General features: G+C 37.1%; 2 protein-coding genes, 1 long non-coding RNA gene and 1 pseudogene across 5 annotated transcripts; 1 reads left to right on the top strand and 3 right to left on the bottom strand.

Annotated features, from left to right (window-relative positions):
* Positions 1–34004: 34004 nt before the first annotated feature.
* Positions 34005–47338, bottom strand: TBR1 (T-box brain transcription factor 1). 2 transcript variants are annotated; one of them, XM_045867430.2, is made up of 7 exons: positions 46861–47336; positions 42991–44886; positions 42235–42389; positions 41751–41872; positions 41019–41177; positions 39775–39836; positions 34006–36545 (listed from the first exon to the last, which is right to left on the bottom strand). In XM_045867430.2, the coding sequence occupies exons 2-7, from the start codon at positions 43680–43682 to the stop codon at positions 35687–35689; spliced, it is 2049 nt and encodes a 682-aa protein (XP_045723386.1). In that variant the 5' UTR covers positions 43683–44886; positions 46861–47336; the 3' UTR covers positions 34006–35686. The 2 variants fall into 2 exon arrangements, with proteins under 2 accessions (XP_064442684.1, XP_045723386.1); XM_064586614.1 differs by lacking the exon at positions 41019–41177 and having other exon boundaries at positions 34005–36545; positions 46861–47338.
* A 1203-nt stretch (positions 47339–48541) lies between these two features.
* Positions 48542–152534, bottom strand: PSMD14 (proteasome 26S subunit, non-ATPase 14). Of its 2 annotated transcripts, XM_045868753.2 has the most exons (12): positions 152214–152534; positions 145300–145427; positions 142963–143014; positions 91684–91755; positions 91342–91461; positions 88244–88314; positions 87115–87265; positions 73063–73170; positions 66034–66108; positions 62265–62390; positions 51409–51471; positions 48542–48957 (listed from the first exon to the last, which is right to left on the bottom strand). In XM_045868753.2, exons 3-12 carry the CDS (start codon positions 143008–143010, stop codon positions 48859–48861), a joined length of 933 nt encoding a protein of 310 aa, XP_045724709.1. In that variant the 5' UTR covers positions 143011–143014; positions 145300–145427; positions 152214–152534; the 3' UTR covers positions 48542–48858. The 2 variants fall into 2 exon arrangements, with proteins under 2 accessions (XP_045724709.1, XP_064442685.1); XM_064586615.1 differs by lacking the exons at positions 145300–145427; positions 152214–152534 and having other exon boundaries at positions 142851–142964.
* LOC129045667 (U4 spliceosomal RNA) lies at positions 115327–115407 on the top strand (annotated as a pseudogene).
* Positions 152535–161485: 8951 nt separating the features above from the next.
* Positions 161486–166012, bottom strand: LOC135363772 (uncharacterized). Its single transcript, XR_010409832.1, has 3 exons — positions 165382–166012; positions 163409–163451; positions 161486–161875 (listed from the first exon to the last, which is right to left on the bottom strand). It is a non-coding gene; the product is annotated as an uncharacterized LOC135363772 (long non-coding RNA).
* Between the last annotated feature and the right edge of the window lie 44994 nt (positions 166013–211006).

The following is a 211006-nucleotide window of genomic DNA, read 5'->3' as shown; positions in this document are numbered from 1 at the left end:
GGAAGAAGTAAGCTACTATCACCACTATTCTTAAACATGGACTGAATGGGCCAGTCAATGCAATCATATGAAAATCCTGATGACTTGACTGAATACTTATGGGGGGGTGGGAGAAAAAATATATATATATAATATGTATATATATACATATAATTGAATAGAGATGATAGATATAGATAGATAGATATAGAGAGATATGACATGACTAGTTCTTACCAATGAATATAAGCAGAAGCACTGTGTGTCACTTCCCAGACAAAACTTTTAAAATGTAGGTTTTTTGGGGTTTTTTCATACTGTATCCTTCTCTGGCTAAATGTAGAGGACAGTAAGGCTCTATGGGATGGTGAAACCAAAAACCAAAAGGAGCCTTAGTCTCTGTAAGCTCTGAATAGAGGAAAGCCATCCACTGAACAGGACTAGATTTATTAGCATCTAAGGCTAGAAGGGACAAGATGGATTATTCAATAGTCTTAGGAGAGGGGGATCACCTGAAAAAAAAAAAAAAAAGATATCCATACCTCAGACTATGGCATAAATTTAAAGTTAATCAAGATTTAAAACCATAAGCCAGAATAGTACCATGACTCAAAATCCAGAGTTCATGGGAGAAATCAAAATAAAAAATAAACCTTCTGAATGATGCAAAAAATACCATAAGCAACGTAATGAGATAATAACAAACTGGTCAAAAAATATCTGCAAATCATATCACAAGCAAAGGGTTAATCTCACAAATTTATAAGAGTTCATAAAAATTGATAAGAAAAAGACCAATACCCAATAACAAAAAGAGCAAAAGATAAGATCAGATAAGTCCCAGGAAAGGAAATGTAAATGTTTTTAAATATATGACTAGATTCCCAGCCTCACTCAAGGCAAGATAAACAAATTAAATAAACTAAAACTATACTCAGATACCATTTTTACCTATCAGATTTGAAAAAAAATCAAAATTATAATAAAACCACTGCTGGAGAGTCCATAGGAAAATAGGGGATCTCATTTAACACTGGTGGAAGGATTAATTGGTATAATATAGCAATATTTATCAGAATTACAAATGCATATATCTTCTGACTCAATGATTCCACTTCTGGATATATAGCCTACATTTAAACTTACATGTGTGCAGAATATGTACAAGTTGACATATTACAGCACTGTATATAATAGCAAAAGATAGGGAACAATTCAAGTCTCCTTCAATAGAGGACTAGTTCTTTTTTTTAATTATGGTACATCTATATAATAAAATGTAATTCAAAAGAACAAGAAAGTTTTTTACTTACTTCTAGAAAAAGATCTCCAGTATCTATTATTAAGTTTTAAAAAAAGAACAGAAAAGTAAAAATAGTATGCTACTTTTGGTTTTTAAAAAGGGGGTAAACAGGACTACACATACATATTTGTTTATGTTTGCATAAATGTAACTCTGGAAGGAAATACAAAAACCAATTTAAGTGGTTAAGTATGTTGGAGATCACTGGACAGATGGGGTAAGAGATTTCATACTCCATACCATTTTGAACCATGTGACCATATTATTATCTATTCAGTATAAAATTTTAACATAAAATTTTTCATATCCACATTATTCAAAAGAAAAATTTCATGAAAGTTTCCTCTTTTATTTATCCTGGAGTATACTCCTCAAATATCTTCTTTTGAAAAGTATACCAAATAGCAGCAATACGCTGTAAGCAATTTTCAAAGCTAGGCATTCTATTCTATGGGATCTTTACTGAATTTTTTTCATGGCTAAGGAGGCATTGGTTATACATTTCTTAAAATATGCCAGGCTAATATTATTATGGTTTTGCTACATGTAAAATAAATGTTCTCTTTGTCTGTACATTAGAGCAAATCACAATCATTTTTTAAAGTGGACTCTTGGCCATGCCTGTAAGTACTCCTACAGTTTCTCGAGCACCAGGGGTGGACTTCCTAGTCAGCCGTGTGTCTATATTAGGCAACTCAATCTTCACAAGAGGATATCAATCCTACTCCCAATTCAACTGTCTGTTAAAGCATATGGGTCTTTATTTAATTGGCAACATAGACTAGCAGCACTCCAGGTAGTTGTCAGCAAATACAATCTTGAACTCATGCTGTCCAATACCGATCAAAATCTTGGCCAAGATAAACAATATTTAGGGAGGACTGCTTCAAGGATAGAGTGGACACTTGCTATCCTTGGCAGCTCAACTTCCAAATACCCTTCCTATACTGGGGAAATCCCAAGATAGAGGAGAGGCAGGGTCCTGCTTCCCCCTAGAAACACCAAAGTGCACTCTCTAGACGCTAAAGTCCACATGCGATCTAGGCTTGATCTATTGGATGATCTATTATCCTGGGACCTTGTATCATGAGAAGGTGAAGCAAGATGCAAAGACAATCAGATTATCTGCCACAGTGGTGGCAGCAGAAGTGGGTCAGGAAAATAGGGGTGAAAGTCTGTAGTCTATCTAAGGGCAGCAGTGTGCAGGCTACTCCTATGATAGGATCTTTCCTGGGGCTTGCCTTTCTTTTCCCACCTTTTCCTTAAGCCCAGTTTTCCAAACTTTTTATGAATTCTGTGTGAAATCCTTCCAACAAAAAAAAATTTTTTTTTGCTTCTAAGTTAGAGTTCATTTTCTCTTTTTTGCAAACAAGAAGGCTGAATGATGAAAAGATTGTTCCATGGATTAGGTAAATTTGCTAGCCAAATGTGCTGAGATCATATTATGCAGGCCCCCTAAAATTGTCTTTATGGAGGCAAACTTTCATGTGATGTCACTGATTGTATGTTGTATACAGCTCTAAAATACTATTTTGTTTACAGTATGTCCAATATATTATGTTTATTGCATGTGTGTATATATGTTTATTAGGTATGTAAATATGTGTGTATGTATATTATGTATATTATTCTCTTTAGGTAAACTTTGGGAGCAATTTTTGCCAAACCTAGTATCATAAAAACTTGTGTTTCCCTAAAGAATTACTTGGGTTTATATTATGAATAAAAATAAGTGTACATTATTATTATTAATGACAACAACATGCACACTTCTATTATTTGTAATGTTAGTATTCATGGTTGTGATTGTTTCTTCCAGTATCCCACACGTTGGAATACAGAAGACAGGTTCTTGGATTGTTCCTGATTTGAAGCCATGACGACTGGATACAGGGAAATGACAAATGGTAGGAAAGCCGAGAGTACTGACAAGAGAGTGGTTGAATTTATGTACCCTGGTGTCTGGGATGGACAATAATACAAACAGAAGGGCGGTGATACTTTGAAAGAAGAAAGAGTTTCAGGGACTCTTAAGTGTCCATGGGAGCCAAAAAAAAAAAAAAAACACACACACACACACACAATAGGTAGAGATGTGTAAGAACTAGTAAGATAGAAAAGTATTATAAAAGAATAATAAGATTGGAAGTTTAAGATGTCAAATCTGGGCAGTTCAAGTTTCATATATGACCACAGGAAATGTTTTTGGATCTGGAGGGCAGATGAACATCACTGAAGGTAAGAATATTTGGATGGGTCTTTGGCACTGAAGTTTCTAGAATGATGAGAAGACTTGGATTTCAGAGAAAACTCTGAGTCTGGTATCAAAATCATGAGTTGTATGTGAGGTGGGGAACCAGGACTGTAGGAAGAACCATTTTGTCTTTCTCTTCCACATTCTTGCCTTGACCCATGAAGTGCAACTTCTGGCCTCTCAGAAGTATTGGGCAAAAAGCTTCTGCCCTTTCTCTGGTTCTCATTAGCACTTATTTGGAAATATGATAAAAGACTTAAATCCCAGGGTCTATATTTCTCTTTTGGGCACAATCTATAATGCACATATGTAACACAGACACTATTTGGCTATCTACTTCAGAATTACTGCCCAAGGGGTGTTCTCTCTAATCCTGCCTCACCAATGTGATCAGCCTATTAGGGCAATGCCCAACTCCCCTTGGGTAAAAGGCCTACTCAGCCGAATCTCAAAGTATGAATAAGAAAGAATATACTGGGAATATAAGAGTGTGCCAGGTGTGAGAGATAGTAGTAACAAAAGCACAAATGCTTAAGAAAATGGGTTGTATGTAAAATCCCAAGTAGAACGTCTTGAACAAAGGATGCATTTGGGAAGATGACAAGAGGAGTTAGTGAAATGACAGGGACATTAAACACTATGCTAAAAATGTATCTTGGCAGAACACAAATCTGGCAGATTATCAGTTGATACATCAATAACCCACAGGAGGAAACACTGTTGTCCCTGCTTCTACTCATGAGTTTGCTACTACTAGTCAAGGTACCCCAAAAGTTGTGAGCCCTGATAGTGGATAACAGTAAATTTTTTAAAATGTATTTAAGGGAACTCAAACACCTCATGAAAACTCACAAAAATTTTAAGAAAAAGAAGCTGCTACTGAAATAGAAATACTGAAGAAGATAAATAACAACTTTAACACAAAAATAAAAAGAATACATGAGATTCAATTACAGCATAAAGAGAACTTTTTAGAATTAAGCATGGTTTTCTGATTCTAAAATTCAGTAGTTCAATTAAAAAGGATGATCACTGCTGCAAATCAAATGAGAAGTCCAAGAAGAAATACCTCAAAACACAGAGCAAAGCATAAAGAGATGGACTTCTGCTTCCATCCACAAAAGCATAACTGCTCTAGGACTTACCCTCCTTCTATAAAGAAGTAGAAGAAAGGACAAAATATATACAAGAATGAATTTCAGGCATCAGACAATAGGCAGTGCAAGACTATAACCCCCCAGAGAAGAGCAACAAGTGAAGAGACCCCTGGAGGCATTCCTGTGGTTCAGGGAGGCAGAACCAAAACTGGCCCAGCATTGTCACTGAATGAAGGACGCAGAGACCGGAGTTAGGGAAACTGAGATGAATGTAAATTGTGGGATTATACCACAGAGGAGGAAGCTACACAAAGAAAGAGCTCCAGAAACCTTGACAGGGTCCTTTGAGTTTCCGGCTGAATATGAATTTGTGTGCCCCAAGGGTGAAACTCCACAATATCAGGCGAAGAACCACTGCCCAAAAAAGAACAATTCCCACATAACTATAAGAGAAATGATTCAGAGTTCACCCAGGGCTGGGAACTTTTCAAGTTCCCATCAACCAGAGAGGAAAGATGGTGCTGAAAACATAGGGCATTCAGTAGAGATGCTGAGAAGGGTATGCCTTAGTGGGGGGGGGGGGGGCTACACTAGCCCTAGAGTAAAGGCTACCCAAGACCCACCCCACAAAAATTTAAAAACAAACCTTCCAAATTCAAGATGATCCCTAAATAATTTAATAGCCTGCCAGAACAAGGTCCAACGCTTTTTCAATACAATAAAATCCACCACTCAAAACATGAAATTCACGATTGAAAATTGTTAATTATGGTTCTGCTTATCTCCCCCACTGATTACAACTAAAAAAAAAAACAAAAACTAGACAAAATACCAACATAATAATAATAATCTGTCAACTATGCAAAGCGAACAAAATTAGGCATACTGTCATTAGGGAAATGCAAAAACAAACCACAATGAGGGGGTGCCTGGATGGCTCAGTTGATTAAGCATCTATGTTTGGCTCAGGTCATGATCCCAGGGTCCTGGGATGGAGCCCCATGTCAGGCTCTCTGCTCGGCGGGGAGTGTTTCTCCTTCTCCCACTACCTGCCACTCCCCCTGCTTGTGCTCTCTCTTTCTCTCTCTATGTCAAATAAATAAATAAAATCTTAAAAAAAAAACCACACACACACAATGTGAAATCACCTCACACCCATTAGGATAGCTACTATCCAAAAACATAACAAATGTTGGTGAGGACACGGAAAAATTGGAATACTTGCACATTGTTAGTAGGAATATAAAATGGTGCAGTCACTATGGAAAATAATATGGTGGTTTCTCAAGAAATAAAAATAAGAATAGAATTACCATCTGATCCAGCAATTCTACTTCTGTGTGTGTGTGTATATACATACATATATATAATATTTAACATATATATTATGTTCAAAACAATTAAAAGCATGATCTCAAAGAGACATTTGCACACTTACGTTCATAGCAGCACTATTCACAACAGCCAAGAGGTGGAAGCAAACCCAGTATCCATCAGTGGACAAACGGATAAACAAAATGTAGTATATACATAAAGGGAATATTATTCAGCCTTAGAAAGGAAGGAAATTGTGACACATGCTACAACATGGATGAAACCTGAGGGCACTATGCTAGGCGAAGTAAGTCAGTCATAAGGCATGATACTGCATGATTCCACTTAGATGAAGTACCTAGAGTAGTCAAATTCATAGAAACAAAAAGTGAAATGGTAGCTGACAGAGGATGGAGAGATGGCAAAACGGAGAGTTGCTTCCTGGGTATAGAGTTTCAGTTTTCCAACTGAAAAAGTTCTAGAGATTGGTTACATAGCAATGTGAATATATTTAACACTACTGAACTGTACATTTAGAAATAGTTAAGATGGTAAATTTGTGTTAAGCATTTTTCTAACATAGCATAAATTGTTTTTAATTTTTAAAAAGTAGGAAGATTGTAAAAAGTGATAAAAACTGGGACAAGCAGCCTGCAAGGAGGTGAGCTTCCTGACCCCAACTCCAAAATAAATTTCATCTTTCTGACCAGAATAACAAGGAGCAGGGACCCCTCTGGAGCAGAGAGTGTGAGGAGTCTCCCAGAGAAGACAGAGCTAAAGAAGGTGATCCTCAAATACTCTGCATCCTCAAATACATGAACCCACAAAATCATAGCCTTAATTTTAAGGTGGGCATGTTTGGGAGACAACCAAAGGCAGCATAGCAAAGGCTTTGAGAACTGAACTAAGATTAAACCACTACCCAAATCTCCAACTAATCCACAAATGATGCATGTCCAAGACAGATAAATCAGCATACAAAAATCTTTGAAAAGTAAACGTAAATTGGAAAATATATCTTGCTCAGTAAAAGAAGCCAGACACTGTCATTCTATTTACAGGAAGTTCTAGTGTAGGCAAAACTAATCTAAGGGAAGGAAATCAGAAGATTGCTTGCCTGGTCAGGGGCTTGGAAATACCTAGGAAGGGACATGAGGGATATTTCTGGAATGGTAAAGATATTCTGTATCTTGATAAGGTATGGGTTATGTGGGTGTATACATTTGTCAAAACTTACAAATTTGTACACTTAAAATTTGTACATTACACTGTATGTAAATTATGTCTCAACTTATTTAAAAAATTTGAAGAGTTTATTGTTTGGCTTGGAGGGGGGAAGCAAAAAAGCAGAAATCGTGAGGGAAAAGTTTAGAAACTTGGAGAAAAAATCGAAGAGACCTAAAATATAAATAATAGAAACTCCAGAAGAAGAAACTGGAGCATGTAGGAGGGGTAATAACTTAAGAAAAAAAAAGAAGGGACATTCCCTGGAATTAGGAAAGATTCAAACCTACAATTAAAAGAGTTCACTGATTAAGGAAGAATAAGAGGGAGTGAGGGAATATACCGAGGTATATCCTAGTAAAAATCCCAAGTTTCAAGGATAAAAAGAACTATATAACAAGCTTCAGAGCTAAAGAAGTTATTTATAAAGGAAAAAATTCAGATTGGCATCAGCAACATTGGGAAATAGAAAGAATACAACATTGACAGAATACTGAGAGAGAATGCAATTCAAAAATCCTATACCTAGCCAAGATATCATTCAAAAACAAGTTATTTACAATGGAAAAAAATTATATCATTCACTTGCCAAGCATAATAAAGATGCTTGCAGATATATAAGAATACAGAGAATATATCATCAACATAAGCCATCCAAGGAAAAATTATATGCAAGATAAGTACTCTAACAAAACAACACATGCATCAGAATAACGACCTTAAGATATGAGAAAATGAAGAGGAGGGGAACAGAGGTAAGCAATGAATCTTGTAACACATACAGCTCAGGGTCTCTCAACTTTGGCATACAGACCAGATCGTTATTTGTTCCACAGGTAAGAATGACCTGCCCATTGTGGAATGTTTAGCACAACTCTGGTTTCTACCCACTAGACATCAGTAACATTTCCTCTCCCTAGTCCTGAAAAATCAAAAATGTCTCCAGCCATTGCCAATATATGTTCCCTAGAGGGCAAAACTGGTCCCAAGTTGAGAACCACCAATATAGGTTATAATTATTCATTTAGATAACAAATCGACACAAATTTATAATGTACGGGTAAAATAAAGAGTTTTTGAAATAGAAGAGGCATACTACTATGAAAAATATAATAGTCTGGAACTGAATTAGAAACTATCTCAGCAAAACCTAGGCATTGGGGGCAGATTATAAATGCAGTAAGAAGAACTAAATTAAATAATCAGTAAGGACAAGATAAAACAATCTTTTTGCTGTTGATACAATTCATCTAAAAGCATAAGGGGGCACCTGGGTGGCTCAGTTGGTTGAGCAACTGACTCTTGGTTTCCGCTCAGGTCATGATCTTGGGATAGCGGGATCAAGCCCTGGGTCAAGCTAGGCTCTGAGCTCAACAGGGAGTCTCCTTCTCTCTCTCTCCCTCTCTCTCTCTCTCTCCCCCCTCCCTCCCACTCACACACACACTCTCTCTCTAAAATAAATAAATCTTTTTAAAAATAAAGAAATAAAAGCATAAGAATTTCTAGTGAAAATAAAACACTAGAATAATGAAATGTGGTATGGTGTGCTTTTTTTTTAATATTTATTTTTTTTATTCTTATGTTAATCCCCATACATTACATCATTAGTTTTAGATGAAGTGTTCCATGATTCATTGTTTGTGCATAACACCCAGTGGTCCATGCAGAATGTGCCCTCCTCAATACCCACCACCAGGCTAACCCATCCTCCCACCCCCTCCCCTCTAGAACCCTGTTTGTTTTTCAGAGTCCATCGTCTCTCATGGTTCGTCTACCCCTCCGATTTCCCCCGCTTCATTCTTCCCCTCCCGCTACCTTTTTCTTCTTCTTTTTTTTTTCTTAACATATATTGCATTATTTGTTTCAGAGGTACAGATCTGAGATTCAACAGTCTTGCACAATTCACAGTGCTTACCAGAGCACATACCCTCCCCAGTGTCTATCACCCAGTCACCCCATCCCTCCCACCTCACCCCCAACTCCAACAACACTCAGTTTGTTTCCTGCGATTAAGAATTCCTCATATCAGTGAGATCATATGATACATGTCTTTCTCTGTTTGACTTATTTCACTCAACATAATACCCTCCAGTTCCATCCACGTCGTTGCAAATGGCAAGATCTCATTCCTTTTGATGGCTGCATAATATTCCATTGTAAATATATACCACCTCTTCTTTATCCATTCATCTGTCGATGGACATCTTGGCTCTTTCCACAGTTTGGCTATTGTGGACATTGCTGCTATAAACATCGGGGTGCACGTACCCCTTTGGATCCCTACTTTTGTATCTTTGGGGTAAATACCCAGTAGTGCAATTGCTGGATCATATGGTAGCTCTATTTTCAACTTTTTGAGGAACCTCCATACAGTTTTCCAGAGTGGCTGCACCAGCAAGCAGGGGGAGCGGGAATGGGAGAAGCAGGCTCCCACTGAGCAGAAAGCCCGATGCGGGACTCGATCCCAGGACTCTGGGATCATGACTTGAGCCAAAGGCAGTTGCTTAACCAACTGAGCCACCCAGGTGCCCCGTGGTATGGCTTTTTAATACCACATTTAAGAAGGAACATATAAAGATCAGTAATTTTCCTCTATATTACTATAACCACCTAGAAATGGAAATGGGGGTGCCTGGGTGGCTCAGTCAGTTAAGCATCTGCCTTCGGCTCAGGTCATGATCCTGGAGTCCTGGGATGGAGCCCTGGCATCCAGCTCCCTGCTCAGCGGGAAACCTGCTTCTCCCTCTCCTCCCCACTCTTTCTCTCTCTCACTATCTCTGTCTCTCTCTCAAATAAATAAAATCTTTAAATAAATAAATAAAAATGTTTTTTTTAAAAAAAGAAAGAAATGGAAATGGAAAAAAGGCTACATATAATTATAACAATAAACCATAAAATATTTAAAAGCACATTTAACAAGGACCATATAGGACCTATATGAAGAAAACTTCAGTCTCGCTAAAGGACAGAACAGATTTATTATGAAACTGAACTCTGCACTCGCCTGTGATAGGCTGAATAATGGCCCCCCCAAAGATGTCCACTGTCCTAATCGCCAGGACCTGTGAATATGTTACTTTACATGGTAAAAGGGACTTTGCAGTTGTGATTAAATTAAGGGTCTTGAGATGGTGGGTTATCTTGGGGCCTGATGTAATTACAAGGACCCTTTTATAAAAGGGAGGCAGGAGGATGTGTGTCAGAAAGACCTGAAGATGTTACGTTACTGGCTTTGAAGATGGAAGAAGGGACCAGGAGTCAAGAATGCAGACAGCCTCTTGAAGCTGGAAAAGCAAAAGAAAGAGATTCTCCCATAGAGCTTCCAAAAGAAATGGAATCCCATGACACCTTGATTCTAGACCAGTGAAACCCATTTCAGACTTCTTTTTTGTTTGTTTTTCCATTTCAGACCTCTGATCTCCAGAACTGGTAAGATAATAAATTTGTGCTGGTTTAAGCAACCAAGTTTGTGGTAATTTGTTCCTGGAAGAGCTTTTAGCAATGTATTCACATGGCAATACAATTTTGTAAAACTTGCAAAAGTAGTATGTTTTAACCACAATCAGTTAAGACCACTGTCTCTTTCCATTCCAACTTCTTCTCCACTACTCTCCTCACAGTGGGCAGTGTTGGAGTGTTTATAGGAATATTGAGGATTGGGATCCTGTTAAGGGTAAGTTGTGTCGAGGACCCATTTACTTTTGGTTTAGTGTGATATATATGTGGTCATGTTCATGATTATTGCTAGCCACTCCCACTACAGGAATGACTTTCAGAAATACTTTTACCCTGCACTGTTCTGACTCACCCAATGAAGGTACAGAGGCAGAGGTCATATTGCATGATGAATATGGCCTATAGCATCCCCATGGAAATATTTGGGGGAATAGAAGGAGAAAATGTTTAAAGTCATATGTGGAGTCTGAAGCTAATCTGATGGAAAATCCCCCTAATTGTCAGATATATAAAACTTCAAGAGAAGAAACCAGTACCCATTGATTCCTGGTCAAAACTATCAATTTTTTTAAATGTCCAATAACCATGCTAAAAGTGAAGGGTCAAGTGCCTTCTTCTGATGAACCATCCTCCCTTGTACCAAACCCTGGAATTATAAATAGGATTAATAAAAAAAACTTGCAAATGGATCATGACATTGTATAACAAGCACAAGGCTCACACTCAAGCCTCAGGGTCATGAGTTTGAGCCCCACATTTGGTGTAGAGATTACCAAAAAGAAAAATAAATATATATATAAAACTTTTCAAATTTTTTGAATCCTTTTTTTTAAAAAAAAAAGAGGAAGAAGGCAAAAATAAAATATTTCATGATCAAATAATGTGTAATTCTTTCCTTTTTAAGCCTTTGGGACTGTTTTATATATATATATGTATATATATATATATATATATACACACATATATATATATACATATATATATATATACTTATTTTTACCATATGAGAAGAGTTCCCATAAAGTCTCCAAAATAACCACTGCCACACAGAATCAAAACAATATAGCCACACTAGCTAGAGCGCTGGAGCAGCTTCCCTGTCTGCCAGAAAATCACAGGAGTTCAAAGCAGGACCTTTGTTTTCAGCTTACCATTATGATTCTCATACCATATCTATCTTCAGGATCAGAAAAGAATACTGTGTATTTCAGGAAGTCGACAAGGAAATGGAGCTGGTTAAAGTTAAAGAAGTAACGGAGTAGACATGGGAGAATACTTAAAACTTTCTAGTTTCTAGCCCTTTGCTATAACTAACTCAAATAAATGAGAACTAGGGTATCTAGCTCTTCGGATACAATGTCTGGACAAAAGTCGTCCTGCATCCTTAGGTCTCTGCGGTGCTGCTTTAATTCTACAAAAAGGATAAGATGGTATAACAGAAAAGGAATGAAATAATGATGAACTCTCTAGAGTTTCTTAAATACTTAGGAGGTAAGCAGCTAAGATGCAATGAAAGGATATGAGTGGGAAGTTTGTGACCCATGAAGTTGATACTGCTGGAAGCTTGAATGAAAAGTTGAAAGGCTTTATGATTAGGCCAGACTAGATAGATAGTGAGGCAATTAGAATCATTCATTGCTGCCAAGGCATCAGGCCAACGTGAATTACAACCCAAACTGAATGAAGCAGAATAGAAAATAGAAAAGCCTTTAATGAAAATGTTGGAGAACTCACAAGGGATGGGGAAAGTGCCAAATAACTGGAAGATGGCTAAGTAAACTAAAAGGTCTATTCTCCCATCAATGCATGAGGGATTTACAAGTTTAACTCTCATTGCTGTTAATAGGAATTCTATGTGTGATCCAAGGGTGTACTCATGGAGAAAATGCATCTATTAGTGTCTCGATTGGCCTCTCTTGAGCCAACACTGGCAAATGCTCCAAATTGTGTGGTAGTTTGGTGACAGGGACTAACAGAGGCTAGAATGAAAACCACCAGCTTAGCTTCACCTTGTAATCCTCTGATAGTACAAGATCCCTTAGGAGCAAAGAGTAAAATATATCCTATGCAATCTTTCATAGTGTTTAATTTGGAAATTAACTTCCAGCAAATTAAAAGAAAAAGTAAAAGGACAGAAATTTCTATTCAATTGAAAAGTCTATCTTTGAAAAAGAAAAGCACATCTTTAAATAATTTTCTACCTGAAAAGAATCCTTTTGCTAATTTATCTAATAATAACAGCTATCACAGCCCCTAATACATCCAGACATTGTATCAGATGCTTTACTAAAGATTCTACTTAATCATTACAACTAGTCTATGAAGTACTATTATCCCTATTTCACAGATAAGGAAATTGAAACTGAGACATTAAGAAATTTCCCCAAGTCACCCATCTTGAAAGCAGCAGATTCAAATCCAGGTCAGTTTAGCTACAAAGCCCATGATCCTTCCTCCACACCTCACTGCTTACCCATTATAAAATAACAAATACAGTGCCCCACTACATCACTCTGACTTAATATAATTCACTTCCCAATCCAATTCGAATTTTCAAAAGCACTAAATCTCCCCTTAAACACATTTTGCATACTTTCAGAGACAGTAAAAATATATTTTCTAATAGCATTCCCCCAAAAAAGAAAAAAGTGATATATTGATTTTAAAGTAATTAACATTTTCATCCTAGATACATTTAAAAAAATCTCATTGAGCAAACATGTATTGACTGTTATATGCCAAGGTCTATATTAGACTAAATACAAAGATAAATACAGTCCCTGCTCTCAAGATCAGTTAAATCTAAAAGGAGAAATAGACATTATCAACTCATTAAAATATAGTCTGATACATGATACCGAAAAGGTAAGCACAAAGTGCTGTGGGGGCACATTATGCCACTTGTAACTGTTGATTTGTTAATAATATTAGCAATTGTATTGACCTAATCCACTATTTTATAACACTTTTTATTCAAAGATTCCAACAAAGCTTTACTAAAGGCTCAACAGTATTTTAATTTATTTACAGCAAAATCTTCCTGCTCCAAATCCCTTTAAAGTATATACAAGGCAATCATTATTATAACCAAATTGCTGATGGAGAAATAGTGGCTCAACAAAATTAAGTGGCTGACAGAACTCAGAAGTAACTCCCAGGGACACACCCTACTCCCCCAATATAAAATTCATTTCTCTACAAAAATCTTACTTAATCCAAAGTAATATTGACTTTAAAAGACTACTCAAATGAGCTAATTCCTCAAGAACCAGTTTGAACAAGTTCCATCAAATAGTCTGCACAATCTTAGTTCAACCAAACAGCAAAACAATTTCCAAAACCATAGGTAGGTGCTGGATACTGCTTTCATTTGAGTTAATTAAAAGTATTTGATCCACTATGGTGCATCTCAGTGTAAGATCTTTAAAAGAAAAGAATCAATTAATCTATACAAGTTTCAGATAACACCCAATCTAAATGCCAGACCTTGTGACCAGATTTAATCAAGCTCTGGACATTATTTATTGACTGATCCAAAATAAGGTTGTAGTTTTTTTTTATTCTCTTCTATGAAGGTACTTGAATAATAAATAAGCTATCAAAACCACCATCAATTTCCATTACTGATGTATTGAAATTCTTGTGGATACTAGGTAAAATTAAGTCAGAATAATTTATTATTCAAAATGCCAAACATTAAGAGAATTAGCAATGCAGGTTCTTGGGGGAGGGGATGGATAAATTTTACCTCCTGTTCTCTTTTTTTTTTTAAGATTTATTTACTTATTTTAGAGACAGTGGGGGGGGGGGTGCTCCATGCCCAGCACAGAGCCCCATGTGGAGTTCAATCTCATGACCCTGAGAGCATGACCTGAACTAAAATCAAAAGAAGGTTACTTAACCAACTGAGCCGCCCAGGAGCCCCTACCTCTTCTTTTCTTAATGCCAACTACTTGGAGATGATAAACACCAATAAAGCAAATTCTACAGACTTTTAATAGATACACCCATCTACTCAGGCTCTCCTCTCTGGTTTGCCAGCAATACCATGGCTAGCCTTATGAATAAACTAAGGAGGCATTATCTATGTAATGTGAGCTTAAGGATACCAGAAAGGCTCCAGGCCCAAACTATCTTCTTCTCACCTTGTCTGCTGATTCTTGAAGCAAGCATTTCATTCTTTAACTCAATGGTTCACAGTCCTGGCTAATCCTTAGAATTATCTGGGGCACTTCTTTAAAACATTGATGCCATAGCTTCAGCCCCAGAGATTCTTATTTTAGCCTGGACATCTGTATTTTTTCTTTTTTTCTTTTCTTTCTTTTTTTTTTTAAGAATGACAGGTGAGGGGCTCCTGGATGGCTCAGTCAGGTAAGCGGCCAACTCTTGATTTCAGCTCAGGTCATGATCTCAGTGTCATGAGAACAAGCCCTGTGCGGGGCTCCCTGCTGGGCATGAAGCCTGCTTAAGATTCTCTCTCTTCTCTTCTCTCCTCCCGCCCCACACGATCACGCTCTCTCGCTTAAAAAAAAAAAAAAAGAAAAAAGAAAGGAATGACAGGTGATTCTAATGGATAGCCATGATTGAAAGCCATTGGTAGGATATTTGAGCAAATCTGAATAGATACAGGAGAAAGCAAGAGGATGTGAGGTAACTAAGAAAGGAGAGAAGCAATATATAAAATAGAGACACAATATGGGGAGACTAAGGCAGTCAAAAACAAGGATTCCAATTTTGCCTTTGGCCAACCATGTAACCTAAGACCCGTTCAGAGGGACACTGTTGGAACAGAAGGAGGAGCAATGCTGCTTGGAAAAAAAAGCATGAAGATCTAGTTTCAGATCATTTTACCGCTATGGACATAGAAAGGAGTTCAGCTTAATTTATACCACAAAATAAAGGCCATTCATAAAAATACACAAATAAACATTTTTAAAGTATGGGGAAAAGAACATTTCTCAATTTGCACATAGAGATATTTAATTGAAACTCAAAATAAGCCACATAAGTAAAAAAGAAATACTACCATTACTATTTTTCTTTTTTACATGTCCTGTTCCTTTTTTTTGTAGAAATTGTTCCATTTTAAGAAAAAGACAAGTAGATTGACATTTTGAAATTAATAATAATAGAAAGCATTTAAAATAGAGGATTTCCAACTTTAGAACAAAAATTTTTACAAAAAAGAAAGAAAAAACTTAATCTCTAAGTTAAACACCCAATGTGTTTACTGTGTTCTGTGCAAGCATTTTAGTAGGTCTTGTGTTTCAGTAAAACATCAAAGTAGTACTGAAACTTTTCATTTTAGTAATCTCATTCAAAATTCTGACCTTTACTACTGTCCAAACGAGGGACTAGATGTTTCTGCATGAATTTAACAAGCTTCCGATTAATTCTACAAATACTGTCTTATCTTCAAAAATGTGCAATTTTACTGACAAAAATGCTTTTTTTCAATTCAAAATAATAATTTTATTTTACCAGATATATTTTTATTCTGTTGTACAAAGGAAGTTATGTAACAAAAATATCACTGATACTTTTGAACTAAAGTTGAAACCCTCATGATTTATAAAACAAGCTCACATAGCTTAAACTGTTTTTAATTCTACTTATTAGAAACTATAGGGGCACCTGGTTGGCTCAGTTGGTAGAGCATGGGACTCTTGATCTCTGGGTCATGAGTTCAAGTCCCATGTTGGGTGTAGAGATTACTTAAAAATAAAATCTTTAAAAAAAAGAAGAAGAAACTATAAAGAACCATTAGAGACCAATAAAGAGGAAAATTTTGGCAGATTCACAAACAACACACTCTCCTATTATTCCATTTGGAAGAAATAATGAATATTGTATACCTGAAATAAAAATCCTAATTCTTTTTTGAAAAATACAAATAGTCCATTTGTTTTGCTCATATTTATATCCTTACATAAAGTCCTAAAGGATCCATTGCAGATTTACTTTCTTTCTTGATTTCTTTTTTTTTTTTAAGGATTTTATTTATTTATTTGACAGAGAGAGAGACAGCAAGAGAGGGAACACAAGCAGGGGGAGTGGGAGAGGGAGAAGCAGGCTTCCCGCCGAGCAAGGAGCCTGATGCGGGGCTCGATCCCAGGACCCCGGGATCATGACCTGAGCCGAAGGCAGACGTTTAACAACTGAGCCACCCAGGTGCCCCTTTTTCTTGACTTCTTAACTCCTATTTGATTCAATGTTTTTTTTTTCATACCGCTTTCTGTAGTAGTAGTCTAGATCAGTTAACATCTCATTTATCTTAATACCTTTGCTAATAATAGTCATTACTCTGAAACCAGATTGCCAGAGTTCAAATCCTGATTCCACTACTATTTACTCTGTCCTTACGCAAGTTATTTACCATCTCTATTCTTCATCTAAAAAGTGAGAATAATAGTATCTATCTCATAGGATTGTTATGAGAATTAAATTAGTTAATATACATTTAAAAACATCTTAGAAAATTGTCACAAAGCATTCAATAAATATTTGTGATCATTATTATCAGTTTAACACTTGCGGTATTTCCAAAAAAAAATCAGCTTTCTTCCAGAGTTGCCATGGTGTCTGAGATACTATTTTTGCTTGTTTTTTTTTTTAAATCTGAATATTAGTTGATTCTTAAATACTTGATTTGAATTTCTAATCCACTTTATAAAAAACTAAATCCAAGTACATTAGTTTGAGGTAAGGGTTGGAGGCACAGAATAATAATTTTAAAAGAAACAGATTTTAGAACTATAAAATCAAAGCACTGAGTGGAAACTAGAAGGTCATCTCCATTTCTTCCCTCTCTTCCCAATCTCCACACCTACCATCTCACACCTGTATCAAGAAGCTTCACCCTTCCAAGACTAAATGACACACCTCAGTAAAAAGGGATTCCATGTCTTCCTGATTAAAATTTGAGACAATAATGTATTAAAGAGAGCCTGGGTCTCAGGCAAGGCAGATCTGGGGTTAAATTCTTGCTCTAACATTTACTAATTATACAGCCATTGGAAAGATAACTTAAACATTTTGTGTAATTTCTTTATCTGTAAAAGGAAGCCAGTGCCCGTGTTACAGGGTTGTCGAAGAGAATAGGTTATAAGCCTTATAAAGCATCAGGTACAACGTAGCTTAACATCACAGCTGTAAATAAAGATATACTCAGACAATATTTCCCCAAATGATGTTATATAATCATAACAGTGAGATATGCATTTTGTGAGGAAACAAATAAGGACAACTAATTTAAATTTAAAATCTATTTAGAATAAATCAAAAAGTAATTGGTGATATGATACATTTACAAAAATATTTTTAAGATACACCTGTACTTTGATTTCTAAATCTAGTAGAAAAAAGAAACATGGCTTTGAGGTTTATTTTGACTTCAAATTAAAGATTTTGTGATGAGGAATATATTTGTTAAAGCCAATATTTGCAATTTGTTTATCAAACCTCTTCATTATAGATGGGCAGATGGCAATTAATATGTAGGGGTAGTCCATGAAATTTTACAAAGATTCTTAGATTATTACCAGCTAAGAAAGAGTGCATTGAAACAAAACTAAATAGGGAATTATCTATTTGCTTGTTTTATGTTAAGTCCCTGAGATTTACTCCAGTGAGAACAATAAGCAGAGAGAATGAAATAAAAAAGGCAGAAGGCCAAAGTGTCATAAATGCTGTTAAAGTATTCGATAAAAGCTATCCACTTGAGGTTCATTGCAACACATTGGGGAAAAAAATGATCTTCCCATATTTAGACACATGCGAGAGCAAGCCAAACACTCTGAGAAGATGTGATACTGTTATACAACACACAGAACCATATTTATCTTATTACCGCTACCTATGTGGCCCATAGTGTTCTCAGGAAACCTGATTTGATGTACATGATATAATCTTTGGAAGCCGCTCTGATTATTCTACCCTAGTTAGCAGGATGTCTGGTAAAAGTCAGCAAACAACTCAATGCCTGAGTTTGGTACTAAAAACTAAGTCTTAAATCTCCATAATATTTTTAAAACAAACAAACTAGGACATGAATGGTGGTTTTTTTTCTTTCCTGGATTCATCTTTTTAAAAATTTTCCAAGATCCTTCCAGTCGATACATAAGATAGGGCACATATTGTCAAGGATAAGTTGTTAAAGTGAATATGAAATGTGCTTCTCAAAATATCGTTTACACATTTACCAGATGGTAAAATAAACATGTAAATTGTTATCAAGTATACACTAAGTTTGTATTAAAATTTTACACTCTGTGGAAAGAGTGTAAAAATTATCACATATTGTATTACTTGTTCACTTAATAGTTTATTAGCATTCTATAAATATTTTCTTTATGAAAAATGACATTTAAATGGTCAGATGACTCATGTGATGCTAATCAGAACTAAAGAAGCCATGAACATCATTAGAAAAGGCAGAATAGTCAAATTTCCCTATCCACTCATTAGTCAAAGGTGAAAAGAATGTTTCCTTAAAACTCCAATTAAGTCCATAAGTTAATACAGTTAATATCTTTGCAAGATATGACATTAAGAAAGCTGATTTCATGGACATGTCCACTATTATACTGAGGATTACCCAGAACATTCCGCTTATATAGTCCTCTGTTCATCATTGTTAACTACTACAATAATTTAAAGTATTTACTAAAAAGCATTGATAAAAAAAGAAAATTAAATCTCTGTGAAGTTACTATCTTTTCAATTCAATCTAGGTTCATACTTCATGAATAAAGTTTTTGAATGTCAACAGGAGTACTTTATGGCATCTCCAATCTCCTTTCGGATTTAATCACGAGTTTTAATTCACAGCACTGACATTAGTGACTTCAGTCATTTGGCACATGTCATCGCTCTCCTGCTATGTGGCCAGATTTATATGCAGCATGTTGATAAAAACGTGGTATTATTATAATGCAATATTTAAGGCAGAATTTCTAGAGGAAATTTACCTTTAGAATGAATCAATGAGCCAATCATCAAAGCTTACTTAACATACCTCAGAAACACATGATTATTATAAAGGAGAATGTTATCATAAAATCTAATGATAACATTAACTTTTCCACCAGAATAACTATCTTGGCTTTGGGAGATCCTGGAAGTCAGGAGCAGACCCCAAAGCATCTAGCCCAAGTACAAACTTTGCCTGAAGACTTGTGTTTTAAAAGAAATCCACAGAGAAAGGATCAATGAATCACAATGGGGAAGTTCTTTGAGGTCACAGAGGTAGCTTAATTTATTATTAAACTTGCCAGCTCATGGTAATCAATAAACAACATGAAAAACTGAGGTTCAAAGACCTGTATTCTTCAGCCAAGAAACCTGGAACCTAAAACTTCGGGCCATAAAAATTTCATACATCAAATTCAGGACGTTATGTCTTCCAAGCATAAAGCAAAATATGGAAGAACTTGTGCAATCTGGGATTTTCCACCTGCTCTTTCCTAAAAAGCAGGGGACCAAAATGGCCGAGAGAATATTGTTCCTGCTCTGGGTTCATAGCAACCTAGATATTGTTGGAGGCCGCTCACACTGGGGGAACTAAGGGAGAGGGGCCTGCTGACCAGAAGTCCAGAGGCCTCACTCTGCTTCAACAGAGCACCTCCACATTTACTTGTTTTCTATTGGGTATTTCAATGTGTTTTGAAAAACAATTCTGTTACTAAAAATTTTTCAAGTATGAAGACCACTGCCCTTCTTGGGAAACAGAGAGACTAAAAAGTAATGATTTTTTGTTAGTGTTTCTTTCTATTGGATGTGTTATTTTAAATATGAATTAGCCTCTGTTCCCTTCAGTTCATCTACCAGTCAAGAAAGTAGTGTAGATTATGTGGACTATAAAAAAAAAAAAAAATATTTAATGTCTGCAAGTTTAAAAAAGTGACTTTTTTATTAAAAGCAAAATGTATAAGAAACAAGTTGAAGTTGTTTAAGGCAATGTAATAGTTTGTTTACAACCTGAAAGAGAAAAAGAAAGAGAAGTGGGTATTAACTAAATTCTACTTTACAATGCTTTTTGATTTGTGTATGTGACAATTCTATCAGAACATTTTAATAAATCAATAATTTGCCATTCCTTTTTCTCATATATTGATGGTTTTGTTAAACAATGAAGAGAGATTTCATTTCTTGTAATAAGTTGTTGGCTAACACAGTAATAAAACTTGTATAGCATTTCCCAATATGCAAAGTGCTATCATAAACATTATTTAATGATGAAACAGAATAAATGTTCACTTTTCTTAATAAAAAAGAAATCATATAAATCCTACATTCTACCTTCAAATTTTTCAGCTTGTTTTAAAATGAAAATAACATTCCTCCCAAATCTTTAAAACTTAACTATCTAGAAAGGCATGTCACATTATTCCTATAAGTTTTCTTATACTGTCACATGATCCCATACCCCAGGATAACATACTCTTCAAAGTTATATGTTTTCTAGTTAGTGGATACCTTCCTATTTTAGATGCCAGTTTCTAATTTCATCAATACGATCAAATTTTTAATTATGTCAAGACTGACATAGTTGGAACTGGTAAGAGGGTGAGGAAACAAATTCTCATATACTTATGGAGTAACTGTAAATTGATACAGCCTTTAGCCCAGAAATTCCACTTTTAGGAACTTATCCAATAGACATCTAACACAAGTATACAGAGAGAAATGTACAATGTAACATTTTTTTTACAATAGCAAAAACCTAGAAACAATTACATGTACATTCATAGGACTAGTTAAATTAGGAATAGTTTATCCATACAATGTTAATAGTAAAGATGTTAAGAAGAATAAGATCAGTATGTACTGGGTTAGAAATATAGCCTAAATATATTGTTAAATAAAAAATATAAGTTGCACAACAGTACGTATGGTTTCTTCTAACGGAATTCATAATAAAAGTCAGTTATATTTAATCAGGTTGGGTTATTTCCATTAAATCAGAGGCCCAGTTTGTATAAACCTACCACTCAAAGTGGCCATTACTTGACACCCAGCCCTTCTACACTTACCTTCCTACTACCTCCTCTACATACTCTATTTCTCAAACATAAAATATTACCTCTTTCCCAACAGACCTCTGCTTCTCTACCTTCCAGACTTGGCTTATGACTTCTGGGGTTTTTTGGGGTTTTTTGTTTGTTTGTTTTTTCTGTTCAGAATGCCTCTGCAAATCCAGGTTCAACAAGTATCACATTCACAAAGCCTTCCATGATTCCCTCAGCTAGGTGTAACCACACCACCCCTATTTTTTTTTTATTTATTTATTCATGAGAGACAGAGAGAGAGAGAGAGGCAGAGGGTGAAGCAGGCTCCCAAGGAGCAGGGAGCCCGATGCGGGACCCGATCCCAGGACCCTGGGATCATGACCTGAGCCGAAGGCAGACGCTTAACCATCTGAGCCACCCAGGCGCCCACCACACCACCCCTATTATCCCAGAGGATTTTTACCTGTGCTTCTCTTCTAGAACTCATACTCACCACTTTTTATCTTATAATACAGTCTTTTCACAAATCACAAAGAATCCATATTTAGTTCATCCTATAATCTCCCTGGTGCCTTATAAAAACCTTAATCATAGTCAGCAATCCCAACAAAGCCTTGTTAAACTAAAATAATCAGATCAATATAGAAAGTTCTTGTTATATCAGTCTAACTTAGATAAAGAATCCCCAATCTTTCTGCTAAGAGGAGCTACTTTAGATGTTCAAAGTTGTGAGTGCAACAGAGTAGTAGAAAGAGAGAAAAGAAATTCATCTAAACTACAATAACCCTAAATGGAGACATGAAATGGAGGTATACTACTGTCCATCACTACTCTCCTCTCAACTGGCAATCCACAGGACAAAAGAGAAGTGATCAATCATTTTTGAGATCTATCAGGGAGGCTTTCAAAATACTGGCAGGGAAATCCCAAGGTTTGGTTCAGGAATTCCTATCCTAGAGAGTTCACCTTGCTAAGTCCATACTCACTAAGGTCTCTTTGAAATGAACTATTACAATGTTGCTTTCAGTTTGCAATAAAAATAAACTAAAACCTCTCAATTAATGGTAGTTTAAGACTGCAAAGAGAGCAAGGATAAATAAAATTCATTAGTCTAAAGATTTCATTTTAGAAATATTTGTATCCTCCTTCTTGCCAAATTGCATTCACTGATAAACAGATTTCATTTTTACCATAAACTTCCCTTTTTTGTTATCTAGTAAAAATAAGGAGTAAAAGTAATCAAAAGATTGGCAGATGGAAGCAAGTGAGGAGCAATTCACACAGATAATTCGGAAATAGGAAACGTCTGATTTTTTTTTTTAATTAACTATCATTTCTAGAAAGTATGTTAATTGGACAAACAAAAGAGGTATAATTTATACAAGTAAAACTTGGAGACCTCAGAGAATTCCAACAATCTTACTTTACTCTCTTAAAAGGCTCAATACAATATGATTCAGATAAGGAAATCTAGTTTCAAAAAATAGATAAAATTTAAAACAAGTAGTAAACTAAAAACTGTGCATTTGTTCTCTATTCCCTTTACCATTTTTCAATCTGGGAACACTTCTAAATTTAGGAGTGAGCTATAATAAGCCATGGTCAGATGACTGCCTAGTTTCTTGAACATTAATAAATACTTAATTCCAGCACAGATGAAATATTGCATTTGGAGAGGTGGGTGGGTAGGCAGCGTACAAAATAAGGAGAATCAATAACTTTAACTTTTCTTCTTCTTGTTTCTCTTTTATTTTTAAATCCCAGAACTTGGAGATTTCTAAAAACTGGACAAACTGAATCGTTTCTATGTGACAAACACTCTTATGACTTTTCTAATATTTTAAGCTCAGCTAATCCCCAAATACATTTAACCAAGGTTTTTCCTTTTAACCTTTCACTCATTAACCATTTTGATTCCTAGGGCAGGTGAATTTTTGTATTCTAAGTGATATTTCTCAGCAAAAACAAAACAAAACAAAAAAACAGATCTCATTTCATCCTATCCTCTAGTTATGGTATAACACTTCTATATTTAAATATTATGTAAAACATAAGCCCAGATCAATTTATACGAACTTATTATTCCTAGGGATAATAGCAAATAATAACTGCACACTTTAGAGGATTCTGAATCTAAATGAAACAAAATATAAAGTTTCTATGGTATTTCTATTATAATATGCTTAATACAACAAAATCGCAAATACATAAATTTATCTGTGATTCACTTTGATGGGTGATGTTCATATCATGACTCAAGTGAATGCAACCACTTAAAAATGAATGACTTGGGAGATTGCCATGGACTATCTGAGTAAGTAGGCTGCTTATATCTGGCCTATATTAAGGGGAAAAAATCTTTCCATCTGATACATTTTGGAGGTAATCCCTCCATATCTGAACTGAAATATGATATATGGCTGGCATTGCTATACTGAATTCCCACCCTATAATTCTGTATTTGTCCCATGGATTAGGACTATTCTGAATACTCTGGCATGTATTGTTTTGAGAATGATAATCAGATGTCAAACATGCAATACTTCTGGACGATTTCCAATTTCAGTCTCTCTAGATAAAGGCTACGTTATGGATGACTATAGAGCTTCCAGAGACAGAACTAATCACCATGTTTTAATCATGATAAAGCTGGAGGAGGAATACAAATGCTTCTTCTATACAGAAAGTAAGAAGAAAGGGCTCTTCAGGTCACTTTGCTCTTATAGCCAAGGGCATAAACTGCCTGTTCTAAAACATGGCCATACTGTCACAATGTTTTTTTAAAAAAAATAGAAGGCTATTTGAAAATAGTTATTTTTAAATCTATATGCTTATTTTTATTTTTAAGAACGTTGCCATTACCCAATTCCCTAGGCATGAAATTACAATGAATAGGTAGTTTACCACCATGGTTAACAGATGTAAAACTGAAAAAAACAAACACCTTTTTCTTTTCATTTCTACCTCTTCTTTCATTACACAAACAAAAAAACCTCAAACAAACAAAAAACCTAGGGGAGTGGTCCCCAGATTTTGCTGCACGTTGCAATCACCTAACAATCTTTTTTTTTTTTAAAGATTTTATTTATTGATTTGAGAGAGAGAGACTGAGAGAGAGAGCACATGAGAGGGGGGAGGGTCAGAGGGAGAAGCAGACTCCCCGCTGAGCAGGGAGCCCGATGCGGGACTCGATCCCGGGAGTCCAGGATCATGACCTGAGCCGAAGGCAGTCGCTTAACCAACTGAGCCACCCAGGCGCCCCACCTAGCAATCTTTAAAAGTACTGATGCCTGGCTCTCACTACTAAACACTCACATTCTGATTCATCTGGGATAGGGTGTGAATCTGAGCATTAAAAACTTTTAATTTTTAAAAGCTCCCTTGCTGATTCCAATGTGAAGCCACTGACCTAAAGGATATAAGAGCTGCTATCCTCTTGCCCCCTTCCAGCTGTGCCTTAGGGTCAAGAAAGGGAAAGAGGCAATTCATGCAAAGAACCATACCAACAAGTATGGACCTGCTTATCCCCAAGACTAGAAGGGACCCCAATTTTAATAAATCAGTATGCTTGGAGTAGGCATGTGTGTGTGCATGAAAGAGAAAAGAATGAGGGGTACATGGCTGGCTTAGTTGGTAGAGTGTGAGACTCTTGATTTGGTGGTTTTAAGTTCGAGCCCCACATTGGGTATAGAGATTACTTAAAAATAAAACCTTCTAAAAATTTTTTTAAAAGAGAGAAGAATGTGAAATGACTAAGGACAAATAAGTTAGGTTAAATCTTAAATAAAGGGGCACCTGGGTGGCTCAGTCATTAAGCGTCTGCCTTCGGCTCAGGTCATGATCCCAGGGTCCTGGGATCGAGCCCCACATCGGGCTCCCTGCTCCGCGGGAAGCCTGCTTCTCCCTCTCCCACTCCCCCTGCTTGTGTTCCCTCTCTCGCTGTGTCTCTCTCTGTCAAATAAATAAATAAATAAATAAATAAATAAATAATCTTTAAAAAAAGTCTTAAATAAAATCTAGCAATCTCAAAGAGACAGAATTTAAAGATTTTTTTTTCTTAATGTGCAGATCATAATGGAAAGAACATTGTAAAGGACAATCTCTCAAGCCTTCCCCTCAAGCATCCTTTTTGCCATACATCCAAGTAGGTTATCAAACAAGAAACAACTCATTCTACTTTACTAATATGTATAGTCTGCCATTCTAGAAAAGAAAGATTAGAGCACAGAGATACAAGAGGAAACTGAAGACATTCTATGCTAGTCTAATTAACATCACCACTGTGAAATTGCTTCTCACTTTGAGGCACTGTCCATCAGAGAATCACGAAATAAATTTACTAGGTCATAACCAGAATGAAATTAAACATAAAAGAAAAAATATCAGAGTGTATCAAATGTGGTAAAGGTAGTATTTTGTGAAATCTTTGTGTGTGTCTGTGTGTGTCTGTGTGTGTGTGTGTTTATCACTGTGAGTCTCAGTTAAAAACTTTGAAAGCCCCTGCTCTCGAGATTTTTCTACCCTAACTCAGAACACTGGAATTCAAGGTACAGAGAAACTCAGAGGTCCACAAAAAGCAAAGTTCTTTAAAGCTGAAAAAATACCTGAAACATTTGATTTATAATTTTATTTTACAAATGACTGTATTGAAAATCAGAAATAAACTGTCTTATTTGTGTCCAGTGTTTTCTGCTATACCTTAAGAGTCAGGTTCCTTTGAGACCTATATTTTCAAAATAAATTGAATGCAGGTATCTCACATACTAAATTGCCGTGGCACCAATGACAAGCTTTCAGTCATATTATGAGAACATTTCTTTGACATGGTGGCATTTTCACCAATTTCTTCCTCAAGTGGAAATTATACCATGTGCAAATTAAGTGATAAATGTAAAAGCCCTTGATTCCAGTGCTCAGAAGTAGAGAATTATTTTCATAGATAAGAGATTGCCAAAAGGGTATTTCTTCAGGCTCCGATAGGAGGTCCTCAAAAAGCACACGGTCATGACAGGACCTAGGGCAGCACTGTGCAAGAAGTGTGACAAATTCTCCACTTGCTTTTCCTGAGTTTATGTTCTTATTCTCCCGTCGCATCATGGTGTTGTACACACACACACACACACATGCACGCACACACGCGCACACACACACACATAAATGTATATATACATTTGCTGTAGAGCAGAAAGAATTGAAAATGAAATTAAAAATCGGTGTAACTTTAATCTCAGGAACAAAGAGTTTCCTAAATAAATGGTAATGCAAGTAAAACTGCTTCTCATGATCTGTAAGGCCTGAATCTCCTAGGTTTGGAACTTTATTTTTTGAAGCTATGTAGAGAAAGGGCTGATAATGTTGTCACTAATAAAGTATAGTACATACACTTGCAAAGCCATTCAAAAAAAACCCTTCCTTCCTCATCGTGTTGGCATACACACTTCATATTGCAATCTCCTTAAGGGGTTAAATTAATTAATATTAACTAAGAAAAATTCACTCTTAAAAAATTCATTTTAGTCTTCATCATGCTAAACTTAAGGGCAAGGAGAACATGTGTTGGTATCAGAAAGTTCAAGAAAGGATAATAGAAAAATTCAGAATGTCAATTAAAATGTACCAGGCTACAAAAAATAAGAAACCATCAAATAGGTAAAGGCTACTTGGCAATGGGTGGAAGGTATATATTAAGAAAATTAGTACCAGATCTTCTTTCTCCCACCCCGTTCTTCCCTAACACATATATAGCAAGTTTTCTTAGGAGAAGTGTATGAGGACACACCCTGGGCAAAGAAATCCTATAGAAACATATAAATGCATAAATAAATAAGCCAGCAAACAGAGAGACCCATGAAAAGCTGGAAGAAGGAAGGGAAAGTGAAGGAGTTGCAGAATCAGTGATTCTGAGTCACCCCAAGGGCTAATTATGATTTTAAATAGCTAAGAGAATGAAGATTAGTCTGTAATAGGCCCTTACACTCAGTCAAGAGCACACTGACAAATGTAATAAGAAAGATTTTAATGTCTGTGCAAATGAGGAAGCTGAACTGAAAAGGATCAAAGAAAGCATTGAAAGATGGGTCCTACAGTACAAAAGAGAGCAGGGGTAAATGGAGTGAGTGCCTCACAGAGCTAAAAATGTTAGGGGTAAAGAAGAACACAGAAACACCAGTAAGAGACAAAAATGTTAATTTGTCCTTTCACAAATACAAAAAAAAGATAATAGAAAAGTGAATATTAAGAGATGAAATGATTATAAAAGTATATAGGGGGAAAAAGCATAAAATCTTGAAAAACAATATGGGAGAAGCTAAATAAGAAAGACACACTGTATCTGATGTTTGTCCTGAAAATTGTACAATTGCTTTTGGGGAAAGCATAAAAATTCTGACCTGAAATAAACAAACTGATGAATCAGGCATAGATTTTATAAAGATCAGGTTCAGTGTGGTGAGAAAAAAAAGAGGAGGTTAAAAAAAAGTTGTTGGCAAGAGAGTCAACAAGGGCAAAATGAGTGTCAGAAAGACAGCAGAGTTGGAGGAGGAAAGAACAAATTTGTTGAGGAGGAAGTCAGTATGTTTCTTTGACTTTCTCCACAGGAAAAAAGCAGAATGTGAGCATAAATTAAGAGAGTTAATCCCAAAGGTGAGTGAGCTCTAAGGATTATTTAGAATGCAGTCAATTTAAAAATATATATATAGCAAATTAAGACAGAGGTAGAAAAAAAGATTTTATTTAAACAAAATATATAGCATTCAACGGTAAGTAAGCTGGAAGGAGTATGTCCCCATCATAGCCTTTCAAAGAGAAGTGCTGAGTAGTAAACATTGCTATTGTTTGGTAAAATTATAAATTTTTAATTAAAAAAGACATCAGGTTATAAAAGTGCTAACTACCTTTGAAACATTTTTAATTGGCAATAATGGTTTGGCCTTTAGTATATTTCCACTTGAGCAAGCCATTCAAAATAGAAATCACTATGATAACTGAAAAGTTCTCATAAAATGTCATTGTTGATTGCAGATGGCCTGAACTGAATCTACATAACATGTATGCATATTTTATTAACTGAAGTTCAAGGAGGTTAAAGTTTAAAAATAGAAATGTGATAGCTTAACATTGTAAATGCAAAGATGAAACTATCAAGAAAGTTATAATCCCACGAAGTAGTCTATAATTTCACTGTACTACAAAAGGGGAGAGATGACTTTGCTATTTCATGTTTTAGATACAATCAAAGAAACTATCTCCTAAGGCAGAGGGAGAAAAACGCCTCTGGGACTAAACAGAATAACCTTTCGGTAATAGAAGATAGCAAATGTTCGAATGTTCACGGGTAGGCATATCACTATTCAAAGAGGACGTTTCAAACACACACACAATTTAAGCACACGTATCTGAAATGGTCGTGCCTTCCATCAACTTTCACAAGCAGCCTTCCTTGTGCCCACAAATGGCAGCCCAGCAGGCAGTGACATCAGACCCAGAAATGATGTGGCCTGTATAGTATGCAGGGAAGTGCAATGCTCTACTTGTTTGCAATGGTTTTATTTTTCGACTAGTTTTTATCACACTTGGCATGAACAAGGGAACATGTGCTTTGCTAAATTTGAACTTTTAAGATGAAACTGAATTAACTGAGAACCAAAAAATTGCTTCTGAATTATCCTAAGATTGAAAAATGCCTTCCCTTTCATACTAGGAATGACAAAATAAAAGACAAATACATCTTGGAAGTTGAAATGTGAGCTAGGAAGATCCTGTGGTTTGAGAACAACATTGTTGACTTTTTCTTTTTTAGGAACCTGAAATAAGATTGTCATGAAAAGGCTTTTTCCCATACACTACACTTGCTAACATGAAGATATGTACTAAACTGAAACCTAAATAAATCTAGTATAAGCACTAAACCTAATATAAGCAAGATTTGTTTTGTTATATTTTTCAACCAGGAAGTTTAATTAATTTGTCATTCCTTAAAACTTAGTACGATCATATATATATATGATAAACATATGTACTACTGATATATACGAAATCAATATAATCCTTGCCCCAAAACTGAATCTTACATTCTTTTTTTTTCTTGCTAGTATTGAAACAAAATAACCGTGTGGGCTAAAATGACCAGAGGCATATCCAGAGAGATTCCCTCCCCTCCTAAATTTCCTCTTCCTCCTCATAAAAGATATGCCAAGATACCCAAGTATAAAATGCTTTGTATATAAAATGAGTGCCATCATGCAGATATTTTTAAAGAGTTGAAATCCAAAATAATTTTAATATAAAATTCAAGTTATAAATCACAGGATATGTTTTAAGGAATCTAGTGATAAGTAATAGGTCAAACAACCTGAAAGAACCAGCTTGTGGTACAAGCTTCATTGCATTAATAATGTCACAGTTAGTATGTTTATTAAATTAAATATTACCAGCAAGGGTCTTCTAAATGCCACGTTCCTAACACTAGATTACATATTTATTTCAGAGTTAGCATAGTAAGAGGGGGAGCTATCACTAGAAGGTCTATTAAGCCATGTTTTTTTTTTTTTCATTGCTTTAATGGAACTATTCAAATCAAATTTTTCACGCCATGCCTTGAACACCGCTGCAAACCATACTGTGGGTGTAAAATACATGCAAGGCAGATATAATCAGCTCAGATGAGACCAGTGACTTGTACACCATCAAGTTTACTTTATTGTGAAAGCAGTGGGGTTTTCTTTCAAGTGAATATATTGTTAAATATGTTGCAACCTAACTTACAAGCTGAAGACAGGAACCAGGAAGGCCCACAAATCTCAAGGCAACTGAATTAAACCAAGTATAATGCCATGCCTGAAATCTTGCCTAGTCTGCCTTATCTTGTTCTGGCAAAAGAAAATCTGATGGTCCAAATGTAAATCTTGCACTCAGACTGTAACTTCAATAAATCATATAGACTCAACTTGCTTGAAAAGTCTCACCTGACCTTCTAAAAACCTGATTTTACTGGTATTACACTAAAAATTTATTCTTTCCAATATTAAAATTAGCCAAGTAACTGCCCACATACCAGAGTAAATTAAATATTTTTTAAATCGAGTGCTTATCACTGGTCTTTAAAGGTGCTGACTTCTGTGGCCACTGGCTTGCTAAGTCTGTGGACCATGTGACTCAGTCTCTGGGTTGTACGTTCGAGCCGCACGATGGATACAGAGACTACTTAAAAATAAAATCTTAAAAAAATAAATAAATAAAAGAAGCTGACTTCTTCCTAAGTTTGTCTAAATAATAGTTGCTTTTCCTATGGGGAATCTAGATTAGTTTGTTTTCACACAGGTTCTTAAGTTCTACTTTTTTCCTATCCCCACGGGTAAAAAGCCTACATGATAAAATAACTAATATACACACAAAAAAGGTACTGCACCTGAGTTCAGGTCATTTTATAAAATCACTTACGAACACAAACACGTTGCCCAAATATTGCTATAGAGAGTTTTTTAAGTTCTGCAGGAATATAAATGGTCTCTATGCAACGAGGCTTTTGTTCCCAGCCTGCACCCTCAAGAGAAAGTAGAACATCCTTGAAAGCTTCAATGCTATAAAGATAAATACTTAACGTCACCAAAATGATGGGTCAAAGAGTCTTAGCAGTAGGATTTATAAGAAAATATAACTGCAGGAGGCAAGAGGGTGCAGAAAGTTCTCTAAATACCCTAAGTTACTACATTTAAAGAGCTCGGGTGATGTCTGCCAGCCCTAAAGAGACAGAAACAACCTGGCTTTGGAAGCAAACTCATCACTAAGCTTCTGCGAGGCCTAAAGGGGCCGTCATGTCCTAAACCCTAGCGGGTCGCCTGGCGCGGGGCTCGCGAGGAGCTACAGGCTGGAAAGGGCGCCCTCGGGCACAGCCAAGGTCGCGGCCCGGCTGCATCGGGCTCCGAGGACGCAGAAGGAGTCTCCTGGACTCCGGGCCTGCAGCTGGGCCCGGGCTGCCAGTCTAGACCAGCGCCCCGAATCCCTGTCTGGACTGGGCCAGGACAGCCAGAGCACAGCCGACGGCCCACCGGCCACGCAGGGGAGCCTCGGCGCAGGCTCCACGTCGGGGAGCGGGCCTCCCGCACGGCCTCACTCGCGGCGGAGCTCCCGCAGGCGCCCGCGCCCCGCGCGCCCGGGCCGGAGGGCGCCCGGCCCGACGGCGCTAGGCCCAGGCCCAGAGCAGCCTCGCCCGCCGGGGCCGCACGGACCTGCCGCCCGCCGCCGCAGCGCGCTCGGGCTCCGCCTCCCGTCTACACTGACCCACGGCGTCTGCCTCGAAGGTTCGGAACCGAGGGCACAGCACTTCCGGCTGGGGCAGCGCCGGCCGGCGGCGGCGCTCAGCCCCGAGCGGGCGGTTGCAAGGGAGCTAAGATGGCGCGGAATGCGAGTGGCGGGAAGGCGTGAGCCAGGATGCCGCGCTCGCCGCACGCTCGCCTTTTTTCTCCCCGTCTCTTCTAGAAAAGACACTGCTGAAAACACACTTTCGGAAAACTGAGGGTATCTGCAGGCTGCGGGGAGGATGCCGTCCCCGCCTGACCCCTGCCCTCACGGAGAACAAGCGGCAAATCGAAATCCAACCCGGGACGCGAACTTTGGTTCCCACGGGCCCTCCCAAATCCAAACTCTGATTTCCTTGGAACAGCAGCAGCTCCTCAGACACAGCGACAGTGTCACTTCACGAGACACCCAAGACATCGAAAGCGAGCAGAAATGATCATGCTTGAAAGGGACAGGAAAGCACACTGCCTCCGAGAGGAGCGCGGAGCTGCAGATTTACCTCACGCTGACTCAGTCCACACAGCAGATGGTGGAGATGGTGGCAGAGCCGCAAGGGAAACGACCTCCCCAATTTTTTAAAGTACTTCCTAATAGCAGCTAAAGTGCGTCTTTCGGTACAAGGCACTACGTTCCTGTGAAATCTATCCTCGGCTTCTGAGAGCTTCGTTTCCGCCACCTGACAGCAGCTCGTTCGCTCGCCGAGCCTGTGGCCCGAGGGCGGCCCTCCCCCCCCCGCGCCCTCGGGCCTCGGCGCCCCCCGCTCCCTCGGCACCGCACGTGCGCCTCCTCCCCGGCCGCACTGGGCGGCCCGCTCGCAGGAGCGCAGAACGCAGTGGGGGCATTACAAGAAAGCACTGCTCAACTTCTCTGGCTACACAGGCACCGTGTTTTGTACTTTCCGTCCCCTCGTTCGGGTCTTAGGTGTGGGAAGGGTGAAAGAAACACAAAGGAAAATCAGCCATCGCCTTTCTGTGTGGCAGACAAAACTCCGCGGAACGCCGTCTAGTGGCGAAATTGTCCAGGGACAACAAACCGGTTTTGTTTCCCCCGCCTCCCCGCCGCCCCCCGAATTTTCCTTTTAACTGGAACTTGGAAGCCTCTTTGCATCTCTCAATTGCAAAGGGGTTTCGGGACAATCTCTACGTGGTGGTACATTTAGTCCCATAACCTGAAACTGACCCGGACTAAGCAAGAATGTTGAACCATTTTCCACCTCTTTCCTGGATCTCCTTTCTCTGGAGACAAAAGTACAAAAAATCTCTTCTCCACGAGATAAAGTCAGAGCTCTGCGGACTCCTCGACTAAGACGCAGCGAACCTACCCCACCCCCACCCCCCAAGCTGGGATATCCACGTTTCTGCATTTGTTCTCAAGGGATGGGAATCGGGCCTGGGCAGGACTGGTACAGGAATTCCACTGTAGAAGAGATGGAGTAGTACCCCCCAGATACCTCCCAAAGCAAGTTTTAAGCTCAATGCTTAAATACCGACCATTCCGAGTTTGTTCTATGAGTCCTTACCCCACTCCGACCCTGCCCAACCCCCCTGAAACATCCCGCTCGAGAAATACAGGCCATTCTGTGTTTGCAGTTACAGATTCGCCACACATCTCCAAGGCCTCGTATTTAAAGACCGGGATTTTCGACATCTGCCTAAAGCGGTGGTCAACAGCCTATTCTGACACGCATTTCAATTACATCCTACTCTTGCCCAAAGCCTCCCGCCTGTGAAATTTAAAGAAATTCTTAAGTCCTTATTTAAGACCCTCCTTTTCCTGCTTGCATTATTTCCGACTTCAGAGAAAATCAGATAGCTAGCTACGATGAGGAAGTGCCTACATCTTCCTGGGGGGGAAAAAAAGTGCAACAAAGTTGAACTTGACTCATAGGGAACTAAGTTACTTGTAAATAAGAAGGAAAAAGTAATTACTGGTAGTGCTATAAAACAAATTTAAGTGGGAAATGGGACATGATTCCCATTACACAGACTGCCCCATATTCAAGTGGGGACGGGCTATTCTTCCTTAACCCTTAAAAGTAATCACCTATAATAAAATATTTTCAAACTGTAAACTGCTTTCAAACACCATAGCGTTTTACCAGATTTATTTACTTGTTATACACAGACGATACAAACGAGCAAAAAACAAAACGTTTCTCAATGGAGTGTGTACTTGTATAAATTATTCAGTTCACAGACAAAACGAAACAAATATAAAAATCACAACATTAGATTTACAGAAGAGCCAAAATATACACACGTTTAGACCCTGAATTCCTATTAGGAAAAATCCCCCCATGGACTGGAATCTAGATTGAATATTGTGTATGATGCATATTTCACATTAATTTTAAAATACAAAAAAAAAAGTATAGGTTTGCTACACAACATTAGAAATCCTACTAATCTATTTCCAGGGGGATTAATGCTCCTTATCAAATATAACAAGACTTAGAGGGGGGAAAAAACCAGTCTTACTTGCATTAATGCTAGTGTTTTCCCAAGGAAGTCAAATTTCAGCTGTTTCTAGATGGCAGGGAAATCATTTTCAAAACTAAAATGCAGTAAAATATACAACTCACACAATTTATCTTCACTAGACTACACTATAGTTACCAACAATTCAGTCATCTATATCATTAGTAGAATATTCATTACAAAGATTTACAGCATATAAAGGTGGAGGGGGGACTGAAAAGATATTCAGAAACAGTTTGTCAGCATATTTGGCACCTGCACAGACCAGTAATGGATTTGGCACTTTGGGGAAAAACAAATAAGGCAAAATAATATTGCTGATGTAGAGCTATTCTATTGGGGGGGGGGTGTTGGGGTGGGACATACAACTCCAGTTAACTTTTCTTTGCAGGCATCATGCCACTTAATGGACTTGCCTATGAACAGACACCTATCCTTTACAGGTGTTTGGTCGGATTCTCCTTAGCTATTTGTGTGCATTAGGGCACAGAGTAATTATTTCATGCAACGGATTGAAGAGAAGTGAGAAACCCATCATTATCTATCAAGTATTTCACGTTTCCAGAGCCTCTTAGAATATTGTTAATTATCTCACAAGGCAATTTTTTAAAGTGGAGGGGGGGTGGAGAAAATGGCAAAGAAAGGAAAAGAATGGAAAGGTTAAGCGTGAACTGGTTTTGTGCCTTGACGATGAAAATAAAAACTAGCCATTCGGTACAATAAATTAACACTATATACAGTCATTTCACAGGCTTTGTTCCACTAAAATTATTAACATCCCTACCATCCATCCATCCATCCACTCGGGGATAAGAAAGGACGCGCTGGGTGGGTCCAGGTTCTAGAGTCAACATCCTACGGTTTAATGGGGAGGCCGAGACTTGGAGGGTCGGAATCGCTGCTGCCTGACAGGACTGCCCAGGTCTCCTAAAGGTGAAGAGTTTCATTACAAGAAAGAGAAGGAGAGGGTGAGAAAAAGACGAGAGGGAGGAGGCTTGTTAGGAGTGTAACTTCACAGAAGGAGAGTAAGGAGGAAAACCAAAAGGTTTACAGCAAAGTTGAAGGTCGGTGTGCTAACTGCAGAAACTGCTGTGCAAAAAAAGGTTAAAATCGCACTCGGAGACCTGCGCTTATTCGTTGCAGACGGTATTCGAGGGCCAAATAACAGGAGGGGGTGCGCGAGGTGGGCCGTGGGGAGGAAGAGCTGGGGCGAGCTGCGAGGGGCTGGCTGGGGGGCCGGGCGGCGGCGGGGCGCGGGCCGCGCGGGCAGGGCCGGCCTAGCTGTGCGAGTAGAAGCCGTAGTAGCCGCCTATGTCCTTGGCGCAGTTCTTCTCGCAGTCCCGCTGGGCCAGCACCTCGCTCTTGAGCGGCGACGAGCTCTCGGACACCGGCGTGTCGGCGGGCGAGATCCGCCTCCGCTTGGCCTGCTCGTAAATCCCCGAGTCGCTCGAGTCGATGGACTTGATGGAGGAGGGTGTCTCGATCCAGCTGGAGTCGGACAGGTCCTTGGGCTTGGCGTCCTCGGCGGCGCCGGGCGGCAGCGGCGAGCGCTCGGCGGCCAGGCCCTCGGCCTCCTCGCCCAAATAGGGGTTGGCGCCCGCCATGCGCGCGGCGGCCGCGGCGCTGTTGGGCCAGCAGGGCAGCACCGAGCCCGACTTGGCGCCGCAGTACTGCGGGGGGCTGCGCGCGCCCCAGCCCGACGGGTCGGCGTAGTAGCCGAGCGGGCGGCCGGTGCAGCCCGCCGCCTGCAGCGGCAGCGCCTTCACGCCCGCCGCCGCGTAGGAGAGCAGCGTGGCCGCGTTGCCCGCGAAGTCCGTGGCTGTGTCGTAGGCCGAGGCGGCGAAGTCCAGCCGGTTGTTGGCCGGTGTCACGAACCAGCGCTGCGGCGACGGCGCGCCCGGGTCCTCGGCCTGCTGCGGCGACAGCAGCCCGTTGGTGTGGGGCACGCTGCGGTCCGTGCCCGGCCCGGGGCCCGCGCCCGCACCCGGGTGGAAGCGGGCCTTGGCGTAGTTGCTCACGAACTGGTCCTGCAGGAAAGAGCCGGCCATAGCGTAACGGGCCCCGGGCACGATCTGCGAGCGCGGGGAATCGTTGGGCGAGGGGGTCAGGCGGTCCATGTCGCAGCCAGTGTAGATCCTGCGAGGGAAGGAGAGAGAGAGAGAACCGAGGGGTGGCAGAGAGGTCCCCTCGGGAGGCAAAGGGAAGGCCACCTCCACTTTTCGCCCACCCCCACACTCTCCGTCTGTAACTTGCGGTCCAGGGCGGAGACGGACAAAAGGTCACGGACTTGCGTCCTCCCAAGATAAAATAAATCGTGAAATTGTAAAGAGGTCGGTTTGTCGTTCAGGGACCTAGGCAAAACACAGATCAAGAGGAAGGCTTCCCTGTCCCCTCGCTCGCTCTCGCCAACTGTACAGGGGATCAGAGAGCGGAGCGCAGCAGGGATTCTCATCCCACTTCTCCAAGGTCTGCAGAAACATTAGGGCAGATTTGCCCAGGGACTAAGGTGTTACTTGCCCAGTGGGCCTTTTCTGTGCAGTGAGAGTTTCTGAGCAAAATTTCTAAACAAGATACCCATTTCTTCACTCTTTGAAGAACACTTTCTTCCATCTGATACACACGCAGGCTATCCAGGTAGTAATCAAAAAAGACTGGCCTTCCCCAGGCTTCTAAGACTTGAGCACTGCTGCTGGAAGCCTCCACAGTACTTACTGTCCATTGTTTCCCCCGTGTGATCCTTTAACCCCCACCTCTACCAATAATAAGAATTACTACTTGGAAACAAAGTCATCAATCAATAAAATTCTTTTACAAAGAAGAGGGGTTTTTGTTTTGTTTTGTTTTGTTTTTGTAAAGTAAGCTCCATGCCCAACGCGGGGCTTGAACTGACCACCGGAGATCGAGTGGACCCCAAGATCAAGAGTCGCATGCTCTGACTGAGCCAGCCAGATGCTCCAAGAAAAAGGGTTCTCTACTCTTTTTCCAAGCTTTTGAACCGTTACTGGTAAATAATAATAATAATAAAATAAAAATTTTAAAAATTAAAAAAAAAAAAACAAAAAGCAAAACAAAAAAAACACCAGAAACTACCTTTGGGGCAAACTCTTATAGTGATTATCAACCTCCTCCAAGCTGACCCTTATACAACTTGACTATGTGCCAGGCACTGTTGTCTAGGACTGTACAGATAGTAATTCAGTTAACCATCACAACAATCCTCCCAGTTATGTAGCATTATTATCCCACCTTACAGATGAGAAAACTGAGGCAAGGGGAAGTTAAATAACTTGCCCACAGACGGCAATTGTGTTACTGGGAATCACCTTAGGTGAAATAATGATTAACTCGAGGCCCTGGGCCTAGAAAATCCCATTAGAATTGAGAGAGAACCAGAGATTGGATCAAGATTGGTAGAAGTGTTTTCTTCTACACATAGACACATGCCTCCCTTTTTATTTAGCTCACACATAAATGTTTTAATCTTTAATCAACACAGTGTTTTGAGAGAGAGCCTCAGTCTTGTCAGACCTTAATCCTTTGGGGAGGAGATTCCCTGGGGAATGGCCAAGCAACCTTCTAGTCCCCCTGAACTCTTATTGCTCACCCTGTTTCTCCAAAAGTGAGCCATGCCCAAAATATCAACATAAAAGGGGATAGGGTGGGTGGCATAAGCCATTTTGCTCTCCCCTGTCCCCTAATAACTAAGGTCTCCATTTGTATAGATAAAGAAGCTTTTATGGAAAATATACAGTTTAAGAATCAAAAAGAAGTGGCTTTTCCTACAGGAGTCAGCCAGAGGAGGTCAGGTGAGGGTGATGCTGCTGCCCAGGTCCATTCTGCTTACCACACAAAATCTCCCTCCTGAAATTTAATTCCAGTTTCAAATAAGTAGAGGGAGGCAGGAAGGGAACATAACCAGCAAGGTGCAAATATCTTCTCTGTTTGCCACCACAATAGTTTAAAAAGAAAAAAGCAGCCTGCAAAAGATACAGTTTAGATGCCCATCCAGGTCCCAACCCACTTGGGATTACCGAATTGATTTGTGCAAAATAAAATGCTTTGGAACAGATGTTCGCAACAGAATTAAAAGCTCAAAACCTACAAGACCCCCTAGTACAGAGACCAGTCTCTCTGGTCTCCTGGGCCACACACTTTCCACAGTGCCGGGTCCACATTTTTAGATTGTGAGGACTAGAAAAGCTGAGTTTTTATTCTGGGGTATCATCTTGATGAGCCTTGCTTCCTCAAAACTACTTTTAAGGGAGGCACATGACAGTTATGGGCAGAAATATCAATGACTCTCTTTTCAATTTGTTATAAAAAATATCAGGAGGAAACTTTGTTATCTACCTGGAGATGGAATAGAAGAAGCAGCCACTTGTCTACTTCTCCATAAAATTAATCTATTTCTGGTCAAAGACAACTTCAACTTTGTAGCTCTATCCCAGGCACTTAATGCAAGCCATAAAATTAAAATTTATGTAGTCTTCCTTTTTATGGTCAGAATAAAGGGGGGGGGGGAATCCCGACAATCCAGATTTAGATTTTGCTATATAACACTATCTGAACTCTTGGGCACTATATCTGAACTCTGAGCAAGAATGCTAGAACAAGCCCAGAAAGCACTAAGTTTATATCTCTTGTTGCCCCCAGAGAACATCATTTTGATAGAAAAGACACGGAGGTAAGTAAGGGAGGCCCGGAGAAAAGGGTACCAACACATTTAATTAAAACACGCCTAGATGCAAAAGATAAAAGGAAATATTTTTCTTTTGAAGCTTATAAATAATACACAGCAACAACACCTGGGTCCTTCCCAAAGCCCGAAATAACTGTAACAGTGGCTCTGCTCATGACCTTGCCTACGGTGGGTGCACATTTTTTTTCAGTCCATAGTAAACTTGCACAGGAAAAGCTATTACACAAAACTTGGAAATGGGTAAATAAAAGTCACATATGCCAAGGAGAATGTAACAACTGCCAGAGCCACATGCACTTTCCGGCAGAATCGGGCGGTTTCAGACACAGACAATCTGAGCTGAGCATCTGCAGCACCACATACAGCTCCCACACCCAGGAACCAGGGCAGCTTCCCCAGCCAGCCCACCCCAGAGGCCCGCCAACAACTTTGTAATTCATAAGAAAGATAAAAATAAGTGAAGGAAATCTTTGACCAAAACCACAAAAGCACCAAGCCAGAAAGTCACCAGAAAGAAGGGGAGCCCATAAAAGGGCAAGGGAAAACCTTGGAAACAGCCTTGTCTTCACACACTCGAGCTTCCAAAAGCCTTGTACACAACAATCCACCTTTGACCTAAAGCCCAATTCCACAACTATTTGAGAAGGAAGGTGCAAAATTACTTACGTGTCATAATTATCCCGAAATCCTTTTGCAAAGGGGTTGTGATCTATTTTCAATTGTGTAATCTAGAAAAGACAAAAAAAAAAAAAAAAAAGATTAATACGGTCTCACCTTCTTTGTAGGTGGATTAGGTGTTTACAAATATGACACCACTTTTTACAGGGGCCTATGGCCCACAATTTCATTAAGTAGCAAGGTTTCCCTACCTGAAAAATTTGAGGGAATGAATAGAAAGGGAAAAAAAGAGAAAGTATTATGAAAGTTATGAGAAACATGTTTAAATTAATGATGCCTAACCCTAAAGGATTGCTTTCAATTAGCTCTCCCACGTGTTCTAAGTCAGTTAAAATGCACATTTTAAAAATGCTTGTTACAAAAAGGCAGAAATCTTTAAGGGGCACTTGAATTCATCACCAAATGTTGCCTATTTTAAGTGTTTCACCAAATTTTTAAAAGTTGGTCACTTCTGATTCACAGCCTCAAGAACCCATAACTGCATCTTAAAATCAGCTTTAATTTAAAATAAATGCATATTTTCATTTCTGATTCTTTCATTTAAGTTTTTTTTTTTTAAAAAATCCACCGTCACTCCTAGTAGTCAAATCAACAGAAGTAAAATAAGTTTTGGCGAACTTGCAAATGCTGAAGAGGTTCAAGTGCTAAAAAAAACTCGCTCCACAGCTTCCGGTAATTTGATTTATTGTACTTTTTAGATATGTGAATGTGTCTGTTCTTTTGATCACCCAAAAAGTGATGTTTGTTTATTTCAGCCATCAGTTCTGAGACTTTAATTAATTAATTAATTAATTAATTTTTAGATAATGCCAAAGCTTGCCAATAATAAAATGCAGGGGGAAATCTGCTTGTTTTCTAAATGGAAGAAGGACTCAAAAAAAAAAAAAAAGAGAGAGAGAGAGAGAGCGAAAGAGAGGAGAGGGAGAAAGCAGATTTAAATCTGTTCTAGTTTGAGAACTAAATTAAAATTCCCAAAAGAAAAGGCCCTAGAAATCCTGGGCCCCTCAACGGTGGCCCGTGTGACCCGCGATGGAGACGAATAGGAAGCCTTTCCCCACCGGCAAGGTATTCAGGCAAGGTGCCCAGCAGGCCCCTAGCCCTCCGCCCTTTGGGCGCAGCAGAGCCAGCTGTTGCTGATGTTAGTGCCCGAGCCGGGGATGGCGGGGACTGCGGGCAGGTGCCGGGAGAAGCCGGAGCCGCCCGCCGCGCGCCCAGCCCCCAGGCCTCCTTACATCGGTGTTCTGGTAGGCGGTGACGGCGATGAACTGTGTCTCGGGGAAAGTGAATGTCTGCACGCGGCCAGGCTGGCTGGTGTCCTCCGTGCCGTCCTCGTTCACTTCCACCACATGCAGGCGGGGCTGGTACTTGTGCAAGGATTGTAAAACCACCATCTGTCCGGCGGAGAGAAAGGGGAGCGCGGGGCGGCGCGTTAGCGCGGTCGATGCGCGCTGGGCTGGGGCCGCGGGCCGTGCAGGGGCTGGCTGGAGCCCGCCGCCCCGGCTAACTGACCGTGGGACTCGCCGGGCAGGTGACTGGCTAGCGGGGGCAAGACCAGCCCTGGTTCCTCCGGGAGCAAGGATCACCGGAGCACCGGAGGAAAACCGAACCCGACTGCCTGGTCGTCAGGGCCTCCCGATCCGCCTAGCCCTCCTTTTAGGAGGAACAAAGATTTTTACAACCCCAGATCCTGTGGGTTTCCTTTTCGAAATCAATCAATCAAGTATTTGTACAGTACTTGGGAAGGTCGGGCACTCGGGAATTGGGCGGGGGGCAAGAACAACTTTATAGGAGGGTGGAAATAGAATTTTTAAAAAGTCTTTTTAATGTAGCAAAGAAACATATGTCCAGTTTCTCATGCTGATTTAAACTAACGGACTGGATGTTAGCGAGGGACGTACGTGTGTGTGAGAGAGAGAGAGAAGGGAGAGGGTGGGGTGGGGGGAAGGAGCGCTTGAGCCACTGACCTGCCCATTGTTGTTTGAAGCTCCTTTGTTGTTTGTAAGTTTTAATTTTCCAAAAGAGATTTCTTGGCGCATCCAGTGAGCCCCCGTGTTGGGGGAATCCGGATGCATATAGACCCGATTTCCTAGAGAAAGAAATACGTTGTTTACATATGCCCCGGGCACTGCCCAGTCCCAACTCCTCACCGCGTAGGACACACACACACACACACACACACACACACACACACCTTATTCCACAGTGAGGCCCATTAGCTGGGGGTTTTTTAGGCCTCGCTTTCTTCCTATTAACTGGAGATGATTAAAATAGCTTTTGCATAATCCTCCCCCTTCTCGCTGCTCAGTCTGTCCCCCTATCCCCCTCGTTTCCTTTTAGAAGTCATTGGCCGATCGTTTTAAAAGTCTCTCGAGCCAGTCCACAAAGGCTTTAATTAATCATTCTCACCTAAATAAGTGTCAGGAAAATGTGTTAATTGGAAGGACTTGCCTTGCACATTGGTGTCCGCTTTGCCGCAAGGAACCCATTTGCCTCCTTGAAACCTCCAGTGATTGGGATCCGCCAAAATCACATCCACAAAAATATTGTAATGAGCCGTGGGATCGAGACCAGAAATGTTAAAACTTAAAAAAGGAAACATGCGCCTATTTAAATTAAAGGGGGGGGGGGGGAGAGAGAGAAAACAAGAGAAAAAAAAAAACACATAAATGTTAAAGATTAAATGCAAGAAGCGCGGCGCCAGATAGCAAAGCAAAACTTGTTCTTCCAGCGTCGATGAGCGAATGTTTGCTGGGTTAGAGAAGGGGTGGTGGGGGAGGAAAAGAAGTGAAGCTGAAGTCGGGGAGACCGGCGGGTGAGCTGTGGAGTGGGGAGTCGGCAGGTGTCACTGCCCAGGTGGAGAGTGAGGTTGGCGACCTGCACCTCCACCTGCCCTTGGTTCCGGGCTTTGATGCGTCCCTACAATTTCCCAGCCGCAGGCGGGGACTCTCCCTCTCTTTCGCCTTTCTCCGGCCCCTGACTGGTTCTCTGACCACCTTTCTAGAGCGGGAACACCCTTACCAACATCACCGCGGCGGTTATACCTTCCACTTTCCCCTTTTTCCAAAACCAGCCAACTCCAGGGCGCACCAGAGCGCCTTCCACTCCGCTCCCGACCCCAAACATCGCTACCGGGGTTAGTCACAACCCAGCGCTCTTGCCCCCGGGCCGTGCCTGGAGCAGCGACTGCCAAGAATGTAGCATTACCTTCCCTGTTTGGTGATGATCATCTCCGTTTGGTGGCGGTGAAATTTCAGCCAGAGGGGCCTGTTGCACAGGTACACCTGCGCTTTGCCGGGTACCAGTCCGGGCTGCGTGGAAGAGAACTGGTAGAACGGGGCTCCTTGGTAGGAGTGGCTGTACTGCTGTGGGTAGGGGTAGCCGGCCGCGGGGTAGCCCTGCGGTGAGGAGTTGGACAGGAGGCTGTTGTAGGCTCCGTTGGTGATGACCGGGTGGTGGGCCATGTAGCGGCTGGGACTGCCGATGGAGAAGGCGGGGTGCGCCGGTCCGTGCTGGCCGGGGTACGGGAACATGGCACTGGGAGCAGTGGCCGCAGACTGTGGCTGGCTGGACTGAGAGAGGAGGTAGCGATCTGCAGCAGAGCCATCGAAACTGTGACGAAGCTCAGAGACCCCGTCCAAGACAGGAGAGAGTTTACTTCTCTGGACGTCCCCTGGTGAGTCCTTGGAGTCAGGAAAATTGTCTGTATCTGACTGATTCGTCATCCCCCTGGTAATTTTTTTCAAAGGTGAACTTCTCTCCAGGTTGTCAGTGGTCGAGATAATGGGATGATCGTGCAAGACAAGCTCAGATCCGCCTGAATGTGGGTAGCTGCTGCTCACATTGAGAAATTTCTTGGAGAGCATGATAGAAGGAGAAAGGCAGTGCTCCAGCTGCATAGCTCTAGAACCTGAACACTCGCCCTCCCGTCCCTGGTTTTTAAAGTCCTATTTATCATAAACTAGAAATCCACAGACCCCCTCACTAGACAGAAAGCACTTCAACCAGCAAATGCTTCTCAAAGGTTTGATTTACTTTTTTTTTTTCCCTGGGAGAAGAGATTGGCCAATTGACACTATGCAGCAATCAGAAAAGGCTCACTTTTGATCTTGCTGCTTCTGCAGCCGATGAAACGGCTCCTGCCATTGGTTAACTGCTGACAGTAATTTAATTAGATAGACATTAATTAGGATAATCACCTGGCTCCTGGTCGCGACGATCATGGCAAATTGAAGGGGATGATTTTATTGTTGGCTTGGGGGGTGGGGAATGTGTGTTGGCTTTACGTGAGCACTGTTGTGTCACCTTTAAGCTTTGTGACCACTGCTTTAGGAAGATTCAAAGATGTGCAATTTACTAAACATTTCCCTACCTTCCCCCCACCTCCCTCCTCTCCAGCCGAGGGGCGGAGGAGGGAATTCGATGATGCTAGGAGACTTTTCGGATCTGAATGAGCCAAATATTCAGTTGAATGTAACGATTTCAAGTGCAAAGTATACAAAGCGCGAGCCGGTGGCCTCTTCTCGCCCTGTAAAAGTTCCAGAGTCTGTCTTTTCCAGTTAATACAGAAGCACATAACACCTGAGCCAGTCCTTTGTGAGCAGGTCCTGCGTGTCCTCGGCGAACCGCCTCCCCCCCCCCCACCACGCACACCTTTTTAACTACATACATAAATAAATAAATCACTGCTGCTGAGAGCCACAGCGATGAAAGTGAGCGGGAGGGGGGAGAAGTGGGGGCGAAAAGCTGCAACTCACCCACCCATCCACCCACCTCGGGAAGGTTCGGTTTCTTGCTTGAGCACAGAAACAGTGACAATCCATGATCACCTTTTTAAGTTTTGAAATAATCATAAGCTGTCGGGCTGAAGTGCTTTAATGTATTTGCAGTGATGTTTACGAGGTCTTTACTAAATATTTTATCAGCGAGCTTGGTTGCAGATTATCTGAAGAGCGTCTAACTGGGGGCAGGCGCCATGCATGCCGCGCGTCCCACTGCACTTCCTTCTCTCTGAGGTACTGGCTTGGCGACAAGGTTCAAAAGCCTCGCCAGGAAAAGAAAGGGCCGAGTCCTCGTGCAAATGGGTTCGCTGGAAGCGCTGATCTGGGGAGACAGAGTGGAAGTGGTGTCAACGCAGTGATCGATACCGAAGACGTGTGTGTGTGTGTGTGTGTGTGCAACGTTTATATAATCTGGAGGGGAGGGGAAAAAAAAAACCATGCCAGTAAGTTTAAAATGAGGAAGAATCAACGGAGGAATAGAGAAAATAACCAATTTAAAAGGATGTTGGCACAAATAAATAGCACGAGGCCCAAAGCGATCCTGAGATGTCGGAAGAAATCTCCCAGTCCTGGCTCTAGAGAGGAACCCAGCCCTGCGCCTGGACCAGAGGGCCGAGAGCACAGAGGCTTTATCCGCCCCAAGTTGCTTCCGGCGGCGGCACCCGCCAATCTGCCCTCCTGCGGCTTTCCCCGGGACGCCGAGGCGCGCGGGAAGGAGGAGGAGGAGCGCGGCGGGAGCTCAGTTGGGCCCCGCAGGCTGGCCGACAGGCGGGCGGGCTCCGCGCCGAGCACGGCTAGCGCTGGCAGCCGAGCGGCCCTCCCCGCGCCCGGCCATCCGCCCGGCTCTGGTCCATTGTCTAACGTCCCCGAGCGGCCTGAGCGTAGGCTGCCCAGCTCCTCGGCGGTCCCGAGAGGCAGCCGCCGCCCGGGAGGCTCAGGGAGCGTGGAGAGAGCCGCGCTGGCGCAGGCGCCGGGGGCACACACTCTTCCAGTGGCAGAGGCACGGCCCGGGAACCTCCGCCCGGTGCCGCCGAAGCCTTCGAGAGGGCGCGTCAGCCCTCCTCGGGCCTCGGCACCTCCCTGACAGAGAGCGGCGCTGGGGACACTGGGTGGGTCCTGGACTTGGGCAGAGAGGGGTTAACCAGACTCGACTTCCGCCTAGGCGGACGCCTTTTTAAAGAGCGCTGCCTCCGTGGACCGAACGGTCAGCGCGGAGCCCAGCCTGAGTCCCCGAGGCGGGCTGGGCGCCTTGGCCGCAGAGGGCACCAGCTGTGCCTCCAGCAGGGCGCCGCGAGCCAGGCCCAGCGCGGACGGCCCTGGGCTGGACAAGTGGGTGACCAGATGTCCGACTGAAGCCGAGACAGTTTTCGGAGAGAAAAATACAGCCAGACCCATTTTTTCCTTCCGGAAGCAAAGCTCAGCTCCTGGCCATGAAGCTTCATCAACAAGCAGGGCCTTGGCTGTTGAGGCTTCGAGGTGCGGGGGAGGGGACAGTAGCTATGACACTACTTGACACTTGGTATTTCTGCCCTTTACCTTCCACCACCATTTCTCCTGAGAGGTTTTTGCCCAATTTTGGCTAGTCTTGCTTTCTCCTTTCTTCGATCATTAACTTCTTTGTCTCTGAGGGCCTCTCTGTCCCCTGCTTCCAAGGTTACCCTCCGCCCCTTTCTCAGTGGGCCAAGAGCCTTAAGTAGGCAGCCAAAAAGGCAAGACTGCACCTGGGCTCTTGAGGCTTTCTCATTCGTGGCATCCTGAATTAACTTTTTAAAGAATGAAGAATGCAAAAATGAAATGTTAAAGTATAGAAAAGGAATAGAGTGAAACTTCCTCAGTTTTTAAGGAATTGGAATAGGAGATAAATGTGCATTCTGACTTTAGATTATCAGTACTAAATTCAGTGATTCCTCATTACAGGCTATATCTTGAACTTACATATGCTCAAAAGGGAAAACTCACTTTCCTCAAGATCAGCACACCTGCTCTTGGGCCATACTTGTGTGCAGCAGGGATTCTCAGACTTTAAAGTGCATATGAGCCATGCCAGGATTCTTGATTCAGGTCTGAAGTGGGGGCCTGGATTCTCTATATATAAAGAGCTCCCAGAAGAGCCAGGTGCTCCTGGTCCAGGCAGATCACACTGTATAGTGAGGCTGGAGCTTCCAATGGCCCCATGTTAGTCAAAGAGGAAAGTAGGGACATGTCTATACTAGAGGCAAGCAGGAGTTTGGGTTCTTGTGCTGCTTTAACGCTGCATAAAAGATGGGTAAAGATGCCCACATAAGCACATACACACCTTACTGAGCTTGTGATTAAATAAGTCATTTCAATGCCTAACTGGACCTGAGCCACCAGGCTGCTGCTAAAATAGCTGTACATTCCAGGACAAAAGTGTTCATTGAGACTCAGAGCATCCTAATTTTGATCCATTCCAAATCTCGAAAGAAAATGCAGGTTTTTGCTAGGAGGAATCCTGGTAAGGTTTTGAAATTGGGAGTGTTTCCAACATGAACCAAGTAGGAGAAAGTGGTACTGGTTTTGGGGAGTCCACGATGATGAGGTGATCAAATAAGAGCAAAAGGCAGGCATTGTGTAAGCCTTCTCAGGAGATGTTTTCAGGAGACTAAAATGAAAAACAAAAAAAAGTATTTCAAATGGAATGTTGAGAATAGCCTCTGGATTATTGAGGCCTGCTTCTAAGGACACACTGTATGAAAAAAATCTTGACTAGCTCTAATGATTATCTGTGAAATAAATCATAGAACCTTATTTATGTAAAAGGAAAGATCATGTATTCAAAAAGTCTGCACACAAGATTAAATTAGGCAAAAGGAAAACTTCTGCTAACTTCCACTTATATTTTAATTGTAAATGGTTAGCTGTTGTAATCTCAACAATTAAATTAATACATAATACATGTCCTACATAAAACATACTATGACTATATATAAAAGAAAAAGCCACAGGACAAGCAAATGCTCAGAATACCTCTTATTCCACCAAAAAAGAGACTGTGAAACATAGTGGGAATTTAAGCCATTTCTACTTTTAGTTTCTGGTAATTGTTCATTAGGCAACCAGTAAGAGCCTAGAATTGTTCAAATAGGACGGTAATTTGGTCTACCACACATTCCTACCACCTCTAGTAGGAGTTAAGTCTAAATTCCAAGTCCCCAAGTAAAACCCTCTTTTAATGAAGCCTTAGAAACAAACATTTTACCATATTTTCACAAAGGATACAGACAAGAATTAAATCTGTCTCCATATGTTTTCCCATACTCCTTGGTATACCCAGAATGGTGCTGTGCCATGACTATTAATGGGGGCAGTTATTATATCAGGTTAGAAACAGGTTGAGGGATAAGGTCATCTATAAAACCTGCTATTAGTCAAATTTTTGTCTTTATCAGAAAACTGAGTACTTTAAGTTAATTGGGGAAAGATGAGAGAAAACAGTGACAAAATTATTTCTTATGTGCTCATGATACTAAATTCACGTTATGGTGCCTTTTCTTAATTTGCTTTGAAGAGATTATATACCTTCTGTGGCTGTCTTAGCTAAAAGTTTAGTGGAGTTTGAAGCAGGCAACTTCCAGGTAACCTCCGCATTGGTAGAATGTACTCTTTAAAAAAAATAATAAAGTCTAAATTAATATTGTTCCCTTTTTCTCCTTAAATGTACTCCTCTGAAACCCTGGAAAGTATAATATGTTAAGATACTGACTATACAATATTAATTTGTGACAGATACTTTTAATAAAATATGTCAACATTTTTTTCTGGGTTACTCACTAATGGGGTAGCAACTCTTTAATGGCGATCATTTTCTATTTGTGAAGTTTTGTTATCACACTGATGTTTTATGTGTTGTAAGATCTTAAATTGCAAAGAGAAACATATCTTTGTGTGAGATTTTGAGAGCACTGTCAAATGTTACTCTCTCAATTCCACCCAGTGCCAAAAAACCTCAGGAGACATAGATTGTAAATGTATTTTATTTTGTAGGCAACAATCAAAATATATTTGTGTTACTGATTTCTTCAAATATTAAATGGGATCTTAACAAAATTTGTCCACTTTGATGTACTCTTATACAACTTTGGAATCTGCAAAGACCCTGACTAAAGAAACAGAAGTAATTGCACAACCGAGACTGAAGGTGTTACAGTACTGCAAATGATGCCAGATGTCTTACATTTAACCAAACACACCTTCAGAGGTCCCTTGATTTTGAGCATTAGGAACAATAGAGGAATATACGCTGAAAGTATCACCAATAGCTTTTTGCATTGTTTTATTTAAATACGACAGTATCCAACATAGCTGCTAAACACTGGACAATATTTGAAGTCATAAGTACATCCACATGTTCCTCCAAATGACGTTTGGGGTCCTAAATAAGAAAATAAGGAAAGAAAAAGAAAAAAGAACCATATTACTGATAGAAGAATTACTTAGTTTAAATAGTTGATGAAACGGGTAAAGAAAGCCAAACCTAAATTTATATATATTTTACAATTTCATTTTCCTAATATATTGTTATGTTCTTAGATAAAACCTGATAAAATAATAGATTACACAATAAAAAACTTATTTACACAATCAATGCTTCGACTCTGTACCATAAATTATAAAGAGTAACAAAGAATTCTATACAGCCGCAGCATCTGATTTTTTAAAAACAAAGTATAAGCATTTTTAAGTGTACATAGCCCAAGTATGTGTGCATATTTTCTGCCATTCATATTTATTGACTGTCTAAGAGGTCCTTTACTCGAAGCAGACGTACCAATAGGTAAGAGTTCAATGTGAATTCTTTCTCATCCCTTCCTCTGCAATTTTAATTTAAATTTAATTCCTGTATAATTTTAGTATTTCAGGAAAAAGTGCTTTAAATGATTCAGGAAATACTCTTGGATCAAAAGCCACTGTTAGTTGTTTAAAAATCCAAATACAATGTTAAGATATACATAATTTACATGTATATAATGTGTATAAAATAATGCTAAGAATACATATTTTCTGCAGCTATTTTGAAAAAATAAAGTATCAGAGAAAAGGATATAGGTACAATCTTTTAACTGAAACCTGATCAAATCTATATTTGAAACATCTGAGTTAAAAATGAGGCTTAAAATAACACTGTAATAAATGAAGTTAAATTAAAATGCTTAATTATATTTATGTTTAAGGCTGAGCTGAATGAAATATTTCAACTAAATGTGAAAGCTTTAAAATATATATATCACACACAATAAAAAATTCTCAATTAAAGCATTATTTTTGTATAGGTATTGCTAAAATACCCAAGACTCCTAACTTTAAACAAATGCTCATCACTGGAATTATTTCTTGGCTGTTCTTTTCTAAATTACAATTTCAAGACATGCTTGATTTCCTTAAACAACCCAGAGATGCAACATGCTACAAATAATTTCAAGTAATTAGACCACATATTAAATTTTCTTTATTTCAGAAATAAGCCTTAGGACATTTTAGGTGAAAGTGCCTGAGAAAGACTGGCAGGAGTAAAAGATAGTGATCTGATTCCATTACAGACAAACAATTTTGCTTTTGCCACGCAATAGGCTAAACCAGTTAAATGCTAGATTAAAAAAAATGATTCTGATGATTATTCGACTTTGCCCATTACATATTTTTCAGCTTCACTTTTAACTTAGACCTTTTATTTGTTGCTAACTGCTAAAATCTACATCGTAGCCTCAGAGTCATTTATTCAAAAAACAGTGAGTTCTATCAAGTGCAAGACTCCAAGTTGGTGATCTAATAATATATATTAGGACTACAGTAAGTGGTGGGAAGTGACAAGGTAACCAGATCACACAAGATGAGAGAACAAGATGAACTATACTTCATTTTGTTTGGGGAAGGTTCTGGCTGTTTTAAATTATAATATTCAGAATGTAGTGAGATTTAATTTCACTAATTATGATATTTAAGTCAGACCTTTGCCCCTACTGCTCTGTTGGAGGAACTGGTTTTGTAGTGAACTGGTAACACACTTCCCTCAGTTATCTACATTACTTCTTGTGGCAGCTGGGTGATTCTTAGAGATTTCCCATCCAAGAATGGTCCTGGCCCAAACCTACATAGCTTGTGAGATGTGATGGGATCAGAGCATATGGTAGGATGGCTGAAAGCAAAGACAGCTTAGTGTCTTGCATCTGAAATATCAAGATTCTGCCAACATCAGCAATATGATAACCATGTTCCATGAAATGAAAAAAATGTAATCAACATTCTTTAAAAAACAGTCTAATTAATCTGTAGATTCTTTTAATTGGCTGGTGTGTTCCCCCAACCCTCAGAAAATAGGAACTAAAATATATATTTCATCTTGGAAATGTGAAAGAGCAAATACTTAAAACCCTTTCTCCTCACTCACTATAACCCAATGGGGCTCTCAGCCTTCTTAGGAACATTACCTACAAACTGAAGCCTACATACTGACAAACTGTATCATTTAAAAAACTGATACATATGAAATAAACCATTATATTATCTTCACTGATAATATTATTTCAAGTAAAAATAATACCTGAATAATTAACTCAGGACATAAGTTTCTTGATTTATTTCTAGTAAGTCATTTTCACTAAAGATAGTATCTTACAGATCTATTTGTGACTTCACTATATATGGCAAAGAGCATTTGACATCAAGTAATTCAGTGACCTTTACAATTAGCATCATAGTTACAGGACAAAAGAAAAATGTAGAGCGAACAAACAGGGAAACAAAAATCGTACAGGCCCTCCCACAGTTTTAACTCTACAAGAGCATGTCATTGTGCGACCGCATAACCTATTTCAGTATACCTCACCTGCTTGCCGACATTCTTTATTGCCAGCTGTTCTGCTGTCATCTTATCTTCTTCTTCTACGGCCTGTGAATGAGACACAAAGGACAGAGTTTCAAGTTCCAAATTTACTTTTCCCACCACAGAACACTCACGGAGGACAATGGTGATCATAATTTTCATTCACAGAACCTTTTATTCAAGTGACTTACTAAACCAAAAAGCAAGTTTGCTAATCTTCAGAATAACCTTCAGTGTAATAAAAACTATTACCGCCATCATTTATGTTTATTGTATCTTTTATTTTATTTATTTATTTGAGAGAGAGAGCGAGAGAGCACAAGCAGGGGGAGTGGCAGAGAGAAAGGCAGGCCCCCTGCTGAGCAGGGAGCCTGACTCCACGAGGGGCTCGATCCCAGGACCCCAGGATCACGACCGGAGCCGAAGGCAGACACTTAACTGACTGAGCCACCCAGGCCCCTACCACCATCATTTTGAAAACAGACTTAAATAGGTAAAAGACACTGAATATGTCAAACTGGACCACCAGATAGTATTCACCATCTGGAAACTGCTACAGAATTCTTTGAGGGATGGCTAAAGTGGAGGAGAGAAGTACCTGCGGCAGTTCTTATGGCACCATGGTGCTAACTAGTCCTATTCTGTCTTCTTTTCCTTGTTCTACTTTCATTACATCTCTGCCCCAACTTCCCATTTCTTTGTCTCCTTTTTTTGGTCAACTGAACCCGTGCACACCCAGTATCTATTTTAAACTATCAGCAGCTCTTAGAATGCTGCCTTTTGATCCATTTAACAAATCATAGAGTTTTCTCCCTTCATAACTCTACATATTTAAATCTCTAAAAGTAGTACATGTATTCGGAAAAAAAAAAAAAATCTCACTTTTCCATGACTGATCTTTAGTAATCATGAAGAAACAGAGTAATCTGAAGTTTTCAATAGGAAAACTTACTTGAATTCAAAGCCAAATCAAGTAAAAATTAAATCAACAAAACAATATACACAAACCATTTTCTACTATTTTCAGTTAGCTACAAACTCCTGTGTGTATGACCATAAATTTTCTAGCAAGTAATTACGAAAGAATTACAGCATGTAGATTAGCTACCATCATTGCCCCCTCTCTCAACAACGGCACCACCATAAAACCTCTTTATTGAGAAGCAACCTCCTTAAGAGTTTGGGTAATTTTCTGTCTGAAGCCAGGACTCTATCTGTATCAGGTGAACTCCTGGTCTATGATTTATTCATAGCATCTGATAACTGGAAAACACAGAAAACTGAAGGATCATCAACCTTAAGAAATAACACCACAGCACTTATCACAAATATGATTACAAAAGCGGTGAGATGGTGGGGGTGGAAAGCAGGAAACCAAAATCCCAGTGAGGGTTAGATTTGGATACTCTAAACTTAATAATCTCGCAGCTGCCAAATTTCTTCATGTGTGAACAATGAACATGTAGGAAATGCAATCATCAGACATTTCCCATAAACTGGGAAGTTTGGCTGCATTTCACACCTTCTTAATAGTTTTGTAAACAGAGAACTTGAAAATGAGCAAAGATGGCAAGTGTCTAATTTTATAAATGGACAAACTATCTAGAGAATTTTCCCCAGTAGAACCTGCCTAAAAAGAAAAGATGGTGAATAAGTACTGTATCTACTGATTACTAGAGGATACTTATTTACAACACATCATTAAGAAAATACATTTATGACTCATAAACCTGGAAGAAGGAAAAATAAAGCTAATAACACTCCAAATCTAGAATTCCCTAGATAGAGAATATGTTCATTTTCAGAGTCAGATGTCACTCCTGTTATGCTCAACTAAGTAAAAAAGTATTACATAAGTGGGAAATTGCTTCTCCCACTATCTCAATGTTTTTACATATATAGAAACATGAGCAACACATAAAAAGTTTGTTTTTCTGAATTACTTTTACAAATCATGACACTATACCTTACCAACTTGAAAACATTATTGGATGAGTGAATGGAACAATTCACATAAGTTTGTACTCTGCATTCATTTAGTGTTAGCTGCTCTGTGCACATGTCAGAAACCGTACAGTACTGGAAGGAGGTAAGACTTTTGGAATTTGGCTCAAAATACCATTCAATGTATAAATAGTTAATACAAAGTATTCTGGAGTACTGCAAATATCAAAGATGGCAGGTATGCAAAGATGAAAGTCAAAAAACACTGATCTTATTTAAAAGGTTAAATAGGATGTAAAAAGCTCTAACTTAATTTTTAAAATCTTTTACATCATTTAACCACTTTACCAATTAGTTTTTCCATTTCCAATAATTAAAAGAGAGAGTTCACAAACTCTTTGAGAAGTGCAGATGGTAAAAAGTACTCCCAGCCATAGATGCCATCTGGAAAATGAGGAGCAGCTGTAGATTTAGGCATATACTAAGGTTGCAAACCCCCATGACAAAGAATAAGCACATCTTTTTCATTCTAAGATAGACCAGAGCAGACCAGATCATCACATCAAACCCTTAAATATTTTCTCCACTTACCTAAGTCACCTATATCTCATCTACCATCTGGGCAAGACCAGTTTGTCTTCATTCATAGTTCTAATCTGGCTAGTCACCAGGAAAAATTAAGAAATGGTAGCAGCAGAAACAAATGAAATTCAGGCACAGGCAGTGTCCTCACTAGGGGAACTTCTGTGTTTATGGCAACTTCTGTGATTTGGCATCAAATTTTGCTTTTGCATTCATGCTCTTCGGTTTACTCAACCAACAAAAAAGCACTGAAAATGTTTGTGGCTATTCACACTAGAAACGTTTTTAACAGTTTATCAACAAAGACCCCCAGATGGCTATCCCATCATGCACGGTCTGCACAGTTCTAAGAAATTCCTAGAATTTGGTCTGTTATGTTATCATAATCCCCTCAGATGTACCCCCATCTTAAAGAGGCTTTTACGAAACCTATTAACTTCATTCTCTTTTTTCTGGTAATGGTCAAATTTATTAAATGGAAAACCAGTATCTTAGATTCTACCATTTAATCTACCCTTTAATAAATATGGACTGGATTCTTTGCACTTCATTAACACTCTCCACCACGTAAATTCCAACGAACTGTTTTCTTGAACTTTCTGAATGCCTTTAAGAGCTTCTCCAATACCTGTTTTCTCTTCTAATCCTTTAACCTCTCTGCTTTTATGACACTGTGTCTCTTACTCTACTTCACACTTCTCTAGTCCTTGGGTTTCTTCTTTTCCCTTTGAAATGTTAACTTTCCTCACTCTATAACACACCATACTCCCATTTAAACACATGCTTTCTAAAATCACATATATGGTAATTTTTTTCACCATTAAACAAACTCTGAGTAACTGCTAGTGAATTTTAAGATAATGTATTTTACTTCTTTCTTGATTTTATGTGAGGTCAATGTATTGACTATATAAATGAAAATCACATTACTGGGTTAAGGCAGTAGAGAATGAGTTTAAAGAAACGGCTTTTACAAAACATAGTTGGGAAAGCAAAATTAACAAACACGAAACAATTAGAAATCTGAGACAGGATAAGAGGTGTGAGTTTGGAGAAAATTGGTTTTCCTACCACTATCAGTAATTCAAATATTACCATACATGTGCTTTTACAAATATTAATTTACTGAATCCTTAAAACATCCCAGTGAATTCATGTAATCTACATTTTACATATGAAGAAATTAGGCACCTTTGAGGAACTATATGTTAATTCCAGCAATACTTCTATTATAAAAAAAACATATTTCTAACTCTCCTTTTGGAATAGCTTATAACACTCCAGTACATTCTATACATGTCCTCAACAGCAGAATTTTCATTTTACATATTGGTAATCACTCATTCTGAATAAGATAGTTCTTGCTCTTCGAGGAGCTCACATTTGGGCTTTACTTGCCTATAAATCTCAAACTGCAATGCAGTATGAAATATACAAAAATGGAGTGTGCACAGAGAACAACAGGGACACATACAGCCATACAGCTAATAAGCAATGCAAGTGTGACTTCAACAGTACTATCTATCTCCAAAGACCTTGAAGCAACATTCATGACAATTCAGGAAATGATTAGTTTTTAATGACATCCTAAATTAAATCTATGATTTAATAAATGGCCTGAACAGCATAAATTCTTTCTAAAAATCTTACAGGGAATCCAATTTTCAAGTGTAATTACACAAAATAGAGATATACAATAAAGATCGTATGTATATGTGTGTGCACACATAATGGAAATTGTAGTTCAGCTTGTTGAAAAAATTTCTATGGCAGAATCTATTTGCTGCCTACCCAACATATATTTCCCCCTTCTTTTGTAATATAACCCTGATTTTAGTAAAGGCAGTGATGCTCCCAGGTAAAAGACCACACTAGGGGTGCCTGGGTGGCTCATTCGTTAAGCGTCTGCCTTCGGCTCAGGTCATGATCCCGGGGTCCTGGGATAGAGCCCCACATCGGGCTCTCTGCTCAGCAGGAAGCCTGCTTCTCCCTCTCCACTCCCCCTGCTTGTGTTCCCTCTCTCACTGTCTCTCTCTGTCAAATAAATAAATAAAATCTTAGAAAAAAAAAAAAAAAGACCACACTATATAGCCTTTCTCAAAGCAAGGTGTGTCCGCTTGAGTTCTGCCAGTGAAATATAATCAGAAGTGCTGCTGGGTAGGACTTAAGAAAAGGATTGTGAAAGGGAATTGATTTAGCTGGGAAGTAACCCCCCTTTTGCCCTTCCTTTTTTACCTGTTGCTGGGAACTCGGATGGGATAGCTAAAGCTCTAGCAAACACCGTGAATCATGAGGATATCTACAGGATGGAAGCCACTATAAGGGAAGTGGAGCAAAAGATAGAAGGAATCTGGGTTTGGGGCACCTGGGTGGCTCAGTCAGTTGAGCATCCAGGTTTCGCTCAGGTCATGAGCTCAGGGTCGTGAGACTGAGTCCTGAGTCAGGCTCCACACTCAGTGGGGAGTTTGTCTGAGATTCTCTCTCCCACTCCCTTTGTCCCTCCACCCCCGTGCACTCTCTCTTTCTCTCAAATAATAAGTAAATCTAAAAAAAAAAATCTGGGTTCATGATGACCTCAAAGTTTCATACTGGCCTTGAGTTGCCAGAAACCTACACTTCTATCTTGTTGAAGCCATTGCTACTTTGAGCTAACACAATCTTAGATATAAGTAACACCTGGTTAATGCAAAAACTGAAAATAATGCAGGATTTACATAAAGCATATCATTTCCCTGCCTTCCACCTTTAAGCGGACAGTGTTAACACATAATACGTTGAGATAAATGGGAGACAGGTATCTTTTTTTAAAGATTTTTATTCATTTATTTGAGAGAGAGCACAAGCAGAGGGCAGAGGGAGAGGGAGAAACAGACTCTCCACTAAGCAGGGAGCCCACGCAGGGCTCAATCCCAGGACCCCGGGATCACGACCTGAGCAGAAGGCAGACAGAAGGTAGATGCTTAACCGACTGAGCCACCCAGGTGCCCCAAGATAGGGATCTTTGAAAAGGAAAGGGAAGGTAAAATAGTAGGCACTTTTCACATTGTTTTATAATTTAATTTTTTATATAATAGAATTTAAATATTTCTCTAAGTCGGTACTTATAGAATTTTATTCTTCATAATAAACCCTTAAAAGAGAACATGTTAGTTTTAAGAGTCATATGCATTTAAAATTGAAAGATGGCCTCCAAAAATGTTATGTCACTCTACTTACCCACTAGTGATGCATTTTCCCAAATTGTTTTTTATATTTGAAAAGAAAAAAAATTCTATTTATAATTTTAATTTTCTTCTTTGATTACTTAATAAGGTTGAACTTGTCTTTTCATGTTTATATGCCACTTGTCTTCAGTGAGTTTTCTAGCTCTTTTGTCCAAATTATTGTTTTTTAAAACTATTTTATAGGGATTCTTTGGATATTATGCATTTTTTGGATACTAGCCCTTTCTGTGTTACCAGTACAAATATTTTCTCCCAGTCTGACTCCTAACAAGCATTCAGTAAATGTTAGTTATTTTTATTGCAGATAAACTTTACTGTCAAGTTATCAAAACTTTAAAACCTCATTGATATTCTTACTATCATTAAAGTAATCTTTAGGAAGCCTGACAGCAGCTTTACAATACTGAATCTTCCTATTTGGAAACAAGGGAATCTATTCGCAAATTTTTTTAGTATTATTCAAATAAGTCATATACATTTATACATTTCTTTCTTATGGTAATTATTTATAAGTATTTGGTAATTTTGAATGCTATGAATTGATTTGCCTATTAAATTTTTCAACTGGTTTCAGCCTATGTAACTGCTTGGTTACTACCCACATAATTCTCTATTGTAACAGTTCTAACAATTTTCTAGTTTAGGCTCTTAGATTTCTGTTTGATTGCAAACATATCCTATCATACTTAAATAATGATAATCTGGCCTGGTTTTCCCAATATTTACATATTACTTTGTTTTTCTTATCTTATTACACTAGCATAAAACAACATTTTCCTACTTAACTAGCTACTGTAGTAAACCAAACGTAGTCATATAATTACATGTTTTATATGTAAAAAATACATATTTATTTTCTGAATTTTCTGAAATATATCTGAATTTTCTTTTTTTTTATTTGTTAAGACTGTTTTTTAATTTAATTATTTGACACAGAGAGAGAGCGTGCGCACAAGCAGGGGGAGCAGCAGAGGGAGAGGGAGAAGCAGGCTCCCTGCTGAGCTGGAGGCCCAATGTGGGGCTCAATCCCAGGACCCTGCGATCATGACTTAAGCCGAAGGCAGACACTTAACCGACTGAACCACCCAGGCATCCCCATACCTCAATTTTCTTTCAGGTTATAGAGCAGGCACTATTTCTATCTAAAAGGTACACAGTCAAATCTCAGATTTATAGGGCTACATGTTTGAAAACAAGGCAAATTTTTATGTCTCTCTGTTATTCTTAAAATAATCTCCTACAATTCATTTTTCACTTGCACTTTCACTTACAAATATCCAATCAAATATCAATACTTTAAAATTTGATGCATCTTAGCAGAATAAATTAGGAGATCTGGAATAACAGAGTGTGGGTGTTGTAGTTCGGTAATTAGAGAAATCAATGCCTAGTAATCAAGCAGAATCTTTGTGTGGAATTCAGACTTGAAATAGAAAAGTTGGGACAAAGGAATTTAATTATTTTCTGATCTTCTTTCACTTTAGGAGCTAACTGGCACCTAACGGTAATTACCTTAGTTTAAAACACCAACCAATTAAAAAGAATACTATGAAGAATTGGTAGCATGGGCCTTTCTTTTTATATTTTAAGTGTTACTAAAAACTCCACCACATTCTCTTTCAATCACAGAGGGAATTACATTCTCAAATTTGGACTCCTTCATATCACAGCTTACACATTGTTTTCATTTTATAACCAAACCTTACAAGTTTTTGAGTACTACAGAGATTTTTTAAAACTGTAAAATAGGAAAAACTTCTGTGGATGGGCAGCAGTAACCATAAATAGGTTATTTCCTGGCAGTGGTACCAATATGAATTTACTTAAACTTGCAATGTTACAGAGAAATGAAAACCATTCCTACAGTCTGCTGAATAATATTACTTAAGTCACTAATGTGTAAAAGGTTAATAACTGTTTTAAGTATGATAAACTACTTCTTTTTCTTTAATATCACTACATGAAAACATATACTAGAAAGATAAAAAGAATTTTTTCCCCCCCTATCATCTAGAATCAGTGGAGATTTCCAGCTGGAACACTACATATACATCAGGGCATGATCTTCAAAGTCAGACCTAATTCTGCTGGAATTTCGTTTGTATGGGCCCATCAATTTTTTTCAAAGCTAAACTCTCTCCAAAGACTTCTTGCTACACGTGGCAAATTTTATATACTGTCTCTTGGCTAATATTTATTTTGGTAAGACATGTTTAATGTAGAAAGAGAAATACTACTTCTTGGTGTGACAACCAATATCAATTTTAACTGTCTCCAAAATCTTAAGCTCTAGCCCCTACCATTAAATTCTAGTCCTATATTTCCACTGCTTGTTTAAAATAAAACTCTAACTCCTTTCTCAATCCTTCTACTTCTAAATTGGAAAATTTTAATGGTACTAACATACTTCTTGTCACTTAGGAAGAAACCCTGAATTCACCCTTGATTCATCCTTCTTCTTTCACTTCATCCATCCAATGGGAGCCACATTTTATTTATTTGTCTACTGATGTCTCTGTTCCTAATGCCACTGTGGTAAACCTGATGATACCTAGTCCATTTTGTTTGGATAATAGAAAGCTCCTCCTAAACAGAACGTCCATTTCAAATCTCCTCTTACAGCACACTCCTCCTTTAGTACTGTTGTCAAATTACATTTCTAGAGACAGGTTCTGGGTATATCATGCTCCTGGTCAAAAATAACTCTATCCTGATATTCCAAGCCCTGTTATTTGACTTCAGTAACTTAAAAAAACTATTCTCCCCCATTCACCTTCATATATTATATACTCAAGCCAAACACAGTTTCCTAAAAGGTGTCTCTGCCTTTTCTGTCTCCTAGTCTTTACCCGTAATGTTTATTTTGCCTAGGGTAACATTTCTCTGTATGTCCAATCTTATTCAAGCTTTAAGGTCCAGCTCAAATGCTGTTATTCTCTAAGACAGCATCCTGGGTCTCCCACAACTGAAAGCAAAAGCCCCTGAATCTCTATAGGATTTCACTACAGACTTCTCTAGGGCAGTTCTCTAACTTCTAACTTGTATACAAATGAGTATACAAATCTCCTGGAAATCTTGATCAAATGTAGATTCTCATTCAGTAGGTCTGAGAGTCTGCATTTCTAACAAGATCCCAGGTGATACTGATACAGCTGGTCTGTGGACAAATTGAATACTAAGGTGTTAAGGAACATGCCAATTTTGGCCTACTACCCTGATCATTTGTGAATTTTTTTTACTGCCTCTGTTTTCCTATAAATGAAGGAAGGATCCCTGTTTTCCACTGCAACTTGTACAGGAGATATTCAATAAATATTTGTAAACAAAACACTGTATAATTTGTGTGTTTTACAAAGTGCAGGATTTCAATACATTAATGGGTTGCAAGCTATATGTATGTGTATGTAATATATATATGATTGAAACAATAAAATTGAGTCAAATGACAACACATCACATGTAATAAGGGTAAATATTATTTTGTAAAACTTTTGTTGCAACTATATATATATACACACATATACATTTGCATGTTCTGGGTCAAAATGTAAAATCTATTCTTTATGTGGGTTTTTGTCAAGAAAGCTGGAAAATACATGTTAGGTTGAATCATGTTCCCCCCTCCCTCCCAAATATGTTTAAATCCTAACCCTGGTTAGAGATTGGAGTTGTCACAAGCTAAAGAAAGCCTGGGACTAAAGCATCTGGAAAAGGAAAGGAAAGATCTTCCCCTGGAGGCTGCTAATACCTTGATTTTAGACTTTTAGCCTCCATAACTGTGAGGGAATATATTTGTTTTAAAATACCCAGTTTATGGAAACTAATACAACAAAGAACATACATTTTAAGTCATAGTTCAAGTATTTTTTTTAATTTCAGAATTGTAAAAGAATATAAATTTATGAACAAAAATATTATGGCCACATGTATTTTAGCATACAATAAATATTTTCAGGAGATTTCACAAAATATAACTTTTTACACATCCTCATATAAAGTGATCTCCCCTAGTTATTCTTACATCATCCCATTTATTTCGTATAGCACCAATCACAATATATTATTATATTGTGTTTCTCTGTTTACTTTGTTTCCTCCACCAGAAAATAATTTCTGTGAGGACAAGTCTTGCTTCTTACCATATCCCCAGTGCCTGGCACATAGCAAGTTTTCAATAGACACTTATTAAATGAATAAAAGAAAAGTTCATAAACTATTGTAGAAGTATTAAATGCTGTTGTTATTATCCTACATCTCCTTGTTTCCCCTTCCCTTCCAAGAAAAAGCCCTCTGGATAAGGAAGAAATTTCAAATGTAAAACTATTTTATATGGGCTACAACAGGGTTGGAAACTACAGCCCACAGGCCAAATCTAGCCAGCTGCCTGTTTTATTAAATAAAGTTGTATTGGGGCGCCTGTGTGGCTCAGTCGGTTAAGCGACTGCCTTTGGCTCAGGTCCTGATCCCAGGGTCCTGGGATCGAGCCCTGCATCGCATCAGGCTCCCTGCTCAGCGGGGAGCCTGCTTCTCCCTCTCCCTCTGCCGCCCCCCCCGCCTGTGCTCTCTTGTTCTCTTTCTGTCAAATAAATAAATAAAATCTTTAAAAAAATTTTTTTAAATAAAAATAAAATAAATTTGTACTGAAACACAGCCTCACTCATTCATGTATTGTCTGTGGCTGCTTTTAGACGACTGACAGCCGAGCTGAGTAGCTGCCAACAGACTGGATGGCCTGCAAAGTCCAAAATATTTACTATCTGATCTATAAAATAGGCCACTCTATTTTTAACTATATATTTATACCATGTTTGCCATCTAATCATACATATTTCAAAGACTGTAAGAAATAAATGTTGGGGGGCGCCTGGGTGGCTCAGTCGGTTAGGCATCTGCCTTCAGCTCAGGTCATGATCCCGGAGTCCCGGGATCGAGCCCCACGTTGAGCTCCCTTCTCGGCCGGGGGAGGGGGGGGCGTACGACACAAGACAACACTCTGCTTCTCCCCTAGCTTGTGCTTTCTCCCTCCCCACCTTCTCTCACAAATAAATAAATAAATATAAAATCTTAAAAAAAAAAAAAAAAGAAAGAAATGCTGGAAGTAACTTTCACCTTATTGTAATTCTTGGCTAATTCCAACATCTCTTTTACCACTGATTCATTGTGTTTACAGTGTTCACTGTAGTCCTGAAGTGTCAAACCTTCCATCCAACTCTTCTTATGCAAATTTAACAACATCTAAAAAATATAAAGAAAAAGTAATTATTTTCCTGTATTGAGGATATTTCCTTCACTTGTCTTGAGAAACAATGTCACAAAAAAACTTCAGAATTAATGAAAGAATTTAAAACTTAATTTTATTAAACTTGAATAAGAATTCTCCTAAATTTATATTAATATAACCTCAGGAGTATTCCAATGCCATGGCCTTTGTACTTGCTGTCCTTCTGCCTCAAAGGCTATTTTCCTTATCTGTGCATGGCTTTTATTTCTCATTTCCTTAGAGTTAGATGCCTTTCCTCACCACACTATATACAAAAGTCACCTCACACTATCTTAAACATCTGTCTTCTCTTATCATTTTTATAACACTATCAACACTTGAAATTTTTGTTTTCTTTATTATTGCATTTCTCTCTCACTAAGGAAAACTCAACAGGGTAGGAGCTTTGACCTGTTGATTTCAAGATCACCAAGATCTAGAGTCTAGAACAGTACCTAATCTAATCATAGCAGACATTCAATAGACATTTGCTGAATGCATAAATGAATGAATGAATGAATGAGTGAACTACTACGTTACACACAAGGTCTCTAATAGTTCATATAGCCCAGCTTTCAAAGGCCATGATAAGGAGGTAAATGTCCCATTCACTGAATGACTTCATTTAAATCTTTCTGAGCCTCAGTTTATAGTCTACGAACTAAGGCCTCATAACTCTCTAAGTTTCTTTTCAATCCTAACATTCCATCTATAATTTTTAAAATGAAAACTTCCTTACTGTCAGAATGAAAAGTCATGAAACTGGACAAGAAATCATAGATTTGTCCAGTCTACAATCAAAGCAGCAAACTAGGATCAGACTCTATTAGTGATCATGGAACTAAACACCTTAGTTCGTTGTTTCTCAAGCTAGACTCCTCGTTCTGAGTACATTTTCCTCAAAGTTCCTTAAGTTTTCAAGTTTAGAGTCTTAAGACAGTTTTTTGTAGTCTTACTGCTCTATAAATGTTCTTTAATTGAACTTACAATTGAGTAACTTTTTCAAATGACTGATAAAATCTTTGTGGAAAAAAAATGATTGTTGTTCTTTTACCATTAGGACCAGTCTATCTTGTGAGATCCATGAGCCATGATCTGAAGATATAGCTGAAGTGTCGAGTTTAGTGTAGAAAAACTATTCTACTTGCTTAGAATTTTGCAGTTATATGTGGTACAAAGTTGGTTTTTTGTTTTGTTTTGTTTTTTGTTTCTATGCTAGAGAATAAGCTGCATGTCAAAAATCACCTATAAGACTTCACAAGACAAAAGCTCCAAATTCCTCCATTCCTATTCAAGGGCCCATAGGGACAAGAGTAGTTTGCAAAATAACTGAAAAAATCCTGCACAAGTAATTCCAATTTCTTTGACTGCTTCTCCTCTTCTCCAATGGTAAGTGTTCTAGAAAATACATCTTCAGGAAATTTTGGTGCAGCTGCAACTATGTATGTTATAAAGCTACCTATAGTTAAGCATTGAGAACTGGATTTTTCCTACCACCTCAAAAGCAAAGTTCCCAGAGAGCATGAGGATATCCTTACCATGCCTAAACAAGGATTCCATTGTGACCCCTGAGTATGTTTGAAGGTAAGTATACAGGTTGGTGGGATAAGAGTAAAGGCAGGGCTTCTGGTACTATAAAAGCTCCTAAACTGAGCTACTAGGAGCATAAACATAACATTAATTATGTAGGTATTTATGTGTGTATCTTTTATGCCAAGGATCATGGTAAATTTTAGGGGCATCAAAAAGGGGGAAAAGTTAATGTAATTAGCTGGATATTTCCAAATAGTTGGGTGTCAGATATCAGACTGATAAAATATTTACATATGTGAATAAAGTGTTCAGTTTGTATCTGACTGGTGCTCTTTTTCATGGCCTGTACCTATTCTATAAAAATTAAAAATAAGTGTTGAAAATATACTTCAAGCTATCAACTAAATCTACCACAGCAGATACAAACTTTGGGACACAGGCAAACAGCTGAAGAAAGATTTATGGCTCTGTGTCTCCCCTTGGGTCAGGGAAGAACTGGCACCTGCAGCCCCTCACTCATCAGCATGCTCAAGCACACAGGTCCTTTGGGTGAGTTGACTGGTAGCTTTGACCTTTTAAAACAATGGTTTATAAAACTTAACAAAACAGAATTCTTCTTTCAGTGAAAATCTTATATAGCACATCTTTCCGCACAATATATAAATGACATTAAAAGTGGATGTCATCTGGTTGAAAGTGGAGGCAATATGGACAGCCCAATTCATCCCACTTCCCATTTACCTCATGCACGAGAATTCCCTTCTAAGGCACCTTTGTGAGGAACAGTTTTGATCAGTTAAGTAAGGTCTTATTTACTCCTGATTACTTAGCATGTTTGGACTTGAGAGTCACATACAAACCAAAACTTACTGGCTATCAATAGTACTCAGGGTTCTTAAAAATTATTTTAAGTCTTTCTCAGGGAGAAATACAAGAAGCTAATTTGGAAGATGACTAATTGTAATAGTAAAAAAAAAAAAAAAAAAGGCAGTTCAGATTGTAATTTCAAAAAGCAATAAATAGGCAGACTGAAATATTTGGTATTAGTTGAAATAATCCTAAAATAGTAGAAATAAAAGAATGCTAAGCCACCAAGATGCTAGGTAATTTTTATTTTTTTTTAATTAATTTATTTTTTTTTAAAGATTTTATTTATTTATTTGAGACAGAGAGAATGAGAGACAGAGCATGAGAGGGAGGAGGGTCAGAGGGAGAAGCAGACTCCCTACCGAGCAGGGAGCCCGATGCGGGACTCGATCCTGGGACTCCAGCATCATGACCTGAGCCGAAGGCAGTCGCTTAACCAACTGAGCCACCCAGGCGCCCAATGCTAGGTAATTTTTAAAGTAACCAAATTTAAAAATTGCCTAGTATAAAAAAGGGTAAGAATCTAGCTTTAAATATCTGAAAACCTGGGGCGCCTGGGTGGCTCAGTCGTTAAGCGTCTGCCTTTGGCTCAGGTCATGATCCCGGGGTCCTGGGATCGAGCCCCACATCGGGCTCCCTGCTTCGCAGGAAGCCTGCTTCTCCCTCTCCCACTCCCCTTGCTTGTGTTCCCTCTCTCGCTGTCTTTCTCTCTGTGTCAAATAAATAAATAAAATCTTTAAAAACTTTAAAGCTTAAATAAATAAATAAATAAATAAATATCTGAAAACCCTACTGTATTTCCCTTTTGATTCACCTTTCACCATTCACCTATGTAAATAGGGTAATTTTAAGTACTACACAATTATAATCTAATTTATTCCTTTCAAATTTGGAAAAAGTTTCAAAAGGTCATTTTGTTGGAAAAAGATAAATTAATCAGAAAAATCAGAACGAGAAGAAAGATTTTTGTAATTAATCATATACTCAAACAGAAATGTTTGTTACCTACTTATTTTCTTGTTTAGCACCTACCAATAAGGTAAAATGTCTTTCAATATATCCAATAAAATATTCCTGCAATTCATCAGGAATGAAAAAATATTTGAACACATCAATGAACAAGGTCAACAATTCAAATTCAAATATACTATGTAATAGTTCAACTGGTCTGAAAAAGATTTTTTTTTCCCTCTCTCTAAGATAAAAATTTTAACTTACCTTCTGTTCCAGTTCATTTTTCCGGTAGTTAATAGTAATGGAGTAATAGTGTCTGTTTAGTCCATGAATTAAGGCCTATATAAATAAAGGAGTAGATAAAGGACAAATTAATGTTTTGCATGTAAAAAATAAGTTTGAAACTGCTGACATATCCTATAGACAACACCTTTACTATCTTCTCACTAATCAGAATTTTTTCCACTGCACTTGACTTCTCTAAGACAAACAGGCAGATCATAATAAAAATTTAAGCTAATGACATGGCTTTATTAAGAAACAATAACGCTGCCTGTCATGTAATCCATTCACAACTGCTCAAATATCGAACTCTAGCAACAAATGTTCAAATGAGGTTCAGAATGATATTCTGGGGGATCCTCTATCAGCCTAGTAAGACATGAAAGTACAGATACACCTTGGACTTATTTTCAACAAGTATAAAAACAGAAGGGTAAAAGTTTTAGGGTTAGCTCAACTATAAAGATAAAGCTAACCAAAAACACCACTGCACTCTCTAATTACTGGATTTTTACAGTGAAGGCGTTAAGGTGTTGAGGTAGAAGAAGGGCTAGAAAGGAAACATTTAGTGAGTACACAGCATCTGCTTTTCACATTAGGTCTTCTAATCTTTGTAACAACCTGGTAAGGCTGGTTCCATTTGTATTTTGACAGATGAAGAAAATATAACACAAATCTTAATTTGTCCCAGTTTTTATAGCAAGGCAAAGGTGGGATTTGAACCCTAGTATTTTTGACTCCAAAGCCCATGTTTTTTCTACCATAGTATGCCACAATGTGTCTTAGGAAATTCTTGGATTAAGTCTTTATACTTTAAAGGATCAGGATAAAAACAAAGCATGGCCAGTCTTATTTTAAAACTATGCTGGGGCGCCTGGGTGGCTCAGTCGTTAAGCGTCTGCCTTCGGCTCAGGTCATGATCCCAGGGTCCTGGGATCAAGCCCCGCATCGGGCTCCCTGCTCGGCGGGAGGCCTGCTTCTCCCTCTCCCACTCCCCCTGCTTGTGTTCCCTCTCTTGCTGTCTCTGTCAAATAAATAAATAAAATCTTTAAAAATAAATAAATAAAACTATGCTAGCAAAAAAATCATTCCACCAAGTACTAAAGCATTTTAGGTAGTACTATAACAATCCATTCTTATCCTAACATCTGCTATAATAAAATGGTTGATGTACAAAATTAAAGTACTAAGTGTATCTATTAAATCCTTATCCATCTCAATAATCATCAAGAGTAGTGAATTAAATTTCAGTGCTCAGAAATGTGGTGCTGTGCAGATCAACAAATAGAATTAATCAGGGCCTTCCTTAATATGTACTCATATTTATGTAAATTAGGAAGTATATCCCCTGGGTGGAAGAATTAGAAGAAGATGGTACCTAGTCCTTCCGGTGGATAAAGCCTGACTGGAGAGTGGAACTTACACTAGATGTCAGTTGCCAGTTGCCTTCCTCATCGAAGGACCTTTGTGCAATGCCCTGACTACATAATTCTACACAGCAGTTTTAATGCTAGTGACACCTGTGGCCAATAAATGGGCCCACAGTCCACATTTTAAAGATTAACTATACTGCTAAAATATGCAGTTTGGTATCTGAAGGCACTACCTACTTGATTTTTAATGACCTTACTTAGATAAAGGTAGGAAAACTAACACAGGCAGCATGAAAGATGAGCAGGTATAATGATTAAAAAATATGTAAGTTTAAATAAAATGATATCCTCAAGCAGTCTTCCAATTTCACTTACTCACCGGCTGTGTACCCCCAGTACACTCCAAATCACAACTGGCCATATACAGTCCTCCTTCCACATGAGCCCAAAAAACACAGCCTCAGTGAACAATAAATTCTTTCAAATTAACCAATTTAGTCAACAAGTTGAGGCAGCATATGCCAAATAGAAGATCAGTTTTACCAAGAGGGAGAACCAACCTTTTGTAGGGGTCAAATTGCAAATTAAACAGAATATACTAGCAAATGGCATAGTATGTCAGGCAGAAAAAGGAGAAATATAGCTAGGAAATTTCTTAAAACATCATTACTTAACTTTTTAATTTACACTTAACAAACATATAATGGACTTAGGAAAATTTAGGCAATTCTTCATTAAATCAGGATATGTTCCCCAAACTCATTCATTAATTGGCTATTTAAAATCTACAAGAGTTTCTCATAGAAGCATTCTTATAGTTTGATTCAATTCTATAATATTATATACTGTAAGCTAAATAAGCTTTCAGTGGCTGATCTGGGATCAGCACTTTTTTACAGCACTGTTTCTAGGACAATACGTTTTGAATTTACCAACAGCAGTGAGCTTATTTATTTCCTTCTTGTATATCCTGACCCTTGTTTTCTTTGCTCAAACCTTGCCAACCTTTCAAGAAGGAAGTTCTGCCTAGGTTGGAACTCATTATCAGTCTAAGGGGCTATCTATTCTAGATAAAGAATGGTTTGGAGGACCATAGACAAAGGGGAGTTTTGAGATCCCGCTGATTAACTTCCTGGTTATTTCTAAGCTGCTTTAGTTAATCTTTAGAGTAGAGCTTCATAATTTTATTAGTATGACAAATTCAAAACAAATATATAGGGGCGCCTGGGTTGCTCAGATGGTTAAGCGTCTGCCTTCAGCTCGGGTCATGATCCCAGGGTCCTAGGATCGAGCCCCACGTCCGGCTCCTGGCTCAGCAGGGAGCCTGCTTCTCCCTCTCCCTCTGCCTCTCCCCCTGCTCAAGCTCTCTCTCTCTGTATCTCTGTGTCTCGAATGAATAAATAAAATCGTTTAAAAAAAAACAAAACCAATACATAATCATTACAGTGCAATCAACTTCAAAATCAACCACCATTTGAATTATTTATATTTCTGTATTTGTTCATTCATGTGATTTACAGAACTTGAGTATTATAAATATCTTTGGGAGACTCGATACCTAATCCCAAAGAATGTTCAAGACTGTCTAAGCCACTAGAGCATAAATAATAGCGAGAAGGAAAAGCAATAAGCTTAGAACTGTAGTGATATATGAGCAAAGGTGGCAGAAACTATGGAATAAACATATAAGCAGTTTATGAGAGGCAGTCAGCTATCAAGTTGGAATGAATTGTGTAAGACGGTATTTTATGTAAAGGGATTGTTGATAACAGATCCTAAAATAGGATCCTTTACTTAAATGGCTTCCTATATAATGCCTGTGTCAAATAACTACAAACAACTAAAACCTATCCTCATTATACTTCACTGACACTGCCCAGACTACTGAGAAGTGGTTAAAGTTATATATCCATATACTCACTGCTATGGAAAAGCAGGCATATTATAAAATACACAGCTTACGAACTTTATAATAACTTTTTTTTTTTTAAAGATTTTATTTATTTATTTGACAGAGAGATAGAGAGCACAAGTAGGCAGAGAGGCAGGCAGAGGGAGAGGGAGAAGCAGGCTCTTCGCGGAGCAGGGAGCCCGATGCGGGGCTCGATCCCAGGACCCTGGGATCATGACCTGAGCCGAAGGCAGCCGACTAACCGACTGAGCCACCCAGGCGCCCCTAATAATAACTTTTTTAGAGGTTCTTGATAGGTCAAAAAAGTTCCATGCTCTTAAAAAAGGCTTGTTTCGGGGCGCCTGGGTGGCTCAGTCGGTTAAGCATCTGCCTTCGGCTCAGGTCATTATCTCAGGCTCCTGGGGTAGAGCCCCACATCGGGCTCCCTGCTCAGCGGGGAGTCTGCTCCTCCCTCTCCCTCTATGCTCTTCCTCCCTCTCTCTCTCTCTCTTTCAAATAAATAAATAAAATCTTAAAAAAAAAAAAAAAGGCTTGTTTATTTAGATCCAAAGGTAAGTTTGTTTGCCTTAAATTATTTTACACTGATAAGTGAAAACGTGGAGCTAAATAGTATCAATTAGATATTTTTAAATGAATGGACTTTTCTTTCTATAAGTATAGTAACTCTGAAAAGAAATAAAATGTGTTTTGTTTTTCCCTTAAGAGTAGAGAACTGGGTTGCAAAAGGCAAAAGTAGAAGAGAGTTTCTGCTAAATACCTTTTTGTACACCTTTTGAATTCTGAACCGTATAAATATACTATCTATGCTAAAATTAATTATTTAATTAATTAAGTTCCAAGTATAGTATTAAGAACCAGGAGCCCAGGTTATGAATACCAGTTCCTACACTAACTCACTACAAAGCCTGTGCAAATTAGGAACTTTCTGGGCCTCAGTTCCCTCACCGACAAAATGACCACAATGGTTCCTTCCAGGCCAACTGTTTTATAACTTTCAATAAGTACTGAAAACGATGTTTTTCAAAGAGCTTAACTCTGTTAGACAATGCAATTGTACCCAGGGCTACACTTAGAGGCTCACAGTCCTTGTACAATGTATCTGTGCATCAACAGTTACTAAATTTCCATGCAGTTGACAACCCAATCTTCATATATACTATGGCTCTTAAGGATCTGAAATGCTTTGAACAGTTCTTAAGTGGACTAGTTTAAAATTTTTAGTGACTCAAATAAATGCTTGTTAACCCTCAATCCTATACGTTTGACAATAATGGTAAATGTTTCAAGTACAAAATAATACAAAGTCTCATATATTAAAACAAAAGTCTAGAATGTAAGCATCATACTTCTGCCTCCCTATCAGGACTATTAATGGCTTCCCTTATTTAAAACATGAAAGTTAACATAAACTTTGCCTATTAGTTTTGTCTTGTAGATATTTCCAACATTGTTTTAGTGCTTTAAAAATAACATTTTCTGTAAGTAATATATGTTTCATTGTAGAAAGTTTAAGAAATATGGAAAAGGAAAAACAAGAAAAAGAATTCCATAATCCCACCACCAAAGGTAATAATCACCAACATCTTTGTATAGATAGGCACATTTTATAAAATATGTATTTGCAAAGAGGAGAACTTGTAAATCCTATTTTATAATCTTTTTCTTAACACATTTTAAACTTTCCTCAAATTATTAAACAGTAGTCTATAATATAACCATAATTTCCCCCATTACTATAAGTATAATAGTAAAAAATCAGTGTTAGAAAAGCATTAGTCACCATCAGCGTAAGTGCTGATGGCTGCTGTCAGGTTTCTATCGATACCTACTACTAGAAAGTTGGTTTAGGTGCAAGGCCCCTCTTAACACAAACTAATTTTCCTTCAAAATAAAACCCCTTCAGAAAGGCTTCTGATTCCTGAGTCAAAGATTCTACTAACATATATTAAAATTCTATTATAAATATTACCATTCACCACTTCAGGTTCTTCTGGGCTGCTTTCTTTCTAGCTTGTCTTAAAAAACTAAAATAGTTTTAAGGTGGTGTGGCTTTGTTCTGTTACTTGTTGGCTTGGTCCTATTTAAGTGTTTTAGTATTGAAATTGTCTTAAAACTGTAAAGCACCCAGATAGATGTCATTCTGATGAGCACTATGTAAACTGTGAAATCAATATATTTACAGATTTTAATTAGAAGGCAAAACAAACTAAAATGAAAGGAAAAACAATGATGCTGTAGCTATTATACACTCAGGTCCTTTTAACTTGGGTTTGGAACTTGCTTTATAAGGTCCACCTTAAGTTACAGACTGTCAGGTAGGACTAAAAAATACAAACTGGACTACTGTAGGGAAAAAAAACAGATTTTAATATTGATTTTACTCAATTTATAAAGTTAAAAAGCAGGGTTTACATTTAAAAGATGAAATCGGCAACAGGTGGCTACTGACTTGCAATTAGTAAAAACTTCTGGTAGAAATATACCACGTAGTAATCACAATGATCTTGGATTGTGAGATGCTACTTAACCTTTGGCAAAAAAAAAAAAAGAAAAAAAATAATAATAATAATGAAGCAGTATGATACTATGGGGGTTTATAAGAAAGGTCATTATCACAGGCTAAACAGGTCCAATAATATATTCTCCTGGAACATACAAGCATGGGCTTGTCTGTACCCAATCAAAAACACTGGTAGCTTATTTCATACTCATTAAACTTTGCAGTTTTCCCTGACTTGTAAAACAATCTTACTCAAAAGCAACACACCTCAATCCTTTGAAACAAAACGTTTCACTTTGACGAAGATTTCAGATGAGTGACTGCTGCAAAAGTAAGTGTCTAAAGGTGTAAAGTTAATCAGAGTGCAACCCAGGCTTAACCATGGTTAACTGTCAAAGCCACAACTCCCCAAAGACAATCATATGACAGAGCCAGGTTTCAGAAGGCGAGAAGCAATAGCTACTATAATGTCTTTGTCCTATGTGTTCTATGGTATTTCTGTCCATTTAATTAATCTTCAGAGAAGCAATTAACTATATAGACACAGGTTGTGGTGCATTTAAAAACACATTTAAAATAATCTTTGCAGACAATAAAGATTTGTGTAACAACAATGAGACGTGAATGATACAAAAAAAAAAAATCACTCAGGAGGATATTAAATGCCTGCATAACTGTAATAATGGTGGTTGACATTATTAGAACAAGATATAAATGAATCAAAAGTAATAATATAGATATGTTTTGTAGGATTTGTTTTAAATGTGGAGAGTAAACAAAAAAAAAGGCAGAAAGTTTGAAGTACCATTTAAAAGGAATTGTTTCTGTCTCTTAAAGTATATCAATTTTCCCATTTTTAATGCTGAGAAATGTCTACTACCCAATCAGTAATGATACCCCTAATGCACTCTACCCAAAACTTGTATCAGTGCTCTACTACAATGTTAACCATGCAAAGCCATAAGTTACTCTTAAGAGAAAGACTCTACTGTGCTTCCAAAAAGAGTATCCCCAAACTTTGTTAGGTAAGTTTAAAGACTCCATTAAAAACGGACTCATAAATGAGCAAATCTAATTTTTCAAGTGTTTCCATAATCTTCTGAAGCACAAGAAAAATTAATTGCAAACAAATTAAAACGCTAAGTATTAGATCGTAAAATGGCCATTTATAATAGGTTTTTAAAATATAAAACAGAGTTTAACACATTATCAAATACAGGCATTACCTGGATAGATGGCTTGTTTAAATGACCCAGATTTGAGGTTGTTTGTCTTGGTTCATGTCCTAAGACCATCATATTAGCATTGATCAATCTGAAGGCATCAATAACAACCTGTAAAAATAAGGTGTCAGGTCAATTCTTTTTAAAAAGCAAGTGATGATAGCAAGCAACAGTGGACAGGCATGATCAACTTGCATCTGTTTCTGGCCTATTTCCAGAAAATCATTTAATTATAATATTAATAAAAAAGAGCCTCCTGCTGACTGTGCCATCAGCACACCACCCTCTATCTTGTAATTTAAGGTGACACCAATTATTGCAATTTTCATGAAGCAGTAAAGAAAAATACTAACTTTGCATCTTTATTATTGAAATACGTCATTACTAAACTTACACACCAAACAGCCTCCATTGGTGTGCATATGTTTGTCACCTAAATTTTACCTAATCAAAATGAATGACAAAGAGAAACTAAAACTGAAAGTGAGCACAAGCTAAGGGACCACATGTAAAGCCCAGCCCTGTCACATCAATTATACTACCACAGTACTTGAAATGACAACAAAATTACAGCCAGCAAGGCACTTGCTCCACGTATTCTCTTCTAGTCAGATACCTTTTACTTCTTGTGACTATAAAAGACTTTATACCTTGTCTGATGGCCTTAAATATCCAAGCCACTGTCAAGAATAGGAGGCAAACACAAGAAAACCAAGGTCATCTGTGCTTTAAGCCAGGAACATAGTATAGACTGAGATGGCCGTAAGTTCATAGTAAAGAAGTAACGATAGGTATCATCTTTTTCTAAGTGTATTCAACATTTCTGTATAAAAAGAGTTCAAATTCTTATATGATACAGTATCATCTGTTAGCTCTTATATATTAAGAGATTTAACAAGAATCACATATTATCCAAACACCTTTTTCTGTTCATTATCACGGATTTGAAAAGAACTCGTTAAAGCTTTTAAAATGCTGTGAAGTTTTATGTAAAGCGCTGGGACTTTAAGACAGATGCTTCTTTCTGGGAAATTAAATCAATTACCTAGAGAATAAACTCAATACCTCTGTCACATAAAAAAATCTTAAAGCAGGATAATACATTTTTCTAGATTTGCCATAAAAGTGCTTTAACTGAGATTTATTAACATTATAAAAGCTACCATCAACTAGACTTCCCCATTTCCATACAGTTTGAGTACAGCTGAGTAAGTATAATTTAGTAAGAGGTAGAAAATCAAATTTATTTTCAAGCCAAATGAAATCTAATCAAGTTTTAAAAGTCTGTATTAAGTATGTATACATGTTGTATACTAAAGAACAAGATCTAAAGAAAGAAAAAAAGTCACCCTTTCTAAAAGGCTACCACAAAGGGTCAAACAGTACAAAGAATACAAACTTAGACCTAAAGCATTACAAGTGTCCACTCTGGCAGGCCAAAAAAATCAACTTTGAAATTTTGCTTTTATTTCTAACAGTTTGAATTTCCCCAGAGTCCTCTTGCCTCAAATAAAACCAAGTATTCCCAGAACATACATGATTTAATAGTTTGTGAAAACTCCTTTTTCTTTTTATACAGTTACTGTAATTCAGACTTAACTTTCATATTTATATATAAATAATATGGCCTGGGTTAATACTTCTTGCTTATACTTACATTTTTTGTCATTTATTTTCATAAAACAATAATAAAGGTACTAATATCAGACATGCTTTAATCAGATATTATCATAAATAATTTCAAACACTTGTTTAAAAAATACAGAAGTAAAATTTTCTACTAAAAAGCACCCTAAAATAAAATTAAAATGTAAGCAAAAGGAGAAGTGACCATTTTAATAGATGTACTTAAATGAATGCAGGATTAAGAACCGCCACCATTTAAAGATTGAGGTAAATTTAAGAGTAAAGCATCATTTTGGCCTTATTATTCTTAGAATACTTTGATTCCATTTTAAGATTTCAGTAAAATCTGGGCGCCTGGGTGGCTCAGCTGGTTAAGCGACTGCCTTCGGCTCAAGTCATGATCCCAGGATCCTGGGATCGAGTCCCACATCAGGCTCCCCCTGCTCTGCAGGGAGCCTGCTTCTCCCTCTGCCTCTGCCTGCCACTCCCCCTGCTCGTGCTCTCTCTCTCATAAATAAATAAATTCTTAAAAAAATTTTTTTTTCAGTAAAATCATTTGTAGGAAAAAAACCAGTCCTACAAAACTATGAAAATTCCATCATATATCACAACAAAATGCCTATATATTGTCTTATACTGAACACTTTCATACTAAAACAGCAGGTAGCTATTTTACATGCAAAAATCTCCATTATATTTCTCTGGAATATTATAAGCAGGTGTGAAACTTCATAAAAAGGAAATACCAGCTAAGTAGGTATTATGATCAGTTAGAAACCTATCTAAAACAAAAAAATTAAATTCTATTAAAAAATGAGAAAAAATTTAAAAATATACTGTTCAACTAATAAATGATGGCCTATGTGAAATAACATGCTTAGATTGACAATTCCTCAGTAGCGATATGATAGCCAATAGAAAAGAATACTTTAACTACACCAAGATTAAAGGAATTTGCTGCCATTGCTATAGCAACTGTCTTAAGGAAACTAACATGTTCAACAACCTGCAGACCAAAATTAGATTTAGTACGCAATAAAAATATAAATATGGCAATATAGTCTACATTTTAATTTCTGTACAATTTTATAATTGCCTTTTGCACTGTGAGAATAAGTGGGTTCCTCCTTTAGAGCAACTTATCAAAATAGACTCATTAATGTCCAGTGCACTAATGAGCAATGCGTGAAGAAGGTGTTAATTATGCCACAGTAAGATTCAAGAAAAAGCCCTGGTGAGCACTTGGAGGTGTGTATAAGCTGAAGGCGTTTCTCCATGTTTATGTATTTACAGCATGATGCAACAGAATGACAGTGAAGTGGTCACTCCAAAGATAAGAAAGGAAATCTTAGATACAATATACTGCACAAAGAACCCCCAAAGATTAATTAAGGTATGGGGAAGGGGACAGGGGAAAGAATCCATTTCTGAAGCTATATGAATTTTCTAAACAGTTTGTTTTAAAGTATACATACATTAAACCAGTCCAGTTTATAGCTTATAAATCCAAACAGTAATTTAGCCAAAAACTTTGCACAAAAACTACCTCATTAATATGTAGTAACGAAAACTTCCAAACAAAAGTATAAAGAATATTTTCAGGAATGTGATGCTAGACTTTTATAATTCCTTTCCATGCTGAACTCCTATATACCATACTGAATCTCAATCCACCAGCCTGACCATTTAATTTTTTCTGGTATAAGTGCCTTGAGACTTTTCAGAGGTCACTGCAACAGTAGACAGCTTATAACAAAACCATTAGCAGTTTGGCTAGCTTAGGGAAACCTCTTACTTTCCTTTTTTGTTTATTATCACTGCATGAATCTGCAGCATATGATAGTTTATAATTTCTCAGGCTTGTTAAATTCATGTTAAAGGTCTGTTTTCCTGTTGAATAAATTTTGTTCATATAATGCTGCCTATTTCATACACTCAGTCTTTAATAGCACCTTTGGTCTATGCGCAACTCACAGATCAAAACAGAGGACTAAAATAGGGGTTGATGATGCTATTTACATGTGTGATTCCTGCTGTCTTCTTGTTAGTAGCTTTAATATAATAGAAGACCTTGTCTGTTTTGTAATTAACACATCTTTACTGGAGAGATATTTGGAAGTGATTGCTGTGAATATACTGGTTAGTAAAATAAACACAATCACACACCACTTTCTGTTATCAGACAAATTTGTGAATTGTACACATTATACTCCAGATCAACAAACTGTGATATAACAGCCAAGTAGAAGACACATATTTATATAACCCTTTATTTTTCTGAAAATATGTATTCACTCTGACCTTGCAAATATAATTAGCTTGTGGGATGTGCAGATTTCAGTACCATGGTTGCTTTACTAATTGCAACTCTTGGAAATAGATACTAAATATTTGGAAGCTGCCAATACAAAATAAAAACTGCATCTTTTTTGTACATCTGTCTTAGCTTATAAAAGCAAAATAGTTTTAAAAACAATACTGTGTTCCATATTTATTCCAAGCACACCCAAGGGTCAAGAACCTATCATTTCATTTTAATAACGAATCTGGTTTAGGACTCAAAACTGCAATTATTTTCAAATTCAGTTTAATCCATAATTTTTTTGGCTTCTTTCATGCGTATAGTACAGTTTACCCAATATGCTATTTATTTTCAAATTCATATTTTCATATCAACTGCTAGGTCACTGAGAGACTAGACTAAATTTCTAAAGCATCAATCTAGGTTTCCCAATTTCTCCATTCAAAGGAGGCTATATTGTAAAGCTCCTAAAATTACTTTAATACAAAGGTGTTAGAAAGAAAAATGCATACACACTTTTGGCAGTAGTTACTATAATTATCATCTCTCCATCTCTCTCTCTCTCTCTTAATAGTAGTTGCCTCTGGCATTTCCAATTGCACTTATATTGAAGTCAATGACTATGGAAAGTGCTTAGAAATAAAATGAACTGAAATAATTTTTTTAACAAAGCTTGAAAGAAAAATTTTAAGACCTCAAAATCAATTTCAAATATCAAAAAAAGAAAAAAGTTGTAATTCAGTTACCAGTTGTTACATATTTAAAAACATAAAGTCTCTAAATGACTATAAAAAATGTTAGGTGTAGAAAGAAAAGCAGCACTCCATATCAAATACCCTTTATCACCTAGAAATGACGTATTATCAACTGCTTAGGTTGTTTCTAGATTCTTTAAAAATTAAGGGTGCATGTGACCTGGGAAGTACTGCTGGGGTTTGTGACCCTTTCGTTACTTCTGCTGCCATGCACTGCCAAGCATCTATAAGAGAAAAACATCTTCTGTCTCTTGTAAGCCCACAGCATAAAAAATTCAAAGAAATCTTACTTTTTATGCCATTTCCAATGAAAAGCACTAAGAACTAAAACTGACTCATGCCAAATGCATATCACTGAATTGCTGTGATTTCTTAGTCTCGAGTTTGCAACACGGAAATTATTTATAAAATGTCAATTTTAGCTCTGGAAAAGAAATTCCTATGTGTATGTACATTTTCTTTCTTCATCCTTGGAGAACTGCTTACTGTAGCTAGAGATCTGTAGTACAACTTCAATATACTGGGAGAGAAGGGGGATGGGGTGTAACTAGCATAATGTACTTTTTTTGACAAGTGAAGACATGCATCAAAATTCAAACAGTAAAGCCGCAAGTTCTGAACATGTATGCCTTAATGAAAACAAATGGATCTTTAGAAACTAGTATGGCAAAAGGTAATGAGACATTTTCAGATTCATAAAACTTTATAAAAAGAATATAGTTAAATCATAAAGTTCAGCAGAATTTTTTAGGGTATGCATGTAGTCAGTCTGGTAATAGGTACTTAAATGCTTGAGACACTGGAGTCAGAATCCTGCCTAAGTTACAATTCTGGTTCTACCACTGGCTAGCTCAGCAATCCAGGATAAGTTATTTACGCTCTCAATGTCCCCATTTGCTCATGAATGACACCTCACAAAGTTGGTGATAAGATTAAATAAAATACATGTATACCTGCCACCGTAGTTCTCAGTGTTATTAACGGTGGCAGTCACAGAGTTGCCCAGCTCAGACCTCCGTTCAACAGAAGCTGCTGCAGAGAGCATAGCTGACTCACCACCTCCACATGCTAGACCTTTGGATCTTCTGGGAGTTCACCCCAGGTCATGTTTCCCTTGGGCTACTCCCAGGTAATGACTGGGCAAAGTGGGGGTACTAGAAACTAGCCATTCCTGCCAAACAGAGAAAGGATTCCTCTAAAGGGCAACTTTGTCTCAAGGACTCCCCATCAGTGTGGCTGAAACTTTCTCAGAAACATGCTGTATAGTCTGATACTTCCCCTTATCCTACCTTCCCAATTCTACCGAATTCCCAATTCTACCTTCCCTTTCTCCTTCCATAGGGTCACACCCGTACTGCTGTCCCCTTTATCCATCACAGGTATTTACCCAAATAAATCTCTTGCACAGCTAATCCCATTTGGAACCTGCTTCTTAGAGCACCCCAACTGATCTGGTAAACAGCAGAGTACTGTTACTGCAAGAGTGTTAAAGTTAGAAAAAAGCTACTCCCAAAACCACATATCCAGACACACGACATATGAAAACATCAATAGAAAATTAGGGAGGGAGCACCTGGCTGGCTCAGGCGGAAGACCATGCAACTCTTAATCTTGGGGTTGTAAGTTCAAGCCCCACACTGGGGATAGAGAGTACTTAAAGAAAATATTTTAAAAAGAAAAGAAAATTAGGGAGCAACATTGAAAAACATCTATTTCCTTAGAAAAATTCCTAAAGTTTTTTTTTTTAAAGTATACAGTTATACCCAATATTATTATCTCTTTTTAAAAGTAACAATATCCCTAGAATCTTGACATTCCTGTAAAACAGTTATTTCTAGACAGTGCCAAATAAACACTAAACTTAAAAACTGAACTAGACTATTTATGAGCTACCAGAGACTATCACCTCTGGGTCACTGGTCTGATACCAACTTAGAATACCAATTCTATCTGGTGGCTACTCACCTAGCCTATATAAAATGAGCAAGTGACTTCAGATTCCTTTCTGGTACACAAACTAAAGCAATACAGTTGGTATGCTTATTGACAGTTCCCCAAAAAGGAAAGAAGGAAACTTTTAGAGACTAAAAGTTAGAGTTCAACCATGTTAACAAGGTGGTAAGGCAGCTGGATAAGGGGAATAAAGGACTTACATACACTGCTTGTGCTTTAACATCATCTTCAAAACAAATGCAAATATAACCTTCAAACTACCATCTCTCAGTAGGCAAGGTCATTTTTGCAAGAAAAATATGTAAAAGTTAATACTTGGTTGTGTATCACTTATATTTATTTACTGAGCTTATTAATTAAATATTGTACAGAAATTATCTTGTGTAAGCCTCTGAACAACCAAGAGGCAGGTATTAATATTCATAATTTATGGATGAGAAAATGGAGGCTCAGAGAACTTGGATAAATTAAATGACACAACCAGCAAAGTGATACCACTGATTTGTACATACACAGCATGCCAAAGCTAGTACTCTTCATCACCAAGCTATTTGATGTAACACTTTCTCTAACACAAAAGCAAGAAAAGACTACTATTAGATTCAGTTACTTGACAGCAAGGTTTGCGTCTTATTTGCCATCAAATATCCATTCCCCAGCAGAGTACCTGGCACACATAATGTTACAGAATAAATATCTATTAAATCAAGAGCTCCAAAGAAAGCATTTTATATAAAGTTTTACCATTCATGTTTATTTTTCCTTCAAAAAGGGGGGGGCATTTGTTTTCTATAAAAATCTAATAACTAGCTTTACAAAATATATACTTACCATTTCTTTATCACTGATCAGTTCTGAATTCATAAAATACTTACCCATTGCATACTGAACTGAAAAACCCCAAACATCACAAAGCACTGATCTCTGTTTAGTCTAGAATAAAAACTTAATCCAGTAAAGCAATTTGAAATGTAAAAAGTGGCAGTGGGTAGCTATTCATCAGCTTACTAGTACTTACAATAATCAACTATGACCTACAAGAATATCTAGCACAATAATCAATCCTAACTTATTTAGGAAATTACAATGATAAGAACATATTAAACTTATTAAAATATATGGGCTCTGGAAAGGCTTCTTATACAATGTCACAGTTTGCATTTGCTGGTACAATACTGGCATTAACAACAAGGAGTAGATCTTGTTCTTTATGTCTCCAGTGTATGCCTGTGACACAGTAGTGATCAGTAAGTATCTGGGGAATGATCAAGCATCATTAGATTGGGGAAAGAAAAGTATTTCCGAATCAAAAGTCAATAATATTTTTATAGGTAATGGGAAGAGTTTTAAAGGTTTTCCTTTATCTTTACTGAAACAGCTCAATTTGAACTAATTTGAAACAGGTTTATATCACTCAAAATACATAGCAAGTACTAAACAATAATAAAATAGCTCAAAGACTACATTATTAACACAGAAACTATAAATTAAAAGAACGATAGTTCTATATAAGATTTATGTTTCTTAGAACCTTAAACATAAAATTGCTTTAACATTCCTAGCTGACAATTTCTGATAATAAGAGTGTAAAACAGGAAGCAAACAAAAGATAATATAGTAACTAAACTTGTTCCAAGAGTTGGATGGGTATGCTCACAGAGCTATATTAGGAGTGGAAATAGAATTTTTATGTGTCCTATTTTCTATTTTTCTCTTGCAATCTGGAAAACTAGATGAAGAAAAGGTGTGTGTATGTGTATACAATTTGAGAGTAGGACTATCCAGCCCTAACTGACCCTTATGGGATACTGATCAAAAGAAAATCTTATGGACAACAGGTATTCTAAATATCTTTCACTACCTTAGATACCCCACTGAACGCTCCCAGTCTTGTCTGATCTCGGAAGCTAAGCAGGGTGGGGCCTGGTTAGTCCTTGGATGGGAGACATTAATCACCTCAAAGGCCAGAATTTTAATGTATGTATTTTTCTCTCCATCAGCATGTCCTAGAGAAATATGTTAGAAAAATAGTTAAGTGTTCAGTAAAAAAAAAAAAAAATCAGCTGATTCAGAAGAGTATTCTTAAATTAGGAGGTACAAAATACAAGGGAAAGTTTTCATTTCTTTTGTAGTCATCACCCTTACCTTCTTAAAGTGAGCAACACAGTTACAGACTTGTTCTTAATAAAATTCTCAGAAATATTCATATTCTAGGGGCAACCTGGGTGGCTCAGTCATTAAGCATCTGCCTTCAGCTCAGGTCATGATCCCAGGGTCCTGGGATCGTGCCCCGCATCAGGCTTCCTGCTCGGCGGGAAGCCTGCTTCTCCCTCTCCCACTCCCCCTGCTGGTGTTCCCTCTCTAGCTGTGTCTCTGTCAAATGAATAAATAAAATCTTAAAAAAAAAAAAATTCATATTCTATATTTAAAAATATGCTAGTTGTTAATGTATTTAATAGCAATTAATTTATTTTTAAAAAAATATTTTATTTATTTATTTGAGATACAGAGTGAGAAAGAGCGCACAAGCCAGGAAACAGAGGGAGGGAGAAACGGGCTCCCCACTGAGCAGGGAGCCCAGCGCAGGGTCCTGGGATCATGACCTAAGCTGAAGGCAGATGCTTAACTGACTGAGCCACTCAGAGGCCCCTAAGTAGCAATTAATTTAATCTTGAGAATAAAATGTTTATTGCACATCTCCTATATGGCACGGGCACTCTACTCACGACGTATCACTTCATAATACCAGGATATAGGTACCAAAAGCCCTGTTTTATAGATGAGAAAAATGAAGCTCAAGATTAGATAACGTGCTCAAAGTCATACTATAAGAGATAAAGAGATAAGAAGGGGATTCGACTGCAGCCCTGATCCCAAAGCCTGTGCTCTTCATTCCTCTATGCCCTGCCTTTATGATATGTATTTTTTAACAATAAGAAGAAAAAGCTAAAACAAAACTATTTTTGAGTAGTTTATAAAATCTCCACCACCTTAAAGCTTCTAATACAAAACTTTTGGATAAGTAAAATATTTGCCCCCCATTTACCCTGAAAAAGATAAAATCTTACAAATCCCTGAAAAGGTAATCTCATAATATTCATTCCCTAATCCTTTCCTCCTATATTTGCATTTACTTTTCAAAGCCCCATTTTTTTATAAAATGCTGAATAAAGACAACAATAACAACATCCAAAACTACTCATTTTAGATTCTAAAATATCTGTGAAAAAAGCATGAACAAAGAGTTAAGTAAGTATACCACCTGGAATAGAATTATTTCTACATTCTTTCCCAGAAGGACAAACTTCTCTTTTCTGAGTGATGTCCTGCCTATCAAAGCTCAGTCCAAGCTTCACTTACTTTGTGCAGCCATACCAATTTCTCTCTTCTTCCAATTTGCATTTACTATGTTTGTTACACAATTACTACTTTATTGCAAATTGGCACATACAAGGTTCTGAATAAGTATTTGTTGAATTATTTCTCTAGCAACCAATTTAATACTTAGTTATAGAAACAAAGCAGTATCAGTGGTAATTTGTATTCTATCAATATGCAATGCAGGATTATCAGCATATAATTGGCAAAATGTTATCTGGCTCACTAGATATATGTTATCTGGCATACACTAAATGTATATGACTTAACTTCTCAAAATGACAAAGACTGGCTTTTTATCTATTTTATACACCAGAATCATTAGCACACAGAAACATGAGATGTACTTAAGAAATACCTGCTGATAAGTTATTTCTGACCAGACTGAATAAAAATTTCTCAAGAAAATTCAACCAGTGTGAAGATTTATATGGACTAAAGGGTTATTAGTGTTTTTTTTCTTTTAATGTTTTCAAAATAGAGAACAAACACGAAGATTGTTACCAGTTAGCAGGTAACATATGACCATTTTACTGACAGGAATCGTGATAAGAAAATGGGTTCTCAAAAGGAGTAATAGTTGCATGGTAGTTTTATGACTTTGCACAAAGTCATCATTCTTTTGCCCTAAAGAAGTATAATCATATTATAAGCTAAATTAACTTCTAAATCTGCTGCTGGATCAAGTCCAGCTGTGGGCTGAATAAACAAGATAAAAAACTTTAAGCAAGAGGCTGCAACTTTTCTACTTAAGAACTGAAGCTTAAAATATTTGAATATGTGTATTTTACAAATAAACTAAACAAAATTTTAAAAACTATTTCACTGACAAGTTTAGAGTCAAGCTCATCAGTAATTTCTATAGCTTACTCTCCATTTAAATTATACATGTTTGTAATTTTCTGCCTTTTAAACATTTTTTACATTTACAGGACATTTTTAAACATTTTTTAACATTTACAGGATTATATAATATACAGAGTGCTATGGATTCTTTATCATATAGTATATTTTATTATTTATGTAGGTCTCAACGTTTGGTCCTAGGGATGTCGCAAAAGCTGACAGGAATGAGTCTGTCTAAATTGTTTTTTAAAATTAATACAACAAATACTGTATGAGGAAAATCAATTAATACATAGTAACTACTATAAATAGTACAGTGAACTATTGAGAACTTAGATAAAAAGTGTAGCCCCTTACCCTGACTTACACTGAAGGGAATGGTATCTATCCATATAAGAGAAAGTTTTGCAATGACCTCTGGTACTCATTTTCCAATCCTGAGTTACTCTAATTACATAGTTCGTAATTGTCTAATATTAAAGAGCCAGTAAAACAGCTTGAGCTCTGAAATTTTATAGACCTGATTTGTATCCTTGTTCTGCTGCTTAATAATGCTATAATTTTGGGCAAAGTAATCTCTTTGACCCTAATTTGTTTTACCATTTCATTGATTAAATGGAGTAATAATGGAATCTCCAGAATTACTAAAGAATACATGAGACAAGTTGAAATATTTATCACCACAATACCTGGCACACAGCAGTAATTCCATAAAGATACAATCAAGTCACTATAAAAGGAAATCAAACATTATGAATTAATGAGATTCTAAAGATTCAGTGCTTACCTAAATCACTCAAAAATAGATAATATTGGGATTTATAAAAATGAAAATATAAAATTTACAAGGAAGAGGTATTAAGTGAACAGAGTCTCAACTTGAATAATTTACATATAGATTGTCATTTTAACTCTTGATCTAATCATTGTCTTACTAAATATTTTGACAGCTCTGATAAATCACATTCAGGGAAGGGAGAGGGAGAATCCTATGCTATTATTCATTTTTTGAAAGCTTATATTCTTGATTTACTAGCATTTAATTTGGCTCACAGTTTTGAGAGGTCTTGACACTAAAATAACCATAAATTATAACCAAACTCAGACATCCTATAGATGAAGTTACACTACTGAGAAAGAACTGGATCCTTATTTCAGGTCATGAAATTGTATAAATCTACATGTTAGGTACAAGAAGTGATGTGAATCATCAGTGACAAGTATTTATACTTAATTTTTCAAAAACATTTTTTCATGACACATAAACCTAGACAGTGATACCTATGATTTTATAAAGTAATTTTAGATACCTTATTTTGAAAAAATAACTACATTTTACCACATGACAACAGTCATGTCATACAAATATATTTTTAAATGAATTTCATTCTTTTAACATGAATTATGATTAATTAGAAATTGCAAATTCCAGTTATATAATATAAATTAAAACTGGCATTTAAGACACTATAAATAACTAAAAATACATATTTATTTATATTCTGTTTTGAGAATGTCTTCTTTCATTGTATTTAAGTTTATATTTTCCTTTCCAAAGTGGCCATCACGAGTTAAGTATCATAAAAAGTCAGATACACTAATACTACAAAATAGAACTCTAATTATATTAAACATTAAACTTCAATTATTTTTTGTAAATATTGTGGAGAGACTTAATCAAATAATTCTGTTATATTTCTAAAATGATAATTATTACTTAAATGAGTTAATGTGAGTTATTAAAAAGATACCTTAATTATCAGGAATTAAATTTAAGAAGTATTATACTGTACTTTAATTCATAAAACTAACAAGAGTCAAGGATTTTCAACTCTTTTTATCTGTAGAGTTAAGTAACAATATACTTAGTTAAAAAAAGTAAACGGAATTATAGGTATACAGCAAGCATCAGAAGTAATCCATTCTGAACTGTCTAGTATATTGGTTTCTATTATTATTCTTTTTGTGGCTAGATTCCACCTCTGAAAAGCTAAATCACATCTAATAGGATCATGATTTAGAGAAGGCCTCAATTTTTATTCATCATAATAATATGATGTCAGAAAGTGTTCAACTTCAAATCATGACAGATAAAAACTCCATGTTTAACAGCCATATTTAGTTTGTTTGAGCTGGTGAGCAGATGTAAATGTAATCTGCAATACTAGCAAACTCCAGGTCTGATAGATAGCAAGCTAATATTTGTTTTTAAGTGCTCTAAAAATTATTTGTAAAAGCTGCATAAAAAGGATTTCATAAATGCATTGTGATTTTATTTTAACAATTATTCTACACTACAATGGAAGTACATGCTCAAACAAGACACCTCAGCAGTATTTTAAAGCAGTAACTACCTAGCCAATTTCTGTATGTTCTGTAGTTTTTCTAATCCACTCTCCCTGTGGTTGAGCAAAATCGAATTGCCTCTCACATTTGCAGACAGCTCTGTGAAGGTGATAATAGAGCTGCTCCCTGCTGTCATGAGGCAGGAAATAGGAAAATGGCATATGGGGCTAGAAAGAAAGAAATAAAAAAAAGAAAGAAAGAGAGAGAGAACGAAGGGGGGAAAAAAAAAGAACTAAACAAGAACAAAAGATTTCAACAAAGAACAACTATAACCCAATATGCTTTGCAAGTTAATCTCTTTTCATAATCACTTAGCATATTTAATCATTCATCTGTGTCCTCACTCCAAAAATGGGAATAGCTGATACCAAGTCTTTGGGTCAAGTTTTCATTGTCTAAAATATTTGGAACATCTAACTCCAGAATATGTCCTGCACAATGTATACAAAACAGAGTGTCTTTAACTAGATACATAAAATGTTGTGCCAATCCCAAATTCACCATTTTAAAGTAAAGGAAGGTAGAACAATGTTTATTAAAATATTAATAAAATGTATACAGCAGGCTTTTAGTATGGTCTCACATTTCTAAATCTATGAAATACAAATTTAAAAATAAACATTTATGATTAGACAATAGCTGATTAAAGTAGAAACAAATCTCTAAGTGGTTATATTGCTAATCATAACAAGACAACACATTTTCCAACTTGTACAGGTTTTTTTGTTTAAGTACACAGACAAGGTTTTTTTGTGTAAGAATCCTGCTTTAAACAAAAGAAATTTTAATTTAATGTATCTGTAAACAGAATGTGGCAGTAGATGCTAATAAAGATAGAATCTACTCTACCTTTCCTTTTACACTCTGAATGGGGTCCACAACCACTGCCACAGCTCTCTCCGACAAGGCTTCAAAGCTCTGCTGAGTGTTGATATCCACACCAGAAAGCCAACAACCAAAGCCAGGGTGACTGTGATACCAACCAACAACCATCTCAGGCCTGAAACAAAGAGGGCATTCAGCGGTTCAGAACAGAACAAGTAATACACGTTTATGATATGAAAAGAAACAACACACTAACAGGGTATAAATTAAGAAGAGATGAAAAACACACAGGTGTGAAAAAAGCACCATTAGAAACACTGAAATCATACACCATATTATCCAGAAAACATGGAAATAAGCATGACAAAGGAGTGCTATCATTAAGAGATGCACATTAGCAGTGGTAGATAAGGCTTTCAGTTTTTCACCTTGTTACCACACTTTCTCTGAGCCAGTTTTACCCTTTCAGCATTCAAGGAAATATCTACTCTTTAACTCCTTACATCTGGGAGTTGGATTTTCCAGGCAGAGTACATTTTTAACAATGGACACCAGGATCCACTGTTGTGAAAGGATTAAATATCAATTAAACCAGCAGTAGAACTAGGAACTCAGTCAAAAACCAATTTGCACTGTTCTGCTCAGCTGCTGAGCCTTTTGCTAACATTAATTTTGAAGTTTCTTCCACAGTAGAAGAATTTGAGCAAGAGAATGACAACTATTGAGATTTAATCTGGGGAGGAGGCTTGAAGAATATTTGAATTCTACTTTCTCTCTCTTTAAAAATCACATGCCTAATATAATTAAATATTCAGAATCTTATTCAGTTCCAATACCTGGAACATACAAGCTCTTTCAATTTTAAGTGACTAGAAAGTAACTCCATATGCTAAACAGGGAAGCTACAGCCCAAGCTTACTATGTGATGGTTGAGAATTTTAACATGAGACAGTTTTCTCGTTGGCAAATTTCTCTGATTCGAGAAGAAAGAGATACTAGGTAGGTGATACATAGTATTGAGAGTGATACTTTTATATTAACTACATGGCTTTTTTTTCCTAGGTATGATATTCATAAACATCCAGATTTTTGAAATACATCTTTCCCATTATTTTTCCCATTATTTCTTTATAGAATCAGTTAAAATACTTACCTTCCTGTCTGCTTCAACATATCTAACATTTTGGCTTGGAATACTGGATCAACTGCCTCCACACTGACACCCTGGTTTAGATAGAAAGAAACATAATTAGCTTTTAGAACTATGAAAAAAGACCCACAAACATTTATTCAGTCTAAATGAACAAAAAGCTACCCCAAAACCCCCTATACATATTATTTTGGGATACCAAAATAATTTTATAGGTTTGGATATTCATAATTGATTCCCACTTATATCATTAATTATAAGCCATACTTTAATAAAATTTCTAAAACTGCCAAGTACCAAACTGCCGTTTGCTAATGAGTTAAGACAGTTTTCAGGATCCTTTAAGAGCTTATGGCCATGGCTACGTATATGTGCACACGCATTCGAACACACACACGAACACACACACACACTACCAGAAATACCAAATAATTGAACCATTTTTGTTTAGACCTATCTTGGCAAGCATACTTTCAAATGCCATCTCTGATATCTGATAGGCACTATGTCCCTTCCATCCCATACAAAGTTTTTCAGCTATTGTAATAATCAACAACCTGAAGTCTTCTTTTTCCTCGGTAATATAAATACTTTGAAGAATGAAGATTCTCTCTCTTCTGGGCGTCTGGGTGGCTCAGTTGGTTAAGTGTCTGCCTTTGGCTCAGGTCATGATCCCGGAGTCCCGGGATCAAGCCCTGCATCGGGCTCCCTGATCAGCTGGGAGTCTGCTTCTCTCTTTCCCTCTGCTCCTCCCCCTGCTCATGCTCTATCTCTCGTTCACTCTCTCAAATAAATAAATAAATCTTAAAAAAAAAAAGATTCTCTCTCCACCCCCAATTCCCCATTAGAGACAATCTATAACCAAGTCTTTTAAATGTTGCATTATCTCGCTAGTTCAACCAAAAAATTTTAGAACATGGAAGAATTAAAGGCATTCATGTCGTCTCTCCAGTGACAGATCACTGCCATTTTAACTCCTACAAGGCTTTCTTCTAATCAGGAATTTAATTCTAATCTATCCCAATACACCAGTTAACATCAGCACTTCCTTCCCACCAAAACAAACAGTATCTGAATTCTAATTGAGAAAGCATCCTCAAGAACAGGGGTATACAATCAGTTGCTATAGGTTTTTTACATTTTTAAAGTGTTTAAAAAAACCAAAAAAACCACAAGAATATGAGGCAGAAACATACATCTTTACAGAAAGTTAGCTAACTCCTTGGCCAAAAAACCACCTTTCTAATCCACTACACAGAATGAACACGAAGATAAAAATCTTCTATTTCATATTGTCAAACAAGCATTTACAAGGAAATAATGATATTAAAGCTTAAGAACTCATAATTGATAAGGACCACATGTAACAGAAATACTAGTTAACTTTATTACATTTTTCATATTCTGACATGAAAAGATAAATATAGGTAAAAATAGCCTAAGATATAAAAATATAGCCTAAGATATAAATCTAAATCCTTAGTTAATACGTAGCATATTGCTCTATATCCAAATGTACAAAATAAATACAATGGATAGCCAGATGGACAAAATCAGCAGATCTAAATTAGTTTACCTCAATAAACTAGTCCATTTGGAGAAAAATTTGTGTATTTTTCTATACTTTGTGTATTAACAAATACACTGCAATCTGTAGTAACTACTCTATTTAAAATGCTGGGGCCTCTCTTTCTTCCTCTAAAATAAATAATAATAAATAAATAAACCTTAAAAAAATGGGGCGCTTGGGTAGCTCAGTCGGTTAAGCATCTGACTTGTGATTTAGGCTCAGATCATGATCTCATGGGTCCTGGGATCAAGCCCCACAGTGGGCTCTATGCTCAGCAGGGACTCTGCTTGAGATTCTCTCTCTCCCCCTCTCCTTCTGCCCCTCCCCCAACTCGCACACACGCACTCGCTCGCGCTCTCTCAAATAAATAATAATAAATAAATCTTTAAAATGCTTGGGCATCTGAGTGGCTGAGTCGGTTAAGCAGCCGACTCTTGATTTCAGCTCAGGGTCATGAGATCGAGCCCCACGTAGGGCTCAGCCAAGCATGAAGTCTACTTAGGATTCTTTCCCTCTCCCTCTGCACTCCAACCCTCAGTGTGTGCTCTCTCTCTCTGTAAATAAATAAATAAATAATAAAAAATAAAAATATAACTTGTTTTACTCTATTATCTACTTTATCGAGGTATACTTACAGTTAAGAGCCTCAAACAAAGCAAACAGCTTTATGACAATTTTTTTAATCCAGTTTATTTTATAAGGCTCAGTAAGAGAAATGTTGCATATTAGAGAAAACACAACCATCAGAAAAATATACATGTTTTCTTTTTCTAGGCAAACAGATGTGAAGGATATGTGTGTAGTTTTTTTATAAAGAATGCTTGTTGTGTTTTGGCCATTTTCTTTAGATATAAATGCACACCTTTTTACACAAGTTCAACGCATTAAACAAAATATCAAAACAAAACAAAAACCTTCCGGAAAGAATAACGCATTCTAAACAGGTAAAGTAAATGACTTCTAAAATTTGTACGTAGTATACTTCCTCTATAAAGAAATTACTACGCCTGGGCAATAGAACTAAAGTTTGCCAGTTTTTTTGGTTTCTTTAAACTTAACATTTTGAATATGAAAAACTTAAAGAGTCATTTATCACCATCTATAAAAAAACAGGGTCCAATATTTCAAATCAAAAGGAATAAAATGTGAGGACGAGATAACACATGTGAATTAAAAGTCTAATTAAGAGAGTCTCTAAAATCTTCTGAATGGAGTGTTCAAATTAACACCCTACTATTATAGGGTAACTAACTTATAAATCTGGTATGCTACACTAGTTAAAGTTTAAAGTAGGAGTTAAGGGATTTAATGCTAACATCATTCAGTTTGTGGACCTACAGGGAATTCATCATGCATTTAAAAGATGAATGATTTAATTCCATTCAGGGTAGAAATTTCTATCATTAATCTTATGATGGATTTTTCCTATCAGGAAGAGAAAATATAATGTGATCAAAATTATTTTGCATAGGAAAAGGAAAGAGAAAAGAAACACATTTACTTACAGCAGGCAACCATAAAAAGTACTCACTGTTCCTGACTGTGGCATAGCAAACACATCAATCACTCTGACGGTGTAATCATCAACAAATTCTCCAAGCATCAGACCCATAACTTCCATGGGAACTCCAGCCCGACCATGCTTTAACATCTGTAAAGAGGGAGATAGGTGGATATAAAGCTTTAAATTAAGATCCTTGGTATTTTTTTTTTTAATAACCTAAGTTTGTTTCAGTGGAAATAAAACTCTTATTTTACAGATGCACCTAGAGCAATGGCTTAAGTCTGAGGGCTAACATAACAAATATTCCCAAGTAAAAGAAAGTGAAAGCAACAGAGTTCTCTAAAGCAAGTATCTCTATTCAATACTTACTTTTAACAGTGCAAGGGAAGAAATATAGACTTGTTCTGCTGTGTCCACTGCAGGAGCATCTGTAGGTGGCCCCTAGAAATAAGCACATCAATTATTACATACATACAGCTTATGAGTTTAAAATTAAAGTTATATGTTATATAAACTTGATTGTTTTTAAGAGTTTTGGGAAAACCCATCAAGCATCCTTTTATTCTCAAGTATCCTTTTATTCAGCACAACACAAATAATCAAAACAACTTAGTAAATATCAAACCTCAAACCAGTGGAAAACAAATCAAACTTAATGCTCAGGCAAGTGTCCAGCTGACATAAAGCTTAAATCTTTCAGCAATGTTAATCTACCTCTGCTACAAAATAACTACAATGCACCAATTAGCCATGTTTCTCCTTCTCAATCTGAGATTGATTTTCAGCTACAGACAGCATGTACTTTAGGGCTATGGGATCTCAGCAGATGCACAGATATAGTTGTGGGGAGGGGACAGAAGATGTCTAATCCCTAGGTGAAAGAGCTGTGAACAACATACTATGCACTTCACCTGATAAAGTTGTTCCCCTCCCCAATACAATAAATTTAACGCAAGTGCACCAGGTGTGAACAAACTGGCTGAGACTGGTGTGGCCAACATGAAAATACTTTCAAATTCTTACCACCTTTAAAACAAATGTTACTATTTATCTTACTACAGGTTAAGGCAGACACTATATTCTCCCTGAGGATTGTGTCTTCTTCATCAAAAGCAACAACCCTCTTTTGACTATAACATTCAGAGGCACAAGGTAATTTACATAGGGTCCTTACCCTCAAGATGACTACAATCTTATACATATAATTCTGCACACAAGAAAGCATCCTTGTTTTTCAATACTCGACAGTCTGGGAAATGAAAATGAGATGTGTCCTATAATTGCCAGGTTCTGTTTTGCTCAAAGTTCCCTTTCCTTGACAGTAACGCTAATACAAATTACAAAACAAATGTTAGTTATCCAAATTATAAATCAATATTCTATTTTGCTTTTATGGGTTTACTTATTAAACTTAATCAACTGATTTACTCATTACATTTCAGATGTATAGGTCTATGTGTATTTTGTGCTTCTTGTCTATTTGTATGCTAAATTCTGTCATTTTTTTAATTTTTATTTTTTGTTTAAAAATTCATAATATTTGCTGGGAGCATTAAATATAAAGAGTTCTACAATAAGTTTTCTCTGAATACAAGAACACAAAATTATTTCCTTTTTTTTCTTATGTAGGGGTAAGAATCTAATAATACATATCAGATAATAAATTTAAAAACCAAAAGTAATTCTCCATTTATTATTGCCTAATGCAGCTTTATTGCTTACTTTTCAAATAGAGATGAGTCTCTTTCAAAGGTTTGTTTATTTATTTGAGAGAGAGAGAGAGAGGGAGGGAGCGCATGAACAAACGAGCTGGTAGGGGGAGGAAGAAGGAGAAAATCCTCAAGCAGACTCCCCACTGAGCACAGAGCCCCACGGGGGGGGGGTTTGATCACAGGACCCTGAAATCATGACCTGAGCCGAAATCACTCCACCCTTAATTTCCTGAGCCACCCAAGTGCCCCAATATAAGTCTCTTTCAGAATGAAAACTCTAAGGTAAGCTAAAGTACTATCATGCCAAAACATTTGTTGAGATCATCATATAAAACATAATACTTTTTTTTTTTTTAAGATTTTGTTTATTTTAGAGAGAGTGTGGGAGCGTGGGCAGGGGGAGGGACAGAGAGGGACTAGCAGACTCTGTACTGAGCACATAGCCCAATGTGGGACCCAATCTCATAACCCTGAGATCATGACCTGAGTCGAAGTCAAGAGTCACTGCTCAACCAACTGAGCCACCCAGGCACCCCTAAAACATGATAATTTTGTTGATATGATCATTTTATTCATCTAACTAAGAAAATAAAGAAAGTTTAAGAAAAAAGGTGAGGACTGTAGTAAGTTAGCTGTGATGAGAGGTCTTGGGGAAATACTACTTTAAATTAGGATAATGAACACTATATTTATTCATAGAGATTATTTCCTGAATCCAGAGCAACTTAAAAATTTCATATGGAAAAAGAATTTAAAATGGTATCTAGACTGTAGTTATTAATACAGCCTTTCTTTCTTTTAATTTTTTTTTTAATACTGCCCTTCTTAACTTGCCAGAAAATACTAAAAAAGGAATAGGGAAATAAAACATCATACCATGAGGAAAATGTATTACTGACAAAGTCCAGAAACTACCCCTGCCATCAATTAAAGAACCGTCTGTTTTATTCAACATTACATATAACCAGTACCTAGCAAAGTGCCTGAAAAGAACTTAATTAAGTATTGGCTGAAAAAAATGAAATGAATAAATTGAGGTACTATAAGCCAATGGAACAGAAATGAAAAATACCCACCAGTTACTCTGTGAGAGAGAACAAGCCATATGTAAGTAGATATAAAAGATCATCACCTCCTCTTTCACTATTTTCTTCTGGTTCAGAAACAGACTAAGAGAAAACCATTCGACTGTTTCCTGTTGCTTCTCTCACTCCACTACTATTTTGTTTCTTGATTTAGTCAGAGACTAAATTCCTTAGAAAAAAACTTGGCAAGAAGTAGAGAAGAGTTTATAGAGGTAAACTCCATTTTTTTATTCATTCATTTATTTATTTATTTTTTGTTGGCAGTACTTTTTTTTTTATGTTATGTTAATCACCATACGTTACATCATTAGTTTTTGATGTAGTGTCTCATGATTGTATCATATGACCTCACTGATAGGAGGAATTCTTTTTTTTTTTTTAATTTTTTTTTTTAAAGATTTTATTTATTTATTTGAGAGAGAGAATGAGAGACAGAGAGCACGAGAGGGAAGAGGGCAGAGGGAGAAGCAGACCCCCTGCTGAGCAGGGAGCCCGATGTGGGACTCGATCCCGGGACTCCAGGATCATGACCTGAGCCGAAGGCAGTCGCTTAACCAACTGAGCCACCCAGGCGCCCGATATGAGGAATTCTTAATCTCAGGAAACAAACTGAGGGTTGCTGGAGTGGTGGGGGGTGGGAGGGATGGGGTGGCTGGGTGATGGACATTGGGGAGGGTATGTGCTATGGTGAGCGCTGTGAATTGTGTAAGACTAATGAATCACAGACCTGTACCTCTGAAACAAATAATACATTATATATTAAAAAAAAAGAAGAAGAAGAAGAAGAAGAAGAAGATAGCAGGAGGGGAAGAATGAAGGGGGGGAATCGAAGGGGGAGACGAACCATGAGAGACTATGGACTCTGAGAAACAAACAGGGTTCTGGAGGAGAGGGGGTGGGGGGATGGGTTAGCCTGGTGATGGGTATTAAAGAGGGCACGTTCTGCATGGAGCACTGGGTGTTATATGCAAACAATGAACACGAACTGCATTTTTTAAAAGTAAACTCTACACCCAATACGGGGTTCAAACTCACAACCCTGAGGATCAAGAGTAGACATCAGAATCACATGCTCTTCCGACTGAGCCAGCCAGGTGCCCCTGAACTGCATTCTTAAAAGAAATAAAAATAAAAAGAGTAATCCATGTAAAATACTGTCTACAGGACAGATGTTCAGGACCTCTGGTAGTTGTGAGTATTTGAGACTATCACTTTTCATATGCTCACCTGTCCAGAATATCATACAACCAGGCAAGGAAGAAAAAGAAAACTCCATCAGAGACCCTGGAAACTGAGCTTAACTTAACCCAAGTTAAGAAAAATGTGGGGCTATGGACAATGTACCTACATTGTCTTTCGGCAAATGCTCCTGAGCAATAGCATCCTGATGATTCAAAGAGAGGAAAGAAATCTAAAAATAGGACTCATAAACAAAATTTTAGAGAACTATTTGGCATCAGTACAATATAAGCTTTCCTAACTTTGAAATAGAAAGTTCAAGGACAGACCAGTATGAAAAGATGAAAAATAATTAAGAACTAAAATCACACGGGAGGAAACAAGGGTAAAAATAAGATTATAACAAGTTTAATTCACTGATACAGAACACAAAGAAGATGTCTCAGAATGCAGAGTTAAAAGTCAGAGATGAAAACTACTAAAAATATAATGATACTAGAGGACAAAGGAGCTATAAGCTAAGAAATAGTTGTTCCTAAGGACAAAATAAGAAATAGAATCAATAAATCAAGATAAACATGAAGAAAACTTTCCTGAAAGAAAAAACAAATTTTTTTTTTCAACTTTCAGATCCTAAATGTTAGGCAATAATCAGTGAAGAAAGTATTATACCTTGAAAAATCTTGGGCAAATTTTTTTTTTTTTTTAAGAGGGGAAGACAGGGAGGGGAGGGGCAGATGGAGAAGAAGAGAGAGAATCTTAAGCAGGCTCCATGCCCATGTGGGGCTTGATCTCACATCCCTGAGAGATCATGACCTGAGCCTAAATCAAGAACTGGACGCTTAACTTAGACACCCAGGCACCCCGGGTAAATCTTAATTACATGGATAAAGCAAAATTTCTAAAAACATGAAAGCAGAAAAACTAACCTGATGAAAAAACTGCAACTCAGGTTGACTTCAGATTTCTTTGCAACATTAAATGGCAGAAAACAATGAAAGAAAGTTTCCAAGTTTTAAGAGAGAAACCCTGTTGAGTCAGAAATTTTATACTTAATGTAAAAAATGTATGAAGGCCCACAAACATGTTATTAAGTACACAAGGTCTCAGAAAATATGATTCCATATATCCTGCTTCAAAGAACTTCTTGAATAAATAAAACCAGCTGTGCCCCCAGAAATCAAAATTAAAACCTGAAAAATGGAAAAGCCATCTGTTAAGATTATTGAAAGCAGTTAAAGACAGATATGGATCTAAATAATATAAATAAAGAGGGTTCAAAACCACAGATATTGTCCAAATAACAATACACGGCAGTGGAAAGAAATGAAGTAAACAAAATTCTCTATTTTACATACAGGAGGGGAAAAAAAAAAAAAACAACACCTCTAATTTAAGTGCTGATTTTGACTACTACAGAAATATGAATTAAAAAGTCATCTGAACAACTTAAAAATAACCATAATAAACATTAAAACAGAATGTACACCTTACAAAATCATTAGAGAAAGAAAAGCAAACACAACACTGATAATTAAAAAAACAAAAAACAACCCAAATACCAGTAGGGAACCAAGAAGGGAGTGAAACAAAAACAGCAAATATAAGAAGGTAAGATCAAATATAATGGTAATGGAAAACTATAAATGAATGAAAGTCCCTTGTTAAAAGTCTCTCATAATAGATTTTAAATTGAAATTCAGGGGCCCCTGGGTGGCTCAGTTGGTTAAGCGGCTCGCTGCCTTCGGCTCAGGTCATAATCCCGGGATCCTGGGATCAAGCCCTGCATCCGGCTCCTTGCTCAGTGGGGAGCCTGCTTCTCCCTCCCCCTCTGCTGCTTCCCTTGCTTGTGCTCTCTTTCTCACTATATCTCTCTCTGTTAAATAAATAAATAAAATCTTTAAAAATAAATAAATAAAATGGAAATTCATGTATATACTGCTTACAAATAAAAATTAAAACAAAATAAAAGGATTGGTGAGATTTGTATACATTTCCTTTTGTAAACACAGCCGTAATGGCTACTATGTTTTACTCATCTTGCCTCTGTCAAGTGATACATTACAGTAATAGTTTTCCCAGTATTAAATCACCTCTGTACTCCTGGGATAAAACTGTTGACATGATTTACTTTTTTTTTTTTTTAAGGGTTTTTGTTTCCCTATTTACAAGTGAGACTGGTCTGGCATTTTCTTTTTTGTATTAAATTTGTCAGCTTTTTATATCCTTATGCTAGTTTAAAAATAAGTTTGAAATTTTACACTTTACCATTTTCTGTGTTCTAGTAATATTAATATAGTTAACCCTTGAACAACATAGGGGTTAGGGGCACCAACCTCCCACACAGTCGAAAATCCACATGCAACTTTTGACTCCCTCAAAACTTAACTACTAATAGCGCACTGATAACATAATTTAAATAATTAACATATTTTGTATCTTATATGGATCACATACCGTATTCTTATAATGAAGAAAGGGTTATTAAGAAAATCATATACATTTATAGTACCATACTGTATTTATTGAAAAAAATCTGTGTATAAATGGACCCATGTACTTCAAACCCGTGTTGTTCAATGATCAACTGTATTTACTAAATTATCTAGGTCTTAAAAATTTGGAAAAGTTCGGGGGCCTGGGTGGCTCAGTCGTTAAGTGTCTGCCTTCGGCTCCGGTCATGATCCCCGGGTGCTGGGATTGAGACCCACATCAGGCTTCCTGCTCAGTGGGAAGCCTGCTTCTCCCTCTCCCACTCCCCCTGCTTGTGTTCCCTCTCTCGCTGTGTCTCTCTCTGTCAAATAAATAAATAAAATATTAAAAAAAAAAAAATTGGAAAAGTTCAATATTAAATATTTGGCTCTAAAGCTGATTTTGGAGCTGATCATTATAACTTTTTCAATGGTATTAATAAATTCAGGTTATTTATGTCTTGATACTATTATATTGTTCCAGAAAGTTTCATTTCAGATTACAAAGTTATCACCATAGAATTGAACATATTCTAATTTTTAATTGTTTAATATTGAAAACATTTAAAACTAAATATGTTTCTCTGTATCACATTTATCACCATCCAGTTAGATTAATAATTTACATTTACAAAAAATCAAATTATAACACAACGTGGCTAAAAATATTGGTGAAACTTCCTAATTCATTCTCTGAGGCCAGTATTACCCTGATGCCAAAGCCAGACAAAGACACTACAAGAAAACTACAGACCAATATCTCTTATAAACACTGGTGCAAAAATCCTCCACAAAATACTAGCAAACAAAACTCAGCAGCATATGGAAAGGATTATTTTACACATGACCAAGTCAGATTACTGAAATGTAAGGATGGTTCAACAAATGAAAACTGACCAATGTAATATACCCAATGAGCAGAATAAAGGGAAAAAAACCCACATGATCATTTCAACTGATGAAGAAAAAGCATCTAACCAAATTCAACACCCTTTCATAATAAAAACACTGAACAAACTAGGGGTAGAAGGAAACTACCTCAACATAATAAAAGCCATATCAGGTGCACATGGGTGGTTCAGTCAGTCGAGTGTCAGACTCTTGATTTCAGCTCAGGTCATGATCTCAGGGTCATGAGATCAAGCCCTGTGTCAGGCTCCATGCTCAGGAGGGAGTCTATTTGAGATTCTCTCTATTCCTCCCACCTCCCCACACACTCTCTCCCTCTCCCTAAAATAAATAAATAAATCTTTAAAAAAAATAAACAAAAGCCATATCTGAAAGCCCACAGTGAACATAATATTCCATGGAAAAAGACAAAAAGTGCTTCCTCTAAAATCAGGAACTAGGCAAGTATACCTCTTTTCACTACTTCTATTCAACACAGTCCTGGAAATTCTACCCAAAGCAATTAGGCAATAAAAAGAAGTAAAATGCATCCAAACTGGAAAGGAAGAAGTAAAATTGTCTCTGTTTGCAGACAATATGCTCTTACATGTAGAAAACTCTAAAGATTACACACAAACTATTAGAACTAATAAATGAATTTAGCAAAGTAGCAGGCTACAAAGTCAACACAAAAATCAGTTGCATTTCTACCATGAACAATGAACAATCTGAAAAAGAAATTACAAAAACAGGGTGCCTGGCTGGCCCAGTCAGTAAAGCATGGGACTCCTGATCTCAGGGTCATGAATTCAAGCCCCACAATGAGTGTGGAGCCTACTTAAGGGGAAAAAAAAAAAAAAGTAATTACAAAAGCAATTCCATTTATAGTAACATTTAGCAGAATAAAATACTTAGGAATTAACTTAACCAAGGAGGTTAAAGAGTTGTACAAAGAAAATTATAAAACACAGTTGTAAGAAATTAAAGAAGATAAATAAATAACATGAAATGGGAAACATATCCCATGTTCATGGATCACAAAATTTAGTATTAAAACGTCAAAACTACCCAAAGTGATCTATAGATTCAATGTAATCTCTATCAAAATTCTAATGATGCTTTCTGCAGAAATAGAAAACCCATCCTTAAATTCATACGGAATCTCAAGGGACCCTAAATAGCCAAGACAGTCTTGAAAAAGAACAAAGCCAGAGGATTCAAACTTCCTGATTTCAAGACTTACTACAAAGCTACAGTAATCAAAACAGTGTGGTATTGGCATAAAAATAAACATACAGACCAATGAAGAGCATAGAGAGCCCAGAAATAAACCTTTGCATATATGGTCAAATAATTTTTAACAAGGGTGCCAAGACAATTCGATGGGAAAGGACAATCTTTTCAACAAATGGTGCTAGAAAAATTGGATATCCACATGCAAATGAATGAAGTTGGAACCTTACCTAACACCTTAAAAATCTGACTCAAAATGGATCAAGGACCTAAATGTAAGACCTAACCAATAAGAGAAGAAAACAAAGGACAAAAACTTCATAATGTTGATTTGGCAATGATTTCTTGGATATGACACCAATGGCACAGGTAACAAAAGAAAAAACAGATACAGTGGACTTCATGGAAATTTTAAAAATTTGTGCATCAAAAGATACTATCAACGGTGTAAAAAGACAACCCACAGAATGGGAGAAAATATTTGCAAATTATGTATCTGACAAGGGATTAATATCCAGAAAAAAAGAGAACTAAAACTCAAAAACAAAAAAACAGGATTCAAAAATGGACAAAGAACTTGAATAGACATTTATCCAAAGAAGGTATATAAATGGTCAATAAGCACATGAACAGATGCTCAACATCACTAATCATAAGGGAAATGTAAATTAAAACTACAATGAGATACCATCTTACACCCATTAGGATGGGTACTATAAAAAACAAAAAACAGAAACAACATGGATGTGGAGAAACTGGAACCCTTGTGCACTGCTGATAGAAATGTAAAATGGTAAAGCAACTGTGGAAAAGAGTTATGGCAGTTCCTCAAATAATTAAAAACAGAATACTGTAAGATCTAGCAATTCCACTTTTAGGTATACACCCAAAAGAATTGAAAGCAGGCTCTCAAAGAAATATTTGTATAGCAATGTTCACAGCAACCTTATTTACAATAGCTAAAATGTGGAAACAACCCAAGTATACATCAAGAGATTAAAAGATAAGCAAAATGTGGTATATACATACAATGGAATATTACTCAACCTTAAAAAAGGAAATCCTGCAATATAGTACAACATGGATGAACTAAATATCATGCTAAGTGAAATAAGTCAATCACAAAAAGACAAATACTGTATGATTCCACTTATATGATGAGGAACTTAGAGTAGTCAAAATCAAAGAGAAAGTATAATGGTGATTGTCAGAAGCTGGTGGAGAGGAGTGTGGACTTAGTTACTGGATATATATATATATAAGAATATCTATCTGATCTGGGTGAGGAAACACATTCTAATTTGGACATAAAATATAAAACTGACAAACTAAAATTTCTGAATATTAAAAAAAAATTTTTAAAAACCCCGAAAAAAAATAGTTGCCCCATTTATGACAAAATGTCAATATATAAATTAACAAAATACTAAAACTGTAATAGAAACATGGGCAAAGAATATAAAGCAAGTAATTACATAAATGCAAAGAATATAAAGCAAGTAATTACATAAATACATGGTGAAATAAATATGAAAATGTTCAACCTCACTAGCTGACCTCCTTTAATTAAGAAATGCCAATTAACACATTAGGACGTTGTTGTTTTCTATCACACGAGCTTTACAATGCCTAATTTTGGAGTGGGTATTATAAAAGAAACACTCTGAGCACTGTTAGTGAGAATGTGAACTGGTATAATCTATCAGAAAAGCAACTGAGCAATATCAAGAGCCTTACAACTGCACAAACTTTTTGACCCTACTTTTGCACTCCTAGAAATTATTTAAGTAAACAGAGATGTTTGCATCAACCAGAATGTTCATGCTTCTTTTAATAATGCAAATAAATCAAGGAATAAAATAACAACCAATAATTAAAGAATACTGTTGAATGTTCCTTTCTCTGAAAGACAAATACCATATGATTTCACTCATATGTGGAATTTAAGAAACAAAACAAATGAACAAAGAAAAAAAAAAGAGACAAAACAGTCTCTTAAATAGAGAGAACTAACTGGTGGTTGCCAGAGGAGGTGGGTCGGGGGATGGGTGAAATAAAGGGGATGAAGAGTATACTTATTTTGATGACCACTGAAAAATGTAAAGAATTGTTGAATCATTATATTGTACACCTGAAACTAATATAACACTGTATGTTCATCATACTTCAATAAAAATTTAAAAAAAGAAAAGTTCCTTACGCTGAGATCTCAAGATACTTCAGGTGCTAGATGGCTATACCCTAGGCAAAGATACTGAGGTATAGCTCTATTTCAAATAACTTAAGAATTCAAGAAGGGGAATTGTATGGAGTAGGAGTGGTCAGGGTAATGAGGTAGTAATAAGAATCCCAGGACTGTGAGGCACTACCCAGCAAAGCAGACATGATGGTTTTTATTCTTCACCCACTGAAAGTTTCCAAGTCCTTTTAACTAGGCCTGCCCTCATGTCTCATATATGCAATCCTATGACTCTGATAAAAAACTAAGGATTTCACAAATAGAAACTGATATAAATGGTTTTAAGGTAGACTTAAGGTAACCATTGTTAGGCTATGTTTACATTCAACTAAAATGGACATGTGGTGATCACAAATAACAAATTATACATGTCTCATTTGTACAATGAAAAACATCTGAATAAATGCACAGAATTTGAATTACTTCAATCATCTTTCACTTTTTGAGAACTTATTATGTTTAAGAAACTAAGCTAAATGCTGGGTAAAATAAAGTGAAAAACTACACAATGATTAAATCAAATGAAAACCTAGACCCAAATGTTCTTGAATTTTTACACTTGGCTATTACTACTATAAAAATAAGTAATGGAGAAAATAGTTTCTTTCTGGTGCTTAATCAAACAGCATAGTTCTAAAGTTACCAGCTTATATAGTGTGTGAACTATTCAAGTTCTCTGCTGACCTTATAACAACAATTCCACTACTACCATAATAAATACGTACAGAAAGTCATTTTTTTTTTGGAGATTGAACATGATGTAACTTAAATTTCAAGGTCCTTTAAAAACAACTATTAGAGGGTGCCTGGGTGGCTCAGTTGGTTGAGCGGCTGCTTTTGGTTCAGGTCATGATCCCAGAGTCCAAGGATCAATCCCCGTGGTCAGCCTCCCTGCTCAGTGGGGAGTCTGCTTCTCCCTGCCCCCCACCCCCACCCCACGTGCTCTCTCTCCCTCTCTTTCCTGTAAGTGAATAAAATCTTTTTTTTTTTTAAAGATTTATTTATTTATTTATTTGAGAGAGCGAGAATGAGAGAGAGTACATGAGAGGGGGGAGGGTCAGAGGGAGAAGTAGGCTCGATCTCGGGACTCGATCTCGGGACTCCAGGATCATGACCTGAGCCGAAGGCAGTCGCTTAACCAACTGAGCCACCCAGGCGCCCGAAGTGAATAAAATCTTAAAAACAACATCTATTAGTTGTACCTGAAGGCACTGGTATAACTAATGTGGTATTAAGCAAAGGAAAAACTAAAATAAAAAACTAAAGGAAACTGGCCTGTATTTCACACAATGCCACTATAAAATAGAAACATACATATCACTGATAACAGATAAGTAAAATAAGAAACATCTATGGGGCTCCTGGCTGGCTCAGTTGGTAAAGCACGCGACTCCTGATCCTGGGGTCATGAGTTTGAGCCCCACATTGGTGGTAGTTTACTTAAAAAAAAAAACAAAACTAAATATTCTGTAACTTTATTGTTAAAAATGTAAATTAATGTTACAATTTAAAAACTGGAATGGTTTAGTTATATATTGCTGTAAAAAACATGTAACTAAAATATTTGCATATAACCCTCTTATAAAAAAGAAACAGAAATACAGTAATCACATTTGCTACATAACTCCTCAATATTCAACAGGCAACTTTAAAATCACTTACATAACTCTGATTCTTCAAAAATAAGTTTATTTTAAAAGGGGAGAAAAATCCACACTTTTAAACTAAGAGTATAAAATCAGCTATTTAGGGGCACCTGGGTGGCTCAGTCGTTAAGCATCTGCCTTCAGCTCAGGTCATGATCTCAGGGTCCTGGGATTTAGCCCTACGTCTGGCTCTCTGCTCAGTGGGGAGTGTGCTTGTCCCTTTCCCTCTGTGCTCTCTCTCTCAAATAAATAAATAAAATCTTTCTCAAAAAAATACTATTCAGGGGCGCCTGGGTGGCTCAGTCATTAAGCGTCTGCCTTCGGCTCAGGTCATGATCCCAGGGTCCTGGGATCGAGCCCCGCATCGGGCTCCCTGCTCGGCGGGAAGCCTGCTTCTCCCTCTCCCACTCCCCCTGCTTGTGTTCCCTCTCTCGCTGTGTCTCTCTCTGTCAAATAAATAAAATCTTAAAAAAAAAAAAAATCAGCTATTTAATAGAACTATAGGATAAATTGGTGAGCCAAAGGTACAAGCAGTGCAACCAACCTTTATATATACCATGAAAATCTGTCCAACTGGTCTTATAACACCTATTATGACTCCATGAAGGCATTAAACTTATCTCTGTACAATGAGTTTTGATCTGCCATGTTTAGTAAAACAGAAATTAACAACCAGATCCACAAATTTTAAGTGTGGTTAACTTAAATGAGATACGGTTCCCCACACTCCACCCCATTTAGAAGGTTAAAATCTTATCCAGCATAAAAACCTGTGAGTTTTACTTGGGCAGCCCTTGTTGACTAAGTGTTAAAAAAAAAGGCATTTGCCATTATAACAGGATAAAACTAACGCCTCTAAGTGTTACCTACTCAGGCCTTTTAACAAATTTGTTAACACTATTAGTTATATTACTCCACCTTTCTCTTAGTGTGAACTGGTATCAATTATTTAGCCAATTTTATTATGTTATTAAAATACCTGCTGATTAAACATGAACCAAAGTGTCACTTAAAAGAAATGTAAAATAAATAGTATCACTGAACTGCAACACTCTAAAACTATCTAAATATATAAAGTTATCTTGGGAAACAACACAAACATTTCAAAATTTGTCAAAAAGTTGTTCTAGGATTTAAATATTACACAGGCTTTATCTTTATAATGGCTGTTTAAAGGTATATATTTGGTCCTGCATCACAGAATTAAGGTCTTTAAAATATGTATTTTTCAACAAAGAGAAAATAAATTTTATTAACAAATGGAGGTGACTATGTTTTTAAAAAACAAAATAAAACCAAACATATACTGAATAGTTGACAGAAAAGTTTTAATTTATAGTATCCAATATCACCCAAATTTGACAAATACTGTAAAAAAATTTTTAAAATTTGATGAAGTTACCACCTTCAGTTTCTGCAATTAAAATACCCTGAAAAAAACCAAGTGAACACAAAATAGGTGAATTCAAACATATACAAATAACTACCATGGTATTGTTTATCTACTATCTAGCAAGGTAAGAAACAACCTTTTAATACTTTAATTTTGTGAGTATTAAACAACTAGTGTGAAAAACAAGCTGCATGTAAACTATTTCTACTGCCTGAGCTTCAATGACTAGCTGAGGCAACCTGTTATAGGAGGTGTTAATTGGCAATAGGAGTACAAGTCAGAAGCATGCTCCCCATCGTCCTAACCCAGCAAGGCTAGGTCATTAAAGTGGAAATGAATTCTTTCATGTCGACTTAACCCCTTCAATGCATGATTTCAGCTGTTTTCTCTCAATTAATTTAAAAAACTTGTTACTTTTTAGAGTTAAAAAAAAAAAAAATGTTCCCCAAAAAAGGTCCTTTGGCTGACAGTTCCAATGACTGTATTATTCAGAAGAGAAGAATAGAGCGAGTTAATTGCAATAGATAATATTGCAACTCTCCCTTCTGAAAAATATAGAAACTAGTTATGTTTGCTTGTTTTAACACTGTAAAGAAAACATAGGAAATAGTGTTTAGAAATAGTTTAGAACCATTTAGTCATATAGGGTTTTGATTTACATTTCTGTTTAAGGATCCAACTTATCCTATGATAACTTAATCATCCTAACCCTAGGATAGGGCAATATTAATTTTTTTATTCCCATAATGTCCATATAAAAATCCTCAATTTAAAAATGTTTTGAAATATATATGAGTTAAACACCTTTCTAATTATGTTTTATTATTCTGATAAGGTGCATAGTCACAGCATATCCTAATGACTGGTTGCCAAAAAGCCTAAATTCCTTTTATGGCATGATCTTCGAGGTTTCCAGATGGCACATTAATTCTTAAGAAAAAAAAAAAAAAATACAAAAAGAAGGAAAGAAAAATAAGAATGAAAATGTCAAAATAATGATGCACTGCTTTCAAAATGCCATATTTATAAATACTAATATTCTTATATATTTTAAGCATTACAGGCATTTTAAATAAAATTCAATTATATAATATTCTAAATATTACAATTAAAAATTAACATACTTATGCTACATCTTTCATCTCTGTGTAACCCTGAAAATATTCCTTTAGTGAAAACAGTATCAGAGTAAGAACATTAGAAAACGTATAATACCTAACACTATGTACCTTGTGATAAATCAATAAAAAATTACTAACATGACAATACAGACATAATCTCAGCCACTGTTGTAATATAGCTGGGCTCTTGAGTAATTATAACTAAAAATATGCTTATTAAAAACTTGGTCAGCAAGGTCTTAGATAATAATGGGCAATATAATGGTTTGAGGATATCAAAAAACAGAAATTATACTACAACTGATTCTATATTCCTTTCCCTACCTCACCCACTCTTCTTCCAAGTCTTCCAATTATTTGACAAACTCAGTTCTTGCTTCTATGAAAACTGACTTTCCTTCCCTAGGCCTACTGACCTCCTCCAATACAGCAAACCTAAGTAGCTGCCCTGGAACCAATATTTTGAGAACATAAAAATTTTAGTGGGAGAAAAGGCAGTGGGGTGAGGCTACATAATAGTAAGGGAGAGGGTAAGATGACATTTATAACATCACCTGGTTATAAAGACAACTGATCAAAGTAATATAGGATCTGAAAGCCTAATGTACATTGCCCAATCTGACATTTCTTTCTCTTTAAGATACTCATTTTAAAATAATTTTTACCTACTTAAAAGTGTGTGTGTGACATATGCTGTAAGCACCAATCACTTTAGACATCTATGAAATCTGTCTCACCGAATAAGGATCTACTGTCTCCCACTCTGGATGACTTTCACTCTGCTCCTTAGCAGAGGAAGGAGCAAGCACAATGCTTGACTTCCTTTGTTATACAGAAGAATCATTCACAGATCATCAGTTAGTCAAACTTCAGAAACCAGAAGATAACTACAAATGTTAATGGGGCACCTGGGTGGCCAGTCAGTTAAGCATCTGCCTTCGGCTCAGGTCATGATCCCAGGGTCCTGGGATCGAGTCCGCATTGGGCTCCCTGCTCAGCGGGGAGCCTGCTTCTCCCTCTCCCTCTGGCTGCCACTCCCCTTGCTTGTGCTTGTTCTCTTTCAAATAAATAAATAAATAAAATCTTAAAAAAAAAAAAAAAAGTTTAGGAGTGGCTAAAAACATGCTGTCTTTTATAACTGGAAATTAATTCCCACCATCAAGCAGAACCTTAAATGTCCTACAACAGACCATTAAGTTTTATCAAAACTGTTGCACAACAGACACTACAACTAGCTTTGACTTTAAAGGGCTTATAGTCATGGATGCCCCTTTCTTCTTTTACAATGTTCAACTACAGTACTATTCATTTATGAATTTAAATTATAAAACATGCAAAATATAAGTCAGCTACAAACTGGTTATTTTGGGAAGCATTCATAATCCATTAGCCCACCTTCTGAATTATATATTACATAATGCCATGTATGAAATGTTACACACACACACAGAATGTTTTTATTTATTCACTCAACAACCACAGAGCCCACTTGCTAGCTAAACAAAGGCAGACAGGCCTTGGCCCTTACAGGTTTATAAACTAAAAAGTAAGCAAGAAAGAGAAAAAAAAACCATAAATGTAATATAGTAGATTAAGTGCAAAAATAGCCACATGTATAAGGGGCACAATGTATAAGCACAGAAGTCAGAGCAATCTATTTGATAAAATCTTTCTATAGGCTAAGAATTAAAGAATATGCAGAATTTTTTCAAGCCAAAAAAGGGATAGGGGAGTGTTAGGAAAAGGCATTCCAAGAAAAAAAAATGACTTATTTATTTATTTTTAAAGATTTTATTTATTTATTTGAGAGAGAGAGAATGAGAGACAGAGAGCAGGAGAGGGAGGAGGGTCAGAGGGAGGAGAAGCAGACTCCCCGGCGAGCAGGGAGCCCGATGCGGGACTCGATCCTGGGACTCCAGGATCATGACCTGAGCCGAAGGCAGAAGCTTAACCATCTGAGCCACCCAGGCGCCCTTATTTATTTTTAAATGACACATTTAAAGGCACAAAGATACAATACAGAAATCATCCTGCACATTACTGTTTCAGGCTTTTTAAATAATGCGCTAAAGCATGGGGGGTTTTTTGGGTTTTTTTTAGGTTTTATTTATTTATTTGACAGAGAGAGAGACACAGCGAGAGAGGGAACACAAGCAGGGAGAGTGGGAGAGAGAGAAGCAGGCTTCCCGCTGAGCAGGGAGCCCAATGTGGGGCTTGATCCCAGGACTCTAGGATCATGACCTGAGCCGAAGGCAGATGCTTAACAACTGAGCCACCCAGGCGCCCCTAAAGCATGGGTTCTTAAAATTAAATATAAGTTAATATTGCTTCAATTTCAATGGATGTTTTTATGAGAATATGACTTTTTTATAAAGGCCATCTTTAAAAGAATGCTTTTTCTTAACCACACTTTTCCCTTTATGAAAAATATTTAGCACTTTAGAATATAAATCAGTCTGGAATTCTGAGATGCTTTAAGATATATATATAGTTACAAGACAGTAGAGGAGAACATGTGTTTTTTAATACAAAATGTTATCTTAGGGGCAACCTAGGTGGCTCAGTGGGTTAAGCAACCGACTCTTGATTTTTGGTTAAGGTCATGATCTCAGGATCAAGAGATCAAGCCCTGCGTCAGTCTCCACCCTGGGCTTGGAGCCTAAGATTCTCTGTCCCTCTCCCTCTGCCCCTCCAGCCCCCCCCCCACTTGCACACACACTCTCTCTAGAAACAAAACAAAACAAAACAAAACACCCAAAAACAAAATGTTATCTAGTAATAAGCAGTGTCTCTGTGGTTTATAGATTTTGTACAAATATTATATGAGGCCAAGGACTATTTCTCTTTAACATATAGTTCTCAGAATAAAATATTGTTTTAACAAATATTACAAAAAGCTGATTACCTGACATTCAAGCAATGGATACCACTGGAAAAGAAGACACAGAGTTCAAGGCTAGGATTAGCTGGATCACTAATCAAAGATGCCGAAGAATAAGTGGATACCACTGTGATCAGCTGTTACAGCCACTGAACAGCCATAAAAACCAGGCCCTAGAGGTGTTAACACAGAATACTAATAACCTTGCCTGTTTGGGTGTATCTTGCTTTACATTTTTCAAATACGTTACATTTGCATCTTACTCTGTGTTTTTCAAATATGTTATTTATATCACCTAATGAAAGAAGAGAAAAACCAGGAACAATATATGAAAGACTACTACACAGGAAAGGGAATCCAAAAAAAATGGGTTAATGTAGGCATGGCTAGGAGGAAATAAAAAAGACAGGAAAGCTCTGTGTTCAACACACTATGAAGCAGTAGGTATATGATGAATGAATTAGATGTGGTGCTAGTCCTTAACATGTATGTTGGAGACAGATAATACAAAAGTAAATATAAAAATGAGTGTATAATTATAACTTGAGTTTGGTATCAAAATAGGAAAGAGAACAAGCTTTGGAGATGTAATAAAAACAAGGCCTATTTTCAAAGAGCCTTCCCCAGAAAGCAAGTAAGCAATGAACATGTAAGCCAGTGATTCCTAACCTTGTTTATTCCTCAGAATCCCCTGGAGGGCTTCTGATGCCTGGACCCACCCTCAGAGATTCTGATTTAAATTGCTCTGGAGTGAGGCTCAGGAATCTCTTATTTTTTCTAACACACAACCAAGGTAGAGAACCACGGATATAAACTTATAAACCAAAGGATTTCATTATTTTGAGGTTAATGAAAATATTGGGGTAAGTTTGCCTGGCTAATTGGCTAGGAATTTGAGAGATCTAGAGCCAATCGCCAAACAAATCACATTCAACATTAAAACAAGGTTTTATAATAATCTCAATTCAATGAAATGCAGAGGTTTTACAAAGTGTTGCAGAAGTATGAAGAAGAGATTAATCAAGTTTGAAGGCATCATGTGTGGTCATTACTGTTACCCACCAAATATTTCTGGTCCTTCTCCCCAGCCCATAATAGGAGTGCACCTCCTTGACCTCCTCTTAAAGTTAGATGTGAACATATGACTTGCTTTAGCCAATGAAATATAGAGGTGACCTGTCATTTCCAGTCACAGCTTTTTAAGAATCAGAGTTCAATGATAACATTCTGTCAGCTTGAGTCCCAGAGTAAGGATGACACACAGAATGGCACCCAGCTGATCCATGACAGACATATAAGCAGAAGTGAAAAAGAAAGCTTTGTAGTTTTAAGTCACTGAGATTTAGGGGTTGTTCTTGAAGTATAACCCAGCCTTCCTAACTGACACACCATAGAAGACTTCCAGAGGAAGAAGATTATTTAAGCAGTCCAGAAGGAAAGTTAAGAAGTATAATTCAGGGGCACCTGGCTGGCTCAGTCAGAAGAGCATGTGACTCTTGATCTCAGGGTCGTGAGTTTGAGCCCCACACTAGGTGTAGAGATTACTTAATAAACTTAAAGAAAAAATAAGTACCATTCATTAGACAAACAATGGGGGCAAAGGGCATTTGTTTTCAGAGACTACCTTATACAAAGTCATGAATGAATAAGCAGAATGACATGGGACACTTGAGGAATTATAAAATAGTATAATATGACTAGTTTAGGATAGGAGAAGGTTGGAGCAAGAGATAAAGCTGAAAAAAAGACAACTCATAAAGGACTAAAGATCTAGACAAGAGATCAACTCACAAAAAGGTCAAAGCAGCCATTCCACAAAACAATTCACATACGAGTCCTCAATCTTCTTTCTGCCCTGTTATACCCAAGTGAAGACCCATTTTCACCAGTAACAATGGCATACTATTATACATATCAGTTTAGAAAGCTCCGGTCGATTTTGATCCACTTTTAGGAGAGATGGCCCTCCCCCTTCCCTATCCCCTCAAGAAACACTACACTTTGGCTTGAGGACTGTATTTACCCTACAGTGAAGATGACTGAGGCCTTATGAAAGATGTTTAAACAAATGAATAAAATAATTAGTTCTGCATTTTAAAAAGGACTTGCATTTCTGGTGGCAGAAAGATTTAGTAAAGGATGCTGTGACAAGAAGGGTACAGATAAAGATTATGTAAAGGGCTGAATTAGGCAGAGCCAATGACAGAAGAAATACATTCAAGAGACTTTAAGAAAACAGACCCCAAACTACAATTCTTGAGGACTAACTATATAGAGGAAATGGAGTAGTACACTGTGATTGCATGTTTTTCCTGGGGAAGCTGGGTAAATACTAATACCATTAATCAAGATAGGAAATACCTTCAAGCCATATCCAAGATCTCCAAAATCCATTTCTTACCACCAGAATCTTACTGCTTACCACCATAGCTCTCTGATGATTAACTATAAATGTTACAGGGAATGAAATCCATCTATATCTCATTTTATGTAATTTTGTTTCTCTTCTTATTAGAAATTATCTGAGATCTCCTTTCTTTCCTAATACTTTGATTAAGCAAGACCTGACATTACAAAGTTCAAATTTAATCTCATGCAACTTTAATAACATTATATCTAGTACATCTGCAAATAGTGGCTTAGGCCTGCCTAAAGAGGAACAATTTAAGACTACCAAAAACCATGACAGCAATCAGTTACTCACTCAAAATTAAACACAGTAACAGCTACTCTTAGCAGGACTAGTATTCTTCCTTCTCAATATAAAGCACTGAAGTTCTTTATCCCTAAGCAGAATTGATGAATTAAAAAAATACATAATTCTCAGTTAAATTTGAATTTCAAATAAATGAATATTTCTAATATGTACATTCCTTGCAATATTTGGGACATACTTCTATTTTTAAAATACTTATTGTTCATATGGAATTCAAATTTAACTGGGCATCCTATGTTTTATTTTGTGATTTAAATACAGCAACCCTATTCCCAAGTAACTATTAAGTACCCTTTCTTTTTGAAGATTTATTTATTTATTTATTTATTTGAGAGAGAGAGAGAGATGCACACGCGTGCACACGCACTCGTGAGCACACACGAGTGGGAGCAGGGGCAGAGAGGCAGAGAGAGTGGGAGACTGAGAATCTCAAGCAGACTCCCTGCTCAACGCAGAGCCTGACACAGGGCTCGATCCGAGCCAAAACCAAGAGTCGTTGCTCAAACAACTGTGCCACCCAGGCACCCCTATTAAGTACTTCCTAATCTAAGTCCATATTTTAAGTCTCTTTCCCATTTTATTTGTTCTGCCTAGCTTAAGCCAGAGGCAACTTTATATTACTACACATACCAGTAACTTTTTAAAAACCTACTGCTACTTCTGGGGGCACCTGGGTGGCTCAGTCGGTTAAGCAGCTGACTCTTCATTTTGGCTCAGGTCAGGATCTTAGGGTCCAGAGATTGAGCCCAGCTTCGGGCTCGTGCTCAGCCAGGAGGCTGCTTGAGGATTCTCTCTCTCCCTCTCTCTCTGCCCCTCCCCTGGCTCCCGAGTGCACTCTCCTACCCCTCATAAATAAATCTTAAAAAGAAAACAAAACTAATGCTACTTCTTTATCTTTAAATAAGTAATACTTTCAAGACTAAAGCACCCTGACCAAAAGGTCATTGAGTTCCCTTTAATAAAAAAAATACAAATGAAATTATCATCTTAATGATATACACATATTCCTATTCTTTTGGAAATTAGCATCTACTTTGAAATGCCTTCTCTTACCAGATGCTAAAATAATCATTCATTAACCAACAAATATATCTTTTACTTTAGGCAACAAAACATAGTTCAGAGTACACTGTCTCCTGCTGGTCTCTCCAACCTCTGTCCCAGGTCTAGCTGACAGTAGATTCTCCATGCAGGCCCTGAGCAGTGCTCCTTAGCTCTCCTAGATTTTCTTTGCTACAAACTCTTCTCCTTATTATGTCATTAAGTCTCCATTTAGTAAAATACTCTGTAAGGGCTTTGCATTCACTTGTTTGTAACTCCACCACAGCATCTGGGGGAATGCTCTGCATATTACTACTGCTCCCTGATAGAATGTCTTAATAGAAAAGTCAAAAAGTTAAGAGAAGGCTATGGACATAACTGAAAGAATTCCACACTAGATAAAGATTACCCAACACCCACACAAAAGATGCTCAATAACTCTTCAATCTCTTTATAAATAAATGCCGTTTTAGCTTTTATTTTTGATCATTATCTCACCCACAAACATGCCAGCAGCAGGCATTCTGATGCCTCTGTGAGCCAAGCATACATGAAAATGCCAAAGGCAATCCTTTGCTTGTGTGGTCTCCATTAAGAACTTTAGATCCCTTCTCCCGGATAAATATATCCAAAAGGCAGAATAAATGAGAGGCTACAGAAAAGGAAACTAATATGCTTGAAGCATACTAGAAAAAGAACAAGAAGCTGAGACAGTAAACCAAGTAGGTAGCAGACTGGGCCCAAGGGTTATTCATTTAGACAACTGATCTTTCTAAGGCTTAAGAGTAGAAAGTTGCTTTCCAGGGTGTGAGAGAAGCCAGTGAGGCACCTATATCAGCAGTTGAGAGGAAGAGAGAGCCAAGTGACAACTATCTACAGCATGAAGAACTAATGTTCTTTTCTAGTCATTGTTAGTTTGTTACTTTTAAGCTTTGTTTCTTTTAAAACTTATAAAATATTTAAGAGGTACAAAAGATCTAATATTAATGCAATATACTCTCATTACCCAGCTTATGAAATAAAACATCATTAAAACAGTTGGGCTGAAGTTCCTTTGTCATCCTCTCTGACTGAATGCATCCTCTCCATACCCCCAGGTGTAGCCACTACTCTAATTTTGGTGATTATCAACATTTCTTTATACCTTCATTATAAAAGTATACATAGATAAAGTATTATAGTATTTGCATGTTTTAAATTCTATATGAAAATTTCATATAGAATGTACTATTCCTCCATTGCTTTATTCATTATATTAGTGTGGATTAATCATGTTGGCATGTGAAGATCACCTTCTTTATAAAAATTCCACTATTAAGCAAAATTATGTACATTCTCCTACTGCTGATGGACAATTAGGTTGTTTTCAATTTCTTGATATTATAAAATAGAGATCAAAACTACAGCCTGTGGGTGAGCCAGCTGACTGTTTTTGAAAATGAAGTTTTACTGGAACGCAGCCAGGCCCATTCATTCTTTTTTTTTTACGTATGGTTGCTTTAACACTACGTGGTAGAGCTGAATTGAGTAACTGCAACAGAGAACATTTGGTTCCCAAGCCTAAAATATTTACAATCTGGCCTTTTAAGGAAAGGATACCAACCCCTGCTATTAACAATGCTGTTATGAATGTTCCCCTATCCATGTGGGAGACTTTCACTAGGGAACATAATTAGGAAAAGATCTGCCAGGTTGTAGAGTAGGCCAATCTTTATCATTACTAGATTTTTCCAAACTATTTTTCCAAGGTGGTTGGTTATACACTTTTATAGACCATTCATGTTTCTTCCAATGTTTGTATCTTTGCCCATTTAAATATGGACATCTTTCTTTCTGATTTGCAGAAGCTAAATATATATGTAGATAACTACTGCTTTGTCCACTATGTTAGATATCTCTTTCCCAATCTGTGGCTCACCATTTTGCTTCTTACCTTCATGTCTCAGCTGCATCTGAAAAATGAAGATTATAACATAATCCAACTTCATACAGTTGTTGTAAAGAGTACCTGAGTTAATAGATTTAAAGTACTTAGAACAGTGTCTGGCACATGTAAGTGCTCTACAAATGCTAACTATTTATTCTACAGTGGTGTTTTTGGAAAATGAATTTTAAATTTCAACGTAAATTAATTTATCAATCTATCCCATTAGTATTTGTGCTATCTTGTTTAAGAAATCCAACCCTACACATTCAATTATGTGTCCACTAAGCAATATACGTCTCAACCTATGTTTATTTACTACTTCTGAATGCTAAGAAAGAACAACACTTTCAGTTAACATGGTTTCAATTAACTATTCAGTTTCAACATATTTTCTTCAGTATAATTTTAATACTGATCTCTATGAAATTCAAGTAGAAAATAGAAACTCATCGAGAATATCTAGTCCAACACAAGTTCTGCCCTTTTGTGCAGTGGCAGTATTGTAGGCAGTGAGGTTTATCCGGGGCGCGATTATTGCTAATTGAAAAAGTAAATAAAAGAGTGATCCGCTGATGTCCAAGATATAGTAACAGAGACTAAATTTACACTCCCACCTAAAAATGGATAAAACTATATAAAATAACAATTTGTAGGACGTGGCTGATAGGCAACAAAGGACAGTGATAGCTGAGGACTGTGAAACACAGAGATAAGCCATACTACCACCCAAGCTTATTGCCTTAAGACAGTTTCCAGGCTACAGTGCAGGAGGAAGGAAACCAGGCAGAGAGTCTAGTGGACTCCCTAAACTGACATGATGGAGCTGAGATTACTGGGAAACCAATGTAGCTAGAGCTATCAGGACGGAGTACTGATAATAGCTAAGAAAATAACTGCTAAGAGAAAACTCTGGAGATCTTGAGGGTCCTCCTTGAGTATTCAGCTGAGTACTGTTAAGTGCATGTGTATAAAGAAACTACCAAAGTCTGGGGAAAGGATTAGAGAAGAATACCTCCCTCTCACATAGCACTGAAAATAGTGTCTGTTCCCACCAACCAAACTGAAAAACCTCCAATGCAAAGGCATCGATTAGACAGAAGGGTCTAAGCATTACTCCAGATTCACCTTATAATTTTTAAAAGCAAAACTAGAAAGAATCAAACAGATTCCAAGTAACGTACTGCATCTCATAACAAATACCGAGAATATTTATAAGAGTAAAAAACAGCCAGCATACAAGGCAAAATTCAGTCAGGCACTAGTGAAAAATTACCAGGCATGCAAAGAAGAAAATATAACCCACAATGAGGAGATCAATCAATCAACTGAAACCAATCCAAAACTGACAAAGATGTTAAAATTAGCAGACAAGGACACTAAAGTGTTATTATAATTGCTAAAACGTGGAGACATGGAAGACAAAAAATGACCCAAATCCAAGTTCTTGAGGTGAAAACTGCAATAAGTCAGCGGCGATAGGATGACATAGGCATGAATTCAGAGAGGCTTGGTAGAGCTTTCACTCTACAATGTCCATGGCTGGCCAAAAGGTGAAAAAATATTGTAAGATGAAAAATACACTGGATGGCATTAATGGAAGATTAAATCTTGCACAAGAAAAAATGAGTTAACCTGAAGACACAGGAATAGAAAATGAAACACAGAGGCCAAAATGATAGGAAAAAAAATTAACAGAGCCATAAATGAACTATGGGACAACTACAATGAGAAAAATATATATGTCTTTGGGATCCTTGAAGGAGGGGGGGCGATAGGAAAACAGAAAAATATTTAAAGAATATCAAAATTTGTTGAAACTTGATGAAAATAATAAACCTACAGATATAGGAATCTCAAAGAACCACAAGCTCAAGAAACACAAAGTAAACCACATCAACGCACATCATAACCCAAAGACCAGTGATAAGAGAAAAAATCTTAAAAGTATTACAGAACTAGGATAAATACAGAGATCAATAAAACAGAATTAAAGTTCAGAAATAAATCCTAACATTTCAAGTCAACAGGTCTCTGATAAAGGGACCAACACAATTCAATGGGAATAGTCTTTTCAATGGTGCTAGGAATATTTACATGCAAAAACATGATCCCCCACCTCACACCATGCACAAAGTGGATCACACACACACACACAAAAAATGTAAGAGCTAAAATCACAGGGGCACCTGGGTGGCTCAGTCAGTTAAGCATCTGCCTTCAGCTAAGGTCATGATCTTGGGGTCCTGGGATCAAGGCCCACACTGGGCTCCCTGCTCAGTGGATAGTCTGCTTCTCCCTCTCCCTCTGCCCCTCTTCCCCCCACTCATGCTCGCTCTCTCTCTCAAATAAATAAATAAAATCTTAAAAAAAAAAAAAAAGCTAAAATCATAAAACTCTTAGAGAAGAAAACTGAGGAGTAATTTTTCATGAACTTTGGTTAGACATTGATGTCTTAATACAATATCAAAGGCACAAGTTATAAGAGAAAACTGATACACTGGACTTAAATAAAAATTAAAAACTTTTGTGTTACAGGGCGTCTGGGTGGCTCAGTCAGTTAAGCAACTGACTCTTGGTTTTGGCTCAGGTCATGATCTCAGAGTCCTGAGATCAAGCCCCTTTTTGGGCTCCCTACTCACTGGGGAGTCTGCTTCCCCTCTCTCTCCCTCTGCCCCTCCACCTGCTCCTGTGCACGCACGTGCACACTCCCTCTCTAAAACAAATAAATAAATCTTAAAAAAAAACAACTTTTGTGTTTCAAAGGTCAGCATCAAGAAAGGGAAAAGACGGGGCGCCTGGGTGGCTCAGTCATTAAGCGTCTGCCTTCGGCTCTGGTCATGATCCCAGGGTCCTGGGATCGAGCCCCACATTGGGCTCCCTGCTCTGCAGGAAGCCTGCTTCTCCCTCTCCCACTCCCCCTGCTTGTGTTCCCTCTCTCGCTGTGTCTCTCTCTGTCAAATAAATAAATAAAATCTTAAAAAAGAAAAAAAAAGAAAGGGAAAAGACAGCCCTTGGATTCAAAGAAAATATTTGCAAATTATATAAGGAGGCTTATATATGTAATATATAAATTTTTACAATTTTTACAATTCAGTATTAAAAAGAAAAATAACCCAATTGTTTAAATGGGCAGCAGAACTGCATTTAAAAAATGTTATATCCTTCAGGTGTAAGGAAAATGACAGAAATACAGATCTACGCAAAGGAAAGAAAAGAACACAGGAAATAATAACTACATAGGTAAATATATTATTTTTTCTTATTATTTAAATTTCTTTAAAAGACAATAGACTGCTGTGTCGAAGAACATGGTAGTTCCTCAAAATCTTAAAAACAGAATTAACATATGATCCAGCATTCCACCTCTGAGCATATACCCAAAAGAACTGAACACAGAGATTAGAGCTGATATTTGTACGCCAATGTTCACAGCAGCATTATTTATAATAACTAAATGTGGAACATCACAAATGTCCCTCAAAAGATGAATAAACAAAATGTAATTTATCATACAATGGAATATTATTCACCTTAAGGAAGGAAATTCTGACACATACTACAAGGGTAAGAAGATATTGAAGATATTATGCTAAGCGAAATAAGCCAGTCACAAAAGGACAAATATCATACGATTCCACTCATATGAGGTACCTAAAGTAGTCAATTCATACAGATATAAAGTAGAATGGTGATTGCCAAGGGCTGGGGGGGAGGGGGAATGAGGAATTATTGTTTAATAGGTACAGAGTTTCTGTCTGGGAAGATGGAAGTAGTTCTGGAGATGGATGGTTACACAACAGTGAGAATATACCTAATGCCATTGAGCTGTATACTTAAGAATGGTTAAAGTGGTAAATTTTATGTTACATATATTTTACCACAACAAAAAAATAAGACTACTTAGGCAAAAATAATAAAAATATACCATGAAGTTTACAACATAGGTAAAACTAAAATGTGTAACAACAATGATACAAATGTTAAGAGGGAAGATATAAAGTATACTATTTTAACATTCATATAAGTAGTATACATCACCTGAAGGCAAATTAATAAGTTAAAGATATATACATAGGGATGCCTGGGTGGTTCAGTTGGGTGAGTGTCCAACTCTTGGTTTCAGCTCAGGGCATGATCTCATGGGTTGAGGTGATCGATTGATCAAGCCTGCATGAGGCTCTGTGCTTGGTGGGGAGTCTGCTTGAAAAGAGTCTCTCCCTCTGCCCCTCTCCCCACTTGTGCATGCACACACTCTCTCTCTCTAATATATAAATAAATAAATCTTTTTAAAAAAGATATATTCTGGGGTGCCTGGGTGGCTCAGACGGTTAAGCGTCTGCCTTCAGCTCAGGTCATGATCCCAGCATCCTGGGATCAAGCCCTGCATTGGGCTCCCTGCTCAGCTGGAAGCCTGCTTCTCCCTCTCCTACTCCCCCTGCTTGTGTTCCCTCTCTCTCTGTCTCTATGTCAAATAAATAAAATAAAATAAAAAAAAGATAAATACTATAAATCCTGAAACAAATAATAAACTAACAAGAAAGTTATAGCTAGAAATCCAACAAAGGTAATATAACAGAATTATTTAAAAACTCAATCTAAAAGGAGGCAGAAAAGAAAAAAGATACAAAAGAACAAGTGAGAAAAACAGGTAAACAGTAATATGATAGATTTAAATGCAATCATATCAATAATTGCATTAAATGTAAATGACCTAAATATCATAATTAAAAACCCAAGATTATCAGACTGAATAAAGACAAACAAGACCTACCTACCTATATGCTACCTACAAGAAAGGTACTACAAGTAGGTTAAATAAAGACCTAAATAAGTTCACTGGGAAATATATATCACATTAACACTAGTCAAAAAGAAAGCTGGAATGTCTATACCAATATCAAACAATTTCAGAGCAAAGAGTATTACAAGTGTTAAAGAAGCTCATTATATTAAATGTGATCATCTCAACAAAAGCAAAAAAAAAAAAAAAAAAAAGACAAAGCCTAACATCCACTCCAAATGAAAACTAATAGAGTAAAAAACAGTAAAAAAAGTCTGTAATCTGATAAAGACCATCTATTAAAAAACACATAGCTAATACAGTAGAATGAATGCTTTTCCCCTAAGATCAGGAACAAGACAGAAAAGTCCACTTTAACGTCTATTCAACATTTTACTGAAGGTTCCAGTCAATTCAGCAAAAAAGGAAATAAAAGGCAGCCAGATTGGAAAAAAAGACATAAAACTGTCTCTTTCACAGACAACATAATCACTGAAATAAAATACTGCTATAGGGGCGCCTGGGTGGCTCAGTTGTTAAGTGTCTGCCTTTGGCTCAGGTCGTGATCCCAGAGTTCTGGGATCGAGTCCCACATCAGGCTCCCTGCTCCACAGGAAGCCTGTTTCTCCCTCTCCCACTCTCCCTGCTTGTGTTCCTGCTCTCACTGTGTCTATCTCTGTCAAATAAATAAAAATCTTAAAAAAAAAAAATACTGCTATAATATCATCAAAAAATATGAAACAGACATAAATATGACAGAATGTGAAAATTCTGTACACTAACAACTACAAAAAATTGTTGAGAAAAAGTTAAAACCTTAATAAAGAGATATATACTGTATTCATGGGTTGGAAGACTCATTACTGTTAAGATATCAATTCTCCCAAATTGATGTATAGATCTTACACACCATCAATTAAAATACCAACAGGTCTGGGGCGCCTGGGTGGCTCAGTTGTTAAGCGTCTGCCTTCGGCTCAGGTCATGATCCCAGGGTCCTGGGATCGAGCCCCACATCGGGCTCCCTGCTCCGCAGGAAGCCTGCTTCTCCCTCTCCCACTCCCCCTGCTTGTGTTCCCTCTCTCACTGTATCTCTCTCTGTCAAATAAATAAATAAAATCTTTAAAAAAAATTAAAAAAATAAAATACCAATAGGTTTTTATTTATATAAATTAACATACTTGATTTTAAAATCTGTATGAAGATGCAAAAGACCTAGACTGGCCAAAACAATGCTATTAAAAAGAACAACTGGAGGACTAAACAACCTTATTTCAACACATTATGGAGCTACACTATTCAAGACAACGTATTGGCTTTAAAAGATAGACAAATAGATAATGAAACAGAATAGATTCTGGAAATAGAATCATACATACAGGGACAAATGATTTTCAATAAAGATGGAAATGCAGGGCGCCTGGGTGGCTCAGTTGGTTAAGCGACTGCCTTCGGCTCAGGTCATGATCCTGGAGTCCCGGGATCGAGTCCCGCATCGGGCTCCCTGCTCGGCAAGGAGCCTGCTTCTCCCTCTGACCCTCCCCCCTCTCATGTGCTCTCTCTCTCATTCTCTCTGTCTCAAATAAATAAAATCTTTAAAAAAAAAAAAAAGATGGAAATGCAAAGGTAGAGAAAAAATAATCTTTTCAATACATGTTGCTGCAAGAGTTGGATATCCACATGCGAAAATGTTTTAAAATCTGAACATGATTCACACCTTACATCATATATAAAAAATTCACGGGGCGCCTGGGTGGCTCAATTGGTTAAGTCTGTCTTTGGCTCAGGTCATGATCCCAGGGTCCATGGATCAAGGCCCGCATTGGGCTCCCTGCTCACAGGGGAGTCTGCTTGTCCCTCTCCCTCTGGCCCCCGCTCTGTCTGCTTGGTCTCTCTCTGTCTCACTCTCTCTAATAAATAAAATATTTTTAAAAAAATTCAAAATGGATCACAGACATAAATGTAAAACTTAAAACTATGAAACTTTTCTAGAGGAGGGGCACCTGGGTGGCTCAGTCGGTTAGGCGTCTGCCTTCGGCTCAGGTCATGATCCCAGGCCCCTGGGATCAAGCCCTGCATCAGGCTCCCTGCTCCATGGGAAGCCTGCTTCTCCCTCTCCCACTCCCCCTGCTTGTGTTCCCTCTCTTGCTATCTTTCTGTCAAATAAATAAAATCTTTAAAAAAAAAAAAAAAACTTCTAGAAGAAAACAGAGACTATCTTTATGATCTTGGGTTGGCAGAGATTTCTTAGATATCACACCAAAGTATAATTTGTAACAAAAATTTTGTAAATTAGACTTCAAAATTAAAAACTCTGCTTTTCAAAAAACACTAACAGAGTAAAAAAAAATAATATCTGCAAATTATATACTTGATAAAGGAGTTGTATCTAGATGATATAAAGAACTCACAAAACTCATAAATACAACAGCCCAATAAAAACTGGACAACAGACTTGAATAAAGACCTCACTAAAAAAGATATATGGATGGCAAATAAGCACATGAAATGAAGTTCAACATCATTAGTCACTAAGGAAGTGTGTGAACTAGAACCACAACCAGATACTACGACCTATTAAAATGGCTAAAATTAAAAAAGATTAACCATACCAAGTGCTGGCAAGGATGTGGAGGAACTTGAACTCTCATACATTGCTGGTAGGAGTGTAAAATGGTACAACCATTTTTGGAAAACAGTTTGACAGGTTTTTTTTAGTAAGTTAAACATATACCTACTGTATGATCCAGCCATTCCACTCTTAGGTGTTTCCCCAAAAGAAATGAAACATGTACATAATGTTAATCCCTGCTTTACTTATAATAGCCCCAAACTAGAAAACACCAAAATAGCTGTAAACAGGCAAATAGATAAACGAAGTGTGGTATATTGATCCAATGAAATACTACTGAGCAATAAAAGGGAATGAGCTATTGATACACACTTAGAAGAATCTCAAAATACTTACAGTATAAAAGCCAGAGAAAAAAGACAACTATTGTATGATCCCATTCATTTAACATTCTAGAAAATGAAAACTAATGTATAACAGATCAGTGGTTGCTTGGAGAATGGGGAAGAATTAAAAATGAGGGACTACCAAGGGGCCTAAATAAAATTTGGGGAGTGACGGATGTTCACCATCACACTTGTAGTGCTAGCTCGGCAAGTGTATACATGTCAAAACTTATCAAATTATGTATTTTATGTATGTATAGTTTAATGCACGCCAATTACATCTCAATAAAGCTAATAAAAGCAAAAGCTTATAAATATTCCTATTCTAAATTCTTACAACTCAAAGAATATTGTAAAGTTACTTAAAGCCTTCTGTGATCATGTACTGCCTCTTGTGATAATTCTCAAGTACAGTGACTACAAAATAAAATTCTTTTGTAAGCATAAAATAGAAAAAGGCTTATGAATAGGATAGATAATATGATTTGGTGTAGCAGCTCAGCAAATTCATGTATCAGAGTCAAAAACAGCATTCATTCAGAAATGCCCAATTAAAACATTTTAAGAGCAGCTTTCCTAGCTTTCAAAAAAAAAAAAAAATCTCCTGACTCCACCTACAATGTGACTGGATTATAGCACCTGTGTTTACACACACACACACACACACACACACACACACACACACACACACTGCAGTTTCCAAACTTCAGATCTCATAATTTGTAGTTCCAAAGATAATTAATTCCAAAAGTTGTTAGAGAAATATTCTGGTCAAAGGTGACAAATCTAGTTTAGGGATGCTTCATCAAGGCTCAAAAACTCACCACAATGTTATGCATTTGGAGACCAAGTTTTAATCTTTCAGATTAAAATATGTAAATGCTATATGATCTAATAAAACATTTTTAAATCCTCTCATCATTTTTTATTGATCCTTAAAACAATGAAGTAGTTAGAGAGGTATAATACTTCTACTGAACATACAGATAGGCAAATAAATATAGATAATTTAAGTAACTGTGCAAGCTACAGGTCAGGAGGTATATTCAGGTCCAATCTGCTTTCTGTTACAGTGCATCTTTTCAATTATCACAAATGTTACCTGTTTACACAATGAAAAACACTATGACTTACTGCTCAAAGTCATCTGCACAGGCAGCCCTGAGCCGTGAGCCCATCACCATGAACAAAAATTGACTATCTGCACTGGGTCATTCCTATAAATTCAGTATATAAAAAAAATGACAATGCTTATCAATAATCTGATAAAACCCCCTCCCAAATTAAAATATTGGTAAGAGGAATAGATATTCTGCAATCAGAAAGAATAAATATGAGGTTCTATAATTGCCTTGCTGCTTAAAGCTCAGACTCCTGTGAATTGGGGTTTCTCATATCCATGGTACTAATTACTGTGAGTACTAAATGCTAGAACATTAGATACTGCATCTAGTATGGTACCTGGCACACAGCTGCTACTACTCTCCCTACTACTTTTAACAATACACTTTATACTTAAGTTACTGATGTCTGTCAAAAAACAGTAATTCTAACATCAATAATACATACATGCTTTAGAAATAAATACTAAATTTAGATATAAAAAGGATAATACTTTGTCTTTCATTTAACTGAATTTCACTCACAAGCATGCCTGTTAGGTATGCAGATTAAGAAACAACTACAATAATAAACAAAGTCAGTACATTTTCTTCACAGAATATAGAGACATACAGCATGCCTGAAACTGGTTCTGAATCTGTGTACTTGTAAAAATTCTGGTTAGTGGTTTTAAAAAACTAATTTTTCTTTAAATACCTTTGAATAAGTAAATCATTCATATGACAATACACAGTGTTGATAATAGATCTTCATGTTTATAAAAAATAAAGTCAAGATAAACTTAAAATGAGCTTATTGTTTCCAGTGTACTAAAAATATAAAAATCACCTGTGATCAAGAAATAAAGTTTCAAAGAAGTTTACTTCTTCAATATAATTCTAAGGGTTTTATTTCAAATAAGCAATGTCATTGAAAATACTAAAGAAAAAAAATTATACCCAAACTCATAATATGCTTCCATAATCCATATAATTTTAGGACCTACGGCCACTTCTAAATAGTATCACAGCCTTTTTATATCCCTATTTTTCATCAATATTCCAAATTACCATAAAATATTCAAATACAAACAATGTTATATTAACAACAGTGACCTGCTTATTCAACATAGTATTATAAGTCCTAGCCACAGCAATCAGACAAGAAAAATAAAAGGCATCCAAATTGGAAAAGAAGTAAATCTGTCACTATTTGCAGATAACATGATACTGTATACATAAAAACTTAAAGACTCCATCAAATAAACTATTAGAATAAATAAATTCAATAAAGCTGCAAGATATGAAATTAATCTGTTCCATTTCTATACACCATTAATGATCTGTCAGAAAGAGAAATTAAGAATCCCATTTACAATTGCACCAAAAGAATAAAATACCTAGAAATAAATTTAACCAAGGAAGTGGAAGACCAGTTCTCTGAAAACTCTAAGACACCGATGAAAGAAACTGAAGATGACACATGCAAATGGAAAGATATTCCATGCTTATGGACTGGAAGAATTACTACTGTTAAAATGTCCATATTATCCAAAGCAATCTACAGATTCAATGCAATCCCTATCAAAATGCCAATGTTATTTTTCATAGGACTAGAACAAATAATCCTGAAATTTGTAGGGAACCACAAAAACCCTGAAGAGCCAAAGCAATCTTGAGAAAGAACGAAAAAGATGTAAGTATCATGCAACCTAAATGCAAACAATACTACAAAGCTATAGTACTCAAAAGAGTATGGTACTGGAAACAAAAACAGACACAGAGATCAATGGAACAGAACAAAGAGCCCAGAAATAAACTCACAGTTATACAATCAATTAATCTATAACAAAGAAGTAAAGAATATACAATGGAGAAAGGACAGTCTCTTCAATAAATGGTATTGGGGAAACTGGACAACTACATGCAAAAGAATGAAACAAGACCACTTATACGATAAGCAAAAATAAACTCAAAATAGATTAAAGATCACAAACCATAAAACTCCTAGAAGAAAACACAGGCAGTAAGCTTTTGGACATCAATATGAGCAGTATGTTTTTTGGATGTCTCCTCAGGGAAGGGCAACAAAAGCAAAAATAAAAAATGGGACTAAATCAAAATAAAAAGCTTTTGCACAGCAAAGGAAACCTTCAAAAACAAAAAGGCAAACTACTCATTGGGAGAAGATATTTACAAATGATATAAATGATAAGGAGTTAATATTGGAAATATATAAAGAATGCACACAACTCAATATCAAAAAACAATCTAATTAAAAAATGAGCAGGGGCACCTGGGTGGCTCAGTCGGTTAAGTGTCTGCCTTTGGCTTAGGTCATGATCCTGGGGTTCTGGGATCGAGCTCCACATGGGGCTCCCTTCATGGAGTCTATTCTCCTTCTCCCTCCCTCCCTCTTCCCCTCCTCGCTGCTCGCACACTCTCTCTCTCAAATAAATAAATGTTTTAAAAAAATAGGCAGAGGTCATGAATAGACATTTTTCCAAAGAAAACTTACAGATGACCAAGAGACACATGAAAAGATGCTCAATATCACTAATCATCAGGGAATTGTAAATCAAAACCATCTCACACCTGTCAGAATGGCTATTATGAAAAAGACAAGAAATAACAAATATTGGCAAGGATGTGGAGGAAAAGGAACCCTATGCATTGGGGGTGGGAAATGTAAACTGATACAGCCAGTATGAAAACCAGTAGGGAGTTCCTCAAAAAATTAAAAATACAATTACCATATGATCCAGCAATTCCATTTCTGGGTATGTATCCGAAGAAAACAAAAACACTAATTAAAAAAGATACATGCATCCTTATGTTCACTGCAGCATTATTTACAATAGCCAAAATATGGAAATCAACCTAAGCATCCACTCACAGATGAATGGATAAAGATGTGACATAAATACAATGGAATATTACTCAACCATAAAAAAGAACCGTATCTTGCCATTTGCAACAACATGGATGGACCTAGAGGGTATTATGCTAAGTGAAATAAGTCAGAGAAAGACAAATACCACATAATCTCACTTATATGTGGAATCTAAAAACAAAACAAATGAATAAAACAAAACAGAAACAGACTCTTAGAGAACAATCTGGCGGTTGCCAGGAAAGAGGGGTGGAGGGAGAATGGGCAAAATAGTTGAAGGAGATTAAAAGGTACAAACTTCCAGTTATAAAAGAGGTAAGTTGTGGGGATGCAATGTACAGCACAGTGAATATAGTTAATAACAGTATAACAACTCTGGTGACAGATGGTAACTAGATCATGTCTTAATGCAAAGAAATGTTAAATCACTATGTTGGTACATCTGAAATTAATATAATGTTGTATGTCAACTACCAAAAAAAAAAAAAAAAGTCAGTGACCCTGCTTAAATTTAACCATTGTCTGACAAGAAAGGCACTATGGAAGAGCTTGACATGTACAATTTTGCCAGCTGATATACAAAAGTTCTAAATTAGCATATGAAAAGTAATCTACAGATGGCTATGTACAATTCAGAGAAGTCAAGTGAATAAAAGGTGGAAACTATCTGTACTTACAAACCTAAATTGAGCTAAGCAAAGCCTTTTGAATGTTCTGCCATAATTCAACATTAAATAGACCTCTGGGCTTGTCACGGTCTCGTTGTTAAAATAATAAGTTAACACAAAGGCTATCATTATCTACCACTCCTAATATGAGCTCCTAGCACCATTTTGGAGGTCTGTTACCTAACATTACTTCTAATAATCACATAATCCTGCAAAGTGAGTACTATTGTGCCTATAGTATAAATGAGGAAGCTGAGGCTCAAAGAAGTTAACCAATGTGCCCACAGTGATCAAGGTAAGTGGTGAAGCCTAAATTTAAAGCTGCCAATGTTACAGTAAATATCTTTTTGAAAACATTAACACAGGAAATGACCTAAGTGTGTATCAATAGAAGACTGGTTAAGTAAGTCATGATTCATTCATAAAAGGGAATAGCAAACAATCACTTAAAGAAAAATGAGGTAGCTTTTTATGTACTGAATATGGGATGGGACAGTATCCAGGATATTCTATTAAGCATGTACATTCCACTGTCCCATATGGTAGCCATTGGCTACATGCAGCTATGTAACCTTATTTAAATTAAATTAAAAATTTAGTTCTCCAGTCATAGCACCATATTTCAAGGGCTCAACAGCCACATGTGGCTAGTGGCTACCATACTGGGCAGCTGAGTATAACACATTTCTTTGTTCACAGAAAGTTCTACTGGACAGCAGCAATACAGAATCTCTGGAAGGACAAAAACTTGTAACAGTGTTCGTTTCTAGGGAAGGAGACAGAAATGGCAAGGACACATACTCAACATATATACACAGTTCTAACTTCTGAACTCTGTTAACATGTCATACCTATTTTAAAGTAACTGCCTATTTAAAAATACCTTGTTTCGTTCTCAAACTCCTTGATTTATGCTAATTAGAAGCATAAAAGGCTCAAAGTTCTGAGGCATAACTGATAGAGATTAAGGGATAGAAAATCTCTCTCCAAGATTTCCTAGAAATACTCCTGACCACTACCTTAACTTCATTAAGCATTTGTCTATTCATAATACTATTTGGGATACCAACCAAAAAACTACAGAGTTGCTATTTCAGAGAAATTAAAGAAACAGGGACAGAAAAAAAAAAAAAATCAGAAGAAAAAGTATTACAGAGCATTAAAGAGAGGCTGTGGTCAAAAAGCCCAGGGGAAAATTCTATTCTTTTGGGAAGGAAGGTACAGGTGACACTGTCACATCTCTTTCTCTTCTCCCTTTCTCATACTGCTCTTTAATGCTCTACAGAGGAGCACCTGAAAGCAAGTCTTTCAGTTCTACTCCGAAATCATATTTTTTCCTTCAAAGGTCGTAAGTTACTTAATTACTGTATGCGTCAATCTCTTCACCTGTGAGATGGAAAACTGTTGCTTAATCAATGTTATTTACTAACTACTGGGCATTTTTGCCTAGGAGAGGCGAGAGAGAATAACAGCCAAACCTGAGAATAAAAAAGGCAGTCATCAGGTAATCCAAAATAACAAACAACAAAACATTTGAATTGATACTTTTTTTCTCATTGGGAGATAGCTCAGGGAGGCTGAAGGGCCTGCGGATGATGCTAATGTATGAAAATATACCCTAGAAGAAAAACAAATAGGAACAAGATCCCAAACATCCACTTTCTTGCACATTGACACTGTACTGTCATTCTCTTTTCCTCTTCCACAGATCTCTGTCACCATTCAGATCTAGTCTAGTTCCAGAATGTGGCCTTTTGATTGTTGCCCAATATATACTACCTTCCTCAGTGAGTTTGAATTAGATATCCATGCCAAGGCAGAAAGCAAGCCACGCTGGTGGCATGAATTTATCCCCACACAAATTGGGGACCAGAGAGGGACTCCATAATCTAATCATAACCACAAGCATCCAAAGACATCAACTTACTAAAGAAAATATCCTGCAAGACCAAGCAAGGAAGATGTGGCATAGTGAGGAAAAACGTATGACAATTCTTTCCAGAAATGTATATCTCCAAATTACTAAACAAATTTTAAAATGCAAGAACTACCAATAAGTAATTTAAATCCTAAAAAAATTGTAGGGCAGATGTCAAATTCATTTCATACAATTGCTACATGTAGAAATCTATGTGGCCTTAGACTAGACTACCATACATTTATTTAAGGGAGGGAGACATTTGAAAATGAGTTTATATTAATGGGAAAGTGCAAAGAAACTTGCCAGTGTGTGCCAGCCAGCTCCATAGCCCATGGGCAGTGAGCACTGCCTGTCTGTGCTAGTCAGATCACCAACCAACGTTACTGTGCAGGCCATTAAAGAAGCTGCTAATACTCTGGTTTAAAACCAATCTCAGCATGGGCCAGAGCAGCAGATTAAGCAGAACTTTACATCAGTGGCAGGTCTTCCAAGTTCTCCTGATGCCCCAGAATTCGTAAGTGGGATCAGTATGTTCTAAAAAAACATGGTACTGCAAAAGGAAAAAAGGTTCCACAGCACCAAGCCGTGTAATACTTGAAACCTCATCATCAAAGTGACAGTTTTCAAGTGCCATTTATGATGCCCTAGTCTGGAAACATCCCAGCTAACCCATCTGATCAACAATTTCACAGATGGAAGCACTTGATGGCTAATTGGCAAGTCTATTATTCAAATAAAACAGCTCTCTGTACCTCTTCTTTCATTATTACAAGTCAAGGTACAACAAGACCGGTCATTCAAATTAGCTTAATGAGAGAAGCCTCTTTCCAAAAATAATTTTTTAAATGAAACAACTTATTTTGACAATTACTTTAGAGTACTAATCAATTTCTGAATAGGAAGGAAAATGTTTTATAAACTAAAAGGAGTAAGGTACATAAACCTTCTTTAAAAAGTTGTACTATTTGTATCCTCTACTTTTATCAATATATCAAGGTATATATTATATGTTATCATAGAGAATAAAATGAAATATTCACTCATTCCTTAAATATTCTTAAAACATGAAACAAGGGGGGGCGCCTGGGTGGCTCAGTTGGTTAAGCGACTGCCTTCGGCTCAGGTCATGATCCTGGAGTCCCTGGATGGAGTCCCGCATCGGGCTCCCTACTTGGTAGGGAGTCTGCTTCTCCCTCTGACCCTTCCCCCTCTCATGTGCTCTCTCTCATTCTCTCTCTCTCAAATAAATAAATAAAATCTTTAAAAAAAAAAAAAAAAGAAAAAAAACATGAAACAAGGGGCGCCTGGGTGGCTCAGTTGTTAAGCGTCTGCCTTCGGCTCAGGTCATGATCCCAGGGTCCTGGGATCGAGCCCCGCATCGGGCTCCCTGCTCAGCGGGAGGCCTGCTTCTCCCTCTCCCACTCCCCTGCTTGTGTTCCCTCTCTGTGTTTCTCTGTCAAATAAATAAAATCTTAAAAAAAAAAAAAAAAACATGAAACAAGAATGACATATCACAACAAAGGAAAACCCTCTCAAATATTTTTGTTTCTTAAAAATTTAAAAAGCGGGGCGCCTCGGTGGCTCAGTCGTTGAGCGTCTGCCTTCGGCTCACGTCATGATCCCAGGGTCCTGGGATTGAGCCCCACATCGGGCTCCCTGCTCCGCGGGAAGCCTGCTTCTCCCTCTCCCACTCCCCCTGCTTGTGTTCCTGCTCTCACTATCTCTCTCTCTGTCAAATAAATAAATAAAATCTTAAAAAAAAAAAAAAATTTTTTAAAGCAAGCACCTCGGGTGCTTGGATGGCCCAGTCAGTTAAGCGTCCGACTCTTGATTTCAGCTCAGGTCAGGATCTCAGGGTGGTGGGATGGAGTCCCACATGGGCTCTGCGCTCAGCAGGGAGTCTGCTTGAGATTCTCTGTCTCACTCTCCCTCTGCCCATCCCCACCACTGCATCCAAGGGCACACAGATGCATTCTCTCTCTCTCTCAAAAATAAATATTAAAAATAAATAAAAAGCAAGCTTCTTACTCTTCACCTACATTTTGCAATAAAAATTTCCAGATTATTTAAGGTTTTTTAATTTATGAGGCAAATAGCCAGGGACAACACTATAAGATTATCTACCTGAGAAAATATTGATGTAGAACAGCCCTTGGCATCAGAAAAACTTGTGTTCCAACTTTAGCTTCACTTCTTAGTTCTGTGACTCAAGCCTATAATACAGGAATAATTATCCCTACTCACATAGGATTGTTGTGAGGATTAAATGAGATTAAATTCATAGACACCTCAAAACATGGGAGGCACTCAGCATCAGTCCATTTGGCTCTCATCCTCTCCCCCACCCACCTTCTATAAATTCTAGGGGAATCCTGATACAACTGTCAAAATATGTGGGTTCTCTTTAGGGATCCAGACATTAGCCCTGGATCCCATTGACAATTACATTCCCTATTCAGAATACCTCATTATATTGCTACAATATCGCTACAGTACTGCTACAATGTTCACAGCCCTCATGGAAACCCCTAAGGAAGAATCTTGTTGAAAGACTGAACTATAAAATATGCAAAAATCTCATTTAGCCTATAAAATAGAAATGGGGGGGGGTAGGGAATGGGAAGGAAATAGTAGCCAGAAACTGTGGAACCAGATGCAAACTAAAGTAAAATCAAAATTATCTCCCTTTAGTGATACGGCTATTATGTATTCTACTAGGTAATAAAATAAGCCATTTCCATTTAGTAGAAGAACACCTTTTATATAAAACAGAAAGGGGTGCTTTTCCAAAACCAGGTTTTGTTGTTTCATCTACTTCTGATAAGCATTTTGCTTTTGATTACTTAGGCTCTGGTGTTTAGAACACTAAGGGAATAAAGAACTTATCAACAGAGAGCTACCACAGGCAGGTAAGAATGTACACGGATAAAAAGAGGGAAAATATACATAGGAGTAAGAGAAAAGTATAACTACCATAATCATTAATTTATTCTTTATTGTCCCTAAGCCCTCCCATGGTGCTCCGAACAGGCACTCAGTGTCCTGGCAGTTAGAGCCTGTGAAATCACCAGCAACAATATGAAAAGCAGCACTGGGAGGCTGCTCAGTGGAGACCACTGCCCTGCTCTGGTGGCATGCTTCTGGGGCACTCAACCCAGATAACATCCCACAAAGAACCACTGTGTGTTGTGGGAGAGAACACTGACCATGTCTCCCCGATTTTAGATGAGTATGAGATCTAGAGTACTGTCCAAATGATAATATGATCTGAAAAATTACAAGTTACATTACAAAAGTGTAAGATAGGAAACACAAAGATCAATGTACCAAATGAGCAATGTAGCCAGTAAATCAAATATGTAAAACAATACAGAAGGTAGAGAAGAAAAAGACAGACTGGATTTTCAAGATTATAACATCCCATACATTTGGCATATTGAGATTATATTGCAATACCTCAGTTTCCTATATTAGACAGAGGTATCTTATTTCTCATCCCATGTATCTTTTCTACCAAAAATGGTATCAAATGTCATAGATCCATCATATACTTGACTTCAAATTTAAAATCTTAATGTTTCATTTTTCTCATAATTTTGATTTTCTATTTCATCAGAATGTGATTAATTTTGGAAGATAATCTCACTGTAACTGAAAATAACTGCTCCCTTTATATTCTAAAGAATTCAAACAAAATCATTTAGGGTAATTTCATATCAAAATAGAAATTTAACATTCACCAAGTATCAAAGATCTTTCCCACTGAAAGACCACTCACTAGAATGTTCAAACAAAATGACAGAGAGTAACTATAACGCACCCACCAGGAATTTGTTTTCCTTTCACTTGAACACTCTCAAGAGTAGATTTGAGACCTCTCCAGAGCACCACATTTTTCATGGGGTTTAATATCTATTCAGAAGAATTACATTACAATGATGACTAGAAAGAGTGTGCTCTAATTAGCTTGCTATTGACCTGACCTTTCTTAATTTTCTACAGTAGAAACATCAGCTCAAGTACATGAATAGAATAATTAGAAACTATACTTTAAAAATAATAAAATTATTACATGACAAGTGCAGCAAATGAAAAAAAACTAAAGGCATCTTGTATTTTTCCTTTGTTTCTAAAGCAAAATCACTATTTATTTGTAGTTAAGCAAAGAAATAAAACAATTACAATTTCTTGACCCTTCCCTACTCTTAATAGGCAGAAAAATGGCCAAATTAATCTACCAATGTTTAGAAAGGCTCTTTGTAAGTGTTCAGAGGATCACATAAGGATAGATACTCAAAGAATCAAAGAGAAAAAAAGGTAACCAGGAGCATCCATCACTATATAAAAATTGTCAATACAGACTAAAGCACTCAAGGAACATAATCATAAAAAGGCTTTTGTAAATGCCTGCTCATTTTCATGCTACTGCACCTTTTAGTAAATAAAGGTCATATTTCAAATATGACAGGTATAAAGATTAATTGTACACATTAACCTGTGTTGGCTCAAGCTACACCAGAATCTCTCTGGCAGATAAATATACAATAAAAATAAAACATTATAATCTATAACTTATCTTAAAACAGTATTGTAGTAGCTTCTTGTCTCTGCTTCCATTCTTTCCATCTTACATCTCATCTCTAGAGTACCCAAGTTCTTTAAAAATGTTTGGTAAGTGTAACTCCTTTGCTCAAAATCTCTAATGATTTCCCAACTCACTTGGAAGAGAATCTTCTATAAAGCCCTAAATAGTTTAGCCTCTGGCAACCTCTTTAGAGTTATATGAAATACCCAAGTAAAGCATGAAAAAAAGTACTGAAAAATAAATTAAAATGCATTTCTGACTTTGTTTCACTTGGTGACTTTTTAAAAAAGTACTAAAGTACTAAAGGAAAATGTTACTTAATGTCATTTAATGGTACTCACTATTTGTTCTTTTACTTAGTTTTTTTGTTTGTTCATTTGTTTATTAAAAAGAGAAAACATTATATATGAAGTAAAAGTTCCTTTTGCCTCCCTCCCATCTCATGAATTTGTGTGGGTTTATCTAGGCCTATGGTAGTCACTAGCTACATATAACAATACATTTAAATAAAATTAAAAATTCAGTTCTTCAGTCACATGAGGTAGGCACAATCCATGGACTCAACAGCTACATGTGGCCATTAAATTTAAATTAATAGAAGTTAAAATTAGGGGCGCCTGGGTGGCTCAGTTGTTAAGCGTCTGCCTTCGGCTCGGGTCATGGTCCCACGGCTCCTTGCTCCACGAGAGGCCTGCTTCTCCCTCTCCCACACCCCCTGCTGTGTTCTCTCTCTGTCAAATAAATAAATAAAATCTTTAAAAAAAAAAAAAAAAAGGTTAAAATTAAATAAAATTTAAAATTCAATTCTTCAGTTGTTCTACTCACATTTCAAGTGCTCAAAAGCCAGCCACATATGGCTAGCGGCTACTGTGTTAGAGCCAATACAGAGTATTTCCGTCACTGTAGAAAGTTCTATTGGACAGTACTGCTGTAGAACTTGTAATACGTTTACTCAAGAGTTATGTACCCTTTAAAAAAAGTGTTATGTTTTTAGAATTAACATTAATGCTTTCATATTGTATCTCTCTCTACAACCTCAATTTTTCTCTTCATATGTTTAAGTCTAAGAATCTGGTTCATTTTAACTGCAATATAATATTCCATCATAACACATTTTTGCCACAAGTAGATATTTAAGTATTCTGCAATTTTTCAATAGTGTAAACAATGTCATAATAAATGTCCTTAAACACGTGTCCTGATACACATGTGTAAGAATTTCTCTAAAGTGAATAAATGGAATTGCTGAGTCACAGATTCTGAGTCACAGAAATTAGGGCATTTTTCAACTTTACTAGATACTGTCAAATTGATTTCCAAAGTGACTTCAACCATTTATATTCCACATGCAGTGTGTTCATTCAACATATATATTCAACATATATTTATGGTCTTCTATTTGCCAGGTAATGTTCTAAGCACTGAGATACAATCCTTAACCAATTCCCACACCCAGACTCCACACCCACACCCCACCTACATAAAAAGCTTACGTGAAAATTTCTGCTTTTCAAAATCTTCATTAAGATTTTGTTATGACTTTTGTTTTTAAACAAAACAACAGACTTTTGTTTAAAAAAAAATCTAATACTTGTTTTAATTTTCATTTCTCTGACATACACTGAAGTTGAGTATCTTTTCCTACGCTTGCTGGCAGTTGTTCTACGAACTGCCATTTCATGTTCTTTCTTCTATGAGGCTGTCTTTTTTTGTCTTACTGATTTGTGGTTCTGCTAAATGTGCTGCAGATGAATATGTTACAAATATCTTCTCTCCTTCTATTGCTTATCTGTTAAGTTTGTTTTTATTGTCTTTGTTGGGACAAGAGTAATGTACTGAAGCAGTCAAATTAGCAATCTTTTGAGTTTTGCTTTCCTATTTTGCGGTCATACAAATTATCTTTTAAAAAATATTTTTTTGGGCTATCTTCTGTGTGTCTGACATATTTAATCCTTTTAAGAAACATCTAAGGTAGGTACTAATCTCATTTTAAAGATACGGTAATTGAAATTTTTATTGTGGTAAAATATAAATATAAACATAAATTTATCATTTAACCATTTTTAAGTATACAGTTGTGTAGCATTAAGTACATTCACATTTGCTGTGCAACAAATACGACTATCCATTTCCAGAATTTTTTGTCTTCCTAAATTGAAACCCTGTAACCATTAAACACTAACCCACTTCACTACTTCCCCCAACCTCTGGCAACAACCATTCTACTTTGCGTCTCCATGAATCTGACTACTCTAGTACTTCATATAAGCGGAATCATTCAATATTTGTCCTTTTGTGACTGGCTCATTTCACTTATCATCATGTCTTCAAGGTTGATCCATGTTATATCAGATGTCAGGTTTTTCCTTCCTTTTTAAGGTTGAATAATATTCCATAGCATGTACATATCACATTTTGTTTATCCATTCATCTATCGCTATTACACAAGTTGCTTCTACCTTTTGGCTACTGTGAATAATGCTGCTATGAACACTGGTGTACAAATATCTGAATCCCAGCTTTCAATTCTGGGGGAATATACAATGACAGAAATAGAATTACTGCATTGTATGGTACTTTTATGCCTAATTTTTTGAGGAACCACCATACTGTTTTCCACAGAGGTTACATAATTTTACATTCCTACCAGCAATGTACAGGGCTCCAATTTCTCTACATCCTAATCAACAACTGTGATTTTCTTTTTTTTTAGATTTTGTTTATTTATTTAAGAGCGAGAGACAGAGCACAAGCAGGGGGAGAGGCAGAGGGAGAGGGATAAGCAGACTCCCCGCTGAGCAGGGAGCCCGACATGGGGCTCGATCCCAGGACCCTAGGATCATGACCTGAGCTGAAGGCAGATGCCTAACCATCTGAGCCACCCAGGTGCCCCAAAAACTGTGATTTTCTAGTTTTTTTTTTTCTTTTTTTGAATAGCTATCCTAATTGGTGTGTCTTCCAAAATTATAAAGTTTGATTTTCATAGTCATGCCTTCAATCCCTGTGCTATACATTTTTGTATATAAAATAAGGTAGGAATCTAGTATCAGTTTTCCCTCCATATAGAAAGCCACTTGTTCTAGCACCATTTAATGAACAGCTCAGCTCTCCTTCCTCACTAATTTTTAATACAATCTCTATCACAAATCAAGTTCCCATATATGCATGAGTCTATTCTGGGCTTTCTACTTGATTACACTGACCTATCTATATACCACTATTATACTACTTGAATCATATAATATTAAAATTTATTTTGATATTTGGTAAAGCAAGTTTCTTTTTCCTTTCTAAGAATTTCTTTGCTATTCTTGGATTATTTTTTCATATATGAATTTTAGAATCAATTTTCTAATTCTATGAAAATTCCAGTTGATATTTTTACTGGAACTCCACTGAATTTATGATTAAATTGGAGAACTCACATGGGATACTAAGACTCCTCATCTAGGAAAATGGTATTTCCTCATTTATTCCAGGCATTTTTTTTCCATTCCTATGTTAAGTAAATCCTTTCTATAAAACATCAGACCAAAACCCAAAAGACAAATAACTGAAAAAAACATTTCTACTCAAAGACACAGGGAAACAGAAAAATGACTATTAGTTATGTATACAAAATCCACATACTGTAGGGATTTGGGAGTTATAACAAATAAAACAGAACACATCCAATTCAGGAAGTTTTTGTTTTTTTGTTTTTTTTTTAATCAAGCCACCTGAAATACTCCCTCAAAATATAGCTTACATCTCACCACTTTCAGAAAGCCTCCTCTATTCATTCATCTATAGTATTTCCCCCTTTTTTTGCATCTGGAAATCACTGACGTCTATATCAGAAAGATACAAACTGATAACGTAGGCAGCACAGGTCTGCATATGTGCTTAGTTTGGTCTACATCATGTTCCTGAAAACAAAAACCAGAGACCAAAACAATTAGACATTTCACACAAAAATCACAGACTCTGTGACTTGCAGGTATGTCATTCGCTCTCAGGAACCCAGCTAACAAAGATTCCATCTCCATGCTTTCTTGATTACCAGGGCAGGCAAATCATACTGATTTTTGAAGCTTCCACATAAAAGTGACCTATTAATTTCCAATTCACATTCCACTTGTCAAAGTAAAATCATGGTCAAGCTAACTTAAAAAATGATAGAGAAATAAAAGCCTGCTACGTGCCCAAAAGGTTATAAATCAGAAGTTATTTCATATAACTGATGACTCTGCCTTCAATCTCTTCCCTTCTATCTATTCTGCAAATTACCACTAGAATTACTTTACAAAAACACAGATTGCATCAAGGCACCTGGGTGGCTCAGTCAGTTAGGGTATCTTGGTTTCAGCTCAGGTCATGATCTCAGGATTGTGAGATCAAGCCTACGTTGGGCTCTGTGTGCTCAGTACAGAAACTGCTCAAGATCCTCTCTCCCTCCCCCTCTGCGACCCCCCCTGCACACGCATGCACTCTCTCTCCCTCACTCATATAAATAAATAAAATCTTTTTTTTTTTAAAAGGCACACAGATTGAATTATCTCATAACTCTGCTAAAAAAAAAAATCATGAAACTATAATGCCTATGAAAAAAAAAGTAAAAATCACTAGGAATGGCATTCAGTCCTTTCACAATCTACTCCAAATTCATTCACCAGCTTCTTTCCTTGTGATTTTCCCTTACATCACCTATTCGCCAACCCTTTAAATATGTCTTGCCATATATTCCAAAATTTAGCTCAATCATCTCCTCGATTCAGTCTTATTTACCTTTATCATGGAAAAAGAAACCCTACAACCACTATACTTTTAAATCACACTATTTATAATAAGGACTAGTATCCAAAGTAGTTAATATGTGCCAGGCACTTAAAACATAATTGGTGTGTTTATACTAGGACATAACATACTCTGCTTGCTTCTGCAGCAGCATATATACTAAAATCGGAACAATACAGAGTAGAATGTTACATACCTAGGTTAAGTAACAATGTTCTTAGAAAATCAAAATACTAGCCTAACAAATTCAAATACAATACACGCCAACAGATGCTACTGACATTTCATTTAAGAATTCATTTACTTTTCTTCTTCTTTTTTTTAAGATTTATTCATACTGGAGAGAAAGAGCACGTGCACAGAGAGGAGCAGAGGGAGAGAATCCTCAAGCAGACTCCTTACTGAGCATGGAGCTGGAAGCGGGGCTCCATCTCTTGACCCATGAGATCTCCACCCATGAGATCACGACCTGAGCCGAAACCGAGTCGTACACTTAACAGAATGAGCCACCCAGGTGCCGTGAGAATTCATTTACTTTTAAGCTTACCTTGACTTAAACTAAAACTTTTAGAGACTGGAGACTATGACGGTGCTTTGGCTATGCCTATCTCTTGGGTTTTATCTTCACAGATTTTGGAAAGTTTAGTTGCCAAGACGTAAATTGGGATAGTTATAATCAAGTAGCCAAATTACAGCAGTAAATGCTTTTAATAAATCATCTCATGTCTTATAGTAATTTCAAGTTCATAAACACTTTAGCAAATAAAAAAATACATCTGAAATTTAAAGCTACCAGTTAACAAATTTTAATACTTCTAATAAAACATCTGTTTGTGGGGCGCCTGGGTGACTCAGTCAGTTAAGCATCTGCCTTCAGCTCAGGTCATGATCCCAGGGTCCTGGGATTGAGCCCCCACATCAGGCTCCCTGCTCAGTGGAGAGTCTGTTTCTCTCTCTCCCTGTGTGTGTGTGTGCGCTCTCTCTCTCAAATAAATAAATAAATCTTTTTAAAAAAAATCTGTTTGTTTCTACTTCAAACTACTAATACATTTATACTGGGGATGCCTGGGTGGCTCAGTCAGTTAAGCATCTGCCTTTGGCTCAGGTCATGATCCCAGGGTCCTGGGATCGAGTCCCACATCAGGCTCCTTGACCAGAGGGGAGCCTGCTTCTCCCTCTGCCTGCTGCTTCCCCTGCTTGTGTTCGCTCTCTATCTCTGACAAATAAATAAAATCTTTTAAAAATATATTAAAGTCCAGTGAAAAGGGAACCAAAGGCAGGCCAACAGATTGGGCAATTTGAGCAATTCCAGGAAAGTAATGGAAGAGGAAGCCAGTATATAACCTCAGAAGAGTCGAAGGTAAGGAAGTATAATATAATCTGTGAGTATAAGCTATTATTTCAGGAATTCCAGAAATAAATAAAAGAAAGGCTTAGTGGCAGGGTACAGTGAAGTTTTGTTGTTTTTTGGATACAAACATTTTTGTACACAGAGAAAGGGGTCAGTGCATAGGAGCAAGGTTTCAAGAGAAGATGGGATCAGAGAATAAGTGGAAAGATTAGCCATGGAGAAGAGAAAAATCACTTCGTTTCAGAGAAAGTTCAGAGTTGTTAGAATGAAGAACCCTGTTCTGTCTGTATTCTCATGTTTTCAAAGGACCATCTGCAAACTTACCAGCAAGTATCCTGCCCCATCTATAAGGAAATTCTGACTTTTCCATTAAATAGTAAGATAGTAACATTACCCATTTATTTTTGGAGGGATAAAACTGCTTATGTCTCCTTTTCCACTTTTACTGGCTGCTATGCATTACTGAATGGAAAGAGTAGCTTTTAACCCAAATATTTTTTACTTTATTAAAAATAAATAATAAACAACATTCTATTCCTGTATATTAAAAAATATACTTTACATTTGTTGCAAAATTACATCTTAAATCTAGAACAAAAGTAAAATTTAAAAAAATTTTTGAAGATTTTTATTTATTTTTCGAGAGAGAGAGCACGAGCATGAGTTGGGGGAGGAGCAGAGGGATAGGGTCAAGCAGACTCTGCACTGAGCGCAGAGCCCAACACAGGGCTTGATCCCATGACCCTGAGACCATGACCTGAGCCAAAACCAAGAGTTGGATGCCTAACAAACTGAGCCACACAGTCACCCCAAGAGTAAAATAAAATTAAAAAAAAAATTAATCATTGAACACTAGTATTTGATAAAGGAGATATCACAGAAATAAGCACCCCACAAATTATCCCATTGAGAGTTTGTCATCTAATCGGGAAGATGAAACACATACTTGAAATAATAGATTCTCAAATAACATATTTTTAAGTTCAAATAAGAATAGAGGGCACATGAGGTGATTAAATTATCAGGAGCCAAGGAGAGGTTATTGAACCAAACTTAAGTTTTTCACTTACTACAAAGGTTTGCAGTGGTCACTGAGATATGATGTAGCTCAATTTGTGGTCAGTAAAACTATATTTCACATCCAGCAATTTCCCAGCATGGATTTCTAACATGGATATATAAATTTATTGCATCTAATGCTTAAGAAAAGGTACTTGGGCATTTAAATTTGCTGCAACTTCCTTTAAGAATTCTACTAAGGCAGGGGCGCCTGGGTGGCTCAGTCGTTAAGCATCTGCCTCTGGCTCAGGTCATGATCCTTGGGTCCTGGGATCAAGCCCCGCATCGGGCTCCCTGCTCAGCGGGAAGCCTGTTTCTCCCTCTCCCACTCTCCCTGCTTGTGTTTCCTCTCTAGCTATATCTCTCTCGGCCAAATAAATAAATAAAATCTTAAAAAAAAAAATTAAAAAAAAAGAATTCTACTAAGGCAGTATCATGGCCTATATTATGCAGGTAAATTTGCAGTACCTATGTTATCACCTCAGCTCACTTGTGACACTTTGATATGCTTTAACATTGTTATTGCTAATTTCAGAATAAATGAGGGAATTCTAGAAGGTATCTAGAATGCTTACAAAAGCATGGAAACAGCTTTGGAAGGGTCAAGTTTCGAGAGGCTTAGGCCTCTTTTTTTTTTTTAAGACTTTATTTATAGGGAGAAAGAGAGAGCATGTGCACATGTGGGGTAGGGGCAGAGGCAGAGAGAATCTCAAGCAGACTCCGCACTCCACTCAGAGCCCGATGCACAGCTCAATCTCAAGACCCTGAGATCATGACCTCACCCAAAATTAAAAGTTGGACACTTAACCAACTGAGCCACCCAGGCACCCCAAGGCTTAGGCCTCTTAAGAAAATGGATTACAGAGATCTTACAAAAATGAAGAATCATAAAGAAGTAGGCTGATAGTAAAGAACAGGAGAAATAAATAGTCAACACTAACAAAAGTAAAAATAACTGAAAAAAAAAAAACGGAAAAATAATTGAAGTCTATAAAGGATGCAACACAGAATCACGAAATGATTCCAACTTTCTAAAAGGAAAAGGTTTATTAGTAGAAGCCATGAGACAGACCTACTTAAGGAATTCTTACGGAAGTGCCTCCACTTCCTAAAATACCACGAAATCCCCAACAAAACTGTTTCTTTCCCAAAATACAGACCACTTTAAATGAAGGAAGACAAACTGATTGACCGTGATATGAAAATGAGGGAAAGCTGGTAGCTAAAAAGGTTATAAAAGTAGGTTATAAAAATATTCCCAAAATTTAGTCATAAAACACTATGTTACATAAAAGTCTCAGGAAAGGAACAACACAGTTATCACTTTTGTGAATGGAGGACTGGAAAGATAATCAGTGTAGAACTCAAAAAAGGCAAAAATTTCTGCTTCACCTAAAGCAGAATATTCTAAGATCAAAAAAATCTATCTAGAGGCCATTTGCCCAATAGCAACAAACAAGATAGATGATAATATTAAAACTGAAAAACAAATTTAATTTTAATAAGAATGTAAAAAGACACCATACATACCAAATTTAGAGAAAAAAAGAGGTATTACATATTATTTCAGCCATGTATCATAACTACTAGAAGGAATTTACCAGTATTAAAACTGTACATACAAACATTCTATGGGTCAGTTTTCTGGATCTTGCCAAGAATATGCCATGTTTACTTTTTCATGTGTTACTTCTAAAGTCTATGTTGTAAACCCAGAAATAAGATATTTTGACTCCTTTTTTTTTTTAATTAAAAGGCAAGTTTGAGAATCTTACATATCCCCAAATTTTAAATAAAAAAAATACAGAAAATTCTTATTCCTAGGAGAAAATTAAATTAAGATAATAGAAAATGTTCCCCACATGTTATTTAGTGTTGCAATACAACAACCAGCAATAAGGTAAGCTTCTTACCATAAGGTTATCTGTGAGATGATTTCCTTGGGAGTGATTTCTTTCTCTTTGGATAACTAGAGAAAGATGTGTAGTTTACAAACGAAGAAATACTGAAAGTCTACATACTAACCTGGCCCAGTCCAGGCATACCTCCTCCAAGTCTAAGAAGTCTGTCCATATTTCTAGAAAACAGAAACAAAGGAAAACGTTCCTAAGCACAAAAGTGTTTACTCAATTGCTATCTATATAATTCACCTTCAGTCACTCAGTATGTCAAAAATATTGGTGGTAATTACAACACAACATCAGACTTCCTGTTAATTAACACCACATATTAATTCAAGAAGCTGTCTTCCATGCTAATTAACAGACCTTACTTTACTGCTTTGGTTTTGGGTTATCCCCGGTTTTAAAGACAAGCAATCTTAGCATACTTTCAAAACTTTGCTATCATTAAGTTAATTATATTTTCTCATTGTTATCTAATAAAGTACCTGAATGAGGAAAAAGTGCCTGAAATGCTTATATGTATGATTGAATTTCCTTCAATTTGTTCAGAGTGTACAAATAAAAATCCTCATTTTAAATTAAATTTTAACATCCTCATTAGTAAGTTCTGTGCTAATTAACTTACAGCTTGTCAGTTATCATCAAAACTACATGTGAAAGACATTGTGAGCAGATTATGGATCTCTGAATTAGCATCAAAGGCTTTCTTAAAATGAACTCATTATACTAAAAGAAATATTATAAAGTAAACATTAAATGCATTAAGATAGTGTTCTAGAACCTACACAGATATTTTGCCTTATTTCAGATGTTGTGAACATATATACCTTTTTCACTAAGGAAATTCAGCTGTTCTTCCCAATGATAATTTTAGAGTTAATCAATACAAAGAAGATTAAAGTATCAATCTAATTTGTTTTTTATGTCTAGAATAACTATAGAAGACATTCTTATAAGCTTGAAAAAGTCAGAAGAAATCAAAGGAAAGAAATAACAAGGGTATCGATATGACCTCAACTACACAAAAAAGTGTAACCAAATTCTAAAAAGTTAATAGCAGTACAACTAAATACTTTAAGAGTGACAATGAAGCATTTCGTCTACTTGAAAATTGCTACTGTGCCTTAAAATTCCTTTTCTAATGTATGCTTTAGAAAATGGTATTACTACAATTTATATTCTAAATTAAATGCTAATGAATTAGTCATTTGTTCATATTCTTTTACTAGTTAGGACTGCTATACAAACTAAAAATTAATAATATACTCATGATCATTACACTACAGCCTAATCACGTTTGTTGGATCCTGCTAACAATTTATTTCTGTATTTAACAATGCTAATATTGCGAACTTTATCCAAGTCCACGTACGGGAAAATGCACAAATGACAAAGCCATGGAATCTTCACAAAGTGAAAACACTCCCACAACCACCACCTAGATAAAAAACAACATTATGGGCACCTACGAACACCTCTCATGCCCCCTTTCTGGTCCCTTCCACCATGCAAAGATAGAATTTCAACTTCTAATGGCATAGATTAGTTCTGCTGTTTTTGAATTTTATATAAACAACAATTTATAAATAACTTTATATCAACAAGTCTGTGAGATTCACAATGGATAAATTCATTTTAAAAAAAGAAAGACACATTAAGAAAACTTGTTAGTCCAGACAAAGTTTCTGCTTTATGACCTTAACACATTCTAACAGTAGCATTTACAAACAAAATCTCCATTAAATTCTCATTAAAATTCCTCAACTCAAATATACCATTCAATACATGGCATTTTTTTAAAGGCTTATAAAGAGAGGGGCAAAACCTGACTAGTTTAAAATATTAAAGACATTTCTCTAGAATGTATTACCAAAGGAAAAAAAATTCTTTTGGACCATTTCAAGCTTATAAACTTAAAGAACAAATAGAAAAAAACTAACAACATACAGTATACTTTAGACATTATATATATTCCAGGCCAAAGTCGATTCCCAGCTGTGTTCAGTTTATCTATTCCCCCAGTGTTGTTTCTTATGACTTTACACAGACCTCAGATGCTGTGAATATACATGAGCAATGTGGGGAGCAGAGGGAAAGAAAATCTGGCAGGTCAAATTTGTGTTTTTAGTAAAATTAGATGTCTCAGCAAACAGGAAAAAATATTTAACAAACTAAAACATTTTAGATAACATAATGAGGTTTAATAAAAATACTAACATTTGGAAATGAAATATATCAATAAACGTTCTATATCACACTATTTTTTAAAAAAAGTTTATAGAAAGCAAATAAGAACAAAAGTGTTAGTTATCTAAATGACTTTCATGAGCTCTTAAATCTAGATATCTATCACATATTTATAATTTGATGTGTGTTTAAAAAATAATACATTTTCATAACATCTTTATATCATATCCTGAAAGAACAGGTGAAAGTTATATACATTCTTAATTCTCACCTGGTCAGTAACTACAACTCTTGAGGTGTTAAGCTTCAATTCGTTGAGTTTGACAAATTTCTTCTTAACTCAAGCTCTTGCTAATATTGGCAGGTATAACTTTTCCTAAGTATTTTTTTCTCTCTCTCCTAAAAAAAGTAAATAAAATAAGATACAATTACTTTGAGAACTATGGAGGAAACTATGCCACAAACTTTAAATGAAACAAAATTCCTAAAAACAAAACAGAAATAAAAACTGATTTTAATCACCATTTCCAGAAGAATATGGAAAGAAATAGCATCCTAGGGAGCTATAGAGCAGAGGATTACCCCATACACAAATTCTGTTTTTAAGTTTCTTTTTTGAGCAGTTCTAATTAGATGTAAGAATTGACATTTCATGACTTTTAGTCTTTCTAGAGGTGTTTCAAAGAACAAAGAGAAAATTTACTCATATTTTTAAAGAGAACATTCTATTGTGTAATTACCATATAGTTCCATTGCACATTATTACAAATCCATGATATATTATGGAATCTTAGTGATGTTATTGCCTATATTTGAAAGTTTGCTATTTCATTATCATAGGAATTAGTTCATCATTTTTTAGTCAGTTATTCCCAACTATGCCAAAGTAACAAGAAAATGAAAAGAGTAATTATTCAAAATGATGCAATAGTGAAATACATTATCGCTATTGCTTCATCCTTCAGTTTTTATTGTGCTGCCCAAAGCATTTCACCATCTTTCAAAAAGAAAAGACCAGAGACACAATCTTTGTAGTCTTTTTTTTAGCTTTCATTTGAACACAGTTGAAAATTCAGAATTTTTCATATTATATCCATAATGTCAAAGAGAGAACAACAGAGGAAAAAAGTTTCCTAATGATTAGAGAATCATAAGGTGAATGTAAAGAAACCGGTAACAGCACTCTAGTCTCTAATGATTACAATAAAATTGACGGTATAAGCCAGGTTTCTTTGGCACTGTTGACATTCAGAACCAAATTTTTTTGCTGTAGAGGACTGTCTTGTGCATTACAGGATGTTTGGCAGAATCCCTGGCCTTTACTCATTAGATGCTGGTAGCACCTACCCAGTCGTGATAATCAAAGGTGTCCCCAGACATTACCAAATGTCCCCTGGAAGGGCAAAATCACTCCCAGTTCAGAACCACTGATAGAAACAAAATTTCAGACTATACATCTTCAGATGACAATACCTTAGATTAATCTTCTCGAACTTAAGAACCAAGGAGTGCTGGAAACAGTTTGGGAGCTCTTCAAAAAATTCAACAAAGAATTACCATATGACCCAGCAATTCCATTCCTAGCTATATATCCGAAAGAATAGGTATTCAAAACAAACACAGGTACATGCATGTTTAGAGCATCATTATTCACAACAGCCCAAAGATGGAAAAAGCCCAAATGCCCACCAAAAGGTGAAAGGATAAACAAATTCTAGTATGAATATACATACAATGGAACATATGGAATATCATTCAGCTATAAAAAGGAATGTAGTACTGATACATGTGAGAATGTGGATGAACCGCAAAGCATTATGCTATGTAAAAGACATGCACAAAAGGTCACAAACCATATGATTCCATTTATATTAAGTAACCCAAATACCTGAATCCTTAGAAAAAGAGTACAGATTAGTGACTGCCAGAGGTTACAGGGAAGGAGTAATATGGAGAAACTGCTTAATGGGTAAGGGATTTTACTTCAGAATGATGGAAATGTTTTGGAACTAGGTAGAGGTGGTTGCACAACACCGTGAATCTACTAAACAACAATGAACTGTTCCCTTTATTTTTTTCAAGACTTATTTATTTGAGAGCAAGGGAGAGACAGAGAGCAAGCACATGCACGCTCACGGGAGAGGGGCAAAGGAGAGGGAGAGACAATCTCAAGCTGACTTAAAGCACGGATGCTCCGTTTGACTTCATGACCCTGAGATCAGGACCTGAGCCAAAACCAAGAGTCGGATGCTTAACCAACTAAATCACCCAGGGGCCCCTAAATATTCACTTTAAAATGGTTAATTTTGTTACCTGAATTTCACCACAAAAATTATTTGCTAAGTGGATCAATGAGCAAACAATATATTTCCAGGACTAAAAAACAAATAGGTTCTCATCCAGTTAGGTATTCCACAAGAAGGACTTCTTTACACACTATCTTACAACCAGAACTTGTTTTGCTGAAGAGATATGTGACATATTCTTTTATCTTCTACGATGTTGATGAAGTTCACATGTGGACAAAAGCTGAATTGTCCACAAAGATGAGCAAAAAGAAATAGATAATGTAGAAGTGAAAAAAATCACTGGACTGACTTTAACTGTTTATAAATCTAAAAGAAAAAAAAATGTTTTGCAAGCAGAGATGATAGCCATCGTCTCCTCAACAAAATTATGATCTATGTTTTCAAAAGTACTGCAACTGGGAAATGAAAAAGTTCCAGAGATGGATGGTGGTGATGGTTGTACAACATGAGTGTACTTAAAGCCACTGAACTGTACATCTAAAAATGGTTAAAATGGTAAATTTTATGTTATACATATTTTATATGCGGGTTAAGAGCTATGACTCTGCGGTCCAAGTGCCAGGATTCAAATCCTGTGTCTGATACTTATAAGCTATGTGTCCTTGGGTCAGTTACCTCCCCGAGCCTGTTTCCTCATCTGCAAAATGGGGATACCTTACAGTTGTTTAGAAAATTAAAGAAGACAGTGGACATAAACAACATTTAACATAATGCTTAGTGTACAGGAGGTAAACAGTGAGTGCTAGCTGCTATCAGCACCACCCTCCTTAGCAGGGCTACACTTCATACAACACAGATTCTTCTTCCTACACAGTTTGCCACTTGGTGAATTTCAAAACAGTAGGCACATTTCACAGTACTAACTGAATTATATTGGAGAGGAGGGACTTGCATTTTGCAGGATTTAGCAAAAGGGTTAATAAAATTAAAGTGGTTACACTATAATATGAAAGACAATTCTTAGAAATAAAAGCCATACATAACACCTATAGATCTAAAGCAAGCTTTTACACCTATCAAAAAACAGAGGACTCAAGAGCTTATCATGAAATGATTAACCTTACTTAAAACATTATCAGATAGGGGCATCAGGGTGGCTCAGTAGGTTAAGTGTCTGCCTTTGGCTCAGGTCATGATCCCAGAGTCTCACACGGGGCTCCCTGCTCAGCAGGGGAGTATGCTTCTCCCTCTGCCCTTTCCCCTGTTTGTGCTCTCTCTCTCAAGTAAACAAATAAAATCTTTAAAAAAATTATCAGATAATATGAATAAAGTGTTTAGCTGTAACTAACATATCATACATAGAATAATCTTTAGTATCCTAACTGGTAAAGAGTACAAAATAAGCATTGGTACTTTCAAAAGGTTGTACATCGGGGCGCCTCGGTGGCTCAGTCGTTAAGCGGCTGCCTTCAGCTCAGGTCATGGTCCCAGGGTCCTGGGATCGAGCCCCGCATCAGGCTCCCTGCTCGGCGGAGAGCCTGCTTCTCCCTCTCCCTCTCTCTGCTGCTCTGCCTACTTGTGCTCTCTCTCTCTGTGTTAAACAAATAAATAAAAATCTTTAAAAAAAAAAAAAAGTTGCACATCAAAAAATTGATGATCTTCCACTTTTTCATCTCCCTGCTGAGTTAATAGCTGATGAGAACCTGATACAGTTAAATTGTGTTCGTGTTGGAACTAAAATAAATCAATTCTCAAATATTTACAGAAAATGTACAGAACCAAGAATAACTTTAAAAAACAGATTCTTCAAAATTAACTTAATCTGGACTTGGAATGTGGCAATTTTTTTTTTTTTTTAACTTTTCAACCTTTCACAAGGGACACTATTGTCCCAGTAATTCATAACATTCAAACAAAATCATGAAGCTCTTAGCTGTTCGAGTTTATCATTGTTTTTCTTAGTTCATTTTGTACTCCTCAACCCATGCTGCAGTTTAGTTACATACTACTTCTCAGATTGATGCTAAATCCTTTCTTTACTCCAGATCTCATTGTATTTCTAATTCCTCTACTTTCTGATTTGTGGAAAGTAATTAGGAACTTCTTTGACTTTCTTAAGGGCTTTCTTCAATGGAAGAAACAGAAAGAGTCAACATTAAACTTAATTATATAAATATGATTTTGAAAGCAAGATTTTTCCAGTTTAGAACAGAGAAGATGGAACTACCACAATATCTTTTCTTGTGCTGTTTCCTAATTACAGCATTCAATTAAACATTTATTAAGTACAAGGTTCCCCCTCTATCCAAAAGCAGAATGTTCCTTTTAAAACTTTCCTAAGTGGAGAGGCGCCTGGGTGGCTCAGTCGTTTAGCGTCTGCCTTCGGCTCAAGTCATGATCCCAGGGTCCTGGGATCGAGCCCCGCATCGGGCTCCCTGCTCTGCGGGAAGCCTGCTTCTCCCTCTCCCACTCCCCCTGCTTGTGTTCCCTCTCTCGCTGTGTCTCTTTCTGTCAAATAAACAAATAAAATCTTAAAAAAAACTTTCCTAAGTGGAAATGGCATAAATCAAAGAAACAATTAACATTTTGTAAAAGCGAAAATCCTCTTCGGATTTCTTTCTGTTAGCAAAAAAACGGGTATAATGCAGGCCTTCTGTAAAAGTGAAGTGGGGTAAAGCTAACTTTCAGACAGTAGGAGAAACCTGTACTACCTTGTACATAAGGTGATATAGAAACAGAGCCACTAAGAAACTCAAGTGACTTTCACTGAAAGAATTTATAGTCTATTTGGGGAGGCATGATATAAACCTATGAAAAATACATAAAGTGAAAGGAAGCAGTGTAGAGCCAGAAAGGCTGTGAAGGCAATCAGACCTCAATCGCAATCCAAGCTTCAAAACCTACTCTCCAGGTGCGTCTGGGTCGCTCAGTCAGTTAAGCGTCTGACTTCAGCTCAGGTCATGATCTTGGGGTGCTGGGATCAAGCCCTCCATCGGGCTCCTCACTCAGTGGGGAGTCTGCTTCTCTCTCTCCCTCTGCGCCCCACCCACCCCTTTCGTGCTCTCTCTCTCTCAAATACAGTCTTCAAAAAACAAGCAAACCTACTCTCTGTATGATCTGGAAAAAGTTACCTTCCTCTAGAATCTAGATTTCATCTATAAAATGAGGACAATATCTACCTTGCAAGTCAGTGGTAAGATAAAATACAAAGCACCTAACACAGTGCCTGGGACATTTACAAGGTACTCAGTAACTGCTGTTACTGTTATTGTTATCATCATCTTAGAACCAGAAGCTATTATTTAATCCATCTCTCATTTTACAGGTGGAGATGCCAAAATATCACAAAGCAGGATATGAATGTCAAATGAGCGCAACAAACTGGGTATGTGACAAGTTCATGAGTAATAAATGCCATGAATATTCAGGTAAGACTTTCAGAAGTGGACACTGAATTATGAAATGAACACTGCTATAAAATGAAAAACAAAAACACAATTGCCTCTCGTTCCTGATATTCAAACATGGGTTCTAAACCTACATACTAAACACAAGGTTTACATGACAAGCATAAAAATAAAATAAACCCATGACGGAGAGGTTAAAATGCAGCTTTACAATTAGAATAGCAAAATATTATTTACCAAGCACCTTGGGGAGGGCGGGAATAATACCCCAAAGTCAACAGGTGAGGCTTCATTGAAAGATGACTTCAGAACTTTCTTCTGTGGGCCAGAAGTAATTTTGTTCTGGGACAAATTCAAGACAATATTCAGGCCTTTCACTAAATATCACTTCACTAAACACAACTGTAGTTAATTCTGAACTACTATATCTTAATCTCTCCAAATGTACAGTTATTCATTAAATTTAAATTTATTTAAAACCTATAAACTTTAAATGAGCCAGTTGCTAGACTTACATGACAAAACAAGGAAACCACCACTGTCTTAATCATCTCCACCAAAACTGTATTCAGTTCTTTTTTGTTCTTTCAACATTATCAGTGACTCTCTTCTGGCTTTCCACATAATAAACAACTTAGCAGCACTAAAAACATATTTTTGTGAGCAATAAAAAAAAAAATTTTCACCCTAAAACTGCATTTCTATGATAATTTTTAAGGCTTCTTGCCTGCCTTTCCCATGAATCTTTATCAACTTTCAGTTACCATTTTTAATTTCCAGAATTTTTCATTCGGTCGCTAGATTTATATTCGAACTCTTCCGAAAAGTTTACATTTTTTCTTCTTTTGACAGACACAAAGTAAGTCCCCAGGAAAAAATAAGTTCCAAGAGGTAACACAGAGTAGCAGATTACTACTTTATTGAAAACAGGAAATGTTATCTATTCACAACTACTCAATTAAGACAAACTGAAAGTAAGTTAAATGGCACAACAGAAAAACCACACTTTGTTTTGAAGAGTTTCAAGGTTAAAAACCAGGGCATCTCTGGGGTTTCTGTTTGGTTTTTAAAGGGAATTGAAATCCTAACGCTAAGAGAAAAAGGGTCAAGGCCCATGAGAAGGACAAGTGATAAAACAAGCATGCCTTCAATGGGAAAGTTAATTTTATTCTCTCTCCCTTGTTTCCTCTGCCAGCTTTGAAGTTTTTCAACACGGGAGTAACTATCAATAGACACACACAAACGGAGGCCACACACAAGGGTTTTCCTGGTATCGGGAGAAGAGGGTTCCCAAGATGTGTTTCATTCAGCGAAGCAGAAACGCCTGGAAGAGAAGGCCGCTTCCAGGCCTAACTTACAAGAGACCCGAGTAACCGGCGAGGAGGACGCAGAAGCCTGAGCTCCTCCCTCAGGGCCCGGGCCTCCCGGGGCAACTCGGCTGGGCAACGTGACTCAGGAAAGCACGGGGCTGGCGGCGGCCTAGCGCGGCTGCCTCCGCGGACCTCCGGGGCCTGCCTTCCCTGTCTTACCTGAAAGCCGGAGGGGTCGGGAGGCCGCGGCCTGGGCTCTCGTCTCCCACCAGCGCTGACGCGAAGACGGCGGAGGCGGCAGCTGCGGCGGCGGCGGCGGCTCAGACTCCACGGGGCTCTGGCTCCGCGAACCGGCGATGAATCAGCCCGATTCCATTCAAAAGAGTCGCCCGGGCCTCCGCCGCGAAGCACTTCCGGGTTCACTGCTCCGCTTCGGCTTCCGTTCCCCCCGACGGCCAATTGGAGACGGCCCGGGAGTCCGGCGGGCGTCCCGGGAGGAGAGCGCCAGACGGTGGGCGCGGGCCGCCCCGCTTCTCCAGTCTAGGCTGGGAGGGCGGGACGGAAGTTAGCGCCGGGGCCGCTCCCGCCCCTCCGACATCCTCCCTCTTCTCCCCCCACCTTTTCCTCCCCTCCTCTGCGAATCCAGGCCGCGGTCGAGATCTGGGACGCCGGCTTCCTGGACGCTGGAGGTGACGGGCTAGGAAATGCAACTGCGGGCTTGGAGAAACCAGAACCCCGTTCGTTTGGGTGTTCACCGCGGTCCTTGAACTCAGAAACTGAAAGGGTCGTTTGAACTCAACTTGGTCGTCAGAGAAGCAGAAGAGAAAAGGAAAAGGTGTAAAAAGAGGGGAAATAGGTCAGAGGTTCTCTTCCAGAGCGCAGTCTACCCACCTCCTTGTCTTCTCCGCTTTCCAGGAATTGGATTTCAAGGAAAACCAACGTTTCCCAAATGTTAAAACCGCCCACTTTAAGCCCAATTTAACTTACAGGGCTTAAAAAGAATCATTACGTTTCTCCAAATAATTAGCAGCAACAACGTTTTACCCATTATCTGTTCTGTGCTAGGTTTTCAGAGAGCAAACCCACGCAAGAGATAACTGATTATCCGGATGCCTGGATGGCCCAGTCAGCTAGGTGTCTGCCTTCGGCTCCCGGGGTCCTGGAATCGAGTCCCGCATCGGGCTCTTTGCTCAGCGGGGGGCCTGCTTCTCCCTCTGCCTGCCGCTCTCCGTGCTTGTTCTCTCTCTCTCTCTCTCTTTCTCTGATAAGGAAATAAACAAAATCTTAAAAAACAAAAAAATGACTGATGGTCGACAAATTTATATCATATTTAGTTACAGGCTCTGTTTATATTATATTTAGTTACAGGCTCTGTTTAGTTACACCAAGTCCTTCTCACTTTGTCAATATGTTCCAAATAATAAGCATCTTTAAAGCATTCCTAAATCAAGAATGGTGATGAATCTTCTGGATGGAGGGGAAGGAGGAATTACAGCATCTGATTTCAAAGCTATTTGAGTGGGCGTAATTACAAAAAATTTCCCTCTTAAAGATACTCCATTTCTACCTTAAAAAAAGTAATAATAATACATTGGTTCTACCTAAAAAAAAAAGTAATAATAATACAGTGGTTATTTTAACCACAGGTAATACTGTATTTGGATCAGCATCTTTATGTGTCTACCCCAACCTGTGCCTTTTCTGTTTGCTTTTTTTTTTTTTTGGTGAATGAACCCATCCTTCAGCTAGTTTCCCTAATCAGACCTGAGAGTAGACATATTCTCTCCTATTCATCTATTCCTACCTACCTCCCACTTAATCACCCTATAAATCATTGTCTAATCTGTAAAAGAGCTTTTCTAATCCACCACTCACCTTTCTCCATTCCCTCTTCTCCAACCTTAACTCAAGCCTTCCTCACTTTTTTCCTAGAATGCTGCAATAATCTTAATCCCCCTGCCTCCAGTTTGTCCCCCTTAAATCCATTCTCCTTTATGAGCAAAGATTTTTTTCAGCTACACGAATACAGTCATGCCCCTTCTTTTTTTTTTTTTTAAGATTTTGTTTATTTATTTTGAGAGAGAGAGAGCACATGAGAGAGGGGAGGGTCAGAGGGAGAAGCAAGACTCCCTGCTGAGCAGGGAGCCCAATGCGGGACTTGATCCAGGGACTCCAGGATCATGACCTGAGCCGAAGGCATTCGCTTAACCAACTGAGCTACCCAGACACCCAGTCATGCCCCTTCTTTGCTAAAAATTTCACCAGCGACTCCCCCTAACAATTAATACAAAGGTCAAAAATCTCTTAACTTTGTTTAGAACATCCTTGCTTCCAGCCACACTAAAGTATTTAGCTAGGGAATGAGATGTCCATAGAAACTTTGAAAAACGGAGACATTTCTGGGGGTCTAGAAGGTAATACACATGCTTAGGGACATTTGCATACCTAGCTAGGCCTGTGCAAATGCTCAGGAAGGAACTGAGAAGGCCCCAAGCTCTCACCTCTGTCTGACCTTGAGGCTCTACAAGAGCAAGAAATAAAAACTAATACAGAGGTGTAAACTCGCTGCCTGAGTGTTGAAGGCATGTCCCAATGCACATACTAAGACCCTCAGCAAAGACTAGGAAAATCATGGCTAAAATGATTTAAGGAAATCTCTGTCCAGTCATCAGATGACTGCTAAGCTAACTAAGCAAAGACTTCACTGTCACACACAACAAAGAATATAGACTTAAGGAACGCATTCAAAAAGTCACTAAACCAACATCCACTATAACAAACAGAAACAACAAAAACCCTGGGGAAGGAGAACCTGATTTCCAGAATTACCACATTATATTACTTGAAATGTCCAGTTTTCAAAATAAAAAAAAAATTTTAAAGTTCAATACATGCAAAGAAAAAACAACATATGGCCCATACATAGCAGAAAAAGCAATTAATAGAAACTGTACCTGAGGAAGCCCATATGTTGAACTTACTACATAAAGACTTTATATAAGATATTTTAAATATATTCACAGAACTAAAGGAAACCATGTCTAAAGAACTGGAGGAAAGAATGAGGAGAATGTTTCACCAGATAGATAAAATCAATAGAGAGAAATTATAAAAAACAACAAGAATTCTAGAGTTGAAAAGTATAACTGAAGTGAAAATTCATTAGAGGGGCTCAATAGCAGATTTGAGCAGAAAGAATCAGCAAATTCCAATACAGATTAGTTGAGATGATCAAGTTTGGGGAACAAATAGAAAAGAAAATAAAGAAACATGAATCACGGAATTCTGTGGAACACAATCAGGCATACCAACATATGTATAATGGGAGTCTTAGAAAGAGACGAGAAAGAGAAAGGGGCAGAAAAATTTGAAGAAATAATAGTCAAAAACTTCCCAAATTTGTTGAAAAACATCAATTTACACATCCAAGAATATTAATAAATTCCAAATTGAATATACTCAAAGAAATCCATACCTAGACACATTATAATCAATCTGTTGAAAGCCAAAGGCAAGGAGAGAATCTTGAAAGTGTCAGAAGAAAAGCCACTCATCACATAATTATCAATAAAATTTACAACCAAGGCTATGGAAGCAGAAAGCAGTGGCATGACATTTTCAAAATACTGAAGGAAAAAACCATCAACCAAAAATTCTATATCCAGAGAAACTATCCTTCAAAAATGAAGGAGAAATTAATATATTTCCAAAATATATGTCTAAACAAAAATAGAATTCATCACAGGAAATCTACAAAAGATACTAAAGGGAGTCCTTCAGGTTGAAATAAAAGGACACTAGACAATAACACAAATCCACACGAAGAAATAGAGGACACTTGTGAAGATAACTGCATAAATAAATATAAAAGACAGTATAAATACATTTTTATTTGTAATTCATTTTTTTTCTATTTGACCTAAAAGACACTGCATAAAGCAATAATAATAATTCTGTGTTGGCATATTGTGTGTAAAGATGTAATTTGTATCACAATAACAGCACAAAGGAGAAGGGAGGGAATGAAGCTATAGAGTAGTAAAGTTTTTGTATACTATTAAATTTAAGTTGGTATTAATCTGAACTACATTGTTATAACTCAGGAATTATAATCCCTGGAGCAACTACTAAGAAAATAATCAAAAGATATATAGTAAAAGAATGACAAGGTAATTCAAATGGTACACTAGAAAATATGTATTTAACTGAAAAGGCAGCAGTAATGAAGGAATAGAACAACAGTAAGCAACAACAAAGGACATAAAGAAAATAAATAGCAAAATGTCAGGTGTAAATACTACCTTATCAGTAATTACATTAAATATAAATGGATTAAACATTCTGATTAAAAGACAAAGATCTGCAGAATGGGTTAAAAAAAAAGATACAACTATCTACAGTCCACAAGAGACACACTTTAGATTCAAAGACACAAAAAATATTGAAACTAAAAAGATGAAAAACATATATATAATGCGAACAGTAACTAAAATAGTACAAGCACTTTGAACATTGTTCTGCTATTTTTATTTTTATTTTGTTCTGCTATTTTTTAAATAAAATTAAAAAATACAACCACCATTTGACCTAGCAACTACACTGTATATATTTACCAAAAATAAATAAAAACATATGTCCACACCAAGATTTGAATGTGATAGTTTATAGCAGTTTTATTAATCATAGCCCTAAACTAGAAATAATCCAAATGTTTCCCAACTGGTAAATGGATAAAGTGTGATATGTCCTTACAATGCAATAATACTCAGCAATAAAAAGGAAACTAATGATATGTGCAACAACACTGATTACCTTCAAAAACATCATGCTGAGGAAAAGAAGTGAGACACAAAAGAGTACATGCTATGTAACATCATTTTAATGAAACTCTAAACAAATGAAATCAAATATATAGTGACAGAAAGTAGATCAGTGGTTATCTTGGGGACTTGAAGTGGAGTTAGGTAGAAGAACTGATTGCATGGAGGAAAAGAACTTTTTAGGTTGTTAGAAATGTTCTGTATTTTTTTGTGTTGTGGTGCTTTGTCAAAACTCATCAAATAGTACACTTAAAATGAGTACATTTTGTATATTATTTATACTATCATAAAGTTTATTTAAAAGAAGAAAAAATCCTCAAATTTGTTATTGTATCTCCTTCCTTGGTTATACCAAGGTATTTTGTAGTTAAAGCATGTTGTTTTATGGCTCAGAATATTCAAACCCATTATTTCTTCTCTCTGAAATGTCCTTCCTCCTATCTGCTATCCCCACAGTCCACCCCACCTTTTTGGAGAGTGGTTGGTTAATACTAGTCATGAATCTTACCCTACAATCCTACTCTATAATCTCTTTTTTTACTTGTCTGCCTTTCCATCTAAACTTTAAATTTCTTCAGAGCAGAGAACATGGTCTGGCCATAAATTGGTACTAAAAATTATTGTTGGCTGTTGAAGTATTACTTGTCCAAGTACTTTGCTTCCTGACTATACTCAAAAGGATCAGAAACATTTTAAATCCAGATATGGCCCCTCTTGAAACAATCAATTCTTCAAAAATTAACAACCAAATTTATGGAATTTAAATGGCCACATATCTGATACAAGTACTACATGCCTATGATTAAAGCATTCATTGTTTGTATTAGTCCCAATGTGGCTTTGGAGAACACTACAGTGCACAGAATTGTGAAATGTTTGATATGTTTCCCAAAATGATAAATTACCAAACGCTCACATTATTAAATATGTAATGTACATTGTATCAGAGAGAAACTTTCCTGCTCATTTGGTATCTTCTGAACCTGAAAGGTTTGTTAAATGAATGAATAACTCTGCCTAGTAGTGGTAATACATAGCTGTTCAAAATGCATCATCCTTATTATAAAAATTTCCTCCTATCCGTAAAGAGCACTATGTGCATATACATATAACTCCTTTCATATACAAAGTCTGACCATGTGTCTAATAAGAAATTGTAACAGTAAATTTTCAGATAACCCAGCTTTACAATTATGAATATCAGACAAGGGCTGTTGCCATTTGAATTTCAAAGAAATGTTTGGAAAAAATTTAAGAAACACATTGTTTTCTGTGCAAAATTTAAGATCCATTTTAATTGTTATACCTAATTATAGTTTTTGAATTATGCAGCTTTTGAGTATTATAAATAAATTTAGATCTAATGCAAGAAAAAGGAAAAATAGGAAAATATTTACTCTTTAAAGTACAGTGAATTAATTTAATGTATAAGGCCAATAAAATAATTGTTACTTCTGCCAGATGGTATTTTACATTTTGATAAAAAGATATATTCTTAATCATATATGTCAAGGAAAAGCAACCATATGTTGTTAAACACTTCCAATTTGTCATTTAATTTAAAAGGCACTACTGATGTTGCCATAAATTTTTTTGGTGATGTGGCCTAAGTATCCTTGGTGTCAATAAAATTTAATCTTCCCAAGTAATTTCCATATTTTTCTTTGACTGTTTGAGTGAATAATTCAACAAAGAATTTTCTTAGCATCTATGAAGAAAGTACACCATAAAGGGGATAAATCAGAATCCAGAGTCTATATTCAAGATACTACTGGGTAAAAAGCATAACCTTTGTTTTCAAGAAACCTCTAAAATTTAATTTACTGTATTTAGCAAAATAAATAAAATAAAAGGAATAACTCAAATGATTCCAAATTGATGTGCCCTCAGTTTAGAAACCCAATATATTTTTACAGAAAAAAAAGATAGTGATTATTTATATTACAAAATAATTTTGCACATTACAAAAGGGTTTCTAATGAAAGACACTTTACAGAAGACAGAGAAAATAGATTCAATCTCTAATGGAAAAAGAAAATAGATATTAGATGATTATTAAAGGTTTGTATACCTTTGTTTCCTCTGTCTCTTTGAAAAGGGAATTTGTTGGTCCCTCTTGCCATTTTCCACCCATTTCTTTTTTCACTCTACAGGACTTTATGTATGATTTTTTTCAGGCTTAAAGTTTGAATTATTGGGGCGCCTGAGTGGCTCAGTCAGTAGGCGTCCAACTCTTGATTTCAGGTCAGATCCTGGTCTTGGGGGCATAGGATCAAGCCCTGCATCAGGTTCCATGCTTAGCAAGAAGTCTGCTTCTCTCTCTCTCCTTCTCCCCCTCCCTCTTACTCTCTCCCTCCCCTCTCTTCTTGCCCCTCCCCCATAAAATAAATAAATAAATCTTTTTAAAAAATAAAGTATTCATTACTATGTACATTCTGAAGACTTGCAAATTTCTAATATCTGTGTCTGTCTCTTCTTCAGGTTTTTCATTGTTGTGTGGCTATCTTATTATTTATCCATTCTCCAGCTGATGAACATTTGGGTTGTTTCCAGTTTTTTGTTATTACAAACAATACTGCTATAAATATTCTGTTTTCCATGTCTATTTGACCAAGAGATTCTCAACGATATATACTTAGAAGTAAAACGGCTGGGTTCTAAGGCATGCATGTTGTCAGTTTCAATAGATAATACCAAATTGTATTTCAATATAATCTTCAAACTTTCTCATCACTTTACATTATCACCAACATATAATTTTGTTAGACTTCTTAATTTTTGCCAACCCTAATGGGAAAATAAGTGATATATTGTCTTGCTTTAATTTGCATGTTCCTGATCGCTTATAGGTTGGACATCTTTCATATGTTTGTTGGCCATTTACATTTTCTCTTTTCTGAAATGTCAATTCATGACTTTGGCACATTCTTTACTATGGTTTTATGTGTCCTTTTTTGCATACTTTCAAACTCTTAATTTTGCACTTCAGTAAAATGAAACCTGAAGAGGATACATCACATGGGAAAGGTCATGTTGTTAGTAGCAGAGTCAAAATTCATAGTAACCAGTGATTTTTTTTTTTTTTTGGTGGAAAAGCAACTCATATGCAACTAATGTCATTTCCTTCTATGTCATAATTTTATTTTTCTAAAGTGGAAAGAAATATAATATTAAATTTCCATGACACTTTAGATTGCATTCTATACTATGGATTGCATTTGATCACCTCCTTTCTGAGCCAGGCAGATATATGGGCTTAGCAGTCCACTGAGATTGGCATGCTGCTCCAGGGATGCTACACCCAATAGTGAACATTAAGAAGTCATAGGTTTGTCCATTATATTTGTGAAGAACACAGGAAATTTATTAACAACTATCTTGGGAACTCAAATTTGGGGGATAGAGTGAGGGAAGTATGTTGCGTGATAAAGACCCACCGAGGAGACTGATCTTTTTATTCACTGTGATCTATCTACTCATTATCTAAAGTGATTGAGAGGCAAAATCAAAATGCAGTGTATTTCTTCTTGTTTATAATGAGTTCGACAGGTAGCACACAAGATAATTTTAGATAGTCTATGGACATTTTTCACATTAATAGATATATACTTACCTTGATGAATACTAGAAAAATATATTAAAGGCATATTGGATCTGTGATTTAATGGCTATTATTGCTTAAGACAACACTCAATTTCTTTTTTTTAAATTTTTTATTATGTTAATCACCATACATTACATCATTAGTTTTTGATGTAGTGTTCCATGATTCATTGTTTGCGTATAACACCCAGTGCTCCATGCAGAACGTGCCCTCTTTAATACCCATTACCAGGCTAACCCATCCTCCCACCCCCCTCCCCCTAGAACCCTTAGTTTGTTTTTCAGAGTCCATTGTCTCTCATGGTTCGTCTCCCCCTCTGATATCCCCCCTTCATTCTTCCCCTCCTGCTATCTTCTTCTTCTTCTTTTTTTTTTTTAAAAGATTTTTTTTTTAATTTTTTTTTATTTGACAGAGAGAGATACAGCGAGAGAGGGAACACAAGCAGTGGGAGTGGGAGAGGGAGAAGCAGGCTTCCTGCCGAGCAGGGAGCCCGATGTGGGACTCGATCCCAGGACCCTGGGACCATGACCTGAGCCGAAGGCAGACGCTTAACAACTGAGCCACCCAGGCGCCCCATTCTTCTTTTTTTTTTTTAACATATATTGTATTATTTGTTTCAGAGGTACAGATCTGAGATTCAACAGTCTTGCACAATTCACAGCACTCACCATAGCACATACCCTCCCCAGTGTCTATCACCCAGCCACCCCATCCCTCCCACCCCCCACCACTCCAGCAACCCTCAGTTTGTTTCCTGAGATTAAGAATTCCTCATATCAGTGAGGTCATATGATACTTGTCTTTCTCTGATTGACTTATTTCGCTCAGCATAACACCCTCCAGTTCCATCCACGTTGTTGCAAATGGCAAGATCTCATTCCTTTTGATGGCTGCATAATATTCCATTGTATATATATATACCACATCTTCTTTATCCATTCATCTGTCGATGGACATCTTGGCTCTTTCCACAGTTTGGCTATTGTGGACATTGCTGCTATAAACATCGGGGTGCACGTACCCCTTCGGATCCCTACATTTGTATCTTTGGGGTAAATACCCAGTAGTGCAATTGCTGGATCATATGGTAGCTCTATTTTCAACTTTTTGAGGAACCTCCATACTGTTTTCCAGAGTGGCTGCACCAGCTTGCATTCCCACCAACAGTGTGGGAGGGTTCCCCTTTCTCTGCATCCCTGCCAACATCTGTTGTTTCCTGACTTGTTAATTTTAGCCATTCTGACTGGTGTGAGGTGATATCTCATTGAGGTTTTGATTTGGATTTCCCTGATGCCGAGTGATGTTGAGCACTTTTTCATGTGTCTGTTGGCCATTTGGACGTCTTCTTTGGAAAAATGTCTGTTCGTGTCTTCCGCCCATTTCTTGATTGGATCATTTGTTCTTTGGGTGTTGAGTTTAAGAAGTTCTTTATAGATTTGACACTCAATTAAAGTCATCTATTAAAGAGAAATATTAAGTAAACAACACAAATAGGATGTGGGTGGGAAAAATTGTGAAATGATGAATAAATGACAAAAATTTCAAAAACACTGGACAGTGATCTTGGTCACAGGTGACTCTGAGTTTATAAATTGACTCCAGGGGTGCCTGGGTGGCTCAGTTGGTTAAACATCCGACTCTTGATTTTGGCTCAGGTCATGATCTCAGGGTTGTGGGATTGAGTGCCACATTAGCCCCACATTAGGCTCCACACTCAGTGGAGAGTCAGCTTCTCCCCCTCTCCCTCTGCCCCTCCCCCTGCTCTCTCTCAAATAAATAAATAAATCTTAAAAAAATAAATTGACTCCATCACTTTCTATTTGCATAAACTTGGGAAGTTATTTACTTTCCTTGGCCATATTGGTTAGTATATTTAGTTACTTGAGCAAAGACCAAAATAGTAATGGCTTAAACAAGTTATAACATTTTTTTCTATTTCACATGAAAGTTCAAGGTGGTGAGGGAGTCAGGGTAGCACTGCTCCATGAAATTTACTAGAAGCCTGGGATCCTTCCACCCAGCTGCTCCATCATCCTCACACTACAACAATGTGGGAAGGAGAAAAGAGGAAGTATGGAGCAAGCAGCTTTTTATTAAGTGCATGAACTAGAATTTACACATATCACTTTTATTTACATTCTAATAACTAACTGCAAAAGAGACTATCATCTCTAGTGGGATGGAAGGAAACGATGGAACTTCAGACATTGGACATCAAGCAACAAAGGACAATGAACCTTGAGAGATGGAAAACAAAGGAGGGGAGCTCTCTGGTCCCCCCAGTTGTCCCAGCTTACACTCTGGAGAAAGTTTCCAAGCCTCAATACAGGAAGGAAGAACTTAATCAGAACCCAAGGGTCTACCTGAGTTGAGGTGATAGAGGTGGAGTCTAGGGAAACCAGGTTGCTAGAGTTCACAGGGCTGTGTACTAGAGAGGAGAGAGATCACAGGGAGAACACTAGAGATCTGCAGAGAGACTGCATTTAGTAATCAGTTGAGTGTTAATCAGTATCTGTGTTTGGCTGGGTAAAGAACCATGTGAAAGGATCAGAGGGAACAGCGACTGGTTTGTAGGGACTAGGAATAATACCTATTCCCAACAGCTAGACTTAATAAAAAAAACTTCATAATTCAAACAGCATCAGTTAGAGCACCAAGAAGGGTATGCTTCATTAGTGGGGAAAATTAGCCCTAGACTAATTGCAGGTCTGGTCCTGCTTAAAAAGCTTAAAAGCAAAACCCCAAAAGATCAAAGTACTTCTACATAACTGAGCCAGATTCAATATTAAGATATCAGTTCTCCCCAAGCTAATTCTAAAATTCATATGGAAACACAAAGGACTTAGAATAACCAAAACAACTCTGAAAAAGAAGAACAAAACTGAAGAACTTATATTACCTGACTTCAAGTCTTATTATACAACTGTAATAATCCAGACAATGGTATTTGACAGTTCTAGAATCAAATCCCAGTTCTATCTCTTACTTACATTGGGCAAGTCACCTAATCTCTGTAAGCATCAGTTTTCTTATCTGTAAAATCAAAATAATAAAATTAACAACCTCATAGGATTATGTGACTAAATGAAATAGTGTATATAATGCACTTGGCACAGTACTGGACCTGTATAAAGAACATCACCTTTTCTCATCCATTCAACCCCAGGCTCCATTGGGCAGGAAGGAACTGTATCTGTCTTGATTATTCCTGTATCATCAAGGCCTTAAAGAACTCAGGTCTCAAGCCCAGTTCATTGTTTTCTAGTGGTTCACAACCTTCTCTCAAATACTTTGGCTTTGGAATACTTAAATTTTTTTTAAAGATTTTATTTATTTATTTATTTGTTTAAGAGAGAAAGAGAGAGAGAGAAAACTAATAAGGGGGAGGGGCAGAGGGAGAGACAGAGAGAAGCAGACTCCCCGATGATCAGGGAGCCCCATGTGGGGCTCAATCTGAGGACCTAGAGATCATGCCCTGAGCCGAAGGCAGACACTCAACCGACTGAGCCACCCAGGTGCCCCACTTTAATGTTTATTTATTGAAAATCTTAACACAGATCTGTAAAATTTTGCCTAGGATAGTATTAGAACTAAGCATAGTCAGCATGAAAAATACGAAATAAAAAATATATTAAAAATATTTAAAAATATTAAAAAATTAAAAGTATAGTGCGATGGGTAGAACTTGTCTAAAGATTTAAACTTGACTTCTAGGGACCCCTAGGTGGCTCAGTGGGTTGAGCGGCTGCCTTTGGCTCAGGTCATGATCCCACAGTCCTGGGATCGAGCCCCACATCAGGCTCCCTGCTCAGCAGAGAACTTCTTTCTCCCTGTCCCTCTGCTGCTTCCCCCGCTTGTGCTCTCTCTCTTTCTGTCAAATAAATAAATAAAATCTTAAAAAGTACATAAATATACTTTACTTCTAATAACCCCAAGTTCAAGGCATAGATAGTACTAATTATAAGACAAACCTTTAATTTCAGAATAGTATATTTAGAATCGCCCCAGTGCCCTCTAAGCTAAATATAAAAGTATAAGCAGGGGCACCTGGGTGGCTCAGTCAGTTGAGAGTCAGACTCTTGATTTTGGCTCAAGGTAATCTCAGGGTTGTGAGATCGAGCCCCGTGTAGGGCTCAGCTTAAGATTCTCTCTCTCCCTCTCTGCTTCTCCCCCTATCCCTCCCTGCCCCGCTTAAAAAAAACAAAAACAAAAACAAAAGTGTAAGCAAATGCTATTGTTTCAAAACTTAGCATGATATTGAGTCATTTTGCATAAAATTTTGTTTATAAGAATTTCAGATTAGAATGTCTGACGACTAGTATTTCACATCTCCAGAATCTACCCCTTTCACTTTGTAGTAAAAAAAAAGAATCTATAGGGCACCAGGCTGGCTCAGTTGGTAGAGCATGAGACTCCCGATTTCAAGTGAAAGTGGTGAGTTCAAACCCCATGTTGGGCACAGAGCTTACTTAAAAAAAAAAAAAAATTGAATTCTGCTTATCATACTTTAAATTCCAGCACAAACCCTTAAAACCATTATCAAAGCCATCTGACCCCTTTTTACTGGTTTAACATAGACCTGGGTCAATTTTTTAAATCTCCCCACTATTTTTTTACTTCAAAATATGCATGTCCTGTTTTATGTTATTAATTTTGCAGAAATATTCCCAAATTCTGACTTTTTCCCCAATGACATTGAAACTAGCATGTAATATCATTCTCTCAGTATAATCAGGAGAAAAATGACTGTGGTGACCCACACTTAAAGGGTGACCTGTTACGAATAATGGTTGATAAACAAGAAATTTAATTTTAATCTTTAAAGAAAGTCTAATTTCCATTTACTCTCCATCATATTTTGCTCATTCCAAAGAGCTGCCCTTTTCCATATAATGTCCTACTTCTGGCCATTTTCATGGTTAGATTTGGTGTTTAGGATGTATTTTCCTCCACTTACACCTACCTATCATTGTGAGGCTCACCAAAATCTCCATCTTTTCCATTTGGATACGTTCTAAAATCTTCCCATTCTTGTTCTAATAAGCACGTGCAAGAAAGTAATCTCTTCCTGTTTTTGGCATTGACAGTCCCCTTTTGGAATCCAACATCTAACATTTATCATCACATTTTAAGAAAAAGAAAAAGAAATAGTAATAATTGTTTAATAATAGAAAACATGAATAAAGATGAGAATAATTTGGGGGTTTTTAACCCAGAGAAAAAAAACTAAGGGATGAATTCAAATGAATGCTAAGTTATTTCACAAAAAATGCTGAATGTCCTCTATTCCATGTAAGACACAGAATGACAATTTTGAAGAGCTTTATTAACAGTAAATAAAGAAGATTTTATCAACTGTAAGGATAGTATAAAGCATTTCTGTTCTTAATAGCTTTAAAATAAGATGTACAGGGAAGTACCCAAGTTTTTGAGTGATAATGTCCTATCTTTCATTTATTACTTGGGGAGTTTGTAGACAGAAAAAGCTAAAATACCTCCCCTAAAATTGTTAGAGTGCGGAGTAGCCCAAAAAAGTAGAAGAGTGAAGACCTAGTGGCTCAGTAAATTTCTACACTATAATTTTTTCCTTTTCTTCTTTTTTTAAAATTTTAATTGCAGTATAGTTAATATACAGTGATATATTAATTTCAGGTGTACAATATAGTGACTCAACACTATGATTTTTTTTTTTTTTTGAACTAGCTTAAGTGATCATTTAGAGACGCTGTGTGTATTCTGGCTTAAGGAAATTGCCTATATCAGATCACTATTGAAAATCCCTAACTGTTTTTCATTGTTGTTCCAGGATTCAAAAAAGTATAGTACTGCCATTTACTATTTATTTCAATATGTAGAACGCTGTTTGCATAAAATTTTACTCTCTTCTTAAGAATTAGAGTAAAATATTTTTCTTAATTTCATAAAATCCTCAAACTGACACCTAGATTCTATTTTTAAAAAGATTTTATTTATTTATTTGAGAGAAAGGGAGAGAGCACACACGGGGGAAAAGGCAGAAGGAGAGGGAGAAACAGTCTCCCTATTGAGCAGGGGGCCTAATGCAAGGCTCAATCCCAGGGCCCTAGGATCATGACCAGTGTGGAAGGCAGATGGTTAACCGACTGAGCCACCCAGGCGCTCCTACTTAGCTTCTATTTTAAAAGTAAAAATATTAGTGACTCATTGGTTAGGACTTACATAAAGCTCTGAACCTTTTATAAAATAAACCTGATCTTCTTACAAATATGAGAATTAAATCAAAATGTGTGAAGTATCAGAAAATACTGCTCTAGTTAAACTTCAAAAGCTTTCTTAGCCTCTAATGAGGTAGCTTAAACAAGATCATCTTTGTTGGATGTTATTAATTGGGTCTATAAAGAGTTCTATTATTAGAGTATAACTATTTTTATAATAAACTTATTTGATTTGTAGATTAGTTCACTATAAAACCCCTTTAATCTTTGTATTAATTTTCCTGGCATTTTATGATTTCTTTCTATAATTATTGTGTTTAATAAATTAAGCAATAACCTTAATGCTTTAAAATGTTAGTGTAATAGATGAATTTCCTAACAATTCGGGTGAAAATGAGCTCATTCATGGAGAGGATTTAATATTCATTCACAAAATGACAAGAGTTCTTTCCAGATAGATGGTAACATTTTAAATAAATCTCAGCCATTGAGCGAAAAGTTTGAAAGTGGTAATCTGAGACTACAAATAATTTGATTAAGGATTAAATAAAGACCAGATTATTTTTCCTTACCTGGAGGTAATTTTTTATTTTAATTTTCAAAACATAATGAGGCTATTAACGCTTAACAAGAGCAATTGAACTATTAATTGTTCTGACCAAAAACATTTTAAAATAATATTCATGGGGTGCCTGGGTGGCTCAGTCGGTTAAGTGTCTGCCTTTGGTTCGGGTCATGATCCCTGAGTCCTGGGATGGAGCCCTGTGTTGGGTTCCCTGCTCATGGGGAGCCTGCTTCTCCCTCTCCCTCCATGCCCCCCCGCTCATGCGCTCTCTCATTCTCTCTGTCTCTCTCTCTTTCAAATAAATAAAAATCTTTAAAAAAATAATATTCACATACAAAACATCAAATCACATATATACATATATATGTATATACATAACCTTATATATATTTTTTTATATATATAAGTAGATTCTTTTTTCATGAAGTAACTTTCTGAGGCTAGCATGCAAAAAGGCTTTCTGGACTTATAATAACCATGGTATCTGTGCTACAGAATTGCCTCAAAAGTGACACCTCCTTATAATAAGATATTTTGGATTTGGTTATAAAATGTTTCTAATGAACTGTTAATTGTTTGGGGTAATTTTCAAACCTAAAAAACACACACATATATTGTACTTTTCTTTGAAAAGTCTATTCCATTTTTTTCTAACCTGCACATTTTTAGACTCTGTAGTGCTATAATAAGAAATTAAATAATCAATAATGGGACATGTGAAAAAGATTTAAAACCATCAAAACTACCGAGAACTAAAGAAACGGAAAAAGTCAATAAGCTATTTATTCAATTTCTGCAAAAGAGGACTTATTTCAAGGGCTATGTAGTGTTTCACTTAATCTTAACAAAATAGTGAATGGGTGCCTGGGTGGCTCAGGCATTGGGCATCTGCCTTTGGCTCAGGTCATGATCTCAGGGTCCTGAGATTGAGCCCTGCATCAGGCTCCCTGCTCCGCGGGAAGCCTACTTCTCCCTCTCGAACTCCCCCTGCTGTGTTCCTGCTCTCGCTGTCTCTCTCTCTGTCAAATAAATAAATAAAATCTTAAAAAAAAAAAAAAAAAAAGCATAGTGAAAAGAAAAAAACAAAACAAAATAGCCCAAGTTTGGACCAGATTATGTTGCTAACTCTGTGACTTTGGATCAATTAACTGCTCTGGGCCTCAGTGTGCATGAGGAGAGAGTGATTTTCAACTTTTCTTTTTCTTATTCTAGCAATAGAGCATTTTGCTAAATGGAGTCTTACCATGGAGCACCAATATATAAAACACATATGCAGAACTGTTCTGTTCAGGCGATGGGTGGGAAAACCTGGAGCCCTCTGCAGATTTGTTTATGCTATTTTTTGCTGTATAAAAGTTTCAAAAAAAGTTTGATGACTTTGCCTTTGCTTCTGGGTTGTACACAATCAGACTTCACAGCATAAACATTTGTAAACAATCATATCTTCCTTCTTTAAGGAAGACTTTGCATTTAAATCCTTGATCTATCTGGGGGCACCTGGGTGGCTCAGTCAGTTGAGCATCCGACTCTTGGTTTTGGTGCAGGCTGTGATCTCATGGGTCTTGTGATCAAGCCCCACATCAGGTTCCACACTCAGTGGGGAGTCTGCTTGAAGATTCTCTCCCTCTACCCCTCTTGTGCTCTCTCTCTCAAATAAATAAATGAAATAATAAATAAGTAAATAAACAAACAAATAAATCCTTGATCTATCTGGATTTTCTTTTTCTTTTTTTTTTTAAAGATTTTATTTATTTATTTATTTGACAGAGAGAGACACAGCGAGAGAGGGAACATAAGCAGGGGGGGTGGGAGAGGGAGAAGCAGGCTTCCTGCTGAGCAGGGAGCCCGATGCGGGGCTCGATCCCAGGACCCTGGGATCATGACCTGAGCTGAAAGCAGACGCTCAACGACTGAGCCACCCAGGCGCCCCTGGATTTTATTTTTCTGTAAGGAGCAAGGTAGGTCTCCAAAATCATATTTCTCAAGATTACTATCTAATTGTTCCTATGTTTATTAAGTAATTTATCTTTATCCTACTGATTTGCAATGTCACCCTCTCCTGTAATAAATTCTCATATTTATCCTCACATCGAATTCATTTCTAGTTACTGGTACTTTAGTTTTAGGGATGCTTCTATCTCTTCTCATCCTTCACTGATTGCCAAGAAGAAATATTATATTCCAGTCCTGCCTTTTTTTTTAAGTTATGAAGACTCAGTTCAATGTACTAATTGTTAGCATTTTGTATATATTTTTATGCCACATTTATTATTGCTGTGTAAAAAATATTGACATCTATTGCAACTGTGATCAAACTAAGAGATATAAAAACATTAGCAGAGTGGGTAAGAGCATGAATTCTGGAGCCAGAATAGGGATAATTATGCTACTTAGTCAACAAGATTGTTGTGAGGATTAAATGACTTAATATTTATAAAGCACTTAGTAGATGTTATGTGTTATTTATTATTACAATTATTGCATTTAAGCTAGAAATCAATTGATTTAGTTTGTATATTATACATTTCATCTTTTAAAAAATTGCTACCCTGATATTTACATGAATATTTAATTTACCAATGTCTAAATTTAGTCAATATCTCATTTCTCTCAAACCACAGATCTTATGATGATTGAACGCCAATAAATTCCCCTTCTGTCTACCATGTTATTGTTCAGTTCTATCTTGCTTTCGTAATTCCCACCATTAATCATTATATTTATTATTTTTTTCAATTCAATGTTAGTTTCACCCATGTGGTTATTAATTACTTTTGCTTGTGGGTTTATTGCCTTCTTATGGGAATACATCTTTTATTACTTTTTTATTATTATTTCTTTCAGTAAAAGTCTGAGCAATAAACACTCTGACTTTGAAAGTATATTTTGCTCTCACTCTTGAATAACAATTTAGCTAGTTATTATATTATGTATTATCAATTATTTTTCCTCAGAATATTAAAAAGTATTCTATGATCTAGTTATTTTTGCTGTCTTTTCTGGGTTCTGTGTATTTTGGTTGTTACCATTTTGGTTTGGGCTGGCTTGGTTTTGCTTTCACTCTTAAGATTGTCTCCATAAGCTTAGTCTTTGGAATTACGTTTTGCTATCTCTACTAATGGATTCATTTTTATCTTCAGGGCTCAGTGCCCTTCTTCAATATGAAGGCTCAAGGTATAATTCTTAGCCCTTTTCCTTTCCTTGCCTTTCCCCACTTCTCTCCAATCCTTTCATCTTGGAACTTCTATTGGTTGTGTGCTGTATTTCTCATTTATTCTCAAATCTCCTAATCTATTTTTTATGTTTTCCATGTTATACCTCTGTGCTGGATTCTAGCTCATTTTCTCACACCTATATTTCAGTCCACTAATTCACTCTTCAGAGTCTAACCTTTTTTTTTTTAAGATTTTATTACTTATTTGAGAGAGAGAGTGCGCATGGGAGGAGGGGCAGGGGTAGAGAGAGAATCTCAAACAGACTTCCGGCTGAGTGTGGAGCCCCACACGGGGCTCCATCTCACGACCCTGAGATCAGGACCTGAGCCGAAATCAAGAGTGGGTCGCTCAACTGACTGAGCCACCCAGATGCCCTGAGTCTGTTAGTTTTTTTCTTCACAGTAACTAGCACTATTCCAGCTGCGTGCATTTGAGCTCTATGACTGTGCACGGTTCGGGGGCAGACAGCAATTCTGGTTTCCTGCTGCAAGTCATGGTTTCAGTTCTTGCTCCCCTGTTAACGGGAGCTCAGGACCAAGTCTCTTGTTCCCACCTGGGAGTGAGATTCCTATTTCCTGTCCAATTGGATCCATATCGATGTCTGATAACCTCCTCAGTTGCCTTGGCACCTGTATTAGTCTCCCATTTCTACTGTGACAAATCACCCCAAATCCAGTGGTTTGAAACAACACACATTTATTCTCTTACAGTTCTGGAGGTGAGCTTTATGGGCTAAAATTAAGGGCAGTTTCCTCCTGCAGGCTCCAAGAGAAAATCTGTTCCTTGCCTCTTCTAGCTTCTAGAGGTGGCCAGCATTCACGGGCTATGGTGAATCTCTCCAATCTCCTTCTTCCTCTCATCACTTTCTGCTCTCTCTCTGACCTCCCTCTCTCTTACAAGAACCATGTGATTACACTGGGCCCACCCAGATAATCCAGCATCATCTCCTCATCTCCAGATCCTGAATTTAATCACATCTGCCAAATCCCTTCTATGATGTAAAGTAACATATTTACAGATTCTGGAGAATAGGGCTCAGACATCTTTGGGGGCCCATTATTCAGCCCACCACAGCATTTGTTCATAGGCTTACTGCTATGGCTGGGAATTCTCTCTTTATTTCTAGTACCTCTGGATCCTCCCTTTTTTCTTTCAAGCACAGTTATGTATTCAAAAAACATTTTCCTTATATTTAATTAGAAATTTCTTTTTTAAAAATTTATTTTTAAAGATTTTTATTTATTTATTTGACAGAGAGAGACACAGTGAGAGAGGGAACACAAGCAGGGGGAGTGGGAGAGGGAGAAACAGGCTTCCCACTGAGCAGGGAGCCCGATGCAGGGCTCAATCCCAGGACCCCAGGATCATGACCTGAGCCAAAGGCAGACCCTTAACGACTGAGCCACCCAGGTGCCCCTAATTAGAAATTTCTATGTACTTATACTGTAGATGGTATGAGGAGTGAGGGGCGGGTCTTTGTTAACTAAAATAACATGTTGTCAGAATAAGGTATTATAAACAACCGTAAATAAATAGCCATAAATAAAATTATCATTTTTAAATACAGGGATTTAAAATACCTCAGGGTTGTGAAAAGTAAATGAAATATATACAGGCTTTTAAATGCCAGAATAGTCCACTTATAAATTGAGGGAGACCAAAGCACTTGTCCATCAGTGACTGCTTCTTCTCCCCACCTTTAAGTTTCAGTGCTCCTTGCTTATTGGTGGTAATGGTTGTGCAACTTTAGGTCAATAATGTCAAATTTTATTTGTTTGTGACTATTCTAATTCTTTTGGTTTACTCACCCCATTTCCAAACACTGTGCAAAATATTTCCAGGGGGCCCTGACCTTTGACTTTCTCATGTGCAGCTATCTTGCTAAAAAAAAAGAGAATCCTAAAAAGGCAGAGGGTTTAAGGATAGAACCACATCATCTGTTCTTGGCAGGGTGTGAAACAGTGAGACACACATGAGGTTACCTAGAACTCTTAATGGTGAACTTTCATCAATCACATTATTCAGAATAAGCAGTTCTTTGTGGTTCTAGGGTTCTTTCCCTGACACCAAAAGCATGGTGTCTTTTCCAACACCACTCTTCAACTCTTATGATTCTCTCACACCATCTGGGTGTCCTACAATTCAACCTTATCATACTGACTACCCAGAGTGAGTGTCAGACTCCACAGGCTCACAGAAAACCCCACTTCCCAGCCCTCAGGAGTTGGCCAGGGCCATATGATATTTCCAGTCAGTAGACTGTGAGAGGAAATGATATGTGGCTGAGGCAGTAAAAAGCCACCATGCAATCTCCCAGGTTCCTTTTCCTCTACAGCAGCAAATGGGGATGTCTCGTGGTAAGAAGTTGGAGGTGGGAGATCAAAGTAGACCTGATTGTTAAATGACATCTGAGTGACAGCAGCCCTGGACAACTGCATCAATTATAGCGATTCTTGAGTGACAGAGGAATAATTTCTTATGCTTTAAACGACTAAGATTTTAGTGTTTTCTACCACAACATAAAACTAGCTAGCCTCTTCTGCCCATGTCTCTCCTGCTTGGTATATATATTTCTTTTCTATAATTTTCTTGCTGGAATTCTGACTAGAAGCCTTCTGTCAGTCAGAATCCCAGCAGGAAAGAGAAACACATTCAAAAGATGTCATCAAAAGACAGTTTAATGAGGACCTTCATTAAGACACGTGGGCAAGTTTAAAGGAATTCAACTGAAGCAGCTGCCAACAGGAAGCCATTCCTATCCCTAGATTTTAAGGGGGGAGGGGAAGAAGTAGTTACCAGAACCTGAGATGAGATCTGTAGCTATGGGGGATGGGCCATCTGATGGAACTATGGCCTTAATGGAATTCAGACATTCTCCAACTGAGACTGGCTTCCAGATGACTCAGTCCTTAGGGGCTAGTGTCCCAGGGCAGAGAGCAGGGTGAAGAGAGTCCTTGATATCCTACTCTAGAATAAGGACTCAACAAATGATATCTAAGGAGAAATTTCATGGCCAAAGCACATGTCGACAATCACCTTGAAAGTGATAAGAATCAGGATAAATGCACTGGCATCAGAAGATCACCCTGGGATAGTCAACCAAAAAAGCCACGTGCACTTTATTAGCCCATGATTAGTGCATGTGAGTCTGAAAATCAAAACTTAAGAAATAAAAACATGAAATGGATATATTTACATATAACTGAATAAAATTCCCAAAGAAAACAATCAATGTATTTCCTCGTAGAAATCATCTTCGTACTAACACCACAAGCTGTAATTTTGGATACCAAGCAAACTATTCACCCTAGTTATTTTGACCTCCTTCAGTACAGGGACCTAATCTTATCAATCTTAAGAACCTGAATGTCTAGCACATTTTTCAGGAAGTGGAATGAATGAATGAATAACTGCTAAGTACGAAACAACTACGAAGGATGGATAGTGGCTGGAATTTATTTCATATGTTGCTTGGATAGTTTATCTGTGCTCTAACAATGCCAGCTCTATCCTAAAGGATGTAGATAATTCATGGGAATGGGAACAGAAGTTTATTCTAGCTCTTGCTTTGCTTTTAAGAATAATCTGTGAATTCATCCCATGTCCTTGAGGTGGGGGCAGGAGGAGGTGGGAACCTCTGGGCGCATGTGGGGTGACAAAAAATTTAAAGAATTATGTGTGAATTCAAATGAGTGAGTTATGTCATTACAGAGAGAAATATGAACGTGCTATAACTTTATAAAAGTAAATTGTTTGTCAATTTTGCTGCTTTCTTTTTTATCAGTAACACATATTACTTTTGGCAAATCTCACAATTCACTGTGGCACACAAACCAATGGACCTCAACATGGAGGTTAAGAAGCACACTCTGGATTAGGGCGCCTGGCTGGCCCAGTTGGTAGAGCATATGACTCTTGATCTCAGGGTTGTGAGCTGAAGCCCTATTTTGGGAGTAGAGATTAGTCAAAAACAAAACAAAACAAACAAACAAAAAACAACCATGCTCTGGGGCACAAATAATTTAGCTAATTATTTATTTTGTTGAAAAACTGAATTGTGCAGTTTGCAAACATAAGAATCCATGCACCTAGTTTACAAGAGGTAGGAAAAGATTATGGGTTATCAATTATGTCTATGTTCTGCTGAAGACAAACTATAATCTAACACTCCTTGACAAGATCTACAGTGGTTTATAATAATTAAGAATCAATTTATAAAACATTATCAAAAATAGCTTTTTTCTTATATTTATTTTTCTAAGACAAGTCACATTCAAGTAGAATGACTTACTTTGAAGAATTTTAAGATGATAGGTATCATTTATATATATCAATTTTAATAGAGTTTAGTAAAGTATAGATGGATTCATGGTTTTGACAGCTTAGGAAGTTTAGCATATTAGGTAATTTGTTTCCAGATATCGGAAATAAAGCTGAAGAAGTTCTTACTTAATTTTTTCCCTAAGAGTTTCAACATAGCTGTTCATCAAAACTAAAATGTAATTATGCCTTGGATTTTTTTTATAATCAAGAAAAAAAGAAAGGAAGAAAGAAAGGAAAGAAACAAGGGAGGGAGGGAGAAAGAAGGAAGGAAAGAAAGGAAAAAGAAAGAGAAGGAAAATGTCACGATTGTATGTTGAGTACTATGGACACCTAGGGGGAAAAATGGTTCTAGAAAATTTTTTGAAAGATTTTCCTTCAAGGTTTCTGACCACATCCAGACAGGTAAGTAACTGATCCTCTCACTTTTTTCCTTGCTTAGAAAAACTCACAAATAAATCCCCGTGCATTTAGATTGAGTCAAATTAATAGTAAAATAAGGTGGTAAATCAGCTACTTGAATGACGTATTTCAGTATTTTGCAAGAAAATATCATGGTTCCCTATTGCCTAACATAAAATAAATCTTTAAACGATAATTCCTTGCATGACTCTCGTCATTCTTGTGTTATGCCTTTTTACTTTCCATATTGACCTCTATATCAATACAGCATGTTAATTTCCATTTTTATGCTCCTAGATTCTATGCCTTTTAGTTCCGTCTTTGTCATTGTTTTTCTAAGTAGGCTCCATGCCCAGCACAGAGCCCAATATGGGGCTTGAAATCACGACCCTGAAATCAAGACCTGAGCTGAGATCAAGAGTCAGATGCTTAACTGACTGAGCCACCCACTTGTCCCTAAATTTTTTTAAGTAGGCTCCACGCACCCAGATGCCCCTCTTCTTTGTCATTTTATACTTACCACTCTGTTCTAGATCTGACTCAAAACATCTTAAATCCTTCCTTGTCTAATCATACCCCATATAAGATATTACCCTTCAGTACTTGCTCAGTTTTTCCTATCAATTAGACTTACTTATCTATATTAACGAATGGGTCAGAAGATTAGGAACTAAATATCTACCATAGCCAGGCAATGTCACATATGGTTTCACATAACGGGCATTACTAATTCTTTATTGATGAGAATGTTGTGGCTCTGAGAGTTTGAATACTTTGCAAACAGTCTTAAAACTAAAAACTAGCAGAACTGGGATTCAACCCCAGGACCATGTATCTCCAAACCCTATCTACCCTCCATCCAAAGAGTGCCTCCTAATCCAAAATGGTGGCTGATTCAAAAAGAATTCCTATTTAACTTTGGGAAAAGTTGATTTTGTATTTACATTTGAATATAGCAGTGTCAGAAATTATAGAAAGAAACATGTCAAACCAAATTATGAGCACACACGATAAACTTTTAATAGAGATGCACAAAGCACCAGGATAAGCAGGAACACCCTTTCTTGAGCTTTGGACTGGGCAGTGGTCTTAGGTTTGGAATGACTTTTAAATTATTTTCCCTACTAAATATTTTCTCTTGTAAGTAATCTGTTGTCATTATCAGCTGCGTTTTGTTCGATTATAAACAGAAACTATGTATTTTTTCAACATTACTCATTCCCTTGAACTTGTTTAGTTATGAAGAGTACTTATTTAATGATTATTTGTTGGTAAACTATAATTAATCAGAAAACTCACGTTTCCTCACAACTGGCTAATGTTTGAATGTATAATAATGTGGCCTATAACTACCATCATCAGAGAAGAGAGAATTCCACCACACATTCATATTTTTAAACAGGGCTCTGAATGTAAAAACAAAACAAAGCAGAACATTCCCCATAAAAATGTATGTATATAATAAATAATATATCTATGATCAACTTCAATAAAGTTTTTTCTTAAACCCTATTTGTATTGATTTTCCCTTTTATACTTCCCATATCTCTACTATTTATGTTGACAGTACTTTCATCATCTTCAACTTCTGCCTCACTTTGTGATCTCCATTAGCCTTAGTTCTTTTGAAATTTAATGAATAATTTTCATTTTAGGGGAGCCTGGGTGGCTCAGTTGTTAAGCGTCTGCCTTCGGTTCAGGTCATGATCCCAGGGTCGTGGGATCGAGCCCCGCATCGGGCTCCCTGCTCTGCGCGAAGCCTGCTTCTCCCTCTCCCATTCCCCCTGCTTGTGTTCCCTCTCTTGCTGTGTCTCTCTGTCAAATAAATAAATAAAACCTTTAAAAAAATAATTTTCATTTTAATCTGTACAATTTAAAATAAACATTTTAAAAATGTTTTTTTAAAACATTTTAAACAAAACCTCTGGATGTAGCCAGTTCCATATTGTCCTAATCCGGTGACTAAACAATTACCCTGAAACTATCACTTTTTGCCAGTAGATGGCGCCTATGCCTAAATAACACAATCTATTTTTTTTTTTTTTTTTTTTTTATTTAAGTTAAACTATTTGGAAAAATCCTTGTCTTCCTTTGAGGTAAATCCCACTAGTGAATTTTCATGATAGGGACAATTCATCTCTAAGATTTAAAGAATTGTTAATTCTAAACAATCTGGATTAAAACCTTTCTAAGTGGGCTATATACATTTGTCTTCCTTCTTAAGCTAGAGCATATAAGCCTGTTTCCTGATGATTGATAATCACCATCATAAATATCAATTACAGTACTACATAAGCATATGCACATTATTCTAGTGTTTGACCGTATGTTAAATGGACCCAGATAACCATGCTTTTTGAACTTACCCTTTACAGTATTTTAGTTCAGTCTAGTATTTGGGGGCTTGTTTTTTAATAAGCATTTTTTCTCTTTTTTCCAGGTATTACTTCTTAAAAGTAACTGCTAACAGCAAATGTCTTCTTTCCCCAAAGTTTGTTTCAAAATATTACTACCTCTAATGTATTATAATCAAATACACCAGATAAATGAAGTTATTAGAATTGGGTCAAATACAAATATCATTGTTGAATTTCATAGACCTTTGTATGTTTTATGGCATCTGTTTTGAGTACTGAGACACTTTGATAGTTCTATTTGCTTAATAAGTGATCTATTTTAATATACTGATTATGTTTATAATTAATAATTGAGTTCTAGAACATTCAAAATTTAAATCCTATTTACTATACCTCTTTGATTTCCTTCTCTTTTTAATTTTAGTATTAATAATATGATTGATCCCATTAAGAGGACTTCAGGTCTGAGAACTTATTTATTATGGGAAATTTCAGGGCTATTTTTTACACTTCGCAGAAATATTTTCATACGTCTACTGAAAAATATTTTTGTTTATAAAAGGAGATATCTGAAGAAATTTGTGACAAGCATGGATATTAATCAATAAAGTCATCTGAAACTTTAACATGTATCAGAATCAAGTAAAGATTTTGTTACAATTGCATACACATTCTAGGGCCTCACTTCCAGAGATTGTATTTCAATTGGTATGATGTAGAGACCAGGACTCTGTATTTTAAATAAACATCCCTATTGATTCTTTTACCTCTTTGTACTTCTCAGAGTTCTTAGCTGACACTAAAGAAGAAATTCTCATTTGAATGAATGTAAAGTTGAGTGTTTTATTTTGGATTCAAATTAAGGTGTGTAAAATTTTGAAAAGAAAAAGAAAGAAGGAAAGAAAGAAGAAAGAAAGAAAGAAAGAAAGAAAGAAAGAAAGAAAGAAAGAAAAAGAAAGAAAGAGAAAGAAAGAAAGAAAGAAAGAAAGAAAGAAAGAAAGAAAGAAAGAAAGAAAGAAAGAAAGAAAGAAAGAAAAAGAGAAAAAAGGGTGCCTGTCTGGCTCAGTCAGTAGAACATGTGACTCTTGGTCTCTGGGTTGTAAGTTCCAACCCCACATTGGGTGTAGAGATTACTAAAAAATAGAATTTTAAAACAAAACAAAACAAAAACGAACCCCGCCCCCCAAATTAAGGTGTGTTATACAATTATAACTTACATGAAGGAAATTAGTTTTCATATCGAACCCTCTTACAAAGTAGGGCAATACCGAACATTCCACTTCATACTTATTTTCTCGATAATGTTTGCAGACTTCTCTTCATAATCCAAGTCACATTTAAAGATGGTAAACTGAAATTCCTTCAGGTTATTATTTATTAGTAAGATTTTCCAATATGCAATTATAAGAAATTAATTAAAATTAAGATAACTATCTCAGTTTTTAAAATACTGATCTTGACTTTTAAAAAAAAAAAATGTTCTTTCTAAAAATCAACTTTTGCCCTCCTTACCTTGTAGTAACACTTTTCCACGCCTTTTAAGTGACCCTGTTTTGAGCAGTGTTAACACTTCAGAAAAATCTCCAGATATGTGTCATGTATCTTTTGGTCTACTTTAATAACAAAACACAGTCTCCTTGTTATCCTCACTCGCTCAACCAATGTATATTCTTGCCCCTGTGTTTATACAGTACATTCATTAGTGGTTCTTACTTGTCTAGTCTTTTGGGCCATAAAACTAGAGTTTATTATCCTCCAGGTGATGAATCTTATTTACAAATTAATTGCAGATCATGAGTGGGCAGCATGATTGCTGATCCTGCCTAACGAATACATTTAGTGTTTAATTTTTTTTTCTGTTGCTATTTTCTAATTTGAAGTGGGTAGACCAAAACCAATTAATTCTATTCCAGTTTTTCAGTACTTTGCTGCATGCTTCTTCTGTCACTACAGATGCTTATGACTCTTAATGTATGGCTTTAAATAACATCGATATTAGAGATGTGCTGGTATTAAGCGACATGCTCCTGATAACTGCCGTTTTCAGGTAAACCAGAGCTGCTAATTACCTTAAGACATTTTAGGTCACACACTCATAATTTAAATTAACTTATCTTGAACAAAACTGCTTATATTCAGATCGCTTTAATAATAATCCTAATCATAGAACTAGACATCCTTAAGAACATTAAAAAAAATAGCTTAAAGACTATCATACCTAGTTGAATGTGATTTTTCCCAGAGGGAAGTTTTGTGGGGTTTTTCTTAATATCTGATATAAAATTAAGAAATAGACATGTGGGATATTTTAGATGTGGAAATTAGTAGGTTTTGTACTCCTCAGCATCTAGTCAATCAAGAGGTATGAATACAGTGGAAGAGCGACTTTGCATACGTGAAGACAAGCATTTACTGAGGCGATCGTAAGATTCCAAAATTTCTGGTGATTTTTACAGTTTGTGGCCAAGATTTTAGCAGTAGAGAGTGAGTGGAAAGGTGAATTAAATGACAGGTAAATATTTATGTTAACTGTATCATGACACAGCCAAAACCCTAAGACTACAAGAATCTAATTTATAACAGAAGTATCTTTATTTTTTCAAGTTAAAAAATTGTGAACTGGTTCTACTTCATAATATTAAACTAATGACAAAAAACTATGTGACGTTAACAAGCACTAGACACTTGAAACATAAGGAGTAATGAACATGATAGAAATGGATTTAAACAGAACCATTGTTTAATAGGCATTATATTTCTAACACTGTGCTAGCCATGACTACATGGGTTATTTCATTGAGTCCTCAATCTTATAGATATTCTGCAGATGAATGGATAGTAATTTATTCCTGGTTTATTAGTTTTCCGGTTCTTAATTACATATGCTCCAGCAGAAGTAAGCATTACCATCACTAGAATTATTCACTTTAAGGCCGTGTGAGTACTTGAAGAGATCCAAGCATCGGATGGGTGCTTGAACTGGATGAAGTTAAAATTCATCCAACCCTAAGACTCTCTGAATTTATGTAACACTGCTCTGTTTTAGATTGTGGAGAAGCCTTAAAAACCATACGGCTAGGGCACAAACCCAGCAGGATAATATGGATATGAGGCAGAAACCATGTTCTGGTGCTCCTAGATAGGGCACATTCATGGCAATCTGTCCAAGAGAGTTTGGAGTTGATTATATACAAGATTAATTGTTTGTCTTGAATTGTGCACATCATAGTAAAATAATCACCTAATACATAAAACACAAGAAAAAATTGGCTAGAAAGCACTCTCCCTCCCCAATTTTTTTAAGCAGTCAGCTTTATACTCTCACCTACAGAATGAGCAGAGGTTAGAACATTCTAATTCTATTTCTCTGTAGGACACCAAAAATAGAAGCAGCATTGAAATAGTGCTGTGACTAAGCCTAGCCTCACTGTTGCCTGTTACTAATTGCATGCACTTCAAGGTTTGAGTTTTTTTAGAAAGCTATTAAAAAGTAGGAAAGTAGGCCCTACAGTATGACTTAGAGTTTACTTTTCAAAAATTCAACTACTTAAAATTCATTAGTATTTAAGGCAGTGTTATTTTTCACTTCTTTTTACTTTATTCCTTTTCAATTTTATAAATAGTCACACAGACAAGTTATATGCTCATGTGCATGGGCTTTAAAAAAAATAATAACCCAGAAAAAAAGATGGCCATTTGGAAAAAATATAGAGGAGAGACTAAAAGATATGTAATAAACTTTGTTTTCCTTTAATATTATCTTTCAGCTGTGTTAACATGATAATCTGTGTTTGAATAAATTCCAACAGCAAAGAATTCTTAAGTGTGTGCTCCAGTGAACTGGGAAGAAAGTTCGCTTTGCCTGCTTAATCTCTCACATGCCTTTGCATCCTTTCGGTCGTACAATTGCTTTTTTGTGGGGCAAGTAGGTTCTTGAAGTCAGTCCCTAATTTCTCACTCAAGTTCATCTTAACCTCTCTTTTTTTTTTTATTGCGGTAAAATTTACATAAAATTTACCATTTTCACCAGTGGTAAACGTACAGCTCCATGGCATTAAGCACATTCACACTGTACAATCACCCTGCCACCATCCATTTCTATCGATCTATTTTTTTTAATAGATAGTTGTTGTTGCTAGAAATGTAGAATGGGGCCATTGTTGCAGCTTTCCTGAGCCCTGATTAGCTGGTTTCCATAAGATAAATTTGCCAAAGACCTTCTAATCTAAAAGTCCACATTTGTTTATCTGTATTTGCTACCAACACATACTAACACCATGAGGGAGATTAGAAGTGATGGCATTAGAAAGTGGATGAGCCAAAGCAAATTATGGGAGTAATAAGGCTGTTTGCAGGCTTAAAGATGTTTTGAACTTTCTGTAAAATTACAGTCACATTTTTGAAATGAAGAGTTAAAAAAAAATCTCTAAAACTAAAAGTTAAAGCTTAAAGCTATGAAACACTGCAGCATGGAATTCTTTCCTCCAAAATATGAAATATGGCACACAAGATATGATTTTATATGATATTGGAGATAAAACTTGTGAAAACGTCAATTCTTTGTATGTTAATTATTTGCAGAACTGAACATATTACCATAGATATTGAATCTCCAAAATAGCCTCATTCACTTGTTCTCAAAAGGTGTGTATAAGATAAGGCCAAACTCACTCTTCCAGTAAATATGCATTCCATAATTTAGTTTTCAATGGAGCCTGAACATATATCAGGTGAAAATAAGATGATCCAGATCTGTCGGTATTGACGTACATGTAGGTGGTTCTTTTATTACAATTTGTGAAATGCTAGCAAGCTGCCTTGGTGAGGGATCTCACATGGAGAGAGATAATCGAGGTACAAGATGGCAAAAGTAAGTCAAGTTGTGCAGTTTCGTGAAGTGACCAAGTATGATATATTTTAAATAAACAAGGCAACTTGTTGGCCTATTCAAAAGCGAGGTGCGAGAATACAGCATTTTAGTGCAAATTATTTGATATCTTAAAAGCTCTTTCTTACTATTTCTTTTCAGTCTAAAGTGACTGGCAACACTTCTGAAATCACTTGTTCCCATTTGAGTGGCATTTCATTAAAAAATCCCAAGCTAGGACCCCTCCTATTCCATTATTAAGTACTGCAGTCTACATCAGAACTGTCTACAACCATGAGTTGTTGGTGTTTATGTCTTTACATTAACTGCTTTCCAATTGTGTTGAGAAAATTTACTTTTGGTTTTCAATTACTTACTGGATTCTAAGAGAAACAGTTGTCAGAAATAAGTTTACAGTGGAGAATGGCTGCTTCAGTAGGTGTAAAATCAATTTGTAATTTTTATTTAAGAAAAGGGATATGCCAACTACCCACTGTTCCTTTAGTTACTGACTTTTGGTAGTGCTGGTATACCTAATTCCAAAGAGAAAAGTTTGTTTTAAAAAAAAAACAAGACCGTGTACTTTATCATGAAGTCAAGCATATTATGAGCTATGCTGACATTTTTTAGGCAAGAATTTTTTTCCAACCTTCCCGCTTTATAGGTCTTAAGTTTCTTCCTGAAACGATAGGATCATTTCTTCATTCTACAAGTAAATCTATATCAGAATCAAAGTTCACAGTGGAGAACCAAAGTATGAGCGTATTTAGCGTTAAGATGGAAAAATGACAAAGACTGCAGAGAAAACTGAAGGACCAACCCTGCACGTAGACATTATGCTAAAATAGAGCTGATAATTTTAGTTTTTTTACCCTTTACATTTCTCTTGAGGTCAATTTCTGCGCTTCAAAATCAATGACTAAAATAGCACAAGCAAGAACAGTAGGTAGGTATGTTGTCTAATAGGGTTATATTGATGCCAATCCTCATTTGAGGTGAAGAACTACTGCTAATTTGCAAATACTAAAACAAGGCCCCATAAGGCAGTTAGGTTCCTGCTTAAACACCTCAAACGTTGCAATGAATTTGCCACGTGGACGATTTTGATTCAACTAATAACTGGAGAAGTATGGTGCTTGCAAATACTGAAAAATAATTTAATTTTTACCAAAGGCACAGTATTAACGGCCTGCATTTGAAAACAAAACTGTTGGGTTGAAGTGTAGCCAGCTAAGCAAAAACAAATGGTTGCGGGGGACGCCCGCCAAGAGCATAAGTTATTCTGGGTCTACCTGAGGAGGGACAAAGATGAGAGAAGCCATTTAGGAGCAGTTCTGCTTTCTGCCTCTTTTGTTCTTGCCAGGGTGCCCATTTTTACAGTATTCAAACAAAGAACCACAGACCGCCAGTCACACCATAATACCAGCTTGTGTTTACATTTTCAGCTCTCCGGATCGTGATCCCATTCAGTGCACACAGAGCGAGTGCTCGTGTACACGCACCCGTCCGCCATCAGGAGGACTGAAACTGTAAACACAAGCTGGTATTTTGGTGCGATCACGCTAATATGGCGGTTTGTGAGGTCGAGGGGTGGAAGGTGAATTATGGATCCAAATTTCCTTGCTTTTGTCAGTTTGAGTCAGGCTGCTTACGCAGTAGCTGCTCTTCAAACTTGAATAACTCAGCTATTTTAAAGAAAGGAAGACCCACCTTAAATAATCAGAGGGACTACACTGGAGAATTGTCTTCCCGGGAAAGTGGGGGAAGTTCCGTTCTTCGGAACCTACAAAGTTAGACCCCGAAAGGCATGTTAACAGTCGAGTTCAGAACATAACCACGTGTTGATGTCAAAAAGGAGGGGCGCCTGGGTGGCTCAGTCGTTAAGCGACTGCCTTCGGCTCAGGTCATGATCCCCGGGTCCTGGGATCGAGCCCCGCATCGGGCTCCCTGCTCGGCGGGAACCCTGCTTCTCCCTCTCCCACTCCCCCTGCTTGTGTTCCCTCTCTCGCTGTGTCTCTGTCAAATAAATAAATAAATAAATAAATAAATAAATAAATATCTTAAAAAAAAGTGTTGGGTAAAATAACCCAATGCCTCTATAGGACTTCTCCTTTCAAAGGAAAACCATTTAGGTGGCTTATTTTACCTTTAAAAGTCCATTTAACCAAAGAAATTGGGGGAAAATGGTTTCATTGTACAGTGCACTATAAAGAGAAATGGACCGAGTTTGAAAAGTAACTCAGAATACTTGCCCCATTTCGTTGTTGAATAGTTGATTTTTGCCCTTTAATTACAGGTAGGTAATGCATCTTTAACGGAAGTTGTGCTAGATGAGATCTTCAAGATTATCTGGATTTTGAGGTACTATAAAGTATCCTCAGCACAAAAAATATCAGAAATGGTAACCCAACTCTCCCCAACAAGGACAAGAAAAAGCTCATTAGAAGCAGACTTATTAGAGCTCAATTCCTATTGAAACATAGGCTAGCAAATAAATAGATAAAATTAGTTTTATAGTCTCATTTATACTTTCATGCAGATATAGGTAAATATAATCCTTTTAGTCTGTTAATTTTAAAAAAGTATAATCTTACTAAAATTATCAATGTTAGAAAAATAAATGGTGATTTCAGTATATGGGATACACTTACCTTGCTCTTGGCTCTTTTGAGTGAAAGTTACATGAGGACTGGTATGTTTCTAGTCAAGTAATTTAAATTTTCCATTTTGCTGACAACACAGACATTTCTTTCAATGTGTATTCTTTAAATTTGTGTGAAAAATAGTCCTAAATAAAAACTGGTTTTCAAACTGTGTTTGTTGTATTTGTTGTTCTGTGTACAGAGATGGAAAACAAAAAGAATGTTTTCTTCATATATTGTTATTTCCAGTTCATCAGAATTCAGTTTGAAACAAAGCTCAAAGAAAGTAAGTTTTTCATTTTGAGGCAGACAGGCCAATAATAGTTGTTCATAATAATATAAATATGTCTGTATATTTAGTTGTCCCATAGACAACAATTATTCCTGTGACAACACTATAATTTTTAGAGTAAAAAGTTCAGGTAAGTCCTTTGGTCCATCATCATCTTCAAGCTGACTCCAAGCATGGAATTATCAGCCATCCATATGTCGAGTGGAGTCCCCTTCTCTCAGAAGTCTTCTCTCATTAATACAGAGCAACCGACCACTTTGTCCCCTATATGTGCATGTGTTCACATGCAAGAATATATTCAATGAATGCATATAAATATCTATATAACAGGCAAACCTACAAATACATAACAAGAGTAAATAACCCATATTAGCTTATTTTCAGTGAATTCATTTCAGGCTAATCTTGCCTCTCCTATTAGACCATCAGCTATTTAAAAATTTGAACTATATTTAAACGAAAGTTTGAGTTCCCGCTACATCATTTATTCTGCTTGTCTTAGTAATTAATGATGGCAGTAATGATTAAAAATCGAGGTGAGAAAATAGAATGTGAGGAGAGGCCAAAAGCCTGAACAACTGTTAAGACCTCAGTAGGATTTTCCACATTTTGACCGAGCATTAACACATCTTCCCTTACCTGGCCCTCAACAATGTCATTTTCCATTGACTTTAGAAATACAACTCTTTTAGAAGGAAGAGGAAGTATATTTAAAGAAAAAGAAAATAATATGAATGATCAAAAACAAAAAACCCACATTACTTCTTGCTGTATTTTCCTGCTTTAAGGTCTTACCTGCCTCTTTTTTTTCCTTGGAATGCTATAATAGAAAAATATATGAAAGTAGCTTTATTTTCTAGTTGTTTAGTTAAAAATTTTCCTCTCTTGGGAAAATGGGTGGCTACTTCTGAATTTGAAAAGAGCAGAAGGGGTTGGCTATCATTAGATTTTGTTTCATCTTATTCGCTTAATGCTTTTTCATTTAGAAAGTAGCAATATGTTTTATGAGATGGTTATTTGGTTAGTAGTTCTACTGACCAGATCAGAATCTGTGAAGGACCATGGGACAGGTGATGTCTCAATTTTCTTCTTAATAGTCTTATACTTTAGCTCAAAATGGCATTAAATGAGAAAACCTCGGGCCTCAATCTTAAAAAGTTTTCCTCTTTTCAAGAACAAAATCTGTTCAGATTAAGTTAGGCTTCAGAGAAAATAATGAAAGGCGTGGTTTAGATATTCAGAGTTTTGAAAAGTGGAGATCAAGATCTGTAGCTGACATCTAAGTGAGAGTTTACAGAGAGCAACTAAGTTGAAGTATTTGTAACATTTAAAACATTTCTCTTTTCTGGAAGCAACTTCTCATTCTATGTAAGCATTTTTCCTCCCTATTCCTTATTTAAAATATTTCTCATAGGATAACATAAAAACAAAATAATTTTATAACTATGTGTTAGATTGTATATAAGTATATGTAAAAGTAGAGAGTAAGAAGGGACAAGAGCTAAGTACTGCTTTGGTACTTCTTTATTTATTTATTTATTTATTTATATTTTTTAAAGTAAACTCTACCCCCAACATGGGGCTCAAACTCAGGACCCCAAGATCAAAAGTCATATGTTTTACCAACTGAGCCAGCCAGGCACCCCTCTTTAGTACTTCTTATATTTTGTTTACAAAGGCATGGACAAGACTTAGTCTCAGCAATAAATGATGTCATGTGTGAGGTAGACAAATGAATAGGAAATAATATACCACAACAGAGCATACGTTAATAAATATTAATACCTAGTGAGATGAAAGCAATGTAACATGTACTTAAAGAAAAACATTAACCCCAGTCTGATATTGTTCAATATAAGACAAGCAGATAAAATGCTAACAAAGGCTGTATCTACTCGTTCAAAAGCATTTAAGAACTGTTCTGTCTTTGACTTTTGGTAGAAATGATCAGCTCCATCTCCCTGGAAGTTTACCAAGAGGGACCAACACGCCGGGGTCTCTGGTGCTCTCAATACTGTGTATATGAACGGTATCCACTGGATTAAATAGAAACTTGGTTTTTTGCCACTAAACAAAAAGAGGGACATAATCTAAATGAGGCATTTTCTAGGCATATCTTTATTTCCCTTTTCCTGTTTTTAAAGATGTTTTGGCTTTTTGTAGCTTTGTAATGGGTGGGATGTGTGAAGGGAGGAATGGCAGAAAAGATGGAGATGTGGAGAATAATTATAAATGTTATACCTTATACTTTAACAATTGTTTTACCAGGGAAAAGCTTCTCTGCCTAAAAAAGTATTGTTTAAAAAACTCTCAGGCTTATTTAATTATCTAATTCATAAATGCATGCTTGTTCTTAAAAATTAAAATACAACAGGGGCGCCTGGGTGGCTCAGTCAGTTAAGCAGCTGCCTTCGGCTCAGGTCATGATCCCAGGGTCCTGGGATCGAGCCCCGCATCGGGCTCCCTGCTCAGCGGGAAGCCTGCTTCTCCCTCTCCCGCTCCCCCTGCTTGTGTTCCCTCTCTCACTGTCTCTCTCTCTCTGTCAAATAAATAAATAAAATCTTTAAAAAAAAAAAAAAACAACAAAACAAAAAATTAAAATACAACCAATACAGTAGAGTAAAAAATGAAAGCCCGTATCAGAACCTTAAAACATATGATTTTTATCAATATACCTCTGTATCCCAGAGGTAAATAATACTAAAAGTGTGTGCCTATCATTTCAGAACATATGCTTATTCATTGGCATCACATAAATTATTTGGAGAATTTTGCTTTTTTTTCAACTCTCAACAATACATCTCGGAGATCTTTCCATGTGTTAATGCATAGACCTACCTCCTTCTTTTAAAACTGCTGTGCAGTGTAGATGTACCTCAATTTATTTAACTATCTGCCAATGATGAGCATTTAGTCCATCAGGTATTTCTGTTGAAACAATGATGCAGTGAGTAGCCTTGTAGACCAGTCTTCGTGAGTATGTTTGGGCCTTTTATAGGATAGGTTCAAAGAACTGGAATCACTGGGTTAAATATGTGTGTATTAAATTTTGATGAAGACTGCCAGATTGCCAACTACAATGAATGAAATGCCATCTAAACATTTTAAATTGTAGCTTTAAAAGAGCAAAGTTGTGCCCAATTTCCAAGAACCTACAAAGGGCAAGTTTTGGTACCATTATATTATACTGTCAAGTTCACCTGACTGATAAATAGTATCGAGTGCTGCCATGCCTCAGGTGTTGTTTAGTGGTGGGACAGTCCGTTCCAAGGAAGAATAAACACTATCCTCATCCTTAAGATCAGAATCAGTCCTCACAGCAGAGGCCTAGGATGCAATTTTCCTTTTGTTTTATAAAAAAGGAGCAAATGTTAAAAAAAAAACACACACAAAATGATATAAAACTAAATTGAGTTTTGAAATTGAAGTAGACATCCTACCTACCTTATTTCCAACTTGTGCATATCTGTGCCTGCATTGGGTGATTCTACAACCAAGAGAGCAAGGCTGTCACTTTTGATCACACTCTTCTCCAAATGGGTTGATCTGTCTAGATCCAATGCAAAGAAAACCTTAAGGGATTTTCAAAACTAACACAGACATCAATACACTTTGACAGCCTATTAATAATGCAAATAGGAAGTTATCAATAGTTGGAATAATGCAATTTTAAAAAGTAGAACCAACCGGAAAGCTAAAAGCAGTGAAGGCTATTTAATCTTGTAAAGATGAGTAAGCCATTGAAAAGTGAAAATAGGTCTTCACTTGGGCCAAAATGCAATCAGGGCTAATAATATCAGTAGTTTGAAAAGAATATTTATAAAAAATTGGGCAGATTAACTGACCCATTTATAATATGCAAATACACTGCTTCCTTACACAAAGGTTACTCCACTGAGCTGAGATTTGGGAATAAACTGATGTGTTTTCCACATACACACACACACACACACACACATTTCTTAGAACCACTGGCAGGGGATTAAATAAAAACAAAACCACCCTACCTCATTCTTGATTCTACCAAAACACATTTCTTGTGACTGGATCTAAATTAATTGACAGGTTTGCGTTATATTTTTGAAAACTGACATTTACTCTTTCTTAAAATTTCTCATCTCACATACACACACACACACATACACACAAGGAACAGCCCGTTCCTCATCGGACTGAAAGCAAAGGATATCTCAGCTCCTCCCAATTGCCCTTTTACTGAGAGTTTCTTGGTTTTTGTGTTACAGACCCCTTTTTTAAATGCATTGAAGATGCCCCATTTGAAAAATCAGTTTTACAGCGCTAACAAATAACATTTAAAAGGGCATGTTAGTTCTAAAACCTGGGTCTTTGGAGGACAACTTAAAATATATGATTCTAAAATTAAGCCTTAAAGTAATGCTTAAAAATACAGTTAAAACTCTGAATTTCTATGTTATAATCAAGAATAAGTGGGCATAGTGTTGGCAACATTTTGTTGGATGCTTGTAAATAATAGCCTAAAATGATCCACAGAACATAACTAACCAAATGTATTTCTATATCTATTGCTATTTATTAAGAAGTAAGAGTAAATTAGGCAACTATGCTATTTTGTTTCATGTTCAAAATGTGCATAAATATGTCAATATATTGCTATGATTAAACTACATAATAAATATTTGAGTTAATTTATTAATGAATAATACAGATTAATGTATTAGGCAACTTGAGACAAATTCAGAGGCTCACACTGGTTGGAAGGGCTCATCTAGTCTGTCACTTACCTTCAAATGACAGTTTTAGCCAAACGGGTAATTGTCTATTACTTAAATAAAATATTTCTCTTTCTAGAAATAGAAATTTAAAAATCTTTCTTGGTATTTATCTTTAGTGTTTCCTTGACCTAACAAACAATCACCGCTACCTTATAAAAGTCATATCAGGGGTGCCTGGCTGGCTCAGTCAGTAATCTTGCGGTGGTGAGTTTGAGCCCCTCGTTGGGTGCAGAGATTACTTAGAAATAAAATCTTTTTTAAAAAAAGTCACATTAAACTGTTTTAATAAAAATTGTTTGTTCTTATTTAGACATAGAGGACTCCTGTTCAGTATCTTTTTTCTGAAAATTCTGCCTTTGAATACTAATCAAGTCACACTTTCGCCTTTTACAACGAAATAATGCCAATTCCCTTAGCTTTCTTCAAGGACTTAAATCTCTTTAGCTATTTTTCTGTCTTTTGAATTCTCATCAGTTTCTTCACCTCCTTTAAAAATGTGATCCCAGGGGCGCCTGGGTGGCTCATTCGGTTGAGTTTCCTCTTGATTTTGGCTCAGGTCATCATCTCAGGGCCAATAGATTGAGCTCCACCTCTGGCTCTCCCATCAGCAGGGACTCTGCTTGAGATTCTCTCTCCCTCTTCCTCTGCCCCCTGCCCCTCCCCGCACGTGCACGTGCTCTCTTTCTCTCAAATAAATACATAAATCTTAAAAAAAAAATGTGATCCCAAACAGGAAATGATTTTCAAACAAAAATGTAATTAATATATGATACAGAGCAGAAATTTTCCCTCGCCTATTTAAGAATATTTAGGAAATCATAAAAACTATGTTTTCTCCCACATTGAATATTTGTATTTCGTAGATAAATCTTAAAGTCTTTTTTTTCTGTCCTTTTGCCCTGACATTCTTTACAATCCTATATTGTACTGAATGATTATGAGTGCACCTTGCACTTACTTCTTTTGAGCATCATTAAAAAAAAATATGGTCATTGGGGCGCCTGGGTGGCTCAGTTGGTTAAGTGTCTGCCTTCAGCTCAGACCATGATCCCAGGATCCTGGGATCGAGCCCCGCATTGGGGATCCCTGCTCAGTGGGAAGCCTGCTTCTCCCTCTGCCTCTGCTGCTCCCCCTGCTCGTGCTCTCTCTCTCTGTCAAATAAATAAAATCTCTAAACTAAAAAAAATATATGATCATTATCCTAAATTGAATTATAGTTTATTTTTTTCAGGATACCAAGTACCTTAATTAATTTAATATCATTTGAAAATCTGTGCAGTATTGTTTTGACTTTTTTGAATAAACAGAAAATATGTTGATTATTATGGGTCTTAAGAGTAATCTCTCAATCCCTTCTTGGTGAGGCCTTGAAACAACCTGCTCATCATTCTAAAAGTAGTATGATTGAGATTTTTTTTTTCAGTTATTAATGAGATGAACACATGTGATGGAATAAAAAATTTGTTTATTTACCTGGAAAAAATGGTATAGTTAGAAAAATGCTGTTAAGGCAGAGTGATGGGGTAGGAGCTAATCCGCTCTTTCACATATTAAAGTATATTGTAAAACTATAGTATATGGTGAGGAAGCAGATACACATTTATTGAATTACTAGATGTCAGTAATTTATTATTTATATTATTGAATCTTCACAATTATCACGTTTAACAGTGAAAAACCTAGGGCTTTAAAAATATAACTGGCTCAGTGAGGTAGATAGTATTATTTGTTTATACAGTTTCATTTTCTCCAAGTCCTTAACATGCCTTTCTTGGGAAGGCAATATATTTTCCTTTGCCATTCACCTAGAGCTTGGCCAAAGCAATGGAATGTGGATAGAAAAGAGAATGTGCTGAGTTGAGAAGTAAGTATAGCCAAAACTTTGCCAGCCCTCTTGAACTCCTGCCAAAAGAATATGCTCTAACAAAAGAGGCATGCGAAACAGTCATAAACCTGACCTGGAGCCTGGAGCAAAGTCCATTTGCATCTAGCAGAACCTTGCAATGTCACAGCTGACCCAGCGACCCATGAGAAAGAAAGAAATGTTTGTTGTTGTAAGCCATGGAGATTTGGGGGAGTGTTTTTTACACAGCACTATTCCTGCAAAACCCGAACAATATTCTCAGAATCTCATTAATGTAGATCATGTTAATACAGATAAATGAAACAGAAGATAAAAATAAAATCTGGAACTAGATCACAATATATCTAAGAACTTAGTGGGAAAATTATCAGTTGCTCAAAAATGGTATGGTAACATTAACCATTTGGAAAAAAATATGATTAGACCTCTATGTCAAAGAAAAATCTAGAAAAGTTAGAAATATAATTATAAAATATGAAAACATAAATATAGTTAGAATAAAACATATGAGAATCTTTTCTCACTAATCTTGTCATAGAGAAAGTTTAAGAATGATACCAAAGATATTAAATTAAGTGATAACTTGCAAATTTGATCACATAAAGACTTTGTATGGCAAAATGACACAAATAAGGTAAAAAGACTAAAGATATACTGAAATATATGGATATAACAAAGGATTAATATTCTTAATCTTTAAGGAGCCATTTACAAGTCAATAACAATAATATATATACTCCAGAAGAAAACCCAGAAAGGATGGAATAGCTAACTCACAAATAAATATGGAAATAACAATAGACCACAAACAGGCAAAAACACAATAAATCTCCTTTGTAATCAAGTTCTGGAAATTAAAAGAACAATGAAATACCATTTGTCATCTATCAGATTATAAAAGATTAAAAAAATAATGTCAACACTCAATACTGGAAAGGTTTGAGAGAAAAATCACTATGATGTTTTAGCGGGCCAGTTTGGCAGTATGTATCCAAAGTCTTAAAATTAAGCAGACTTGTTGATCTAGCATTTCCATTTCTTAAGGAAATTATGTGTCAAATGTGAAAAGATGTTTTAGGATATTCGTTGTAAAATATTGGAAAGTGCCTAAATGTTAGTCAGTGGAAGACTGATCAAATTATGGAACACCATGAAATAAAATATACATTTTAATGGCAGCCGTTAAGAATTATAAAGATCTGCATTTATAGACTTTTAAGGACAGCAGTAATTATACATTAAAAGAAAAAGGAAGCTGGGGCACCTGGGTGGCTCAGTTGGTTAAGCCACTGTCTTCGGCTCAGGTCATGATCCCAGAGTCCTGGGATTGAGCCCCACGTCGGGCTCCCTGCTCCGTGGGGAACCTCCTTCTCCCTCTCCTTCCGTCTGCTACTCCTCCTGCTTGTTCTCTTTCGCTCTCTCTGTCAAGTGAATAAATAAAATCTTTTAAAAAAATAAAAGAAAAAGGAAGTTATTAAACAGTATGCACAGTATGGTCGCATTTTATAAATATATGAAATATATATGAATAGAATTAGTTCTTGAAGAATAAGCAAAATTCTACTAATAGTATTTTTTTCTGGATGATAGGGTTGTGGCTGAACTTCACATAAGGAAGTCCTTTTTTTCTATAATATTTGAATGCTTTTTACAATGAGAATATTATATATTTATAGTCAGGAATAAGAGCGATAAAACACCTTCCTTTTTGAAAAGAAAAAATATTTAAAATGGCAGTATCTTCTACTACAAATACAGAAAAAAGCCTACAGGATTCAAAATAGGTCATATCTATTATTTCTTCCTTGTCTAGGTCCTCATAAATTATTCATAGAAATCTTATCTATACTAATAATTATTTTTGTTCATTACTCCTTTGCATTTCATTTCAAAAAATGACAGGTATTGTATTCTGCAGTCATTTATATTTTAGAATATTCCTCATAATTGCTATTTTCTTCAGCCATGTTTACATGATTCCAAAATAAGTATATAAATAAAAACAATTACATTGAGTAAAATCAGAGTATTTCTACATAAACCAATCCTTTTAGCCTGAACTTAAACTGACCAACTTGAGATGACCAATTATTTTAGGATTATTTTTAAAATTCAAGTTCAGAAACTAAAAAATCAATTATTTAAAGAAAAAAAAGCAATTAGCAAATAGTCTTCAATGAGACAAATTAACTTTACAATCACAGTTATATAATATTATGATATTGTATATCTTTAGAATTCTGTATATCAATCTATAAATATAGATATATAATTTAGGTATTTATAGATACATAAAATTGAGGTATAATAAACTGCAGAGCTGTGTAGGACCCATCTGAGAACAATTAAAAACCTATACTGAGAAACACAAAAATTTTTACAAATTGTTCCTAGATGGGAAAATGACAATATTATATAAAGGTGTCTCAATTCATTTATGAATTGAATGTAATTCCGTTTAGACTTTCAGGTGAGTTTTTAAATCCAGACTGCCTAAAAGGACTACCTCATAGTAAAAAGGAAAATTTCCTCTTCCCCACAATGTCCACTCCTACACCCCAAAGGTAACCATTGGTAACAATTTTTTTTGTTTATTCTTTCAGAAATTTTTTACGTGTCTATAAGGCACATATTCACATACACATGGGCATGCACACACACTTCTATGCTTTCGCTGACTTTTTTAATTATAGGAGGGATAATATCATCCATACTGTTCTACGACTTGCTTTTTCCACTTAATATATCTTGGGCATTTTTCCATAGTAAAACATATGCTCTCAAGTGAATTTTTTAACTTAATAAAGTAATTCTGAAACGTATGAAGAATAAGTAAGCAAGAATAACAAAGAGGACTTTGGAAAAAAACTACTGAAGAGAGACTTGCAATATCAGATGTAAGAATGTATAATTAAAATATTGTGATAAAGGTAGAGGAAGAGAGAAATCAGAGGAGCAGAAATTAATCTCAGAAGAGGACGCTGGAACATAAATTCAGCTTGATTCAAAAGTCTTTTTAAATCAATAGGAAAGAAGTATGTCATTCAATAAGTATTCAGAGACAATTGCTGAACAACTGGAAAGAAATGATCAAATCTTCACCTCACGTGACAAACCAAAATAAATTGCAGATTGCTTAAAGCATTAAATGCATGAAATGAAAACAAAAAACAAAAACAAACCAAAGTCATTAAATATGTAGCAGGAAATAAGTGAATACCTAATCTTCATAAGGAGTATTTTCTTTCTTTCTTTTTTTTTTTTTAAAGATTTTATTTATTTATTTGACAGAGAGACACAGCGAGAGAGGGAACACAAGCAGGGGGAGTGGGAGAGGGAGAAGCAGGCTTCCCGCCGAGCAGGGAGCCCGACGTGGGGCTTGATCCCAGGACCCTGGGATCATGACCTGAGCCGAAGGCAGACGCTTAACGACTGAGCCACCCAGGCGCCCCGTATAAGGAGTATTTTCTAAATGTACAAGCACAGGTAGAAATTTTAATGAAAACATTTGCGAAACTGGTAATTTAAAATTGCAAAAGTCGGGGTGCCTGCCTGGCTCAGTCTGTAGGGCATGTGACTCTTGATCTCGGGGTTGTGAGTTCAAGCCCCATGTTGGGAGTAGAGTTTACTTAAAAAATACTTTTTAAAAATGAAAAGGTCAATGACAAAATATGATATTACCTTGGAAAAATACTCTGTAATATATGGCACAGTGTTACTATCCTTATTATATAAAAAAGCTCAGAAATTAATTTAAAAATAAAAACATGTCAATAGAAAAAAAATGGATGAAGTAGAGAAAGAAGCAAGTCACTAGGAAACAATATAAATGGCAAATAAACATATGAAATATATTAAAAACTTTGAGTCAAAGTAACAAAAACTAGAACAAAACTCTTTTTTAAACATCACAGTAGATTAAAAAACTGGTAACATTTAGTGTTGGTGAAGAGATGGAAAAATGGACACCTTCATACCCTTCCAATCTGGAAGACACTTTGGATTTCTGTGTTAAAGCTTGTAAAAAAACTGTTTGATCCTCAAATTCCCATCTTGGGAATTTGTATGGAGGATATAATTGTAGATGTATGCAAGTATTGTCTGCAGAGATGTTCATCATAGCATTGCTTATAATGTAGGAAAGGTAGAAACCACTGAATATAGTGCCAGAGAACTTGTTAGGTAAACTATTGTGTACCATACAGGCATTCAGAATAATTCTGGGCACAAACATTTAATGACATGGGAAAATATTTGTGATATATTTTAAGTGAAAAGTGTAGCTCACAAATAAGGTGCCCTGTATTCTAATTATTTTTAATACGTATTATTGCACAGAAAAATACGCTGTAACAATATGCCTTAAAATATTGACAGTGACTATCTCTAACTAGTTGGGCAATGGGTGATTTTTATTATATTACTTCCATAATTTTCACAATAAACACTTACTAATTTTATAATCAGCAATAATGTTATAAAAATAAAATCCTGGGACACCTGGCTGGTTCAGTCGAGTAGAGTGTGTGACTCTTGATCTCGGCGATGGAAGTTCGAGCCCCACATTGGGTGTAGAGATTACTTAAAAAAATAAAATCTTTAAAAAAAAAAAAACCTTAAACAAATGTTTATGATGCAGACATTGAAATTTATGTTTTTTCTCAAGTGACTGGTTGCTTTGGGTCACTTTGTTTAGGTGTAAGCCCAGGTTAGCTTGTCAGCATTTCATTGAGAAAATATACCAAGTAAATCATGAGAATAAAATTATATGTTGATTTCGTAAAAAATCATGATCTTCTGTTAGACAAAATCACAGAGCTAAAATACGCAGTATTTTCATTTTTTAAAAAGAAACAAATTACTATAATAATTAGAAGAATTCAATTAGCATTATACTCCTTTAAGTAAAGATTAAATGGCTCCTCCCTAAATTTTATTATGTAATCCCCCTTCATTTTCTAATTAATGGGAACACAAATAAGTATAATTATAAAATTTAATACTCAGCAACAGATCATATTTTTAATAAAAAATTTCTAAATATTTTTCCATATACTTTCCCAGGGAACAAATCATACCACAGAATAGGGCAAATAAACTCTAGGAAACATTCTTTATTTGTTCTTTCTAGAAAATGCTAACTTGTTGATTTGGTGACAAACATGTATACATACTGTATTAAAAATAAAATTAATGTAAACCTAATGAAATGTTAAAATTGTGAAGCACAAAGCAGCTAGTTAAAATGATCCATTCTTTCTCATGTATCCTATCATTTGCTATTTAAATTAGTAGAACAAACTTTGCACAATCCTCACATGGTTCATTCACATAAAACTTTAAAATTTAGACTCCCAAGTAGCAAATAATGTACATGATATTATTTTAGGATCTGATTTTAGGTCTGCCTGATTTGGCTGGCAGTGTGATAAGCAGCATGTGAACAGGAGGGGTCAGTTCCAAGCAGAGCCTGAATGAGAAGAGCAACTCATTTTCCATGAGCGAGACGCCTTTTTAATTTACCAGCGCATCCTCCATCTGAAACCAGGTGCTATTCCCACAGGAGAAAACACTGCCCTCCAGTGGTCTTCACTGGAGAAATGGAAATAGTTTCAGGTACCATGATTGCAGCACTTAGAGAAAACATTGTGTGTATAGCTAGTCTTGTTTCTGGCTGTATTTCTTAAGCTGAAAACTACGTCTACAACCGAGCATAAGGACAAAACCTCCAAAGTAAATTCTAGTATATAAGTAGTTACTCCAGTTAAATAGTCATATTAGCTACGAGAAACGATTATGGCTTTCCGACCCCCAAAGCTGACCATTTATTTGACAGTCACAATTGGATTATGTTACCCACCTATAGCTTGTCACTTCCCAGATAAGGAAAAAGAGATTTCATCTCTATGTTTCCCTTGTTGGCCAATTTTTTAGCTAAAAGACATTTAAAATTGTACAGCAGGCAGAACCCCAGGGGACTGAACAGTGTTCCAACATCCTTAAAGGCTTCCCATCACTTGAAAAACCAAATTCTTCCTCCTGTTTCTTAAACTAACCAAAGTAGGCAAAAGCAATTTTAAAAAGTCTTTGTGTCTAGCATTGGAAGTTTCTCATATTTCACACCATTATATAAATGTCACTCTAACCTATATGTATCACAAATGCTACGCTAAATTAGGGCCAAATTTGCAACCTAGTTTAACTGGGTTTCCTCTTTTTGCAAATGCAGTTTTTGTGTCTGCATTTAGCAATGCATACAAAACTGTCCGTGTAGCTAACTGCTTCGAATTGCTAAATTTGAGGATGGATGTGTAGATCGCCCGAGTCTTTATGCTTGTGCCAAAGCAATCCTGTTTCTAGGCATATAAAGACTTCCTAATCAAATGGACCTTGATTACACTGCTAAATTCTTGGACTACTTCATTGAGTCTTTGGATTTAGTAAAGGAAAAATGGAATTTTAAGGGGGCAGAGATGGTTTCTTAACCTCCCATCCCTCTATCCTTCAGACACCAGAATGGAAGTGCCTCACCGAAGAGCAAGGACTAGTCCCACAGCCATAGGGGCTCATCCGTTACCAGCCATGTGACTTAAACTTGGCCACATTTTCCTTGTCAGTGGATAAAGATAATAATGACCATCACAATCACCATCACTGCTTAGACTATTAAAACAGTGGCCACGTAAATGTCCTAGAGGCATGATTTTCTAAAAATATTACTCTTTTACCATCTTAAGTCAAGGCTCTTCATTCAGTTTACTACATAGAAGATGTGCTGAGTCCTCCAGATAAATTCTCCAAAACAAATGCCCTGTGATATTAAATATTAAGTAAAATATTTTAACATCATATTGTTCAAATATAGCATCTTAAAACAAATGCCCTGTGCTCTTAAATATTACATAAAATATTTTAACATCATATTGTTCAAATATAGCATCTTTAAGTATGAATCAAGATTTTTCTTCTTTTCAACCCCACAGAAGGTGGTATCTATTATATATTCACCTGGACTCACTTCAGACTAAAAAAATGACAAACATAAAATTATAATTATCCTGAAAATGGTATAGGAATTAGACATGTTTGGCTATGTTGGACCTAATTGTAAAGTCTTTGGTCTTGAAAGTATACAGTCCCACAGCCACACCTGTTCTGGCTATTTATTCAATTTAGAAAATATACCCTTCAGAAAGGAACTCTGCTTCCTTTAGGAGGTTAATGTGTTCTCCTTTCAGATGAAGAAAAACTTAACAAACACATTTTAATAAGACACATCGTTTCTCCCTGTCCCTAGCTGTGCTAATGAGTTTTTACTGAGCCATGGTCCCGCATCTTCATCTGTTTCCACTCTGTACACCTGCAGCATTATAAGACATAGTTTCCATCTGGATAAATTAATCCAGTGCTGTCTTCACTGCCTATGACATTTCATCAACCACCTCATTATGATACTTTGTGTCCTATGACAGAATCTTTGATTAATCAAAATAGTTTTTATAATACTACAAACTTTATGATTCAAAAGAGTAGGATACATTGAATTGAGACTATAACAATGATTTGATAAATATGCTATATTAGAAATTTTTGAGATGAAGTTCCATTGAAAGATGGAGCAAAATAATACAGCTAGATATTCCGATAGTGCATACGTGTTACATTGAACCCCTGTATAAACATTATCTGCGCATTAATAAATGCAAAGAAAATAAACTATGGTTATAACAGTTATAGCTAATCTAAATTAGACAATGAAACATAGGAACTTGTGGCATTCTGAATTTTGAAAAATGCATCATATTTGTCACAGCATCAAAATAATCTAAAGTCAGAACACCTTCCCTGGATATAATTATATGATTATAATTCTCTACCTTGACAGATGACATTTTTAGAGAACTCTAAATACAACTTCTAGTATATGCACTAAAATAAAATGTTAACAGATAGACAACTCACCATAGTATAAGTAACACATTCAAATTTAGTAATTTATTTTCCAGGTGGAAACCAGGCTTCTTGGAAGACTTCAAACTATGCCAAATGGTCTGATTTTACCATAGAGGTAGGCACTAAAGGACTAAATTTACTTTTGTGTAATTTTTGTTAACTACATTTTACATGCAAATGTCTATACAACCATGTTAATGAAGTTATAGAGAAGGAAAGAAAGTTGGCATTCCCATTTTTCTGTTTTATTCAAAAGCAACTTTCCAGTTGACTTGCTATATCATTTTAAACCACTTTTCATTTAGTCAAAAGAAAATAGAAAAGCCTAACAATGCTTTCAAATGGGATCACAAGTCAAGAAAAATAATATCTTACTTATGAACAGAATACAGGCTTGAGAGTTTTTCTCCTGTACCTTAAATTTTCAGAACATAGACTATTTCTATTGGAATCAGACAAAAAAAAGTTCTGTTAATCATAAGTATTTAGAAAGTGCAATCTACTGACCCAGAGTTGGTCACTTAGTGGGGAAAAAAAACTTTGTCCTTCTTATTAGGAGCTCAAAATTTTTTGCACCCAACATGGGATTGGATGCTTAATTGACAGTTATCCAAAATCTTCTTTTCCAAGAAATATAAACAAATATATTTAAATTCTGCATGGGTGAATTTTCTATTAACATTTTGGTATTCACGCTTCAAAGCCCATAGTGGCATTGAAAAGTATTGCTTTCAAGGGGGATGTTAATCCCAAATTTGTCTCAGATTATAAAAGAAGTGTCCCTAGGGCCTAAGACAAATAATGTTTTTAAAAATAAAGGCACACTTGATTTGTAATAGAACTGAAAGTGAGAACATCAGAAGTGTAGGGGATAAAAGGAGAAAAAGGCAGAGGTAATGGCCACAACTCTGCATTTATGGTCCACGTTACAGCCAGGACCAATACAATCTCACCCGCAGAACATCCAGAAAAAGAGAGCAAAATAAAACCTCCTTCACTTTCGCACATTGAAGGGAATCAGGATCCTCACTCAAATTCCAAACTCCTGGAACTTGGAAATATCCGTAAAACCCCCAACACCAAGGTTTCTGAAACCTGCCACATCCCAGAAACAAGCAGATCTTCAACCATGGAAATATGACTATTAAGAATTCACAGATTATCTGAAACATTTACTAATCACCCCACCCCCAAGCTAGAGGGAGAGGAAGACTCCAAGCATTGGGGAAAGCCCACTGTGAAAATGCCAGGCCCTTCTTAGGCCTTAGGTTGTCAACCTAATTCCAGCCACGACTATTACCTGACTCTACCAGGGAAAACAGTGTACTTCTGTGTGTGTGAATTGGGGTGGGGTGGGGGTGGGGCACCAGGATGTCAAGACATTTAACACATTCATATGATTTTTTTTTTTTTCTTTAAACATTTGAGACTGTTGTGTTTCTACATGCTGGGCAACATAAATCATAAATCTTGCTGGATTTCTGCTACTGCTGCGTGAAGCCTAGAAACGGCATTCCGGTCAATGGGAGGAAGAGACAGACAGAAATCAAGACAGAGACAGGCAGCACCCCCAGGACGTGAAGCTTGCTCCTCCTGCAAGCTGGAGTGGAAGGAGATGGTGACATCCAGAACAAAATGTTTTTGCCACGAGGACGCTAAAGCTCTTGCTTTGTGATCTCTGTGTATGAGAAAGCATGATCAATGGAAGGGACTTAATTTTCCCCCTTTTCTGGAATCAAAATATGAGGGCTTTTTAGTTATTTTTAAACTTCTTCCTGTAGAGTCCATTGCTGTGTTCCATGGAACAGACAAAACTCAGCAAGACAACAAAGACTTGATCTGCAGGAGAGAAGGTAATAAAGAGCAGGTCCTCTCCAGAGGGTAATTAATCCTTAGTCATTCATCCTAGAAGTCCCAGTTACAGTGGAGGTTAATGTTCAGGTAGCTTCTTTCTATTTTCTTTAAAAATTTTTTAAACATTTTTTTTTTTTTTTTTTTGCAGAATGTTATACTATTAATTGCCAATTTGCATATGTGTGCAGCTGCTGTTTTGGCTCTGAACTCAATCCGATAAGCTTGCTGGAGGTATCGCAGAGCACTTGGCAGCTTTCCTATTTGAAAAGAAAGCCTCTCCCCACTACAGAACAGCTGATCGTCTATCAGCGATAGACCCTGATGGCGTGAATTACAATTACACTACTTTTCACACTAAATCTGGGTGATAGCTACTTGGAAAGAAGTTTCATCATTTTTTACCACAAACTGGAAAAAGAATTACATGGTCATGCTGTGCTTTTAAAGGCAGTTTGGTTCACTTTTGTCTATTTAACACCTAATTCCAAGAAGTCCATAGGCATCCAGAGATCTGAATGGCGCGTAATGAATTCACTGTTTAGATTGAAGATTTTTAAAATCTACCTCAAATTACATTTATTAACAAGGCGACCAGGAAGTGTTAAAGTTGTTAGACGCTTCATTTATTAAATAATTTGTGGGTATTTTCAGTTGTCATATCTAGAGTCATGGGGTTTGCTTATTTTTTTTTAATTAGCAATCCAAAACAATGCTACTGAAATTTAACAATTCATCACATAGTCTTGGGCTCTTCAGTTCAGCTGTTAATGTTAGATGATTCAGATTGTTATTTTGATCTGTTTATAAATGATTTAGGTTGCCTTGTGCCGTGAGGAGAAGCGCAGCGGCGGAGCAGAAGATCCTTCTCGTCTTTACTGCATGGCTCAGGAGAGCTGAGGGGACTTCCAAAAATGCATTTGGGGAGCTTAGCGTCTAGCTGGAGCGAACAAGCGATGGGGGCGAGGGCCCCTCGTAATGACTTGATTTATTATCAGTAGTTAGCTTCCTTCGTTATTAATTTACATTTCCTGTCTGCTGGGAACACTGAGGCAGGCCCTCCTCGCCAAAGTGCGTCTTCATAGAATCCTACACCCCTCGCATTTTTTTTTTTTTTTTTCTGGGACAGGAGAAAGTCCCTTCTTCCCTCTTCTTGCGAGAACCGACCAATCATCAGAAACTGTTACGAGGCCCCTAAACATCCCTCTCCTCCTCACTCTCCGCTCAGATCGCCTCCCCTCCCACCTGGACATTTTAATCCATTTGTTTCAAACGCCAACACCAAACCAAACCAAACAAGAACAAGAGTTAAACCCACCTCAAGCAGCAGAAGAGAACACACTCATCCTGACGTAGTTAACCTAAGAGAAAAATAGATTGTTTTCCCTTTTTAGGCGCTAGCTTTATTAGATTTCTCACTCTCACAGATTATCCGAAGACTACCCATTGATTGATCGCCCGTAGAGCTGCATTTGGTGCAAAGAAAAAACTCACAGCTTTATTGGCTCCCAGGAGACAAAACAAACAGAACAAGATATTCATATTAATGCAAACAATGCAACAAATGAGGGGAAGAACCGCCCGGCTGGAGCGAGGCGCGCAGCGGCGCGGCCGGGCGGGGAAGGGCCTGGGGGCCTCCCGCCCGGGAGCCGGAGCCGGGGCCTGGCTCCCCGGCCCCCCGGACCCCGGGCCCGGAGCGGTCGGCCCCCCGCGCCGCTCCCCGGCCATCCCCGCCCCGGGCCGGGCTCCCGGCCTCCAGGCCTGGCGGGTCCGCGCAGCGCGCAGGCCTCCGGTGCAGGCCTCAGCGAAGGGCCTGCCTAGGCCCCTCCACCCTTCGCAGGGCCGGGCTGCAAGGGTCGAAAAGCCCTCCTCGCTTTCTCCTTTCCCTCTCGGTCCGCTCCAGGAGCCCAGCACCTGAGCCTCAGTCTCCCCTCGGCTCCGGCTCCGGGTCAGAGGCGGGAGGGAAGCCCTCGGGGGCGCGCTCCCCACCCACCTGACCCACCTGGAGGGAGAGGTGGAAAGGGGCCCGGCACCTCTGGAGGGGAGGAAGCCACGCGACACGGAGCCTCTCTCTTGGAGAAGCTCACCGTGGCATGGAGGAGACTATATAAACACACATTTAAACACAAAACACGGTGAGATCGAAAGCAAGGGGAGCAGTTCGTACGGCAAATGCTGAGAGAGATTTAAGAGGCACTGAGATCTCCCTTGAGGAATGAAAAAGGAAGAAAGACAATTCCAGGCACACAAAGAGGTAGTTACCTCACACCTAATCACCCTCACCCCCAAAATCCACAAAGAGCAAAAAAAGAGAAAAGAAAGAAAGAAAGAAAAAAACTAGAGGAAAATCTGTTAAGTAAGACTTGATTTCACATCGTTACAAGTCAATGAAATATTAAAAATAGGGCTCCCAAATACTGCATAGGGCATACTTACAGTAAAAAACGATTTGTTGTTTATCTGAAATTCAAATTTAACTGGGCATCCTGTATTTTTATTTGCCAAATCTGGCAATACTAACTAAAAAAAAAGCAAGGCTTATGCTCTGATGTATATTAATAGAATAATCAGGATAGTAAGGACTTTTCAATGGGACTTTGACTTTGAAAGGAAATGAGTTGCCTTCACAGGATCCTTTTCCAAGCATATAGTAGGGTGGAGGAAGAAATGATGGAAACACGCGGAAATGTCCTTATTTGTTGGAAGAAGTAGCGGTGTCATTGTTGACTAGGAAATGGGCCAGGGTTCCTTCCCAGAGGCCGGCTCCCTTCCAGGCTAGGACAGAGCACCCAGAACCTGCCTGGAAGTAGAGTGTCAGTGACAGTGGGACTCCCATGTCAGGATTAGATGTTTTCTACCACTTAGTATGGAGCCACATTACTCATTGTATCTATTTTGTTTCCGAAAGAGACAAAGTTGGGACCTGAAAACTTTTAAAGGTGGAAGGGAAAAGGAAAATCTGCTTTGAAATTTCTCAAGGGCTCTCACCTATAAACAGATCTCATCCATGCCTTACAGATGCTGAAAGAAAAGACTTTCAAAATGCCAGTGGTAGAAACCTCAAGAAAAACGAAACAGTGGGTCTTTGCATGTTGGAATGGGGTGTGTGTGTGTGTGTGTGTGTGTGTGAATCGAAAAGCTGAACGGTGGAAGCCTGCTGCTTGCATTTCTCCCTCAGTCCTGGTTAGTGAGAGCTTTTTCAAGGAAGCTTTATCACCCTTACTGATACTTTGGATTTCCAGTGAGCTTGCCTTCCTTTTAAGCCAACTGCTTGAAGTTGGATGAGTACACCCACACGGGCTGCCCCTTTAACAACTGCAAGGGGAGAGACTATTTGTCTAATGAGAGCTGTTTCCAGAGTTGATTTACCAACATGTAAGGGAAGATAATATAATGCTGAGACCTCCTCGTGGGCCTCAGGGCCATCTTGAGACAAGTGAAGGCCAACTCTTGAACCAATGAAACATTTGTTTGGTTTAGGGAATGTTTTAGTTCCAGTTGGATAGTTTCAGAAAATATATAGGCTCACTTCCAATTCATACTGGTTTACTTGTTTTTCTTTACCTTACAAACTCTAACCTTCGGTTTAGAGTTTAGACAATTAAAGTTAGCATTGTGGTTTGGGTGTTATGGTGAGGTTTAACTCCAAGCTTTTGAGATGCAAATCTCTTTTACTTTCTCTCCTACCTTAGTTTGTGTCTTAAGCTTCAAAATTACATTCCAACACTTGCTGCTTGGAGCAAGGAAAGAGAAATGCTTGACATTCAGTGCACTAAGGTGCTTCTTCCTCCCAGCAGAACTGTTCTGAGGCCTGCTTTAGGGTGGTGATAAATGGATAATCCCTAAATAATTCACCCCACCCATGGTCAGGTAATGTCAGCCTCCCCACTGTCCCTGTGGTTTGGTATAATGGTTAGTCCTCTGTGTACAAAAGACTTCTGATAGAATGATTTAAGCTTCCTATGAAGCCAAGTACAAAGCCAGTGAAAAAGTGTAGTTACTTTAAGGTGAAGGATTATTATGGAAAAAATGGTGGATTGAAAGACAGGAGAGCTTGAGTTGGGTTCTAACAATTTGAGTGGGTTCGAGAGACTCATTCATCCTCTTTAAATGCAGTTTATTTGGGATTTATTGTTTGTTGGGTTTTTTCATCCACACAAAAAGAAAGTTGGATTAGGCAATCTTTGAGATTTTGTTATTTCAAAAACAACTATTCCTTGAATTAATTAGTAAGTGATGACTTATCTTTTGTACTCTGCTTCCAAAAGATATAAGTAAGATATTTAAGGAATGTATTCATGATGCGGCTCTAAACAACAAAGGAATCATGGGCACACTTCAGGTTACCCAGGCATTCCAGATTCCAAGGGGATATTCAAATGAAGGAGACCAGTTCAACATCAAGAGATACATAAGCAGGTGCAAATACTCTGGAGAAGGGTGAGCAAAGACTTAACCCTGAACAAACAGGACAAGGGGATAGATAACACGTTTGAGAACCTACGGTGGAGCCCTATTTGGGGAATGAGACCTGAGAAAGAAGACTGCAATAAAGAGAAAGCTAAAGTTACTTGGTAAATATACGTGGTATCATCATTCTCAATATTCTAGTGTTTGCTGCATTTTAAGTATATGAATTCATCCATGAGGTGCTCTGAGGCTGGAGGAAGTTAGCAATCTAGTTGTAACTGGTTCTAGAAAAGACCCAAAAAACTCACTTCCTTACATCCAATCAGGGTTATAAAGTGGTATGTCTTTTGAGGCCCTCCTTGTGCTGTAAGCTCCAACAAGCTTTCGCTAAACAGACTTCATTCACATTCTGAATCTGGTTTTTGTCTCACACATACTAAATTTTACAAAACAGAAAGAAACAATAGAGCTTATTAGGAAAAACTTGTTTTGAATAGTAAATTAAGCATAATGGAAATAGGCACATGTTTTAGCACAGTTTCCCTCCTTTTTTACCAATTGAACATTTACATCTTTTTCAAAGTGCTGTGATTTTCCCCTTAAGTCTTAAGCTGGCATCCCATACTTTCAATAAATGAGACTTACATCACTTGTATCTACTGAGAGGAGTCATTGTAATACTGTGTATTCCAAATGTGCAGCCCCCTTAAAACGAGTTTTACACAGTCTTCCCTGAGCTGTATTAACCAAATCATTGTGGCATTCTAAGAATCCAAAGAACTACCCGATTTCAAAGACAGTGTAAAGCAACTGTCAGTTCTGACATGTTTCAAATCATCGTACCCTGTTCTTGGAGACTTGGAAGCCGGTACATTCAGAGGTCCACCTGACTAGATGGGTTGTTACGGAGAGATATGCCCCAGGTGGAGGCATCTTCAAAGCCAATATATTTGCTTTATAACTGGTGTCAAATTGATGTATATATTAAAAAATCTTGGAAAATGATCTCAAAAAGGAAGTAACAGCCCAATGAGCCATATGTTCAGGGAACCTAACAGGTTTCCATTGGGACCAAATTTCACTTCACCTTTTTGTCCTTATGTGCAAATAAAAACTTATCTGTAAATACACCATTAAAACAACCATGCAAATTTGTGAAGTCTGTAGACTGAGAAGAAATTGCATTAAGCGTGTAACAACAACCAAGACATTGGAAAGTAAAGAGTTTGATTAGATATTAGAAATACATACACAGCATGGAACTGAACTAAATGTATTTGAACTCTATAAGTTTACCACTTCAGAGAGAGATTTTGGTTCTATAGAATTGGTTAATGAAGAAAAGTCTAATGAATAGTTAATGAGTTGGTTAATTTTGATGCTGATGGAGCACCTGAATCTCCAAATTTACATTAGTAAATGTAAAGTAAAATTTTTTTCCTGTTAGGTAGGTTGCTATTTTAACAGATTCCCATGCCAGGGAGTTTTCCAAATGCCAGATAATACTCTAGCACCGAGAAGTCTGTGATGCAGTGAGGGTAGAGAGGCCTGCTTAGTGGTTTTCCAAGGAGTAGAAACCAAAAAAACCATTATTTATACAAAATTCTTGAGGTAACTCTTTTAAGAATTCTCAATTTTAAAACTTTTAAATATTCTGTGTTATTCTGTTGTAGATCCCAACAATCTTGCATTCAGCTATTGTATTGGTATGCCTTGGGCATCTTCTAAAAGGAAAACTGATTCATTCTGTGTGTTTGTGCAGGTTTTCATATGACTAGATCAATGATTATGATATAAAACACCAAAATTTACTCAAGTCATTTTTATTTTATTCTCTTGTGTTGTATTTTAACCATGACACATTACAAACAGGGAGGGGTAGAGAGAATACTATAAATGAAACTCTCAGGTATAAATGACAGCTTTATCGAATCTTCACATTTTAAATTGATCTTTTTTAAACGAACATTTGTGTGTGTAAATTGATGCAATGGTAAAGGTCAGCAGAAAAAAAAATTATACTGGTTGGATTATCTTTCAGGGGCTTTCCTTTTCCATCTACATTTTTGGGGAAGGAAGTTTTATGATGTTAATTTAAACACCTGCTTAGCTAAATAGCACAGAACACGTTGGAAGGAACCGCATTCTCGTTCAGTCCAAATTCCTACCAGTCCTCTGAAGCTATGTTTCGTTTAACCCACTGAAGCCACAAGAACGGCAGTGTTTCAATGTTTTAATCTCTAAGGGTAGTTTATGTAAGATGTAGAATAGTAAAAATGTAGGATATAGGTAAAAGAGCATTTTAAGCAAAAGCTTGGAGCTCAACAATCAGCTTTTAAACTAAAAAAGTAGGAGGAAATTGTATCAAAACCTCAGGTCCTGGGCCTGCCTGCCTCAAGAGGTAGAGCAGAGACTCAGGTTCTGGATTCTCCTCTGTCGGGAGACAACTTCCCTCAGGTCAGAGCACTGAGAGGAGCAACAGGCAGAGAGCTGCGCTTCCAGAAATGCCCCGGCGCCCTCTTGCCTCCAAGTCTAAGCGGCAGAGGGTGGGGTGGCCGTTTTCGTAAAGGCTTTCTCTCACCAGCAACAGTTTAATGGGGGCGTCTCTGGAGGTCCAGCCTTGGAAGCACAACTACTGCGAAGGCCCTTTGTCTTCCTCTGTCTGATTTCTAAGTCGTGCGCGCTATTCTGGCTTGGTGGGCCGAGGAAGGTTCTGGGGGTGTCTGTGGGGCTCAACGAGGGAGCCTTTGCTAGGGGCTGACTTCGCCCGCTGCCCGGCTGCCCTGGAGCGGGCTGCGGGCCGCGAGAGGCCTGTGGCGCGGCAGCCGTCCTAGGGCCGGGCGTCGGAGCTGCAGGCTCTCCAGGGGCCTTCCTTGCCTTTCTGGTCTCCGCTCTCTTCCCACTCCTGTCTGTCCCACCTGTCCCTTCGCCCTTCGTGAATTCGCTCGGGTTCTCACTCGCTGCCCAGCTCGTCCAGCCCACCAGCAGAAAGCAAGTGGGCACAAGAATGCTGGCTCCTGGGCCTCTTCCGCACGAGGTGGAAGCGAGAGCGCGGGCCCTCGCCCCACCCCCAGGAGGCGCCCAGGGCTGGGCACCCGGCGCAGGCCGGCCCTCGGCGCGTGGCGCAGCAGCTCGGGGCGGCTCCCGCCCGCCGCGCGCTTACGGCCGGGCCCAGCGAAGGAAGCCCGCGGCGAGCTGCGCGGGGGCTCCCGACCTGCGAGGGACGCGATAGCGGTGGCTGGGTTCCACTTGCCAGTGGCGGGAAGGACGCGCGGGAAAGCGAGGGAGCAGGAAGCGGGCGGCGGCGGCGGCGGCGGGCCCGCTGGAAAGGAGGGAGCGCCGCAGGCGGGAGGAGGGAGCGCGGAGGAGGGAGGCGGGGGGGGGGGGAAGGAGGGAGCGCGGCAGGCAGGCGGAGGGAGGGCTGATTAGCATGCAGCAGCGCTCGCGCGCCCGGCTCCATTGTTTTAACACCTCCCCTCTCCTCCGCGCCAATCTGTCACCGTTCAGCAGGCGAACGCTGCTGCCTCAAATGCTGCTCTTCTCAAATGAGACGGATAATTAGTTGCCCCGCACGAATGCCGCACTCTTCTCACCCCTGATTGCTATCACCTTCTTGCTCCTGGCAGTTTTGACACCTCGTAATCAGCCTGCTGCTTTTCTCTTTTCTTCCCGACTTCTGCTTCCCTCCCCCCACCCCCCAGTTTGTTTATTTATTTATTTATTTACTTACTTATTTATTATTAGTAGGAGTATTATTATTTTAAATGCAAGCCTGGTTCCTATTTGGACGAGGCCTCCGCGGAGTTAACCTCGCGCGTATACAAGTGCGCGTATATGCGTCTATGTAAAATAGGGTGTATGCGCGTGAGTAGGGGGCGGCCTGGCAGTTTTGCGGGAAACACTGCTTCCGCGCGGAGAGAATTCTCTCCTCCTGAAGAAATTTTTGGGAAGGGAGGAGTTGAGGAGAGGGGCGGGAGGGGAGAGTTGGGGAGACCTCAATTAATGCTTGAAAGATCTCTTAGAAATTAACAAACTGGGGAGTCTCGGAATCTGCTGTCAGAAGCGTGTTCTCCCCGCTCTCCTCTAACAAGCACTGACAGTCTAATTACTGTAGCTACAAGCAGCTGTCAAGGCAGCAGCCCGGGAGAGAAGGCGCCACAGGCGGAGCGCACCAGGCCGGCCCCTGCGCGCGGCCCAAGCGCCCGGACCGGCCCGACTCCGGGGACCATGGAGAGAAGGGCAAGGCCCCGCACCCGAGAGCCCCGCGAGCAGAAGGCGGGCCTGGGAGCCAGCGGACACGTTTATCGTTTTATATTTATAAAGTCTTTACCTTGAAGGTTAAAAGATGTGAAAAGAAAGGAGGGGACGTGGGGGAGTGGGAAGAATATCTCCTGAGTTTCCAGCCACCCCTTTTCTACCTCCTCGAGCTCTCTCCCTCCCTCGGTGTTGGTAAAATAACCACGCAACCCGGGCTGAGGGGGCGGGGTGAGCCAGGCTGGAGTGTAAGAAAGCAGATGTCCCCGCTGGCAGCAGCCTCAGCCTCCGGGGAAAGCTGCACGGGGTGGGGGGAGGGGGGCCCTCCCGAGGACATTCACCTCCCACTTCTCAGGCATCCCGCTCACAACTGCCTCGTCTCGGCGGGGGTGGTTTTTTCAGACTCAGCGTTTCGCGTGTGCAGCTTTTCTACCTGCGAGCTGTTCTTACCCGGCCACGCTTAGCAGATGCCAAGATGCAGCCCCTGCACGACTCAGTAATAAGGGGCAGAGGGAGAGACCCGGCGGGTGCCCACTCCACCTTTCAAGCTGCAGCCTGCGCCACCTCTGCAGTGCGGGACTGGAGGCTGCTCTCCAGGCTGCATTTCCTGTGGCCCAAGAGGGCCTCTGTCCCTCGGAAGTTGGAGCC

This window comes from Mirounga angustirostris, unplaced genomic scaffold, assembly GCF_029215605.1.
Source record: "Mirounga angustirostris isolate CCGP_5_RB_7025 unplaced genomic scaffold, mMirAng1.0.hap1 SCAF_3, whole genome shotgun sequence".
NCBI lineage: Eukaryota > Metazoa > Chordata > Mammalia > Carnivora > Phocidae > Mirounga > Mirounga angustirostris.
Note: the sequence above shows the minus strand (reverse complement) of the source record. Positions and strands in the feature narration are given on the sequence as shown.

Coding starts and splice junctions, on each gene's coding strand:
- TBR1 (XM_045867430.2), bottom strand. CDS start 43,682: ATGCAGCTGGAGCACTGCCTTTCTCCTTCTATCATGCTCTCCAAGAAA. Junction 41,178..41,750: donor CTTCAAACAACAATGGGCAG/GTCAGTGGCTCA, acceptor TCCGCCGGACAG/ATGGTGGTTTTACAATCCTT. Junction 39,837..41,018: donor CCGCCTACCAGAACACCGAT/GTAAGGAGGCCT, acceptor TGTCTTTTCTAG/ATTACACAATTGAAAATAGA.
- PSMD14 (XM_045868753.2), bottom strand. CDS start 143,010: ATGGACAGACTTCTTAGACTTGGAGGAGGTATGCCTGGACTGGGCCAG. Junction 87,266..88,243: donor ATGTTGAAGCAGACAGGAAG/GTAAGTATTTTA, acceptor TCTTTGTTTCAG/GCCTGAGATGGTTGTTGGTT. Junction 62,391..66,033: donor AAAATGAACTGGAACAGAAG/GTAAGTTAAAAT, acceptor TATATTTTTTAG/ATGTTGTTAAATTTGCATAA.